General features: G+C 40.0%; 2 protein-coding genes, 1 non-coding gene and 1 pseudogene across 8 annotated transcripts; 2 read left to right on the forward strand and 2 right to left on the reverse strand.

Moving 5' to 3' along the window:
- Nucleotides 1-13,486: 13,486 nt before the first annotated feature.
- On the reverse strand, nucleotides 13,487-215,012 carry ATP11C (ATPase phospholipid transporting 11C). Of its 6 annotated transcripts, none has more exons than XM_025373047.1 (30): nucleotides 214,555-215,012; nucleotides 214,001-214,072; nucleotides 110,295-110,414; nucleotides 103,312-103,401; nucleotides 100,839-100,919; nucleotides 98,841-98,948; nucleotides 88,438-88,566; nucleotides 86,222-86,325; nucleotides 84,050-84,100; nucleotides 82,666-82,730; nucleotides 82,260-82,341; nucleotides 81,137-81,287; nucleotides 80,319-80,516; nucleotides 73,324-73,485; nucleotides 72,199-72,350; nucleotides 71,184-71,255; nucleotides 70,193-70,266; nucleotides 68,118-68,221; nucleotides 67,497-67,678; nucleotides 59,303-59,566; nucleotides 52,885-53,059; nucleotides 48,130-48,232; nucleotides 46,781-46,926; nucleotides 42,645-42,704; nucleotides 37,166-37,293; nucleotides 32,850-32,985; nucleotides 30,671-30,736; nucleotides 28,116-28,219; nucleotides 25,035-25,188; nucleotides 13,487-16,108 (listed from the first exon to the last, which is right to left on the reverse strand). In XM_025373047.1, exons 2-30 carry the CDS (start codon nucleotides 214,025-214,027, stop codon nucleotides 16,046-16,048), a joined length of 3,351 nt encoding a protein of 1,116 aa, XP_025228832.1. In that variant the 5' UTR covers nucleotides 214,028-214,072; nucleotides 214,555-215,012; the 3' UTR covers nucleotides 13,487-16,045. The 6 variants fall into 6 exon arrangements, with proteins under 6 accessions (XP_025228832.1, XP_025228829.1, XP_025228830.1 ...); XM_025373044.1 differs by adding an exon at nucleotides 18,779-18,883 and having other exon boundaries at nucleotides 214,001-215,012; XM_025373045.1 differs by adding an exon at nucleotides 19,567-19,657 and having other exon boundaries at nucleotides 214,001-215,012.
- LOC112616755 lies at nucleotides 169,404-169,521 on the forward strand (annotated as a pseudogene).
- LOC112616739 lies at nucleotides 191,306-191,408 on the forward strand. Its single transcript, XR_003117763.1, has one exon. It is a non-coding gene; the product is annotated as a small nucleolar RNA SNORA18 (small nucleolar RNA).
- Nucleotides 215,013-240,026: 25,014 nt separating the features above from the next.
- CXHXorf66 (chromosome X CXorf66 homolog) lies at nucleotides 240,027-249,929 on the reverse strand. Its single transcript, XM_025373365.1, has 3 exons — nucleotides 249,826-249,929; nucleotides 242,368-242,521; nucleotides 240,027-241,038 (listed from the first exon to the last, which is right to left on the reverse strand). Exons 1-3 carry the CDS (start codon nucleotides 249,911-249,913, stop codon nucleotides 240,195-240,197), a joined length of 1,086 nt encoding a protein of 361 aa, XP_025229150.1. The 5' UTR covers nucleotides 249,914-249,929; the 3' UTR covers nucleotides 240,027-240,194.
- Nucleotides 249,930-288,358: the final 38,429 nt, after the last annotated feature.

Raw genomic sequence — 288,358 nt, forward strand, 5'->3', positions numbered from 1 at the left:
TGTACAAGAGAAGTTAGGGAGTGGAAGAGTTGAGAGGAGATGGATAATGAAAGGCATCTGAGAAAGCACTCACTCAGAAAATGCACAGGGAACTTGTGTTCCCACATCGATGTCTTTAATTTGCAGCCAAGCAATACTCAGTTACTCTATCATGCAAGCTTCCCATGTCTGAAAATGAAATTGTAAGTGGACAGAGGCATCACAGCCCTGGTGTTAGGCATAGCACTTCACTTGCACCATGTTTTACACAAAAGAACAGCTGTTATGGATCAACAGTGCAGATTTCCGTATCAACCAAAAAGGGTTTGCTAACAAAGTTGCAACAGGACTTCAGATTAAAGCTGGTACATAGGAAACGGGAGTACAGTACTAAACTGTTCAAACTTGCTACACTTTTATTCATAAAGGTTTTATTTTTTATTTTGTCACTTTTTGTAAAACATGCTCATTGTGGAAGACTTGCAAACTATGAAAAAGCATAAAGAAACAGAAAAGCAAACGCCAGCTTTAATTGCATCACTCAGTGGCAACCACAGTTAACATCATGGCTTTTTTTTTTTTTCAGTCATTTTGAGATCATACTGTTTATAATTTTGAATACATATTTTTTACTAAGCATGAAAGCATACTCATTTCCCACTGACAATAGCTTTTTAATAAGTGTGAAGGAAAACATGTCTAGGCTTTCAATATCAAACTAGTGTTGAAATAAGGTTAACAGATTACAATCGCAGAATTTATTCTTTCATATCTCTATTGTTAAAAATTCCAAATATGAAAGGACTTCAAAAAGTTTGTGGAAAATTTAAAGATAAAAATTAAAATATAAACTTTATTTCTCAACATAAGCTCCATAAAGACGAAGATACTTTGGTAAATGATGATACCAGCCATTTAGAAAAGAACTCAGGGTCCTGGGAGTTTAATGATGTCAATTTAGTCTTTTTGACATTATTAACAGAAGGAAAACGGGTGCCCTTTATAGATTTTTAAGATTAGGAAACAAACAAAAAAGAGTCAGAAAGTGCCAAATCAGGACTGTGAGGTGGATACCTAAGGATTTCCCATTAAAACTCTCACAAAATTGCCCTTGTTAGATGAGAGGAATGACTAGAGCATTGTCATGGCAGAGAAGGACTCTCTGGTGAAGCTTTCCTGGGCATTTTTTCTGCTGAAGCTGTGCCTAAAGATGTGCTAAAGATGTTATTGTTCTTTGGCCCTCCAGAAAGTCAGCAAGCAAAATGCCTTGAGTATCTCCAAAAAACGATTGCCATGACTTTTGCTCTTGATTGGTCTGCTTTTGCTTTGACTGGACCACTTCCACCACTTGGTAGCCATTGCTTTGATTGTGCTTTGTCTTCAAGATTGTACTGGTAAAGCCGTGTTCCTCTCCTGTTACAGTTGTCAGGATCTTGATCCCATTTGTTTGAATTGCCATTGAACACTCTGCTGCAGCTGATCTGGGTGCAATGGTTTTGGCGCCCGAGTGGAAAGTTTGCCCAACTTTTATTTTTCAGTCAGAATTTTGTAAGCTGAACCAAATGGGGTATCTATGGTGTTGGCTATTGTTTCTTCTGGGAATTGTTGGTCCTCTTCAATTACAGTGCAAATACATTTTTTTCCTTGCAAATTGATGTAGATGGCCTGCCACTGTGGGCTTCATCTTCAACATTGCTTTGTCCCTTCTTAAAACTAGTTACTCATTTATAAACTGCTGATTTCTTTTTCTCTCTCTCTTTTTTTTTTTTTTGAGACGGAGTCTCATGCTGTCACCCAGGCTGGAGTGCAGTGGTACAATCTTGGCAACCTCCACCTCCCAGGTTCAAGCAATTCTCCTGCTTCAGTCTCCCGAGTAGCTGGGATTACAGGCACACACCACCACGCCCAGCTAAGTTTTGTGTTTTTAGTAGAGATGGAGTTTCACCACATTGGCCAGGCTGGTCTCGAATTCCTGACCTCTGGTGATCCACCCACCTTGGCCTCCCAAAGTGCTGGGATTACAGGTGTGAACCACTGCACCCAGCCCAAAACACTGACATCTAAACATTGGACTAGATAGTGATTTCAATCAAATGGTCAGAAAATTTCTCATTATCAAAAGTAGAATCTTTGGGGGAAAATATTCAATGTGCCATCAGCAAACACTATGTTATACACACCTTTTGATGACACATCAGTGATTGACATGAAAGTTAAAATTGTTATCCAAATATTACACACATGTCAACTTTAAGGCAAGGGAAAAAAACAAGATAAAAATTTGTCATCCCTTTTAAATTCCAAAATTATCCAATAAAACAGATAATTTAAATGTCAGGAAAAGGCTTTTTTAAAGCTTCCAGAAATACTGACAAATTGCATAAATAAGCTTTGCCTAATATTTTCGTCATTTAAGATGTATTCTTACTTTACTTAAAAAAAACACTCTGAAGTCTTCATATCAGCTTTACCCATTAAATAATAGTACCATTCAATTAAAATGCAAAGCAAATTTATACTTAGATTTCAGTAGTACATGTTCATCTTTACAGGTTATAATTTGTTTTAAACAGCAGAGCCATCTGTCCTATGACAGCTCACGTGAGCTAAATTATTGGAGAAGTCTAAGAATTTCTCCTGCAAACATGTATCGTGCTGAACTGTACTGAAAACATATTTGACTTTGATACTTCTATCTTACAAGGAAATTACACTCTCAAGTTGATTCTTTATATGAATTTAGTATTGAACTCAATATTACATTCACAATTTTCAGTAGTATAAATCACTAATGTCTGCCACCTTCTACATTAGCTATTATCTATTATATATTCAACAAGCAGTTATTACTTCTAGAATTTCCTCATTCATGATTGCTGACTTGTTATTGTAATGATTATATTTTTAGTTCTTTCCCATAGACAATTTTCAATATAGAGTTGTGTAATTTATTGCAATCAAACAAAGTTATTTATTTGGAATCGATGGTTTGAATCAAATCTTAAAAGGCATGTATATAAAATTAGCAGATGCTACAGACTTTGGAGGTAGCATTATTACCAGAGATTATAGAACCAAGATTTTAAATATCTCAGCATATTGGGATATTTAGGTTAAAGTCCAGCATAGCAATGTCTCCACTTGGACCTATAATTGTTCTTTCTCCAGAATCCATCCATAAGGGAGTATGTCTAGAAGATCTGAAAGATGACTTGGCAGTAGGTCTAGATCCAGAGAAAGGGATTGAATTGCCTCATAGGAAGGAAGCCACTTACGGAACATGTCAAGGCCCACAGACAGTAATTAGGCTAATTACTAGGAGGAGAAAGATTCTTAGTATAGTAGTTTCATTTGTTCATTCATTCAACAAATATTGAGGTCATACTATTTTCAAGACACTATACTAGCCACTGAGGGATATATGGGGAGCAAAAGCAGACAAGGCCCCTGTCCTTAAGGAGCTCACAAATATAATTGGAGGAAATATGTAAGATAATAAATTATGATGTTATTATTTAATCAAATTTATATAGGGTCTATGCTGTGCCACGTACTGCTCCAAGCATTTTACATGTAGTTGACCCACACAACAACCATATGATGTAGGTACTGATATTATCTCCAATCTACAGATGATGAACCTGACACACAGATATGTTAAGTGACTTGCTCAAGGTCACCCTACTTGTAAGTGGCAGAGTCCACATGCTTACCTCCCATGCCATACTGCTTTGAGATAATGGTACAGGTACAGAGTGACAGATTGTGACTCTCACAACTTTTTCTCAGGTGATTTAGTGCCACTAGTTGTTCAGCACTTATTAACTCAACAAACATTTCCTTAGGGTCCCACTGTGCGGCTGGCACTGCACTGGGCAATGAGGATCTACCGATGAACAAGACTGATTTATTCACTGCCCTCAATGGAGCCTGCAGGCCAACAGAGAAGGAAGATATTGAACAAGTGACACGAAAAGGGAAGCATAGAGAGTAATGGAAGCTGATAACCTGGGACTCTGGCCCAATTTCAGGAGGCATATGTCTCCATCGCTCAGGTTGTCCTTTGCCTCAGGCCCACGGGGGAGCAGACCCCATGGTACCTCCTCCTGTTAGACAAACATGGCACTATAGGTCATCTGTGTGAGATGGAGGGAACACAAAGGAAATTGTCTAGGGATCACAAAAGAGATGGAGACGGGGATTCTCCCCATGACACCTACATCTGGAAAGAGAGCATCAATTGCATGGTGGTATCCATGGTGAAAGGTGGTATTAGTGTAATCAGGCAGCCATGGAACACCTTTACAGCAGCTTTGTGGCCACGGATACCTTACTGTGGGAGGCAGAGAAGAAACAGAAGACAGCTTCAGATGCCATATGGAGAGAGCTGTGTCCATGAGCTCTTAACGAGAACCTGCAAAAGAGGTGACTTTGGTGGGGTACTAAGGGTCCCACAGTAGCAGGTAAGCACAAAATCAGTAAAACATCATACTCCTATTATTGTGATGCAATTTTTAATCCAGCTAGTGTGATCTGGGAAATGGAAATTAGAACAAGGGTAAGTAAAAAGTTCTGCCTTCATGCTCCAAAAATCAATTATACAATTAGAGGATGGGAAGCTGTAGTGGGTTGGTGGTCCTCAAAAATATATGTCCATGCCCTAATCCCTGGGGCCTATAAATGTGATCTTATTTGGTAAAAGGTTCTTTGAAGATGTAATTAAATTTAGGATCTCAATATGAGGTTATCCTGCAGGGCCCTAAATTAAATGGCAAGAATCCTTGTAAGATACACACAAAAGAGAGACAAAGGGAGGAGAGAAGGCCACATGAAGATGGACAGAGATAGGAATTAAACAGCCACAAGCCAAGGACTTAGAACCACCAGAAACTGGCAGAAGCAAAGAAGGACTCTTACGGAACCTTCAGTGAGTGCGTGGCGCTGCTGACACCTTCAATTTAGAGCTCTTGGTTCCAGAACTGCGAAAGAGAATACATTTCTGTTATTTTAAGCCACAAAGTCTGTAGTAATTTGTTACATCCACCCAAGGACAGTGATATAGGGACCCATGGCTTGGCAACAATTTATGTAAAAAATATCTGGGCAAACAGCATGAAGTCACTGATAAAGAAAGCAAATGCAGGGCCAGGCCTAGTGGCTCACACCTGTAATCCCAACACTTTGGGAGACCGAGGCGAGAGGATCACTTGAGGCCAGGAGTTCCAGACCAACCTGGCCAACATGGCAAAACCTAGTCTCTACTAAAAACATAAAAAATTAGCTGGGAGTGGTGGTGCACACCTGTAATCCCAGCTACTCGGCAGGCTGAGGCAGGAGAATTGCTTGAGCCCCAGCGGTGGAGGTTGCAGTGAGCCAAGATTGCACCACTGTAACACTCCCGCCTGGGTGACAGAGTGAGACCCTGTCTCAAAACAACAACAAAAAGAAAGCAAATGCAGTCTTTGGCTGCCACAAGAGAAACAGAGTTAAGAGACTGAGGAAGCTAATCATTCTGCCACATAGCTGCAATACTGCACTCTGCTCTAAGTGCCACCTTTTAAGAGAGACATTGATGAATGGGAGCCTAGCCAGAGACAAGTGACTGGAACCGTGTTGGTTCTGGAGAGCTTGCCATACAAAGGATGAATTGGTAGCATTAGAGATGGGATCTTGGAATAGAAATCAATGAACATGAGGGTAACCTTGGAATATGTGAAAAGCTATCTTGTCAAAGAGGAAGTAGTCTTGTTTTGTGTTGTTCCAGGAGGCAAAATTGGGTTTAGCAAGTGGAAAGTAAAACAGAAGAAAAAACTAACGACTGTTGATTATAGAAATTCAAAACATTGGAAGTATTTGAAAAGGGGAAAAGTGCTGTTTCCTGATTCCAGAGACATGACATCTGGTCCTGCCTCTGTAGTTAATTGGTTGTGTGACTCTGGACATATCATCTCCCATTCTTTGGACCTCAGTTTTCTTCTATGTAAAGTTATGGGGTTAGGTTGGATGCTTTGGGAAAGCATTTTTTTTTTCTTTTGGTTGTTTCCTAGTTTATGGTTTAATAAAACTGTTGAGATGTTTTACAATTTCTGAGTGCATAGTATATGCTAAAGCTAAAATCTGGGCTAGGTGTTTTATTTTTTGAGATGGAGTTTCACTCTCGTCACCCAAGCTGGAGTGCAGTGGCGCAATCTCAGCTCACTGCAACCTCTGCCTCCTGGGTTCAAGCGATTCTCCTGCCTCAGCCTCCCGGGTAGCTGGGATTACAGGCGCCCGCCACCACGCCCAGCTAATTTTTGTATATTTATTAGACACAGGGTTTCGCCATGTTGGCCAGGCTGGTTTCAAACTCCTGACCTCAGGTGATCTGCCTGCCTTGGCCTCCCAAAGTGCTGGGATTACAGGCGTGAGCCACCATGCCTGGACTGTGCTAGGTGTGTTAACATGCACAATCTCATATAACTCTCTCCACACTACAGGGTAGGTATCTTCCCCCGTGATGAATTGTTCTCGGTGTCAACTTGACTGGATTAAGGGATACTCGGGTAACTAGCAAAGCATTATTTCTGGGTATATCTGTGAGGGTGCTTACAAGAGAGATTGGCATTAGAACCAGTGTACCTAAGTAAGGAAGATCTACCCTTACCCATTGTGCGTGGGCATCAGCCAATCTGCTCAGGGCGCAGAACAGAAAGGTAGAGGAAAGGAGAACTCATTCTTTCTTCTGGAGCCAGAACACCCTTCACCTGCTGCCCTTGGACATCAGAACTCCAGGTTTTCTGGCCTTTGGACTCTAAGAACAGCACCAATGGCTCACCAGGTTTTTAGGCCTATGGCTTCAGACGGAGAGTGAAACCATTGGTTTCCCTGGGTCTGAGGCCTTTGGATTGGGACTGCACCATGCTACTTGGCTTTCCTTGTTCTCTGGCTTGTAGATGCCCTGTCGTGGGACTTCTCAGCCTCCATAATCACCTGGGCCAATTTCCCTGTGACTCTCCTCTCCACGCCTCTCTCTCTCTCTCTCGGTTCTCTCTGGAAAAACCTAATACACACCCATTTTACAGATTAGAGCACTGAGATTGAGAGAGATTGTGACTTGCCCAAAGTCATATAACCTGTTCATGGGTGAGCTAAAACTTGAACTCAGATCCCCCTGCTTCTAGTATCCTTTCCACCATATCTTGCTGCCTCCCCTACATAATAGCGACCCTTTGCCACACCTGAATTGAGCAAATTATACAATTCATTGTCAAAGTACTTCTCAGAAATCACTTATCAGGCAATATTAACTATCTCAAACACCCCAAAGAATCAGAACGTTTCTGAGCAGACAAAATGGTTGGTGCCAAGCCTATGCGTTAAAGCCCATAAACTTCATTCAGAAAAATTCTTAGGGCCTCCTCACCCAGAATGTATCCCTCATCATTTCATACACAGTGTCTGTTCTTCCTTTCCAAAGAGAAAGGCAAGCTGGAGGGCTGGTCTGCAGCATCCTGGGAGCTTGAGACAGCCTGGGTTGTTAGGCTGTGGAGCATGGAGGCAAAGGCAAAAAGATTAGCAGTGTCCTGTGGAGTCTCCACAAAAGGGGAAGATAAATGGCAAGGTCAATGAATCTAGCTCTTTGGAATTCCATGCACGAGAGGCTCAACACAGGAAGCAGGTCAGAGAGGTCTAGAGGAATATCTTGAACCAGTGACTACCCAGCCAGCTGCAGAGGTTTTTACATGGTTCTGGGGACTCTGGGATGGGAAGAAGAGGTCACTACCTTGAGAGTGCAGTACAGTCCAACAGTATATACTAGGTTCTGATATACTACTCTGGATTTTTAGTCAGTTACATGCTACAATTTAAAAAAATCTGTGGGGGAAGTCAAGAGGAAGAAGGTAGACATGGACCAATAGGTGTAACAAAAGTTAAATATTGACAATGAGAGCAAGGGAGCTGACAGGAAGACTACAGAAAGAAATATGATATCCTCCTAACGCTAAGCAGTGTGAAGACACAAAGGCTGGCACTACTGTACTTATTGCCGGGTACTTTAGTGGATATCCATAATGACGACTCACCGTTATTGAGGTGAGGTGGTATTCTGTGCCTTCTGCATATGAAGGCAGAGATGAGTGCAACATATTATAAAACGACTTCCACCCACAACGACCTGAAGAAAAAAATTTAATGCCCCAAAGAACAATTGCGGTTGTCTAGCAAATGCAACGATGTAGAAATTGACAGAGCAGAATGAAAGAGATAATGCTTTAAAAATAATATTAAAGGTAGCTGTTAAGGAATGTAGTAAATGTGGGAGAAGGCACTCAATAAATACATTTTAAAAATTAAACTCAGTTTGGACCCTGCCTAGCTCCCATTCTGGAGAGGTATCTAAATAAATGAATGGATGAGTGAATGTATGAATGAAAATTATCTGGCCTGAGGTCACCCTTTCACTAGGGTTGTTCTGTGGTTCTTGGAGCTAATGCAGTGTCAAGGTGTTGGAGACGGAGGACACCTGTCTTATCTTCAATCATCATCCACACACATTACCACTCAGGAGGTCCATTATCCCTATATGCATCATGTGTTCCAGGGCCCAAAGCTGTGCTGTGTTCTTGCCATGTTGGGGCATGGTTTCTGCCAATGCTGACTAGGATGCTGTTTGCCTTGGCACCCCTCTATTGTCCTCTCTGTTCTTGTTTCCCTGAAGGTACTGCTCAGCAGAACATTGGTCTGACCTGATCTTTGCACTAAAAGATCCTTTCTCATTTCTCCTCCCTGCAGCCTGGGGCATCCTGCTCTTCTAATTTGAGGAAAGGCTTCTGTAATCATGTAGTTCCAAGACACTCTATGCCCATGACACTCCTTTTCCCCTCTCCTCTGAAAACCTACATTCTTAATGATCTGTCTATGGAATAGAAAAGCCAAGAAGCTCTGCAGGCAATCTTATGCTTTCCTGGTGCCATATATTACTTCTCCTAAAGTAATGAGCATGAGGCTGGCCATCTGTTTGAATATGGAGAATATAAAGGGGAAAATGCACCATGTATTAGTTGTCATATCCCTCTCCCCTCTCAGTTCAAAGCCAGTCAAGAAATAAGCCAGACATCAGAGATACAATTTGTGTATTGGACAAATATTTTTAAACATTATGCTCCCCCAGCATTGCTCTAGGCACTAAGAATACAGCAGCGCCTGAAGCAGACAAAATAGCAATCTACTATTTGCAAAGATGCATTTTAAAACTTGGCCTAGTCTGAGGCCAAAATGACTTCCTATTCCTTCCCCTCTGAATTGAATTTATCCATTTAATCACAGACTGAGTGGCTAGAAAACTAGAGCCACCCCCTCCACTCTGCCTATCTGGTTCCTTGCCCGCACTGAGCATACTGCAGGAAGGATTTGGGAATGGAGAAAGGAAGGCGATCAGCCTGTAAGCTGGCAGTTCTGAAAGAGGAAGGGCCCAAGTGGGGCTAAACCACACATGTGGAGTAACCCCTTCCTCCAGTCTCACCGGTCAGCTAATTGAGGAGTGGAGGGCAGAAACCTTCTTCCATATGCTTCCTGCAGGAAGACAGTTTCTATTTCATGAGTGGAAGCAGAAGAATGGAAAGAAGGAGAGTCATTTCCTTTGCAATTAATATTGCAGCTTTTTATCCAGAGCTTGAATTATTCTTGAATTTTTAATATGATGTAGGTGAATTTCATTTATCTATGAAATGATATGCTAACTCCTTTATTTAGGTCTTTTTTAATGCTAAGTGTCTTTATTACTAATCAAGAAGGCTGAATTATACAAGGACCTTCTATTTCCATTAATTCAAGTATCCATTAAAAGTTATCAGTATTGCACTAAATATGTTACAGGAGTGACTTCAGATTTGTTTTTCTGCATTTCTTTTCTTCATAACAGATATATAAATGACATTTATAAAGGGGCTGAAATCTAGCCCTTTAAAGTTTCACCTTTATGTTTATACACACTCTTAAATAAGAGTATAAATCCGAACCTGACTCCTTAAATCCTTGATGTGCTAGTCCCCGGCCTCTTTACCCTCAGATACATTCCTTGCACTTCTTTGCTCTGTTTTGTATTGTTTCTCAGGTCCTCGAGTGAGCTGAGTCTAGCTAATAGAAGGCAGACTGGAGCCCTGGGGACAGAAGCCAGGGTATTTCTGCCTCAGGCTGCATCTCCAATAGTGGCCATGGCTCTGCTGTGGCCCCAGCCGCTGATAGGCCCACAGTGATTCCGACTTCTGCCAAATGACCAGGCCATAGGCTCCAGAAGTACATTTCCTTCTATTGCCCCCACAACCTAAGGATGGTTCTGGCCTCTGCCTCCTTCTAATCTCTGGGCCGTTTCACAGAAACCCCAATGGACTGTTCCGCTATACTACCTGTGTAATCAATTCCTTGTATTAATTTCATTATTAAAATTAAAGAAGTGTTCTTGTATTCTCACTCCAAGGGTGGGAAGCAGGGGTAGTAAGCTAAAACTTGCCTTGGAAAATACCTGAATAAGTACTGGTGCTGAGGCCCAGTTCAGCAGCTTCAGATGAGATGAAAGGGGAAAAAGGAAAACTTAGGCCTGGGCCATTCTCAGGCCACTCACCTCAACCCTAAAAGCAATGACACAACTCTATCTATGGTTGTATCTGACTGCATCGGATGGGCCCACACAAAAATGACTGCAATAACACTTGCCTTTTGATCATTCCAGAATCCAACGGGGAATGCTTTAAGAGTCCTAGACAAACTGCAAAGTGTAGTATAGCAGGAAACACATGGGTCATACCTGAGCTCAGTCCTGGGAGACTAGCAAGATAATTAATTCATCTGAGCCTCAGTTAATATGTTAATTATCTGGAGTTTAATGATCTCTACAAAAGACTGTTGTGAAAATTAAAGTATATACAAAAGCATTCCGTAAAGTGCTATGCAGATGTTAGCTAGTCTTTTGTATCAGCTTAATGCTTTTTTCCCATTAACATTTTTTAGCTTCCTTGTTTTAGCTTTCTTAACTTAAAATTGTGAAATCATTTCAAAGTTGTAAAAATAGTGCAAACAATTCTCATATACCTCCACTTGGATTCCCCAAAATATATCACATATATTCACAGCATAATTTCAAATTATCAGAAAACATTGATATATTGCCTATATACTGTTATACAACCTAAATACTGTAGTCAAACTTCACTAATTATCCCACTAATGTTCAATTTCTGGTCCAAGATCATATGCCACAGTTAGTTTTCACAACGAAGTTTTAGTTGTTTTCTTTATCTGAGAGAGTTACTCAGTCTTGCTCTTTTATGATCTTTGTAATTTTGAAGCCAGTGCAGGATATCCTCAAGTTTAATACTAACATTTTGATGATTTGTTTATTCATGCCATCAGGGGTGATATCAAAAAGGAAATACAGTGTCCTAGTTAAGTTCACAGACCCTAATCGGAATACCTGGATTCAAACTCTGGCTTCACCAGACAGTGTAACCTTCAGTATTTTGGGGACTGTGTCCTCATCTGTCAGATGAAGAAACGTCGGTAGCTATCTCCTAGGGTTATTGGAATTACTAAAGGAATGATTATGTGTAAAGTGGTTAGAACAGTTCCTGGCACATATTAAGTGCTGTGTGTTAGCTAATGTGAGGAGGTGGGTTTTGGCAACTGCTGAAGAGACCAAAGAAGCAGCAGGTATTTCAGTTATGTGCATCCTTTGCTCAACCCTGCCCAAAGAGCCAAGGCCAGACTCACTGCCAGCAGGAATTCTGGCCCACCATGAGTGCACTGTTCCTCTCAGCCACAGGCCTGAGCGCTTACTCCCAAGGCCCATGAGATGAGGACTTGCTTGATCCACACTGCAACATTTCTTTTTTTCTTTTTTTTTTGAGACAGAGTTTCGCTCTTGTTGCCCAGGCTGGAGTGCAATGGCGCGATCTCGGCCCACAGCAACCTCCGCCTCCTGGGTTCAAGCCATTCTCCTGCCTCAGCCTCCAGAGTAGCTGGGATTACAGGCATGCACCACCACGCCCGGCTTTTTTTTTTTTTTTTTTGTATTTTTAGTAGAGATAGGGTTTCTCCCTGTTGGTCAGGCTGGTCTTGAACTCCGGACCTTAGGTGATCCGCCCGCTTCAGCCTCCCAAAGTGCTGGGATTATAGGTGTGAGTCACTGAGCCTGGCCCCTGCAACATTTCTTTAGCACAATAGGTATATGCACTAGGAACTGAGCCCATGTTTCCTCGCCCATCAGTTGTTGGTAAAATTGTGTCAAATTAATTTTTTTAAAGTTGCAAAATAATTAAGTCCACTTTTTTTCCCTGACAACTACTCTCAGAATGCAGGCCTTCAGGGTTCATTAGTATGCATCCAGCACTTTGCCCATGGACACACTCACTGTATAACCATAGTGATAACCTCAGCCCTTAACCTCTGCCTGTGCTTCTTGCTGAAGGGGCCAAATCACTCAGACCCTCACAATACTCACTGTATTGGCCAACTGTGGGCAGACTAAGCAGTGAGGTGAAGCGGGAGTTCCCCATAAGGCTGGATGGGGGAAGGGAAGGAAGCTTGAACTGACTGATTCCAATAAGCTAAAAATCACGTTAAGACATCCGTGAAAATGTGGTAAATGACAACCGCTCATTAAAAAATTAAGCAATAAAAAACCCTTAATATAAAAATAACAATGCCTACATATGAATAGCAAATGACATTTTATAAAGCAATTTTGATTCTTTACCTTATTTGCCCTGCCAGACACCATCTTATAGGTGAGAAAGAAAAAGGATTCAGAGAGAAATGTGGCGAAGCTGATACTTTAATTCAGGTTTCACCTCTGAATACAGCACATTTTCCACTTAATGAAAAAGAAGAAAATGCACACTAAATATAGATCAAAGACCAACAGGATTAAAAGACTACCAAAACACAGAGACTGAAATGTAGAAATGCAATGAAACCAGTTTCCGTGAAGTAACTCTGGTTTCTTGGCAGTCAAGGACAGTGAGGTTTTTCAAGAAAAGGGACTTTCACAAGGTCTTGGGTGCAGGCTGAGCAATGTAAGAAGAGGTAGGGAAGTGGTGTGTACACATATACCTTTGGACCAAGTTTCAAGCTACCGTAAAATCCCTTCATGTTTGACTGCTTAAGAATTAAATGAGTTCAATGGGTTGAAGACACAGACCACGAAGACCATACACATGCTACCTTCAATGCACAGGTGGCATCAAGCACACTGCCAAGCACAAAGTACACTTTCAACATGTATTTGCTGATTTGGCTGGACTTTTATCTATGCAGTAACAAGGTACAGTGTTATTAAAAACTCCTACAAATATCTTACCCTCCCCAAATTAGGTACTGCCATAAAATACCAGTTGAACTCATGTAGAAATGGTCAAACTTCTTTTAATTGTGCAGGTCAAGAAGAAATTAGAAACTTAGTTCCCATCAACAAATTGCTTCCACATTATTTTAATGTCAAACCGAGACCTTTCCAAAAAAAAAGAGGCTGATATATCAATCATATCATACCAAAGTTTATTGATTACATCAAACAAAAATTTCTGTAATGGAAAAGGCAAGTTGCAGTCGTAAAAGATGGCATTCACATTCATTTTAGAAAGCAATAACGTAGATGTAAAAAACTGCTTAAGTGAAAAATGTAATATTGCAGTCCCATTTTGCAAGCTGAAAAATGATTTTGTCAACACGCATAAAATCTGCACATTTATATACTGCATGTTATTAAAAAATTCCATCACTAAATTATTATGAATTTTGCAAAGTTAGGCTTACATTTATATTGTTGCTGGTGTATATGTAGTAGATATGGAATGAATGTTTTCAGTTTAGTAGGTAACATCCTCAAACAATGGACAACAGTTGTGAAAGTTACAAAGACATTTTGTTAGCTCAAAATTATTCAAATTATAGGCAGATGATCTTATGATTACATTTTTTTCCCTTTCTCTGTCACAAATAGGGTGATTACATTGTAGTGCTAGGAATACATGGTCTATTTCAAGTTATTCGATCTGCTAACCCCACACTAGCCATTTTTTAGCTCTTCAGTAAAGTATCTTTTAAAAAGGAAAGCCAGGTGCTTCTCAAGGATCTAGGCCATGATATCATATATCATTGCCATTCTGAATTTGAGCTGCAGTGTCACAATGTAATGTGTAGCTGAGACATAACTCTAAATCCCCCTTAATCCTTGTCTGTCTTTCTTTCTGGCTGGAAGGAATTTTACATGCAACCAGTTACTTTTCTACTAGATTATTCTGTTAACTCTTCAATGGTACTGCATTAAACAAGCCTCTCTACTGTGGCTCTCTTGTCTGTATTCACAGTTCCCATAGATTTTATGTAAAACAGCAATAATAATACAGCAACAACAACCATAAGAACAAGAAAACAAGCACAAAATATCAAAAGCTTTCCTGGGTTAGACTTTTTAGCTCTTTGGAATAGGCAAAGAATACAGAGACTTTGTTTTCAGCAGCTTACCTCAAATACAGGCTACCAGAACACAGCGCACTTAGGTAAGTTGTGAATGACATGTAACAAAATGCTCAAAAATAATACTGATATATGAGAGCAAATGTAATAATGAAAAAGGGTCCATAATGATGGAATGGCTTCTGATAACTGAAATTATGTTCTTTTCTAGAATTTAGAAAAAAATCATACCTAAACATTAACATAAAATATATGTGGAAGAATCAAATGTGCCATATGGACTATATAAATATAATACAGATTAACTCCAATACTTTTCCAAATCAAGGTACAATATAAACATTAATAATAGTACAGGCATGCCAGAAAGACCAAAAAAAAAAAAAAAAAAAAAACTAGCAGTCAAATAAATATGGTCATTTATATCCAAAAAAGTATGTGTTTAACATTGAATGAAGACATTTCACATTTATGTTTCAAGTGAGCTAATTAGAAGGCTAAATCTTCCTTCTAGCTCAGCTACTCAAGGACTTTACCAAGGTCAGTTTCATGGTTTAGAGTTAGACCATTTCCCTGTCCAAATTAAGAGACAACATTCATCTTCACGGAGTCATGGCTCTACAAGCTGAACCACTGTTTTGGGGTGGATCCTTTCCCCTTTCCAAATTGGCCATGTTTAAGAAAAAGCACTGCATATATGCACAAATGCAATCTCTTTCAAATAAAAACCATCAACAGTTTAAAATAAGCTATTTTTCTTCCTCTTCACATAAAATTATAAAAGGCTGATGTTCAGAATGACCTTTATTTTTATATAACTATGGTTTAAACCACCTTACTGCAGATCCCAGTAAAATCAACACTGGAAAAATCTGTTTATTTCCTAACTACTTTGAGGGGCTACTAAGTGATTGGAAATGTTTTATGCTTTATTTTCAAGTCTAGTAGGCTTACACCCATAAGTGGGGTTTAATTCAGAAGAATAAAAAATAAACAATTTTTTTCTATTCCCACAAAAATACCCGTAAGTTAACACTTTCCACATAAGCGTTCAAGGTATTTTTTTGGCAAGAATATTCTACCAAGACATAAGTAGCACATGGGTAAACAGAAGGGATTAACTATTTTGTCTGATGCATTGATACTATTTAGTCCTTCTGTATTTTCAAGTATTCCTTATGTATTTTTGAAAAACAAAATTAAGATGATCATTTAGGAGGAACAAGAAATGTGATCCAAATAGTCTATTTCTTCTGCCAGGCAAAAAAAGTAATATTAGCAAAATCTATTCATTCTCATTGCATAACTTCTACTTTATACTATTGTATTTAAATCCATTCACAGAGTTCATGGGTTAAAAGAGCACCCATTTGAGTTATATTATTCTATCTAAAGCCAGAATTCTAAGTATTCTTGCTTTCAACTTTCATATAATTCTTAACTTACAGCTTTGGCCATAAAGGCTACTTACAATAATTGTAAATGCTTAAGAGAATCATTTGGTATTTTAATGAACATTTATTGTGAACTCTAGACATGAGAGTGGTTTAGTGTGTTGCATATCAAGTATCCTGAGATGATAACTTTTTGTAGTTTTTTCTTCATGCTTTCTTTTTTAGCTGTAACCACTGTCAGTATGCTTGTAGGACAATAACATAGGCAGTTCAAGATTCGGATTCTGAAAAATGTAAAATATACAGATTTAAAAGGCTTATTTTAATAATGTGAAACCATCTGTTAAGCATTTTCAGAAATAAGTAGTAAATTTTGTTATGAGAGTAAAGCAACTGTCTTAACAAAGTGCCAAGTTTTATTCACATGCAGGGGAAAAAAAGAGTGGCATTATAACCAGATTTTAATCCTTTCTTCATTTGTCAGCTGAATAGATTCAGGCTTGCTTTTTGCTTTTGGATTGTTCCAGGGTTCTCCTAATACTTTCTACCTCTGGGATTATTTACCATAGCAGAGGTTTTGCTTGCTATGATCCCTTCTCCTCTAGGCTGGGAGGTCCCTGAAAACAGGAACATTTTATTTACCTTTTATCTCCAGCAGCTAGTATAGTGTCTGGCACACAGCAGATACTCAGGAAATGTTTGACGAATGATTAGATTACTATTTTTCTTGATGTGTTAATTTTGACAGAGGAAGTCTGAAGATATATCCAGCTTTGGAAGATTATTGTGAAAATATTCTTCCTTTTTACTGAAAGAAGCACATTTCCCCCTACAATATGGAAGTCAGTTTTCCTTTTGGTAGATCACGTATCTATGAGTCAACTGATTCTTCTGTTTTTTTTCTTATGCTTCATCTTTTTGGAAGAGAAACCATGGATATTTCCCTATCAAATCTGTAGATTCTTCTCTGTCCTCTAAACATCATCAAATGCTATGATCAGGATGGTGCATGACAGACAAACTGATCATTAAGTGTAAGTCAAATATGTTAAGAAATGGAAGTTGTATGTCAAAACAGGGAGCCTGATTCTCCACTCTAAAACTCAATCTTTTTGAACCTGAGTAGTGGAAGGTCTTAAGTAGTATGCTATTTTCTTCCCATTCTGGGACACTTCCTTTGCCATGGTTGGACTAGAAGTTCATCAGAATATCTTCCATTTCTATTTATGTTCCACATTCTCCAGAACTGCTAATAGGTTTTCCGGTAGCTCCGCAGGGTCATGGCGACTCTAACCAAAATGAGGTTGCCATTCATATTAAGAATGTAACTCACATTGAGGAGTTAGGTAGTTTCCTTACTAACCAAGGAACAAACTAGATGCCTAAACTAGCTGCGAATTATTGTCCTTGGAGGAGAAATAATGCCACATGAAAATCTATTCCTGGAAGAAATAACTACATTAAAAATAAGATAATTGTTTTTAAAAAATACTTCCTCAGTTCTATGTTAGACATTGAAGGAGATAAGGCCCTGGAGAGGCCAAAAGCAATAGCGGTGTCTTCTATCCAGCCCAGTCCCCCAAACCACAGACGAAGCTAAAGAGAGCAATCCAGGGGGATACAAAATTAGCCAGAAACAATATAGCTAAAATGCATCACACAGCTTAGAGCAAGGCAATCTGGGACAAAGGGGTCAGACTTTGAAGGTTACTTGTGAAGCAGATTTATTACTAAGGGAAAAGATACACAGGTAAGTTGTTCAAAAATGGGTAAAAGGATGCTAACTGTGGTAAAATGAGTCTGCTTCTAAAATAACAGTGCAGATGCAGACTGATGAACTCCAGGAAGACAGAAGAACCAGTGGATTCAATCCATTAATTTAACTTGTATTCTTTACTAGAGGGTGGCAGAGTTGACAGCTGTTGACAAAAATGGGCCTATGAGGTGGACTCGCAATTATTAGCTTCAAAGTGAACTAACCCACAATTTTACTCGTGATGATCATTAATTTTTATGTGTGCATGAAAGATGGCCCTGCGCTAAGCTGTGTAAAGTTGTTTCTAAGCTGACAAGCTTGGAAGCCTTGTTCATGAATTACTCTAAATTCCTATGGATGGATAAAAGACCTCCAGAGGTCTGGGTTGTTAAAGGCCCCCCTGAAGGAAATACAGACTACACATAAAGGAGTCATTCTGAGTTCAAGGGTCCCTCTCATGGCATATCAATTCCTCCCAAATATTTCTGGGGGTAAATGAAATATATTACAAAGTGAATTTAATCATTTTTGGAAACATTATTATAAAGCATTTTATATCATTAGGCAAGCATCCCCCTGAATGGCTATGAAAGATTTTACCTCTGAAAGTTGAAACATTTAGCTTGAATAAAACTTGACATTAAAAAAGTTATGATTAGACTGGTTCATTGATATATATTTGGAGATCAGACATTTACAAGGACATAAGTGTATACAGTACCTGCAAACACACAGACACAGCACATGAAAGTACAAACACATTTAGTTATTTTCACATAATTCCCAAGAGAACATGCAATGCTAAATTGGCTTGATATTATACAGATGCAATTTTGGAATATTTATTTTTAATTTTCCAAATGATCTTTATAAATCAGTTATATTTCCTGATCAATATTAACAAACATTTTCACATGATGGCCTTGCCATTACAACTTGCCCCTTACAAATTAAATATGCTGTATCAACATTTGGCTCTGAAAAATGTTTAACATTTTATTGGGGGGGGGGCTTAGCAAATTTTAAATGCATATTTCCCCATATTCCAAGTAATGCATCTTTATATTTTTGCAAAGAATATTGTAAAGTTCACCACACCAACAGCAGAGAAAATTTAGAGAGTGATATTTTCATTTTTTCTTTATAATGCTGTTAATCTGTTTTTTTAAAGCCAGCCCATTTGTTTAACACTAGGTACCTGTTACAATACATTAGATTCGTCTGAGAATGTTCGTAAAAGAAGAGGTCTGACTGAAGGTCTGGCGGATAATGAGTCAGATGCCCTTCTACAGCTCAGATTTCTCTGTAATAGTGAGGCAAAGATACTTAAAGCATGTGAAAATTGGTTAACCTACCTGGTGATTATATATTTAAAAAAAAAGGTAAAAGAAAAAATCATTTCCTATAGACTACTCCTCTGACCAAAAGTACAAATGATTACACTATATAGTAAATGTATAATATTCAAATGAATACATTCAAAGGCCTAAGAAAGTCTCCAACTCGAATTGGTTTTGTGGTAGAAGTAAATAGACAACAGTAGTATGTGACAAACTTGGGTTTTTGGAATGGCACTGATAAGTAATATGGTAAGATGAGTCAATACGGTTTGATTAGTAAACCTTACCATCCTTTTGGTGAACACCTCTGAGAGTTGTGCCGGTGCTGTGAGTATATCAAACAAAGAGAAATTTGTGCAAAACATTCCTGTCCTAGTGAACAGACTAGCTCTAACACGCCATGGCTACTGCATACCGTGGATCAATGAAGACTACAGACCCATAGTCCAAGCTTTTAAAAATTACTTCCTCTCCAGTGTGACAATTTGGAAGGTGAACACATGATTAAAAGAAAATGACAAAATACTCTAAGCATCAATAGAAGATATAAAATGAGTCATGAGAAGTAATTTTTCATAAAGAATCAGAAAATGGTGTCAGGCAAATGAGAATGCAAGCAAGTTGGTACATTAAGAAAGGAAATCACCTTATTCACTCCAAGAGAAACTGTGATTGCTGGAAGTTTGGGAAAGCATGAAGATAGTAGATGTTCCTGAGGAAGGGAGGCGTTTCGTTACCTTGTTCACAATTGCACAAAAGGTGGAAAATTGCAGTAGAAAAAAGAGAAATGCAAAAACCAAAAAAAAAAAAAAAAAAAAGTAAATAATCTCTCAAATGTAAGACATTTAAAAAGAAACCTTGAGAATTCGAAGCCGAAATGATATGTTAGTTTTGAAGACATTATTTTCTGAAGTAAAAGCAGAGTCAGTGATAGGAATAGTCTATTATTATGTGCCAACTACTATTTCTCTACATATCAATTTGAAATTATTTTGTTAATGGCAAAATTGACTATTTTAAATAAAATAGCTTTAAAATATGCTTCTCGTTAAAATAAGACTTATCTCTAATCATTAATTCACTATCCTACATTTGTTCAAAATCCATTGGTCAAAGAGTTATGTCCAGGGTCCACTGCCAATCACCAATCTATCTTGAAGTAATTATCTCCCCTATCCAACTGTACAGATACACTATGAAGGGACTGACTGCTCTTAAGAAGTTGCAGGATAAAAACCTAATCAAAAATAACAATGAGAAAACATTTGATGATATCACATTTCAGTCCCATTTGCCTCTGACCAATGCTTAACTTCCTTTCTTACAACCTAATTTGATTGGTTTCCCTGTTTTTCCTACAGAGTCCTCTTTAGAAAGATAGGCTAAATTTTACCTAGGTATTATTTTTTTTCCCCTTAAAACACCCAGAAAAGTAAAAATGGATAAAGTTTAACTAGCAAACCTAAGGTTATTTTTTTTCCTTCTGATTCTGTGCCTGAAATTATAAGGTAATTTACAGACTCAGTTTTGGCATTGCCCAAGCAAAACAGAAGATGAGTGGTCAACAATGTGGATGAGTTTAACAACTCTGCTAATACAGATTACCCATATTGTCTACTTAGTGACTTAAAATGGGCTTTAAGAAACCAGCTAAAGTAACATATGTATCCAGCAGATTCTAATAAACAATTAAACTTTTAAAGGTAAATAATTTATTCATGTTTTGACAACTACGTTTTTTCTTGTTTTTACCTTAAATGAAGAAAGTTGGTGGAATGAAGAAAGCTGGTAGACATGTTGGTAGAATGCAAATTCCTAACTGATAAAGCTAGAGAATATTTAGATTCTGAGAAAAAGATTTTAATTGTTTCTATCTTCTATTTTATGGGCAAAAACCCTGCGACAAGATTAGCATGATACCAAGTTCCCCACCCCCATGTTTAATGCACAAACCTATCTATTCAAGACTGCAACTGTAAGCACGTTTTGGTGTGCTCAAAAACTTGTATCCAACCATTGGAGATAAAAGTATTTCTGTGAAGCAGAAATATTAGGAGTTAATGGATTAGGTGTTAAAACTACTTTATAAAGGAAATGAAAGTACAGAAAGCAGGAGAAAGCATGGAAAGAAGAACTAAAGCAATAAAAAAACTGATAGAGCTAGCAACTGGCAGTGGGGTGGGGTAAACAGGAGATAATGAGCTAAAACAGAATGAAATTTCCACATTCCTTTGCAGTCACCTAGAGAGCTTTGACACCAGGTCAATTAGCAGTATGTCAAAGAGGCCAATGGATAAAGGCCCATCTCAACAGCCACGACATTAGGATTAAACTTTATTTTTGTCTAATCCAGCTAACAGGGCTATTGCCCTCTGAACCCACGGTTGTATACGACACTGTAAGAATCATAATAGTAATCATTATTATAATGATTAACTATATTCTCCAAAATTTCCAAAGTGCTTTCTCTGGGAATTTGGCTCAGACAGTTGACATTCTTCCCTTCCCTGTCTGCCACTCTGAAAGAGCTCTCTACATAATGGAATATTTCTTCCTGTTTGTGCTGACATCCCATGCTAAGCATGGCCATGTTGCTGGGTGCATTCCCATTAAATTATAGTCTTCCTTTGTCTACCTTCGGCGAAGTTAAGCCTCCTTTTTGATTGTGGTGACTTACATGAGAAAACTTCACACAGGATATGTGGAAATTACTCCACTGGAAATGTGAAATGGTATTTGCTACTTGGCCAGAAAGTCCAGGTATATTTCACTGATTTACAGACAGCCAATGACTATGCTTAGGTGGGAAACAACTTTTGAAATACAAAAATCCTATAATTGAACTTTCCTTGAGGTGTTATCCTGTTGTTTCACTGTTCAGTGCTCAATGGTAGTTTCATCATATACCATCAACAGCATTGCTATGCAGTTTTGTCACTTCATAAAGCTAAAGAAAAACTCTAGGATTCTTAATAATGGAACTTTGGGGGAAAAAATTAACCTCATTGCTAAAAATACAGCTGATGATACATGGCTTAACTATAACCCTTGAGTTAAACAACTGACAGAACCTATATTTGAAGATACTGGAATTCTTTCTAATACTAGCATTATGACAGAACTCAGTTGCAGTGGAGGCTGCCATACTAGCGATTTTACTGGAGGTTTCAGGAGGTAGTGATTTGAAATAGCTCAATTGTGTTAAAACAAGCCATATCACTGATTCTGCTATTCTGTTTAATACCTGCTTACAAAAGTATTCCATATGAATGCCCCTTATAACTAGAGTGAGAGCTCCTTGTGAGCTAGGGCCACACCTGATTCATCCGTGAATTACCAACACCTAGTACAGTAGCTAACTCATAGTGGGCCCTCAGGCAAGGTACGCTGAATTGAACAGAATTCAGCATAAGGCTGCTCTTGTAATTGTTAAATATAAATAGCTTGGCTTCTTTCTCAAATGCCATAGAGACATTTTCACTACACACTGCTAAGTCCCCTTCTCAAAGCAGCTGCCAAGACCCACATAAGAAAAGCACTGGCAGCTGACCTGCCACATTTCTGGCTGCGTGTATAAAGTGTCCACGATACTTATTGGTTTAAGTCAGGGATTCTTCTACTCTAGGTAGAGACACACATTTGACCACATCAGGGGATCTATCAGGATATGGGGCAGACCCAGTATCTTTTGCCTCTCTTTAAAATGAGGCCAATGTCTTAGCAAGGAATACTGAACAAAGTAGGAAATCACACAGAGTGTCAGACTGTTGGTGACTGAGCATGAAGACTAAAATATTTGGGGGAAAGTAACATACTCTTTCTCCCTTATCTTAGAAGTTGGCCTCCACCTCTTTGATATAGCCAAATAGGGCCTTATATAAACAGATGTGACTTATCAGAATAGCCATGGCTGCCATGTTGCAGTAGGCCTTTATGCATTCATATTGCACTACTTTGCTCTTGCATTTTATCATAAGAAAAAAAAAAGAGGCAGCGCTGCTGAGTGCCCACAACATGTTGCCTCATTTGCAACTCTTGAAATCCTGCAGAGTCTGAAAAACCATTTAGCCTTTCAGACATTGGATGTAAAGAGAGATGTTCATCAGCAGGTGGTTCAACAAATGTTTATTGGTTCAACGAGGGTAGGAATAAATGAATGAATGATTGCATGAATGAAAATGATTATGGAAATTTTCCTGGTTGTTCTAGCACATCAGCATGCCCAGCTATAGCACAGACACTAAAATTCTTCCTACGCCGGACATAACCCATAACAAATTTCATGCTAAACCCCTGGCAACGGTCTATGCTGCTAAGTAAAAAAGGATGCAGTCCCAGAACTCCATACTTTCAACAGAAGTTCAGAATCTGTTCATGTAAAAAAAAAAAATGTTCTAAGCCTTTATCTGTAACTGCTTAGTAGCATCCCACAATTTAATGGTCTATGTAAGAGTCACCTCCAGCCAATGTCTAACTTTTTAAAGAGAGGGCCTAATAAGAAAAAAGATGATATGTTTGAAGGTTTTGTTTTCTGAGATATTTCTATAATCTTTAGACCATGTAGCTGGGTGTGAGCCATTATTTAAAATGAGTTCCATTACCTCAAATAAGAGACATATTTAGGATCACTCCAAAGTATACTCCCAAATAAGGAGGATGGAAGAGCAACTTGGAAATCCTTCCCTGAAAAATTCTCTATTATAAAAAGCCCCAAATCATTTCTTATTGCAACATATTTTATTTGGTTTCATGCAAATTGCCACCTGAGACATTCTGGGTGGTCTGTTGTATCAACCTGTTTTATCCCTGTTCAACTGATATTGAGACATAATCAGGTATTTCAATGCAACTTTTCCATACTAAAACACCAGACTAGAGTATAGCAGTCATACCTAAGCTAACATTACTGCGTTCAGTTCCAGCCCATAAGACATGCAGAAGCAGTGAGTTAAGAGCAATTCTGGCCAACTAACTACACACTGACTGGCCTTGTATATGAAGAATCAATGTACCCTATGACAGTTCTCTTTTTTTTGATTGGAGCTGACACTGACTTGTAACATGAAACTCCTCTTTTACAATTCTAATCACTGAAGGTTTTCTTACTCTAATCATTTCAGATCCCCATGTCTATCTAATATCAACTACTGGATTCTATCAATTCAACAGGCAAAAACAAAATCATGATGTAACAGTTTTGTAGCTAAACTGGTTGGCAAATTTATCAAATAAGTCAGGTAGTTGTAGCTTAGAATATTACCCAAAAATACTGCCTTGGAGGTGCTATAAGATCTAGTTGTGTCAATATGACAGAAACAGTTTTGTTTAACAAAATCAGCTACTGTTGGCAGGAATATGACATATTTAATTAGCCTGTTGGTCAAAATCTGCCAAAAGTTTTATTTTCCATGCTCATCTCCCTATTTCACTGAAAAGACTTTTAAAAAAATGTTTAAAAGATATCATAATAAGGCAGCAGAAAAAATAACTTCTCATTCCCACAGGAAATTTACAATTTAATAGGAAAAATAAAAGCACACTCATAAAACTATTTTGAATTTTTACGAGTGTGTTCCAGAGGCTAAGGATGTAGAAACCACATCCAGGGAATTCTCTTTGGTTCAAATATACTGCTGGACAGACAGGGCTAGAAGCAACACAGAGATTAAGCAGCACTATAATTAAAGGAAGGGGAAAGGTTTGAAAGAGGCAAATTGGTGTTATCAACTGAAAACAATCTGCAAACAGCCCACAGGGAAATTTCTAAGTTTAAAGCGAAAATGTTGGTGTGGAAATTCCTGGTGTGAAAATTCTAGGCTAAATACAAAATAAAATAATTTTTTCCTTTTAAAATTCCATATGGAGCATAGGAGATACTCCATATGGATTGCTGAAGGTCACATAGAACACTATTAAGGAATCTACTTACCACCTGCATTGGATAACGAAGTTTTTACTATACTTTTTATGCAGAAGAGGAAATTAAGTGATGAACCTGTAAGGAGGGGTTCAACATGCTGTAACTAATGTAATTTTCTAAATCAGGTTTTTAGCTCATGGCAGATATTGAGGCCCCTTCCAAAAATCAGGTTATAAGATAAACTTAGTTCTTACCCTGGCACTTCTTCTTCTTACATTCTTTAATACTATCAGAAGAATTTCAGGGAAAAGGCTGATAAATATTAGAAGAATTATAGCCAACCATGTGGATACAGAAGACAGCATTTGGGCAAATACAAAATACATTCTCTGTTGCTTGAGAAAAGGCCTGAAGTGGAAAGAAAATACATGATGGAAAAACAAATCAATTCCTGTCATATGAAATGGATGTTTAATTAAAATGTCTTTTGTATTTAAAAAGAATCTTCCTTACTTACATTAATAAAAATAATTTTCTCTAGAATATCCCAAAAGTAATAAACAAATTTCATTTACCAAATGTTTGGGAAAAAAAGAATGATAATCAAAGGAGAAAAAAGACAATAAAATGCATTTGACTTGAAAACAATCAGGCAATCAATTCTAAAGCTGCCAACTGGCAACTATTTACATGCATTAGAAAATGCTGGTGCTTCAAAGACATTCAAGAGAAATGGTTCATTTTTATCCTAACAAGCATTTTATTTCCTCAGCTGTTTTATTAAGATGGGGATGGATTTGTGTTCTGTATTCAGAAATTCAAAAGACATTTTTATAACTCTCCCCCGATAAAAACACTATGTAAATATAAAAAGGACAGTAGAAGCTTATCATGTCTCTCAAATGGAAGGAATCTACCATTGTCATCCACAAAATATATTAACAGTATGTGCCAAACAGGCTGACACAGAGCAGAATACTTCTAATTGGACATTAAGCCTTAGAATCCAGAAATCCAGCGGGAACCCCCATTCTGGAGTCAGATTTCATTCCGAGTCATCCACTTCATTGTTAAGTGGCCACTGAGAAGCATAGCCTGTTTCCCTTCCCTTCTGTCTGAGCTGAACCACAGAGAGCCTCAGTAGGTGAAGCTATTGTTGTTTGAAGGTGAGGGGGAAGAACTGGTTGCTTAAGGACAGGATGCACATCAGACTGCCCTAGGATTAAGAGCTCCAGGTAGATAACTATGGTTCCTGTTTATTAGAAGACACATCATGCCTCCTGAAGATAATTTGGTTTCTCATTTAAAAATTAATGTCCAGGCACCCTTATGTAACATGATAAAACTGAATTTGTGGCTCTACTTTTATGAAAACTAGATTGTGGAATAAAAGTGAGAACAGGGAGGTGGAAAAATTTATGAGGCCTAGGCTACACAGGCTTTCTGGGAAACGTCTGCCACACGGAAAAGACTTCTGCAGAACTCTACCTCACTCGAATTCTGAAGAACACCTTGAATAATGTTCTAGGCAGTTAACTGAGCCACAACAGGGGCCCAGATGACAAATGACAGCTAGTCACAGGGTGTTCCTTTGCATCATACATTCTGACTAATGTCTCCAGTTTTCTGTTTTTTTTTTTAAACCTCCATGTCATCTATGGAGTTTTGTAGTAGGGCAGTAAAAAATAAACACTATTATTTCTGGATGTGGTTTGGGGCTCGGAAGTCATCATTCTCACTACCCAACCCCAAAGACAGGTGTGACTCAATGCCTCAGGGTAGAACATGTCCAGAGACATTAGTTGTGATCACATTCAGCTGAAGTTTCACATTGTTTCTAGTCACATTTTACTGGTTGCTTTATAAGTTTATATTCATGTAGTGGCTCAACTCCACTTAATGATAATACTTCAGGCAATAAAATACAAAATAGATTAACATTTCATTTTTGGTATCACTAATGAATAGAAACAGGTGTGACAATATCTTAATCATTTACTGGATTTATTTTCATCAATAAGGAATAGTCTGGAAAGGGTTGAAAATGAGTTTGCTAGAAACATTTTATTCTTGTAGAAATTTTGCATAATTAGTTCAGATGCTGATTACATAGATTCATAGACAGAATTACGGTACTCTGGGCAGAACTACAATTGTATATGGTATGTTCTTAATCAACTTTGATTTATTTGTATATTATTAAAGAAAATAGAGACTTCCTTCAGCTTCATTGCTCTCAATTACCTATAGAGGTACCAAAAATATGCTGTAATTATACTTTTTAAAGCTGGTACTTCCTTAAATGATTAGGTTTCTTATATTTTTATTTCTTAAAGTTTTATTTTTAAAAAGCTTTTCAAAATAGAGTTTCTTCTAATTAAGACTCAAGGGACATAAACATAGGACTCACATCTCTGTGATAAAATAGAATCATTTTGTATGTAAGATTTTGCTCAAAGCAATGAAAACATGTATTTCTGAAATCTTACCCTATGGCTTGCTCTAGCCATGATCTCTGCTGCTGGCATCCTTGTCAGGGGAAGCCACTGACTAAAAAAAACAACTCTGACATTTAAAACCAAAATATATGTTTTTGGGAGTAAAGAACGGAGATGCAAATATATAACTCTCCCAATCACAGCTTATGTGTCCCTCACTGGACTCTACTCTCCTTGAGTACAGTCCAGTCATCTCTCTATCCCATAGAGTCTCAAGCACAAAACTGATTCTGAACAAACATCTATTGAGCCAAGATGAACTAAATGAACTTTAAGGACAAGTTGCAGAGTCTGCCTTTCTACATCTTCCCACCTCCACCAAAACAGTGAGATGGTGATTTCAAAATACAACCCTCTGAATATTAAGTAGTATATATCCTATACCTTGAGCACACCTGTAGTAACATGAATCATGGTTATATACTATAAAGAGAAAATAAGGGTCCAAATGGACAATAATGTATCTGTTGGCCAACATATCAGGTAGAAACTTCACAGGATGAGTATTTCCTCTGAAAATCACATGAGAGGTTGTGCTGAAAACTACAGTTTCACTAAAGAGATGTTTACATACCTTCAAATAGAAAGAGTTGGACAGGGCTACCAAAGGGAGGTCTTCTGAGTGATTTGTGCAGTCTATATACTTGTATTTAAAATCTTACCCAAAATTAGTAGCACTACCAGCTAACAAGTAACCTTCAGGCCATTAATATTAAAGATGTGCCATCTTATACAATTAAAATTTTAAAAGTATAATGAATGCTTACATATATAGTGTACATACACGTGTGTCTACTTTGTTATTTACAGACTGCTCACATATGTACAATTGCTTACCAAATAATTCCTCCCCAGAAGAATGAGAAAAATACATAGAAGGCTAAAGAACCCCAAATCACAAAGTGATTTATCCACGTCCAGAATCGGGTATCCAAAGCAAGCTGAAAAGATAACAACACGAAAGGTTTCATGATGGTTACAAATTGCACCAGGCAATATGCTATAGTATCTAATAACTAGTACACAATGATACCTATGGAAGGATCTAGCTTGTGCCAGAGATCCAGAGGAGAGTGGAACTAAAACAGAATCCAGGTTTTTCAAAGAACAAAAGTGAGAAACCTAAGCTCTGCCCTAAGGCCTCTAAACTCTGGAGTACAGGCTGGAGGTGTGATCAGGCTGAGTAGCTGGTAGGTGTAGGGCTGCAGATATCTCAGTACTGGGGAATGGGCAAGGAGTGAAGTAACGGTAATATCTAGGAGGCCCAAGCCCCAGGTCCTCAGGCAATGGCTGCCAGGAAGATGATGGCAAAAGGAGACTTAGCTGGTGGAGGCAGATACGCTGAAAAGAAGGAGAGGGAAGGGGTAGCTAGGAAGGGTAGACAAACTACAAAACTTTCAAAGGTGCCGTGAAAGCTCAAATATAACAGATGGGAGTCACTAAATGCAAAGGCTCTATACCCCAACATCATGTAGCAATGAATCATGAGTTTGACTATGTAGTGTATCTTTCCAATTGAAAAACCTGTATCTATTCCATTAAATTAATAAAATATTCAGTTAGATTTTAATCTCTTCATGTTTCTGCCAGGACCAATCACGTTTTCAGATTGTGGCATCTGGGGTTTTCAACAAGTATGGTCTATTTCGCTTGCTTAAAACTTCTGGGTCACATGAGCTAATATCCAGAGCTGTTAATTTTTATAGAGGAGATGATGTCTCAGTTTTGTTACTTGCTGTGACACCATGGTCATCAGCTCTCAGTTATAGTTTCTCATTTATAAACAGGATGTTGATAACATTATTAATGTAGCTCAATCTTGAACTGCTACTCTTCTAGTTGTTAGGGAAAATACTAATATGAATCCAAAGATAATACTAATATTAATCCCAAGAGGAGGGAGTGGAAGTCTTTGAGATACACTTGAGAAACACTGTGAAGGCCATTTGGAAGCCCTGTGGCTATATGCAAGGCCAGGGGAAAAAAGGAGCGGGGAGGCATCCATTTCAAATTGTGATACTGTGAGACATAATAAAAACCGAAAAGTAGCATTTATTGAAATAAGCACCACCCTAAGTGCTTTATTCACTAATTGAGTCCTCAAAAAACCCTAAGGGTAGGTTCTACTTTTATCTCGACTTTATAGAAGAGGAAAGTGAGGCACAGAGAGGTAAAGTCACTTGCCCAAGGACACACAGCTAGTAAGTGGCTATACTAAGATGAATTGTAATGTCCTTTTAAGGTCCTAACATGTTACTGAAATAGATGAATAAAGCAAACATATGTTAGCTCTATCCGGTATGAGAAATAAACCATGAACAGAAATTTAGAGAGAAATTTGAGAGAGATCCTTTGACAATTATACTTCTGAATTCTGCTTCTAACCCCTGGACATGCTGGAATTCATTTAAACGTATTTACTCGTGGACCCCATGTGTGGTGTTGATTATTGGAATGATAAAAATAATTTGAATTATGCTTTCAACTATAAGAGATTTCCAAATCATGGGCCTCAAGGGTAGCATTCAGTGAGGCTTCACAGCATTATCACATGGCTACATGTCAATGCCAATGATTTTGCCAAAATTACCTTCCTGCATTATATTCTTAGGCACTTTATCACTAACATGGGTAAATTTTAGTGATGAATACATTTTATATTTTTATATTTATATAGATATATTATTTGTATATTTATTTTTAAATTAAATACATATACCTATATAAATAGAGACACTGTCTCACGATGTTGCCCAGGCTGGTCTTGAACTCCTGGGCTCAAGCGATCTGCCTGTCTTGGTCTCCCAAAGTGCTGGGATTATAGGCGTAAGCTACCAACCTGGTCATCAGTAATGAATACATTTTATAAGATTTCACTACTACCAAGCCCTTTTTCACATATTATCTTGCTCACATATACTTATTTGAGGCCTGGGGTTCTTGAACAGATGTATAATTTTTAGAAGATTCAAGTACTTAACATAATTACACACACACACACACACACAAACACACATACACACACACACACTCTCTCTCTCTCTCTCCCTCTCTCGCTCTCACCCACAGCCTGTTTATATGCCACTTATCATAACGCCTTAAAAATAGCAATAAAGAAGAAACAGATTTTCAACATAAGTATGGTGTTTGAATTTTTTTTAAGTAAAACAAAATAAAGAGGATCACGATATACTGGGAAAAAACTGATCAAAAATAGTATACAAATACCCAAATCCCTAGCATCGTACACATTTTAGTAAGTATTAAGGCAAATACTTGAATAACAACCCATAACAAAAAATAAAGGAGACCAAAAAATGGTATATTAGGATAAGACAAGAAAGTACTACAAAAACAGCATTAAAAAATATATGAATAAGTAAAAATCTAACCTTCAGGGTTACAGTGAATACTAAGACTGTAAAAACAATGGTTCCAAAAGTCCAGTTTCCGTATACCTGAAAAACATTTAATAATTACATGTATCATGTATACACAAGTATTATCTTAGTATTTTTTCATTTAAAAAAAAAAGCCAAGTTTAATCCTGTGTATAAGTGCCAAATATTTTTGTATGAATTGTTTAGGGAACAGCTAGTCAGTAAGATCAGGCCACAATGCCAGATTTTCCTGGGATCCAATTTTCACAAACAGGTACACTACACCTGTGGTTGGTAGGGTTTATTTCTATTACTCCATGCAGCATTGAACAGGGAACTCACTGGTGTGATAAAGGCCAAAGAAAGCAACTACTCTAATAGCAGCAGTGTTCATCAAAACAAGTCATTTGGATGATTCATGTCTCTAAAGAATCTGATATGGGATTTTCCTATAATATAGAATTAAACCTCTCAAATGAGCAATAATTTGTAGACAAATGGATTTACATTTTTTAAATGAGTCTAATTTTTCTGGTTGTAAATACAAGAGCTATCAGCATGTGCACATCAAAAAAAAAAAAAAAAAAAAAAAGCAGATACCATGTATAAATCCAAATGATGGCAATGAATGGCACATATGCTTACCAAATGCTGTCAAGATCTGAATGCGTAACATTAAAACAGAAAATGAGATGTAAAAGGCTTTTTCAAAAAAGTAAAAACAAAAATTAAGGTTAATAGAAGCAAAAAAAAAGGATTCACTCAAATCATACACGAGTGTTATGTTTTCTTGCTAGTAGTAATTCACACACTTACTGTAATTTCAGCAAACATTTAGAGGGAAGGTGACATATAGAGTAAAACCTTATTAATTTGAACTTTATGAACTCAAAATGGGTAATGAATTAAACAGACACTTAACTGATGCTCTCACGCACCACCTGGAAAGTTGGCTGAGCAAATGAATCACACTGACTATAGGAGAGTATCTGCCTACTTTGGAGCAAACTCCTTTTAAGCAGTAGCCAGTTATATAAAATCTATCTGCCAAATAAAACTAAAATAAAAAGTGAAAGTCACACAATCAGTTATAAACCTGAAGAGGCCAGGAAATCATAAAATCAAATCCATTCTTCTTACTGATGGGCAAAGCTGACCTGGGAAACTGATGTGATTTTCCCAAGTACGCACAGGATTTATGAGGACACTCTCTTTGGCAAGTTCTACATGTGACTACTTTAAAGTAGATCTGTGTTTCCCCAGCAAGTACTTTGTGATTAATAATTTTCATGGATTCATACTAAACTGATTTTTGTTAGTCCAAATTAGAGAGCTTTTGACTGTAGTGCCTAATTTTAAAGTACCGTTCAAATTCACTGAACCTATTACTTCTGTAACAGGTGTTACCAGTTTCCAGACATAGTGTCCTCAGTAAATCCTTTTTGAACCTTAGCTTTCCTTCACATTATGATTACAAAGAATGAATGACCATAAAAGGAGAATCTCAGAAATAGCAAAGGAGAACTTAGTGAAAGCAGTATGCAAGGTAGTGTTTTTGTTTTCCTATGTGTGGCTGCAGGAAGAAGGCCTCACCTGTCCCCCTCATCAGTAATTTTCTCCTAGAGTACAGCCAGGGCAAAATTATCCCAGTGCAACTGCTGAATGAGATAGTCATGTTCTAGGAAGACACTGGCAGGAGCAGAGTAGCCTTTCTGGAGAATACTGTGCTTCCACTGGGAAGAGGAGGGAGAGAAGACAATTCCTCTCTTCACCTACTGGGCAAACACTCCAAAGATATGGCAGCTACCCCCTTCAGCTCCAAGCATAGAAGGCCACTATAAGTAAGAAATGAATGCAGCCGGGCTTTACTTTAAAATGGGAAAAACCTTTCTCACATCAAAGAGCGGAAGTCTGAAGTCCCAAGAACTCTGTTCATCTAGTAAAAATTGCAGCCAAGTTAAGGTTCCAGAAAGTTTGCACATAAGCTCTCTAGTTAGCCATGCACACAGAAAGCGATTGCTTATTTCACTTCTATTGTTCTAAAGAAGCTGTGAGAACTAACTACTGTATCTTCAGAAAAAGTTTGTAGAATGATTACAGCTAGAGTATGTATATGACAGATCCAGTGCCTATGGGAAAAAGATAAGCCATGCTTATAATACCAAAAGATGTAATGACAGGTTCTTTTTACCTTTCCATTTTCTTCTAGGGATGCAGTCTGAAAAAGAAAGTAAGTCCCAAAGAAGAACACTGTCCCTTCAAAGGCAGCCAGAAATGTCCAATATAAGAAGGGGCCCAACTGTAGCATGGCATTGCCAGAAATTTTCCTATTGAGAAATGGGGAGAAAAAAACATTAGTGAAACTTTTCATTTAAACATGCAGTGAAATGTCAAAGGTGGGCATGGAGTTTGACCCTGTTATAATGAAGGGGGCTACCCTTAATGGCCTGACAGATTTTTGGTAAAGGGTCAGACTGAGCCAAAGGCTGACCTTCACGCAATCATCTCCTGACTCAGCCACTGGAGTAAACTCTCTAAACTCTTCTAAATTTTTGGCCACTGACAACAATAACATCAACAATAATTTGCTTCCATTTAATGGTACTTATATGCCAGGAACTGGGTTCAGAGTTTTATAGACATTTATTTTCACCCACATAAAAACATGAGATAGGTATTACTACCACTCGTATTTGCTAATAATAAGGAGCCTCAGAAAGGTGTAACACAATGGTGCTCAAACTTTGATGCACTTTGGAATCCCCTGAGGATCGTTAAAAACTAATGCCTGGTTGCCATCTTCATTCTGATTTAATTGGCATAAAGTATAACCTGGAGGTCAGGATATTTTTAAAGCCCCCCAGCTGACTTCAATGTGCAGTATAGTCTGGGAACCACTAGTGTAGCAGCCGTGCCAAAGTTCACTTGGTAAGAGACTGAGTTAATATACAATCCTGGATTGACCTGACTTCAGAGCATATGCTCTCAACCAAGCTACCAAGCTTTCCAAGAACAATTAAGATATTTATTTTAATCAAGATTTATTCCTGGAAATTTAACCTTTTTTTTTTTTTTAGGTCTTACGGTGCCCTTTATATTTTTCCATCAAGTCAAATAACATGTCTGGAGTTGTATAATGATACTTTGATAAATGGGAGGTGGATAGATTAAGTTTAAATCTGTCAAAAATAGTACAACCTTCTCAGCACAAGTCAGAATGCTAAATAAGGCTACCAATTCTAATGGAGCAGAGCTGCAGAAAAAGACGGGTTGGTGCATGTGTTTCTTTTGGATTCTATTTCAAATTGCTCTTAACATTTAATAAATGATATCTAATTACTCAAATAACATACTTGTCGCTAATACTACCAAGAATGTCACTGGGCTGTATGGAGTAAGAAACACCTTTGTAATGTAAATGCAACTGATCCTTGTTCAGTTGGTATTGAGTACCATGGGGTTTCGTGCACATAGCAATTATGCAACTTTTACCTACTAGGATTTCCAGGTGCATGCAGCGATCTGAAACTCAGCGTATGCTCTCTGTCCTAGAAAAATGGCAGAATGAGATAGCTACTTCCCAGAAACAAGCTCTCCCCATAGCCAGTAAGTCATGTTTCCAAGGCAACTAGGAACAACAGGTAAGGCACCTCTGTAAAGATCCTTGCAGGCAGTGCCCAACAACTGCCAGCCAATGTGGCTTTTGACAGTCACTGACTTGGGCTGGAGAAGAAAGGGCAAAAGCAGGAAGTGGTTCCTGTCTTTACAGACCACTGATGGGAAGTACATCTCATTCAGTGTGGGAAAATAGCAGGAGCAGCATGATACGTTGAATTATAGGTCAGGTTTTCTAGCTGCATTCGAATAAAGAAGCTGTCAAAAACTCAGAATGGGGCAATTAACGTGAAGGAGAGCATGAGAGAGAATCAAGATCTGGGGAGAGGCTGTGAGCAGCACAGGCCTGAGCACCTCCATATTATGGTGGGCAGCAGGTACACCAGAACGCTTTCTTTTGCCTTTTAAAGCTGTGGAAGAAACAAATTACACCTGTTCCCTCTATAGAAAAACTACAGTTTACTTTTTAAATGTCTCTTAAAAATATAAAAACATCCAATTATGTCGTTTCACATCCAAGTGTTTGGTAATACCCAAGTCACTAAATCACCAAAGGTAAAATCTATAATACACTATACAATGCCACCGCTAATATTAACTGGCATACTGTACAGAAAGCCATATAGGAAGACCAGGGCTTCGTGTTCACAAAGGAACAGTCAGAGTAAATAAACTACCTATACTCTGGTGACAGGTCAAGAGCAGTGTCTTGTCAGAGCAGGCATTCATGGCTTGCAAGTATGAGGTCAAAAAGGAAAGCTGCACTTTGGGCTCAGCAAAAGGTATGCCACGGTCTTTATTTTTGCATCGGATGTGGCAAGTCTATACAAAATTCAATAAATCATGACCTACACCTACAGCACAGTCACTAAAACCTTATGGAAACCCTTACGATATTTTGTACTCAACAGGTTTTTGCAGATTATTGACATTCTTAATTTATACAAGTGCTCAGCAGAGCCCTGAAGGCTGGAGGAGGGTGTTAGAATAGTAAGATTAATAGCTATCATTGCTTGAAAACTTGTCAGGCACTATTTTTTTAAGTTCTTTAATACATAGTGGCTCATTTATTCCTCACAAAACCATTGTGATTAGGTGCTACTGTTGCCCATATATTACTGAAGATGAAATTGAGGCACATTGCAGTAACCTGCATAAGGTCACACGGTAAGTGGCAGAGGCTTTCAGCCCAGATGTTAGTCTGAGCTCTTGGTGGGACTGAATGGGGGGAATTCAGCTTACTACTCCTCAAACCCCACTTCAATCAGAGCAACTGCACTATTGGGCTTCTCTTTAGAAGTTGTCTGGAAACAACTACAGTTAAAACAATGTTTTAAAACCACTGGCCTGCTAGAAAAAGCACTGGAAAGAGGGCTGAATTCTGATCTTCATTTTGCATCTGGTTGTACTCTGTGTCCTTAGGTAAGTCATTTCTGGGCCCTGGTTCCTTATTTTCATAAAGAGCATAGTAGGAGCTGATGCTTGTAAGATTTCTACCAAAGTTCTAATGATTCTCCTCTAGATCTAATTATGCATTTACAACAAATACAGGATCAGCAGAATATGTAAACACCATGAGGATACAATCAGCAAACTCTAGACTGGGAGAAATTTTACAACATAAATAATCTGGTTTTCTCCACAAATAAATTGCAAGGTTAACCTACACATTAAAAGAGACTCCGAAAGTATATAAACCAATTGCAATGTGCGGACCTTCTTTAGATCTTGATTCAAATAAGCATGCTATGAAAAAAATGAGTCAATTGGAGAAATGTGAACTTGACTATTTGCTATTAAGGACTTAAGTGATAGGGTATTATTATTTTTAAAAATCCTTATCTTTAAGAGATGCATACTGAAATAACTGTTTTTGAGATGTGCTTCAAAATAAGCCTGTGATAGAGTAGACGGGGTTATCAGTGGAATAGGAATGTCAAGGAATTGAGAGTTGTTGAAGCTAAGTGGTTAGGACAAGCTGAGTGGTTCAACAACTATTTACATTCATTCATTATATAAATAGCATTCTCTCTACTTTTATGTATGTCTGAAATTTTCTTTAATAAAGACCTTTAAAATGATAAATTTTACAACTGTGTAATTCTTAACAATTGCTAAATGTAAATTTTATGAGTCATGTCGGTTAAAAAAAAAATCCCTTAAATTTGTGTATCTTCATTTCATACAAATAAACTATCCAAACCTCTCTAATGCACTTGCTACCTACTATTTAGCAATGCTTACAATCTGCTGTAAATTAATATCTTTATCCTTAGCTGTAGGCTACAATTCCAAAAATCCAATTAAATCATAAGTTAAACAACTGGAGCTAGTGCCAAGTCCCCCATCCACAGAGAAAAGCATCCATTTTCAACTGACACAAAATGAATACAATGGCTTATGAGTCCATTATTTTCTTCAACAAAACAGTTTTAGAATGGGGCTAATAAAGGAGGGGTGTGGGGCAGCTAATGCTATAGGCACAGTTTACATGAGAAAGGGTAATATAACTTCATCGGTTCAATCTACAACAAGTAGGAATCAATATTGTAAACTACGGAAGATCTTTGTGTATGCTTTTTCTTTTCTTTGCAGTTGAAATATCATGTCTTCCCATGAGACACCAGAACACTATAACAATGTAGGTTTAAGTTTTAGGAATTAGTGACTCTGAACTAAATGTTTCACATATATTCAAGTACAGAACCCACACCTAGGAAATATGTCATTTTCCTGTTGAGCAGTCTGCTTTCAATAGCTAAAAATTCCAAAGAGAACCACATAATCATACCACAAACCAAGTGCATTGTTCTGCATTCTTCCCATCTACAGGTAAAATGAAAACCACAACATTGAAAGTCTTAGGGGGTTTTAACTATATATTTAACTTACATATACAATCGGGGATCTGAGGTCAGAGTGTCAATGTTGATGTGCTGTTCCAGTAGACTATAGGCCAGGATGGGCAAGGATGTGAAGCAGATATTGTACATTGTAAGGTAAGCAGCATCATACAGTGGCTAAAATGAAAAACAACAGAGGAAAGAAAGAAATTTCATGTAACAATCATCTACAAGATGATATTTATGTATGAGGAAAACTTACTAGCTAAAATAAGAAACTTTTTTACATGCTTTTGGTAGTGGCAAAGGAAACTGTAAACAAGGTCACTGCCTAGTAACTATAAAAAAGAAACTAACATATTGTGATGTGTCACATTAATATACCTCCCCTTTAACAGAATCTTATTCAGAATGTTTACATGCTATAAGTTGCATTTCTAATAGACATTAATAACTTTTCAAGGTTGCTTAATAGCTAAAACTAGCTATTCAGGAGTTACTTCAGCAAACACCATTAAGTGTAAGTGAGGAATTCTTAGAGAAACTAAATATAGGCAGCAATCAGCCTGTGTCACAAATGTTTTGGTTAATATTTTACATATTTTTGGTTAGTATTTTCAAGTCCAAATTGTGTAAGTCTTTTCTAACATCCTCTTCCTGAGAAGCCCCACAGTTTCCCATGGCGTGTGTTCTTCCTTCCTGAACTGAGTAATAAACCTAATTTGATCAACTACAAGTGTATTCCTGGTGGTCTTTGACTGGACAACTTGGACAATCTTGAGCTCCTGTAACAGAACTTGGCATACAAAAAACAATCAATAAATACTAGATGAATAAATGAATGAGTACAGATTGGAAGCTGTAACATTTGAAAAGGCCTGCTCTGATATTATAAATCCTCCTTTATTGAAAAAAATTTAAAAAATTCTATGAACCTCATTCTGATGAAAGTATTTACATCAGTATTTATCTACACAGTGCTAAAGATTGTCATACAAACATTTTCTGTGGCCTGAATAATTCCCCATACTCATATGTATTTTTCACATGTATAAATGTCCCTTAATAAAATGCATTTAACTATGACAAAAATTAACAAAATAATGTATTTTCAATCAATGGCTACTAAAGATAATTACTATCATAATGAAGACTGACTCCAAAAGGCTGGGAATTACTTGAATGGTGCATTAGTTAGTTTACTAGTTGACTTCAGAACATTTACTGAGTGCCTACTAAATGACAAGTACTAGGGACAGAGATGATTCATCCCCTGTCCACCAGAGAGTTCAAACTCTAGATGGAGAGGCAGAATTGGGGAAACCCCGAGGAGGGGACTACAACTCTAGCTGGCAGGAGAGACAAAGCAAATGATAATGGATGCAACATTCTCCATGAAGTTAAAAGACACTTCCAACATACTTTCTATAAACAAAGATTTAAGCTCAACAAAGATATTCCACTGAATTTAAAAGTACAAAAAAAGGTGTTGCATTCCTTTTTGTTTTCAAAGGAGAGGACTAGTCCGTGGCACATAACACCATACTTTCTTTGGAAACTACTCATTTTCACTAACAAGTAAATTTTTAAAAGTACAACTCAGATTGACTGGTGTATAATTCAGTCTTGAATTTCATTCAAACAAAAGAAGTATCAATCTACTTTTGTTTCACTATGATACTTTAAAATCACATGACCAATAATTGTAATTCTTAGGTACATAATTAGAAGAGACAGAATATTCCCAAAACAAACAGATATAGTTGATAATACTGTTTTTTTTTTTTTATGAAACCTGTTACAATGTTTTCTTTTCATTAAACAAAAGACATTTAGTATCCTAGTTTTGCTAAAGAAAGGGAAGCTTTTTGTGTAAAGAATCTGAACCCTGGTCCATTTCTACATTCTTCATAGTCTTCCTTGCAAGTCCCAGAGAATGCCTAATGTGCTTCTGGACTGAAAAAGACAGACTACTCATAGGCACTCCAAAGATATTTGCAATAAAGGTTGCTACATTCAGCATTAGCACAAAACCAAAATCAAAAATAAAGATTATGCACATCACATTACCTCCTGAGCTCTCCTGGTACACTTTTACCTTCCTTTTACCTGGTATACTTTTCCTTTAAGATGTCCACGTTATTCCTTCCCTTACCTCCAGGTCTCTGCCCAAATGTCATCTCATCAGAGAGACCTTTTCAGATGTCTATAACAGCAGCTCTCTCTCTCCCAGTCACACTCTATCCCTTTATTATGCTTTCTTTTTTCCACCATAGCATATAGCAGTACCCAACATAATATCCTTGATGAAGATAGATGCAAAAACACTTAACAAAATACTAGCAAACTGAATCCAGCAGCACATCACAAAGCTAATCCACCATGATCAAGCAGGCTTTATCACTAGAATGCAAGGTTGGTTCAATATATGCCAATCAATAAATGTGATTTATCACATAAACAGAACTAAAAACAAAAGCCACATGATCATCTCAATAGATGCAGAAAAGGTTTTCAATAAAATCCATCATGTTAAAAAACTCTCAACAAACTAGGCATTGAAGGAACATTCTTCAAAATAATAAGAGCCATCTAAGAAAAACCCATAGCCGACATCACACTTAACAAGCAAAAGCTGGAAGCATTCCCTCAAAAACTAGAAGAAAAGGATGCCCTCTCTCACCACTCCTATTTAACATAGTACTGGAAGTCCTAGCCAAAGCAATTGGGCAAGAGAAATAAATAAAAGGCATCCAAATAGGAAGACAGGAAGTCAAACTATCCCTGTTTGCAGACAATATGATTCTATATCTAGAAAACCTCACAGCCTTGGCCCAAAAGCTTGACCTGTTAACTTCAGCAAAGTTTCAGGATACGAAATTAATGTACAAAAATCAGTAGCAATCCTATATACCAACAACATCCAAGCTGAGAGCCAAATCAGTAACATAATCCCATTCACAATAGCCACAAAAATAATGAAATGCCTAGAAATACAGCTAACCAGCGAGGTGAAAGATCTTTGAAATGAAAATTGCAAAACACTGCTCAAAGAAATCAGAGATGATACAAACAAATGGAAAAATATTCCATGCTCTTGGATAGGAAGAATCAATATTGTTAAAATGGCCATACTGCCCAAAGCAATTTACAAGTTCAATGCTATTCCTATCAAACTAGTAATTATATTCTTCACAGAATTAGAAATAAATATTTTAATATTCATATGGCACTGAAAAAGAGCCCGAATAGCCAAGGCAATCCTAAGCAAAAGGAACAAAGCTGGAGGCATTACATTACCTGACTTCAAACTATACTACAGGCTACAGTAACCAAAACAACATGGTACGGTACAAAAACAGACATATATAAAACAATGGAACAGAACAGAGAGCCCAGAAATAAGGCCACATATCTACAACCATGTGATCTTCAACACAGCTGACACAAACAAGCAATGGGGAAAAGAATCCCTATTCAATAAATGGCACGGGATAACTTGCTAGCCACATGCAGAAGATTGAAACTGAACCCGTTTCTTATGCCATATACAAAAATCAACTCAAGATGGATTAAAGACTTAAATGTAAAACCTAAAGCTATAACCACCCTGGAAGATAACCTAGGATATATCAGTCTGGACATAGGAGCTGGCAAAGATTTCATCACAAAGATGCTGAAGGCAATAGCAACAAAAACAAAAACTGACAAATGTTACCTAATTAAATAAAGAATTTCTGCATACAAGAAGATGACTATCAACAGAGTAAACTGACAACCTACAAAACGGGAGAAAATATCTGCAAATGATGAATGTGACAAATGTCTAATACCCAACATCTATAAGGAACTTACATAAATTTGTAAGCAAAAATCAAATCACCCCATTAAAAAGTGGGCAAAGGACACGAACACTTTTCAAATGAAAACAAACACGCAGCCAACAAGCATATGAAAAAACGCTCAACATCACTAATCATTAGAGAAATGCAAATCAAAACAAAAACAAGATATCATCTCATACCAGTCAGAATGGCTATTACTAAAAAGTCAAAAAAGAAAAAAAACCAGATGCTGGCAAGGTTGCAGAAAAAAGGGAACACTTGTAGAATGCTGGTGAGAATGTAAATTAGCCATTGTGGAAAGCAGTGTGATGATTCCTCAAAGACCTTAAAACAGAATTACCATTCAACCCAGCAATCCCATTACTGGGTATATACCCAAAGGAATATAAATTATTCCACCATAAAGACACACACACACGTTTACTGCAGCACTCTTCATAATACCAAAGACATGTAATCAACCTAAATTCCCATCAATGGTAGACTGGAAAAAGAAAATGTGGTACATATACACCGTGAAATACTACGCAAACATAAAAAAGAATAAGATCACGTCATTTGCAGCAACACGGATGGAGCTGGAAGCCATCATCCTAAGCATACTAATGCAGAAAGAGAAAACCAAATACAGCATGTTCTCACTTGTAAGTGGGAGCTAAACAATGAGAACATATGGACACAAAGAAGGGAAAAAGACACTGGAGTCTACTTCAGGGTGGAGAGTGAGAGGAGGGAGAGGATCAAAAAGCTACCTACCAGGTACTATACTTTTTACCTGGGTGACAAAATAAACTGAACACCAAACTCCTGTGGCATGAGTTTGCCAATATAAACCTGCACATGCACTCCTGAACCTAAAAGTTTAAAAAAAAAAAAAATGCTGCCAAAGAATTAGAAGAAAATCACTTCCTACCAGGAGGAACCAAGAAGAATACATAAGTGTATTCATAAGTGTACTTTGTATTCACAGAAGCGTATGTAAAGCTTGCCTTTGAAATTTAGAAACTTAACACCTATGGCAATGTGGTAGCTCAGTTTGGAAAAATCATTGAACTTCTCATAGATTAATTATAAAATTTCTGAGTCACTGAGTATTATAAGCTCCTGTATTTTGCTATACCTCCCATTAGAAGCAATGTCAAATCCATTACAGTTTTTAAAACAAAGATGCCTCGCTATCCTACCACTTATGTATCAAGTTAATATATAACATATTCCTTATGTAATACATGTTCAGAAAACAACAGAAGGCAAAACATCTATAGCTGCTTTACGTAATCCAAGGCTTTCTCTAGGAATCACAGGTTCTTGGATAGCTTAAAGATTAATGTTTTTCTATAAAACTAACCTGAGAGCCTGCAAAGTTGGGAGATTTCATCTGATAAAATATTAAACTATAACATTTTAGAATTATGAAACATTTTATACATTGATAAAAAGAAAAAATTCAAAATACTCTTTTTAATGTTATCACATCTCCAACAGGATGTACCAAAAGCATTTCAAAATGAAGATAACAATAAGAAAGCTAGTAAAGCAAAGACATACACATTTGCTATCGTCAAAACCAAGAGATCCTTTTACTTTGTATATACATCTCTAATCTCTATAAATCTAATATATAAGGGTAATTTATTAACAGCAAATATAAACCACATTATAACGAAAACTTGGGAAACAAACCTGTTGCGAGAATCCACAGAAGAACTGGTACAAAAACTGTGGCAAAATGAAACAAAGATTCTGAAAAAAAAAATGAAGACAAGGATTAACATTTTCACTTAATCAACTTGCTAAACTAAAATGGGAAACTATATTCCAAATAGTTTATAATTATTCCTAAATCCTTCTAATGCCAGAATGCAATAAACCTCTATTCCACAGACATAAGGAAACAACTAAAAAAATGATTAATTCATATTAAGGCCAACTTTTGCCCTATCAAGGCAGAAGAGGATCTTATTTACTTAATGAGAATCTGTTGCTATCCTTCTTCCAGGAAATAAATGAGCTCATCCAATATGAACACCTAATGACACTGTATCTTTAACACCAATTAGATTTGCAAACCATATAGTAGACTGACAATGCTGCAAGTGTACATTTAAAGTCAATTAATGCCAACAAATAGTTGGGAAATTATTATAGATTATGTTGACACTAACAGTATCAACTAATGCTTTAATGCCTTTATTACTATCTCATCAAACAATCAACATATCATTATTGAGCATCTACTACACACAAAGATGGCACACAGATGATACCAAAAAAAGAGTCAACTTCTTTTTCCTAAGTCAGGGACCCCCTCCCCTCCCCCGAGGATGCACAGCAGGAGGTGAGCGGCAGGCAAGTGAGCATTAGGGCCTGAGATCCCTGGTGCCAAAAAGGTTGGGGACCACTGTCCTAAGGGACGTATTGTTTAATTTTAGAAATACTAAAAAGACAAGCGGAAAAGAAACACAAGCTGGGAAGTCATAAGGTAGTAAAAGTTACTAAGTGTGATTATAAAATACTGAAATTAATATCTTTAAGCAAAACTACCAGGACTAGAATTTTCAAATAACTGCTATTCTTCAAAGCAGGCTGTGAGCTTCTTTGCTGTTACTTGTTCATGATGTCTCTGAACTTCTCTTCGAGAAGCCCCTTCAACAGCCCACTTTCCAGTCATGCCAGAAAACTAGTCTCCTCCCTTCTGTCAGCTAATTCTCCAGAATTAGCTCTAGGAGACTTGAGACTGTTTTTAAAAATCAAATGCAACCCCAAAGGATGAACATCTACCATAGCTGAGGATATTTAAATCAATGTACTACTGACTCTGGAGGATGTTTCTAAAGAAATGAGCTCAACATGTTTTTAATCACCCCTGCAGCATGAGTCAGAGCTCCCAAGGTCATCACCTGGAAAAGCAACACTCATTTGTACATTATCAGTTCTGGTACAATGCAAAATATAGTCCATAGTATTTCTAGAGTCACAGTTTATGAAAAAAATAAGTGTTCTGAGGTTGAAGCAGGTAGAGCTCAGTGGGGGATCACAAGGTTGCTTCATGATAAGGGAGAGTGGGTATCTACCTCACCCACCAGAATCTAATTTTCATGAGAACAGGGACACTGCCTGTCTTACACCATGGTGTATCCTCAAGCGCCTAAAACAGGCCTTGGCACATGGTAACACGTTTAAAATATATTTGTTGACTGATTGAATAAAGAAGTTAGAACTTGAACTATGAATAAAGATGAACAGGACATGTTGATGGCAGGAACCAAGGCAAGAATGTATATATTTTAAACTTATATGGTAAGACAGGGTCACATTGTGGGGTGCATTAAAAGCCAGACTAAAGCTGAGACAATGGAGAGTAAAGTTTCTAAGGGACAAGTTGAAAAGTGGCATTCTTTAAACACTAATCTAGCTGAATTATATAAGGAGGATTAAATGGAGAAACAGAAGGTAGGAAGACCTGTCACTGAAGTACTCCAGGAGTGGGCAATAACAATTTGAAGACGATGGCGAGAGGACAGAAAGACCTCTTAGCTCAGCCAAATAGAGTTGAAAATTTTAGAAATCCTCTTGGCACAAAAGATAGTAATAAAAAAGAAATACTGCTGAGCCAGTAACCAAGATGATAATGAGCCTAGAGACACTAACGAAGACAGAGAATATAATCTACATAAATAACCACTGGTCAACATTTGCCATTTTAAAGCTTGTTTTGTTCTCCTTAACAGAGCATTCCTTCCATCTGGTGGCAGTTGCTTAAACTGCAGGCCAAAACTCGAAAGAGGCAAAATAAGCCTCTGGAATAGGTTCAGATTACTAGGCAGATCTGAATGACAAATCTTCAAGGGATCTCCTGCTAGGTGGAGGTCAAGAGAGAATAACTCTTTATTTCCATAAGCTACTGTTACTGGGTGCAAGGCCCAAAAGACCCTAACTGTGACACATAAAAAGTCCCGGATTTGGAGTAAATGAGTCTATGGTGGAACATCGCCTCCTGGATGGAAAGCCAAAGGCAAGTTATATCATCTCTCTGAGCTCTACTTTCCATGTATCTTAAATGGAGATAATACTACTTGTCTCATAGGATGTTTGTGAGGATTACATTTTTTAAAAAGTGATTTTGTGAACTCACAAAATACCTTACACATATTGGGTTACCATCATCATCATGATCTTCCTCCTCCACAGTGTTTGGCCTGGCTACCAGCAAATACCGGCTAGCAGGGTCTTAGAATAATTTGTGAAACTGGGTTCATAGTTTTATAAATAAATACTTTCTTGAAATATAAAGTTAGTAAGAAAGACCTAGAGTTGACTATAGACAACTGACACACAAAATCAGGTGCTGAGCTTTAACTCTTATAAAATATAGGGTATGAAATTCAAATATGACTACTTGAATCATATGCTAAATACTATATGATTCGAGTAGTTGGAAGATGCACTAAATATCTACAAACTAGAATCTAATTAAGAAATTTAGTAAATTCTATTCCCTGGTAGACAATAACAGGTATGCAGACTCAGTCTAATGTATACACTAATGCTTCGTGATAAAAGGAAACCAAGGTATTGTTGAGGAAACTACTTCAGTGTCCAATATTGGGGATTTGCGATGTTGCACAATTATGTTTTGGAAGAATATTAAGTTGGGTGAGAAAAATGTTCACAATATAAATTAAGTGAAAAAGGCAAAGTGCAAAGCAATATGTATTATACCAATAGGTACAAGGTTTCTTTTGGGAATGATAGAAAAGTTTTAGAATTAGACGATGATGGTTGCACATCATAGTGAACACACTATAGTCATTGAATTATAAACTTTAAAATGGTGAATTTTAGGCCAAGTGTGGTGGCTCAAGCCTGTAATCCCAGCACTATGAGAGGCTGATGGGGGCAGATCACTTGAGGTCAGGAGTTCAAGGCCAGCCTGGCCAACATGGTGAAACCTTGTCTCTATTAAAAACACAAAAATCAGCCAGGTGTGGTGGCAAGGGCTTGTAATCCCAGCTACTCAGGAAGCTGAGGCATGAGCATCATTTGAACCCAGGACACAGAGGCTACAGTGAGCCAAGATCACACCACTGCACTCCAGCCTGGGCAACAGAGAGACACTCTGTCTTTAAGAAAATGTTTCTTTAAAAAAGGTGAATTTTGTTAAATTATGTCTCAAAAAAATTTTAAAAACCCATATGTAGTGTATAGTGTATAAAAGTACAAAAAAAATACATATATACATTAATTTGTACAGACAAAAGACCAGCAAGGTCACATATCAAAATGTTACCAGTAGTTCTCTTGGTTGGCATGCTTATAGACAATTTATAAATGACTGCAAAAACTTCATTTTAGAAAATTTTTATTTTTGTAGAGACAAGGTCTCTCATTATCGCCCAGGCTGGTCTCAAAATCCTGACCTCAAGTGATCCTCCCACCTTGGCCTCCCAAAGCACTAGGATTACAGGAATGAGCCACTAGCAAGCCAAAATGTTCTATTTTTTGACTGGTGTGATGGTTACATGGATGGATACAACTGGCAAAACTCATGGAACTGTACACTTTTGATGAATACACTTTATTGTATTTAATTTATATTTCAATAAAGAGGGCTTAAAAATTCCTATCAAATATTTTGCATCAAAAGGAATCTCTGTTTTCTGATTCATCCAATAGACAACCTCTGCTTTGTTGACTGCAAATTTCAGTATGAGATAGCAAAAGCAGCATAAAAAAAAAGGAAGAACACCACCACCATGACCAAGCTGAGTCAATGCTGGATTAAAAAGAAATTAAATTACATATATTTTATCACATACCTTATAGAAGAAGTACTGTACAAGGTGTGCTATTCTCACATAATATAGATGTCCATGAGCCAATAGCAGTTTCTTTAAGTGTTTAAACTTTGGAACAGAATAATCGCTATTCCTAGCTGCTTGGCGACCTTCTTTGCCTTTAATACCTAAAAGAGAGTATCTCTATACAGTGAGCATTTTCTAGAATAAATGACTCCCTGATTTATTTTCATAGTTTCAACTTGCTTAAATGTTATAGTTCAATTCTATCATTTAGTTTTCCTTTTTTAAAAACCAAAAGAGCTTTCTTTAACAGTGACACTGAGACTTACCAAATAATTTAAGTTTAACTGGTAACTCTCTATTTGTAACACAGCATACAACAATTAAATAGAATCATTATTTCAATCATTACAAGGCAAAAATTATCTGAAGGAAAAAAATTCAACTTAAAAATTATTAAGTCACTCAGTAAGGGCTAAATTGTGTATGACCCTAGACTAGGTGCTATATTAAGGCAACTCAGAAACCTGGGGTTTGTGGTCTAGGGGCTCAATGAGAAGACGGTGAAATTCTTTCATGAATGAAACCCTGACTAGCAGCGCAAGGGTTCTATGAGCTCGAGCAGCTTTAGGCCATTTGACACTTGGATAACCAATGAGTAGAACTTAAAAGTTGCACAATAAATAGGAATACTTCCAAATGAAAAGAACAATTTGGGAATCTAAACTGCAGTACAATAATTCCCAAGATACGAATTCCATATCTGGTCCCACCACCCTGCGAAAACAAACAAACTAGCTAACTAACTTGCTGGGGAGTTAGCTGTGCTGCCTAATAGCAATCAGAGAAGGAAAAAGTGATACAGGTGGTGGAAAAGCTGTTGTTGCATGTCAATATATAAATTCAACACTACAGCCCAAACCACCCATTAATACTGCCATGTTAAAAACAGCCAATCAATTATCATTTCTTAGCCCCAAACAGTTGAGGTCTCAAAAGATATAGGACAGCAACATAAGTAGGCAGTCTGGCCAGGGGCAGAAAATCAATAAAAGTTTCACGCATGCTGTCAAAGTAAGAGCTAAACAATCAATTGTGCTGCCAGTAGCTTTGGGAAATTCACTCTACTTGGCTAATTGAAAAACATCCTTTAACTTTGTTACATTGCTACATTTCTACCACAGGGCAGGACCTTGGGATGGACATGTTGCATGATCAGATGAGGCATTCATTTAATTAACAATTTTAATTCCAAAATTCAAATTCAAGATGAGCAACCAAAACAGCCACTCTAGAATGTAAGACCACACTACCTAAAAGCAATACTGATACTTTTTACAGCTGCCATCTCATTAGATGTATCTTACCTATTCCCACATGGGATTCCAAGATCATACTAACATCATTGGCACCATCACCTATCGACAGAGTTATTGGGCTGCCTTTTAAATTCTTCACCATTCTGACAATCTAAATATTAAATACAAAAGAGGTATAAAAAAGGTCAAAGAAGAATGTAAGATTGGACTACTTTAGGGGTTTATGCCTCATTCACAATTGTAAATAGCGGCCTTGCAAACAGAAAGGTAGTTTGTGCATATACAGTCATCCCTCAGTATCCTTGGAGGATTGGTTCCAGGACCCTCGTAGATACCAAAATCCTCCTGCATACTTTAAATCTTCTCTAGGTTACTTTTAATACCTAACTACAATGTAAATGCTATGTAAATAGCTGTCATACTGTATTGTTTTAAAATCTGTATTATTTTTATTGGTATACTGTTCATTGTTTTAGTTTTATTGTAATGTTTTCAATCCACAGTTGTTTGGATCTGTGGATGCAGGACCCATGGATATGGAGGGCCAACTGTAGTATGTATAATAGTGTCAAATTCACAGATGCAGAACAACACAGCCATTCAAAATGTAACACCAGCACCCACTTGTCCTAGTTCTGTGATATATGAACTATCAAAAACTTTGCCTCTCATGCATATTAGAGGTCAATACATTTCCTTCTTTTGTCATTGCATCATGTGTTCTTTCAGATCAGATGTTGAATGTGTAACAGTAGAAGCCAGAAAGCTGATTTGGGGTAACACACATAGGGCCACCAGAACCAAGTAGGAAGTCAGTGAACAATGTTTTTGGTTACTTGCTACTCTCTCCTCCCTGCTGACACTCTCACCTTCCCTAGAAGCACATCAACACTTATTCCAACTTACCTAATGTTAAATTCTTGCACCTATCTGGCTGCCAACTAAACTTTAATAAATCTCTCACTGCTCAATATGGTCTGACCTCTCCTATGAGTAGCTGTATTTTAAAAGAGGTGTACTAAAGGGGTTGACATTTGCAGAAAGATGCCCAAGATATGTGTACAAAGCCTGTCACTATTCCCTGAGTGTTTCTTCAAGATGTATAAATGATACTGTGTAGTTCAGGGACATGTTCATAACAGGTACTGAATAAAATGTTCATCCCTGGTATTAAAATATTTCTGCCTTGGGGTTCTCCAAAAACCTCCTGGCAGAGTTACTTGTGGGAAGTATATTGGGTAATCAGCTGCCCTCCTGCCCTATGTTTTAGATAATCACTGTTTGATGTGGTAAGCCACAAAACCCCTTGGAATCTAGCAGTTTAAAAAAAAATAATTTAGTAACTAAATAATGCTTTGCAAAAATGCTGTCCTCACAATTGTTCTGACCAGTTAACATAAATAAAATCCATTTTCAACATAACTGGAGTGATTAAAAATAATTCATGAGACTAAGGCACCCTGCGGTTATTTCTTTAAATAGAATTCAATCAGGTTTTAGTTGTATTAAATAGTACAAAAAACCCCACATCGAATTCCACTTCACACAAAAATGATGTGACTATGAGATGCCAACTTCCCCCAATCCTTCCCCTCAACTTGGTTCTTCTTAAAAACTTTATAGAAGACTGTCAGAAATAACCTGTAAGTGAAAGAATAAAAGACAAAATTAAAGAACCCAAACTAAATTTGTTTTTACTAGGCTACAATAATGGTTAACTAAGTGCACCTGTTACACTGTGTACAGTAACAATTTGCACCTCAAGGAAAAAATACACAGCCAGGGAAGGTTTAGGGAAGGCAATAAAATTATCAAGGGTGACAGCTTCTGCATGAAAATATAGACTACAAAGAGTAAAACTCATCACTGTAGAAAGATAAAAGGATATACAATCATGGACCATAAAATCATGAAGGGATTTAGATTCGTAAACATAGACTTTTTCACTCAGCCCTAGGTCAACTGGATTAAGACCTCTTCAATCTCTAGGATAGCTTCATTAAAAAAAAAAAAAAATTACCAAAATACTATTTATTCATCAACTATAATAGCTTGCTTTATATTGTATACAGGAATGTGCTAAGAGCCAAAACAGATATAAGGTTTCATTACACACCTTAAAAAGCATATAAATGAAGTAGTAGAGTTAGGTCATGAGTACAAGAATATTAGATAAGCAGATGAACAATACAAAGTAACAAAATGTAGCATCTGTGCAGGAATGCATGATATTGTCATTCACATAAGAAGGCCTAGGATGCCAGAGAAGGGAGAAGACACCACATGACAGAGTGATCAGGAATTTTACAGAAGGAAGAGTGATTTGATGTAAATCATGAAATATTAGTATGACTCGCATAGATGACAAAGAAAGAAAGGAGTATTCCAGAGAATCAGACTAGCATATCTAAGAGCACATAGCCAGATAAATACAGTACATGCTGAGAGAATAGGTCTGGCTTGCCCAGATCAACTGGAATTTTCATATAGGGAACACGGACAGAAATATCTGGAGCTAGTTCAACAGGGAGTGATATGAAAGTGACAGCAGGATGTAGGAAGAACTGGAGGAAAGCAAGACTGTGGGTGAAGAGAGAAGTTAGGTGGCTAGTTCCAGGAGTTCAGTGAGCTATTGAAAGGCCTGGCCCTGAAAGGTAATGAAAAGAAAGGAATAGACGGAAAAGACAATGTAACAAGAAACGGACAAAATTTAGTGACTAAGACTACAATGGAAGAGTAATGTATGTGGTATGTGGGAAGGCAACACAGGTTCCAAGGTTTTGAATCTAGAAATCTGGAAGTACACTGAGGTCAGTCATAGAAAAAGAAGATGCCAGGGAAAATGATGGTTGGACTCTAGAGAAGTCAGATTTGGGGTGATAATGCCACACCCAAGAATACATGTTTGGGAAACAGGTGAAGAAGTAAAGTAGATCACCAAATACTTGGATTGGAGGTAGTGACTTGAATATCACCTACATGAACATGACAGCTAAGTATGTAATATCCTGCAAAAAATAACTATAGTGACAGAAATAAAACAGAATGAGGACTAAACCACAAGTGGTGGCATAATTAAGATGGAAGTAGCAGCATGGGGTCAGGAACCTGCCTGGCAGTGAAGCACTCAGAACCCAGGTGAGCAATCTGAACAGCATACACTGAACGTAAGGGAAAAAAAAGAGGTCGCTGTTGCAGGAAAGCCTCTGACTAAGGGGACGGATACTTTTGAATAGTGTATTCTGGTTGGATCTGATTCCCAACCTGGGGCCAAGAGAGGTTTTCAAGATTGAAGAAAAGAAAGAAGAGCCTCTGATTGCAGTGGGGACTGAGAGCTAGAAGGCAGACAGAAGAAATGCCCCAAATATGATGGGCGCTGTGTGTGTGTGTGTGTGTGTGTGTGTGTGTGTCCGCGTGCAGTATGTAAAAGAAAAGCCACAGACACTTAGAGCAACCGGTTAAAGAATCTGATGAAGCAAGACTAACACATATGAAAGAATATCCTATAGCATATATGGAAATGAAAAAGTAGGTAACCGAGACTCTAAGTTTCCTTGTACCTAGTGAATACAAAGAAGCAAGATGAGGCAGATCAATTTGGACTGGAAGAGCTGGAAAAGAAAGCATGTAGGAGGCGGCCCTTCAGCTAGGTTTCATTATGAGTAAAATTTTTGTTAGGCCAGGGGAATTCAGAGAGAATGCCAGTTGAGGAAATGATGTGACAAAAGTTTTGAAAGTTGCCCTGAGTATGACATATGGAAGACCACGGAAGAACAACCAACAGGAGTGGAGAATGTACGCCAGAGAGAGGAGTGACAGTGGACACAAAGTACAAAATATGTAGAGCCATGTTAAGGGACAACAGTGGGGAGCCCCAGGCGCCACACTCAGTCAACTGCCCTTCATCCTAAGGGACTATGAAACTACTGAAAGTGTCCGAAAAAGAATATATGATAGGAAGAGTTATGTTTTAACAAGATTAATTTGGGAGTGTGGAGAGATTAAAAATGGATGGGTGAAAGCAAGGAAGCCAGTGAGGAGACTAAATCAAATAGTCTATGTGTAAAGTCATAAGGGCTTGGACTAGTTGGGCAGTAAAAGGTTTTGAAAGATGGCATCAAAATGAGAGCTATGACAAAAGGTAGGACCAACAGAACATGGTGACTATATATAGAGGGAGATGAGAAGGATCAAAAGTAGTTTTGAGACATAGGGAGCAAGAGAAAAATGGCACCGGTAACAAGAACAATATAAAAGAAAAACCACACTGGTCTGAGGAAGAAAATTTTAAGATCTAATAAAAAGTCACTATGTTGACAAGTAAAATGTTAGGACCATGGACCATCACAGAGACCATGAAAGGATAATTTTAAGGAGGATATAATTGATGGTATCAAGAACAAAGGAGAAATGAGAAAGAGAATGGAAGACTACACAAGGGATGGGCCAGGTCTACCTGCAGGCAAGCCAAGGGAGTAAGAAGAACAGAAAGAACACACAGAGCTAATGTCATAAGGGATCTAGGAGCAGTGGCAGCAGGCAAAAAGCACTCATCAGAGAAAAAAGTCTGGAAGGTGAGGAACTGGATAGCCAGATTGAGGGGACAACAAGGTGCAGCATAAGTTTAATTCAAAATGGGAAAAGATTTCTGAGTCTGATTACAAAAAGAAAGAAGCCTTGGAGGAAGAAATTAGATGGTAATAATGGCCCTTTGAAGAAGAAATAATTTTTAAAAAAATAAACATTTCCACATATGTGTACAGAAGTATCCAGAATGGAACGTTAACTAATGTTCACAGTTACCTGGGCTTTCTGTAACGGTGCCATCCGACAGCAGAGTACTGCAGTACACTTCATACATATTTGTAGGAAAATGCTTTTGTAATTGTTTGAACTAGAGTCTTGACTGGAATTTAGTATGAGTGACAATGTGGAGCCATCTATGATTAATCCATATTCCTGATGTTCTGTCCATGCTCTGAAAAAGAAAAACAATGCTGTGTTTGAATTTATTATAGATTTCTATTTAGGATCCAGATTTTTTTTTTAACAACAAAGGGGGTGGTCCCAGGTAAGGGGAGTCATCAATCTGGTTCCTCAACCTGTTCACTCTAAAGAAGCAACTGCCTCTAATAATGGCACAACAGTGATTTGCAATCATATCTTTGAGACCCGAGTTGCACATATAGATGACTACAAGTTCTAAAAGGTCAACTTGGTGAGGCCACATTTCCCAGTTATTTAATCAAACAATTGTCTAAGTGTTGCTGTAAAGGTACTTTGTAGATGTGATAAAAATCCACAAGCAGTTGATTTCAAGTAAGAGAGATCATCCTAGATAACTAGAGTGGGCCTTATTCAGTCACTTAAAAGGTTTTAAGAGCAAAGCTGAGACTTCCTGATGCAGTAGCCTTAGCTACTTCCTGAGACTTCCTAAGGCAATAGCCTTAGCTCATGCCTGAGAGTCCCAGCCCTTCCTAAGAGCCTATCCCATAAACCTAGACCTGCCCAGCTAGATAATACAGTTAGTTGCCCAAGCCAAGTCCTAACAATAAATCTCTCAATATATTCTTTTACTGGCTCTATTTTTCTGGTTGAACTTTGACTAATACAAACTTTTTTTTTGATGTTTAGAAAATAAAGAGATTAAGCAGCCTGCCTCTGTTTAAGAAACATATAGTGAGTATTTGGAATTAAAATCAATTAGTTAAACTCTGCTATGAAGACAAATCATCAATTAGTCTGATACTCCCTAACAATACAGGGAAAAGACAAATGGCTTTGGGGCAAACATATATATATATATGTATGGTTTTTTTTTTTTCTTTAAATGTATCATTTTACATACTAGCTTAGTGGTTCTCTAGCCATCCCATTCGAATCATCTGGGTGGCTTTAAAAATTGCCCATGCCTGGGGCCTATCCCCAGACCAATTAAATCAGAGTACCTTGGCCAGGGCTTGGTTATATATATATATATATATATATATATATATATAGTAAAAGCTTCCTAGGTGGTTCTCATGTGTAGCCAGGACTAAGAGGTGTTAGGTGTCAGGAAAGACAAATGTGTAACAGGTGCCAAGTATTTAAGAAAAATATAGTGTAAAACTAACAACTGAGAAAATTCTGCCAATTAACCTTTATTTTTCAATTAGGAAACAAACGAGTGGTTATTCAAGTTTTGCTCTGGGGAATCTTGGATGCCATTTGACAATCACTGCAGTGGAAGCGTTCGACAAAGCAGAAGCTCAGAGATTGTTATCTAATTTAATGCTACTCAAAGTTTAATGTGCAAAGGAATCACCTGGGAATCTTGTTAAACTGCAAATTCGGATTCGTTAGGTGTGATGTGAGATTTTCCATTTCTAAAAAGCTGCCCAGTGACAATGGAGTTGCCATTCTATAGATGAAGCTTTGAGTAGTGAGGGCCTAATATACCTCATCATTTCTTTATTCCATATTTCTTCAGTGTATACTGCTAATACCGTAACATTTTATACTTACCCATATTTTGCTGTATAATTTTATTCACTAAATAAAGAGACATCAATGATGTGTTCTCTTTCTTTGCCCCCCTACTCATATATTAATAGCTTACTTACGGGGCTGAAAACAGCAACTCAATAACCAATGAAGAAATAACTTGCGAACACCAACTATAAGCACACTATATAGAGAAATACAAAGAATTATGGACTAATCTTTTTATGGAGAATAGAACATCTCCTTAGACTGATAGAAGCATACGTGAGAGAACTACCCAACCAAACAAGATAATCCATGGCTAATGCCCAGTTACTGAGACACATCCACACAGGAGAGAATAGTGGATTCTTTGTGAGGTGTGGTATCTAAAGTAGGACTTGAAAAACAGAGACAAAAGAGGTGAAGTAATAGAATGTTATGTTGGGGTGCACTGGAAAAGCACATTGAAAAGGTCACTTAAAGCCTTTGGTGTGGCCTGAATCTGTGGGTAATGGAGAACCACCAAAGTTTTCAGAGCGGAACTGTGACATGGACAGTGCTTCATTTAAAGATCATTCATCTGGCAGAGGGGCTTAAGGGATTTCATGCATGAGGTACTAGGCCTCTGATGTGGGTGGGGCACTAGAGGTGAGAATGGGAGTATGAATATGGCTTGGGGTCTGATTTGAAGGCGAAAGGGCAAAGGAGCAGAAGCTGGCAAAGGTGACTGAGTCTGAACTCTGTAAGTAAGTAAAGACTGTGCCCAACTCAGGAAGACGGGCTGATCTGAGACAGTGATAGTACATTAAGTTTTCCATAAGTCCTGGCTTTTACAAAAGTGTCCTCAGGGCTGCTGAATGGTGCTATAGACTGAATTGTGTTCCCCTGCAAATTCATGTTGAAGCACTACCCCTCAATGTGATTGTATTTGAAGATAGCACCTTTAGAGGGTGAGGCCCTAATGATGGGATTTGCGTCTGTTATAAACTGAATTGTGTTCTCCCAAGATTTATCTGTTGAAGCTCTTAACTCCCAGTGTTGTGGTATTAGGAGGTGGGGACCTTGAGAGGTAACTGACTGATAAGGTTTGGCTGTGTCCCCACCCAAATCTCAACTTGAATTGTATCTCCCAGAACTCCCATGTGTTTTGGGAGGGACCCAGGGGGAGGTAACTGAATCATAGGGGCCGGTCTTTCCTGTGCTACTCTCGTGAGAGTGAGTGAAGTCTCATAAGATCTGATGGGTTTACTGGGTTTCCGCTTTTGCTTCTTCCTCATTTTTCTCTTACCGTAGCCATGTAAGAAGTGCCTTTTGCCTCTTGCCTTGATTCTGAGGCCTCAGCCATGTGGAACTGTAAGTCCAATTAAATCTTTTTCTTCCCAGTCTTGGGTAAGTTTTTATCAGCAGCATGAAAACGAACTAATACAGTACATTGGTACCCGCAGAGTGGGGTGTTGCTGAGGAGATCCCAAAACTGTGGAAGTGACTTTGGAACTGGGTAACAGGCAGAGGCTGGAACAGTTTGGAGGGCTCATAGGAAGACAGGAAAATGTGGGAAAGTTTGGAACCTCCTAGACACTTGCTGAATGGCTTTGACAAAAATGCCGATAGTGATATGAAAAGTAAGGTTCAGGCTGAGGTGGTCTCAGATAGAGATGAGGAACTTGTTGGGAACTGGAGCAAAGGTGACTCTTGTTATGTTTTAGCAAAGAGGCTGGTGGCATTTTGTCCCTGCCCTAGAGATTTGTGGAACTTTGAACTTGAGAGAGATGATTTAGGGTATCTGGCAGAAGAAATTTCTAAGCAGCAAAGCATTCAAAAGGTAACCTAGGTGCTGTTAAAAGCATTCCATTTTAAAAGGGAAACATCATAAAAGTTCAGAAAATTTGCAGCCTGACGATGTGATAGAAAAGAAAAACCCATTTTCTGAGAAGAAATTGATGCCAGCTGCAGAAATTTGCATACCAAGCAAGAAGCCTAATGTTAATCCCCAAGACCATGGGGAAAATGTCTCCAGGCCATGCCAGAGACCTTCACAGCAGCCCCTCCCATCACAGGCCAAGAGGCCCAGGAAGAAAGGGGGTTTCATGGGCTAGGCCCAGTGTCCCCGTGCTGTGTGTAGCCTAGGGATTTGGTGCCCTGTGTCCCAGCTGCTCTAGCCGTGGCTGAAAGGGGCCAATGTAGAGCTTAGGCTGTGGTTTCAGAGGGTGGAAACCCCAAGCCTTGGCAGCTTCCACGTGGCGTTGAGTCTACGGGTGCACAAAGTCAAGAACTGAGGTTTGGGAACCTCCACCTAGCTTTCAGAAGGTGTATGTATAAACACCTGGATGCCCAGGCAAAAGTTTCCTGCAGGGATGGGGCCCCTGTGGAGAACTTCTGCTTGGGCAGTGCAGAAGGGAAATGTGGGGTCGGAGCCTCCACACAGAGTCCCTACTGGGGCACTGACTAGTAGAGCTATGAGAAGAGGGCCACCATCCTCCAGACGCCAGAATGGTAGATCCACTGACAGCTTGCACTGTGCACCTGGAAAAGCTGCAGACACTCAATGCCAGCCCGTGAAAGCAGCCAGGAGGGAGGCTATACCCTGCAAGGCCACAGGGGTGGAGCTGCCCAAGACCATGGGAACCCACCTATTGCAATAGCATGACCTGGATGTGAGACATGGAGTCAAAGTATATCATTTTGGAGCTTTAAGATTTGACTGCCCTGCTGGATTTCAGACTTGCATGGGCCCTCTAACCCCTTTGTTTTGGCCAATTTCTCCCATTTGGAACGGCTGTATTTACCCAATACCTGTACCCCCATTGTATCTAGGAAATAACTAGCTTACTTTTGATTTTATACAGGCTCATAGGTGGAAGAGACTTGCCTTGTCTCAGATGAGACTTTGGACTATAGACTTTTGGGTTAATGCTGAAAGACTTTGGGGGGCTATTGGGAAGGCATGGTTGGTTTTGAAATGTGAGGACATGAGATTTGGAGGGGCCAGGGGTAGAATGATATGGTTTGGTCATGTCCCCACCCAAATCTCAACTTGAACTGTATCTCCCAGAATTCCCATTGTGTTGTCGGAGGGACCCAGGGGGAGGTAATTGAATCATGGGGGCTGGTCTTTCCTGTGCTGTTCTCGTTATAGTGAATTAACTCTCATGAGATCTGATGGGTTTATCAGGGGTTTCTGTTTTTGCTTCTTCCTCATTTTTCTCTTGCCACTGCCATGTGAGAAGTGCTTTTTGCCTCCTACCATGATTCTTGGGCCTCCCCAACCATGCAGAACTCTAAGTCCAATTAAACCTCTTTTTGTTCCCAGTTTCGGGTATGTCTTTATCAGCAGTGTGAAAACAGACGAATACACTGACTTTAGATGAGTCAATGAAGGTGGGGACTCCATGATGGGATTACTGCCCTTATAAGAGGAAGAGACAGCAGAGCTCTCTCTGCCATGTGAGGACACAGGGAAACGGCGGCCATCTCTAAGCCAGAAGAGAGCCCTCACAAGAACCCAACCATGCTGGCACTCCAATCACAGAACTTTAGCCTCCAAAACTGAAAAATAAATTTCTACTGTTTAATCCACCCAATCTATGGTATTTTGTTATGGTAGCTCAAGCAGACTAAGACAAAAGGAGAAGTAAAATGCACATACTTTGGACTGTCTTTATAAGTACCATTTGGCTAAAGGAAAATGTTTCTCATAGGCAATTAATAAAAACCTATTTATTCTCATTGATGCCCAAGTACTAGAACAACAACAGCTGCTTTAGAATTGGCCATAGCCTCATGAATGCAGGCTATTCATTTTTAAAGCTTGCTTAAACATTAGAGATGAAGATACAGATATAGCATAGTTGTTATAAGCATGGGATCTGAAATTGGATAGACTTTCTGAACTCCTTCTTAGCTGTGTGATCTCTATCTGTAAAATGAAGAAAATACGGTTGCCTAACTGGGTTGTTAATGATGATTAAATGACAATTATCATACATTGCCCTTAACACTGTTCCTGGAACATAAAGTATGCTTAAGAAATTGAAAATAATATTGCTTAGGGATATTTCAAGTTAGTACAGACACATCCAGTGGCATTCCAAAAAAGGAAATCAATTTGCTTATGGCCAAGGTAAATTCAAGTAACTGGTTTAGACAAGGCTCACCCTTGGTCAATGGGAAGTATAGAAAATATATCTCTGGGCATTGAATTATTGTTTATCAGTGGCTTTCCCTGACACCTTCATGTTCCACAAGTTCTTCCTAGTTGAAAGCAGAGTCAAAGCAGCCATGTCCTCTAAATAAAGTGGCCACGTTAACAAGTATTTGATTCCATTTGGAGCTCTGGGGTATAAAAATGCACAGAAAATGGCTCCAGAACCTCAAAATGCATGAAAATTGTCATAGAGATTGATTTTATTACATTCAGTTTAAGAGACTGTGAAAGGAGTATTTTTTTTCTTAACATGGACCAGGCCAGAATATCAACACTGAATACCTAGACTCTAAATATTTAAAAATTGAGCTATTTTTCTAAACCTTCCGTAATGTGCAGTTTTCTTTTAAGTTAAAAGAAAAGGTGGAAAGTGCCAAATAATCTCAGATGGGCCATTAGTCAAGTCCTCAGGGACAATTTTAACTTATAATGATAAAACACCTGCAAACAGAAAATCATAAATTACAGAAAATGAAGCCTTTTGTATACGCAGCTGTGATTTACATCTGCACCAATGTCTAAATATAAGAAACTGATGTACTTTCTTACTTTTTAAGGCTTCTAGTACTTTTAGGAAATTCATGCAGCAATTTCTTACGATATTCTATCAATAATTCATGTAATCGATCTTCTTTCCTTTCACTTTCTTCAATGGTTTTTGTGGTTAGTTCTAAGAGCTCGGTGTTGGTTTGGAAAAGGCGGCAGGCATAGCATGTGGATTTAGCTGTCTCCATCTTGTCCCCAGTGAGCACCCAGACTTTCAGGCCTGCTGCATGCAGAGCTTCAATGGTCTCTGCAGCTTGATCTTGTAGCCTGGGAACACAAAAGAAACCTTGTGATCTTCTAAAATTCCTGACAAAGATTCTACAGGAAGGCTTGTTAAAGAGAATATTTTTATAATTCGCAGCAATTCTAGAGTCCTGACATCTTATCACGGTTGACTTTCATATACATCCCCTACTCATTCTGAGTGCTGTCTCTGGCATAGTTTTACTTATTAAAGCAAATTTCAGACAATGAGGTTCTGAAGTTTGTGACACCTTGAGGTAACTGGTATCCAGTGGCAGAATTGAGTATCATCATGCTAAGCTAAAATGTTCTGAAACATTTGTACTCAATGTCACTTTAGCATATTTCATTTTATGTTCTATCTTACCATACCAATTAACATCACTTAACATCATTCAAGGCTGGGCGCGGTGGCTCAAGCCTGTAATCCCAGCACTTTGGGAGGCCGAGAGGGGCGGATCACGAGGTCAGGAGATCGAGACTATCCTGGCTAACACAGTGAAACCCCGTCTCTACTAAAAAATACAAAAAAAACTTAGCCGGGCGAGGTGGCAGGCGCCTGTAGTCCCAGCTACTCGGGAGGCTGAGGCAGGAGAATGGCGTGAACCCGGGAGGCGGAGCTTGCAGTGAGCTGAGATCCGGCCACTGCACTCCAGCCTGGGTGACAGAGCGAGACTCCGTCTCAAAAAAAATCATTCAAAGTATAAAGGTCCAAACATTCTAATCAGACGATGAAGGAAATTAGTGAATCCCTATCCTTGAGGAACTTTAAGAACAGGAACATGGGTTTTCAAGATGGCTGACTAGGGACATCAGATGCCAGTTGTCCTCATAAAAAAGATCAAAGTTACTGGTGAATGGACATTTTCTGAACTGAAAACTGCAGGAAGAGAGCCAGGACCTATTGGAGAGCCCACAAGAGAAAGCTGGGATACAGAAAAGGAAAGTAGCGAGAGTCTGGCAGAGACTGTACCCCGAGGAACTCAAAGCCCCATGTAAAGAGTAGGTGGAAATGCTTCTCTGCTTCCTCACCCTGTGACAATGTCCTGACCATCAAACTGCTGGGGAACCCTTCCCTCCTTACCTAGGGCAACGCCATCAGTGGCGATATAGGAGCTTCCCAGGGACAGAGATCCGGGTGGCCAGCTCATGCAGGCATGTCAGTACTCCCCTCAGACCCAAACTTAGAGGGCAGGAACCATTCTGTTTGTGCTGCTGTGGTGGGCCAATACCATACCTAGGGGAATCTCTGCCCTTGAGTTATCATACCATCAGATCCCCTGCAAATATACTCCAATCTGCTCTGACTTTGGCAAGCTCAGGGGGATCAGTGAGTCCCCAGGGAGCTATGGGATCCCTGGAGATCTATCCCTCAGCATGGAGTGTCCCTAAGGGGGAGGTAAGCACAGCCCGCTAAGGGCCCTCCTGGGACAAAGGAAATGTGGGCACAGTGACAATCACTGAAGGAGGTAGCACTGAGGGCCAGGAACAGTCATGGAGACATTTCCCACTGTGCCCACTCCTGTACACTGTTGTTGATGCGGCCAGCAGCAGTTCTTCCCAGTGGAGGGTAGCGCACATGTACCTGGAGAAACTTTTCACCTTTTTCACAGTGGTTCTACCCCTGCTGAAAATGAGCTCGTGCCAATTGGGCTTTCACAAAGGGTGGGACCCAACTCCAACTCCCTACACAGAGCAGCAGCATCCCAGCAACAGACAGGTAAGCTGCAGAGCTGCTGCTCTGAACTTGGGGTAAAGGCTTGGCCAAAGCCCATTTTGGTTGCAACCATCAGAGAGATGTATCCACGATCTGCAGCCACACTGTGACCAGGAACCAAAGGATACAGTCTATACGAACTGAAGATTGTGAGCATGACAGGGGCATAATGGAGAAGTGGATCATGTCCCTATCTGCACAGGATGAGGAGCTGGTGCACCCTTCCTCGTTCCTTCCCCCAAGATCTCGGCATACCCCAACCCGATCTCCAACCCCTGCCACCATCCTTCCCTCAGGATAGGCGCTTCCACTCATCATCAGCCTCCCAGAGGAAGAACTGACTCTTACTCTTAAGCTCCACCTACCGGACTGAAGCCTGAACTGCATCCCCAAATAAGTAACTTGCTGCCAGAAGGGTTTAGTGCTAAGCTTTCTGACACCTCCACACCCTTAGCCCTGAGGGAGGCAGTGTGTCGGCCCTTGCATCCAATACATCACTACGACAGCATCTGAGAAAGCCATTGCACTGAAGCTATCCACAACCCAGGAAACCATATAGAGCCTTGCCCTGCCGAAAGCACCCAGAAACAAAGCCAAACAATCATATACAACATATACCACAGTCATATCCTCAAGGGAAAAAAGAACTAAAAAATAAAAAATGTCTTATCCAAACTACAGCAAATTCAAAAATAAGAAGCAACAGATCCCTCAGATGAGAAGGAATCAGTGTAAGAACTCTAGCGGTACAAAAAGCTGGGCGGTGTCTTGACACATCCAAAGGATTGTACTACCTCTGTAATAATACAGGTTAACCAGAATGAAAAGTCTGAAATGACAGATAAGGAATTCAAAATATGGCTTGCAAGGCAACTCAACTAGATCTAAGAGAAAGTTGAGGCCCAACACAAAGAAACCAGAAAAATGATTCAGGATATGAAAGATAAGGATAGCTATAATAAAACAAATCAATTAGAACGCCTGGAATTGAAAAACTCACTAAAGCAATTTCAAAATACAGCTGGAAGCCTTAACAATAGACTAGACCAAGCAGAAGAAAGAATTGCAGAGCTTGAAGAGCAGTCTTTCGAATTAACCCAGTCATATTAAAAAAAAAAAAAAATTTAAACGTGAGTAAAGTCTTTGAGAAATATGGGATTATGTAAAGCAACAAAATCTATAACTTCTTGGCATTTCTGAGAGAGAAGAAGAAAAAAAGGCAACATGGAAAATATATTTGGGGAATAATTCAGGAAAATTTCTTGAACCTTGCTAGAGGTCAACATCCAGATACAAGAAATTCAGAGAACAACTGTTATATGCTACACAAGATGACCATCACCAAGGCATATAGTCATCAGACAACCCAAGGTAAACAAACAAACAAAAAAAATCTTAAAGGCAACTAGATAAAAAGGACAAATTACCTATAAATGAAATCCCATCAGACTAATAGTGAATTTTTCAGCAGAAATCTTAGAAGCCAGAAGATTGGGGATGTATTTTTGGCTTTTTTTTTTTAAAGAGACAAAAATCTCAATCTGTCACCTAAAGTGTAGCAGTGGTGCAGTCATGGCTCACTGTAACTTCTGGGCTCAAGTAATCCTCCCACCTCAGCCTCCCAAGCAGTTGGGACTACAAGCATGTGTCACCATGCTTAGTTATCTAAAAAAAAAATTTTGTAGAGATGGGGTCTCGCTATGCTGCCCAGGCTGGCTGTGAGCTCCCAGGCTCAACTGTTCCTCCCACCTCAACCTCTCAAAGCACTGGATTACAGGTATAAGCCACCATACCTGGCCTTTAGCCTTCTTAAAGAAAAACAACTGCAGCCAAGAATTCTATATCCTGCTAAACTAAGCTTCCTAACTGAAGGAAAAACAAAGTTTTTCCCAGACAAGCAAATGCTATGGGAATCTGTCACCACCAAACCTATCCTATAAGAAATGCTTGAAGGAGCTCTAAACACGGAAAACAAACGGATGATATTTGCTACTATAAAGGTATATGTCAGTAGAAAGTTAACAGATCCTATAAAGCAATTATATACTTGAGACTATCAAAACAACTAGCTAACAACACTAAGACAGGAACAAACCTCACATATCAATATTAACCTTGAAGGTAAATGGCCTAAATGCTCTACTTAAAAGACACAGATTGGCACAATGAGTACAAAAATACCATCTGTTAGGCCGGGCGTGGTGGCTCACACCTGTAATTCCAGCACTTAAGGAAGCTGAGGCAGGAGGATCACCTGAGGTCATGAGTTCGAGACCAGCCTGGCCAACATGGTGAAACCCCTTCTCTACTAAAACTACAAAAATTAGCCAGGTGTGGTGGCAGGCACCCGTAGTCCCAGCTACTCAGGAGGCTGAGGTACGAGAATGGTTTGAACCCAGGAGGCGAAAGTTGCAGTGAGCCGTGATCGCGCCGCTACACTCTATCCTGGCTGCACTCTAGCCTGGGCGACAGAGCAAGACTCCATCTCAAAAACTTCAACAAACCCGTCTCAGGCGTGATGACAGCATAATGATGGCCACAAGCTAAAACTAAAGGGATGGAGAAAGATCTATCATGCAAATGGAAAACAAAAAGGAGTAGGGTTTGATCTTCCTGTATCAGATAAAACAGGCTTTAAATCAACGACAGTAAATAAAAAGACAAGGTGGGAATTACATAATGAAAAGGAATTCAATTCAACAAGATTCAACTAGCCTAAATATATATAAACCCAACATCAGAGTGTCCAGATTGATAAAACAATCATCCCTAGACCTAAGGAAAGAGACAGAGAGTCATACAATAATATTGGGGGATTTTAAGACCCCAATGATAGCACAAGACAGATTATCGAGGCAGAAAACTAACAAAGAAATTCTGGACTTAAATTGGACTCTTGACCAAATGGGCCTAATAGACATTTACAAAACACTCTACTCACCAAGTGCAGAACATACATTTTTCTCATCTGTGCATGAACATTCTCTAAAATTGATCACATGCTTGGTCATAAAGCAAGTCTCCTGAAATTCAAAACTCAAAATAATATCAAGCATCTTCTCTGAACAGAGTGAAATAAAATTAGAAATCAATACCAAGGGGAACTCTCAAGACCACATGAGTACATATAAACTGAACAACTTGCTCCTGAATAACTTTTGAGTAAACAATGAAATTAAGGCAGAAACCAAAAAAACAATTTTGAAACAAAAGAAAATAGAGACAGAACATACCGAAAACTATGGGTTATGTCAAAAGCAGTGTTAAGAGCAAAGTTTATAGCACTAATTGCCTACATCAAAAAGGCAGAAAAATCTCAAATGAACAACCTAATGTCACAGCTAAAAGAACTAGAAAAACAAGAACAAACCAGACCAAAAGCTAGCAGAGGAGTAACAAAGATTGTAGCAGAACTAACATAAATTGAGACCAAAAAAAGCATACAAAGTATCAATGAAACAAAAATTAGAAACAAATAGACCAGTAGCTAAATTAACCAAGAAAAAGAGAGGATGCAAATAAGCACGATCAGAAATGACAAAGGTGACATCACAACTGATACCACAGAAATACAAAAGATTCTCAGACTATTATGAACATATCTACGAGCACAAACTGGAAAATACAGATGAAATGGATAAATTCCTGGAAACATACAACCTACCAAAATTGAACTAGGAGGAAAGAGAAACCCTATATAAGCTATGAAATTGAATCAGTAATAACAAATCTACTAATCAAAAAAACCCCCAGGACTATAGAGATTAACAGCAGAATTCTATCAGATGTATATAAAGAAGAGTTGGTACCAATCTTACTAAAACTACTCCAAGAAAAATCAACGAGGAGGAATTCCTCCATAATTTATTCTACAAAACTAGTATCATCCTAATATCAAAATTTGGCAAGGATGCAATAAAAACAGAAAACTATAGGCCATTACTCATGATGAACATAGATGTAAAAATCCTCAACAAAATACTAGCAAACTGAAACCAGCAGCACATCAGAAAGATAACTCATCAAGATCAAATGGGTTTTATTCCTGGGATGCAAGGATGGCTTAACAATAAATGTAATTCGCCACATACATAGAATTAAAACAAAAATTATATGATCATCTCAATAGATGCAGAAAACATATTTAATGAAATTTGACATACCTTGATAAAAAAAAAACAAAAAACCCTGAGAACAAACTAGGCATTAAAGAAACATACCTCAAAATAATAAGAACCCTACACGCAAACCCACAGCCAACACCATACTCAATGTACAAAAGTTGAATGCATTTCCCCTAAAAACTGGAACACGACAGGGATATCCACTCTTACTACTCCTATTTAACATAGTACTGGAAGTCCTAGCCAGAGCAATTAGGCAAGATTGCTGGAATACTACGCAGCCATAAGAAGAGTGAAATCATGTCCTTTGCAGCAACATGCATACAGATGGAGGCCACTATCCTAAGTGAAATAACTCAGAGGCAGAAAATCAAATACCACATGTTCTCACTTATAAGTGGGAAATAATCAATAAGTACACATGGACATAAAGATGGAAATAACAGACAATGGTGACTCTAAAAGGGGGAAGACGGGAGAGGAGCGAGGGTTGAAAAACTACCCATTGAGTATTATGTTAGTATCTTAGGTGATGGGATCAAAGGAAGCCCAAACCCCAGCATTACACAATATAATCACATAATGAACCTGCACATGTACTACCTGAATGTATAACCCTGATCCACCCTCCAAAAAAAGGGGAACGCCAATCATCCTGAATGAGAATTTAATTATAATTCTTAAAGGCAAGGAGAGAAAAATGATACTTTCCTCCGGGTTTCTCTTGGCCACAGAATAACAATGAAATCAGACTAAATGAATTTCATTAGAATTTCAATACCTTTTAATGTGACTAAATATATGTTTGTAACTTTTTAAGTCTCATAATTTTCATATATAATATTTAGAAAATTCCAAAAATATTAAGAATCTAAAACTTATTATTTCAAGCAGATCAATGGCAGTGTCCTGCAATCAAGTCTGAAAACGGTCAGCCTGTAAGTTAAAAGCATATTATTTTAAAGTATGCAGTCCAGGCACGGCGGCTCATGCCTGTAATCCCAACACTTTCGGAGGACAAGGCAGAAGATCATTTGAGGCCAGGAGTTCAAGACCAGCCTGGCCAACATGGCGAAACCCCGTCTCTACTAAAAATACGTAAATTAGCTGGGTGTGGTGGCATCTGCCTGTAATTCCAGCTAGCAACTCCGGTGGCTGAGGCACAAGAGTCACTTGAACCCAGAAGGCAGAGGTTGCAGTGAGCCGAGATTGTGCCACTGTACTCCAGCCTGGGTGACAAAGCAAGACTCTGTCTCAAAAAATAAATAAATAAAAATAAATAAAAATAAAAACAAAATTAAAAAGTATGCAAAAACATACTCTGGTCTGTTAAACCAGGTTAGATTAAGCTCTCATGTTGTTCACTCTACCTTAAATTTCCTTTCTGCTCATCTGTCTCTCAAAATCTTACCCCTTCATCTAGGCACCAGCACAAACAATGGCTACAGTACCCTTCCCTACACGTGTCAAGACTATTTGATAATATGTGCATAAATATATGGATAGCTTAGTAAATATTCAAAAGACCTTAGTGAAAATTGATTCATTCTTCTAGGTTACATGAATTTACCTTAAAAATCATTCCTACTGGCCAGGCGCAGTGGCTCACACCTGTAATCCCAGCACTTTGGGAGGCCGAGGCGGGCAGATCACGAAGTTAGGAGATCGAAGCCATCCTGGCTAACATGGTGAAACCCCATCTCTACTAAAAATACAAAAAATTAGCCAGGCGTGGTGGTGGGTGCCTGTAGTCCCAGCTACCCAGGAGGCTGAGGCAGGAGAATGGTGTGAACCCAGGAGGTGGAGCTTGCAGTGAGCCGAGACTGTGCCACTGCACTCCACCCTGGGCAACAGAGCAAGACTCTGTCTCAAAAAAAATAAAAAATAAAAATAAAAGCTTAAAAAAATTTTAAAAAATTAAAAATCATTCCTACTAACAGCTCAAAATCTGGTGTAATTTTTCATACTTACTACAATAAATAAATCTTTAAGCCCACTTAAACAATAAAACTAAACCAAAGATTTCAAACTTCAAGATTAAATTACTAATCTGGGGCAGATCACACCCAAAACACTGGTCATTAAAATAGTAAGAGTATCATTTTCTAGTTACTTGTCTTCAACTGCAGTGGCTCCAATTAAATTCATGTTTGTCTCAATATCATCGAAAACTTTTTCCATTTTTTCTTCTCTGTCTTGTAAGGCCATTTTTGCCTCTATGAGCTGTCTGTTAATTCTTTCATAATCATCTGGAGCAATTTCTTTGAAGGCTACACAGAGTGTCCGATACCCATCCTAGGAGTAAAGTAGGAGATCCGTAGTTATTCTAATAATAGTTGGAAAAAAACCACAAACAAAAAACCACACTCTGTAAATACTCTTGCTTTAGCCATATGTACAAAAGAGAAATTCTGACACCTATTTAGTTTGAAAAAATGAACAAACCACACCCGAAAAGGCAACATTGAATTAGGTTCAGAAAAAGGAAGTAACAGTTCTTTTAACAAAGGTTGTTGAAAAGTCTTTAAGGCTGCAAATTCTAATCAGCAACTTGCTCCAGGATGTTTTATATTAAGATAAAAAAAAGTAATATCAAATCCCCAAATACAAAACATAGACCACAAAAATAAGCTGAAATGTATTTAAACTGTCATTTAAACAGAAATCCAATAAACACAGTCATCTTCAGCATTTCTCTGCTTACTTATTGGTGGGGGAAGGAGTATAGGCTCACCATTGCATTACGTTCCACATGGACTTTAGTTAACTCAATTTCATGATTTTGCACTCTGGGAAAAACTGCCGAGTCTGCTCCTTTACAAAAGAGAAGTATGTCTCCTAAAATAAAGAACCATAGTACTTGACTTAGAATTTTAAGGCTGGTATTGTGCTTTTAATAAGAGTAACTTTTAAAGCGGCCTCTCTCACCCAAGTGTTATATATTCTGAGCATGCCTCGCAATACTCACCTAAATGGAATGAGAAATCTTGGCCTTTAGTCTGTCAGAAAGGCATGCACCACCTCTTCAGGTCATTATGAACACAATTAATAAGCCAGAGTTTACAATAGGCACCTCTGTTAAAATATACTTCCTCCCACCAATTCACGGAGGGCTGGGCTTGTGTCAAGGAGCTGCATCTGAATTTCTTCTGAAAATGTATGCCAGGTGCAGTGGCTCATACCTGTATTCCCAGCACTGTGGGAGGCCGAAGTGGGAGGATCACTTAAGCTCAGGTGTTCAAGACCAGCCTGGGCAACATAGGAAGACCCTGACTCTACTAAAAGTTAAAAAATTAGCCGGGCATGGTAGTACATGCCTATAGTCCCAACTACTCTGGATGCTGAGGTGGAAGGATTGCTTGAGCACAGGACGTCGAGGCTGCAGTGAGCTATAATCTCGCCACTCCAGCCTAGATGACAGAGTAATACCACGTCTTAAAAAAAAATAAATGCAGTGAAGTCATGGTCTAGAGTATACATACATATGGCATCTACAGATGTCAAGAAGAAAGCTCAAGCTCAAACAAGCTGAAATAATTTTCAATAAACTATATTAACCAGCTTTTAAAACACTGGCTTCATAGTTTTTACTGATGAGAATAGCTCTCCAGAATGCTGGTATAAGTGCAGCTTTAGATCACTTCACACACCCAGGAAATATTCACAGTTGTGCACAAGACAGACACTTTATCCTTATAAGGGAAACAATTGAGGTCAACAAATTAAAAAGTTTAGCTCTGAGGTCAATGACCTTTGTAGACCAGTTCCACAGACATTTCACCATTTGCTGTAGAACACGTGGACATGCACACATAATAGCAAGTATTTGAAATGTTGTGGGTTTTTTTAATTTCATTTATTCTTACACATCCAAAGTATTTTAAAATTCACAAGACAAACTCCATGGTCACTTATTAAAACGAATTTCATGACTATGCAATCATACCACAAAGTATGAATAAAGTGGGATATGTTCCCCCAAGGATCTGCCTGTATCCTCCCATTCTCACATTAAGGAATTTAGAAAATTTAATAGTAAAAAGTAAATTAATGGGAAATAAATCAAGAACTTTCAGAAAACAAACCACCTGGGCATACCACACACACACACACACACACACATATATCTGAGAGCCTTTGAATAAAGCAGGAGTGCTCGCCCATGGGTCTTGCAGAATCTGAGCAGAAGGCAAACCACCATGGTGCCTCCAAAGACATGAGGGAGCCCAGGATTATGGTACCAGTTCCCCTGCAAAGGGCAAGCTTTACTCTGTTCAACAAAGAACCTGAGCTCTGTAGTGAAACTGCAATGCCATTTCCCAGAAACCAGGCCCTCAGTCCTCTCTACCTCACCTGTTTCCAGGGAGTGTCAAGCAGTAGGGGAACCAGGAAGGTCAGTGAGGGATAAGAAGCAACTCCCTATACTCAAGGATTCTGCTGCTAGTAATCCCAAACCATAACTACGTTGGGTGGCTGCATGTAAACATTACTGGTAGACTGGTCAGTACCCCGATCCATATAAAAGTCATCCTTTCAGTTCCTGTTCGAACACCCAGGGCAGAGGGATATGGTTCTGCTACCAAGAAAAGGCACATCCTGTCATAACAAGGGTTCTATCACTAACAATTTGGTAAATAGAACATCTGTGCTTAAAAAAATACATGAAGGCATATGCAAAAGCTACTGCTTTGCATGACTTTCACTAATCCTACAATACTACATGAAATGATTCTCTTTCCTGGAAGAGTGAATCAACCAATAAGCCTACAAATCAACAAAGAGAAAAATTCAAGCTTTTCAGATATGTACCTTCTTGAGTCTTCACAATTACACTCATACGTCGCCGGACGGCATCAAAGTTTAAGGTGTGAAGAAGTTCATATCTTTAAGAGAAGAGAAAGGAGAAAAGTAAAAAACCTAGAATATACTGAGAAAAATAAAGCACAACAGAAATATGTTAAGATATTTAAACATCTTAACAGAGAAGATAGCTATTCTCTTTGCATGAGGGTCACTAGTTGTGTGCACAACTGGTACTTTCCTTTGTCTTAGAATTTCTCTGAACATAGAACATGCTGTCAGAGGATACCAGTGTTAGTTAAGGGGTATTTATAGCCCCTCACTATATTACTTAAAATGGTAAGAATGACCACATAGAAATGGAGGATAAAGAGCTGTCCCACCAAGCCATATTCGGAGGGGTCTAGAAACAGTCCCACTCTGCCAATTTTTTTGGCAGCATTTATGCATGGAGTGCCAGACACAGTGCTAGGTGCTGGGGAATAGAGGTGAATCTGCCTGAGTCCCTTCCCTTATGCAGGTCACCATATGAAAAGACACTGGGGCATCAGAGTACTTGCCCTGAGGCTCACACCTGAACATTCCGAACAAAACAAGGCTTCTGGTTTACAGCAAAGCTGCCTTTATTGGCTCGGCTTGCAATCCCAGAGTGATTGCTTGGACACCAGATAGCAGGTTTCACATATATTCACTGATTTTTCTTGTAGCATGTGTTAGAAACCTGAAATGGCATCTAAATTTGAGAAACATTCCAGGCAGACTCTCATTCTGGCTACTGGACCCAGATGTGAACCAGATTGGAATTTCTACCTCAAACTACAGTTTCTGCCATTCTATGTAAAATGGCTTCTACCCCAACTATATTTACATAAAACTCTGAACTGGGAGAGAAAAGTCTTGTATTTTCAGTGGCATCATTTCCTCTGCTGCCCTGCCTGAATCCGTTTAAATTTGACTATGGGGTTAAGAAATGACGAACATCAAACACAGAGCTACTTACTCTTCTATTTCTTTTCTTTGGTTCTCTACTCTCATGTGTCCATTTCGATTTCCTAAAAATGTGAACCCGTACCTATCAAAAACAATAAAAAAGACCACGTGTATCTCTAAAGAATGATTAATTTAATTTTATTTTTTTGAGACAGAGTCGCGCTCTGTCGCCCAGGCTGGAGTGCAGTGGCGGGATCTCGGCTCACTGAAACCTCCACCTCCCAGTTTCAAGCGATTCTCCCGCCTCAACCTCCTGAGTAGCTGAGATTACAGGCGTGTGCCACCACACCCGGCTGATTTTTATATTTTTAGTAGAGACAGAGTTTCACCATGTTGGCCAGGCTGGTCTCAAACTCCTGACCTCAGGTGATCCACCCGCCTTGGCCTCCCAAAGTGCTGGGATTACAGGTGTGAGCCACCGCACCTGGTCTAGAATGATTACTTTTCAATGGGGCAATTCATGCTTGTTTACGCTTTTCTTCTCTTTCATATGATCTCAATATATAACCGTACTTTCTTTTTCTGGATAAGCTGGTAACAGAGAAAGTCAATGCCCAGCCACAACTATTGTAACCAAGGGAAAGACAATTTGGGTTTCTGATTCTACAGCTAACACACTGGGTGACCTTTTAGCCACTTAATTATCTTGAAACTCATGGGTAAAACTAGACTTTCGGTTCTCAAATGATGTCAAAATTGCTGGGAGCACCTCAGAAATAACATGTGTTGTACAAAAAGTGGCCACTGTTATGTTATTTGCAAAACATAGTATGAACATTCAGACTTCTGGCTGGCATGCATAAATAGTAAGGCAAGTAATACCTACATGTAACTATTTTCTTTTTGGTCTTAACTGGTTAGGTGTGGGAATTTTCCACAAATTTTTGGCTAAAGCAGTTATGTTTTTTATTAAATAACAGGAGACATATGTGCTAAGGTCACTGAAGAAAACGGAAAAAAACAAGTAACTTCTGTCCTCCTGTGGTTTCACTTTCTTAGGAGAAGTTTAAGAACATATACTTTACTTTTTAGCTCCTTTCACCAAAGCTATTTCATCTGGTGAAGAGGAGATATAGGTTAATTCAGCTGATTCTGTAGCTCCATCAACAGCATCATTTGTTTTGATTTCTACAGTATGACATAAACACAAGGCACGTAGAAACAGCTCTTCTCGATTCTGTGGAACAGTAACAAAATAATGATTGTTATTTTTAATTCGATCACTCGGTAACCAGGCAGTGAACAGAGGAAATATATTAATGTGAGAGAATGTTATAACTTCTAACAAACTTAGTAGCAGATATGTATAAATTCCTAACACTCAAATCAGCTATATATTCTCCTAGTACTTAATAAGAGTTCCTGGTTCTCAGCTAGCATACCCTATAGGCTGTGTTAACTCATTGAGGTTATTGTAGTGCCACCTAAGCCAAAGCAATGACTTCTTCATGGCCTAAAAGACTTCATTCAGTAACTAATTCACAATCTAGCAATAGCTCAAGTGTAGGGAGACTCTGGTTAATTTAATGCCTAGACACTCCTGAGACTTTAATCATTTGAACAGACATCATTCTTGGGGGAGCTTACACTTTAAAAGACAAAGCACAAAAAATTATGATCAGACAAGCAAGCTTTTACCCAAATGTCATTTCCCACAATTCTCTTTACTTGTAAATTCTACTCATTTACACATTTCAGAAGTATCAGTAAAACAAGAAAGGTGAAGCCAACAATAGTTATTCCAAAGTCACCGGACACAGTGGCTCATGCCTGTAATCCCAGCACTTTCAGGGGTGGGGGGTGATTACCTGAGGTCAGGAGTTTGAGACCAGCCTGACCAACATGGTGAACCTCCGTCTCTACTAAAAATACAAAAAAATTAGCCAGATATGGTGACGGACGCATGTAATCCCAACTACTCGGGAGGCTGAGGCAGGAGAATCGCTTGAATCTGGGAAGTGGAGGTTGCAGTGAGCTGAGATCACGCCACTGCACTCCAGCCTGTGCAACAGAGTGAGCCTCCATCTCAAAAAACAAACAAACAAACAAAAGTCTATGTCATGTGTCCACCTAAAAATAATTTTCTACTATGGAACGTTAACATGCATTCACAGATTGATTTCTTATATAAAACAATAATGCAAATGCACCTTATCTGCTTTGTCAAAATATGTTAAAGGTCCATCAGTTTGAGATAATCCATCAACCTCTTGAGTTACACCTTTATATTTATGCCCATCTATGCAGCATTCAATGAATTCCATGCTGTTTTCAGTGAGTGTTCCAGTCTTATCTGTAAATACATAATCCACCTAAAACAAGGACACAAACATACACACACTGTTAGTTTCTTCAGTGTGACTAATTTTTAGTCTGCTGTAACGCAAAGCTATTTTCATATCCATAGGAAATCACCTCTTCTAAGACTTATGTCAAATGTCAGGGAATTACAGAGATAATATTACCAAACAAATGAGGAATAAATTAGTATTTTTAAAGACACTAAAATGGTATCACATGTCTAAGGTAGATCTACTCAAATATAAAAGATGAATAGAAAAAAATGTGACTATTGACCAGGCATGGTGGCTCACGGCTGTAATCCCAGCACTTTGGGAGGCTGAGGCAGGAGGATTGCTCGAGCTCAGGAGTTCAAGACCAGCCTGGCCAACATGGTGAAATTCCGTCTCTACTAAAAATACAAAAATTAGCTGGGTGTAGTGGCACACACCTATAATCCCAGCTACTTGGGAGGCTGACGAGACTTGAATCCAGGACAAAGGTTGCAGTGAGCTGAGATCATACCACTACATTCCAACCTGGGCGATAGAGTGAGACTCTGTCTCAGGGAAAAAAAAAAAAAAAAGTGACTATTTTATCAAACTAAGGGCCCTTTCTCATGTAAGTTAACCTATTTTTTTTTTTTTTTTTTTTTTAAAGACAGGGTCTCACTCTGTCACCCAAGCCAGAATGCAGTAGCCATTATAGCTCACTGTAACCTCAAACTTCTGGGCTCAAGCAATCCTCCCGCCCCAGCCTCCCAAGTAGCTGGGACCACAGGCACTCACCACCACACCAGGCTAATTATCTTGTAATTTTTGTAGAGACAGCATCTCACTATGTTGCCCAGGCTGATCTTGTACTCCTGGGATCAAGCCTTGGCCTCCCATAGTGTTGGGATTATAGGCATGAGCCACCATGCCCAGCCAGTTAACCTGTTTGATGTAAAAAAAGTTACGTAAGTCAGTTTTTCAAGTGGGAAGTAAGACTATACTGACCACTTATTTCTCTCTCTCTCTCTCTCTCTCACACACACACACACACACACACACACACACACATACACAAACACACACTCTTATACTTTGTGGGATAGTATGTACATTACCCATTAAAAATATTTACTAATAAATTAAATGGGATGTAACAAAATAAAATGGAAACTGATGAAGGTTTTTTCCCCTTTTACAAGTAAAATTTTCTATAAAAATACTGAATTAAAATAAAATGCACCACATTATATAATATACACAAGAATTAATAATAACATTAAGTTACCTAATTAGAAGATACAGTATACGTCAATAGTGATCTAAACCATAACTTAAATTTCTTTCTTTATACTATACATATTTTGAAAATACTCAAGTTCCCAAACTTAGAAAGAAACTAGATAGGTTGAAGTATAACACAAGTATATTTTCATAAATAATGGAAAACATAAGCCAAGAAATAAATTTGCCACTAAGATAAATCATTTAGAGCATTTCTATTTTATCTCAGTTTTTTTTCTCTATTTTTAACATCTGGTTTTTGGAAACCCACAATTTTATCCTCGTTTTGGCAATTTATGCTTAAATAGTTAAAATTATGGGCTGACAGGAACAAGCATAAGCACAAGATTAAGGTTTTTATTATGTAAGGGAGAAAGAGATGAACTACAGCAGTAGTTGCTTTCTAATTATTTTTCAAAGCTTTTCACAGTAGCAGCACTGGCACAAATAGAGCATTCCAATCTTTTTTTTTTTTCCCTGTTAAGCCAGCCAAGTTTGAACTCTCTCTTTAAATTAATCCAAGTGGTATTACTTGTGTATCATTTAGATTCTTCTAGTTTAAATGAAATTCTTTGGGGCTTTCTTCTGATCAAAATTATTAACCTTCATTTTCTCCTGAAGGGTGTCCTGGGTTATTTTACCTCCTGCACTTGGATGAGCATTAGGATCTCTTTTGTTAGTGTCGAAGATGGTAGCTTTAAAATATAAAGTACAATTTATTCACCTATATGAAACAGTTTGGGCAGTATGAATCTGGATACGTTGAATCTCACAGGTATATGCCTACAAATTATACTCAAATGCAGTAATTATCAAACTGTAGAATGCATCACATGTACTTGGAGGTCTTGTTAAAACTCAGATCACTGCTCTATCACCAGAGTTTCTGAATCAGTGGGTCAGAGGTGGGACCAGATAATTTACACTTCTAAGTTCTCAGGTAGTGTTGATGCTGCTGGTCCCAGGATCATATTTACAGAACCACCACCCTAATATATGATCTATACTCAGAAAAAGAAGAGAAGCAGATTGACTGTAATTAATTTAACTCTTCTCATATTTTACGGAGAGAAAGGAACGAAGGGGGAGGCTGCTGCTTTCCTCTGACTCTCAAGCAGCCTCTCTTCTTCTTCAAGCTTGCCAAAAAGACTCCTCTATATCAGTAAGCTCAAAGCCATCATTTGCGTGATATTGTAAAATATATTTGATAAATATATATTTGATCTTCCTTCCTGTTTCCTGACAGAAAGCTCCTAAAGCCTTAGCATCTCCAGAGTGATGAGTGCTTTTGTATGCTAATGAAATGACAAATGGTTCAGGGCCCCTACATAGCTTCAGGATGAGTGCAGTCACTGAAAAGACCAAGGCATGATTACAGGGTTGGGATTTTCGGCCCCACATCTGACCTGGGTAAGGAGGAAAGAGGGGCTGAAGGTTAAACTTAACACCAATGGCCAATGATTTAATCAATCATCCCCACATAATGAAGCTTCCATAAACTCCCCAAAAAACTGGGTTCAAAGAGCTTCCGGATAGCTGAACACATGAAATTTCTTGAAGGATGCCTGGAAAGGTCATGGAAGCTCCACGCCCCTTCCCCCATACTTCACCCATCTCTTCATCTGTATCCTTTGTCATATCCTTTTATAATGAACCAGTAAACACAACTGTTTCCCTGAGTTTTATGACCTGCTTTAGTAAACGAATCAAATCCAAGGAGGGGGTCTAGTAAACTACTGGACCGCATTTTATAGCTGCTCAATCAGAAGCATAAGTTACAACCTGAACTAGCAACTGGTATCTGCAGTGGGGGGCAGTCTTATGGGACTGAGCCCTCAACCTGTGAGATCTGACACAATATACTATCTCTAGGTAGGCAGTATCAAAAGTGAATTGGAAGATACCCAACTGGTGTTTGCTGGAGAACTGCTTGCTTGGTGTATCAGGAAAAAACTTCACATATCTTGTATCAAAAGTGTTGAGTGGCTATGTGAGAATAATGAAAGAAAAACAGGGTCTTACGGATAACTAACATGTGGGGGTTCCTGGAGGGTGGTGCGCCCAGGGAAGGTATGGAAGCTCAACACCCCTTCCCTTATATCTCGTCCCACATGTCTCTTCATCTGTGTCCTTTACAATATCCTTTATATGAAACTGGTGAACATAAGTAAGTGTTTTCCTGACTTCCATCTGCTGCTCTAGCAAGTTAATCAAACCCAAAGAGGGGGTTGTGGGTAGCCCAACTTGAAGCTGGTCGATCAAAAGTTCCGGAGGCCCAGACTTGTGACTGGTGTCTAGGAGGCATGGGGCAATCTTGGGGACTGGGCCCTCACCCTGTGGGATCTGATGTTATCTCCAGGTAGACAGAATTGAACTAGAGGACACCCAGTTGGCGTCCACTGTTTGTTGGTGAGAAAAACTGCTCCCTCCCACATTTGGACACAGAAGTCTCTGTGTTGCTTGGTGTGAGAGCACAGTAAAAACACATTTTGGGAGTTTTCCCTGAAACACATATTAATCCCATCATACAGAAACAATCATGTTAATATTTTGAGTGGTAAATGTGTATTTACCACTTGAACAAAAATGTAATCTCATTATGTTTGCTATATAATCTATTTTTCTCACATACATATACATATATATGTATTTCCATGTCAAGAATATAGATTTACAGAATAACCTTTATGGATTAATTAGTATTTCATTGAATAAACTATAATTTCTAAAAAAAGAAAAAAGACTTTTTTTTCCTATCTCTTAGTGAGACAACTGCTGTACGTAGAAAAGGCTCTGAAGTATATGTTGAACATGTGAAATCATCTATTTTGTAGATCAAAAATTACCATACGGTTCAACTCAATGGAACACTCGGACTCCATCTTGGCACCACCACCTACTAACTCTGTGACCTTAGGAAAATCTCTTTATCTCTATGAACTTCAAATATTAACCTTAACGATACCTGCTGCACAAGAATGAAAAGATTAAAAAATAAAGCTCAAAAATAATTAACCTAAAAGGTGCTATATACATGGTGACTGTCACTGATGCTCACTTGACCAAAATCAAAGAGCACCAGACTCTGCACTGCCCCACATTTTTTCTGATTATGATCACATTGCTATAGTCAGGTCTGATGTGTATGTCTCCCCCATGATATTTTTAAAAATTTGAGGGTTTCTTTTTAACTTCATAACAGTAGCTAGCACACACACACATCCCAGACAGTAAAAGGTGAATAACAGCTACTGGCTTGAATTATTGGAATCAGAATATATACTTATACTATAAAGTGCCACCATTAGGCAGAGCTGCAAGATGGGAAGGCGACATAAAGAGTAGCCCCACAGGTTTTTCAATATGGATTACAATCATTTGGTTGTCTAAAAGATTGATGTCTAATCATCAAAGACTGCATTATTTTCCAACTGAGCTGAGCAGTCCACTTCCTTTTGTTTCTCATGTCAAGCACTGTTCTAAACATATCTTTCTATTTTTAATCCCAGTGTGGGTCACATTAAACGAGGTTAAGCAAATGCTTGCAATGGTATGAATAGGAATTAAATGGCATTGCCTTTAATAACATAAAAAGTTACATAGATCTTAAATTTGACTCAACAAAGAGAAAACAGGTTACACTTAATTTTGTGTGTACTGGTTTATTGAATACTAAATGGCCTAAGAAACCATTTCAAGACTTCTTTGCACTTTCATTTAGGTCATTTCTATACATGCAAACTGATAACAATGGCAAGTTGCTTATACTCTGTATTAACTGAAGTGATGGTCTGGCTATTAACTTAGTGATTTGACTAAATGACAACCACAGCTAGAAATGCAAAGTTTCATGGGAGAAAGGAGTGGTGACTAAAAGGAAGACTGTAACTTCTTTTCACTCATCAAATTTACTAGATCATTACCCAAAGATCTACTTTACTTTCTGCAGTATTAACATAGTCTAGATGATAAGAAGACTGCATTCCCATAGGTAATATGGAATCTGCTGAAATGAAGATCTGAAAGAGGTATAAGAGTCTCATCAAACGGAACCTGACCCAGGCATCTTTTCTGTTTTTAGTGAACATTAAGTGTCATATTCGGAATGATGGCTATTCTATTTGTAATAGTAGTTGAGGCTAGCCCCAAGCTAGTCACGCTTAACCTTGGGTAGGCTAACACATACAGCCAGGCACTAAATCCAGAACAGGTAGATTTGCTCAGCATCCAGAATGAACCACTAAATTAACTGTCAGGGAAGGGTTCACTAAAGGTGGCTTGTATACTCGAAATTTTTTCTCATGCATTCTGCAATTTGATGCCTTTTATTGACATTAGAGCAGTTCTACTCAGATAGCTCTAACCCTGGATGAAAACTTCTGGCTTAAAAGACAATGGTCAGGTGTGGCAGCCCATATCACCAACAAAATAACCTTGTGGGAACAATATCCAAAGGAAAAGCCATTTGTCCATTCAATTTTTGTCCTATTCTTAGTGCCTTCGTATCTACATGGGATGTAGACTCCATGGTTTCAGATACTGGTGTCCTGAAGTCAAATGTAAACAAAATAGTATCTGGAGAGTCCTTTCTACCTTTCAACTGCAGTTGTCATGTGGGTACTTTGATTTAGGCAAAGGCTGTCTCAAGAGCAGAAACACAAAGCAGGGACTGTGGAGAGGGTTAAAGTCAGGAAGTAAAGAGTTTTGAGGTGAGAATGCAAATCAGCCCCATTTAAACAACTGTGAGGCTCTGTTCCAGCCACACAGTTTCATTAACTCAATTTGGAACTCCCAGTCACAAAAATGACATTTCCACAGTCTTGACATTCTAAATGTCATGAGAATAAAATGCAAGCCAAAAAATTCCTTCGGCTCGCAAAGATCATTACATGACAGAGTAAAATCAAAAAAAGGGGAAAACTTCCTCAATACTAATAAGAAAAGTACCCGAGAAATCATCACTTGAAGAATTACAGCCAGACTGTGTTGCACTGGAAAATAAATGCACCTGGGTTAGAATGGGGTCACAGTCTGGGTTACATTGGTATATAAAGAAGAACGCATTTTGAGGAGTGCATGCCCTCACATTTTCCCTTCATTGAAATTCTTGTACTGGAATAAATAACTCTGCTTGTTAGGTCTATCTTCTACCTGATCAGAAATGTACCAAGAAAATGTCAATAGGACAACTCTGGTCAATTTTGCTTATGGAACAAAATACATTTATAAAAGAGCCATATTTGCTACCCCATATTCTATCCACAAATGGTTATAGATGGTCATGAAGACTGTCTGTTTCCTGTTCCAAAGCAATAGCTAATAAGGTAACATCACCCAGTTCCAAGGAGAATTTCAGTAACATTCAAATTTAATACATAAATTGCATCCTTCTCAAAAACGCCAGCAAAAGAACTGATGCTATAACTATGAAAACACTGCTTACCTTCATTACATGCCTGCATTAAAGAATTTTCTCTGAATCATTTTTCCAAATGTGACATGATCACATATATTGGTAATCCAGAATACATAAAAAGATATTTTCAGTATGTTGACAAATTATTTTAAGTAAAAAAAAAATATGCTCTAACCTGACCAAGTTCTTCATTAAGGTCTGATGTGTTAACCAGGGCTCCTTCATTAATTTCTTCATCATAAAAGTCCTTATCCCATGAGATGAAGAAGGAGCCTAAGAATTTCTGCATTTCTACTGTGACGTACATGGAGACAGGAATGATAAAGTTGAATAGAACCATAAATGATAGGAAGTCGGTGAACATTTTTAAAACCTAAAATAAAAGAGATCGTTCATGCTAATTAGACATACAATTCCATCAGACCAATATAATATAAAGGAAGAATTAATTTCATCTTTATTTCAATGCTGAAAACACTGCTCTTACTATCAAGATGGAACTTCCCAATAACACTACATCACTGTAATCAAAATTATCACAGTATGTGAGAATAATATTTAAGAACACCCTCAATTTTATCATTATTCTTCAGTATATACGACTTCAGTCAGTACTTTTTCACTTCTTTAAGTTCTCTTTGCTCACTCCACCCTAAGATATGAATGTGAGATCAAAGTTCGTATGTAAGCATTCATTATGCTTTTATTGTGACATCTCACATACTCCTATTATATTAAAATGCCAAAGCATCTTGCCAAATTGTTTCATCTTAAATTCTTAAATAAAGAGCTAAAAACAAGCACAGACGCCTAAAGTAAAAGAAAAAAAAAAACTCTAAATCTTCTTAAATATTTATTGGCTTAGAGCCACCATGTAATCAAGAGAAAATTCAGAAGCTTACAAAAGGTGCAATTTCCCTCAGCAGCATTTCAGTGAAAGTTGGCTCAGTCACAAAGTTCTAGAGTTTCAATTTTCAGCAGAAAACAAATTACCTTCAAAGTCTCTCGCTCTTTCTGAGTCTTTTGGTTATACCAAGGTTCATCATTGTATGGGGTACTCTGCCAAACGTACTTTAGAGTAGTGCATACTGCAGCTTTGGTCAGTAAGATAAATAAATATACAATCAGGAAAGCATTAATAGATCTGAAAAATAAGACAGGATGGATTTTAAAACCACCTAATTATTAATACTTAAGACATCAGCCAGATATGAATTAAACTACTGAGTCATCTAAAGCTTTTTCTGTGTACGACGCATAACTATAGCACAAGCCTTTGTGTGTGAACCTCAGTTATCATAGCTGGAGCATTACTTTCAAGTGGCAAAATGAAAAGCTGGCCATGAACTGGTGGCCATTGACCACCAATGCTCTCCCAAGTGCAATGGCTGACTAGCGGAACACACCTTAGTAAGGTTCCTGTAAAGTGACAGGGGACGTACACACATGCACACATACAAACACCATTACTTACTCAACCCTTATAGAAGGAGTATCTTGTCTCCATTTCCCTGAATCCTAAATGTTTGGGGTAGAGGGCACGGTAGCAATGTGAAATCCTCAAGCTCGGTGTAGGTTCTTTCAGTTTGAAAGTGGAGCTACGGAAAGGGTGCCAGTGATGTACTGGGTATCCATGCCAAATATAGGGTGAGGTCTATGGCTGTGGCACCTGGCTTGAGGATCTACCAGGTAATGCTTCAATAGGTGCCAGGAGACTATTATCTACATTATAGAACCAACTTGCATATAGCAACTAAAGGACTCCAAACTATTGACTCCACTAGCAAAAAGGAATGAATTTATAGTTCAGGTAAATTCTGCCCTTTAATAGCTATGTGAGCTTAGGTAAGTCACATACCATCTCCAAGACCATTTCCTCATCTGTAAAGTGGAGAGGTTAACATGAATTATTTCACAGTGTTCTTCAGAGGACTAAACCAAATCAGACATACAAATCATTGAGCACAGTTTCTGGTACATAAACAAGTGCTTATAATAGTAGTTGCTATTATAATTGATGTTGTTTTTTGTTATGCTTGTTACTTGGAATTACCGAGAAAAGTAACTATTTTAATCAATAATGACTAAATAAATTGTGGCGCATACTCATACTAACTTTTCAACAGCAGAACGTTTCTGAGATTTCCCTTGGTAGTTCAAAGCCATTTTGGTTTCCATTCCAGTGTAAACAGCAACTCCTAAGAAATTACAGAATATAATGAAAACTAAGAACTTGTCAACCAACTCCTCACACAGCTGGCTCTATGAATTTTTAAGCCTATAAAAGCAGGAAATCTAGGCCCTCTTCCACTCACCAGTTGTATATCATTTATAGTATAATTTTAATTATATAGAGTATTTGTCATATTTCTTCTTAGTTTACCACCTTATAAATTCCCAGTATCTAAATATAGGTTTAGATTAAATGGCAAACCTGCCATGTTTACTTTTTAATATGCACTATTTATTCACAGCCTTTACAAAGCGTATTTTTTGATAAGTATATCTTAAAAATTGTTCACCATATATCTTCTCGGTATTTTTTAGTGTAGCTCCTTTCAGCAAGAGATTTTCAGGTCCCAAAGACCTAAATAAAAAATGAACACAGCTTATCCAAACAAGCCAATAGCATCAACAACTCTGGGGACAGATTTTGCCCTGACACACACCTATTTCCAAGGGGTTCAGAATGTATCTGTCTACTTATACCATATGCTTACTCCCCAGGACAAGCTGAAAGGTCCTTCATTCTGAAGTTACTTGAGGGTACAGCACAGATGGAAGCACAGTACGGGAGTAGCCAGCAACACACAGAGGCAAAAAAATACATGGGGGGATAAAAGGATTATGAATCATAGATAGCAAGACGAGAACAGGACAGAGCAGCAGATCTCAAGACACAAAAGCAGAGAGTCACAGATAAAAGACTGGGAATGCAAACATCAAGGTGGGAAAAATACACTGACATATTTGGAGAGAATAAACCCTCCTTTTGGGGGATCACTGGGGACCCTGTATTTCTTTAACTTCTTTTTGAGTGTGGCTGTAAAGGCCAAGTGGAAAAGTTGCGGTAATTAATACGATGATAGAAGAGGAAAGAAAGCATCCCTTTTTGTATGAACTCCTTGATAAATTGTATGAAGGCTGATACAATTTATCATTTTACTGAAGTTTTAATTATCATTTTAATGAAGACTTTCATTTTACGTAAGTCCAGGTAGTTCTTCCAGCATTTTACCCACTGCTTACTTTCTCAATTACTTTCCCACTGTTCTCCAGGTGTAATTTCAATGTTGTCAGCCACTCTACAACCGAGGATAATAAATACCATGGCTAGAACAGGTTTGGGAATATCATCCAAAGTGTCTAGAGCTCTGCTATTTTTGAAACCCTAAGCATTACTTCTAACAGCCCTCTCCCCACAACACAGAGACCCTATTACCATAACCCTACCAATCACAAGGTTAGTTGCTTATTCACCTGTATATTCCTTTTTTTTTTTTTTTTTCGAGATGGAGTCTTGCTCTTGTTGCCCAGGGTAGAGCACAATGGCTCAATCTTGACTCACTGCGACCTCCGCCTCCCGGGTTCAAGAGATTCACCTGCCTCAGCCTCCTGAGTAGCTAGGATTACAGGTGTGTGCCACCACGCCCAGCTAAATTTTGTATTTTTAATAGAGACGGGGTTTCACCACATTAGCCAGGCTGGCCTCAAACTCCTGACCTCAGGTGATCCACCCACCTCAACCTCCCAAAGTGCTGGGATTACAGGCGTGAGCCACCGCACCCAGCCTATATTCCTTTCTATAATAGAAAGGTATTTGGTTATTTTGGTCGATTTAAAAGAAAAATAGACCCCCTCCCCCCCACGCAACCAAAGGACAAATTAAAGAAACAACAAACTTACCTGGCAACAGCCTCAAGACTATTACTATAGATATTGATTCGCCCAACAAATCTGTAAAAAGAACAAAATTGCAAATGTGTTTTCCACATCCAGGTGAAATCCATGTACCAGAAATATGAGAATGAATGAAAATAAAAATAATAAAACAGAGATAGATAAAACTGTGAATGAACTACAAAAGCCTATTATACTTCTGGGAAAAAAAAGTTATGTTGAATTGATAAGGTATATAACATTTTCATATAATTTTTAAATAACATGATGGGATTATAGGAGCAGAAACAAACGTCGTCAATTGATTTTCAAGTTCTGTTTAACATCATGCAAGCACACAACACCTCTCTCTTTTATAAGGTATATAAATAACGTAACTTCCATCTTGGATCGTGTGAAGAAAGGTTTCTGGTCCTAAAATACAATTTTCAAAACTGCTAGTTCAGTAGTTCTTCCACTTGAGTGTGCATCAGAATCACTGGAGCGGTTATTAAACCACAGATTTCTAGGTCCCATCCCTGGGCTTCTGATTCAGGTTCCCCAGTAATGCTGCTGCTGCTGGTCCTGAAACCACTCTTTAAACCATAGTACTAGTCTTAGACAGTGAACACTTGAGTGCCATCTTGGAAATGTCCAGCCTGTGACTTGTAGTTGATCTCAATATTGAGCTTGACCTAATCACTTAATATAATAGGTGTATGGTAACCTGTATTTCTGCAAAATAAGGTAAAAATACCTAATCCCTTGTTAACATGAGTGTTTTATAAGCTGCATTGTAAACAGCATTTTCCCCAGAAAATAGAAATTACGCATATACACAAAATATGAAGGTTTGCTCATTCATTCATCATATATTAATTGTGCCAGTGCTATACTAAGTGCTAAAGATATACTAATAATCAAAAAAGAAATGCCCCTTGCCCTATAGAAGACAAGTAAATAGGCAATTACGACGCAAGTGCTTACCACTACAGTAACAGAAGTACAAGGTATTCTGAAGGCACAGAGCAAGGCATTCAGTCGTCTAAAGAAATTAGGAATAACCTACCCTGTCCTATCATTCTCCTTCATACTTAAAGCAACTGAAAAATATGGGGGCTGTCCTATAAATATGCAAGGGTATAGATATTGTTCTCTAGCTCAGGCAGAATAAGTTACTCCATTTTCTGCGATTCCATAGACCTTACACTCACCTCTATTATCACCTTGTATAAGTTTAGCTTTATTACTTTATCTCTTTTGCTCACAGTGAGTCCCTTGAAGGCAGAGAATAGCTGTTACACTTTCTGGCCCTAGTTCCTATCATCAAGGTGGATACGGAAGAGGAAGGGAAAAAGGAAAGAAAAAATGATGAGAAGGAGGGAGGTCATTGTTCTTGAAGTAGAATGAATACTTTGTTTTTCCACTAGTAGGTGTTAGTGTAAACTACATCCAACCACTTGGTCGCTCATTATGACTAACAGCATGCATGAACAAGATGGGTAATGGATGCCATCTGCAATGGTAGAATAGGATAAAATTAATTAGCCGACGTGGGGATAAAACCTGTTACGCTACCCTCATTAGTACTATGCTCTAATCAACCAAACTAACCAGTCTTGAAATCAAATGCCAAATTTTTGACAACTCACAATGACTAATAATCAGCAAATCTACTCCAGAGAGCCTAAGTATAGTAAAATAGAGGAAATTACATCATTTTACTCATCCCTTAACTGTTTACTGTGGACAAGAAATAGCCTATTTGCAATCCTTAGTGCATCATGATCATTGTAAGAAAGGATAGAGCCTACTAATTGCATGAAGAGGATATCCTCCTTCTCTCTTTAATGTTAGATGGCATGTAAAAGGATTTGTCTTTTATTAACTCTGGTTACTGTGTCAGTCTGATAGATCAGCTTTACAGGGTAACATAATCTAAAATTTTGATATATGGCCATGTTTACAAGTAATAAAAATAAAAGAAAAATCATAAGATACCTGGGCCCACAATGATTTATCCTGGGCTGATAGTGAACAAGGCTGATTTGATTCATTTTTCTGCCAGAAGGAAGGAATAGCCCATAAAAACACAAATGAGAGTAGGCTGGTAAGTGGTGGGTGTTTCTTTTGCAATACTATTAGCAAAGAGAAGCAGAGCCAAGAAACAGACGTAAAATGAAACCAGGTGATTCTTACTTATAGAGGTCAGGTTGAGGCTGTTCACATTCAATTGCTGCTCGGAGGGTATCAATGGATTCTGCTGTACACAGTGCAATGGTATCACGTACTGCATAATGTATCTAGTTGAAAGCAGAAGAAAAAGTGAAAACCAAAAAAACTGTTTCTTTTCATAATCATACACCCAACTGACTTCAGGAACAAATTTAGTATGTTTTAGTAAGAGGCTTTGGCAGAATAAACAAATATTAACATTTCCCACTAAATAAGTTTTATGGTATTATTATGAAAATATATTACAAATAATTAGAAAGATAACCTGCTGCAAGGGGGGTTTCAAAGACAATTAAATACCTAAAAGCTCTTCTTGACACTGACAGCTGAGAGGATTCTATTCACAACATGCATATAATTAACTGAAACCACGTGAAAAAGTTAATACATTTTTTTTTTCCTATTTACGAACTGAGACCTATTATTTTGCTCACTATAGTGTATGGGCAATGGAGATACACACACATGAATTGAACATAACCTTTTTGGTCACAAAAATGCCAAAATTTTGCCAACAGCAAGAAAAAATCATTAATAGTTCCATTACACAAATAGCTTAATTAATGATCTTGAAAATGTTCAATATGGATACATTTTGTACGAGGGGCAGGGAGATGATGTGTCTTGCAATAGTCAGATAATTAGAATATTCTACTAGTATATATTATGCACTTGATTCATCCAGAACTCAAGGCAGGTGCCAATAAACCCATTTATAAATCATCAAACAAGGGCTAAAGCAGATGCAAAGAGCTCACCACTGAGGCAGAAGTGAAAGTTGTTGTCATCGTCTTGGGGGAATATTACGGCAATGTCTGAACTACATTTAAAACTAACTCCTGATTTTGAAAACCTCTGTACTTTTTAGCTGATTTGATCAGAACAACTGAAAAAAGAAACTACCTGAAAGTTTTCTTACTCCAAATAACTTTTTCACTATCAGTAAATCTTTATGTAGATTTCTTGATTTATATCCCTAAATTGTAACTTTGTTTTTGAACAGGTTAAAAGCAGGTCATTACCATGATTTTGAAATACAGAATTAGTCATCCAATAGGTAAAGGTTCTTTTTTACATACTGAGTCCTAGTCTTCAACTCCAGGTGGAATAAACAAACAGAGGAGCCCTCCAAGGATATAGCCAGCGGTGAATCACTACAGTAACCCTCCTTAAAGGCAGCATAGAGAGGATACATCTTCATGCCCTGTGGAGCTCTGGACCATGGCCAAGAAAACCGACTGTGCCAGAAAGTATATGAGGGAAATAAGTTACCCCCATTTGACCAAATTTACTTTAAGTCACTTATAATTATAAGTGAGTTATAATTTGTTATACGTACATAAAACGTTGCTTTATTACTTACTTATAAAGCAAACATTTTCCAAACTACACCCGTTTTTTTGTTTTTTTTTTTTTTTTTGAGAGGGGGTCTCACTCTGTCACCTAGGCTGGAGTGCAGTGGCGTGATCTTGGCTCACTGCAACCTCCGCCTCCCGGGCTCAAGCAATTCTCGTGCCTCAGCCTCCTGAGTAGCTGGGATTACAGGCGCCCACCACCACACCTGGCTAATTTTTTTGTATTTTTAGTAGAGACAGGGTTTCACCATGTTGGCCAGGTTGGTTTCGAACTCCGAACTCAAATAATCCGACTGCCTCAGCCTCCCAAAGTGCTGGGATTACAAGCGTGAGCCACCGCACCCAGCCCTAAGTTATTTTTAAATAGGAATCAAATTACTCCAGGTTAGGTTTCTTATATCCCAAGAATATACATTTTTAATGAAAATATACGTTTTAGAAAAAAAAAATAGATCAAATTGTAAGGTTAGCATACATGAAGCTATTTGTATAGTTACACAGTTTAAGCCTATGATTACTCCCATTTTAAAGAGTCTAAATATTAAATAGGCTGTGTCAATATTAAATTCAAGCAGTGCTATAAAAATTGTGGGAGCTTTTACTTGGGGCTCAGTTTCTCCACACCTAATTACCAACCACCCTTTTATCCAAAGATGAGTGTTTGCTTAGAAGTTAAAAAACAATTATATAACAGCTGTTTTCAAATACAAAACCTAAGAAAAAATAAAAATAAGAAAAAATAAAAGATTAGAGGGTGGTGGGAGGCAGTATTGTATGATTAACTATCCTGAGATCAAAATGTTTAGGTAAGGTTTAGTCTGTTACCTTGCAATTGGATTCCCCATCAAGACTGGCTGTAGTGACATAACAGGTTCCATCAGTGGTGCAAGATGATAGAAGAATAAGATCACAGGGAAAGGTTTCATCTGCCTGTACTTCTACTACATCACCAACCTAGAATTGATAAATAAATATAAATATTTTAAATTCCAAACAAAGCATTCATTATACTCATACAAAAGTCAAAACATTAGCAAGAGATTAGCTCTGGGGCTTTGAGAGTATCTCAGCATCCTACAGCATGTGAAAGGTGATGAAAGAATATTACTCAATATTCAGAATCCTCTTTAAAGTCAGAAGGAGTTAGGATGCTTTCAGATTACCTTAGCACTGACCTTTACCTTTAATAAATGATTCTGACACCTTTTGCTCTCTGGTATTTCTTGCACAGATGTTTGATAAAACAATGACATTATCACTTCATGAATGAATCAAGAAAATCTACATGTCACAAATTGGGCACTTCATGAACACCGAGCAGCCACACTCCCACTCTGTACCACGCATATTTCAACATACTTTGCCTGCCATGTGATAACAACTGTGTTGTTGGGTGCCAGGTCCTTCTTCAGTGCTCAGAAAATCCCAGTTAATTAGAGAGGCATTGATTTTTCCCATAATATTTGAATTTTTTTTTTTCTACAGGTCACTTTCTATGAATTCACCTGCTGTCAGGAGAATCACTTAATACAGCAATAAGAAACAATTTCTTATCAGCAAGTACCCAAAGCTCAAGGAGAGGAAAAATCTGAGAGAATAAATCAGGAATAATTTAATAATGTAGGGTTAAGTAAATCATAACCGTTAAAAGTTTGGACTCTAACCTGACTTCTTGTCCCAGCTCCGCCACTTAACCGTATGACGACCTTAAATAAGTGTCTTAGATGATTGCAACTACCTCAGAGAATTAATGTGAGCATGAAATGATGATACAAGAAAAGTACTAAGCAAAGTGCCTGGCACGTATTAACCACTTCAAAGGTGTTAATTACAATTATTACCAACATCCCGCAACTGCTTTACTCCCAACTTATGAATAGTCATAACATTTTTTTGGAAAGATGTAAGAAATCCTCCAGTCTGGTGCTTCCCAAGATTTTCACATCATGGTACATGTTGAAAATTATAAATAATATTTTTGTACAGCACCCTCAGGTAAAGGGAAGAGGCTGCTGGATGCAGAAGATAACCCACTTTAGAAGGGAGTCAATATTTAGCACAGTGACCTAAACACACTGACTGTGAAATGCTAGGTAATACATGCAACACCTGACCCTATTTGCAATATGGTTTGGCAGATAAAGATGAGGATTTCAAGACCTATTCAGGAACAATTTTATTTTCTTTGCCAATCTTAATCACTAGCCAAGATCAACGGCATCAATAATTGAACTAATTTGTAAACAATATTTTGTTTTGTTGGATTGTTCCTTCCTCACTTACATAAACACTTATGTTGCTTACATAAAACCACAATTTATGCTTACATATGCAGAAGGGAGATAACAAACAGAATCCTAACACATCTTACAAGAAGGAAATACCCATTACAGGTTGCAAGATGACTCTCAGGCATTGATAAATAAAACACACAAAGAGAGCATTTTTTTCAACCATTAGGATGTAGTCGGATATGAAATATAAAGGCCCCTACATCTGCAGTGCAAGCTCAGACTGACAAGATGGGTAGGAGTCAGATCACAAAGGGCTTGGCAGGCCAGCCTAAGGGATTTAGGCCTCACCCTAAAGGTAAAAGGACAGGTACAGGACTTTTAAAGACAAGGAATAACATGATCTAGTTAGACAATGAACTCTAGAGGTCTATTTACCATTTTAAAAGCCACAATAGAACATCACCACTTCCCATTACAAACATTAGGGAAAAAATGGATAATCTAAAAAATAATATGTATTTTTTAGTCCATCAGAGAGTTGAGGTTGCAAAGCAATCAAGTGAACTGAATTTCAAAGGGTAACAAGTGTTTCTGAGGAAAGACAGGACAGATGAACTCTTTCATAACTGACCAAGCATAGAAGGAAGAGATGGCTACCATGAAAGTGGGTAAGAAGAAAACAACTAGATTTTTAACCAATTCTTAAAGACTGGGTGTGAGCTAGTATGACAGTTCAGAATCTCTACAAGCATGGGAGACAAGAAGAGACCACAACCATTCACCAGCTCTTCTCTAGAGGCTTCTACTCAGTGTTCATGAGAAAGCATACAGGCAGGAGACCTAAAAGAACCTTTCTCACTGGTACAGGCGTACAGGTGATGACTGACTGCTGTGAAGAAACAGGCACAAAAATAACATGCCAGAATCACGGACCCCTTTCTCATATTAAGCAAACCCCATCTGCATCTAGGAGAAAGGCAGGAAACCTTCCCTGGCATAGTCTCAGGGAAACATCACTACTGTTAGAGGAGAGGCAGAAACAAAAGTGACCTGCTACAGGGGATGGGACCTGCTACAGGGAATGGGACAGGAAACCTATTCATACCAAGAACCTGGCACTGATACAAGGTAGAAGTTCAGTTACTATGGGGGCGGGCGCAGGAATATTGAGAAAGTCTTACCCTAAGGCTTTGGTGCATATGGCCTGCTTAATATTGAGATTGGAACGAGAAAACCAAGAAACCATTCTGTTCCCGCCAAGAGCCTTACACTGAGTAACTGAGTAACAAACAAGAAACAGCAGTCTACCACTGGACAAAAAGCAAGGGAACGGGGGCGGGGCGGGGGGGGCAGAAGGGGGCACCCTCTGTGACTCGGGAGTACAGGATGTGCTGAAAGCAGACAGTAGAACAGGAACACCATCAAAAACTCTCCGGCACACCAGGCCCCACGCAAAGCTCAAGGTAATAAGGTAATGGCGTTCTACCACTTAAGGAATTTGAAGTGGCACACTAAAAACATCAAAAACCAAAGTCAGCCCAACTCTTGACTAGACTGTCTCAACGCCCAACAATAGTGGCCTGACAGAAGAAGCCAGGCCCATTTCAGAACACATATACCACTGACCTCAGTGAATAACATTCTTTTACATACAATGCCCAAAATTCAATTAGAAAATGAAACGTACAAAAACACAAGCAAAAAATGAGCCATCATTGAAAGATAAAGCAGTCCGTGAAACCAGACCCAAAATGTCCAGATTTTGTAATTATGAAACAGGGACTTAAAAATAGCTATGATTAAGATGTTAAATGGGTGGGATGTGGTGGCTCACATCTATATTCCCAGCACTCTAGAAGGCCAAGGTGGGAGGATCGCTTAAGTTTGAAACCAGCCTCGGCAACTTAATAGAACCCCATCTCTACAAAAAATGATTATAATAATTAACCAAGTGTAGTTGCACACCTATAGACCCAACTACTCTGGAGATGGAGGTGGGAGGACTGCCTGAGCCCAGGAGTTCAAGGCTGCAGTAAGCTATGACTGTGCCACTGTACTCCAGCCTGGGCAACAGAGTAAGACCCTATCTCTTAAAAAAAAAAAAAAAAAGAAGATATTAAATGGTATGGTATTTAGTGGAAAAGGTAGACAACATATAACAGTGGATGAAGAATGCTTGCAGAGAGATGGATACTATAAAAAAATGAAAATGTAAAGTTAGAAATGAAAAACATGTTATCAGAGATGAAGATTTCCTTCAACTAGTGGACTGGGTACAACAAAGGAAATAATCACTAATTCTGAAGACAGCGCAAACTAAAATTATCCAAAGTGATATATAAACAGGAGAAAAAGGAGTGTATTTAAAAAAACAACAAATTACTCAAGGGAGAAAATATCAAACAGCATAATAGTCATGTAATTGGAGTACCAAAAGAATAGAATGAGGCTGAAAAAACATTTCAAAACTGTTTTTTTATCCAAAGTTAATCAAAGTCAACAAACAACAGATCCAAGAGAACTTAGAGAAGGATAACTACGACGAAAAAAATGTAGGCATATCATAGTCAAACTGCTGAAAACTGAAAATAGAAAGAAAAATGTGAAGGCATCAATGAAATATTATATACACAAGAACAAGAATAGAAATGAAACAGACTCATTAGAAACTATGCTTACCAGAAGACAATGGAGTAATATATTTAAAGTACTAAAAGAAAAAAAAAACCCACCAATCCATAATTCTATATAGCCGGAAAAATAATTTTTGTAATTGAAGGTAAGATAAAAAACTTTTCCATAGGAACATTCACTTCCAGCAGATTTACACTATAAAATATTACAGAAAGTTCTTCATGGATAAAAAATAAGACACTATATGAAAATTTAAATCTACATAGGGAAATGATAAAAATGTGGGTAAATGTGAAATATAGTTCTTATTGCTAATCTTTTAAAAACAGTTTTAGGCCAGGCACAGTGGCTCCCACTCGTAATCCTAGCAGTTTGGGAGGCTGAGGTAGGCGGATCACCTGAGGTCAGGAGTTCGAGACCAGCCTGGCCAACATGGGGAAACCCCGTCTCTACTAAAACTACAAAAATTAGCCACACGTGGTGCCACATGCCTGTAATCCCAGCTACTCAGGAGGCTGAGGCAGGAGAATCACTTGAACTCAGGAGGCAGAGCTTGCAGTGAGCCGAGATCGTGCCACTGTACTCCAGCCTGGGTGACAGAGTGAGACTCTGTCTTAAAAAAAACCAAAAAAACAGGTTTTAAAAAGTTAATTACAACCTAGTAATTCTGCTCTAAGTTATATACTCAAAAGAATCAAAGGCAAAAACTCAAACAGATACTTATATACCAATGTTCGCAGCAGCACTAATCAAAATAGTCAAAAGTTCGAAATAACTCAAATGTCCATCAACATATAAATGGATCAACAAACTGTTATATACATATAATGGAATATTATTCACCTTTAAAAGGGAAGAAATTTCTGATACATGCTATAACATGGATCAACCTTGAAAACATTACGCTAAGTTAAAGAAGCCAGACATGAATGGACAAGTATTGTATAACTCCACTTACATAAAGTATTGAGGATAGGCAAATTCATAGAAACAAAATGTATTAATAGAATAGAGGCCACAAGGGGCTGAGGAAGGGGGAAATGGGAAGTTACTGTTTAATTAATAGAGCTTTGTTTGGGATAATGGAAAAGTTCTGGAAATGGATAGTGGTGATGGTTGTACAACACTGTGAATGTACTTACTATAAAAAAAATTGTACACTTAAAAATGGTTAAATAGGGCCTGGCGTGAGCCCAGCACTTTGGGAGGCTGAGGCAGGTGGATCACCTGAAGTCAGGAGTTCGAGACCAGCCTGACCAACATGGAGAAACCCCGTCTCTACTAAAAACACAAAAAAATCAGCCGGGCATGGTGGCACATGCCTGTAATCCCAGCTACTTGGGAGGCTGAGGCAGGAGAATCACTTGAACCCAGTAGGCGAAGGCTGCGGTGAGCCAAGATCGCGCCATTGTACTCCAGCCTGGGCAACAAGAGCAAAACTCCGTCTCAAAAAAAAAAAAAAGTTAAATGGTAAAGTTTATTTTATATATTTTATTACCAAAAAAGACAACTCACAGGCAAAAATAGTAACATATTGTGGGCTTTATAATATGTAAAAGTAAAACGTATGACAACAATAACACAAAGGGTATGAATGAGGAAATGAAAATATGCTCTCTGAACACAATGGAATTAAATTAGAAACCATAACAAAAAGGTATCTAGGCCAGGCACAGTGGCTCACGCCTATAATCCCGGCACTTTGGGAGGCCGGAGTGGGTGGATCACCTGGGGAGTTCGACACCAGCCTGACCAACGTGGTAAAACCTCATCTCTAACAACAATACAAAATTAGTCAGGCATGGGGGCGCATGCCTGTAATCCCAGCTACTTGGGAGGCTGAGGCAGGAGAATCACTTGAATCCGGTAGGCGGAGGTTGCAGTGAGCCAAGACTGTGGCACTGCACTCCAGCCTGGGTGACAGGAGCGAAACTCCATCTCAAAAAAAAAATAATAATAACTAGAAAATTCCCAAATATTTAGAAATTACATAACAAACTTCTAAATAACCCATGAACCGAGGAAGAATTAGAGAGAAATTAGAAAATATTAAACTAAATGAAAATGTAAACATAATATATCCAAATTTGTAGGCTGTTGCTAAAGCAACACTTGGAGGAAAATTTACAGCATTAAACATTTATATTAGCAAAGATGTTCAAATAAACTCCTTTAACTAAATCTAACCTAACACCTCATTTTTACCCAAGGAGCTGCTTCTTTACCTCTTAGCATTGTTCCTCACTCTCTGCCCCAAGCCATACGTTTTCACACTCTGCCTCTCTAAATTTTACAATCTATTTCATGCCCATCTCATGTGAGAAAACTGTTTTCATTCCCGTTTTCTAAATTCAGAGTATTTTTTTTCAGAAGCACTCACTGGGTTCTGACCAGTTACCGTCTTGTATTTTTATTCTTTTAGCATTATGTGGCATGACTACTAAGTTAAACTATAAAACTTCTTGAGAGCATGAACCATCTCTTTTCATTCTTTGTAACCCTTCTAGAACTCAGCACAATATTTCAATACATCTTGGTTGATTCATTGGTTGAAGTACTAGAGCATAACTTTCATTTCTATTTGGCACTAAAGCATAACATATGATTGAGAGGTGTCTTACTACGTCTAGTTTCCGGTATTTACGCCAAAAAATACTCCTTCCATTAAAAATAATAGTGGCTTTACACTGGAATTCCTCAAGTCCTGTTACTAAGTCTCATTCTTTATGCCGTATGACATTCCATCCAGTCTCATGGCATCATATGGTATGTACAGACTGATGACACCCAAATTTCTACTTCTATTTAAAGCATCTCCTCTGAGCTCCAGGACTGACAACTCCAACTGTATGTCTAATAGGTTTCTCAAACTTAACATAGCCAAAAGTGAATTCCTGATTTCTCTTCACTCCCACCTCTGTCCCTAAATCTGTTTTTCTCCTAGGCTTTCTCATCTTATTTAAAAGCACCAGCATTTTCTTTAATAGCACTATCTAATTCACTCAGTCGCTCAGGCCAAAACCAGGAAGGCTATCTTAATTATTCTTTTTTTTTGTTTTTCTGTTTCTCTCACCCACTACATCCAATAAATCACTAATTCTGATGATTCTACCTCCAAAAAATATCCTGAATATATCCATTTCCCTTAAAATATAAACAGGTAGTAGAGAGTTATGGTTAAGAGTATGGACTCTACACCTAGGCTTGCTTTAATTCAAATCTCAGCTTTCCAACTTACTAGTAGTGGACAAGTTCCTTAACCTCCTTATGCCTTGGTTTCATTATTTGTAAAGAGAGGATAATAAAAATACCTACTTCATATGGCTGTTGTTGAGGGTTAAATGAGGTAATAGAATGTAAAAAAGATTGCCTGATATATACTACATACTATATAAATGGTGATTACTATTTTTATTATTGTTATCAATACTACTATCATCCTAATATAAGCCCTTATCATTTTTTGCCTAAGCTATATCTCTCTGATTGCACATTTGCCCATGCTTTCATTTTGCCTCTCTCCAGTTTTATTTTAAAAAATCATCAAGTCACTCTCCGGCTTTAACACTTCAAAGACTCCCCACCACACTGAGGATGCAGACCAAGTCTCTCTCTTGCTCAAAAGGAGTCTCAACAAACTCTTTCCCCCTACTCCCCAGCCAAGCAATCTGCTATTTAGAGACTGCTGGCTAATAAGCATCTCTTCCCACACACTTACACTCCAGAAACAGCTACATCAAATAGCATCTCACACAATAATTTAATCACAATAGTTTCACATTTATTTAATCAAGATTATACCTGGTTGAGTTCAGCCTCAAGGCAAAGAAGCTTGGTGGCGGGAAAGTGAAAAATGGGGGCCTTTGTAAAGGGGGGTGGGGTGGAATGTCAACAAAATCAGAAAGAGGAAATGAGAGAAAGGGAGAGATGTAGGAGGACTTTGCCTGCTTTGCAATTTTACATAGTGTACTGGGAACAACAACAGACTGGATGCTATGAATCATTTAGGCAGCCTTTTGTTTTTGTTTTTGTTTTTGTTTTTTGAGACAGGGTCTCACTCTGTCACCCAGGCGGGAGTGCAGTGGCTCGATCTTGGCTCACAGCAGCCTCAACTTTTTGGGCTCAGGTGATCCTCTCACCTCAGCCTCCCAAGTGGCTGGGACTGCTTGGCTAATTATGTTGCAGAGACAGGGTTTCGCCATGTTACCCAGGATGGATTCCAACTCCTAGACTCAAGCGATCAACCCAACTTGGCCTCCCAAAGTGCTGGGATTACAGGCATGAGCCACTGTACTCAGTCTGCCTTTGGTTCTTATGCTGATCAATAATGCTGAGTTTCTACAACTGTTTCGAAAACTTCAGATCTTAACCTAACCTAGTTCAGCACAAGTTCCCCCTTGACCAGGATGTAGAGAATAGAGAAAAGAAAAAGTAGAAAAAGGAAGACATTCTATGTGAAACACTGGTGACCCTCCCACTCTGTAGTATTCCTCCCATCATTACTGTAAGAAGATGTGAGGAAACAACTATTGTTGGGCATATGGAGAACTCTTAAAATTCAATAAGAAAACAACCTGCTTAAAAAATGGGCAAAAACTAAGCAGCATCTCACCAACGAAGATATACAGATTGCAAAGAACCATATGAAAAGAAAGTCTGTATCACATGTTATCAGTGAAATGCTAATTAAGACAAAAGTGAGATAGTACTACACGCCTGTTAAAATGGCCAACATACAAAGCACTGACAACATCAAAACCCAGTCAGGATGTGGAACAAGAACTCCCATTCATTGTTGGTGGGAATGCAAAATGATACAGCTACTTTGGACGATAGTTTGGCAGTTTCTTACAAAATGAAACATACTCTTACCATACAATTCAGCACTTCTTTGTATTTATTCAAATGAATTGAAAATGTATGTCCACATAAAAACCTGCACACAAATGTTTATAGCAGTTTTACTCATAATTGCCAAAACTTGGAGGCAACTAAAATGCCCTTCAGTAGGTGAATGGATAAACTATGGTATATCCAGAAAATGAAATATTATTCATCACTAGAAACAAATGAGCTATCAAGCCATGGAAAAAGACATGGAAGAAACTTGAAAGCATATTACGAAGTGAAAGAAGCCAATCTGAAAAGGCTGTATGATTCTAAATATGTGACATCCTAGGAAAGGCAAAACTATAGAGACAGCAAAAAGATTACTGGTTACCGTGGGTTGGGGGGAATAAGGAATGAACAGGAAGAGAACAGAGGATTTTTAGGGCAGTGAAACTATCCTGGTATGATACTACTATGGATACATATGTACATGTATACAAATGTAGGATATGTGGATATGTATCCTATATCTGACAAAACCCACAGAATGTACAACACCAAGAGTGACTTCTAATATAATCTATGGACTCTGGGTGATAGTGTGCTAAAATAGGTTCACTGATTGTAACAATTCTGGTGTGGGATGTTGACAGCCAGAGAAAATGTGTTTGGGGACAGTGGGTTTATGGGTACTCTCTGTATTTTCTACTCAATTTTCCTGTGAACCTAAAACTGCTCTAAAAATATAATTTTTTCATTTAAAAAATCTAATGAGAACCAAAAAATTAGTGTTTGACAAGTAAAAAATGTTATTTGACAGGGGTCTTACTGGGTAAATAATAAATAATGATTAACTGGAATAAATAATTGCCTGAGACTGTCAAAAAAAAAATACTACTACCTTGGAAGTCTCATATGTTGCTGATGGGAATACAAAATGTTACAGGCACTGTGGAAAATAGTTTAGTGGTTCATTAAAAAGTTAAACATGTAATTACAATATGACCCAGCAATTTTCCTCCTAGGTATATACCTCAAAGAATTAAAAACAGGTGTTCAAACAAAAACTGTAATTCAATGTTCATAGCAATTCATAATACCCAAAAGGTAGAAACAACCCAAATGTTCATTAGCTGATGAATCAACAAAATGAAATGTTATTCAGTCATCAAAAGGAATGAAATGCTGCTATATACTATAATGCAGATGAACCCCAAAAAAAAACATTCTGAGTGAAAGAAGCTAGACAAAAAGGACACATAGTATATAATTGCATTTATATGAAACATTCAAAATACATACACCCATAGGGACAGAAAGAAGGTTAGTATTGCCAGGGCCTGGGAGGAGGGAGAAATGTGGAGTGTCCGCTTATGGGTATAGGGTTTCCTTTTTAGGGGATGAAAATGTTCTGGAACTAGATAGAGTTAACAGTTGCACAACATTATGAAGTACTAAATGACACTAAATTATACACTTTTAAAAGGTGTATTTTTACCATTAAAAAAGGAGTGGAATAAGAAAAACTACCTTGATTTTTTCACTTTCTTTTCTCACTCGCTTTGCATTTTCAATAATGTAAACAGTGCTTTTGTTGACTTCATTGTCAGCTCTATGTCTCAGCCAATCTTCATATCCCTGAAACATAAAAATAACTATATAATCGAGTTCAGATGAAATAACGCTGTTAATAAATTTATATATCCTCCCATGAGTCAACACCAAATATTTATAATTATAGCATTAATTTAAACTCAGAATGCTAGAGACAATGCTACGCATTTTAATAGCAAATCTGAGATACATTTTCAAAATACTCCTTAGATAAATAGCTTTATTGTGTTAAAAGTATTCTCCACTCTTTAAACATTAATGAAAACACAAGCACTGGAGACTTACTGTTTTTCATGTGTGAAAGGCTATGATTTATTTTAATTGTACTCTTATTTGAGTTAATGTTAATTCTCCCTACTTTTTAATTTGAATAAAAGATTGTCCTGAGTTTGTATTTTCTTATAGCCATAATCACTTACATATAATCTTTTGTATATGCTGTAGTAAACTGTTCGAGTAATCATCTACGAGGGAATATTTTAATTATTTCTCACCCACAGAGAATAGAAAAGGCAAGCTAGGATTGTTTTAGCAGAGAAGCTATGATAAGTTTTAGAGATCAACAGCTAAACTTTTCAACTGACTTGGTGATAAAAGAAAATATAAATTGGTATTCATCTTTTACAGTTAAAAGTAATCAGAGAAAGATTAAATGGCTCATTTTACTTCGGACTTTTCACCTAAAGTAGATTTAAGCCAAAAGATTAAAGAAGGAGGATGCTCATGAATGTTTGAGCATGACCTCCTCTCCTTTTTTATATACCTTTGCCTTTTTTCGTTGTAATAATGTCTGTACCTTTTCAAATACAACTGTTTGAAAAATCTCTTCATCGCCTCCCCCCACTTTTTTCCCCTCAGGTGCTATATCCATTCTTCTTCTGTCTTCTTTATGACAATGCTAGGCTACCACTTTATAGAGTACATTTTGTGATACTGGTGAAGAAATAAAGGCCCTAACATGGACCAGTATTGGGAGTAGAATGAATCAGTAAAAAAGCCTTTGAAAACCACACATGCTATTCTTGGAACCAGCAATTTTATGATGTTAAAGAAAATAATCCTACCAGTCTAAGGAAAAGAACATTCCAAAAGTCTTTATTTTGCAACTGAACACTTGATAAAATATTCTTGTAGTTCCTGGTAGGCAAGATGTAAGACCAGATAACCCCACGAGGAAAGGTAATCTTGTTCCCAATACTGCTAAGAAGACCTTTGCTTTGCAAGCTTCTTTGGTATCCTTTTAAAAAGTACTTTGTTAAGTATCATCTAAAAGTATGTTTGTAAATAGTCAGATGCTGTGGACTGACAAAAAACATGCTTAACATTGTTAACCTACCCTTTCACCTCCAATTTCCTGTTTCCATTTTCATCTGGAATTTTTCAAACATACTAGCATACAAAATGTTCAAAATACTTCAAAGACATCCATATCACAATCTGTGGCAGTCTATCAGCTCTGACAAAAAACAGGAAATGTCCCCTCTACCTACTACCCCCTGAAGCAGTATAAGGAAAAAACAAGAAAATTAAAGTATTCTTCCCTTAAGTTCTCGCTACAGTCATAAACAATTTGAAAAATCCATAAAAATGGGAGTTTTTCCACACAGACATACCACACTGAAACAATTAATGTACATCAAAAATCTACCTCCTATTTCCTGACTGGGCTGTACCTTTTACCTGCTCTTTCTTTAACGTTTACACCCACACACACAGATACTGAAGAGGAAACAAGGAAATACATGAAGGATGTGCCTTACTATCATTTTAATAGGTTTTCAAGAGGAACCAAATATAAAATAGATCCATAAAGGATACTACCCACTGTATATAAATATGAAAAAGAGCCTTTGATAATGCAATTCCAACAAGCCTGGACTGAAATGCAGGTGTAAGTGTAAATAAGAAATTTACCTGCTTGATGGCTGTAACAGTTATAACAAAGAAAAGTGGAAGTCCACTGGTAACTGGGCTAGTTGGTGTGTCTACTGTGACCTAGGTAAACAAATTAAATTGAAAGTAAAATGAAAATTTGTCATTAACTCATATGCAGCACTTACATGCTGCAAACATTTCAAACAGAAACATAGATAAAACACATTCCAGTAGTAGGGTAAATATTAATTTTCATTAAAACAAAAGCAAACTACATGGCAGTTAGTTTAAGAAATAGTCCTAAATTCAAGCATAGTTTTTATCCCAGCTTGGATTAACCCCTTTATTGAAATATATCCATTCACTTACCACCTATTTGCTGAGCACCACTCTGTCAGCCCTTGTGCTATTATCAGCCAAGCTCTAAAGATATTGCTTTAAACAAGATGGAGACAAGTCCCTGCATTCATGTAGCTGGCAGCTTATAGGAAAAAATCAGACAGTAAAACAAGTGTGTAGATTCTGAGGTCTGAAGGGCAAACAGGAGTTAACTAGACGAAAGGTAGTTTTCTAGGCACAGTGAACAGTATATGCAGGTCTCTAGGAAATAAAGGAAGCCAGTGGCAAGAGGGAGTGTGGTGCGAGATGGGGCTGGAAAGGGAGGCAGGAGCCAGACTGTGCAGGGCCCTCTAGGCCAAAGTAAGCTGTTCATTCTTTATCCCACAAATAGCAGGAAATCCTTGAAAGTTTTAAGCAAGGAAAGGTCACATGAACAGAAGTGCATTTTGAAAAGATCATTCTCACTGCTCTGTGGAAGATGAATTAGATAGGGAACAAGAGTGAAGGCAGGGAGTCTATTTAGGAGGCTATTGCTGTAATCTAGGTGAAAGATGATGGCTTGGACTAGAGTGTTAGTGGCAGGCATGGAAAAAAGTTCTATAAATATTTAGGAGGCAAAAATGGCAACAGATAGAAGTGCTTATTAAAGATGTCTTCCAAGTATCAGGTTAGCATGTCTAGGTGGATGTTGTCATTCACTGAGACAGGAAATACTGAAAGAGAACTAGATTTAAGGAGGATGATCTTGAGTTCAATCTGCCCTCCCAACTCGTTGACTCTCATCTCCAACCCTCAACCAGGCCTGCCTCTATCATACACCCTGTGTTGTAGATACAACATATACTTCCATGTATGCAACGCTTCTACATGGCTCTGTGACTTTAGGCAATCTCTTCCCTATCCTTGAAATACCAGTTCAGCATTCTCCACCAGGTAAACCCCTTCTAATCCTTAAAGGCTCCGTTCAGATAGCATCTATTCTCTGAAGCCTTCTCAAATTCCTCTTGGGTAGAAAAAAATGATAACTTACACTGTATACACAAAGCATTCTGCTCATGCTTCTTGAATGGCTTTACTACATTAAGTGAATATATGACTGTTAATGTGACTGGTCTTCTCAGCTATAGCATAAATTCCTTAAGAGGATAAAAGCTATATCTTGATCTTCATTGTACCTGCTACCATTTTTGTTATCTGTCCTACTGCACAGCACACAGTAGGTGGATGAGTGGTATACGTTTGCTGAACTCAAATGAAATGCGCTGCCCACCAAGTAGAATGATTCTTCCAAGCAGAATCCTCTAGGTAGTTTATTCTGTATCTGTAAGACATCTGACTATGGATCCAGAGGAGCTCCTTTTCAAATCTTCCATCATTCAGGATTAAAATAGGCTCTTGCCCATATTATATCCCAGATTGATTTTAAGTAGCAAGGCTAAATTCAATTACAGTACCATTTACTCAAAGCCTCAAAGTGGGTAAACAGAAGCACTTAGCATCAACAGGGAATTTGAGCAATTTCAATGGGATTTTCCTGCTTCATTTAAAAAATGAAATGAGAAAAAAAGTACCTTTAATGTAGTAAAATTATCAGGGGTAATTATGGCGACGAAAAGATTTTAATAGCTTACAGATTTAAAGATGGAAGATGCAATTTAAACTGTCTAAAATTTAAAACACAAAACAGTAGAAAGAATACAGAGAAGCAGATTGATCTAACTAGGCTCTCACCCTTAAAGTGAGTAAATGAATGAGGGAGAGCAAAAATGGTAATCAGGAAGATGAGTGAGAAGTTTCCAATTAGGCTGAAACTGGTATGTAACAAAATAAAACTATTAGTTTGAACTATTTTCAATTTTGATATATTCCATTTCATTTAATAGAACACAATACACGTCGTCCTAGGATGAGCAAAGATATGATATCCATAAAATTTCAAAGAAAGTAACAATGAAATAAAATCTCAACAGGTTTTCTAGTAAAAATGCAACTTTAGAAATTTATAAAATGATAATCTTTAAATATTATGTTTCTGCTTTAAGAAGTCATATTATAATAAACTCTGGAATGTCTTTTTTTAATTACATGGCATTTTAAGGTTAGAAATAGATTGAAAATTTGTTTAAAGCAATCAAGTTTCTAAAAGTTAAGTGGCTGTTTAAGGAGCTCTTACCTGTACAAGGAAAATTATGAGAAAATAAAAATTTGCAATTCTTCTAAACTGTTCAAACAGATTCTTTGGGAGAAAATTCCAAAGTGTATACTGTAAGGGAGGAAGAAAAAAGAACACTATTATGAAAGAAACTTGAAAAATCTTAATAGTAATGACTGATTTTGAGTCCACATTATCATATAAAGTGATATTTAGTATGTCCAACATTTTGAAATCCAAATCTCACACATATACATAAGCATATATTTAGAGACATTTTCCCAACACTCAGCACAGTGCCTGGTACAAGGCAGACAATAAATTATTTGGATGGCCAGGCACAGTGGCTCACACCTGTAATTTCAGCACTTCAGGAGGCCAAGGCAGGCAGATCACCTGAGGTTAGGAGGTCAAGACCAGCCTGGCCAACATGGTGAAACCCCATCTCTACTAAAAATACAAAAATCAATCAGATGTGGTGGCGCACACGGTAATCCCAGCTACTTGGGCGGCTGAGACAGAAGAATCACTTAAACCTGGGAGATGGAGGTTGCAGTTAGCTGAGATCTCACTACTGCACTCCAGCCTAGGCAAGAGGGCAAGAACAAGACTCCGTCTCAAAAAAAAAAAAAAAAAAAAGCCTGGGCAACATTGTGAAACCCCACCTCTACTAAAAATACAACACTTAGCTGGACATGGTGGTGCATGCCTGTAGTCACAGCTACTTGAGAGGCTGAGGCACGAGAATCACTTGAACCCAGGAGGTGGAGGATGCAGTGAGCTGAGATGGTGCCACTGCACTCCAGCCTGGGCGACAAAGCGAGACCCTGACTCAAAAATAAATAAATAATAAAATAAATAAATAAATAATTTGGAGGAATGAATGAACACATTAATTTCTGGCTCAGCTAACCTCTGGAGTCTTGATGATCATAACAGATACCCCTGTGAATCATTCTGTCCCCTATGAGTACCTCCAATTTCCATGACAGCTGGGAAGGTGTATACACAACCCTGGGCCATGGAGGGCTTTCATTTTAATCAACAACATACCACTCTGGGCTGGGCTTTGGTAATTGGTAATAGGTAAAAGTTTCATGCTAAATTGCACATGGTCAGAAGACAAGAACTCTTAGGCCAACTGTCAACCGCAGAACTCTTAGGCCAACTGTCAACCATACTTTGTCCCTGAAACCTTAGGGTCAAGGACTGAATCATTTAAAAGTGACCAAAAAATGTTGAATTTTTCAGATGACCTAGTAAGACCAGAAACTAGAAAGAAAGAAATGTTTCTTAACCTAAAAAGCTAAATTTATATTTGAGAGTTCTGCAGTTGACAGTTGGCCTAAGAGTTCTCGTCTTCTGACCTTGTGCAATTTAGCATGAAACTTTTACCTATTACCAATTACCAAAGCCCATCCCAATTATCTGTATAATATGTGAGAACATATCCTTTAATAAGAGGTGACTGAAAAGCCAAGCTGTAGAGCACGACATAATATACGGGAATTTACTAACCTTTCAGTTTTAAAAGGCTTATAGGCTCAAAATTTAGGGAATCCTCCGAGAAAAAAGACAAAAAGAGGCAAGTATATTCAGTAGAACAGCTGCATTACAACCAATAACCAACTTAGAAAATGTTCTACCTTGGAGTCCAAGAAGTATGTTAGGGAAGATAATTTTAAAATAAATGCAGAATTGTGCATGGATGTACATCACTTGGGAGAAGGAAGTCCACGCTTTTTATGAGATTCCCAAGGTAGCTTGTGACCAAAAACAGAAGTCACTCAAAACCACTGATCCAGTCACTTTGAAGCTGACATAGGTCAGACCAGCATTTTTAACTATCCCAATTATTTAAAATGAACTTTCTAAAACAATAAGCTAAACTCCAACAATAGGCTAATGGCTGAGCTTCTGGTATGTTACCCTTCTGTTCCCAAATTAAAGAGATTTTAATTAATCAAACAAGCATTACAGACAGAGTCATCTGTAAAAGGTGATATAAACACATCAAAAGGGAATACTTTTGTTGTTGTCGTTTTTAAGTCCCAACTGTTAGTTTACCACTGTTTTATTAAATGAACTGCTTCCTTGAGGAATTCTGATTATTCCCTTCATAGGAAATGACTGCCCTCTTCTCTCTTTCATCAAGTCATGAGCTATTATGAGATCAGGGAGCATGTCATAAGTCGCCTTACCACAGGTGCCTAGAACGATAGCTAGACGATAATTTAGCACACAAAAGGTATACAAGAAATCTTTATTAAAACTTGTGTCCTAGCCATTTACTCTACTGGTTTACCTAAAAGGTAAACTTAGTTTCTAGTACATCTTTTTTACTATAATACAAATGTAAGATTTTAATGCAGACCAAGAGAAGTCTACTTTTTAGAGTTTTCTAACTAAAAGTGAAATTGAGTTATAGCCATATACATCAAGTTATTCAAATTAACTTGTTTATCTAAAAAGCAGACTCTCCAGCTTGGTCAGTTGCTACAAAAAAAAAAAACAATGTTATCTCAAGCATGACCTCCATGGCAAAAAAAAAAAAAAAAAGTTAATCACAAGAAGAAAATGTGTATAGCAGTTTTTTAGACACGATGAGAATTCAGTTTTTGTTACAAGTTAGTTCTTGCTTGGAGATGTCAGTAAACACTATTTATTTATTTATTGAAACAGAGTCTCACACTGTCACACAAGCTGGAGTGCAGTAGCGTGTTCCCAGCTCACTGCAGCTTCTGCCTCCCAGGCTCAAGCAATCTTCCCGCCTCAGCCTCCTGAGTAGCTAGGACTACAGGCATACACCACCATGCCTGGCTAATTTTTGTTGTTGCTGTTTGTTTGTTTGTTTGTTTGGAGACAGAGTCTCACTCTGTCACCCAGGCTGGAGTGCAGTGGTGTGAACTCAGCTCATTGCAACCTCCCCCTTCCAGGTTCAAGCAATTCTCCTGCCTCAGCCTCTCGAGTAGCTGGAATTACAGGTGCGTGCCACCACACCCGGCTAATTTTTATATTTTTAGTAGAGACGGGGTTTCACCATGTTGGTCAGGCTGGTCTTAAACTCCTGAGCTCAGGCAATCTGCCCGCCTCGGCCTCCCAAAAGTGCTGGGATTACAGGCATGAACCACCGCGCCCAGCCAATTCTTGTATTTTTTGTAGATACGGGGTTTTCCTTTGAACCATCTCCCAGACTGGTCTCGAACTTCACCCGCCTCAGCCTTCCGAAGTTACAGGTTTACAGGTGTGAGCCACTGCACCGGGCCTCTTTTATACTATCTTTAAGTGCAACTATAAACTTAAAAAGCAGCCCAGACATTTAGAACATGTTTAAAACTACTTATACAGAAAACAGCAGCTTTGGGCTGGTCATGACGACTCACGCCTGTAATTCCAGCCACTTGGGAGGCTGAGGCAGGAGAATCACTTGAACCCATGAGGCAGAGGTTGCAGTGAGCCGAGATCGCGTGCCACTGCATTCCAGTCTCGGTGACAGAGAGACTCTGTCTCAAAAACAAACAAACAAACAACGCCAGCTATCCCAGTACATACAATGCATTTTATATATGCTTTGTAGTGGATTAAATAATCTATACACAAGTGTGGTCACTAAAGATGAAATTAAGTGAAAAAGTTGTGGGTCACTGCCTCAAATATGTATCATCTAATTTAACTTGAAACCAAAACCTTATAAACTTACTAAGCAAATTTCCCAAAGGAGGAAAGTTGAAGAGAATCTCAGCTTTGAGAGTCAACTATTTCATTTAAGCAAAAGGAGGCTTTAGAACTTTACTTGTTTTTACCAATTGTTTTAGCCAAGATTTCCAATTTATCATTAAAAATGTTGATGATTTAGCATTAAAAATGCTGATGAGGAACTTAAGACTCCAAATAACTTTTAATGTGTCTGAATAGCAGCAAAAAAGAAAGAGAAAAAGGTAAAAATAAAGTAGCAGATATTTAAGGTAATAATAAAGTTAGCAGTCAACTGCCCGAAGAAAACTTAGGAAAAACTCTTCTGGACATTAGCCTAGGCAAGTAATTGATAACGAAGACAAAAAAGCAAATGCCCAAAAACCAAAAATAAACAAATTTAAAAGCTGCACAGCAAAAGAAATAATCAACAGAGTAAACAGACAATCTATAGAACGGGAGAAAATATTTGCGAATTATGATTCTGGCAAAGGACTAATATCCAGAATCTATAAGGAACTCAAACAGTAAGAAAAAAAAAAAAATCAACTCCATTAAAAGCTGGGCAAAGGGCGGGGTGCAGTGACTCACTTCTGTAATCCCAGCACTTTCAGAGGCTGAGGCAGGGGGATTACTTGAGGCCAGGAGTTTGTGACCAGCCTGGCCAACATGGTGAAACCCCGTCTCTACTAAAAATACAAAACAAAAAAAATTAATTTCTAAAAAAAATCTTAAAAATTTTTAAAGGAAAAAGAAACACACAACAGATAAATATGATGGAAACTAAAGATCCTAAAATTTACAGCAGAGTACAATCAATGCTCCTTTTGCTAAAGAAGGGAATTTCCAAGTTTTGCACCAGCTACAAAATTCTGGTGATTTCCAAAATCCCTGCAGAGCACATTAAAGTTTGTGAGGCTGTAGAGGCCAAATTTTTCTAAAGAAAGTATTTGTGATCCCAGGAGATTTAAAAAAAAAAAAAAAAGCATTAGGCCGGGCGCGGTGGCTCACGCCTGTAATCCCAGCACTTTGGGAGGCCAAGGCAGGTGGATCACGAGGTCAAGAGATCGAGACCATCCTGGCTAACATGGTGAAACCCTGTGTCTACTAAAAATACAAAACATTAGCCAGGCATGGTGGCGGGCACCTGTAGTCCCAGCTACTCAGGAGGCTGAGGCAGGAAAATGGCGTGAGCCCGGGAGGCGGAGCTTGCAGTGAGCCAAAATCGTGCCACTGCACTCCAGCCTGGGTGACAGAGCAAGACTCTGTCTAAAAAAATTTTTTAAAATAAAAATTAAAAAAGCATTAATTTTATAAGCAAATAAAATTTAAAGTAGGTCAAAATGTTTGTCTTCAGTGTTCCCTGCCTTAACATTTATAATGTCACATTACTAATGGTATTTGTAAATAAAAGCAGCATCCAATTAAGATAGTTATTTTTATGACTGAAGGGTGGAGAAAGAAAATCAACACTTGCTACAAAGTTGGAAGGCAGCTAATGTATTCTATAAATGGTATATTTTGAAAAAATAATCTTTTTATAAACTCTGGTATAAATACAAACAGCCAAGACAATGTGAGGAAGAAAAAGTCAAATTATGACATTGTTGGTCTTTTCGGAGTAGACCTGAAGGCCTCCATTTAGGAGACAGTATCCCACACATTCGAAACACATGAATCTGAGGAAATCAATAGTACTACTCAGATTTGTAATACTAATCACAGAAACACAAATAACAATAGCAGTTAGCGTTTGAGTTGTCACCCCATGCCAAGCACAATGCAAGAGGAAAGAAAAAAAATGAGGAAGGAACCCAGACAGCACAATGATGTAAAAAGGGCTCTTTATTCAGAGCAACTAAAAAAAATAAAGTAGTTCTACTCCTGGTTTTATTACTATCTCTGCTTGGTGACCATGTGACTAAATTTCTCTGGCCTTGGTTTCTCCATCTGTAAAGTCAGTGAGTTGAACAAGATAACCTCTTAAGATCATTTAGCTCTACAAGTCCACAATTCTGAATCAAAGGACTACAGACCATTTAATTGGATACAAGGTGAGCCAAAATTTCTAGTAAAAGAACTATTCACTATTTTAGGCACAAGTACGTAAACCTCTGGCTGAGAATAAAATTTCTGCCACTAGTGTGTAAGATTAACAGAAAATAGACATTTTTATCCAAAATAAAATGTTCTATAGGCCGACAGATCTGTTCATTAGGCAACAAAATTTTCACCTGTCCTGACCATATTTTACATGTTAATCTCCCAGATAAACATGATCACTACTGTATCACCACCCAAACGAGAAATTAAATGCATATTTGAAAACCAAAATGTCATATATTTGTAAGGAAGGGCATAATTTTGTGTTTCAGGTTCTAAGTGATTACAAGTATACAGTGAACCAAATGTCACCAACTTTTATCTCTGCCTTGCCAGGGCACATGAGGAAGGGAGGAAAATCTTCAAGATCTCTTCTATTCTACAAGAGATGGCAGTAGGCCAACCTAGCACCTAACCTGGTCAGCCAGAGGTAAAGACTAGCTAAGTAACACTTGCAGAATGATGACTACTGGGTACTAGGAGCTATAAGAAGTGGTTTCACAGAGTATTAGTCCCATTTCACCAATGAGGACATTTAGAATCAGGGCGATTAATTTGGCCAAGGTGACGCAACTAGTAAGTGGCTGGGCCAGGATTTAAATACAGGTGTTCAAACTTCCAGGTCAATGCTCTTAGTCCTACACTATGCTGAAGAAAGAGGTAGTCAAACAGTGACACAGCTGCAGTGACTTAACTCTTAACAGATCACAGGTGAAGCAGTGTACTGAGCATCATGCACCCTTTGGGACAAAGGAGTGTATTAATACTTGAGAAGTGGGACGGGAGGTAGAGGGGTCGGCAGGGGAACTAGAAAGAAATGCACATGAAGACATTCCAGGACAGCTCTCTCCAAAAGAATGCAAATCATTTATATCCTAGTTCATCCATTCAAGAGTAATTCAGGAAGCTTTGCACAAGTAAATAATAAGTATTTTTACCACACTTTAAGGTTTAAAGTAATATGCATAATCAACAAGCACTGTGAATCATAATGGAAGGCAAGCAATTTCACCTATAACAAGACAAAGTGATTTTTTAAATAAACTGTTTTTCAGAGAAATACTTACTATAGCTGGTATATGATCCGTATACATGCACATACATGTACACATATATAAATGCATCAGTTTCCTCAGAAGCATAAATTAGAATAAATGCATTATCTGATTCACTATATGAACATCTATTGGGTTAAAACAAAAACTTACCTTAGATGAGACTATTCTATTATCACAAAATCTTTGTGCAACGTAAGCTTCTGTTCCCGAAACTGAATGATTGCCAACAAACACTGTGCGTGTGCCAACTCGTTTCTCTTCTCCAGCACACTGACCAAGAGAAAAGGGGAAAAATTCAGTTTTTCATCACATTTCTCCACACTTCTACCAAGTCCAGCATTCTTGTCTAAGCATGTTGGGCTATAATCTGGGGAGAAAGCAGTAGGGAGACGAGAAAACCTTGTTAGGGAATTCAAAATCCACTAAGCTCTTACTTGCTGACATAGTAAAGATTAGTAAAAGTGCTGTTTGAACCAACTGTTCTGAGGTCAACAGTGCAATTCTAAAATGATTAAAGAAAGTACCCTAGAGAAACAGTATTTTTACTGCCAATCATTTTTCTTTCATCCACAGCCCAAATGAATCTTAACCATAACCTTCACTAGCAACACACTAACTCAGAAGAATGGACTGGGAATATTTCATTTATTATGCAACTACTGAGGACAACCTTTCAACTACCTTACTAGAGAACAGAAAGCATAATGCAGATTACTTCTAAACGCAAAATAATTGTGTGTAAGCGTAAAGGTCAGAAATAGAATGGCTGCCTCTATTGAATAAATGATCAACTTTTTCTAAAAAGAAACTATAATTATTTGGCTTCACAGGATAGAGTTTATTTTGCAATCTCTCAGAGTCTTATTGTTGTAAAGTTCCATTTCACGCAATATATTTCTCATGCCCATTTTACATGTTTAATAAGTAGACTCACTGAATCTACAAGTTTCAAGATTGGGCTCTATTTTATCCCACCCTTTAATTTTGCTGAGGCCTCACTGTCTTCGCTTAAATCAGGATAATACCCTTTTCTTATATAAATTTGGGACAGTCTCCTTTTATGGTACTGTATTACCATATCTGAGACTACCACATATTTAAGTCAAAGGATGTATGATAGAAACCAATATTCATTTATATATTCCCATTATTTTTTAGAAATATAATTCCCCAACCTAAAATGTTTTAATATATGTAGTCACAAAGATTTTCCTTCCTTTCAGTGATCTATTTAAAGGTCAAAGGTATAAATCCCACCCTCAAAGTAATCATTTTAAGCAAGACTACTTAGAACTTGCAGTCTTCCAATTATCTACAATGTCTGAATGTACTCCAGTCTGAATTTGTGCATCTTATGTAGATGGTATGTATAAAATTATTTCTTCGTTTAAAAATTAAAAATCACCCCAAAGTATAGATAAAACCTCTTTGCCTTGCGTTTTCACTTAAGCTTATGGTATTGCCTTCGAAATTTGCAAGGAATCATGCAAAAAGTAACTGGGACAAACTGAAGTAGAAGAGAGATTCAGGCTGTATATAACTCTGGAAAGCTACTCTGGCATGTGCTAAGGGAATTTGTGGGATCCCTGGAGACCTGGAAAAAGTCAGTTAAGTATCCATGCTGGACAGCTTAGTTATTTATCTGCCTGCCCAAAGACAAGGCATTTGAACAACTGATTGTCCAAGGTCCTTCGCATGCTAAGAGTAAATGATTCATAGGTAAATTTTCACACAGTTCCTGGAAACCAGTAAACAGTATCTTTACCAAGTGGTAGCTTTGATTTAGGGGCTTACTTCTCTGTTTGCAACTGTAATATACAGGTTCTGACACAGCTCACTGATAAGAGCACCAAATTTTCCATAATATCCATTTTGTAAAACTTAAAAGTGAAAGTGTGTGCACCTGCCAGATGTATAGTTTATCTGGCTTCACCCCAGCTCCAACCTTCTGTTGCAGGTTAAGGCCTCTCTGTGGTCTCCACAACAGACCTGACTCTTATAATGTACCAATTTGAATTACAGAAAATGCCAAGTTCACGTATACACTGCAATTTGCAACCTTTAATTTAATATTCATATGGCTGTTTAGTTTTTCACACAAGGAAGAAGTGGCTACAGAGTAAATGAGGCAGAGTTACCTTTTATACAAGTTCTTAGTTAATTCTACAAGTGGAAAAGGGAAAGAGGCAAAGGAGGTAGAGAATCAGTGAAGTAGGATAGGTTGTGTGCTGTCAATGTAGATTTTTCCCCTCAATTACAGCAACCACTGATTAACTTAAAACAAAAATGGACTAGTGCTTTCCCAATTCTGAATTGTCTTCTACTGAATTGTCTTCTACAATCTGTGCCAAAGAACAAAAGGAGAAAACAATACAATTTTTTTAGGCACACTGATATTTTTATGAATTCCCTACATTTGAATGACATTTCCAGTTTTACTAAGAGCTTTCCTCATATATTATCTCTCTGATCTTTTTTGAATAAGGCCTAAATGACCTCTATCTCCATTAAATTGGAGAAAATGGATTGAAATTACTATGCAGGTTTGGGGTTTTGTGTGTGCAGATCCCAGCAGTGATTGCTGTTAGATGATGAAACAGAAGCCTGAAAGAAGCAGCAGAATGTCTACTTCTGAGCATTTTCCAAAATAGCACAGTCTCTTTACCCTAAACAGGTTTGGGTTGAGAAGTGCCTGAAGACTGGGGGTGGGGTAGTATGAAGTAGGTGACTTTTCCATGCCTGTTTCACCCTAAAAGCTGATGAGACTGCAATGTCTGGTGGAATTTCCTGCAACTGTATAATAATATTTGGTTCACGTAAAAAATAGCAATGTTGAACTCACATAAATTTCACCATAACTGCCCACCTGCTGCCAACATAGAGTGTTAAAACAGTGGTGTTAGTTCCTGTGATTTTGAATAATGTAGGTGTCTTTGCCAAAGCAGAGAAACGCTAAGTAGAAATCATTTTTAAAATTCCCATTTGGATGGCACGCAGTGTAGTCTGGAGTGGGAGTGTGTGATTCCTGGCACCTCATAATGAATTGTAATTCATTAGGAGTCCATCCTGTGCTGAACTGCTTCCCATTCAATTGTCCTTAAGAACAGCATTTCTTAAAACTTGAAATATGCTGGTACTGACTCTATTTTAATGACACATCACACTATATAATAAAGTATGGCAAATATTTTAAAATGTTTACAATGTATGAATTAACAGAGAAAGCAATGTAAATTTCTTTCTCAAGATAAAAATCAACCTTTTGTACTCCTAATTTATACCTCCATAGTATAAACTGAATACTGTAAAAAAAAAAAAAAAAAAAGCAAGTAATTTATACTCCAAAATGGCCTCTCAATAAAAAACCTAACAGAGTAATCATTTAACTGGAAAATCCTATGTCTTTGCTAGTTATAAAAAGAATGAAGAGCCATTGGAAACAAAATTTGTTCCTTGATTGCCTCCAGACCTGACTAGATAAGAACTGAAGAAAAACAGAGACCTCAATACAAGACTGTTACTATAAAAGCTGGCACAGGATCTGAAATAAAGCCTACCTCTATATCCTTTCCAGGTGCTAGAAGACTTATATTTATCAGTTAGCCATAGATCTTTGACTCCTAATCCTGGTCACAGCTTTAAACACAATAACTGATGCCTTGTTCTTTTATTTAATATTTAATTTTTCTGGAAGCTCCCCAGGTGACAATTCTAATTTGCAAGCACTGTTGAGAATTACTGCCACAGACTCTTTCAAACAGTGATTGTCCTTAACATTCTACAAGTTTTCAGTATGCCAGCCATAATCTTGCACTATTTCTTTAATTTAAATAAACAATTTGCTTTCCAAAGGTTAAAAATACAAATAACCCTCAAATAGTGTTCCACCCAACCATTTTAAGCTGCTCACAAAGTAAGATTTCCCTTTGACAATTTATTTTGCATGCGGTTATCTCCCATCAATTATTCAGATCACTGATAATGAGAACTACAGGCCCTGATATAATGCAAAGCTACTTGAATTATCAGCAAATAATCTTAAAACTGATGTAATCCCTGGCAGTTACAGCATTATTTTTACTGGTCATCGAACTGCTTTCTGTAAGCTACCACAGCAAATAAAAGTATTGGCTCAAAAATGAACAAAAAAATTTATTAAAATCTGAAGACCTGGCAATGATGATTTAAAATGGTTCTCCACGCTCCAGTCCAAAGCTATTTTCTTCTCTGAAGCAGGAATATTTTTGAACAGCATAATGTCTTAAAAAGGCCAAACAAATTCAAAATTGAAAGAACATTTCATCAAAATTTCAGATGTCTACTAAAAGGCTCCCAGAAGTCAGCGTTTTCATACTAGGGCTGAAGGGGTGGGGGTACGGGGAGGAGATCACTACAGTTCCAGGAAACATTTCCAGTGTATTAAGCTTCTTGGTTAAAATAACTACAATGTATTCGGTGGTCAAATTGCTGAGGTTTCCAAGCCCACTCCATTATAACAACCAAAGATGAATAAACCTGATGTGTAATTTACAATCATAACTCTAAAATGATCCTTAAAACTGCACTTTTCAGATTTTGCTTTTACTGCAACTTAAGTGATTAAGCTGTCTCTCCTCCTTTTGCCAAAGGAAGTGAAGCAAGACTGATGGGGAATTTTGTGTTGTTCTGCCTTTAAAGCTTAATTACGGTCATATTTACTGAAATTCTCAAACACCTGACCAAAGGACAAATGAATACACAAAGCTTATTCCTAAACACAAAGATTTCTCTAATCAGGCATTACCCAATGGCAGCACATTTAATTGAATAAAAACTGCTATAGGAAATGGACATTAAGCCTCACACAAACACCTAAATCACCAAGCACAACGCTTAAGAAAAAGCACTGACCATGAGGATTTGGATAAGAGCAATGCCTTGTTTGCAAGCTCAGAGTGGACCTTTCATTATCTCAAAGTGATCCACTGAGCAGTTTAATTTCACCAGGGACAATCAATTCTAAGTATTCCCAATCTGATCACCCTTCCCCCACCATGCCCTTACTCTAAGAACTTCAGGGCTACAGAAATTGTGGCTCTAAAGACTGAAATGCAGCTTCATTAAAGGATTGCTAGTAGAAAGTTGATGGATCAAAAATACTGTAAACATTCTGTGATTCAGGATTCTAACAGGAATTTTATCTTTTAACGATTCAGGTTCTTCCATTTATAGGAAGTAACCTGCGACTCTCAGTGTTCCTTTGGGGTCTCAGCAACTCAACTTTCCTTATTAACAGAATCTTCCCTAACACAAAGCCTGACAATATGCACAAAAATTTAACTAGCAAGTATACAAAGCCTCAGAAGTTCCCTTTCACTTTCACCCTACCCATCTCTACACACAGTCTTTCATTTCAAACACTTAACGAAATTTAAAACTCTAAATAAGGAGATTCTTAACTCTAAAGATAGGAGCAGTGAAGCTGACAATCCAGCTAACCATTCACGATTACCCTCAGGAAATGGATAAAAATATACATGCAAATAAAAAGCAGGAATAAAGCAGGCCCCAAGACCTCAAAACTCAACCTGGCTGAAAAGAGGAGAATAAAATATATATTACAAACCTCAGAGGCTGAAGGGAGGAGAGATGGGACCATCTGCATACTGACATGCAGAAATTTGGCAACACAATGGCAGCTAAATCTCAGAGAGAATGCTGCAGATTATCAAGCAACTTGTACCAACCCCAGTGATCCTTGTAAGGTTTCCCAGAACTTGGGAAGTGAGCCAATTATGGCTTGCCTAGTTCCTGTACTTCCATGGGAGGCAGCAAAGGAAGCATCAGACAACAGTCTATTCCTTAAGAGCTCAAAGCAGTACTCTGGCGGCCTTAGCCCCATTATTGCACCATTTAACATCTTTTTGTTATTCTTCTCAAAAGACCTGATTTGTCTTTGCAACTTTCGTATTTTAAGGTGTTATTATTTTAAAATATCCGTATCTTACATCACACAGCAATTTTTCCTCATCTTGGGAAGTTCTTTTCTAATCCCTGCCTACAATAAATGGACCACAATAAAAAGTGGGGCTAAACAATAAGCTTCTGAGGAAAGTTGAATTGAACTTTTAGTTGTAGTTTAAGAGGAAGCGACATAATCTAAGTATTCACTATTATACAGAGTTTCCCCACCCTAAGAGAGTGACTGTAATACTGTAAATTCAAGCTTCAAAAACATATGCAAGACTATATATAAGGCCTAAGCAGATGGTTTATGTGGAAAGGTCCCTTAGGGATGGAAGATTTTTCTCACTATTTAGATATCTCATAGGTAAGAAAGTTATATCTCAGCAGCCAACAGTAACATCTAACAATCACAAGGAAAAAAGTCACTGGATATTAGGGAGAAAAATGCCTTTACCAGTATCATTACCTAGAAGAGATAAATTCTCATCCAAAAATTACTTTCTAGATCACCAGAGAAGAATTTTTATTACAGTGTAAGAAGAGATAAGAAACTAGCTGGAGCAAAAGAAAAAATATCATAAAACGGGTGTCTGACGACCCGAACAGGGTTTTCTTTCTTTTTTCAATGATAGTGTCATTACTATAAAAGTGATAAGTTTTCCAGAAAGGTCTGCCAGTTCAAATATAAGTTGGAGTGTGTCCAGCAAAAACAATGAATGCATTTTTCCAAGTAAACTGTTAAATACCATACAAAAAGCAAACTGGCTTAAAAACTGCCCGAGTTGTAAATGTAATTAATTTAAACAGCACATCCAGGCTATAACTTTTCTTAACATCCCCAACAAAAGAGGTAGGTAAAAAGCCAGTTTCCATTGTGGAGCATGGCTTAGTTGAATAAATGAAGAAAGTAAGGGGTTTTGGGGCAGGGGGTGCATTCTTCCTGGACCTGGCACAGTGGCTTGGACCTGTAATCCCAATGCTTTGCTTGAGGCCCAGAGTTCCAGACCAGCCTGGTCAAACACGGTGAGACCCCTGTCTTTACAAAAAAAAAAAAAAAAAAAATTTAATTAGTGGACCATGTTGGCACACACCTCTAGCCCTACCCACCAGGGAGCCTGAGGCAGGAGGACCACTTAAGCCCAGAAGTTCAAGGTTACAGTGAACTATGATCACCACTGCACTCCAGCCTAGGCAACAGAGTAAGACCCCATCTCTTTAAAAAAAACATTCTTCCTATAGGGAAGGCTTTCAGGGCAAAATCTGGAGGGGACAGGGAAGCAAGACAGTTATGACTCTGAGAAATATTATTTATACCTTTCTTTTTTCTTCAAAATGAGACCTGGAGAAAATGACTTAGTTGAGCTTCATTTCCTTATCTGTAAAATAAGGGCACATAACGTAACAGACTGCTTACAGCAGGATTAACAGAAACACCCAGAAATCACTTTAAATGACTGTAAACTATTCGCAGGAACAAAGGATGAGGTTTGCAGATGTTAAACTATGGGAATATTAAAACTCTAACAACTGGGCCAGCACGGAACTAGGCAATGTCCTCAACATAACCCACATGTAAATGTTTTATTTAAAGCAAGAAAGTTTCTGGCTCTACAGAAGAGGCACAGGAAATTTTGGTGCTACCCGTGCCTAAAAGGGCAGGATGAGTTATGGTCTACTAGCAGAGTGCGCTTGGTTTTGAAAACAGTTCTTCAGTGTTCATGAAGAGCACTAGAGTTAGCCAGGGAGGCTGACAAGTGCCATGTTTGATGACAAATGAGGGCCACTCGAGGAGCTTATGGAGGCTGCTGTCCAGAACATATACCGTTAGTATTTTGGAACTGTTGGTCTGACACCCTGACAGTAAAAATAGGAATTCGTTTCTCCCTTTGTGGCAGAGCACACAGGCGCTTGGGAACTGCACAGGAATTATTGACACTGTCTCTCCATCATCTCTTCCCTCTCCCCAAAGCCCTGGATTTGAAGCTTTTGTGCACTATAATGACTGGATGCCGCTATAAATATAACAGATGATCTGATTGTAATTATTCCTAAAACATGCTTAAAAGCGACTATATAAATTAGCAAGACGTTTGAAGTGCGATATATAACTTGGATATTGAAACATAAAAGAGCACGACAAATATTCAGTAATGCCTTACATATAAATAAAAATTGTTTAGATTGCTAAATTTTAATGTGCCTTTGAGTACTGCCAACTAGGAATGCCACAGTAAGATGAATGGCAAGAATATCAGGATACCACACTCAATGTTCCCCAGACTGAATTACATGAAACAAGTTAATAATGAGGTTCCTTAGAGAAAGGGGAAGCCCACCCCTCCTCCTGGCTATTCACAATGCATACCCACGTAGTAAAAGCTCCATAAAGTCTTAAAGAAACCTTTTTTAACTTTGTGTAAGTCAGCATTTCCCAGAATTTTTTGACCACAGAACTTTTTTCCCACAAGGAAATTACAGTGACATGACATTCTGTACAGCATGTTTTGGGCAATGCTATGGGAATACACCTCTTATCTCAGCAAACATGTCTACATATCTGGGCTACATCTATGCTAGAGTCTACTGGTAGGAAAAACATAAGGTATTCACAATCAGCTATACTGGCAAAGCACTCAAGGGTATGAGGTGAGATCACTGTTGCATTTGTGACGATTTCTATCCATGTATGCCAAAAATGGGTAAAATTAAGTATTTGGCTATGATCCTAGGTGGGTGTTTTTGCTTCTAAAGCTTAATAAAGAGAGGGAAGAAACCAGGAGATCGAGGTCCTATTAGCCTTCTACCATCAATTGGTCTATATGTGTCTTGTGGAAGTCCTGGCATTGGTTTCTTCACATGTAACTTGGAGGGGACTTGACCAAATAATCTGATCTAAAATGAAGCAGGGGAAAGTGGGGCCAGATTTTCTTTGAGACGGAGTTGCACTCTTGTCACCCAGGCTGGAGTGCAATGGTGCGATCTCGGCTCACTGCAACCTCCTACTCCTGGGTTCAAGCAATTCTCCTGCCTCAGCCTCCTGAATAGCTGGCATTACATGGCGCCCGCCATCACACCCAGCTAATTTTTGTATTTTTAGTAGAGACGGGGTTTCACCATGTTGGCCAGGCTGGTCTCGAACTCCTGACCTCAGGTGATCCACCTGCCTCGGCCTCCCAAAGTGCTGGGATTACAGCCGTGAGCCACCGCACCCAGCTAGTAGGGACAGATTTTCTAGCAATAAAACTTGAAGTGTGGCCGGCCGAGTGTGGTGGCTCACGCCTATAATTCTAGCACTTTGGGAGGCCAAGGCGGGCAGATCACTTGAGGTCAGGAGTTTGAGACCAGCCTGGCCAACATGACAAAACTCCGTCTCTACTAAAACCACAAAAATTAGCCGGGCATAGTGGTACACATCTGTAATTCCAGCTACTCGGAGGCTGAGGCAGGAGAATCACTTGAACCCGGGAGGCAGAGGCTGCAGTGAGCTGAGATCGCACCACTGCATTCCAGCTGGGTGACAGAGCGAGACTCCATCTCAAAAAAAAAAAAAAAAAAAAAACTTGAAATGTGGCTTTGGATGTTCCATCATTTGCCACCTGTTTCAGCCTAGTCCTCTAAAACAAAACAAAACAAAACATCCAAGGGTGAAGAAGAGATTACTCCCTGTTTCAGGATAAAGAATAACTTACAAACTAATATACACGAGAAGACAATATACGTGGAATAAAAAATTGCAGGTTTGGGTCAGGCACGGTGCCTCATGCCTGTAATTCCAGCACTTTGGGAGGCTGAGGTGGGCGGATCACCTGAGGTCAGGGGTTCGAGACCAGACTGGCCAACATGGCAAAACCTGTCTCTACTAAAAATACAAAAATTAGCCGGGAGTGGTGACGGGCGCCTGTAATCCCAGCTACTCAGGAGGGTGAGGCAGGAGAATCGCTTGAACCCAGGAGCTGGAGGTTGCAGTGAGCCGAGATCGCACCAATGCACTCCAGCCTGGGTGACAGAACAAGACTGTCTCCAAAACAAAAACAAACAAAAAAATGTCAGGCTTCAAAGCAGAAAAGGAGGGAAAAAAATCAATGAAACATCATGAAAAGTCACAAAGACCAGGGAAAGGTTCATGTGCTAATGCCTTTAAAACAATGTTTAAGTCCCACATTTTCTTAATCCAGTCGGTCACTGATGGACATTTGGGTTGATTCCAAGTCTTTGCTATTGTGAATAGTGCCGCAATAAACATATGTCTGCATGTGTCTTTATAGCAGCATGATTTATAAGAAAATGTGGCACATATACACCATGGAATACTATGCAACCATAAAAAAGGATGAGTTTGTGTCCTTTGTAGGGACATGGATGCAGCTGGAAACCATCATTCTCAGCAAACTTTCGCAAGAACAGAAAACCAAACACCGCATGTTCTCACTCATAGGTGGGAATTGAACAATTAGATCACTTGGACATAGGAAGGGGAACATCACACACTGGGGCCTATTGTGGGGAGAGGGGAGGGATAGCATTAGGAGATATACCTAATGCAAATGACGAGTTAATGGGTGCGGCACACCAACATGACACATGTACATATATGTAACAAACCTGCATGTTGTGCACATGTACCCTAGAACTTAAAGTATAATTAAAAAAAAAATGTTTAAGTACAAACTGACTAGATAAAAGTCCTTCAGGGTGCTACTTTTGGTACACTAGAGGGTACACTGGTTCTTTCAGGCTTTTAAGATGCTCACTTAAAGCACCACAGTAGCAATTTACTTAACGGTAATCTTTAAATGTGAAAAAATGAATGCCTTCTCAAATGTGCCTGTTACCCTAGGGAAAGTGTTTACTCCTCTGATAAAAGGGAATGAAATTCACTTCCCAGCAACCAAGGTACAAATAACCGCAAGTAAATCAGGTTAGAATTAACTACCATAAGGGCAATTTTTAAAATTAATAAACCTCTTAGAATACAAATCTTACCTGTACACAGGATTTCTGCAGTCAAATGAAAACACACACACACACACACACACGGGGGCAGGGGGGAGAGATAAAGCCATTTGAAATAATTTTTATTAGAGTGGATACATTCAAAATTCATGACTTTGCGAAAACAAACACCACTCACATTAAAGGCCAAACCACCCTCAAACCAAACAATTTTCCACAAAACAAATGTTTTTTACCAAATAGGACAAACAGTAGTTAGAAGTTCTATTCAAGTATATGCTTGAAAATAGCAATGGGGTATTTCTAAAGCACACCTAGGGGGTATCCAGAACCATTATAAGAATTTACAGCCAACATTAAAAAATGCCTAGGAAGCTTTAAACAGAAACTAATGCTTTCAGCTAAATCATGAAACAACATAGTAGTTGTAGGTTTCTTCATTAAGAAACCTTTGCTCAGTGGAATGCAAGCAGCTTAGTTATGACTAGTACTCAAAAATTAAAAGTTCATAAAGACTCAATTCTCCTGACTGCAATGCATTTCACTCCACTTTGCATTATTATAAAAAGTATATGTGTGTGCAACATATTAATGCAATTCTAAGTCTATTCTTACTCTACTTTGTAAACTCAGATATGATGTAAAACGTTTTAAATGCTGTCAAATAGAAAATAGTTATAACATTACTTAACGGTAGAAAAATGGCAGAACCCAATGAAATATAGGGCAGTCCTCAAAGAATGGAAATTGAAGTGCATTTGCATTGGTAGCATTATTAATGAGGACTGATAGACCTCAAATTAATGGTGGACTGATAGTCTGATTACTTCAAATGGGCAGGAATCTGTAATGATCTTTATATAGTCAGTGTACTTGAGTATTCTATGATGTTCTGCTGACATCTCAGCTTGGCTCCCAGTCATTTACTATAAGCAAATACAACTATTCCCTGCAAGCTGAGCACAGCTAAAGTAAAACAAAACAAAACAAAAACAAAAAGAAGAAGGGTAGAAATACAAATGTGTCAAACCAATAGAAAATTACCTATGATGAGAACGTTCTGCTATAAGACTACATGGGGCTTTCTTATAATTCCCAATGCGACTCTCAAAAGACACCTCCAATAGAAGAGTCGTTAAATGCTTTATATGTTCAGAAGGAAGAAACTTCTCTGGATGTGAGATTAGTCCTTTAGACTGCTTCTTCAATCCTAAAAATAGTATATAAGAGAAAAAGTGGGGTTCTCCTAATAGTTGCAGGTCTATCTCAGAAAGCAATGTACCAGAATGCTGTTGGACTCAAATGTTATGAATTTAGAATCCAATTCTGTCCAGTGTACCTTTGAGTTTCACTTCAATTTTCATACTGTGAAATAACAATGTGATAAAGCACCAAGGAATGAAATATTCACTGCAAATAAGGGGAAGTTCATTCACGCATTCCAGAAGGTGTGAATGAACAGCCTGAAAGAAAATAACACGTGTTGGCAAGGATGTGGAGAAACTGGAACCCTCATACATTGCTGGTGGGACTGTAAAATGATTCAGCTGCTATGAGAAACAGTTTGGCAGTTCATTAAAAAGTTAAACATAGAATTATCATATGACCCAGCAATTCCACTCCTAAGTATAGGCCCAAAATAATTGAAAACAGGTATTAGAACAAAAACTTGTGGACGCATGTTCATAGCAGCACTATTCAACAGGTGGAAACAGCCGGACACAGTGGCTCATGCCTGTAATCTCAGTACTTTGGGAGGCGGATTACCTGAGGTCAGGAGTTCAAGCCAGCGTGGCCAACATGGTGAAACCCCGTCTCTACTAAAAATACAAAAATTAGCTGGGTGTGGTGGCAGATGCCTGTAATCCCAGCTACTCGGGAGGCTGAGGCAGGAAAATTGCTTGAACCCAGGAGGCAGAGATTACATTGAGTGAGATCACACCACTGCACTCCAGCCAGGGCAACAGAGCAAGATTCTGTCTCAAAAAAAAAAAAAAAAAAAAGATGGAAACAACCCAAATGTGCATAACTGATGAATGGATAAACAAAATGTGGTATATCCATACAATGAAATATTATTCAGCCATAAAAATGAATGAAGCATTGATACGTTCTAAAATGTGAATGAATCTCAAAATCATTATGCCAAGTGAAAGAAGCCAGATACAAAAGGTCACATATTGTATAATTCCTTCATATGAAATATGCAGAATAGGTTAATCCATAAAAACAGAAAGCATTTTGGTAGTTACCAGGTGCTAGGGGGAGGGGAGAATCCAGAGTAACTAATAAGTATGGAGTTTCCTTTTTAGGAGATAAAAATGTTCTGGAACTCGGTACAAGTTAGTGGTTATAAAAAATATAAATGTACTAAATTCCAATAAATTGTTCACTTTACAATGGTTAGTTTTATGTTATGTGAATTTCACCTCAATAAAAAAGTAACTCCCTTGACTAATAGCGGGTCACAAGGTAAATCTGTTAACACAGTTGATACAACCATTCAACCAATATTTATCGAGCTCCTACTATGTGTACAGCACTAGAGACAGGGTGATGAATAAAAGACACAGTCCCTGCCTTCAAGGAGCTTAGAGTATAGCAAGAGGGGAGACCAGGCATTCATCAAATGCTCATACGAATCAGCTAAGTGCCAAGAATGATGGCTGCACAGTACCCTGAGGGCTAACCTAGCCAGGACCACACAACAACCATGTGCAGCACAAACCTGATCATATTGCTCCTCCAGGCCCCACTTGAATGGTTTCCCACTGATCTTAGAACTGAAAAATAAAATCCTTATTCTGACCTGCAAAGTTTTATACCCAGTCTGGTCTCTTCCTCCTATTTCCCCAACTTCATTTGCCCTCCTCTTCTCTTTCTCTATTGTAACCAATTGGCCTTTTTTCCATTCCAGGTAAGCCGCAGGACCCTTCTTGTCCCTCAGTATTCCACTGTTTCCCTCAGCATAGAATACTCTTCCCTCTTTAACTACTAATAATAATCCTTCAGATCTCAACAACCATAACTTTATCATTAACCCTTCTCTGGTGACAATCAAAATGAAGACAGACCAATAACTTGTTCTCCAAAATCTATGCCTGCTACAGGGAATTTACAATGAGCAAAGCAAAGCATGAAGAAAATCTCAATTCAGTTTCTCAAAAAGCCATAATACCAAGTCTCTTCAAAGTCTCCCCCAGAAGTCTCCTTAAGCATACCTATCAAAATTTACTAAAAGAAATCCTGTGAGAAGTCCTTGACTTTGCAGAAACTGTTTTAAGAAAAACAATCTTCTAAGTAGTTTCAGTAAAAACAAGGCAGTGATTATGACAAAAACTTTGTATAGTCTTCTACGACACTTTAGTTCATTAAACATAATTTAATGTGACTGGTTATTGTGATGCCTTGTTAACTGATTTTAAACATACTTCAGACAATTTTCTCCTGAACAGTATTCAGAATCATCATTTCCAGATGATTAAACAGTTGATTAAAATGATGGTTACAGCTATTTCTATTTTTATAAAAAGTCAGGCTTTAGGCCAGAGATATAATCCCCAATGTAATATTGCTTCTGTGAAGAAAATCAGATTCAATTTACATTATTTTGACTTACAGAAAATTTTCTGTGAACATAACCTGCCATAAAATACAAGGACAATTGTAAAAGGTTTTCAGAAGGGCCTATCACCCAGCACTAGTGTGTACCATGGAACAGAGGCTGGGCACAAGGCAAACATTCACATCAGCCAGCCATGAGCTGTTCTCTTTTAAAGTTTATCTCACTTAATAATCATAAACTGGGGCAGGGTATTTTTCACAGCATTGATTTCTCTGCAAGCAGAGCAGGGAGAAATAACACTTACAAACTAATACACATGAGAAGACAATACACGTGGAATTAAAAATTGCAGGTTTGGGCCAGGCATGGTGGCTCATGCCTGTAATTCCAGCATTTTGGGAGGCGGAGGTGGGCAGATCACCTGAGGTCAGGGGTTCGAGACCAGACCGGCCAACATGGCAAAACCCGTCTCTACTAAAAATACAAAAATTAGCCGAGAGTCGTGACGGACACCTGTAATCCCAGCTACTCAGGAGGGTGAGGCAGGAGAATCACTTGAACTTGGGAACCAGAGGTTGCAGTAAGCCGAGATCGCACCATTGCACTCCAGCCTGGGTGACAGAACAAGACTCTGTCTCCAAAACAAAAACAAACAAAAAAATTTCAGGCTTCAAAAAAAGTGCAAAGATAATGTTATAAAGTCCCATACAAAAAAAAGACTGAAGGGTGGGAGGGGGAAGAGGGATAAAAGACTACAAATTGGGTTCAGTGTATACTGCTCGGGTGATGGGTGTACCAAAATGTCACAAATCACCACTAAAGAACTTACTCATGTAACCAAATACCACTTGTTCCCCAAAAACCTATGGAAATAAAAAAAAAAAAATTTTTTTCAAGACTCTGCCAAAGCTGTCAAAGGACACTGATGTGATATAACATTATCTTTGCATCTTTTAGAACCTAAAAATTACATTTTAAAGAATAACATCTCAATGATTAACAGATATTATTTATTTAGATATTTGACATAACAATCAGTAATGAAGCCCAAAGGGTTTACTAATAAATGAGTAAACAACAGCATGTAATCAGTGGCACTATTTGTTGGGTCATAGTCTCCACAACACCACTGGGCAATCAACTCCAAACATAGATACTCCACTACAATTAGACAATGAGACTTGTTTGTTTCAGTAGTTTTCATCCACACACTTGAATTTTTATAAATACAAAATATTAGTTAATGAACTGTGTCTAAACCTCACTAAGATCAAATAATTGTTTCTACAAAGGGTGAGGTGGAGTAGAGAAGGAGAACTGCAGGTTGAAGTGACTGTTAGTACAATGGGTTGGAGAAGAAAGCTACTTGTTCAAATGAAACTCCAAATGAGAATATTAAAATTCAACATTCAAGAGCTGCAGAGTGGTAAGGAAAACTCTCCTTTCATTGATATTCAAAAGACGAGAGAGAGAATTTTCTCCTATCAGCTTTTGCCATCCATATGCTGAGACTACAGTGAATCTTGTGTAGAAAAACAACTAGAACACCTAAATGGTATATTTCAATCACAAAAATTGCCACTTACCAAATTTTCTGGTACCCTGTGATAGAAAAGGCAATAAACAATAAAGTTCTTAAAACATTATACATACATACACATATATACACACTCCATCTTGCTCTGGAGCTCAGAAACAATGGAACCTAGTAAGGTGATTTTTTTAAGTGATTTGCCTAAGGAAAGTTACTATTTCCTCGTTCCCCTAGCTATGTTCCTGGGACTAGGACCTTATCAGGTTATAACTCAAAGACAGGCCCATTGCTATCGAAGGCTCCACTTATCTTGCCTTGCCTTGCCCTGCCCAGAATGCATGAGCAGGTTTTTTTGTTTTGTTTTGCTTTTTTGAGACAGTCTCGTTCTGTCAGCCAGGCTGGAGTGCAGTGGTGCAATCTCAGTTCACTCCAAGCTCCGCCTTCTGTGCTCACGCCATTCTCCTGCCTCAGTCTCCCAAGTAGCTGGGACTACAGGCACCCGCCACCACACCCACCTAATTTTTTTGTATTTTTAGTAGAGACAGGGCTTCACCGTGTTAGCCAGGATGGTCTCGATCTCCTGACCTCATGATCCGCCCGCCTCGGCCTCCCAAAGTGAGCAGGTTTTAAATTCCATACATGCCCTCCAAGGGTACCAATCTTCCTCCTGCCATGTGCCATAGGGTAACTCTCCCCCTCTTCTTCCACTTTTTGCCATTGTGAAAAGTATCAGCTGGGTAGTAGGTGCAGGCTGAGGTGAAGCCCAATCACTTCTCTCCTTTCGCTTGCATTCTACCTCTCACTGACCTCTGAGCTAGGGCTGTATTATTTCCTGCAATAGGCAAGTTTACAATCTCATGGAGTTGACAGGAAACACAAGTAGGACATAAGTGAAGGAAGTATATTAGTATATTTACAGCACACTGCTAAGTAAATACAGAAGAAGAAAGGAATGAGTTGCTGAAATGTAGAGGCTGACTGGGGCTGTGTAGAGTTTGTCTTAAATTTCCAGGAGATTAATGTGTCTGAGCCTTGGGTAATTTTGGCCTCTTGTGATCTTGAATATAATCAAATTAGTTTGAAAATCTGCTGTATAATTCAAATGTGTCAGGCTCCAAAGCTAGAGTCTGCACACAATGACAAGAGAATTTTATTTTCAGTTGTATACTGCGCTTGGTTTCAGAGCTACTCTAACAAACCTTACTTTCCCTTGCCATTCTAACTTCATTTACCACTTGTAGTCTCCAGCAAGAATGCTCTGCTGTCACCAAATTAATCTCCCACCTCATTTTCTCGCCAAGTTTATCAGTTTATTCCCAACTGCTGTTCTCTTGGACTGGAATTGTCTGCATGACTCTCCTTGAAAGTAAACTGAGAGTTCAACTAATGCCAAATTCAGCAGCTTAATTAAGAGTCCCTGTAACATATGGAAGGCTGCAGATACATAAAATTGGCAAACCCTTACAAACTGGCTTCCCCTCAAGGTGATCAGCCAGTGATTCTTGAAGCTGTGTCTTATTTTCTTAGGATACAACAGGGCTTCTTCTTCTGCAGTAAGGATAAGTAACACCTAAGTGTCTGTTACACGCAGAGGAAGAATTCTACGGATGGATGGATGGATGGATGGATGGATGGACGGACGGACGGATGGATGGAAGAATTACAGATATGGCTCACTCATTTGATTAAACAGGCCTAGCCCCAAAATCAGAATATCATTTAGAGTCATTTGAGATCACCAAGCGTCATCAATATATGTATGACTGTAGATGAAAATATAGTATGAGCAAGGCTGGAGCCTCAATGTTTAACTGTCTCATGAATATCTTCTAATGGGTATATTTTTGATGCTCAAAAATCAGAGGTACTCTGATATTTGCAATTTTAATGGCCTTTTTTCACAGAGCATGGCAATTACCAGGTTGTTTCAAAGAGGCTGTACAAGGGATGATGAAGAACAGAAGTATACTGGCTATGTGTATCAGTTCTGGGACCAGATATCTGGGTTCAAATCTTGGTTCTGCCACTTATTAGCTATGTAACCTGGGGCAAGTTCCTTAACCATGTGATGTCTCAGTTTTCCCAGTAGTCTAAATGCGGGTGATTATGTTGATGACAACTTATAAAGCAATTATGAAACAGTACCTTCATATCATAAATACCGAAAAAAATGTTAGTTGTGTTACACAGCACAATGGAATAGTAAATTCCTTTGCTGCCAATAACTAGTTGCTTCTGACACAGAAAAAAAAAAAAAAAAAAAAAACTGATGTCCATGGAAAAAAATATAATTCTAATAAAAATAGGTGAAATATATCTGCAAGGTTATTACACCTGAAACTCAGTGAGCACAAATGAAATTAACATTAACTTTTTTTAACTAAAATAAAAACAGATATACAGTCTTTGTGAAATCGAAACAGAGAGAAACCTATAAAATCAAAATGACCATGAATAGTTTTGTAAATGAACTATGCCACGCTAACCTGATAACACTTCTTAATTAGCATATGAACAAAAGACAGAATAGTACATTATGACTTCATTCAAGACTTCAATAAAACATTCAAAATGCTTGCAAAAAGGAAAGAAAAATTAGCTTCAAAAGATTCAGCAAAGGTTATGATAAATGACTCAGTTTAGGGTTGAATGCAAGGAGTAGCAGAGAGTGGAGGGCTCTGGGTAAGCACTAGACTGGAAGCAGAAATAAAAAGCATGTGTAATCAAATTCACCCAACTGTGTCATACCACGTGGCTCTGCAATACCTGCAATGCAGGAAAGGCCTGGAGTAAGAAGAAAGCACATATGCAGGGCAAGCAGTAGGAAGAAACCTTCCATACTGCCCTGGTAGCACCCTAACTAAAGAGGAGAAGATGGTCAGAGCAGCTAACAGCTCTGAACAAGGGGGCCACAGATTTAGAATTGGAAATGGTTGGCCTCAGACATTCACCTTCTCCTACCATTCTTTCCAAATCAAATCAATAATCTGTGTGTGTGGGCAGGGGTGGGGGGGAGCGGAGGGCTGTGTATTTGTGAGATCCCCTAACCCAAAGGCCTATCCCATTTTATTGAAACAAATATTTAAAGAACATGGAATGAGCTAGACACAGAGATAAGCATAATTCCCATGCTAAATTAGGAAGCTTATCTTACCAGAAAGCCAACTCTGTATCTCAGTTCCCCCTCTCTGAGTCTGTTTTCCCATTCATAAAATGTGGGAGTTGATAAGAAGGTTCCCGTGGTTATCTAATATTGTACAGATTTACCAAAAGTTTGTCAAGTTAGCACCCTGAAGAAGGAATGTTCAAAATGATAAAATGAGCATAAGCAGGCATTTACTTAAAAGAATGACAGATGATTAAGTGGTTAAGGGGTTGTGAGCAACATTAGGTCCTGGTGGACACACTTGGCTGCCTCTCAGTTTCTCTAGTGCACCTCACCTCCCCAGGGGCTGGACCCAACATTTCCTCCCATCACTGATAAGCCTCAGGCCCAAGGGACCCTGCCTCTTTCCTTAGGGGGTTCATAGCCTCCAGCCAGCTCAAAACAGGCTTATAGCTCATATAGTGCCCTAGCATGAGCTTGCCTTGCTAGAATGGCAGCTCCCTAAGCTGCAGTGGCTCTATGTTTGATTTAGTGACCAGAGGGCAATGTGGAACAGAACTAAATTAGGAACCCTTACAGAGATTTGTTTTAAAAAACTAGAGAAACCACCATAAATGTTTCTGCTTTTTCATTAATGCATTTATTAACAATAAATGTTTAAAGCAATTTATTTTTAATATCAGGATAAGTCAGGGATTTTTGAGAGAAAAGTAAAGAGGAATACATGTAGGGAGTGAAGCAGTGAGAAAAGTCTAAATATATAGTTCAATTATTCCAGTGAGCAGAGAAAATGGAGACCTTGATGTGCTTCATACTAAGTATAAACTACATTAATTAGAGCTTTTAAGCATTGAACAATCAAGTTTACATCAATCAAGTTTATACATAAAATACTCTTAAAGGCAACAACACTTTAATTTTTACTGTATTCATCTTTATCAACTACTGTCTTTATTCATAATTCCCTCTATTTAAAGCCCAAAGCTTTCCCAACAACTGTTCTTGGCAAGAGAACTCTTGCTAATTTTCTGCAATTCTCATTATCCATCATTCTTAGAACTAAAACCTTTAAAAGAAATCTTTGGAATCACTTTTAAAACATGCTTATGCTTGCCAAATACTGTCCTATTCTATTTTAATATGTTTGAATAGATTTGCTTTGGGAATAATTATGTTTAAGAAACTGCCAAAGCAAGAAGGAAGTTGTACACCACTATAGAGATCGCTCAGATTGTTGTGTGGGGATCTCTGTCATATAAACTTCGTTATGGATCTTCGGGTTTCACTATGATCATCCAAAAATACATTTGACTTATACATTCATATTTAAAAGAAAAGTTTGCAATAAAGGGCCATGCATTGCTTGACCTTAAGAAATAGTGCCTCTTGCATGAATCCAGGTAACCTCTGGCTTTTAACCGGTATGTTATATAACAAACCGGAATAAGCTTTGCTAAGGAGCTTCAATTTTACTAATGTCCAGTTGTTTCCAACCTGGTGAACACTAGGTTTCCTTCCTAAATAAATTTCACCCCAAAAAAATCTTAAACAGCTAAATTATAAGACTTTGTGGTATCACTGGCTATAAATCTCAATAATGACCACCTCTGGACTTAGTTTAGAGAACTGGAGTATATCTGATAACTAGGAATAAAGAGCTAATAAAAACTGGCTTTGTAAATGTTAAAGGTTGGGTTAGCAATTGTCCACAGCATAAGCATGCAATCCGCTGTGTAACTCCTAAGGTTTACTTTACTTTTGCTACTGTTCTTTTTTCTTTTTAAAAATAAATTAATAGATTAATAAAAACACAACCACCCAGTTGCTATAGGGAAAGCAGGATTTGGGCTCTAATGGTGACCATAAAATACTATGAAGAAATGCTTTCGTTCACTCCTAGGAATACATTTAAAATTTAAAAGAAACATAAACATAGATCATGTAAGTAAGGATTTTGGTTACATTTCTAAAGTAGGATATTCAATGTTATAGTTTGTATTTTGACTGAAACAGATTGATATTAGTCAGAATAAACATTAGGATTTGGGGTAGGAAGTCTATAACATAGACCTCTAATCAGGTTCAGACCCAGACAGTATCTGCAAAGGGAAACGGTTGGTGGAAGTGACTGACAGGTGACTCCTGTGGCACTCTGCACTGCTTACATGGCATTTACTAAAAATGCCTGTACCAAAAAAAAGATGTGGGACCCAAAGGCCAATTACATCTACCCATGACTCTCATCCAATTGCCCATCCTCATCTACTTACTGCTGTGGGCTTCCTTCTTCTACCCCACATACATAACCTAATTGTTCCCCTTCCCTCTCTCTCTCCCATTCATTAAACTAAGTCCTGGGCCAGGTGCAGTGGCTCACGCGTGTAATCCCAACACTTTGGGAGGCCCAGACAGGCGGATCACTTGAGCTCAGGAGTTCAAGACAAGCCTGGGCAACATGGTAAAACTCTTTCTCTACAAATACAAAACAATTACCCGGGCATGGTGGCAGGCACGCCGGTAGTCCAAGCTACTCGGGAGATTGAGGCAGGAGGATCAGTTGACCCTGGGAGGCAGAGATTGCAGTGAGTCAAGATCGCGCCACTACACTCTAGCTTGGGCAACAGAGTGAGACCCTGTCTCATCAACAAACAAACAAATAGCTATGTCCTGTATGGCTGGGTGCAGTGGTTCACACCTGTAATTCCAGCACTTTGGGAGGCTGAGGTGGGAGGACTGCTTGAGCCCAGGAGTTCAAGACCATCCTGGGAAACATAGTGAGAACTCATCTCTACAAAAAATCAAAAAATTAGCTGGATGTGATGGCTCATGCCTGTAGTCCCAGTTATTCCAGAGGCTGAGGCAGAATGATCATTTGAGCCCAGGAGGTTGAGGTTGCAGTGAGCCATTATTGTGCCACTGCACTCTAGATTGGAAATCAAAGCAAGATCCTGTCTCAAAAGAAAAAAAAAAAAAAAAAACTACATCCTATAGAACCTGCCATCCTTGTTAATCAAACTCTCTACATCTTAACATCAGAAACTCTTCCTTACAGCCACCCCATTCCTTGAAACTTGGCTCTCTTACTTAAAATTCTTCCCCCTGTGAACCTCTTACCTATATAATTCAGAGGGCGATAAGCAAGCTTCCTCTTGCCTCCCCCTTGCTTACAGAGTACATTACTCCATACTCATGGCATCATTCCTTTAGTTTGATATCATCTGGAGATACCAGCTTTTACCCATCCTCATCATGGTTATCTATCCATCTCTTGGACATTTGCCTTCATTCGTTTGGGTCACTGGTGGCCTCTCCATCTCATCTCCTGCCATCATTTGATGAAATCTGAACACACCATCTCATAGTTCTTAGACTTCTTATCTGTAGTGACCTTTACCATCCGTTGTCATCACTATCAAACACCAGTCTCTGGTCACTTATTGCCCATTGGCTGAAAAGTTTGAAATTTGGCTTTCAAACTTGTTCTCTATGCCAACACTTGCCATGGTACCTGAAAATTCTATCATCCACATGCAACATCCACCCCAATCCAGAAACCTAGATTGCTGAGTCCCAAAACTCCTTTAAGGATCTTCACCTCCACTGTTGTTTCCCCACCTCCTCTATAGTGAGAATAGGATCTGTTCTCATATACTGCTTCATCCCTGACACATAATAGCCCTCTCTCATTTTTCAGCTCCATAACTTCTACTACATAGCTCTTTAAGACCACTACTCTCTCTTTTTTTTTTAAGACCTCTACTCTCTCTTTTTTTTTTTTTTTTAGGAGACGGGAGTCTCACTATGTTGCCCAGGTTGGACTGCAGTGGCTATTAACAGGCGTAATCATGGTGCAATGCAGCCTTGAACACCTGGGCTCAAGTGATCTTCCCACTTCAGCCTTCTGAGTAGCTGGGCCTATAGGCATGCAGCACTGCACTCAGCTAAAGACCATTACTCTTTTGACCCTGCCCTCAGTTTCTCAAAGCCCTTACCAGTCCTTACCTGCACTTTCCCTCTGATGTCTGAACACCATATTGATTCATGGAACCTATTCTCTCATCAGCCCTCTCAATTTCTTCCCAACCTGGCTTTTTGCCATAAATGACCTACCTACAAAGCTCTAAATCCAGGACCAATCTCGCAAACTGCTTTCTTCATTCCTGCATGTAGGAAGCTGAGAACAGTTGTGGTAAAACCATACTGATAAAAAATTAAAGTCGTTACAAACTCTTCAGTGCTACTCCACAAACCTCCACTTGTCTTCCTTCATCTGACTCTCCACTTACCCTAAATGCTCATTTCAAAGTTTCATGACTCTCAAGACCCCTATCACAATCCTCTCTATATGGGTGACCTTGCTCCTACATCCCTTAGAAAATCAGGGTCATCTAGGAAGCATTCTCTCACACTGCCCTGGGTGTGCACATCAGCCCTTTCCTTCCAGTTTGAGAAAGAATAAATAATTTCTTCTCCCATTTAAGACTCACAAAGAGCCTCTACCTATGTTTTGATCTCTATCTCTCCATATTTTTAGGCCAATAATTATCCTGTCTTTCCTATACTGTCAAGCACTTCATCTCTACTTTCTATCTACCCATGTTTCCTTAACTTAAATTTATTTAAATACTTATTTTCCTTTAAAAAACTCCAGAATTTCCTTGACTGTGAACCTTATTTCTAGCCTCTTCTCCACTTCCCTCTATAGGCCCAATGTAAAGTGGTATTCTTCAGGGCAGAAATGTGTTTGTTTTGTTCACTGACATACCATTAACATCTAGAACAAGGCCTGACATGTGATAGGAGCTCAATAAATAACCGTTGAATACATGACCGTTCTCCTCAAAAGAATATACCATCTCTACTTCCTCACCTCCTCTTCACTCTTTCAGCCCTCTCTCTGTAAGCTGGTCCACAGACCCACACTCCCATTAACTCTAACCTGCCAAATCCAATGAATAGTTCTCAGTCTTCACCTTACTTAAACCTCTGCTATGGTTTGACTGTCCCCTCCAAAACTCATGTTAAAATTTAAATGCCACTGTGATGGTATTAAGAGATAGGACCGGAACCTTTGAGAGATAATTAGGCCATGAGGGCTCTGCCCCCATGAATGGATTAATGTCATAATTGCAGAAGTGGTTTGGTTATCATGAATGGGTTGTTATAAAAGCAAGTTCGGCCCTCTCTTGCTCACTTACTCTTGTCTTCTCTTGCCCTTCTGCCTTCCACCATGGGATGATGCAGCAAGAAGGTTCTCAACAGAAGCCAAGTCCTCAACCTTTGACTTCCTACCCTCCAGAATTGTTAGAAATGAATTTCTTTTCTTTATAAATTACTCCGTGTGTGGTATTCTATTACAGCAACACAAAATGAAGAAAGACAGAAAATTGGTACCAAGAGTAGGATTGTTACTACAAAAAATAACTGAAAACGGGGCCGGACGCAGTGGCTCACACCTGTAATTCCAGCACTTTGGGAGGCTGAGGCAGGCGGATCACGAGGTCAGGAGATTAAGACCATCCTGGCTAACACAGTGAAACCCCGTCTCTACTAAAAAATAAAATACAAAATATTAGCCGGGCGTGGTGGCGGGCATCTGTAGTCCCAGCTACTCGGGAGGCTGAGGCAGGAGAATGGCGCAAACCCGGGAGGCGGAGCTTGCAGTGATCCAAGATCGCGCCACTGCACTCCAGCCTGGGCAACAGAGCAAGACTCTGTCTCAAAAAAAATAATAACTGAAAATGTGGAACTGGGTAATGCGTAGGGGCTGGAAGAACCTGGAAGAGCAGATTAGAAAAAGCCTAGATTGCCATAAATGGAGTATTAAGGATGATTCTGATGAGGGCTCAGAAGAAGAGACGCGCTATGAGGAAAGTCTGAGGCCTCTTAGGGATTGCTTAAGGGGTCATGATCAGAATGTTGGTATAAACATAGACATAAAGGCCATTCTGATGAGGTCTCAGGTAGACAAGATAAATATCTTATCGTAAACTGGAGTAAACGCCATCCTTGTTATGAAGTGGCAAAGAATGTGGCTGAATTGTGTGCATGACCTAGGGCTTTATGGAAGGCAGGATTTAAGAGCAATGAACTAATGAACCAGGATATTTGGTAGAAGAAATTTCTAAGCAAAATCTCAAAGTGTGGCTATTTTTAACCATATATACAGTAGGATTTGAAAAGAAAGAAATGAGTTAAAGATGAAATTTACAATTTAAAAACAAGTACAACAGGGACTGGGCGTGGTGGCTCACACCTGTAATCCTAGCACTTTGGGAGGCCGAGGCGGGTGGATCACAAGGTCAGGAGTTCAAGACTAGCCTGGCCAAGATGGTGAAACCCTGTCTCTACTAAAAATACAAAAAGTTAGCTGGGCGTAGTGGTGGGCACCTGTAATCCCAGCTACTCGGGAGGCTGAGGCAAAGAATTGCTTGAACCCGGGAAGTGGAGGTTGTAGTGAGCAAGACTGCACCACTGCACTCCAGACTGGGTAACAGAGTGAGACTCCGCCTCAAAAAAATAAATAAATAAATAAATAAATAAAATAAAAGAAGCACAACAGAAAGATTTTTTAATTTTTCAGCTTGGCCACGTACAGAATGCCCCAACGGTGTGGCCAAGCAACCCTTTGCTACAGAGATTCATACTAACAAAAGGAATCACCAAGACAACGGAGGAAGACCCCAAAGGCATTTCAGAGATCTTTGCGGCTGTCCTCCCACTACAGACCCAGAGCTACAGGAGGGAAGAATGGTTTTGGAGGACAGACCTGGGGCACACTCCACAGGCTATCTGCCCAGAGTTTCTTCTCCCTGCATTCCAGCCCAGTGATCCATGGTCACCCAGCCATGGTTCAAGGGAGCCCAGGTGTGGATCGAGCTGCCGCTCCACAAAATCCATGCCATAAACCTTGGTGGTATCTACATGGTGCCAATTCTGCAGGTGTGCAGAATATGAGAGTTGTGGGGACATAGCTAACTCTATCTAGATTTCAAAGGATCTCACAAACAGCCTGGGTGCCCAGGCAGAGACTTGTCAGAGGGGTGGAGCCACCACAGAAAGCTCCTACCAGGGAAATGCCAAGCAGAAATGTGAGGTTGGAGACAGCACAGAGAGTCCTCAATAGGGAAATGCATAGTGGAAATATGGGACTGGGACCATTACCATGACTCCAGAACTGTAGAGCTCCCAGCTTACAGCATCAGCCTGGGAGAGCTGCAAGTAGGAGACTCCAACCTGTGAGTTACTGAGTGCACTGAACCCAACAAAGCCATAGAAGTAAGGGTGCCTGAGGCCTTGGAGGCCAAATCTCCATCCCAGTGTGCCCAGGATGCAGGATATGTAGTCAGAGGAGATTATTATTTAGCTTTAAAACATAATGATGTTTTCCCTGAAGGGTTCTGGACTTAGTGGGGATGAGTTATCCCTTCTTTCTTGGTTATTCCTCCCTTTTGGAATGGGAATGTCTAACCTATGCTATTTTGATAGCATATAACTTGTTAATTTCACAGGCTCACAGCTGGAGAGGAATTCACATTAGGATGAATCGTGCTTTGAGTCTCTCATCTATATCTGATTTAAATGAGACTCTGGGATTTGGAGTTCATTCTGGTATGAGTTAAGACTTCTGCGGTGTCATGTGCCTATAGTCCCAGCTATGTGGGAGACTGGGGTGGGAGAATCGCTTGCACCCAGGAGGTTGACACTGCAGTGAGATGTGATCATGCCAAAAAAAAAACTTTTGGGTGTGTTCACCATTGTTCCATCTGTAAGGGCACACCCTTCTATATAGAAGTACCTTGCCCTGCTGAGAATTAAAAAGAAAATTTTATATTCGAGTGCTATTCCTTTTGCAGCAATGAAACTTTATATATAACAATTTGGGGGCTCCTCCGGGATTACATTCCCCTCCAGGGGTGGTCTCTGGTTCTCTCTCTGGTGAGGAGGTGCACCCCGCCCTATTGTGGCTGTCTCAGGGGTGAGAAATCAAGACCCACCCAGTGGGAGGAATAACCCAAGCTCTCAGCAACACGGGGGGAAAAAAAAAGGTGGCCAGCAACCCAGCTTAAAGGATCCTCACATACTGCGGCAACGACTCTGTGCACAGACCAAGGAAGGAGAAGCTGTGGGAGCTGGTAAAGTACTTCCTTGGTGGTCAAATTCTGGAGGGCTAAATGTGTGTGTGCGTGAATGATCACCAACAACCCTGCTTGTGATGTTGCATGGATGGTAACAAGTCCTACTGCTGGACAGAGTGAATGGGTCCTCTCCGCAGTTCCATAGCTACCTCATATGGCTTAGGGCAGATCCTGCCATGGGATTTATGCCAGCACACCAACACTAAGAGGGGCCTAATTCTCCCTTAGGGGAGCAGCCAGAGAGGACAGCAGGAGTGGGAAGTGTGCAAAGGGCCTTCAGAGGGGGGAAGGGGGAAAACAGGTCAACCTCGCAGGACAAGCAAGGTAAGACACCCCCTGGTTTGAGGGGCTGAGCCTTGCGGGACAGGCAAGGCAAGACATCCCTGGTGTGAGGGGTTGAGCCTTCTGGGACAGGCAAAGCGAGACTTCCCTGGTGTTGAGGGGTTGAGCCTTCTGGGACAGGCAAGGCGAGACATCCCTGGTTTGAGGGGTTGAGCCTTCTGCTAATTTCAAGGCTTGAACCTCACACAACCCGCCCCCTTTCTTCTTAGGAGAAGAAAAGAGTAGCTCCACTCCCACCAGTCCCTCCCCTAGGGGAAGAGGAAAGAGAGGGGAGAACAGCAGCAGAAGCGGCTGGCAGAGGCAAGGAAAGACCAGCAGAGAGAGAGAGACAGACAGAGACAGAGAGACAGACAGAGAGGAGAGAAAAAGAGAGAGGAGAAAGAGAGGGAGAGAGAGAAGAGGGAGAAAAGAGAGAGGGAGAAGGGAAAGAGAGAGGGGGAAAGAGAGCGGGGAAAGAGAGAAAGGAAAGAGAGGAAAAGAGGCAAGGAGAGAGAGGAAGAGACAGAAAGACAAAGAGGGAGTCAAAGAGAGAAAGTCAAAGAGAAAGAAAGAGATATACAAGTAGTTAAGAAAAATAAAACAGTATACCCTATTCCTTTAAAAGCCAAGGTAAATTTGGAACCTATCCTTGAAAATTAAAGGTCTTCTCCGTGAACCTATAACACTCAATACCACTTTGTTGTCAGTGTAAACAAGGGCGTAGCCCGAAAGCACTGAGGCCACTGACAACCTGTAGCCTTCCTATCAAAAATCCTTAACCCAGTAACCCGTGGATGGCCCAAATACATTCAATCTGTAGCAGCAATGCCTTTGCTAACAGAAGAAAGTAAAAAAATTACTTTTAGAGGAAATCTCATTGTGAGTACACCTCACCAGTTCAGAACTATCCTAAATCAAAAAAAAAGAAAAAAAAGCAAAAAGGTAGCTTACTAATTCAAAAATCTTAAAGTATGGGACTATTCTGTTAGAAAAAGATGATTTAACATTAACCACTGATAATTCCCTTAACCCAGCAGGTTCCATAACATGGTATCTAAATCTTAATTAATTACCATACAAAGGTCTGACCAGACCTAGGAGGAACTCCCTTCAGGACAGCACAATAGATGGTTCTTGCCGAGTGACTGAGGGAAAAAGACACAATAGGTATTCAGTAATTGATAGGGAAACTCTAGTAAAAGCAGAGTTAGGAAAATGGCCTAATAATTGGTTTGCTCAAACATGCAGGAGCGGTTTCCACTCAGCCAAGCCTTAAAGTACTTACAGAACCAGGAAGGAACCATCTATACCAATTCTAAGTTAATTTGGACTAAACAAGGTCTTATTAACAGCAAAGGATAATTGAAATCCCAAACTTACAAGGTTTTCAACAAAAGTTTGCTAAAAGTGAACAGTGTAACATGTATTATCCTAACTTCTAATCTTATGGCCTTAGGCAATCTAGTCCACAGACATGAAGGAAGTTCCCTTTGGAAAAGAATGGTTATCACCTTTAGGAAAAAAAAAAAGGAGGGGGAGGATTTATGTAAACAGAATGTTATATGGTAAATTCTTGTCCTGAAATAACTGGTTGTTTAAAGAAAGGGGTGTTTGCAATAAGTCAGAAAGTTGAGGCATGCCAAAGAATTGTCTGTGAAACAAAAAAAAAATGTGTCTTATAAAATGGAATTTATGCAAGAAATACTGTATAATTTAAAAGTAATTAGGCCTCCTGAATGTAAAACTATTGAAGAAATAGTTTATGTGCAAGGTGTATAAGGAAAGTAAAATATACTTTCAGTAAAAGGATTATAAGGAGGCATAAGAATGTGGATTTTTACCTACATTAAAAGGATAAAAAAATTTGTTTTGAAAGTTTAAGCAAGTTTTAAAATGTTAACTGTAAAGGAAACTCTGTATGTAAACATATTGGCTAAGGTTAAAAGGGTATCAGCCAGCTTTTCTGTGAACTGGGCATTAAAACAAAAACACAACGGGTTTTTCTTAAAGCACTAACCTGCTCTTTAAAAAAAATTATAAAAGGTTAAAAAGAGTCTATAAAAATCTTACCTTATGGTCAGACATTAAAAATTGAATAAATATGTCTAAAAGTTTTATTCAAACTAAGTTTAAAATTAATAACACACTAATATAAAGGTGAAATTTAGTTTATCTGGTATAAAAATCACACAGGAAGCATTGTCAAATATAAAATAGTGTTTGGCTTTCTTTGGTCTAAAAACTAATAAAAATAGGTGCTAAAGGAAATTTCTCAGTAAGGCACCAAGCACTATAAAGTCCACTGCTGATGTCTCCACATTTAAAACAAAAGGTGAATTTCTTAGTAATTATATACTTGGTTTATCTTCCACTTTCCTTTCCCTCAAAACTAAAAGTCTTTTAGCACATGTACCACCCCTAGAATTTCCAGTAAACCAGCACCAGCCTGAAGATCATGTTCTCATCGAAGGGTGGAAAGAAGGAAAACTCGAGCCAGCCTGAGAAGGACCCTACCTTGTGCTGCTAACCACTACTGTTCATATAGCGAAAAAGGGATGGACTCATCACGCCCCAGTCAAGAAAGCACCACCCCCTCCAGAGTCGCAGGCCATAGTCCCAGGGGAAAACCCTACCAAACTAAAGCTAAGAAAAATTTAAGTCTTACATCTGTCTATTACTCTTTCTTCTTTCCTTACTCTATTGTTAACCATTTATTATTAACATAACCAAGTCAATTTCGCCTCAAACTACTGCATTTAATGCTTGCCTTGTCAAACCCTGTGGGGACTTGCCAAGTCAAAGACAGCTCTCTACTTCAGAAAAGTACCTCTGTCCCTCCTGACTCTCCTCAGACTGGGCATTAGTAAATTGGGACCATTTAATCTGGGGACATTTCGATAAAGACCCCAGTGTCAACCAGGAGTCTTGCCCCCCAATGTAGACCTTTATGCCATAGTTGGTCCAGTGTTCTGTGGACCACTAAAGAGCAAGGATGGACTGCCCCAACTGGTTTTTGCAATTTCGTAAAACCATACATTCATTTTACTAGAGGATCATAGAAGTTAAAGACTTAAAACAAACTTTGGCAATTAAGACAGGATACCAAGATGCAACTGCCTGGTTGGAATGGATCGAATATTCCGTCCGCACGTTTAACAAAGGAATTGTTCCGCTTGTGCGCACAGCAGGCCAGAGGCCCAGACTGTCCCCTTTCCACTAAGGTGGTCCTCCAGTCGACCAGGCATGGACTGCATGGTAGCTCTTTTCCAGGATTCTACAGCCTGGAGTAGTAGGCTGTAGTACAGGGAGGAAACTTAGCATTCCTTGGAGACCTGAAGGGATGCAGTGAGCTTAAGAATTTTCCAAAGCTTACCAATCAGTCAGCCCTTACTCATCCCTGAGCAGATGTGTAGTGGTATTATGTTGGACCTTTACTGGACACTCTGCCAAGTAACTGAAGTGGCACTTATGCTTTAGTCCAATTGGCTATCCCTTTCACCCTGGCATGCCATCAACCAGAAGGAGGAAAATTAAGACATCATAAAACGAGAGAAGCCCCTTATGGGTCTTTCGACTCTCACTTCTATTTAGATGCAATTGGAGTCCCACGGGGAATACCAGATCAATTTAAAGCCTGAAATCAAATAGCTGCAAGATTTGAGTCAATATTTTGGTGGGTGACAGTTAATAAAAATGTAGATTGGATAAACTACATCTATTACAACCAACAGTGATTTATTAACTACACTAGAGATGCTGTTAAAGGAATAGCTGAACAATTAGGGGCTACTAGCCAGAATGGCTTGGGAAAATAGGATAGCCTTAGACATGGTATCAGCAGAAAGAGGAGGAGTCTGCGTCATGATTAAAACTCAATGTTGCACCTTCATCCCAAACAACACCGCCCTTAATGGAAGTATAACAAAGGCATTGCAAGGTCTGACTGCTCTATCCAATGAGTTAGCCAGCAACTCAGGGATTAAATGACCCCTTTATAGGATGGCTAGAAAAGTAGTTCGGAAAATGGAAAGAAATAGTAGCCTCAATTCTTATTTCTCTCACAGTCATAATGGGTGTATTTATTCTTGTTGGGTGCTGTGTCATACCATGCATCCATAAGTTGATGCAGAGGCTCATAAAAACGGCACTTACTAAAACCTCCCTTAACTATCCTCCTCCACCTTATCCAGAGAAGCTTCTGCTTTTAGAAAATCAAGCAAAACAACTAAGCTAAGACATGTTAAAAAAAAAAAAAAAAAAGTTTGAAAAGAAAGCTGTAAGGAAATACAAGGGGAGGGGTTATTAGATATGAGTTCTAAATTTCAAAGAATTAATATGTCAGTGTGTTCAATTCTTTTCCTTCTACTTTTAAACTTAACTTCCTTGTAAAGCAATCTTTTTCAATTACCTGCTCCACCCTAACTCATTTACCCATTACCTGCTACCTGCTCTGCCCTGATTCCCGCCAAAGCACTCACCCTGTCATTCTCTTTAAATTAGCCAATCGGAATTAGTTTAGCGGTCTAACCCTAGCCAATAGGGGAACAACACAGCAGCAGAGGCCACGTGCTTCGGGGATAAGAACCCCTTCCCGTCCCTTGTCCAAGTGTGCACTCACCATTGTTCCATCTGTAAGGGCGCACCCTTCTGTATAGAAGTACCTTGCCTTGCTGAGAATTAAAAAGAAAATTTTTAAATTAAAAAAAAAAAAACTTTTGGAGTCATTAAGGTAGAATTAATATACTTCATATGTGAGAAGGACATGGGTTTCAGGGCATCAGGAACAGCGAGTTATGGTTTGGATGTCCCCTCCAAAACTCATGCTGAAATGTGATTGCCACTATGATGGTATTAAGAGGTGGTGGGACCAGGACTGGTGAGAGGTGATTAGGCCATAAGGGCTCTGCCCTCATGAATGGATTAATGTTAGAGTGGGTTGTCATAAAAATGAATTTGGTTCCCTCCTGCTCTCGCCCTCTTGTTCTCTCAAACTTTCTTGCCCTTCCACCTTCTGCCATGGGGCAACTCAGCAAGAAGGACCTCGGCAGACGCAGGCCCTTCAACCTTGGGCTTACCAGCCTTTGAGAACTGTAAGAAATCAATTTATTTTCATTATGAACTACCCAGTCTGTTAGAGCAACACAAATTAGACTAAGATAAACTCTCTTTAGCAAGACACTATCACCCATATTCTCCTTCTTGGAAGACAATTTTTTCCTTTCCTTCCCTAACTCTACACCTCTCTCACCTCTATGGACATGCCTTCTCAGTTTCCTTTGCCAGATCTGCTTATCCTGCTCCCACACTAAATGATGCTATTTCTCTAGATTTGGCTCTCAGCTCTCTGTCCTTCATCATTCTACATGTTCTCCCTGGGTTTCCTAATCCACATGTGTGGCTTTAATTACCATCTTTATGTTGATCATACCAAAAAGGTCTATCTACAGCCCTAGACTTCTCTTCTGAACTCTACACGCAATATAAGAAGAATAACCACCACTGATGTTTGAGGGTTTATGTTCCAAGAAACAATTCCAAGCTCTTTGCATGTATTTAAATTCATTTAGTCCTCACAACCAACCCACAAAAAAGGTATTAATTATCCCCATTGTACAGATGAGGAAGCCAAGACACAAAAAAAAGAAAGCAACTTAATCCAAGGTTATTACACAGCCAGCTACTAAGTGGTAGAGCTGATTCATAGTGATATGAGTACCCTTTTCATAAAACAGCTTTATTAATAAATCACACACTAAATGAAAATTCACTCATTTAATAATATCATGGTTTTTAACATATTCACAGCATTGTGCAACCATCACCACAATCTAACTCTAAAACACTTTCATCACCCCCAAAAGAAACCCAACCGAGTACATATGAGGAAGCACTGGTATTAGTACTTTTTTACTTTGATTTTAGAAACTGAAACTTTAAGATAATTACATTTTTAAAAATTCAAACATATGTTAAACTGATTAAGACAAACTTTTTTTACAGCATACATATATTGGTTTTACACTACAAAAATATTTTTATGTGCTTAAAAAGGGAGCTTTCTAAATAAGCTGATCTCATAGAAGTAGAGAGCAGAATAGCGGCAACTACAGGCTGGGAAAGGTAGGCAGGAGGGATGGGGAGAGTTTAGTTAATGGATTCAAAATTAGTGCTAGACAGGAGGAATAAGTTACAGTGTTCTACAGCACTGTAGGGTGACTACAATTAATAATTTATTCCATATTTTCAAATAGCCAAGAGAAAATGTTGACTATTCTCAACACAAAGAAATGATAAATGTTTAAGGTGATGGATATGCTAATCACCCTGATTTGATCATTACACATTGTATACATGTATTGAAATATCACTCTATACCCCATAAATACATTATGTGTCAATTAAAAGTTGTTATAAAAAAAATTAAATGAACTTTCCACCAGGATTAGATTTACCCATGTTATGTCAAATTCAAACAAAAAAGAGCTAAGTATTCCTACAACTAGACCAATATTGCAGCCTTAATGTGTTACCAGAAAGCAGACATATTCAACCCTCACGTAAACAGTAAAAAAGAGAAAACCTTTATGAAACTGAATGAAGGATGACATCTCCTTACAAACACAATTTTGCATAATGCATTTGTGTCTAGTTACATGGAAAATGGAACCAATTGTTTAAAGCCAGAAGGGTATATAAATGACAATTTTCTACAATATATATGGCACAAATGAAGAGAAAGTGCTTAACAAAAGAAAATGGAAAAGGCTTTCTTTCAAACAGAATAGAGTTCATTAGACTTTTCGTGACTATAATTAGAAAAGATACTTCTATGTTGCTTTAGGTAGAGAGATGCAGCAAGAGTAAAACTGCACCATTTATGCCAACTCTCCTTGCATAGTGACTGCAACTTACCAATGAATTATTTCCAATCTAATTTACCATTTGAGGATTTGAAATAGAATAGAAAATTTTAAAAAATAGATATACAGGTTTTAAGAGATAGAAGAAAGGAATCCCCTTGAAGAAAAGCACGTATATCTAATTTTACAAAGCAGAGTATTTTCAAATGCCTGTTTCTGGGTCTCATATATCCTGTACCTCATTTGAGGTTCGAAATGTGTTACTTCAAAATAAGCCAGATTCAGGCTGGGTGCGGTGGCTCACACCTGTAATCCCAGCACTTTGGGAGGCCAAGGCAGGTGGATCACCTGAGGTCAGAAGTTCAAGACCAGCCTGGTCAACATGGTGAAACTCCATCTCTTCTAAAAATACAAAAATTAGCCGGGTATAGTGGTACACATCTGTAATCCCAGCTACTCGGGAGGCTGAGGCAGAAGAATCGCTTGAACCCGGGAGGCGGAGGTTGCAGTGAGCCGAGATTGCACCACTGCACTCCAGCCCAGGCAACAGAGCGAGACTCCATCTCAAAAAAAAAAAAAAAAAAAAAAAAGCCAGATTCAGATCCCGCAGCTCCTAATAACCTTGAAACCATCACTGGTGTGAATGAGCAGCTCTATTTCCCTCTGAGATCAAAGCATGAGGAAGGTTAATTCATGCCCTGAATTACCCCTGTAGATTCTTTGCTCAAGTCAATAATCATTTATCAAGCATTTCTCTGCCCCATGCCCCAGACTCTATATTGTGTCTTGTGGACCAGAGAGGAAGAAGTAGGAGAGGAGAAATACATCTAATGGGACACAGAATATGGGACTGTGATAAGTAGTACGGCAGCCTTAACAAGACTGATCTGTTTTTAGACCAAGTATCCCAAATTTTTGTTCTAGAAAACATACAGTTCAGCTGCAAATATGATATGACTCACATGAGAAAGAGATTAGTTTCAAAGGAAATGGAAAGAAGGAAAAGAGTAGATCTGAGAAGCATGAAGGTATTCCTTCACTCACTATTTCAATCATTTCATAAACATTTTAAATTAAGTACAAATATGACAGGTTCAGGAGATACAAATACTGATTTTGGCCAAGTTCTCAAGGAAGTCTCAATTTAGTGAACATAGTGAATGAATGTTGACATAGCCATGCTGACAAGTGGAGATAATAATATTAAAGAAATTAATAATAATATTTAACATTTATTGAAGACTTCCCAGGTGGAATTCAAAGCATTTCATACGTATTGACTCATTAAATCCTTGTAACAACTCTGTGACATAGGTAATTATTAGTTTCCCCATTTTACAGATGAGGACACTGGAGCACAAAGAGGTTATGTGGATTATCCTAGTTCAGGTGACTAAAAAGGACCGAAGCCAAAATTTGTATCTCAACGGACTGACTCTCAAGCCTGCATACCGAACACAGTATTACACTGTCTTAAACAAATGCACAAATCAAATTCATATAGTCCTAGATAAAAATCCTGTTACACACACACAAACACACACCCTTTTCATCCACAGTTCCTGGCTCATAACTTCCATAACCCTTGTCATAATCTGTTGTTATAATGTTGGGGCACTTTAGGCCTCAGGAAACAGCCCTCTCTGACCCTCTCCTGTCTCCCTTTCACCTGCCCAAGGGAAGACTCTTATCAACACACCCTCATTCCAAAAAGGGCCTGTCCCATACCCTAGGGGTAGAAATGCTACAGAGAGTAGACAAAAGTCTGAACAGACAAGCCTTGCTGGGTTTAGAGCATGAGTTTTTTGTCCAATCACATTTCTACATAGTTGTATTTACATAAAATACATAAAAACTCAAAAAGGGTTCAGAGGGCTTCTGGATAGCTGAACACATGTAGGTTCCTAGAGGGTGGTACACCCAGGGAGGTCATGGAAACTCCACTCTCCTTCCCCCATACCTCACCCTACACATTTCTTCATCAGTATCTTTTGTAATATCCTTTGTAATAAACCAGTAAATGTGTTTCCCTGAGTTCTGTGAGTTTCTCCGGCAAAGTAATCAAACCCAAAGAGAGGTTCATGGGAATCTCACTTGAAGCTCCTCGGTCAGAAGTTCCAGAGGCCCAGACTTGGAACTGGTGTCTGGGAGAGGGGGCAATTTTGGGGACTGAGCCCTCCGCCTGTGGGATCTGATGCTATCTCCAGGAAGATGGTGTCAGAACTGAATTAGAGGACAGAGCTGGTGTTCACTGCTTAGTGTATTGGACAAAAATCCCCACATTTTGTCATAGAAGTCTTCTATGTTGATTGTTGTTGTGTTGTTGGTGTGACAGCAGAGCTGATTTGAGAGTTTTTCCAAAACAAATCCTCACAGCAAAGTTATAACGTAGGTTTCATCATCCCCACTTTAAAGAGGAGAAAATAGAGGTAGAAAGGATAACTAAATCACTCAGTCTTCCACCTAAGCAGGAAGCAGAGCCACAGTACAAATCCAAATTGGCCTTAACTTTCTTTATATATTAGAAATGTCAGGTCTAACCACACTGGAAAAGCAAACCACTATGTATACAGTTCTTCCAGAGTAGCAGTATCACACTGAAAACATACTAGTGCTTTAAAAATGCCTTCGGCACATGGTATCTTGGGGGATAACTGCTCTAGCATCTGTTTCTGCATTAAGCACTTACAACAAAAACTAATAATTCTTGAAGACCAGCAACACACACTGCACTTTGATTTGTTCTAGTAAGAACAGAAACCCCCCAGAAGAGAAGATAAACAGGACATAGGACTTGCTTTACAGTTTTGTTGGTAATACAATTGGGTCTGCCAAAATTATACTATGTGCCACATAATGACTTGTTCAGGGAAAAGAATTCTATGTTACTTGTGGAATGTAATTTCAAAGTGATTTTATCTATTAATTCTACCACTTAGATAAACACATTTGTTTTTATCATTCCTGAGAACTATATTAAAATAGCATTCACAGGCCAGGCGCGGTGGCTCACACCTGTAATCCCAGAACTTTGGGAAGCCAAGGTGGGCAGATCACTTGAGGTCAGGAGTTCGAGACAAGCCTGGCCAACATGGCGAAACCCCATCTCTACTAAAAATACAAAACTCAGCTGGGTGTGGTGCCATGCACCTGTAGTCCCAGCTACCTGGGAGGCTAAGGAAGAAGAATCACTTGAACCCAGGGGGAGAAGGTTGCAGTGAGCTGAGATTGGGCCACGCACTCCAGCCTGAGTGACAGAGGGAGACTCTGTCTCAAAACTAAAATAAAATAAAAAATAAATGAAATGAAATAAAATAAAATAAAATAAAATAGCTTTCATCAGGGCAACATAGCAGCCCAAATGGTATGCCATTACTAAGATGCTTGATTCAAATTTAAACTGATGACACATACAAATGCTGCTCCACAGTTAGAGTAGAAACTAGGAACATTTTACTGATGGAAAGTACACTTCCAAAGAATGTTGAAGCCATAAGAAAAAAAATCTTAAAATATTTTTTAAGAATTAAGTATTAGTGGGCTGGGCGTGGTGGCTCACACCTATAACCCCAGCACTGTAGGAGGCCAAGATGGTTGGATTGCTTGAGCCCAGGAGCTTGAGACCAGCGTGGGCAACATGTCAAAACCTCGTCACTACAAAAAATACAAATATTAGCTGGACGTGGTGCTGCGTGCCTGTAGTTCCAGCTACTTGGTAGGCTGAGAGGTAGGAGGATCGCTTATGCCCTGGAGGTTGAGGCTGCAGTGAGCTGAGATCAAGTCACTGCACTCCACCCAGTCTGGGCAACAGAGCAAGACCCTGCCTCAAAAAATAAAAAAGGAAGAAAAAAGAAAAGAGTATCAGCAAAAGAAGTATTTTAGGATAACTGAAACATATGTGACCATGTTAAGGATCCTTCACACCTCTAATTTTTAGTTTATATATTACATATATATGTATAATATACATGTATAGTTTTACAGCTATTAATATTTAATTTGCTCATTTAATATACTTTACAGTACATTTTTAGGATTTAACTTCTTACTAATGGAACCACAAACCTCTGAACTTCAAGAAATCCATGGTTCTTTTACGTTTGTGTCAATTTTTGAAAGGTAGCAAAAACCTGACAATAAGACAAATTATCACCATTCAGGATGAATGACAACTGTACATTTTCTTGTTCCAGTGTGTGGCAGATATGGAAAGTGACAGTAAAAAAGATTTTAGATCAAAACACTGGCTCTGCTACTTACTAGCAAGGTATGTCATCTTTGCCAAGTTACTTAACCATTTTGTGCCTCAGTGTCCTTATATGTAAATTGGGACATACTATATTCCTATAAGGTTTAAATAAAATAACATACGCATAGTGTCTGCCCATAGTTGGCACTCTGTAAATGTTAATTTCCATCACCATCACCCACGCTCCCATTTTCTGAAAAGATGCTAAGGAAAAAGTATTAAATACTACTTTTGACAGATGGAGCTTAGTATACATACAGTTTTACTTTCCAAGAAACCAAGATGAGTAGTTTTCTGCCGTTTTTGCATCATATTACTGAAAACTGAAGATTTGTCTATCCTAACTAGATGTGAGTCTTTACAGGCCTAGACTAATTTCTTTCTTGGCTACAAAGATATAAGGCTCTAAAGCTGGTAAAAATGAAGCAAGGAGTTAAAAAGTGGAACAGATCCACTAGCTTAAGCACAGCCTGGAATACTACAACAGTATCCACATTCCATAGAAATTAAAGGAGCTTCTAGCCTTAGAACAGAAGTGCGCTTACTGGTCTAATCAAGGTCAAAACTCAAAAGTTCCCATTTTTAAAATGTTTAAGGCCAGGCACTGTGGCTCATGTTTGTAATCCCAGCACTCTGGAAGGCTGAGGCAGGATTGCTTGAGCCCAGGAATCCAAGACTAACATGGCGAGACCTCATCTCTACAAAAATTTAAATTTAAATTAAAAAAAATTAAACTGGCATGGTGGCACATGCCTGTGGTCCCAGCTACCTGGGAGGCTCAGGCAGGAGGATCACTTAAGCCCAGAGGGTCGAGGCCGTGATCATGTTACAGCACTCTAGCCTGGGCAACGGAGCGAGATTCTCAAAAAAAGAAAAACAGGATGTTTTAAGATTTTGTCCTTTAGGTATTGACATATCTAATTTAAATACAAACTGCTATATTATTTATCAAAAATCCAAAACACTAATTTAAAGACGACAAAACAGGCCGGACATGGTCGCTCACGCCTGTAATTCCAGCACTTTTGGAGGCTGAGGCGGGTGGATCACGAGGTTAAGAGATTGAGACCACCCTGGTCAATATGGTGAAACCCCATCTCTACTAAAAATGCAAAAAAATTAGCCGGGCATGGTGGCACATACCTGTAATCCCAGCTATTTGGAGGCTGAGGCAGTAAAACTGCTTGAATCCAGGAGGCGGAGGTTGCAGTGAGCAGAAATCATGCCACTTCACTCCAGCCTGGGTGACAGAGTGAGACTCTGTCTCAAAAAATGAATAAATAAATAAGTAAAATAAAGAAGACAAAACAATAGTTTTGAAAAATCTGCTTAAATTCCATTCAAACATTTATCTTACAAAGAATTATTTGATACTTTCAGGTGTGCACTACCAGGCCAGGCTCTGGAAATGCCAAGATAAACACATCTCTAAGGCCGACTTTCCAAGACAGGAATAAAAACAAGCAATACTTTTTGAATGTCTACTACATACCAAGTAATCTTGTAACATGTTATGTAGACCTATTTACTCTGTGCAGTAAAGATGACTATTAGTCCCATTTTAAAACAGAAAAGGGCCGGGCGCGGTGGCTGGTGCCTGTAATACCAGCACTTTGGGAGGCCGAGGCGGGCAGATCACAAGGTCAGGAGTTCGAGACCAGCTTGACCAACATGGTGAACCCCTGTCTCTACTAAAAATACAAAAATTAGCTGTGCGTGTTGGTGTGCACCTGTAATCCCAGCTACTCAGGAGGCTGAGGCAGGAGAATCACCTGAATCTGGGAGGCAGAATTTACAGTGAGCCAAGATCGTGCCACTGCACTCCAGCCTGGGTGACAGAGCAATACTCCATCTCAAAAAAAAAAAAAAAAAAAAAACAGAAAAGACTGAGACACAGAGAAATTATGTGATCTGCCCATGATCACACAGATAAAAAGCTACAGGAAGCCAGGCATCACGGCTCACGCCTATAATCCCAGCACATTGGGAGGCCAAGGTGGGCCGATCACTTGAGTTCAGGAGTCTGAGACCAGCCTAGACAACATGGAGAAACACTGTACAAAAAATAAAAAAAGTAGCTGGACATGGTAGCACACACCTGTAGTCCCAGGTACTCGGGAGGCTGAGGTGGGAGGACCACATTAAGCCTGTGAGGGCGAGGCTGCAGTGAGCAATAATTGTGTCACCACACTCCAGTATGGGTGACAGAAGAAGACTGTTTTAAAAAAAAAAAAAAAAAAAAAAAAGATGCCGGAAGAATCTGAAGTCTAACAGTCTGGCTCCAAACACTACACTCTTAACAACACACTGGCGAGGCATGGTGGCTTACGCCTATAAATCCAACACTTTGGGAGGCCGAGACAAGCAGATTGCTTGAGCACAGGAATTCGAGACCAGCCTGGGCAACATGGCAAAGCCCTGTCTCTACAAAAAATACAAAAAACATTACCCAGGTGTGGCAGTGTATGCCTGTAATCTCGGCTACTTGGGAGGCTGAGGTGGGAGGATCACTCGAGCCTAGGAGTTTGAAGCTTCAGAGAATTGTGTTTGCACCACTGCATTCCAGACTAGGTGACAGAGCAAGACCCTGTCTTCAAAAACAAAATAAAACAAAATATACTATCACAGGTAGCTGAATTTCAACAAATATTCACTAAGTGCCTACTACATACCTGGTATAATTTAGGCAGTGAGAACACAACAGTTTAAAAAAAGACAAAAATCCCTTCCCTCATAGCGCTTACATTCTAGTGGAAGGAGACAGACAATAAACAAGATAAGCAAAATCAGTAATAAGTGCCAAAGAGAACAATAAATCAAGGAAGGGGAATAGGAAGCATTGGGGGAGGTTGCAATTTTAGATAGCGTTACAAAGGAAGGCCTCCCTGAGAAGGACACATTATGACTAAAGGAGAGATCCCACTCCCATTCACACACAGAAAAATGCAATAGATTTCCCCATGACTGCAGTCTCCGAGAACTCACAATCCAGAAGAGAAGACAGGCACCCAAATAATAGATCATTATAGCACAGTGTGGTGAATATAACATCAGAGGAGCTACAGGCAAGTGTGAGGAAAAAGAGTGCCTAAGCCCAAACTCAGGGGTCAGCAGAGACTTCCTAGATGTGATGCTTGAAGCAAGCCTTTCAAAGATGAGTAGGGGTCAAATAGGCTAAGAAGTAAGAGGGAGGATCTGGCACAGAAGCTAGCATGCGCAAAGGCCCAAGGGCAGGAGATGGCATGGGGTGACTGAGTGACCTACAAGGAGTTCACCTATTGCTGAAAAAAACCATATAAGGAAAAAGACAGCAAGAGGCAAGGCTGGACAAGCCATACTGGGGCACATATGACTGTATTTACCTAGGTAGTAACTGTTGAGGGCCTGGATCAAAGCTGTAGCCATGAGTGGAGGAGGAGGAGATGGAGTTAAGAGAGATAAAAAAGAACTGAAAGGACTTAGAGGTCTATTGCTTAAATGACAGAGTAAATGGGGACATTATCACCTAGACAGGGAATACAGAAGAACCAGATTTATGAATGGAAATGATAATGAGCTGTTTTGGACACACTGCATATCTACAGCCAAAGGAATGAAATTGGACCTTTATCTTACACCACACATGAAAATCAACATAAAATGGATTAATGACTTAAATGTAACACCTGAAACTGAAACTCCTATAAGAAAACATAAAAATAAATCACTGGTTTTTTTTTTTTCATATAACCCCAAAAGTACAGGCAACAAAAGCAAAAAAACACAAGTAGGACTACACAAAACTAAAAAGCTTCTGCACAGTGAAGAAAACAATCAACAGAACGCATAGGTAACCTATGGAATGGGAGAAAATATTTGGAAACCATATATCTGACAAGGGGCTAATAGCTAAAATACATAAGAAATTCCTGGCCAGGCGTGGTGGCTCAAGCCTGTAATCCCAACACTCTGGGAGGCTGAGGCGGGTAGATCACCTGAGGTCAGGAGTTCAAGACCAGTCTCACCAATATGGTGAAACCCCATCTCTAATAAAAGTACAACAAAAAAAAAAATTAGCCAGGCGTGATGGCGGTGTGCCTGTAGTCCCAGCTACTCAGGAGGCTGAGACAGGAGAATTGCTTGAACCCAGGAGGTGGAAGTTGCAGTGAGTCAAGATCATGCCACTGTACTCCAGCCTGGGTGACAGAGCCAGACTCTGTCTCAAAAAAAAAGAAAAAAGAAATTCCTACAACTTAATAGCAAAAAACCAAATAGCCCAATTAAAAAACAGACAAAGGAACTGAATAGACACTTCTCCAAAAAAGACATACAATGGTCAACAGGTAAATGAAAAGGAACTCAACATCACTAACCATCAAGGAAATGCAAATCAAAACCATAATGAGGTATTGCTTCAGACCTGATAGAATGGATATTATCAAAAACATCAAAAAAAGTGTCAGAGAGGATGTGGAAAAACTGCAACCCTTGTAACACTGTTGGTGGGAATGTAGAATGGTGTGGCTGCTATGAAAACCAGTATGGTGGTTCCCCAAAAAATTAAACATGGAATTACCATATGATCCAGCAATCCCACTTCTGGGTATATCACCAAAAAATTAAAATCAGAATCTTGAAGACATATCTGTACTTCTATATTCATTGAAGCAGTATTCACAACAGCCAAGACAAGGAAGCAACCCAAATGTCCATTGACAGATGAATGGATAAAGAAAATGTGGTATATTCACTATCTGATTGAACTGGAACCTGTCTGGTTAATTTATTACCTGATTTGATGAATCAAGGAAACCAGGAGTTTAAACAAATATTTACATTTAATATCATAACATAACAGTGCTTTAAATATTATAGCATTTGTACCCATAATATATGTTAATATTTCCTATGTTAAATAATAATGATAGCTGAAGTGTTTATGAATAGAATCATATGATGTTTAGAAATTGTTTAAAATTAGTTCTGGGGGGCAGGCACGGTGGCTCACGTCTGTAATCCCAGCACTTTGGTAGGCCAAGGTAGGTGGATCGGTTGAGGCCAGTTCAAGATTAGCCTGGCCAATGTGGCGAAACTCCCTCTCTACTAAAAAATACAAAAAAAATAAATAAATAGCTGGGTATGGTGGCACATGCCTGTAATTCCAGCTACCAGGGAGGCTGAGGCACAAGAATCGCTTGAACCTGGGAGGCGGAGGTTGTAGTGAGCTGAGATCATGCTACTGCACTTTAGCCTGGCCGACAGAGAAACACTCTGTCTCAAAATAATAATAATAATATAATAAAATAAGTTCTGGGAAGGTGAAAGTGGGAAATGAAGAGATAATAAATAAAACCAGACTGGCAAAAAAAAAAAAAAGAATATGTGATATATTCATACAATGGAATATTATCTGGTCTTAAAAAAGGAAATCCTCTCATTGTGACATGAATGAACCTAGAGGCCATTTTGCTAAATGAAATAAGCCAGTCACAGCAAAACAAGTAACTGTATGATCCCACTTCATGTCATCTGTTCTTACAAGAACAACAAACCAGAGCATAAGGAAACTTTTGGAGGCAACAGATATGTCTACTACTTTAGTTTTAGTGTATTCATGGGTGTATGTATATGTACAAACTCATCAAATTGTATGCATTAAATATGTGTTTTGCATATCAATTATAATTCAATAAAGCTGCTTTAAAAAATTTTTAAAACAGTACATACCCCATAGTGTTGTGAGAAGTAAATACAGTAATATTGGCAATCATTAAATGATAACTGTAATTATTCAAAATACTATTTACACTATGTTTAGATATGTATGTTCAAGTATATGATACTGGTTTTCATTTTTATTGTTCCAAATGTTATTTTTACACTGTTTTTTTTTTTAATTAAAATATCAAACAGCAAAATGTATAAACTTTCAGTATCATTACTCCAATTTTTCTTTAAAAAAGTTTTCACGTGATACCACAAACATGAGTAAACAAAAAGGTAGAAGGATGTTTGCTGTCAGCACTGTTTATAAAACAAATTAAATAATCCAAATGTCCATCAGGAGAGGACTGTTTAAATTAGCTATGGAATATCCAAACATTGGAATACTGCAGGACCGTTACAATATATGAGTTGCTATGTAAATACCCATATGAAATAATTTGTAATATATAGTAAGTTAAAAATTAAATTGAATATTAAGAATTGTATGATTCTTCTATATATAAAAAGATACATGTACTGTGTATATCTATGTGTGTACTTAAATTGACATAAAAACCATCTGAAAGTCTAGATAAGAAACCAAACAGGGCTTTGAATGAAGTGTGGATATAAACTTTTTTACACTTTCTGTAACATAATTTTTTTTTTTTTGAGATGGAGTCTTGCTCTGTCTGCCCAGGCTGGAGTGCAGTGGTGTGATCTTGGCTCACTGCAACCTCCAACTCCCAGGTTCAAGCGACTCTCGTGTCTCAGCCTCCCAAGCGCTGGGATTACAGTTGTGTGCCACCCACGCCCGGCTAATTTTTGTATTTTTTGGTAGAGATGGGGTTTCACTATGTTGGCCAGGCTGGTCTGGAACTCCTGACCTCAAGTGATCCACCCACCACGGTCTCCCAAAGTCCTGGGATTACAGGCATGAGTCACTGTGCCTGGCCTTTTTTATTTTTTGAAACGGAGTCTCACTCTGATTGTCTAGGCTGGAGTGCAGTGGTGCGATCTTGGCTCACTGAAATCTCATCCTCCATGGGCTCAGGTGATTCTCCCACCTTGGCCTCCTGAGTAGCTGGAACTACATGTGTGTGCCACCACACCTGGCTAATTTTTTTGTATTTTTTGTAGAGACAGAGTTTCACCATGTTTCCCATTTCCCAGGCTGGTCTTGAACAACAGGACTCAAGCAATCTGCCCACCTTGGGCTCTCAAAGTGCTGGGATTACAGGCATGAGCAACCTCACCTGACCTGTTTAAAAATTTTTAACCACATATAACACTTTTTAATTTCAAAACAAATCCTCATGACCAATTGTCAATCAAATTTTTAAAATCATATATATCTTGGTTACATATAATATAAATGAAAGAGAATCAAAGAGAGAGATGACCCTGAATGAAAAAATACACTCCTACTGATTTTATCATTAGATAAAAAAGGATCTAAGTTTTAAGCTATTATAAAGCACCCTTCAGTCCCTATTTGGCTGACACAATTCAAGTATTTTAAGACAGCCTAAAAAATTAAAACACAGAATGCTTTGTGTAAATAGCTAAAAACTGATAACAATCATAGTACATTTCAGAATAATAATGGCATCTGAAATTGTCTACATCAAGCTTACAAATTAATTATCTGACACCGAACAAAGTTTGTAAAAGAAGCTTCTAGGTTCAGGATTTTCCCAGAAAGATAAAATAAAACTGTGTGTGTTTGGGAGGGGTGGAACTGAATCTTCAAAAGCTTGAAATAAAACCATTATACCTGTGTAACCACACAAATCAGCTTTCTAAATATTAGTAACCTGTAGGCAATTCAACTTAAAAAAAAATTGATGGGAGGAAAAGTGGGGCTTCAGCTTTCATAGTCAGCACTTTTAATATATATTGCTTTGCTCTGTCCAAAGCGTCCCAAAATGTACAATCTCATTAAAGTTAATGAGCATAATGGATTTTTAGCCTGATGCAGCAATTTGCATTAATTCATGTGATCACAAATGTATTTATTTTCCAAAGAAACTGCTTTCTCAAGCATAAAGGAACCACCCAGCAATAGGGCTTGTTTTTCCTTTCAGTGCAGTTTTCTTATGTGTAAGTTATCAAATATTAATCTAGTTGTTTTACATAGTGGACCAGACTTCAAGTCCTTTAAAAGATACAATTGCGCATTTTTAAAGACATGCTAAATTCTATATAAAATGTCTATGGCTTCTTGTTTCAATACTGAGTATATGTTTATAAATCCTAGTTTGACTTGTAAATTTATCTAAAAAATTCAATAGAAATCTACTGGCTGTAGAGATTAATGGTATACACTTAACACAAAAATTGATTGGCTTTGTCATGGAGACAGAAAGTAGAACAGTGGTTGCCAAGGGCTGGGGAGAAAAGAAAATGGGAAGTTTATTGTTTAATGAATACAGAATTTGTTTTGCAAGATGACAAGAGTTCTAGAGATGGAGAGTTGTGATGGTTGCACAATAGTGTGAATGCAGTTAATGCCATAGAACTGTACACCTAAACATAGCTAAGATGTACACCTAAACATGGTTAAGATGGGTCAGGCACAGGGGTTCACATCTGTAATCCCAGCACTTTGGGAGGCTGAGGCAGGTGGATCACTTGAGGCCAGAAGTTCCAGACCAGCCTGGCCAACATGGTGAAAACCCGTCTCTACTAAAAATACAAAAATTAGCCAGGAGTGGTGGTGGGTGCCTGTAATAGCAGCTACTTGGGAGGCTGAGGCAGAGAATTGCTTGAACCTGGGAGGCAGAGGCTGCAGCGAGCCAAGATCTCATCACTGCACTCCAGCCTGGACAACAGAGCAAGACTCCAACTCAAAAAAAAAAAAAAAAAAGGTTAAGATGGTAAATTTCGTTACGTGTATGTTACCACAATTTAAAAAAAAAAAATTTTAAGTAAATTGGCTTGTTTCTGAAACATTTAAAAAAAACTTGATTGGCTCCAAAGACAGTGCAGTATAGCAGTTAAAGCGCAGCCAACAACTCCATGCACCCGAGATCAAAATTGAGAACAAAAACAAAGTACAGACTCAAGTAGGTTACCTGGATAAACTTCCGGCTCTACTCCTAAGCAGCTATGTAATTTGCGCAACTCATTTAATCTCCCTGCACCTCAGTTTCCTTATTTACAGAATATAGAAAACAACCAGGTTTTTTGTTTGTTTGTTTTTGTTTTCACAGAGTCTTGCTCTGTCACCCAGGCTGGAGTGCAATGGCACAATCTCGGCTCATTGTAACCTCCGTCTCCTGGGCTCAAGCAATTCTCCTGCCTCAGCCTCCCGAGTAGCTGGGATTACAGGCGTGTGCCACCATGCCCTGCTAATTTTTTCTTTTTTTTTTTTTTTGGTATTTTTAGTAGAGACAGGGTTTCACCATGTTGGCCAGGATGGTCTCAAACTCCTGACCTCAGGTAATCCACCGGCTTCAGACTCCCAAAGTGCCGGGATTACAGGCGTGAGCCACCGCGCCTGGCACAACGAGGTTTTTCGAACGGTTCTATGAGATAATACCTGTACAGTGCACATCACAGGGACTAGAATATAAAAAGCACTCAATAAACCTTAACTATTATTAGCAACCACATCAATATAAAAAGTTAATTTTCTCCAAACTAAAGAGAAATGCACTTGTTCCCATTCTGGCAAAAGTGCAAGAGGACAAGTGGATGTGTGTGGCTAGATGCCAAAACTCAATGCTGATTCCAGGCTGACCAATTATGGCGATATGTGAGCCTTAATTTGAATCCAGGTTTTCTCAAAAGGTGCTTCTGAGAAGGTCTGCAGGAGAATCCCCAGGGAACTTGTTCAAAATGCAGAGCTCTGTGTGTCAGGCCAAACCTAGTGAATACCAATCTTTGGAGGTGAGGCTTAGAACGCCCAGCCATATCTGCCTGCAATCAGACACAATGTGGGAAATTGGAGGAGAGGAAGGGACAGGTAAAATGAATGAAATCTGCTCTACAGTGAGGCTTCCTGATTTCTCTGGTTTTGATTAACTTTACTAGCAGGTGCGGCATGAATCTTGACATCAATTTCCAAGACCAGCCAAATGTCTCACTTATTTAAATATTCTTCCCTCTCCTACTACCTCTTCCTCCTGCTAATCTCAATCCTTGATGGAAGAACATATTACACAAATTTAGGACTCAATCCTTTCCATCACACCACTTTTAGTTACCATTCATTTGCTTCCACTGTAGGAAGACGAAACCAAATGTCATATTCTCAGAATAAAATTGCACAGATTTAGATATTATAATATCTATCTCCAGTAACTACCTGGTTTCTCATCTGGCCACTGAAGTTCTTTTAGTTACTGCCCTTCTCATGCTCTTTAGCCAAGAATAGTAAAACACCTTTGAAGAACCTTCCTCAGGTAAGGAGGATATCAACCTAGGTTTCCTTTTGAGAATAACAACACCGATTTGGCCAGGCGCAATGCCTCCCGCCTGTAATCCCAGCAGTTTGGGAGGCCGAGGTGGGCAGATTGCTTGAGGTTAGGAGTTCAAGACCAACCTGGGCCCCATCTCCACAAAAAAAATAAAAAATATTAGCTGGGCGTGGTGGCGCATACCTGTAGTCTTAGCCACATGGAGGCTGAGGTGGGAAGATCACTTGAGCCCAGGAGGTTGAGGCTTTAGTGAGCTGTGTTCGTGCTACTGCACTCCAGCCTGGGCAGCAAAGTAAGACCCTGTCTCAAAACAAAACAAAACAAAACAAAAAAAACAATACTACTGGAGCATGAACCTGAAGAGCATTCAGGCCCCTGAGGAAGTATGCATTTTTATATTCATGTGGTTACTAACAATAGCTAAGGTTTATTGAGTGCTTTTTATATTCCAGTCCCTGTGATGTGTACTATACAGACATTATCTCATAGAATTGTTAGAGGAACCTGCTTGTTTTCAGTATTTTATAAATAAGGAAACTGAAGTACAGGGAGATTAAATGAATTGTCCAAATCACATACCTGCTTAGGAGTAGAGCAGGATACAGGAGAACAAGGTTAGGAAGTGAAAAGGGAAAAGTCAGAAGTTATCTCTGAGATGTCTTCCTTTGAGAAGTAATTCTAGCTCATTCTTCCTGTCAAGCTGAGTAGCAGCCTTACAGATTTTACCTGACAAGAAAACACATTACTTCATTTGCACCATCAGGAATTAACGAAAGAGCCAAACTGCTGACCATCAGTTACTAAATCCTTCTACAGTACTTATACTACAATAGGAAGTAGGGTAGTCTGGGAAAAGAAACAACAGCAACATATAGTCTTGAAGCTCACCCCCACAAAACCAGTAACATAAAACTTCCTAGAAAAGCTATTGATAAAGTGTCAATTGAAAGAAAATGGTACAGCCACTTCTCTAACAAGAACAAAACAAAAATGGTGTGTTTTTTTCCTAAAATGATTATATAACTGATCCTAGAGAAAAATCACTATCTCTAGAGGCACCCTCGCATCCACACAGATGTTTGTCAAGTACCCTTTCCAAATAAAGCAGTAGCTGAGGCAGAAAGTGCGGCTGAAATCCCATTACAACAACTTTTTTTTTGAGATGCGGTCTCACTATGTTGCCCAGACACAAGTGCAGTACCTATTCACAGGCAAGATCATCACATACTGTAGCTCTGAACTCCTGAGCCTAAGGGTTTCTCCTGCCTCAGCCTCCTGAGTAGCTAGGACTACAGGTGGGCATCACCGTATCTCCCTAACAAATTTCTTTCTTTGTAACAAGAAATCTTCTAAGCTGCAAGTGATGCCAATTTTCATCCTGAGCTAGAAAGCAGGGAGAATAACAGTACCTACCTCAAAGGATTTGAGAGGACTCCAGGAGGTAACTATGTAGAAAGTGTTTTAAACAGCACCTGGCATTTGCTAGAGGAACAGAAAACGCTAGCTGCTGCGGCTAAGTTTTATACACCCAAAAATTCTAGATAAACCTTGGCAATTTGCTTAAAAGGAAAACTGACTTTAAAAACCAAAATGCAGAAGAGGGTTATTTAAAATAGACAAGAAGTACCTGCAGGTGAACAATGCTATATCTATGCCATATGCAGGACTGGGCAGTATTAAGGGGCAGAGGGCTCAACCAAAGAAAGACTACAATTTCTGCCCTGGAAAAGTGACATGTTAATGAGGGAAACAGGACAAACACTCATATGAGACTAGATGTCATTTGTCTGTGCCATCTACCAATGACCATCAATGATTCCCCAAATGGCTGAGCCTCCACTGCTGCTATTTCAAAGGCAATTCCTCTGGGGTCCCTGGTCTGAGTTTCTGTAAGCCCAGGGGCCTATGTGCAGTACCAACTATTGGATTTTCCTGTGCTGCTGTTCTGCTTAATTGCTTCCTCAGTTGTTCATACATGGATTTCCTTGTAACACCTCAAAGGGAAGTTAAGAAGTAGCAATTAACATTTATGACCAATATCATTTTAGAAGACACAACTTATGACCTTTCCAGGCACAAAACACATCATTTATAGTGATGATAACCCTTAAGACAGTAGCCGTAAGCTAAATAATATATGTGGCTAAGAAGAGACATGTCAATGTAAGAGCAACCTTCTTATTTCTGGCTCACCAAGAGTCATTAACCAAGCTGCCACCCATTCACCACAAGATGTACACACCTAGTATCAGTAGAGCTGGACAGGCCCTTGCACAGAAGCAATTTAGGGAAGGGGGAATGAAGATGTTAAAGAATTGACTTGCGTCCCAGTGTGGCAGTGGGTAGCAAACTTCCACAAATGAGCTGAGCTCCACAGATGCTTTGCAAAAGTCCACTGTTGGCTACTGAGAACTATTATCTTTCTTAATAAGAAATAACACAGAATGGTAAAAAACGGCTGAGCCCAGTGGCTAATGCCTGTAAACCCAACACTTTGGGAGGCCAAGAAGGGTGGGTGAATCGCTTGAGGCCAGGAGTGCGAGACCAGCCAGGTCAACAAGGTGAAATCCCATCTCTACTAAAAACTATAAAAATTAGGTGGGCGTGGTGGCACATGCCTGTAATCTCAGCTACTTGGGAGGCAAAATCACTTGAACCCGGAAGAGGGAGGTTGCAGTTAGCCAAGATCATGCCACTGCACTCTAGCCTGGGCAACAGAGCAAGTGAGACTCTGTTTCAAAGAGGAAAAAAACAAACAAAAAAATGGTTAAAAAAAAAAAAATGGGTTTTACATTCATGTAGTCAGACTGCCTACATTTGCACTCTGAATCTACCCTTTTTTAGCGTTATAACTTTAACTCATTTAACTTCTCTAAGTTTTACTTTCTGACATGTAAAATGAAAATAATAAAGGATTAGGGTGATGAGTCAGCAAATAATGCACAGACAAGGCTTAGCACAATGTTGTACTCAATAATTATTATTATCCTTGAAATAATAAAAATGGTGTGTAGGTAGCCAGAAAAGCCCACAAAGGTCTATTTTACCAATAATGTGGCCAAAATAGCAAATATTTATCATACAAAGAAAAGATAGTAAAGCCAAATATTGGCAATATTATAATAGTTACAGACAGAAAATAAAGTTAACATGTTTTTAACTTTGTGTGAAAATCAAAAGATATTTTTGTTGATTCTGAAGAAAATTTGACACCCTGAAAGAGCTTTAACGATGGATCATATAGATTCATTCATTCAAAGAACATTTATTGAGCACCTACAAAATATCTGTTAGGTACCAGAGACTGAAAAATGGTAACAATAAAAGCAAGTGTAAGATGCAATAATGGACACAGAACACAGGGACGGGAGGAATTCGTTCTACCCCAGGAACGTCAGAGAAGGAAGATCCGGGGCAGCATACCACAGAAGAAATGACATTTGAGCTCGGTCTAGGATTTCACCGCTGAATGGAAGAGCAGCAACTTCAGAAAGAGGGAACAACAGGAGCCAATACCGAGAGGCATCTGGCAAACACCAAGAGGTATCTGAGGCATCTAGCGGCCTATAAATAGCGTAGTATGGACAAAGAGTAGGGGGAGGGGAGGGGGAATCATAGAAAGGAGACTAAGCCTGGGCAACATATCAAGACCCTGTCCTACAAAAAAATACAAAAAGTAACCAGGCATGGTAGCGTGCACCTGTAGTCCCAGCTACTCGGGAGGCTGGGCTAGGAGGAGGCTCAGCCTGGGGAGGTTGAGGCTATAGTGAGCCATGATAGTACAACTGTACTTCAGCCTGGTAATAGAACAAGACCCTATCTCAAAAACAAAACAAAACAAAACAGGAGACTGTAAATTTAGGCCTGAGAAAACCTGTGAGGGCTGGAGAGAAAGGAAATAAAATCAGTATCTTGAAGGGATATCTGTACCCCCATGTTCATTGTAGGTTTATTCACAATAGCCAAGATATGGTCACAACCTAGTATCCATCAACAGATAAATGGATAAAGAAAATGTGGTATATATACACAATGGAATATTATTCACCATTAAAAAAAATCATGCCATTTGTAACAAAACGAATGAACCTAGAGGACAGTTATGCTAAGTGACACAGAAAGGCAAATACTATATGGTCTCACTTATATGTGGAATCTTAGAAAAGCTGAATCCTAGAAACAGAGAGAACAGTGGTTTCCAGAGATAAGGGGGTGAGATGGGAAAATAATCAAATGGCACAAATTTTCAGATAAAAGATGAACAAGTTCTGAGGCTCTAACATACACCATGGGTGGTATTAGATGAATTAATTTGATTGTGATAATCATTACACAATATATATGTATATCAAATCATCACATTGCACTGCACACTTTGAATTTATACAATCTTTATTTGTCAATTAAATACTTCAAAACAATTTTTCAAAAAAGAAAACCCATTAGGGAATGTGCACACCCCTAGACTTCAGCATAAAGGCAACTGGATGTGGCAAGTCTGGTGTTTTCAAATAGCACCGTCTAGATAAAGAAATGTAAGGAAATAACTACTTTAAAAGTCAGGATAATGGTTATTTCAGAAGGAGAGAAGGTTTTTGACTGGGAGAGGGACCTGGAAGGACTTCTGAGGTGGCTGACAAAGCTCTACTGCTTGATCTGGATAGTGATTTCAAGTATGTTTGCCTTGTAATATTGTATTAAGTTACACACGTTTGTTTTTTTAATCCTTGTCTCATTTTACAATAAAAAAGCTAAAAAGGAAAGAAAAAAAAAAACCACACACACACATTCTTTTGCCACTATATAGGCCATCCAGGGCAGAGACAAAAAGATGAGGAAAGAAGTTATTACCTCAAGATGAAAGATGATGAGGGCCAGGCCCAGAGCAAGAATAATAGGAGTAAGAAGAATGAAATAAACCCATTGGTGAAACATCTTGAGAATAGGCTGCCACAAACTTCCAGAGGGCTTTAGCAGGAGAAGGCTTAAAGAAGAAGAGAGTGATTTCAGATTTGGACATACTGAGTATGAGATGTCTTTGGGAATTCAAATGCTACTTTCCCCCTGCTCATTTTAATGTATGGCTTTCCTTTGTTTTGGTACACATCTCTCAATAGTAATACTCTATTTCCTACCATTTACAATTCAATTCATGTGTTTGGCTTTTGAATGGGATACAATGAGGAGGAGGAGGTAGTTCTTGATGTAATGAGGCAAAACTTGGAAAACAAAGGAGGAAGATGGTTAAAAGAAATGTGTTAGTAGTAAAAGACAGAAGTAAAGGAGATCATATTCCATGTGAACCACTCCACTGAAAGGGAAGAAAGGATATAGAACTGAAGAGCTACTGGGTCAGATTCCCCACCTGATCAGCAAAAATCAAGGGAAGGGGGATACATCATGCACTCGCCTTATTTTCACATCTGGGACTTTCTTAAGTTAGCTATATGTAATCTAAAGGAGAATTATAATAGAAATTTGAAAGTAAGAGAGATGGGTAAATAAGACAGACAAGAAAAGGTATTCCACACCAGGTTAGCACACAATGGAGAAGCAAGTAATTTTGCTTATCTGCACGTCATAGCCAACTGTCCTTACTTGGAACAAAAGACAGATATAAGCAACTGTGTGTTAGATTAATTACAGTTTGGGACACAGCAGTCCAGGTCCGTAGAGTTGGGTTGCTATGGCCGATAATTTAACAAATGCATGAACAACTGACTTTGATAACATTCAACTGGAAATATTAAAATGTTACCCTCAGAGTCCTGCTTCTATTACATAATAAAAGAAATCTAGCTACCATTTATTGAGTACTTACTCTGTCCCAGGCACAGTCTAAACCTTCAGCATCCATTATCTGATTGAAACCTCACAGCAAGCCCATGAGGTAGGTACCATTAATCATCACCACATTACAAATAAGGAAACTTGCATGCCTTGAAGTGGTAGCTCTAGGGAAACAAGATATGAGGAAGACTGCATAGAGCGGACTTGGGCCTGGGCTAAAGGGAACGCCTGCCTCATACATGGTTCAACCCAGGCCACCAGAGTAGAGTATTTCATAGGGAGTACGGGCTATATCTCTAGTTGCTGATAGAGAGTGATTTTTTTCGGGCCTTATCCTCAGCATGTTTATCTCCTACCACTGCAACATGCGGCAGTGGTAGGTGGCTGGTAGCAATTCTAAGATTTGGGATCCCAGCCAGCTGTTTCTTTCCATCAGAAATATAACCAACATCTGGCAGAGTCAGCAAACGTCAAGATGTATGGGTCTCCACTAATTCATACATTACAAACTGGCTTCTCAAAATTGGTCAAATTCCATTACAGAATTACAGTTCAGCTGCACTGAATACTAAATACATATGAGCCATTAGCTGAGACTTTGAAATCTCTTTGCGTTATGGAAATTTCTATTCTGGTAGTAGTTGTTGCATGAGATTTTATCTTTATCACACTTTTCCTGGCAGCAGTAAAATTCCATTTCCATCAACTGTTTCCTCTCAAGAAAGTCTCTCAGGAAATACTCAAAACATTGTTCAACAAAGTTCTCAAATATGAATCATTTTTAACTGCCAGGAAGACACTCCTTTCCCCCACTGTTTTGCATCATAATAGGCTTTCTCTAAAATGACAGCTTTGGGGGAAGATATACTTATTTGGGGGAAAAAGACATTTATTAACTACAGTGTAAATCCTTTATTCTTCTCCCTCTATGGCTTTGTTTAAGCAGTTCCCTCTGCCTCAACTACCTTCTCCCCAGATCTGCCTGTCCAAGCCCTACCAATGCATTCATTCAAACAAACATTTCCTGAGTACCTAACAGATTTTTGGTCCTGTAATAGGTGGTAGGGGTAGAAATCAAATAAATGTATTAAAAATATGCCAGGCAAAGATTACAGTATGATCATGGCAGGACATGGGATCATGATGGACATTCTGAGATTTTCCTTCAATGAAAAGTTTTTTGGAAGAAAAAACATTTACAGCTGGCCCTTTAAGGACAAGCAGGAGGAATTCAATGAAACACAGAAGTAATTTATGGCAGCCAAGAAGAGGCCAAGAGGAGGCAACTCAAGGATCTCCAACTACAAGGAGCACAACTGATTAGGGACCCTATCTGCCTCAGAAATTCATCCTAGTGTCTGTACTAAGTCACCTCCAAAGGGGTGCTCCCAACCAATCACTGAGTATAGCAGGGATACCAAAGCAGACTGTTGCTGGAAGTTGCAAGACTCCACTAACAGCTGACTTTGGACTCCCCAATAGCTTTTCTGAATCTTCTTTAGACTGCAGAGCAGTCTGGAAACCTTCTGCCTAACCAGCTCTCCCCATCCCCTTCACTAGGGCTCAGACTTGCATCAAGGACTAATGGCACTCTCAGCCTTCTCAGCCCCCTCACCATTGTCTGTTCCACATGCGTTTTCCCCTAATAAACCGTTGCCAATTTAATCCTGTGTGTGTTTTTCAGAGGACCCAGATTAATACAGCATTCTATACAGAGGGCTCAGCATAAATAAATACCCAGAGGTATGAAAAATCATGATGGGTTCTAAGCACCCCAAGGAGTGGAATGTGCCTGGAGCAAGCTGTGGAAGTGTAGAAGAAGCTGGGACGAATCAGAGGAGACCTTGTATGTCCTGATAAGAAATTTCAACTTGGTCCTATGAGAAACAGGAGCCACTAGAAAGTTTTAAGCAAGGAAAAGGCATGTTTTCAAAAAACTGTTCTGCTGGCAGAATGAAGGATGGACAGGACAAAGCAGAAATTGGAAGCACCTCTATGTATGCTCCCATCTTGTCTGCTAGCTTGTGAGGTCCTGAAGGATGAAATCATATTTTTTGCTTGTTTTGCTTTAATCTTAGAATAGTGTTTAACACAAAGTAGCTACTCAAGAGACCTCACTAAATCTACAAGGTCGGGCCTTACCTCATGGCCCAACATTTTAGTTAAAGCCACTCAAAAGTTTCATGAAGCCTGGTCATTCCTGCTTGGACACTGGAACCCTTTCCAGTCAATCTAGAAAGAGATGGTTATGTGTATGAAGGGTAGAAGAAACTACTCCCAAACTTTGCCTCTTGCTGACTGGTTATTTCATGAACTCCTTTGAAGATAGGCATCTAATCACATTTGTTGATCCTAACTGTAGGACAAAGGTAGTCATTAGACATTTAGTTTTTGAATGTTTACCAAATCAATGAAATTTAGAGAGCCAGATCAAGCTCAAGGCCCACAGGTCTAATCCAAAGAACATAAACAAAAATCAGAATCGGCTTCTGAATACCGACTCACTGTCCAATGACGACCCTCGGGAAAATGTAGCCTTATTTTTTTATCATAAGGTGGCAATAAGACCTACCCTAAAATGATGTACAAACTAAGGTGAAAATGAAGTAAGAAGATGTGGCCACTGTAATTTGAAAACAGTAAAATAAATTTTACGAATTGAATATACAATTGGGGAAAATAGACAAATCAAAGCTATCAAAACCTAAATATCACCCTAACACAAAGACATGTTGGACTTCTGAATAAATATGAGAAACATAACTTATTTATTACATTGTGACATCAGCTTTCTAAGAAAGGTCATAATTAACCACAAAGTCTACAATAAAACTCTCTAAGTTTAACATATTTACTTAACGACTTCATGGCTAGAAGGAAAGCATACTGATTACCAATTCTGATTTTCAACAGTATCAAGGGATGGTGTGGTATTATCAAAAAATTGTCAAGATACAATTTTCATGTGTCAAGCAGCACTTTTGGCTGGAAGGGTACTTCTATGAAGTCAAATAATCATGTGAACCAATTCCCAGAAGGCTATTGATTGGTAGAGTTGGAGCTAACAACCCTCCCAAGGTCCAAGGCACTGAGAGTGTGATGCCCTTTCTCAGACTCATTCTCATCTCCCTGACTTGACTAATGAAACACACAGAAGCTCTTGGGTCCTGCTTGTAATACCCAAAATAACCTTACTGAAAAAAGTAATCATTATCTCCAAACAACCTGAAATGGTTTGTGTCACTTAGAGAAGAGAGTCTCACGTCATAAACTGTCAGATCTACATGGGGTAAGGGACTAAAGTTAGATCGCAATGGTTTGTTGTCCATGTAAAATAAAAATGGCATCTCCAATTCTCCACGCTGAGATAACCACTTCCAAACCAGTAGGAAAGTCCAGAGCATTCAGGAATACTTTATTTTATTTTTTATTTTGATGAGGGCTCGCTATGCTACCCAGGCTGGTCTTGAACTCCTGACCTCAGGCAATCCTCCCTCCTGGGCATCTCTCAAAGTGCTGGGATTACAGGCGGGAGTCACTGCACTCAGCTCAGCAGCACTTTTTTTTTTTTTTTTTGAGACGGAGTCTCGCTCTGTCGCCCAGGCTGGAGTGCAGTGGCCAGATCTCAGCTCACTGCAAGCTCCGCCTCCCGGGTTCCCGCCATTCTCCTGCCTCAGCCTCCCGAGTAGCCGCCACCTCGCCCGGCTAGTTTTTTGTATTTTTTAGTAGAGACGGGGTTTCACCGTGTTAGCCAGGATGGTCTCGATCTCCTGACCTCGTGATCCGCCCGTCTCGGCCTCCCAAAGTGCTGGGATTACAGGCTTGAGCCACCGTGCCGGGCCCTAGCAGCACTTTTTAAAATTTTCCAAATTTGCAAACTGATTTAGTAAATACATTGTGTTATTCTGATTCGAGGAGGAGTGAAAAATAGAGAAAATGAATTCCATTTTTATAAAAGAACTTTAGGCGATTTTGTCAAAAGAACTAAACAAACAACTATAGAAATCATTCTAAGTCTCTTTTGGCATCTTCCAAAACCAGATTATTTCCATTTACAAAATACATTTAATGGTAGGAAATCAATAATGATGACAGTAATGGACACCACTAAATTCAGGACATTCTGTGTGAGACGTTTTACATATATTATCTGTATTCCTCACAACTCAATGTAAATGTTTTACATTTCAAATTTTTAAAACATGAGGCTCAGAGAGACAAATGTGCCACAAATCAAGTAAATGGCAAAGCTGAGATACAAATCACAGTATCTAAAAGCCTAGATTTTAGATGGCAATGAAAGGTGGGAGGGCTTTTCTCTCCTTCCAAATCTCAATTTCTATGTCACTCTCCCAATTCCTGTTCTTCCCTCCCCTTCCTCCGTCTCTCTCACACAAACCGAAACACACGCACGCACATACCCACTCACTTCCAAAGAGAGGCAATACCATACAGTGAGCTAATAACGGTTTTATCCAAAACACCTGCATTTAAATTCTGACCCTGCCATTTACTAGCTCCAAGACTGGGTGGTACAAATTGTTTCATGGACCTCACTTTCCACCAAGTGAAATTAAGTAAGATAAACATACACAGTGTCTAGTACATACTATTTTTGTTACGTTTCCCCTCACTCACTTTTGATAGCCTAAAAGACCAAATGAAGAGGAAGCAAAAACATGCTACCTGTATTGTATGCTAAGCAAGAGAGCATTTCCCTTAGGATGGAAAAATTTCTATGACTTATAAAACACACATATGATTAAGGAATTGCTACCTACTTCATGTCATTTATCCATGATTTTTATCCATAAAATACATGAGAATAATCTATTATTGCCATGTGGAATTTAGACTAGGAATGCAAGAATAGTTCAGCATTCATACGTCAAACACAATGCCGTTCACGGTTATCAGCAGCCTAACTAACAGAAAAATCTGTATGACTATTTCTATAGGTGCAGAAAAAGTGCAACACTCATTCAGCAGCCCTTCATTATTTAAAAACAAAAACAACAACTCAGCTAACTAGAAATCAAAGGAAACTTCCTCAGCCTGATAAAGAGCATCTATGAAAAACTTATAGCTAACTCATACTTAATAATAAAACACAAAATGATTTCCCCGTATGATCAGGAAGAAGGCAAGGAATCCACTCTTACCACTCCTACTCAACATCATATTGGATAAAACTCCTAGCTAATGCAATAAGGTACAGAAAAAAAATAAAGATACTTATAGATGGGAGAGAAAAAATAATACTGCCTTTATTCACAGAAAACGTAATTATATAAAAGAATCTACAAGAAACTACTAGATACAATTAGTGACTGCCAAAGTTGAAGAATATAAGATCAATATATAAAAAATTTTTTTCCTTGCCTTGCTATAAAAAAAATCAATTATATTTTTATACACAACAGTGAAGAACAGGAAAATGAAATTTTTAAAAGCACTAGTTGCGGCCAAGCGCAGCAGCTCATGCCTGTAATCCTAGCACTTTGGGAGGCCAAGGTGGGCAGATCACGAGGTCAAGAGATCAAGGCCATCCCAGCCAACATGGTGAAACCCTGTCTCTACTAAAAATACAAAAATTAGCTGGGCGTGGTGGCACACACCTGTAGTCCCAGCTACTCGGGAGGCTGAGGCAGGAGAATTGCTTGATCGCTTGAATCCAGGAGGTGGAGGTTGCAGTGAGCTGAGGTTGTGCCACTGCACTCCAGCCTGGCAAGAGAGCGAGACTCCGTCTCAAAAAAAACCAAAAAAACAAAAAAACAAAAAAAAGCACGTGTTACAACAGCACCAAGAAACATGTCATACTGAGGGATCAATCTAACAAAGTACTGTAAGTATTATAAGATTTGTACGTTGAAAAGTATCAAAAACACTGATGAGAGAAATCAAAGACTTCATTGCAGAGATACACTGTGTTCAGGGATCAGAAGACTCAATATTATCAGTATTGCAATTCTCCTCCAAATTGATCTACAGATTTTAATTCACAGCAAATAAAATCCCAAGTTTCTTTTTCAAAAATTTATAAGGTAACTCTAAAATTATATGGAAAAAATAATTTAGGATAACCTAAACAATTTTGTAAAAAAAAAGTTGGAGTACTCATACCAATTGATTTCAAGACTTACAATAAAGCTGTAATATTCTAGACAGCACGGTATTGGCTAAAGGGTAACATAGATCAATGAAACAAAATAAAAATTCCAGAAATTGATCAATTAATTTTTGACAAGGATGCCAAGTTAATTCAATAGACAAAGTATAGTTTCTTCATCTTATAAACAAATGATGCTGGAACAATTAATTAGACATATCTATATTCAAAAAATGAATCTCAACCTGTATCTTGCACTATACGTAAAAGTCAACTGGAAATGGATCATAGACTGAAATGTAAACCCTAAAGCTATAAAATTTCTGAAAAAATAGAAGCAAATCTTCATGATCCTGAGTTGGGCTACTGTTTCTTAGATAGGACAGAAAAATCATTAACCATAAAATAAAATATTAAGGCCAGGCACAGCAGCTCACGCTTGTAATCTCAGCCCTCTGGGAGGCCAAGGTGGGAGGATCTCTTCAGGAGTTTGAGACCAGCCAGGGCAACATAGTAAAACCCTGTTTCTACAAAAAAAAAAACTACAAAAAATTAGCTGGGCATGGCAGTGCACATCTATAGTACCAACTACTCGGGAGGCTGAGGTAAGAGGATTGCTTGAGTTCAGGAGGCCAAGGCAGCAGTGAGCCATGATTGAACCACTGCTGTCCAGCCTGGGTGACAGAGCAAGACCCTGTCTGAAAAAAAAAAAAGAAAAGACTGAAAAATAGAACTTCAATCAAAACTGAAAACTACTGTTCTTGGGCTGGGGGTGGTGGCTCACGCCTGTAATCTCGGCACTTTGGGAGGCTGACATGGGGGAATTGCCTGAGCTCAGGAGTTTGCAACCAGCCTGGGCAACACAGTGAAACTCCATCTCTACTAAAATACAAAAAATTAGCCAGGCGTGGTGGTGTGCACCTGTAGTCCCAGCTACTCAGAAGGCTGAGGTAGGAGAACTGCTTGAACCCAGGAGGCGGAGGTTGTAATGAGCTGAAATTGCACCACTGCACTCCAGCCTGGGTGATAGAGCAAGACTCCGTCTCCAAAAAAAAAACTACTGCTCTTTGAAACGTACTATTTAAAAAGTAAAAAGACAAACCACAGACTGGGAAAAACATTTGCAAAACGTATCTGATGAGGGACCAGTAGCCAGAATGTATAAAGAACACTCAAAGCTGTATTTTTTTTATACAGTCTCGCTCTATTGCCCAGGCTAGAGTGCAATAGTGCAATCTCAGATCACTGCAACCTCCACCTCCTGGGTTCAAGTGATTCTCCTACCTCAGCCTCCCAAGTAGATGGGATTACAGGTACCCGCCACAATGCCCAGCTAATTTTTGTATTTTTGTAGAGATGGGGTTTCACCATGTTGGCCAGGCTGCTCTCGGACTCCTGAGCTCAAGTAATCCGCCCACCTTGGCCTCCCAAAGTGCTGGGATTACAGGCGTGAGCCACTGCGCCCGGCCCAAAGCTGTATAATTTTTTAAAACCCTGCCAAATCAAAAAAAATGTTAAGACACTTGTACAAAATCATTAGTCATTAGAAAAAATGCAGAATAAAATTACAATGAGACATTACTATTCACCTACCAGAATGGCTAAAGTTTTAAAAGACAGACAATAACAATATTGCTGAGGATATGGAGCAAACGCAACCTTGTATGTTGCTGTTAGGAAACAAAAATGGTACAGTCAACTTTGAAATATAGTTTAGCAGCTTAATATATAAAGTTAAATACATACTTTTCATACTACCCAGTCATCTCACTTCTATATATTTACCGAAAACAAGACATACGTCTACACAGAAACCTGAACACAATTTTTTTCCTTTTTTTTTTTTTTTTTTTTTTGGATATAGGGTCTTACTCTGCTGCCCAGGCTAGAGTACAGTGGCACAATCTCAGCACACTGCAACCTCCGCCTCTTGGGTTCATGCGATTCTCATGCCTCAGTCTCCGAGTAGCTGGGACTACAGGCACGCACTGCCACACACAGCTAATTTTTGTATTTTTAGTAGAGAGAGGTTTCACCATTTTGGCCAGGCTGGTCTCGAATTCCTGACCTCAAGTAACCTGCTCACCTTGGCCTCCCAAAGTGCTGGGATTACAGGTGTGAGCCACCATGCCCAGCCTGAACACAAATATTTACAGTACCTTTATTCATAACCACCAAATTACATTTGGACTGTTTTCACAGTTACTGGTGAATGGATACACAAATCAGCTACTGGTGAATGGATACACAAATTGTAGTGTTATCTATTTAGTGGAATTCTGCTCAGCAATGAAAGGCAGCAAACTGGATAAATGCAAGGACATAGATGACTCTCAAAAGAATTATACCAAGTAAAACAAGCCAGACTCAAAGGCTATATATTTTGATCCCATTTATATGAAATTCTAGAAACGATAAAACTGTAAGGAACAGAAATCAGATTAGTGGTTGCCAGGGGTTGTCAGTTTAGGGAGGGGATTGACTACAAAGGAGCATGAGGGAACTTTTCAGGTGACAGAAAATTCTATTATTTTGATTTCAGTGGTGATTACAATTTATATAATTTTGTCAAAATTCATCAATTTTTACATACCTAAAAAGGGTGAATTTTACTGTATGTAAATTATACCTCAATAATTCTCAAGAAAAACGTTGTGTTAAAAAAGTAACAACCTCAGAAAGAGCCAACTATTTTAGGCAGAGATCTACAACTAATTTGAACTGAAAAGGCTGATTTCTGATTATAAATTTAAGATCATGATTAAAGCACAGGAAGATATGCAGGGCAGATAAAGTTCACGAAAGTTGTGTATGTGTCTTTCACTGTTAATTGATAGAAATTGTATAAAAAGGGGCTCTGGTAAGAAGGTGAGAAAGGCATAATTAAGAACCAAAATACCTCATTTGGTATTTATTCAAAACAGGCTGACAACAGAATAAATGGCCATAATGGTCCTTACAAATTGCTTGAGTTTGTAGATGACTCATTCAAAGAACTGCCTAAGGAGACAGGAACCTATTCAAGTACTAATTCTCCTCACTTCACAACCACTCTTAGAAGAGAAGGGGTGAAGTATTTTTATTCTATGCAATTTCTACCTCTTGATCAGAACTCTGAAAAGACACAGTAGAAGCTTATCTTGGCAGCAGAGACAACAGGGTGGGAGAAGATCAAGAGTTTTCTAAAACCCTAAAGGGCTTTTCTCTCTGTTTTGGCAGGCAGGTAAGGCTTATCCAGTAGTGGATAAGCCAGTGTGCATGGTTCTGGCTTTGCAAGGAGCTATGGTCAAAACAGTGTGGTTTTGTGTGGTGGCTCACACCTCTAATCCCAACACTTTGGGAGGCTGAGGCAGGAGGATTCCTTGAAGCCAGGAGTTTGAGACCAGCCTAGGTAACAAAACAAGACCTCATCTCTACAAAATATAAAAAATAAAAAAGCCAGGCATGGTGGAACATGCCTGTGGTTCCAGCTACTTGGGAGGCTGAGGTGGAAGGATCGCTTGAGCCTAAAAGTTCAAAGCTTCAGTGAGCCATGAAAATGCCACTGTACTTCAGCCTGGGTGAGTGTCAGAACCCATCTCTAAATGAAACAAATGAAACAAAACAGTGATAGGATTCATTTAAGTACCATTATCAGAGCCCCAAGGAAGAACTAAATTGAAAAACAGACTACAGAAACTTGTATTTATTCACTCATTCCTCCATCTATTCATCCAACAATTATTTATTGACCGTCCACTCTGGGCCAGGCTCTGTGTTAAACTGAAGACATAAAGATAACCTGGACTGAAGTAGTTTACAATCTTCTGGTGGACAGGAGCGCGGGGTGTATAAAGTGCAATAGCATCCAACAGGCTGGAGTACACCTTAACAGAAGAGGAAAATTAGACTTGTGATTTTTTCCCCATATACCATTTTCTATCAAGTTCTCAGTGCCCCAGAGTTCACCAGGAAATCAAAAATGGCAACCACTGCAGGCAGTGGGAATAGCACATGCAATAGAAGTATAGGTAAGCACAGTGTAGCCAGGAAACTTCATGAAGTTCTAGGGTACTAAGAACCTGATGGAAAATAGTATGTAATAAAACTGGAGAGGTAGGCATGAATCAGAAAGGTCGAATGCTTCGTGAATTATGCCAAGGAGTTAGATATCCTTGTGGGGTGTGGGGTAAACAATGGGCAGCCTATGAACACGGGAGAAACAAATCAAGATTTACATAAAGATGATTCTAAAAGCAAGTCAGAGATTGGCAAAAAAAAAAAAAAGAAGAAGAAGAAGGAGAAGGAGGAGGAGAAGGAGAAGAAGGAGAAGGAGAAGGAGAAGGAGAAGGAGAAGGAGAAAATGAGGAGTTTCCTGTACTTTAGTTGAAAAGCTGGTGGTGGACTAGAAAGTTGGTGTTAACTAATGGGTACTAGTTTAATACCTGAGTGACGAAATAATCTGTACAGCAAGTCCCCATAACGTAAGTTTAACTATATAACAGACCTACACATGTACCCCTGAACTTAAAATGAAAGTTAAGTTAAAAAGAGAAAGTTGGTGTTAACTGGAATGGCAGAAAGCCCTCCAGGAACCACCCTTGAGTCATGCAGAGAAAATGACCCATTCTCCTGCCCAATGTATATCTCTAGCTAGCCATCATGATTGTTTATTTTCTACCCCAACTGGACTAGCAGCTTCCTAGAAACTGGAATGCTCTCTCTCACTCACACACACATGCATGCACACTCATACCCCCATTGCCTAGCTAAAGGTAGATGTTTAGTAACTGTGCAGACATTAAGGAATGAGTGAACAAATAAATGAATGCACTGATGGTTTTTGCACAAGAAACCAATTGAGAGGTACTGCAAAATGCGATTGATGGGTTGTCTTGGGAGTTACCAAGCTATCCTTCTGATGGAAAGTTGAAGTATGAGCTTCCGAGAGTCTGTTTCAACACGAAGTTGTCAGACTCTAGTTCTCCCTTGCCCCTAATTAATTTTTTTTAAGACAGGGTCTCACTCTGTTGCCCAGGCTGGAGTGTAGTCTCAGCGCACTGCAACCTCCACCTCCCGGGTTCAAGCAATTCTCATGCCTCAGCCTCCCAAGTCTCTGAGATTACAGGCGCACACCACCACACTCGGCTAATTTTTCTACTTTTAATAGAGACGGGATTTCACCTTGTTGGCCTGGCTGGTCTCCAATTCCTGACCTCATGTGATCCGTTCGGCCTCCCAAATTGCTGGGATTACCGGCGTGAGCTACTGCACCCGGCCTAGTAATAGATTTTTAAAATAAAGGCTCCAGAGAAAGAAAACTATTGATTTTCATAATTAAGCTATTGAAGGCAGACAGCATGACAGATCAAAGGAGGACAGAATGTCAGGTGCTTGGAGGTGGACCCAGAAGCAAGGCCTAGGAGGAAATCCAAGTGACAAGAGCACATTACTAGAAAAGACAGTGCAGCAACAACCAAAGGTCCAGGCAGGTGAGCAGTGAGCATCAGGATACTCAGCAAGGTAAAAGCAGACAGAATATAACATCAGGGAAATCTGGTCAAAAGGCAGTTAGGGGGTAAGCATCAATAACATCAGGACTGGGCAACAAAGACCCAACCACAGGTATGGGTCTAGGCAGAGCTTAAGTTCCCTAGAGGCTTAGCTAAAAGAAAACATGTTCCTACCTTTGGAGTTATTGAGGTACCAACCATTGTACCCATAAAAGGACTTCACAGGGGATAAACAGAGTAAGGACCAGTTTCTGGCCCAGAAATACAAGGGCTACTCTTAATCACAACGACCCAGGTAACAGCAGTCTTACAAAAACATGACCACACAAAGTCAGAACGATACTAGCAAACATGCTGAACTGCTGAGCTAGCAGCCTGAGGTTCCCAAAATTCTCTCTAACTCGAGACAGGCTGAGATTCAAAGCCTCATTCAGGGCTGACCTGCCCCAGCTCTGTCCATTGGAAAGCCATGTAGACACAGAAGCCAACAGGCCCACACAATCTCCCCAACATCAGAGAGTATGAGGCACGCCTCTAATTTCAAAAGAGGTGCTCAAAAAAATACCGGTGGAAGAGAATGAGAGTCTGTCACACAGAAAGCAAGGAGAAGAGGAATATGGAATCCAGTATACAGAGATCTTTCTCTGTACATTTACTCCATTCACAACTACTTTTAGGAATGTTTGTCACCCAGGCTGGAGTGCAAGTGCGGCAATCTCGGCTCACTGCAACCTTTGCCTCCCAGGCTCAAGCAATTCTCGTGCCTCAGCCTCTCGAGTAGCTGGGACTACAGGAGCATGCCACTAGGCCTGGCTAATTTTTGGGGGGTTTTTTGTTTGTTTGTTTGTTTGTTTGTTTGTTTTTTACTAGACAGGGTTTCACCATGTTGGCCAGGCTGGTCTCGAACTCCTGACCTCAAGTGATCCACCTGCCTCAGCTTCCCAAAGTGCTGGGATTACAGGCGTGAGCCACCAGGCCTGGCCAAAAATGCTTATCTTGAAAAGCTCTATAGCCCTTGGGTATCACCTAGAAATCTATTCATGTTCACATTTCACATATTTTATTCATTCTCATATTTGCAGTCATATCTAGAAAAAAGAATATGACACCAGGTTAAGATCATGTCCCCAACTATATATGAAACGTTTTGTGGGAAAATCAGATTCCTCTTACATTTTTATGTAATGCACCTTATCATGAGCCTAACAGGTAATTGGGAAGACAGTCAATATTGCTACTCTCATTTCCCATTCTGAGCCACAGATTTAGACAGTCTTAAGGGGTTTAAGCAATGCTCTGGCCTTTTCACTCTCACTGTACAGATGAAAATCTGAGGACCATTGAGAAAGTTACATAACAAACTACAAAAAAAAAAATTGCACAACAAACTAGTGGCAGAGTCAGCAAAGAAACCCAGATCTGTGTCCCTTCCATGTCTGCAGTAACACCAAATCTGATAGAGATGCCTGTCATTAGGAAGTTAAATCCAGTAAAATGTATTTACTCATAATTATTAACTCTTCCCAACGAGCTCATATATACAGCCCAACAGAAAATCTGCTCTTTCCATTCACACAGATGATCGATCCTTGATACAACAGAATGGAAATCCACCACAGCTTACACAATTTAGATTCTCTAACTCCAAAGCAAAAGAAGGCCTCAAGCAACATTATTTGATTATGAGATTTTGCTGCTGGGAAGAATTAATCAAATTCATCCTAGAGGCTCATCTGCTGCATGACATACTCATATCTCGATATTGAAACTCCCTAACAAATTTCAACACAAGATGTGATGGTGACTTCTTTTCCTAGTACTTCCTGATCTTCATCTGTTACCTTGACTAGCATTTGAAGGAATGAAAATAAGGAGGTTGCTTTATCCCTAGTATCACACAATCTTTTGTATTTATATTAAAGCTGAGAGGATAGAAAGGGTCTCATTTAGGGACATACTTTTCACTGCTACTTATGAATATGAAGTAAGTGAAAAAGACAAATACCACATGTTCTCATTCATATGTGAGAGCTACAAAAATGGATCTCATGAAGATAGACAGTAGACTGGTAGTTTTCAGAGAAAGGGTTGGGGGAAGGGAGGATGAAGAGAGGTTAATGGGTACAAACATACACTTAGAAGAATAAGACCTAGTGTTTGATAGATCAGTAGAGTGACTACAGTTAACGATAATCTACTGTATATTTCAAAATACCTAGAAAAGAAGATTCCAAATGTTTCCAGCAAAAAAAAAAAAGAGATAAATGTTTAAGGTGATGGATATCCCAATTACTCTGATTTGATCATTACACATTTTATGAATGTATCAAAATATTACAGGTATCCCAAAATATGTACATCTATTATGTATCAATAAATAAAAAACTAAAATTACTGAAGAGGTGAGAAAGTCTAATAACTGGTAAATCATAAATAATTGAGTTGGTATAACACTGAAGAATGTGATTTTAATTATTTAATGTTATTCATGTGTAATCAAACAAAAAATTTTGTTGAAAATCCCAGTATATTTAGAAGAGCTAAACAAATAAACACTGCACACCAGAAACTAGAACTTGACCAACTTTTTGTTACCTATAAAGTATAAGCTGCTGCTTAAACATGTTTTACTTCTCTAATTAGTAAAAGTAGGCCTTTAAGGAAAAAAAACTTTAAAATTTACCTAAAACTGGCTGGGCATGGTAGCTCACTCCTGTAATCCCAGAACTTTGGGAGGCCAAGGCAGGTGGATCACCTGAGGTCAGGAGTTCAAGACCTGCCTGGCCAACATAGCAAAACCCCATCACTACTAAAAATACAAAAATTAGCTGGGTATGGTGGCAGATGCCTATAATCCCAGCTACTTGGGAAGCTGAGGCACGAGAATCACTTGAACCTGGGAGGAGGAGGTTGCAGTGAGCCAAGATGGTGCCACTGCACTCCAGCCTGGGCAACAGAGTGAGACTCTGTCTCCAAAAAAAAAAAAAAGTGAACTGCTTACTTTCTGTGCACCTTTCCTGCTGGGACAGTCTTTCTGAGAAGTGCTTTAAATACATGTTAGAAGCCAGGGACATGTAGCCAGGCATGGTGGCACGCGACTGTAGTCCCAGCTACTCGGGAGGCTGAGGTGGGAGGATCTCTTAAACAGGGAAGTCAAGGCTGCAGTGAGTATGATCATGCCACTGCACTCCAACCTGGGCAACAGAGCAAAAACCTGTCTCAAAAAAAAAAAAAAAAGAAGTCAGGGACATGAATTAGGACTGGGGTGGGTAGAGAGTGAGTGGGGCTGCTGGAGACAATGTTCCCATGGCACTGACCCTGGTTTTCAGTCTTTGAGCAAGTACTATCACTTGCTTTAATTCCTTCGTCCTCATCCTTTGCTCCTTTTGAATCTGATGATTTCTAGGAATGAACGTTCTTTATGACACATGCTGTATATTATTTGGTTTGAAGCAGGCTTGAATTTATGTCAGTAAGGCAATGTTCTTTTTCAAAGCTCTCAGTTAGTTCTTAAGATATCAGAACCTGCAAAAAGCACGTGTAGGGCTGCTATTATCCCTTCAGATCAATAACTCAGTCACTACTATGAGGTATTAAGAAAGGAATTTAGGAAGACAAGCAAATCTTTAGGGCTGCATCTATTCTGGCAAAAGAAGAACAGTAGTGAAACACAAACATATTTTAATAAAAACCATTTCAGCAAGTGAGTTCTTACCAAGCAAAGAAATCCTGGACTACTCTACCCAAATGTTTTCATAAAGGTTTTAGCTACGAGGCAATCAGATTCCAGGAGCTACAGGCAAACAGAGAAGGCTTGGAGGCTGGGGGATGAGTAGACGTGGGATGAGTAGATGTGGGCAACAGGTGGACACAGGAGCATTTACACAAATATATTAGGTGCCAAATAAGTGCTCCAGAATATTCACGGAAATATTTATTTTAATGTCAAATCCCTTCACAATTTAAGTCAACATTTGAAACATGTCAACTGCATACACCTGTCTCCTAATTAGAGTAAAACTTAAAAGGAGATACTGAAAAACAATGGAGAAAGTCTCACTCAGCAAGAAATGATACTGTTTAGAATCTCCTACTTAAATAACAATCTCTTCTGCTACTCTTGGTGACTTGTTTCCACAGAGTACAGTAGGGAAAGAGGAAAAATAGTAACTTAACGTGGAGGAACCTGGCAATCACTACTTTAGATAGCTGAGTTACGGCAACACCAACAGTGGTAAGTCACGCTGATAACATTCACCTTTGATATGATATGAAATGGCACTTCATCTCTCGTCTTCCAAAACTCAGTAACACCAGTCTAATCATGAGGAAAACATCAGACAAATCCCAATTGAGGGACATTCTACAAAATACCTGACCGGTAAACCTTAAAATTGTCAACATCACCAAATGAAGGAAAGTCTGAGAAACTGTCACAGCCAAGAAGAGCCTGAGGAGAAATGATGACTAAATGTAATGTGGGGCCAGACGCAGTGGCTCAAGCTTATAATCCCAGCACTTTGGGAGGCCAAGGCGGGTGGATCACTTGAGATCAGGAGTTCAAAACCAGTCTAGCCAATATGGTGAAATCCCGTCTCTACTAAAAATACAAAAAAATTAGCTGGCCATGGTGGCAGGAACCCCCAGCTACTTGAGAGGCTAAGGCAGGAGAATTGCTTAAACCTGAGAGGCAGAGGTTGCAGTGAGCTGAGATCGCATCACTGTACTTCAGCCTGGGTGACAGAGCGAGACTCCATCTCAAAAAAAAAAATTTAATGTGGCATCTTGAAAGGGACCCCGGAACAGGAAAATGACATTAAAGAAAAACCGAGAAAATCTAAATAAAGTATAAACTTTTGTTTAAAATAATGTATCAATATTGATTCATTAATTGTGACAAATTACACATTACTAGTGCAAGATGTTAACAATAGGAAAAATGGGTGCAGGGTATATGGAAACTACATGATCTTTGTAACTTTTCTTTAAATCTAAAATGATTCTAACATAAAAATTTTTGTTTAAACACTTAAAAATATTTCTTGGTTATCTCAAGAAAGAATCCCCATTCAAACTCTGCATCTAACCACATATCAGAGAGAGAATCAATGAGCCCTGGACACCTGTTGTACAAGAAAGAAACCTGCAATTAATTTCCTATGGATCATCTAATAGTCATCAGATGGAAGTGGTTTTGTCAAAATAGTGTCTTTGAGTCAAACATGAAGCAAATTAAAAGCTAGTGGCAAAATCGGGGATGAGCAACCTCTTTTAACAATGTGGTCAATCCATCAGCAACAACTTGATTGTGTAGCACAACCCTGGAACCTGAACAGCCAAGAATATGCACATTCAAAAATTGCTAATGCTTCACAATGCTTTAGATACAAAATCAGAAACTACAATCTATGCTTTAGGGGGGAAAAAAAGTTTTGTCCTTTTACAATAAACATTTTTGAAAAAATTAAAACCCTCCAAAAGTTACTATAGAATCCTGGACTTACATGGCACTATATAAAAGTCAGAATTCAGAAGGCAGAAGTTAGAGAACCTTATTTTTTAAAGTTCAGGTTTGAGTTGACTTGTTTACAGTTCAGTTCATCAAGTAGAGCTTGTTTACATTCCAGTTGACATCTGAAGATATCAACTGATAAAATGGGGAGGGGGCAAAAAGCAGTTCATTATCCAGTGTTGGTCAGAAACAAAGCACTTAATTTTATAAATAGGTAAAGAGGTGTAAACTGGACTTTGTACTTTACTTACAAAGTGTTGTGAATGTATGGGTGCCCCCTCCAACCCCAAATTCTTAATATTGAAATCCTAACCCTCAATATGGTATTAGGAGGTAGGGCCTTTGAGAGGTGATTAGATCACGGCAGTAAAGCCTGGAAGAGTTAGTGCCCTTAAAAGAAGTCAGACAGTTCCAAAGTGAATGGATACCATCCTGTTTGGAAGGCTGCTACTTAGATCAAAGAAGGTAAAAACAGATCCACCCAGCGGGCTGAATTGCGTGCAGTTTTTCTAACAGTGATGGAAGAATTGAACAATGGTGCAAACCCCTGTGTTTGGGTTTTTACTGACTCACGGGCAGTGACCAATGGCCTAGCCATATACTCAGACAAGAGGGCCATGGACACCTGGCCTATTAAAAGAATACCCAAATGAAGCATGGCCCTGTGGAGATGTGAGGGCGCATTAAAGGAGAGTAAGTCAGTGCCCATCAGAACTCCCTTCCAGGTTCGGAAGTCGACTGGAATAGACAAGTAGATATCCTTGTGTGCTCCCTTGAGGTGGCCACCTGGGCCCAAGAAATGAGTGCATATCGGGGTATTGTAGCACTACAGAGATGGGCTGAATATAGACATGTTCCTTTTGCACCCTCTCAGGCACAAAATGCCAGAAAGAGCTGTTCTGTTTCTCAGTAAAAGAGACAGAGATTGCTGATGGCTGCAGGGCAGATTCTCTGGTGGGAAGGCCCTGAATATAGCTGGCAACTGAGACTAATGCTGGTAGCCCTGTGGGAAGGCTAAAAATGGGACCTGACAGGAATAGACACTGACTCTGGAGTGGGCTTTGCTTGTCTAATGGAAGATGAAAATGCTCAGAGTACCATAAAAAAATATAGAAGATATTGCATGGATTTGGATTGCTGGCCATCATTTTTTCAGACCAAGGAACACACTGCACAGTCCACAAAGTCCAACAATGGGTAGAGAGATATTCTCCTTAGAGTAACAGTTTGACAGAGAAGTAGAATGGGCAACTGAAACCTTGGTTGTCTAAAACAGGGAGATAAAAGCATGAAGGGCTGGCTTACACACCTTCATGAGTGTGTGTGCTCACACCTCAACATGAGAGGGACTAGAGTGTCCCCGCTAGATTTTTTTTTCTCTGTTTTTCTGGTTTATCTGGGGAAGAGGGGGTGGGGAAGATACTGGTATGAAAGAAAAATGCATCTTGGAACCCCAAAATCACTAAGCTAAAGGGAAAAGTCAAACTGGGGACTGCTTAGGGCAAACCTGCCTCCCATTCTATTCAAAGTCATCCCTCCGCTCACTGAGATGAATGTGTATCTGATTACCTCCTTTGGAAAGGATAATCAGAAACTCAAATGAATGCAATCTTTTGTCTCTTATCTACCTATGACCTGAAAGGCCCCTCCCAGCTTCAAGTTGTCCCGCTTTTCCCAACTAAACCAAGGTACATATTGATTGATGTCTCAGGTCTCCCTAAAATGTGTAAAACCAAGATGTACCCGGAGCACCTTGTGCACGTGTCGTCAGGACCTCCTGGGGCTGTCACAGACCGTCCTTAACTTTGGCAAAATAAACTTCCTAAATTAACTGGACCTATCTCAGATATCTGGGGTTCACACTGACATGACCATGTAGTTCCTGCCGAGGGAGGACTGCATTAGCATAATGACTATAGTTTGTTCTTTCTTCCTCAAATCACCTCAGGAAAAAAATATTAATTTTTTCTCCCCTACCTGATGCAGTGGCCCTAGGACCAGGGCTGCAAGTACAAGTGTTAGAACAGCAGGGATGATTTCTAAGCAAAAAACTGAAACTATGTTTTTAAACCTTACATCAAAATTCCTAAGGTCATGATGGATTGTGCCTTCAATCCATCTAGCAAAATTGGGGCTAACAGTGATTGCAGCTATATTGCCTGGTGGTAAAAATAGCTCACTAGTTCTGCACCTTTGTAACCTTACCCTGTCTGAATGGGAGTAGACTGAGGAGGAGGTACTTGCCAGACTTGTACTGCTGCCTGCGATCTAGACCAGCACAGTGGCAATTCCAATGTCTCTTCCAATGTTGAAAAAGTTACGGTGCTAATGGAGAGAAGGAGAAAGACTAGCTGAAATTAAAGAAATGAATAAATGGGATACTGATTGAGGAAAATTAAATATTATGTTACCAACTCAAGAGTTTCAGAGCAAGAGATAACATTGTCTATAAGCTCAATAATCCCAGATGCCTGAAAGGGTAAAGCTATATATATTTACCAAGGCTACTCTTGCTTTTGGAAGCTGACAAGATTGAGAGGAAACCCACAAACAGGAGTGGCCTCATCCTGGAAGACATTCATATACTATGATGGGTTGAAGTAATTATTAATGACTGTGCATAGTATATACTTTTACGTGAAAAATCCATAGTCAAAAACCAGGCGGTGGCCTGTCGTATTACGATATATATTTCATCCATGGTTCCTGGCTCATAACTTCCATAGCCCTTGTTACAGTATTTTGTTATAATGTTGGGTATGTTAGGACTCAGGGGCAGGCCTCTGACCTTTTCCTGTCCTCCTTTCTTATTGTAGGTCTTAAGAGCCTTGCATGAGAGGGTCCCACCCTATACCCTGGGGGAAGGAATGCTGATGTCTTGAAGTTTTCATAAAAACCCAAGGGGTCGGGGTTCCATGAGCTTCCAGATAGCTGACATGTGGAGGTTCCTGGAGGGTGGCACCCCCAGGGCGGGCCTGGAAGCTCTGAGCTTCTTCCCCCATACCTCACCCTATGCGTCTCTTCATCTGTATCCTCTGTAGTACCCTTTATAATAAACCGGTAAGCACTTAAAAAAAAAATTAGCTATAAAAAGAATTTTCTTTAAGGCCAAAGAGTTTGCTATCCCTCTCTCTCTGATTTCAACCAGAAGACAGCAACTGCAAACCGGGAAGAGGGCCCTCACCAGACATCCTATCTGCCAGAGCCTTCATCTTGGACTCATCAGGCTCTAGAACTTTGAAAAATAAATTTCTGGGTTGTTTAAGCCACCCAGTCTGTGGTACTCTGTTACAGCAGCCTGAACTAGGGCAAAGTCAACCTTCACTCAGTATTTTAATAGAACACTGGTTTTCAGTTTTATTATGCATCACCATCACCTGGAGGGTTTGTTAGACCACAGATTGCCATGCCCTACCCACAGAGTTTCTGGGGTAGTAGGTCTGAATCAGGGGCCTGAGAATTGCATTTCTAACGGCTCCCAGGTGATGTGATACACTCTTGTCTTTTGTAAACACTCCAACAAAATTAGAAAACCTATCATCAAATGTAAGGACCTAAACAAAATTCAAAATTAAATTTACATAATTTGTGAATTTTCTGCTCTTTTTCTTTTGCAACAAATATTTTTTGAGCATTATTCCAGTGCCCAGAACTAGACTGGACACTGGCACTGGGTGGAGTAGTGAGTACACTAAAACACATGCTTTTAGCCGGGAAGAGTGGTTCACGCCTGTAATCCCAGCACTTTGGGAGGCCAAGGCAGGTGGATCACCTAAGGTCAAGAGTTCGAGACCAGCCTGGCCAATATGGTGAAACCTCATCTATACCAAAAATACAAAATTAGCTAGGCGTGATGGTGGGCGCCTGTAATCCCAACTACTCAGGAGGCTGAGGCAGAAGAATAGCTTGAACCCAGGAGGCAGAGGTTGCAGTGAGCCGAGATCGCACCATTGCACTCCAGACTAGGCAACAAGAGCGAAACTCCATCTCAAAAAAATAATAATAATTTTTTAAATGCTTCTTTATTTTTTAGATGCTGTTCTAGAGGTGGGGGGGGGCGGCTAATAACTAGTCTCGTAATTCATTAATTACAATTGCAGGAAGAGGTACATAAGAGAAGTACAAAGCGCTATGAGGCCCTGTAAGATTGGGTGGTCTGACATTAGCCTGGGTCAGGGAAGGCTTCTTTAAGGAAGAGACACTTGAACTCAGTTCTGAAGGAGGAGCAGAAATGGGATCCTCAGGGAGACAGCATTCCATATAGTGGGAAAATTGCACACAGTAGGAACAGAATATAGTAGGAGGGTGGATCCCTCAGGGAAGGCCAGAGATACTGTTGCAGGCAGGCATGCAGAGCCTAGCAAGCAGAGTAAGCAGTTTGAATCGTGCTCTAAGTATGAACGGAGCTACTAGGGATTCTTAGCTGGAAACTAACTTCATGTACGTTTTAAAAAGAGTCAGCCTAGCTGCTTTGCAGAGATGAAATAAGAGTAGCAAGAGTAGATCCAAAAAACAATTTGGGGGACCACAATCTGTGGAACTGGGTGATGGACTGGGTAAGATGGAGCGAGGGAAAGGAAGAAAGATTCAAGGCTAACTCTACAAAATGCTGTGAAGTGATTAGCAGTGCTTTTTCCCATCTGAACTGAATTTTTCCCTATGGCATAGTGTGAGAGGAAAACAATGGATTTTATCGGTGCCTGGGAAAAGATGGGGCTTAAAAAATACTTAAACAGTAGGATGACAGATCAAATGTTTCCCTTTTTCAAGAATGGAAAATTCCTTTTGAGAGCATTATATATTGAGCTCGTAGTTAGCTTTAATATCTCCTTTCAGAATTGTGGAAGCAGACTGACAGGATTATTCATCTCATGCCATAGTCTCTGAACTATAGCAGCATCTTCCTTTTAACTTCTCATGGCACTTGTCACTTCCTGTCTTGGATTTTCATTATATAACAATGTTTCTTATCTCCCTTCAAAAACTGTAAGTTCTCTAGTGAAACATAATTTACTACAAAAATAAGAAATCCCAAAGACAATCTATGTACTCCAACCTAGGGATGTTATAAGTAGGAAGGGGAATAGAGAAAAAAATAGGCAGAAAATTATTTTCTTTTGGCTCATTAAACAAATGAGTTATCCTTAAAAAAGTGATACAGGAAAAGTTTTGTTTTTTAAGTACTTATGTATTTTACGTAAAAATGTTTAAAACAGCTATCAAATATAATTAAAGAAAATAGTAAAAGGTTGGAAAATATTGCCTGTTGTAATTGGAAAGGCTACTAAGCAAGATGTGGAAGATCAAGGGCAAAAATGAAAATACTTCCACTCTTTCATGTCACCACATCCTCAAACTGCACTGACAATGGCTAACTGAAGTTAACCAGAGCTCTACAGCAAACTCAGACCATAAATAATTTCTACCCTTAGCAAAAATCTATCTCCCCTCCCACCACCACCCACCCCCAACAAATACCTCTACAGTCCAAGTATGTGCAACACTCTTAACTGTGTGGCAGAAGAATCTCAGTCCCTCCCTTCTTTGGGAGCTAAGCTTTCTATCTAAGAAAATGCCAAGACAAGGTTGGGCACAGTGGCTCATGCCTATAATCTCAGCACTTTGGGAGGCTGAGGGAGGTGGATATGAGTTACTCAAAGCATATGTAGCTTGAGCCCAGGAGTTCAAGACCAACCTGGGCAACACAGTGAGACCTCATCTCTACAAAAAAAAAAAAAAAAAAAAATTAGCTGGGGTCATGGCATATGCCTGTAGTCCTAGCTACTCGGGAGGCTGAGGTGGGAGAATCGCTTGGGAGGTTGAGGTTGCAGAGGGCTGTGGTTGCGCCATTGTACTCCAGCCTTGCTGACAGGGCACGACACTGTCTCCAAAAAAAAAGAAAAAAAAAAAAGCCAAGAGAAAATGAGATACTTCAGTCCAGGTCCTAGCATAACTCATTAATTTAACATTCATTGGCCGGGCGTGGTGGTTCACACCTGTAATCCCAGCACTTTGGGAAGCTGAGGCGGGTGGATCACAAGGTCAGGAGTTCAAGACCAGCCTGGCCAAGATGGTAAAACCCCGTCTCTACTAAAAATACAAAAATTAGCCTGGTGTGGTGGCAGGCACCTGTAATCCCAGCTACTCAGGAGGCTGAGGCAGGAGAATCGCTTGAACCCGGGGAGCAGAGGTTGCAGTGAGCCGAGATCATACCACTGCACTCCAGCCTGGGCAACAGAGTGAGACTCTGTCTCAAAAAAAAAAAAAACAAAAAAAAAACCCCCAACAACAACAAAAACAAAACAAAACAAACAAAAAAAACATTCATTAAGGCCTTGTATTACTTGCAGTAGGTGAAACTACTGCAAGTGGCGTAACGGTGTCTTTCCATGCTAACTACTTTCTGATGGGTCTGATTAGGTCCAAGACTCAAGCATGTTAAAACCAACCATGCATTCTTATAGGCTTCATAACAACCCAAAATGGTATTTCGTGCTCACAAAACTTCATTTGGGGATTTATTCAAATGACACCTCAGTGAGGCCTTGGTCACCCTTTGAAAAACTGCAGCTCTCACCCCTGACACTTTCTATCATCATTCTCTGCTTTCTTTTTCCTTTATCACTCATCACTAGCATAGGAGATATTACAACTACGTTGTTTACTGCCTGTCTCCCTGTCCACTGGATTGTCCTCCCAAATCTGTTCTTCCTTTCTTCCTGAACACCTGGCTTTCCAACCAGAAACTACATTTCCCTGTCTCCCTTGTGGCTAGGGAGGGCCACGTGACTAAGATTTCTCCAATGGCATGTGTGAAAAAGTAACATGTGAAAGTTCCTGTCACCTTCCTAAAGAAGCTTGTCTTGGACTCCCTTTTCCTTCATGCTGGTTGGAACTTGAAAACCAAATGCTGTGAAAGACAGAATTGACCCACTCTGCCTGGAATGCTGGATGGCCTCCTAGAAAAGAGGCTGCTGGCCGGGACCAGTGGCTCACGCCTGTAATCCCAGTACTTTGGGAGGCCGAGGGGGCAGATAACGAGGTCAGCAGATCGAGACCATCCTGGATAACACAGTGAAACCCCGTCTCTACTAAAAATACAAAAAATTACCCGGACGTGGTGGTGGGTGCCTGTAGTCCCAGCTACTCGGGAGGCTGAGGCAGGAGAATCACTTGAACCCAGGAGGCGGAGGTTACAGTGAGCCGAGATTGTGCCACTGCACTCCAGCCTGGGGGACAGAGCGACATCCTGTCTCAAAAGAAAGAACAGGAAAGGACAGGACAGGACAGGACAGGAAAGGAAAGGGGAAAAAGGGGAAAGGGGAAAGGAAAACGGAAAGGAAAGAAAAGAGGCTGCTTACCTTCTCTGGGTTGTTATATGCCAGAGAACCAAACGTCTATAATTTTTTGGTCACTGTATTGTGGAGCTCTTTGTTACATTATTTTACCCTGTACCCTAACAACAGCTTCCTACATTAGAATGTAGGGACCAAAAGGTCAGAAAATTCTGTCTGTTTTGCTCATCAGTCCATCCCTAGCAAGTAGAACAATGTCTGGCATGTGATAGGATACTCAATAAATATGTGTGAATGGATTACATAGACAACTTTATTATCATCACCCTCCACATCTCCAAATCACCTTCACAGCTACCAGAAGTTAGATTACAAAATTCAAATGCTCCCAAGAAGTTCCTATATCCCATTCACTGCCATCTTCCCCCAGTTCCACTGAGTGTGCCCTTCAGCCCCACTAGCCTCCTTTAAGCTTCTCCAATGTGCCTGACTCTTGCCCAACTCAGGGTCTTTGAGCAAGCTGGTTCCAGTATCTACTCCCAAACCCCTTTGCAGAAGTAGTCCTCATTCCTTCAGTTATCTGCTTAAATGTCATCTCCTCAGACAGAACTTCCTGTTACCCTATCAAAACATATCCTATTTCTGCTATCTCTGTATCCTATTCATAACACTTATGAAAATGAGTAAATAAAAAATGTGTTGGGTTTTCCATTCTAAACTGGATTATAAGGTCCATAAGGACAAGAACCACTTTTGTTTTTATTTACCACTTGGTCCCCATTGCCTAGCATAGAGTGCCTAGCTGGTTATAAATAGGCAATAAAGGAGTAAATGAATGAACTTCACTAAAGATGTTGCGTGTTTAAGTATGTTGGGGTGGATATGAGTTACTTAAAGCATATGTAACTCTCCATAAATACAATATTCAAATGTCCTTGACTACCTTCCTGACAATAATGTAAGTTTCCATTTATGGGGCTGTAAACCAATGCACAAGCTGGCAGTTTTTTTATTGCTTTCTTAGAAGGATTATCACTCCCTCTTTCTACTACTAGTTTTTAGTTGCTAATAAGCAGGTAGAATTTTAATGACTCCTTTTGGTATGATGGACTAAGTAGCTTTTACTAGGATGTTTCCAATGCAGGCTCACACGGGCATATAATTTAAAATAAATGATTATTATACTTTAGGACCATGCCAATTGGCCTCCCAGGACCCAGGACTAAAGCTCCTCTGCTTTCTCAGGTCAAAGTTTCAGTTAATCAATTTGCTTCTAAAGTATGTAACCTGAGATTGCTCTCTAAAACTGTGTGGGCACCAGCTAAACTGGGCACATGGAACGATCTGGGGGTACTCAGTGACAGAGACTTTAAATCACACTGGTTTTGGTTTTTTTGTTTTGTTTTGTTTTGAGACAGAGCTTCACTCTTGTTGCCCAGGCTGGAGTGCAGTGGTGTGATCCTGGCTCACTGCAACCTCCATCTCCCGGGTTCAAGCAATTCTCCTGCCTCAGCCTCCCAAGTGGCTGGGATTACAGGCACCTGCCACCACGCCCAGCTAATTTTTTTGTATTTTTAGTAGAGACAGGACTTCATCATGTTGGCCAGGCTGGTCTCGAACTCCTGACCTCAGGTGATCCACCCACCTCGGCCTCCCAAATTGCTGGGATTACATGAGTGAGTTATTGCGCCCGGCCCACACTGTTTTTAAATTTGAGATATTTATGGATATACATGGAGTTTCTCTATCTGGTCGGTGATGTGACGGTGGATATACAAACTTATGCATGGGATAAAACTGCATAGAACTAAACACATATACACACACACAAATGAATACAAAATATGGAAAATCTGAAAAAGATTGGTGGACAGCATCAACATCAGTATCTTGGTTGTGGCATTATAGTGCAATTTTACAAGATGTTACCATTGGGGAGAAATTGGGTAGAGTACGTGGGATCTCTCTGCATTTTTTCTTACAACTCCATGTATATCCATAAATATCTCAATAAAATTTTACATCAAAAATGCTGTTTCAACACCGAAACTCTAGGATACTACAGAATTCAGCTGGTTACTGAAGAAAACAGGAAGGAAGACGCTGGGGAAATGAGAGAAAGAGAAGTAGGAGTAAATATGAAACTTCATAGTGGGAAAGGTTACTAAAAGAACACTGCATTCCTGTAGCCTGCATGTCCTTAGAAATGCCTCATAGAGTAACTGTGGTTTTACTTTACTCACAGGACTATTGCTAGATCTGTGGGAAAGAACTACAAGACAGTTGCTAAAAGTTTGAAAAAGACAGTTACTAAACATATGAAAGACCTGATAATCTACTTTTTTACCTTAGGTATTGGCATATTCCACACATCTATACTATTCTTGAGTGTGATCACTTAGGAATGAATATGATTTGAACTTATTCATGTTAAGACAGGATGTCAAATTGAGAACCAGGCAGATCCACCACCTACCGTAAAAACGACCCTAAATTGGTTGAAGAAATTAGATCCCAAAGATTCTTGGTGAATTCTGAAGTCTTTATCAGTATATCCATATTAAAAGGAGATGACAGAAGCCAAAATAAAAGAATTATGGGATGCCTGTAATCCCAGCACTTTGGGAGGCCAAGGTGGGCAGATCACAAGGCCAGGAGATCAAGATCATCCTGGCTAACATGGTGAAACCCCGTCTCTACTAAAAATACAAAAAATTAGCCGGGTGTGGTGGCAGGTGCCTGTAATCCCAGCTACTCAGGAGGCTGAGGCCGGAGAATCACTTGAACCCAGGAGGCAGAGGTTACAGTGAGCCGAGATTCTGCCACTGCACTCCAGCCTGGGTGACAGAGCAAGACTCTGTCTCAAAAAAAAAAAAAAAAAAGAATTACGGGCTGACAGGACCACTGGATTAAAATAAGCATCAGTTTCATTAAAAAGGGCTAACTTGAAGGTAAATCTTTTGACTCCAGCTCTTTAGAGGATCTAAAGTGACCTTGATGGACAGTGGAAGAAATCACAAAATGGAATTCCTTGAATAAAAATTTGTTGACTTTAAATAATTTTGCCTAATGTTACATATACACGACTAAAAAAAAAAAAAAAAACTCTTGAAAAAAAGAAATTAGAATCAGCTGGGTGTGGTGGTGGGCGCCTGTAGTCCCAGCTACTCGGGAGGCTGAGGCAGGAGAATTGCTTGAACCCAGGAGGCAGAGGTTGCAGTGAGCAGAGATCGCGCCACTGCACTCCAGCCTGGCAACAGAGCAAGACTCCGTCTCAAAAAAAAAAAATAATAATAATAATAATAATAATAAATTAATTAAAAAGAACACTGCATACTCTGAAAACACAGTCACATATCTGAAATCTGCTTCAGCTCACAGTGTCAAAGAGTAAGAGAACAGAACACTTGTTAGGGAACATCTAGTTCCATACCTGCATTCTGAAGACCTGAAAAGTGAGGCTCAAAAAATAATTTGCAAAATGTTAAAAGTTTTAGAAAAAAGAAACAGGAGACTAGCTTCCCAACATTGGCACAGGGAAGAACTGCTTAAACAAGATACATAAAGCAAGCACTAGCCATAAAGAAAAAGACAGAAAAATTTAACTACATTAAAATTAAGAACTTGTCTATCAAAAGGTACCAAAAAAAAAAAATAGTAAAAGGAGAAGGCAAAGTATCTTAGAGAAGATACCTGCAACATAGATAACCACAAAGCTTTAGTGTTTTGAATATGAAAAGGACTCTTAAAGTCAATATGAGAAAGATAAATGACCCAACAGAAAATAGTCAAAGGAGATAAATATATAAGGAGAGAAACATAAATGGCCCATAAACATATGCAAAAATGTTTAACTTCATTAGTAATCAGAGAAATGCAAATTAAGATCATTGTGAAATAAAATTTCACACCCAATAGATTGGCAAAAAGAAAGAACTCAAACAATAGCAAGCGTTAAGAAAATATGAATCAATGGAAACTCATACAATTCTAGTGAGAATGCCCATTGGTACAACTACTCTGGGTAACAATTTTACCTCCTTTTGTAAAGTTGCACGTTCCAAGACCTATGATTACATATGTAAGACTTCCTATATATACAGTTTTGTGTTTCTATGTATATGCATATCCTACACACACACACACCCCACAAGAGAAAGACCCTTTAATAAATACACACACAACAAAAGATACACATTGTTCTTAGCAGCACTGATCATACCAGGAAAATAAAAAATCCTGCGAACAACCCAAAGGCCCATCGACAGGAGAATGGATGAATTCTAGTAAACTCCCAAAGTGAAATATTATTCAGCAGTGACAATGAATGAATTATGCCTACATAAAACCTTAAAAAGAATCTTAGCGGGCCAGGCACGGTGGTTCACACCTGTAATAATCTCAGCACTTTGGGAGGCCGAGGGAGGGCAGATCACTTGAGGCCAGGAGTTCAAGACCAGCCTGACCATGGCAAGACCCCATCTCTACTAAAATACAAAAATTAGCCAAGCATGGTGGCACATGCCTGTAGTCTCAGCTACTTAGGAGGCTGAGGCTGGCGAATCGCTTGAACCCAGGAGGCAGAGGTTGCAGTGAGCCAAGATCGCACCACTCACCACTGCACTCCAGCCTGAGAGACAGAGTAAGACTGTCTCAAAAACAAACAACAAAAAAAATCTTAGCAATATAATACTGAGTAAAAAACAATATGTAAACCATTTTATTTCTCAAAATAAGAAAGCTAAATATCTAAGTCTGTATACACACATGTTAAAACTATACTTTAAAATAGAATGATTATTACAAAAATAAGGCTAATGGTTACAGGGTGGTGGGAAGGCAAGGAGATGAGATAAGGAAGTAGTATATAGGTAGAATTGTATTGCTAATGTTATAATTCTCAAGTTGGGTAGTGGGCATGCAGGGGTTTATTTTATTATTATGCACATATTTTATATCTATTCTATTTGCACTAAATATTACATTTTTAAATGACAGTTTCTTTTAAAAGAAAGTGATTTTTTTCCAAGGCTATGCTGCTCATTAGTAAAGGCACTATAACAAAGAAGTTCCCATCCCCATACCTCAAAAAACTTCCACAATGTGAGGTACATATTAGGAAATAAACAGATACTTGTTAATGCACATTGAATTTCATGACTACTTAAAATTGTCAATTTCAAACATGGATTCTATAAATACATTAAGAAGTCTTCTGATTTGATTACATATGATTTTATTTTGATAGCACTGCCTTCATTAGTATCTTTAATAAGTAATATGTCTGAATTTTTACAGGATTATTTTAATTGCACTGCCTGAAATTTCAAAACAGGGATATATGTCCTCCTGATACTTTTCATCGAGGTCTGGGGTCTAACCTAACAAATGATTATGACTTTTAAAATAGACTTTATTTAGAGATTCAATTTTCTGAAACTGCTCCCTTGCTAGGGCTCTCAGCCTTAGGTTGAATCACTGGCTGTAATAAACATGGCACCCAATTCAGCTCCACCAAATTACTACTTGTTCTCAAGTATATATACATGAATTGTCTACTTATTGCCTCCTACTATCTTGTAGCAGCTGTCACTCAGCCTGTCCAAGGGCTGCCACTCTATCCAACATTCTGCAACTAATTAATTGTATTTATAAGTAGAGATGAGTAAGAGTGTTTTTGAAAAATAATGGTAGGTGACCACTGGCAAATGCAGTGTTGATTCCCAGGAAGCTTGCCCATAATATTCCAGCATCAACAAAAATCCTCTCCTCCATTAGTGCTATTAGCTAAAAGATTAATATAATTAGATTTGAGTTTAATTAATTCTAGAGCATAGTACTAACCAAGGCATGGGTCTACATTAGATCCTCAATCATTCATATCAGTGTAAAACTAAACAGTATACCCACTATTAAAAACCCATAAACAGTGTCAGGCCTCTGAGCCCAAGCTAAGCCATTATATCCCCTGTGACCTGCACGTATATATCCAGATGGCCTGAAGTAACTGAAGAATCACAAAAGAAGTGAAATTTAAATGGCCTGTTCCTGCCTTAACTGATGACATTACCTTGTGAAATTCCTTCTCCTGGTTCATCCTGGCTCAAAAGCTCCCCGACCAAGCATCTTGTGTCCCCCACCCCTGCCCACCAGAGAACCCCCTTTGACTGTAATTTTCCTTTACCTACCCAAATCCTATAAAACAGCCCCACCCCATCTCCCTTCACTGACTCTCTTTTTGGACTCAGCCCGCCTGCACCCAGGTGAAATAAACAGCCTTGTTGCTCACACAAAGCCTGTTTGGTGGTCTCTTCACACAGATGCGAATGAACCAGTACTTCCTAAAATTTGTCATTGTTCCCATCCAAAGTATATAAAATTCAGTTCAAACTCATTAATGTTAAAGGGGAAACTGAAATTTGGGGTAGAGTACTGTCAAATGTGCAATCAAGAGATGGAGACCCAAAGAGTAAAACAGATAAAAACCCAACAGAAAACAGTCAAAAGATTCGCTCATTCCTAGACTCTAAGCCTAAACACATAGTACAGAATTATAAAGCTGGGAGAGAACTTAGATATAAATCATCCCAGGAGCCCAGTTCACAGATGAGGAAACTGAGGACAAGGGCAATAGAACTGAGTCTGGAATTCCATATTTCTGAATTCTCAATTCACTGAATAATCTTGGAAAAGCCACTTACCCTCTCTCAGTCCATTTTCCCAGCTATAATGAAGATGTTGGACTACTCAATGGTCTCTAAGGTTCTTTAGTAGTTCTAGGATTCACTGAGCCTTACAGACCAACTAGCAGCCCAAGCCCTTTATTTTACAGATGGGGAGTCTAGCAAAGTACAATTATTTATAGTAGAGTCTGCCATTCCTGGCCTATAGACACTTTAGATTTGTTCATTCATTTTCACATGATCCTAGGACATAAATGTGACAGTTAATTTTATGTGTCAATTTGACTAGGCCACAGCATGCTCAGGTATTTGGCCAAGCATTATTCTAGATGTGTCTGCCAAGGTGTTTCTGGATGAGATTAACATTTGAATCAGAATACTGAGTAAAGCAGACTGCCCTCCATAATGTGGGTGGGCCTCATCAAATCAGTGTAAGGACTGAGTAGAACAGAAAGGTGGCTCTTCCCCTTCCCTTGACTAAGGAATAACTCCTCCTGCATTTTCCTGCCTTCAGAGATGAATAGTGGCTCTTCCTCAGTCTTGAACCTACTCCAGTCTTCAGATTGGAATTTATGCCATCAGTTCTCCTTGGGTCTCCAACTTGTGGACTGCAGATCTTGGGTCTTGTCAAGCTACATAAACCTATGAACCAATTCCTTACGATAAATCACTTCCTGTATATATCCTATTGGTTCTGTTTCTCTGGAGAATCCTAATAACCAAATGTGTATAATAAACTAACGCTTATATAGCACTTAAAACAGTTCCTGGAACTTACCACTCTAGGTTTTGCTGTTATTATTATGATTAAAAGGCAAAGAAAAACAACTTAAAACTGTAACAATTCCATAAACCTGCAACATATCAATGAAATCATGGATCAGCAATTCAAGGCTCTAACTTAATTATTTCTGCACACAGATATCCTAACAAAACACAAATGCCTACATTGAAAGTAAAATTTTAAAAAAGATTTTTAAAAATTTCAAATTTTGACCCACATAAAATGATGAGATTAGCTCCATCTTTGTGCAATAAGGACTTAAATAAGACACTACTATCATTGCTGAATATCTTGTACCCCTTAAAGTTGCAATAAACTCACAAAAATAATGACATTAAAAGTACTAGCACCTCAATAAAGCTGTTTAAAAACAAATTTTGAAACAAGAATTTGAAAAACACATAGACAAAAAGTTATCAAAAGGACTTAAAAATTACACGGACGTAGTGGTTCACACCTGTAATCTCAGCACTTTGGGAGGCCGAGGCAGTAGGATCAAATGAGGCCAGGAGTTTCAGACCAGCCTGGTCAACACAGTTAAACCCCATCTCTACTACAAATGCAAAATCTAGCCAGGCATGGTGGTACACATCGGTAATCCTAGCTACTCGGGAGGCTGAGGGACAAGAATTATTTGAACCTGGGAGGCAGAGGTTACAGTGAGCTACTCCACTCCAGCCTGGGTGACAGAGCAAGACTCTACCTCAAAAAGAAAAAAAAAAGAAAGAAAAAGAAAAAAAAAGATTTGATTAATAAACACTTCATTTGGTATTTATACTGGAGTATTTTTTAATTGATATATAATAGTTGTATATATTTTACGAGTACATTAAGTACTTTGAAAATATAATAGCAAATTGCTGAAGAAAATCAACGTTATAAATGTGTATGAAACCATAGTGAAGCTTATAAAGCTAATTCATTAACTACATCACCAAATATTAAATAACTAAAATCATAATTTAAAAAGGCATGATGTACATATTATAAAACACAACATGTGGCCAGCGCGGTGGCTCACGCCTGTAATCTCAGCATTTTGGGAGGCCAAGGTGGACAGATTACCAGACGTCAGGAGTTCGAGACTACCCTGGCCAACATGGTGACACCCTGTCTCTACTAAAAACACAAAAATTAGCTGTGCGTGGTAGCACACATCTGTAATCCCAGCTACTCAGGAGGCTGAAGCAAGAGCATCGCTTGAACCCAGGAGGCAGAGGTTGCAGTGAGCCGAGATCACGCCACTGCATTCCAGCCTGGGTGACAGAGCAAGACTCTGTCTTAAAAAAAAAAAAAAAAAAAAGACTGGACACCACTTAGTCTTTGATCTCTCAGTCAAGCACTACAAGTCTATAATTATAAATGGGAAATAAGATTAGAAATGCAAATAGAAATCGTATTTCATTTAGTCAGCAAACATTTAATGAACACACATTATGTCAGGCAGTGAAGCATTAGGGATATAGCAATGAGCAAAAATAGTCACAGGTCTTACCTTCATGAAGCATACTATATAGAGGAAATCTAGATACTAAGTAAGTTACCAAATACAGTATGCAAATGTAAAGTCAACTACAAAAAGAATATGAAGGACAGGTTCATAGTCACATGTGAACCTGGCATTGTCTGAGGGAAGGATCAGGGACAGCTTCCTTAGGGAAGTGATGATTAAGCTGAGCTCTGAGAAATGAGTAAGAGTTGAGACAATTGACTACAGGAGAGAAGTGCACCAGGAATATACAGTATATTATACAACGGTCCTGCAGCAGATGGAACACAAAAAATGAAGAAGGTTTTTTGCAGAAATAAAAAAATAAATATCCATCATAAAATCCATATGGAATTTTAAGGCACCCCAAATAGCCAAAACAATCTTGAAAAAGAGCGAAGTTGGGGGTCTCGCAACTCCTGATTTCAAAACATATTACAAAACAATATGCAATCAAAGTAATCAAAACCACGTGGCACTGGCATAAAGACAGACACACAAACAGAATAAAATAAATATCCCAGAAGTAAACTCTCATGCACATGGTCAAATGATCTTTAACAAGGGTGCCAAAACCACTCAGTGGGGAAAAAGAAAGTCTTTTCTTTTTTTCTTATCCTGCCCTATGATGCTGAGAGAGTCTTCAAATAAATGGTGCTAGGAAAACTGGACATCAACATGCACAAGAATGAAGTTGGACCCTTATCTTATACTACATACAAAAAGTAACTCAAAGTCGATTGAAGATCTACATGTAAGACTTATAAGCTATCAACTAAACTTAAAAATATGCAACTCCTAGAAGAAAACAGAGGGGAAAACACTCATGACATTTGAATTTGACAATGATTTCACAGATATGACATTAAAAGCACAGGCAACGAAAGCATAAACAGACAAATGAGACTACATCAAACTTTAATACTTCTGTTCGTCAAAGTAAGTAATCATCACAATGAAAAGGCAACCTATGTAATGTGGGAAAATATTTGCAAATCATATATTTCATAAGGAGATATTATCCATAATATGTAAATAACTCTTACAACTGAGCAACAACAAAAAAGGAAATAACACCCTCGCCACCAAAATGGGTAAAGGACTTAAGTAGACATTTCTCGAAAGGTGACGTACAAATGGCCAAAAAACATAGGAAATGATGCTAAACATCACTAATCATCCGAGAAATGCAAATCAAAATCACAATAAGATGTAACCTCACATCCATTAAGACAGCTACTATAGGTCGGGCGCAGTGGCTCCCATTTGTAATCCCAGCACATGGGAGGCCAAGGCAGAGGGATCACATAAGGTCAGGAGTTCGAGACCAGCCTGGCCAACATGGTGAAACCTAGTCTCTACCAAAAAGACAAAAATTAGCCGGGCATGGTGGTACACGCCTATAATCCCAGCTATTCGGGAGGCTGAGGCAGTAGAATCGCTTGAACCTGGGAAGCAGAGGTTGCAGTGAGCAGAGATCGCACCACTGCACTTCAGCCTGGGCAACAAAGAAAGGCTCTGCCTCAAAAAAAAAAAAAAAAAAAAGACTGTTACTATAAAAAATATAGCAATTGTTGGTGAGTATGTGGAGAAACTAGAACCCTTAATGGGAATGTAAAATGATGTAGCCACTGTTGAAAACAGTACAGAAGTTCCTCAAAAAATTAAACAAAATTACCACATGACACAGCAGTCTCATTTCTGGGTATATATCCAAAGAACTGAAAGCATAATCTCAAAGAGAGATATTTGCACACTGATGTTCATAGCAGCATTATTCCCAATAGCTAAGAGGTGGAAGCAATCCAAATGACTATCTACAGAAGAATGGATAAACAAAATATATATACACACAATGAAATATAATCCAGCCTTTAAAAGGAAGAAAATCAGGCCAAGCACGGTGGCTTAAGCCTGTAATCCCACCACTTTGGGAGGCCGAGGCGGGTGGATCACCTGAAGTCAGAAGTTCCACACTAGCCTGGCCAACATGGCGAAACCTCATCTCTACTAAAAATATAAAAATTAGCTGGGCATGGTGGTGGGCAACTATAATCCCAGCTACTGGGGAGGCTAAGGCAGGAGAATTGCTTGAACCCGGGGGTGGGGTGGGGGACAGAGGTTGCAGTGAGCCAAGACCACACCACTTCACTCCAGCCTGGGCGACAGAGTGAAACCCCATCTCAAAACAAGGGAAGAAAATCCTCTCACATGCTACGACATGGAGAATCCTGGAGGACATTATGCTAAGTGAAATAAGCCAGTCACAAAAAGACAAATACTGCATGAAGTGGGGGAGCTGTTGTTTAATGGCTATGGAATTTTAGTTTTGCAAGATGAAAAAGTTCTAGAGATCTGTTGCATACAATGTGAATACAATTTGCACTACTCTATGCTTTAAAAAAAGATGGTAAGTTTTATGTGTTTCCTTTACAATTAAAAATACTAGTTATTGGCCGGGTGCTGTGGCTCATGCCTGTAATTCCAGCACTTTAGGAGGCAGAGGAGGGTGGATCACCTGAGGTTGGGAGTTCAAAGACCAGCCTGGCCAACATGGCGAAACCCTGTCTCTACTAAAAACTATTTTTAAAATTAGCCGGGCGTGGTGGCATGTGCCTGTAATTCCAGCTGCTCAGGGGGCTGAGGCATGAGAATCGCCTGAATCCGGGAGGCAGACAAGGCAGTGAGCTGAGATCACACCACTGCACTCCAGCCGGGGCGACTGAGCAAGACTACGTTTCAAAAAAACACATAAACAGGTGGGCGCAGTGGCTCACACCTATAATCCCAGCAAAATCCCATCTCTACTAAATACACAAAAATTAGCTGCGTGGTGGCAGGCACCTGTAATCCAAGCTACTTGGGAGGCTGAGAGAGGAGAATGGCTTGAACCCAGGAGGCAGAGGTTGCAGTGAGCAGAGATTGCAGCACTACATACACACACACACACACACACACACACACACACACACACACAAACTACTTAAGTGAGGAAGAACTGAAGAAAGCAGTTTGGTAGTTCCTGAAAAGTTTAAACATACAATTACCATATGACCCAGCAATTCCACTAATATATACTCAAGTAAAAACATATTCATTTTAAAAAACAAAAAAATTTGCCAGGCACAGTGGCTCACACCTGTAATTCCAGCACTTTGGGAGGCCAAGATGGGTGGATCACCTAAGGCCAAGAGTTCAAGACAAGCCTGGCCAACAAGGTGAAACCCGGTATCTACTAAAAATACAAAACTAGCCAGGTGAGGTGGTGCACATCTGTTGTCCCAGCTACTCAGGAGGCTGAGACAGGAGAATTGTTTGAACCTGGGAGGCAGAGGCTGCAATGCGCTGTGATGGCGCCACTGCACTCCAGCCTGGGCGACAGAGTGAGGCTCTGTCTCAATAAAAAAATAAAAAATAATAAAGGACAAAAGTGCAAACCCAAATGTCCATCAGCTGATGAACAAATAAATAAAATGTGCTCTCTCCATAAAACAGAGTATTACTCTGCCTTCAAAAGGAATGAATCCGGGCACGGTGGCTCACACCTATAATCCCAGCACTTTGGGAGGCCGAGCTGGGCGGATGACCTGAGGTCAGTTTGAGACCAGCCTAGCCAACATAGCAAAACCCTGTCTCTACTAAAAATACAAAAATTAGTTGAGTGTGGTGGTGCGTGCCTGCAGTCCAAGTTACTTTGGAGGCTGAGGCATGAGAATCGCTTGAAACTGGGAGGCATAGGTTGCAGTGAGCCAAGATCATACCACTGCGCTCCAGCCCGGGTGACAGAGAGACTCCACCTCAAAAAAAAGGAATGAAGTACTGATACTGATACATGCTACAACATGAACAAATCTTGAAAATATTACTATGCTAAACCAAAGAATTCAGTCACAAAGTAACACATACTGTATGATTCCAATGGCAGTCCAGAGATAAGAAAGTAGATTGGTGGTTGCCAAGGGCTGAAGGGTAGAGGATTGGGACTAAGAGCTAACAGATGGGGTTTCTTTTTGAGATAGTGGAAATATGCTGGAATTAGATAGCTGTGATAGTTACACAGCATAGTAAATTTAAATCCACTTAAGTGTATACTTTAAAGTGGTGAATTTTATGTTATGTGAATTATCTCAATTTTTTAAAGTGAATGAAAAAAAGTGAAAGAGTGAGAGCAATACCAGCAAAGTATTTAACCAGAAATCAGCGGAAAGTCAATGAAATGCTCCTGGTGTGCGTCTGTAAAAGATCCCCCTGCAGCTGTGTAGAAGATGGATAGGAGAGGGCAAAAGTGGAAATAAAATAATCGATTGCAAAGGTCCAGGTAAATGACAGCAGTAGCTTGAATTTGAATGGTGGTAGGTGTGGAAATGAAGAAAGGTGGATGGGATGTGACAGCATTTTCAGAAATAGAACCTATTGGATTCTCTGACAAATGTGATGAAGGGAAAGGTTAGTATCAAGTTAAGACTGCTAGGTTTTTAGCTTGAGCTACTAGGTGGGGGATGGTGCCACTTACTGAACAGGGGAAAACTGGAGGAGGAACAAATATGAAAGTGGAGAAATGCTAATGACTTAGATGAGGGTGGCAGTCATGATGATAAAGAAAAGTGGCACTGACTGAGCATGGTGTTGTGATGAACTGGTTATGAGGGTGATACGTGTCCCCACCCAAATCTCATCTTGAATTATAATCCCCATAATACCCACCTGTCAAGGGAGAGACCAGGTGGAGGCAACTGAATCATGGGGGCAGTTTTCTCCATGGTGTTCTCGTGATAGTGAGTCTCACGAGATCTGATGGTTTCATAAGGGGTTCTTCCCCCTTCAGTCAGCACTTCTCCTTCCTGCCACCCTGTGAAGAAAGTGCCTTGCTTCCTAATTGCCTTCTGCCATGATTGGAAGTTTCCTAAGGCCTCCCCAGCCATGTGGAACTGTGAGTCCATCAAACCTCTTTCCTTTATAAATTACCCAATCTCAGGCAGTTCTTTATAGCAGTATGAAAATAGACTAATACAGAGGGAATGAGATGCAATTGATGTTCTGGTAAGTCCAAATGATGCAGTCAGATCTGAAAGTCTATCAAAAGCTTTCTTATCTAACAGCAGTGAAATATAAATGTGTTGGTAAGGAATGTACTCCTGAAAAAAGGCCTGATCTCCAGCTTTTTAAATAAATGACCACTAGTACTCAAGAAAATGAACTGTCTCCCCTGTGTAGTCAAAGTTCCCAGAAATATGTACCCATAATTTAAGCAGGGTAACTAAGTAAGCAGTCCTATAATAATACATGAAGTAGTGTCATGATATATTACCCCGAATATATATTTCATCCTGGTCTCTGCCTTACTGTCCCTGCACCAAATCAAGCCGGGCATGGCAGCTCAAGCCAGTAATCCCAGTACTTTGGGAGGCTGAGTCAGGTGGATCACTTGAGGTCAGGAGTTCAAGACCAGCCTGGCCAACATGGTGAAACCCCATCTCTCCTAATACAAAAATTAGCCAGATGCGGTGGCACACGCCTGTAGTCTCAGCTACTCAGGAGGCTGAGGCAGGAGAATCACTTGAACCCGGGAGGCGGAGGTTGCAGTGAGCCGAGATTGTGCCACTGCACTCCAGCCTGGGCAACAGAGCAAGACTGTCTCTCTCTCTCTCTCTCTCTCTCTCTCTATATATATATATATATATATATATGTATATATATTTTAATAACATAAATTCGCTGGAGTCATAGGTTTCAGAAAAGAGCATCTATGTATAGGAAGATTCCTATAGCTATTGTTGTGGAGACCTAAAGCCACCTGACACCTGTTTTTAGCAACTCCTTTTTCAAAATCAAAATTACTACAGCAAATGTAAGGCATTGAAGATCAAGGTTTTGGTCTTTCTGCTGTATCATGGACAGCATCTTTATGTTCCCATAAAATTCTTATGTGGAAATCCAAACTTCCAAGGTGTCGGTACTAGGAGGTGAGGCATCTTACAGGTGATTAGGCCATGAGGGTGGAGCCCTCATTAATGGGATTAGTGCCCGAGAGAGCTCATTTCACTCTTTTTCTGCCATGTGAGGTTACAATAAGTCACCAGTTTACAACGTGAAGCCCCCTCACCAGTAGCCAACCATGCTGGCATCCTATCTTGGACTTCCAAGTTCCAGGATTGTGAGAAATAAATTTCTGTTGTTTATAAGCCACTGAATCTATGGTGATCTGTTATACTTTTTATTTGTTTTGTTTTGGTTTTTTTTGAGGCAGAGTCTCGCTCTGTTACCCAGGCTGGAGTGCAGTGGTGCCATCTCTGCTCACTGCAACCTCCATCTCCCCGGCTCAAGCAGTTCTCCGGCCTCAGCCTCCCAAGTAGCTGGGATTACAGACGCTTTCCATCACACCTGGCTAATTTTTGTTTTTAGTAGAGACAGGGTTTCACCATGTTGGCCAGCCTGGTTTTGAACTCCTGACCTCAAATGATTCACCTGCCTCAGCCTCCCAAAGTGCTGGGATTACAGGCATGAGCCACTGAGCCCCGCCTGTTATACTTTTTTATAACAGCTCAAACTCATTTGGGGTTGGCATGTATGCTCTCTAAATTGACTGGTTCCCATGCTTTAAGTGCAAACAATGACCCCGCACCATTGCTCAGGTGATTGCCTCCTCCTGTAATGAGACTGCCCATCCCTAAAATCTCAGAACCTTCAGCCCTTTGGGTCCCCAAAGGTCCAGTTGACAGGCTATTTCCTCCATAAAGCTCTCCCCAAGAAATGAAGCCAGAGAGCCAGTGCCTCCTTCTGAATGCCTACTGCACTTACTGTGTATGTCGTTCAAAAGGATGGCACTGGTGACCTACTGGCCTTGTGCGGAGGTTGGTCCTGTTTGCTGGTCTTCTATCTCTTCTACCAAAGTGCAGGCTACTGGTGAGCAGGGCTATACCTTACACACCTCTACAGCACCAAATAGGGGATGAGTGTTTCAAGAAAGCTGTAATTCACATGAATGTTTTCAGAAAAGAAGCCAGAGTAAATTGTCAACTATACTATAGATCCCTTAATCCATACTACTGCAAAATACATTAATTGTGAAGCTTAAAGAACGTCCCCACTGCTTACACAACAGGTGTAGCTTACATAATCTGCTCTACCCAGCTGTTACTTGAGGCAATTCCCTCCTGGCTTCTACTCCCTGTCGATATGTGGGATTACTGCACTATCCATTATGATTTCCTCATTCCTTGCGCCAACCATAAAAGATTTGTTAATTTTCCTTTATAACAGTAAAAACAGTTGAAACTCCAAATAACCAGAGATATTCTAGGGTTTTCCATGACTATAAAACTCAAAAGACAATCCAGGATATAAACCAATATTTCTAAATATTGCCATAAATTGTTTTTTTCTTTTAGTGTTTGTTTCCCCCTATGTAGTCTTCTTTGACAAAATACTACAGTATTCCCACTGTTTGGAAATTGTGTTACCCAAAAGGTACAGAATGGGACGAAGCAATGATGCAAATGAGTGTTAGGACTATAAGCAAATGAATGGGAGCAGTAACGAAAGTCCAAAAGTCAGGAAAAATGAAAATCCACGAACTTGGTGATGCTCCAGAGAGGAAACCAGCAAGTGTTGACGCTAAACTGGCAGAAACATCAATACTTCCTGGCTCCCCCACTGGGTGCATCAATTTACCACCGGCAGGCTGCTCTTCTGCTTCAAGTGACAAATAGTGAGTGCTTTCAATGACAGTATGAAAAGGAATGACCCATAATCTAGAAGCATGGGTATGGGCAGCAATGAAAAGATGTGATTGCTGGAGTCTTTCTCAGCTGCACTGCTGATTAGCTTAATGATCTTGGACAAGTCCTTTCCTTTCACTGAAAAAATGCCAGTATTTCATAATATTTGCGTGATGGAAAGAGTTAACATAGCAGGCCTGACGCTGCTATTCTTAGTAGGGCCTGTTTGCAAGGTTGGTCTTTGGCTGGTGTCTGGGGACTCGGATTTTGGGAGGGTTCCCATCACCCTGATAAGAGTGGCTCACTCTGCTTAAGCTGTGTAAACAATAGGGTTTACACTGAATACCTGCTTTCCTCCTTGGGGTCTGGAATTTTGCTGTGTACCAGGTGGAGGGTGCCTCTGTGACCAGCTCCCAATAAAAACCCTGGGTACTGAATCTCTAATAAGCTTCCCTAGTAGACATTTCATACTAGCTGTCAAAACTCGTTTGCTAGAGGAATTAAGCATGACCTGTGTGATTTCAGTGAAAGATGACTGGAAGCTTGCACATGGTTTCCTCCAGACTTGGCCCCAGTGAGCCTTTTCCCATTACTGACTTTGCTCTGTATCCTTTTGCTATAATAAATCACATCCCCAAGCGTGTATATGTACTGAGTTCTGCCAGTGAATCATCAAACCTAGGCCAGTTTTGAGGACCTGACACAATTGGTATCGTGCTGAATAGTCTACCAAACATTTTTTTCCACAGTCTTGTGAAATAGGTATTATTATTCCCATTCTATCGATGCAGAAACTGAAGTTCAAAAAGGTGACAGAGAGTGCCCAGAAAATAAATATTTCCGTGTTTACTATATTATATATGGCTGTTCTCAAATTTTAGTGAGCCTAAGAATTACTTGGAATGCTTGTTAAAAACAGTTTCCTGGGGCCTATCACCCAAGACTTGGATTCAGTAAGTTCAAGACCCAGGAATCTGTATTTATAGTAAGCATCCAGGATGATGATGATGATTATTATTGAGATGGAGTTTTGCTCTTGTTGCCCAGGCTGGAGTGCAGAGGCACAGTGAGCCGAGGCTCACTGCAACCTCTGCCTCCCAGGTTCAAGTGATTCTCCTGCCTCAGCCTCCCAAGTAGCTGAAATTACAGGCCTGCGCTACCACTCCTGGCTAATTTTATAGCCCAGTCTGAAATGCATAATGTAGCCCAGTCTGAAATTCAGATCTGTAGCCCAGTCTGAAATGGAGAAACAGATTTTTCATCTGTTATTACTGACTCAGACTGTGTTACCAATTCAGCTCAAAACAATTAAACAAGTATTAATTGAACATCTACTGTTTACCTGATGCTGTGCTAACTGCAAGATCGTTTTCAAGAACACTTCTGATTTTTCCAAGAATACCATGGCAAAGAGAAATGGACTAGGAAAACATTGCCACATTAATACTTTATGACAACATATAATACAGACACCTAAAAAACAAATGATATCTGCTTGAACAGGGTAGGCCTCACCAATCCTCCCATATTCCATTAAATAAATATGGTGCAAGAAATCAATGATTTCTACTTCACAAATACAGGTTAACCTTCTCAATCTGGAAATCCATGGTCCATTATCATTTATAAATCACATCTTCTATTATCAAGAAGTCAGCCGAACCAGCAATCCATCCAGACACTGCAGTAATTGAGGGGCTGTCTGCCAATGTGCGGGCACAGGGCATCCTGTGCCCATATCTGCAGTGCTGAGCACTCATTCATCATTAAGCTGCAGCAGTGTTAACATATGCTGCAGTTGTGCCAATATGTTTGTTTTACGATCACCACTAATCTACCCATATACCAGGCCAAGAAGGTAAATGTTAAGTGAAAGGAAATAAACTCAAGAGCCAGCACCTAATTCACTTGTGGAAGCCCAGAACCTCCCTCCACCTAACCAGAAAAAGTCTCCCAGCCTCGAGGGTTCCAGATGTAAATGGTTCATCTGTATAAAGCGCTACAGATGTACAGGAAATTCCACCACCTTGAAGAACAAAATAGTATTTTTTTTGTATCCCATGCATTCACCCTCTTTGAGAGAACTGATCAACCATGTTAGACAAGCAGTGAGCCTTGATGATTTTTTCCATCACTCAACAAACCAGTATTTGATTTCACTCAGTGGGCTAGTTCTTTGCACATCATGCAGACACAGCGAGGTTAGTTATGGTTCTTTCAGGGGCCACTGGCCATCCTTTACCTCCTAGAACCCACTGCTCAGCAGGTGGTAAACTGGCAGCTTTTTTGAGAAAACAAGCTCTTTTGGACAGTTGCACCTGCCCAAATCTCAATTCAGCTAAAAGTTAATTAGGAACACTGGAAACTACCTGGTATATAGGCACTCAATATTACACGCTAAATGGCTGAATTATTAGCAATAAGCATAAACAAAAGGAACAAACAGTAAACACTTAGAGAAAGTATTCAGGACACAGAGTTTTAGTTTGCTTAGTCAGTAAAAGGTAGATCAGGAAAAAAGACAAAAGCTGCTGTCATTTGTGTGAAGATTTATTTCAAGTTATAGTGGTTCATTTCTAAGTAAGTTTCCTACCTTGTGCAGGGTCGGCCTAGCATCTACTTGCAAAACAGCAGTTTGCCATGCATAGGTCAGATGAAAGGAGACAAATGCAATAAACTCCTTTTTATCTGACAACCAAACAACCAGAAAATAACTGATACTGTACAATCTATTTTTGGTAGAAAAATGACAAGTATGTAATAGTAACTTATTCATAAAGATGAAATTTCATGGTATGTCACAAATGTATTCAATGCAATGCAGTTACCATGCCCTCTATATCTGTAGTTGTGTATGTAATGATCATTACAGCTCAAGAAGACAGGAACCTTGTCTGTTTTGCTCATCTATGCCCCCAGGATTGACTACAGTGCCCAGCACATAGTAAGTGCTTGGTGAATATTTGCTGAATGAAATAATTGCTCTGCAAAACCATACACTGCCTTAATCATCTAAGAAAGAGGCCGAGCGTGCTGGCTCATGCCTGTAATCCCAGCACTTTGGGAGGCCGAGGTGGGGAAATCACCTGAGGTCAAGCGTTCGAGACTAGCCTGGCCAATATGGTGAAACCCTATTTCTACTAAAAAATACAAAAAATTAGCCAGGCGTGGTGGCAGGTGCCTGTAATCCCAGCTACTAGGGGGGCTGAGGCAGGAGAATCGCTTGAACCCGGAAGGTGGAGGTTGCAGTGAGCCGAGATCGTGCCATTGCACTCCAGCCTGGGTGACAAGAGTAAGACTCTGTCTCCAAAAAAAAAAACAAACAACAAAAAAAAAAACCAAGGGGATAATGCAGATGGCAGATCCTGGGACTTCTCAGCATGATCCAATTCCCATAATAAATCTCAAAAAAAGGGAAAAAAAGAAAGATTATACTATGGTCAGTATAGCTTTCGGCATTAGGTGTATTTATTCTAATTCTTAGAATACTAGTAATGTATACGGTATACCCCAATTAACAAGAACTCATTCTGCATAAGGGCAGGTTTACAATAATCACTATCTATAAGTTAAGGTTATCATTTATGGGATACATACAAAAGTTGTTCTTTCAAAAAATATTTTACTGAACACCTACTGGGGGCCAGGCACTGTGCTAGGAGGTAAGAACACACTGTGAACTGTCCCTGTCTAGGATAGCCTTTCTCAATTAGGGTTCCTTAACTCCAGCTATGCAGGAAAATGTTAATTTATTACTAACAATGCATGTCCTAGGGCATCAGTGCCAATTCTCTCCATGTTGTGAAAGACTAGTCTAGGAAACCATACAAGTTAAAAGGCAATTATAACACAATATGATTTTTTTTTTAATTTATTTATTATTATACTTTAAGTTGTAGGGTACATGTGCATAACGTGCAGGTTTGTTACATATGTATACTTGTGCCATGTTGGTCTGCTGCACCCATCAACTCGTCAGTTACATCAGGTATAACTCCCAATGCAATCCCTCCCCCCTCCCCCCTCCCCATGATAGGCCCCGGTGTGTGATGTTCCCCTTCCTGAGTCCAAGTGATCTCATTGTTCAGTTCCCACCTATGAGTGAGANCTTAATCCAATCTGTCACTGATGGACATTTGGGTTGATTCCAAGTCTTTGCTATTGTGAATAGTGCTGCAATAAACATACGTGTGCACTCAGTGAAATAAAAGAGGACACAAACAAATGGAAGAACATACCATGCTCATGGATAGGAAGAATCAATATCGTGAAAATGGCCATACTGCCCAAGGTAATTTATAGATTCAATGCCATCCCCATCAAGCTACCAATGAGTTTCTTCACAGAATTGGAAACACAATATGATTTAAAAAAAAAAAAGTTGCTTTTAAGTATGGTCAAGTTCAACTGCTAAACCTAGACCTCGATGAACAGCCATGTGGGAGTCAAGATACACAGACCATTTGTTATAGTTGTGCAAATGTAAAAACATTGCAATACATACATACAGATATATTTCCAAACACAGTAAAATAAAATCAGTATTTTCCCGCTCTTCAATGTCAGGCCAGAGTTATTAAAGTGAAACAAACAAAAAAAAATGTTTAATTATTCTGATAATTTAAAGGGGAAACTAAAAACCTTCTTGCTCCTGGGGGGGAAGGGGGGAAAGCAATTACCTGAACTATTTTCTAAATTGTCTCCATATATTGTTTCATTAGCCTAGCTTTGCCTTGGACTCAAAGCAATAAATTAGTTACCTATTTCATTAATTCTTATTTTGTACTTTTTAGTCATTTTAAATTTCCATTCTTCCTTACGCAGTCTATTTTCTTTCTAGTCCTGGGCATTTTCTGTGTGATATTATGACTATATGCTACATGCTTTATGAAACCAAAGCAGTTTAAGGATTTCTAGAATCAGATTTAAATGTACTCCAGTATTTCATACTCATAATTAAGCTTTCATGTATCAAAGGTCTAGAAATGCATACCTGTTAACTATCACTCTCTGACAAGCTAAACTGACAGCGTCCTCTTGGCCAAGCCCCCAATCTACTTTATCAAGAAATCTCTTATTTTGAATCTTTAGTATAAAATAATTTAATAAGCCAAAAAGAGGGGGGAATTGTTTTCAGACTTTCAAAAAATCTTTAAGACCAAGAGAACATGTTACTATAATCACTAGGAATTGCATTAAGAATAAAGCAAAACAGGATAACATAAAAGTCCACGACCCTTAAATCTCAACTAGTCCAGACTTCTGATTAAATATGCCTTTGAAGAAAATAAGTTGTACAGACAGAACTATTATTATTTCTTTACTGTATTTATGGAGATGCTGACTGAGAACAGGTGGTGCTTTTATTGCACTCAGAGACATCTAACTCTTAAATCCTTTAGGACATCCTCTACATGCCTCAACCCTAAAATGCTATACACCAAATCCACCAATTTCTTTCCACCTCCAAACTGTCAAAAGGAAAGTCATAATCCATCAGAAAGAAAGGAACACAGTTATTAATGGCAAAGACGTCAAGACCATGTATTTTAAAAATACAATGAATCACTATTTTCTTTTAGCTTGAAATTGGAAAACTTGAAAAATAAATGGCATTTCAAAAATGATTCAGCAAACACAACTGAGCTATAGAAGATGATGCTTGTAAGAATCCTAAGGGATTCTTCCACTTCAGGTTTAAAATATAAAGAAAGCACTTCTCTAATATGTAGTCTAGTTTTCAACAACCAACAACTACAATCAACACCACTGTAATTTATTTCACAATCAAAACCAATTTCAGACACGTACAGGTACACTAAAAACCACAACTGATTTTGAAAGGAATTCATAGCTCCATTTCTAAAATATTAAAACAATCATAAGACCATTCACAACCTTGACTACATCTATACTGCTGTGAAAGTCTCAAAGTTCCAACCAAATCTTTAATTCTAGTCTTCTAGTAATTTAAATGGAAGTACCCCTCAAAGAATTTGTCAGGCAAAAGATGAGAACAGCATATGGTTTACTGATCTAAGAGACGGAAAAATTGCCACCCGCCCCCAAATTTTGAAGCCGTTTTTTAACAATGAGTATTTGATAGTATTTTTCACATTCAGTCCAACGGTATGCAGATTAATTCCTTGCTCTGGGCCTAGGGCTCTGACACAACTCCTAAGAACCTTTCAGCTTACTGCACAGGTACAAATTTCCGATACTTACCACAGTCATGGCTGCACAGGAAAATGTGAACAGCTGAACATTCCAGCTGCAACAGTGAGGTCAAAGCTCATTTCAGTATTAGCAAAAGTGATTCTCTGCTGAGATCCTGGTCGGGGATGCAAAGTACTAGCCTCAAACCTGCAGGCTGGCACCTCAACAACTGCTGCAAATTCTACTGCATGCCCTGGCTTCCTGGGCCAGCACTGCTTAATTACTAGACTCTGATACGATGCAGATCACTCTTCGCAAAAGGGAAGCAAATGAGCTTTTAGACCAGTACTTGAGCTGTTCAGTTTCAAATGTTCAAATCCTTAAAAAAAAAAAAGGGGGGGGATTTCAACAACTTAAGTTTAATGATTTTATTATGATTCAGAGCCTAGTTGTTTTCCACTATAAGAGTGCCATGTGAAAAGATTACCCTTTTCCTAAATACTACAATTAGCTTTCACTGCCACCTTTCCCTTTTTGTCACCCCCAAACAACACTCCAAGATCACAAGAATCTATGTGAAACAGAGCTATGAAGAACAATACCCGTTTGCATTCTCGGGCTAAATGTGAGAAACCAATTTTAGTCACTTGCTTCAGCAAAGCTATTAGTACAAGCCGTCACCTACGGATTTCAAGATGATTGATATGTACAACCTCTATTGCTCTATGCCACAGGTAATAAATCTGTTCCAATTTCATACTGCATGTTTCTGGGAGAGGTCAACATTTAGAAAACCATTAACATAGCACTATTGTGATAATAATATTCTAAAAAGGGATGTACAAGTATTACTTTTAACCTGTGTACATTTGTGAAAGTTTCAAATGAAGGAAAAATGAGAGCAAATTTACCCGATGTATGAAAAATGTTAGCAACGCTTTGATTAGGAATAATTGCATGAATAAAACCAAATCGACGTGTTCTCAAAAGATGTATTTTAAGGCAGGTAGAGGAACTCAGCATTCAACCCTTTTTCCTAACTACAGAAAAATCAAAATTTGCAGATGAACCATTTCTTTCACATCATTGGCAGAAATAAAATCCTATTCCCGCCACCTCCTCTTGCAATTAAGGAAGTTGCTACAAATAGCAGCACAGAACGTAAATGGTCCTGTTTTGCTCCATTCTTAATGTACCCTCTAGGAGTAAACAGGTTACTCAAAAAAGTCAGTAGCCAGAAAGCGATTTTCCCTATGGCAAACTCCCTTGAAAATGAAATTCCCCTTTCTGGGGATTTTGAAGGGGGTAAACGTGGACGGAGGAGTCCAGTCGCAGCCCGCCTTCTCCGATGGGTTCAAGGTCTGGAGTGCTCAGTCCTCCGCGAAGCTTCAGACCAGCGATCGGCAGCACGGGCAGTGGCGGCGCAGCCTCCACGCGGCTGCACATCCACCCAGCCCACCCTGACAATCACGCTCGCCTTTCAAACACCCTAAAGGTGAGCTTTGTAGGCTGGGTCTCCAAAGTTTGCCCGGCCTCCGGTCAGCAGCCGCCCGCTGGCTGAGCCCTAGGCAAGGCTGAGTCTTGCCCTAGCCTCCGGCTCCCTCAGCCCCCCGCTCTTATTTTGGGCCACGGTGACAGGTCTAGGTTTACCTCCATGTGCTCGTGGCAGAGGAAACAAAAGAAGGCAACCTCCCTGAGAATAAAACGCCATCTTCGACTAATTGGCAAACTGAGGGGTCCCCAGGTCGGTCTCCCCACGAGTCCCCCACCACCCAGCCCGAGGGCGGCCCCCAGTTTCAGGCAGAGTTTGTAACAGCTCCGGGAAGCCCTGGTCGAATTGTCCTGGGGGCGAGGGTGGGATACTCCGAGAGCCCTACCTGCCACCCCTCCCCGGCCGCCTGGGCACCGTGTTTCGGTGAAAAGAAGAGGGGTGGTGGTGTCTCCCAGAGATGTAATTGCCCCCTGAGAAAATTGTTGTGAGGGACCCGGCGAAGGGGCTGGCGAGCAAACAAACCGGCACGCGCGGAGCCGCAGCGAGTATACTTACAAAACGATTCAAGCTCCGGCGGAACATCGCGTCGAAGGCCGCCGGGCGCTGAGCTGGGCTCTACTGGGCTGTCTGGGAAGGCGCCGTCCACAAAACACACTGCGGCGTGGGCCGGCCGCGCCAAGCGGAGCAGCGAGGCGGGCTGCCGGGCCACCCGCTCGCCGCCTGCTCTCTTCGGCTCTCCTCGCTCCCCCGCCCCCCAGCCGTCCGCAGCCTCGCCGCCGCCCCGCCTCACTCGCGGCCCGCCCCCGGCCTGCCTGACCCGGGGGCTGCAGCCCCGCGGATCGCCCTTATCTGGCCCCGGCACCGCGGGCCGGCAGCTCCCGCAGCACCCACTGAGAAGGCGAGCCCGCCGCGCGGGGGAAGGATGGCGGAGGAGCGCGAGGCTCCTCCTGTGGGGAGGGGGGCGCCCCCGTCTCTCCGCCAGCGCCGGGCTCGGCACCCCGCGGGATGCACTCTTCCCCGACGCGGCACCACCGCCCGCCTCCCCGCTGGACTCCGCGGCCGCCCCCCTCGGAGCACGGGGAACCCTCCCGAGGCACCCCGCGCCTCACCTCGCCTCAGCCCGACACTACTCCCCTGTCTCTGTCGGGAGCCACAGCCTCCCTCGCCCCAGCCCTAACTCGTCCGCCGCGCCGCGCGTGCCGCGCCGCGCTGTTCAGCTCGCAGCCCCTCCTCGGTCCGCGGCTGCCGCGCCGCCCCGCGCTCTCGTCCCGCACTGGGGCTAGGGAGCCTCGGTACAGCCAACCGGCCCGCCCCGAGCCAGCCGACGGCCAGGCTCCCCCTTCCGGGCGTGGTGGAGCGGGGATCCGAGGCAGGGCACCGTGGGGACCCCAGCGCGGGAGGGGCGGGGCAGGGCGAGAGCGGGGACTAGTTCTGAAAGCCCACCCTCCTCATCTCCACGGACGAGGGTTCCCCCTCGACCCTTGCTACGCTGTACTCCCACCTACGCGGCTTTCCCTCCTCTCGGTCTTCCTCTCGTCCTGCCTGCCCACCTAAGCCTCCTTACTTCCACTTTCTCTGAGGTTGTAAAGTCAGGCTTTGTGTCGTTGCTGCTGCGCAGCGGGGCGGGATTTCCCTGACCCCCTCCCCGCCCCACCCCAGGCCCCTCCCGCTCGCCCCCTCCCCCGCCTTGCTCCCGGGGTAGCCTGGGAGTTGTAGTCCAACCGTCCCCCTACTCCGCCTGGTACCGCGGGCTGGGAGCTCCCCCACACGCTAGTCCCAGGTTTGCCCAGAGGGTTGAAGAAGGAAGCGCGGGCTGAACAGCGGGTTCTCCACGCTGGCCGGCTGGGTGTGGAGGCCGGGTGCACTCGGTAGCTTCCTAGTGGTGGGACATGTGAGAAGGATAAATTAGGCAAAGCTCCGAATCCTGGGAGCTTTCCCTGGAACGCAAAATGTGCGCATCAGGAAACCCTCTCCACCCTCGGCCCCCAGCTTAGTGCTGGAATTTGCGAAACTTTAAAAATTAAAAAAAGAAAGCGAGTCCAGAATTGCCACGAGGCTGGGCATCCCTCCCAACTACCACAACCCCACCCCTTTTCACCGCCCCTTAAGGCGGGGCCCAAGGCTGTTGGAAAACTTGCAGATTCTTCTATAAAAGTCAAAAAGAAATAAGTAAAGGGAGTTCAGAGACTCTTACACGAGTCTTCCGCCTCGCCACATTCTCCTGCCAGTCTACAGCTGGGGACAGGGCCCAGCCACACCACAGGCCTTACCAAAGGTCGCAAAAGGCCTTTCCTGCTAGGCATAGGCGCTTCTCCTTTACCCTCCGGAGTCTGGATTCATTTCAACAAATCTTTACTGGGAATTTTCTTTGTACCAGGCGCTGTGCCAGGGCTGGACACAGCGATTTCTTAAAAGACTTCCCCAACAGGGTGGTCGCAAGCTGGTTGGGGGATACAAACAAGCGAAAACGCCACGTTAGAATTTAATAATAGCTAGAGTTCAAAGTGCTAGGGAAATAGGGGAGAGCGACATTGCATCTGAAAAGGTGGTCTGGGAAGTTTTCCTAAAACCTCTGGAGATTAAACTAGCCCTTGAAATGTGGGAAGACTTTAGAGGACCTGACTGAGCCCCAGGGGACAAAGTCCAGGGTAGAGGGAGAGGTCAGTGAAAAAGCGCAGGATAAGCTAAGAAAGAGATCACGCCGTAGTGGCAGACGCCCAGGACGTGTAGGTAAGGGCGGCTCGAACGAAAGCTAAAATCTAAAATTCTTCAAAATCTAAAATTCTTCAAAAACATGTTACGAAGTTTGAACTTCATTCTGTGATCAACGAGAAGCCCACCCCCCAATAAAACGCAAATGCAGGAGACCTAAGGTTTGTTGCCAAACTGTCCTAACTGCCAAGAAGTAAAACAACCGTTTTCAATTCTTCCCCTCTTATGATTCCTTCTCTTTGCTCACAGTTGAGCCTGTACCTAATGATTTTTAAGATTTATGTTAAATTTAAATTTATATTAATCAGATATTACGATATTTTATTGACAAGAGGGATCTAAAGTTTTGCTCGCTACTGTTTTAAAGATTTATTTTCAAATAGAGTTATTTTCTATCTTTACTTTTTTTTTTTTTTTTTGGAGACAGAGTCTCACTCTGTCGTCCAGGCTGGAGTGCAGTGGCGCGATCTTGGCTCACTGCAGCCTCTGCCTCCCGGGTTCAAGTGACTCTCATGCCTCAGTCTCCCGAGTAGCTGAGATTACAGATGCCTGCCACCACGCCCGGCTAATTTTTGTATTTTTAGTAGAGACGGAGTTTCACCATGTTGCCCAGGCTGGTCTCGATTTCCTGACCTCAGGTGATCCACCCGCCTCGGCAAAGTGCTGGGATTACAGGCATGAGCCACCACGCCCAGCCTCTAGCTTTACTTTTATTGAACACAGCAACTACTGTAATTTCTTCACTAGTTTATTTGTTGAACGACTACTATGTGGCAGACATTATTCTAGATACTGGAATTGAGAGGTGGAGGAGGTTATTGTCTTTAGTTCTAGGTATAAGTCTACATCCTTATCAATAAAATAATAAACTAATTTAGACATTTGGGGATGCAAGTGCTTGCTAGTGAATAGTAAGTAATATCGTTCCAAATTCAATTCTGTTAAATAAATGGAAAAAAATACTTTGCTTATAGATTCAAACAGATCGACTTTAAAAAATATTAGAGACCTGAAATTTTTTTTTGTTTACATTATGCTCTCATACTTGCCCATTGTCATGTTACTGCAACCTAATCACAGGAATTTTAAGATTCCTCAAGATATAGCAGTATTGGGCCAGGCGCGGTGGCTCCCGCCTGTAATCCCAGCACTTTGGGAGGCCAAGGTGGGTGGATCACCTGAGGTCAGGAGTTCGAGACCAGCCTGGCCAGCATGGTGAAACCCCCATATTTACTAAAAATACAAAAATTAGCCAGGAGTGGTGGCGGGCACCTGTAGTCCCAGCTACTCGGGAGGCTAAGACAGGAGAATTGAATTGCCTGAACCCGGGAGGTGGAGGTTGCAGTGAGCCAAGATCGCACCACTGCACTCCAGCCTGGGTGACAAGAGCAAAACTCCATCCCCAACCCCAGAAAGATATAGCAGTATTGTTGATTTTTATTTGTTATAATTCTGCTATTTATTCTCTCAATTTATTTCAATACAACACCTATACTCGTGGGTCCAGTCTAATTTGCTCAACTATAAAAATGCAATTCCAGGCACTTTTATGGGAGGCCGAGGCAGGCAGATCACCTGAGGTCAGGAGTTTGAAACCAGCCTGGCCAACATAGCAAAAACCTGTCTCTACTAAAAATATAAAAGTTAGCCGGGCGTAGTGGCGCGTGCCTATAATCCCAGCTACTCGGGAGGCTGGGGCAGGAGAATCACTTGAACCTGGGAGGCGGAGGTTGCAGTGAGCCAAGATCGCACCACTACACTCAAGCCTGGGCAACAGAGTGAGAGTCTGAAAAAAAAAAAAAAAAGTGCAATTCCAGGCTGGGCAGGATGGCTCACACCTATTATCCCAGCACTTTGGGAGGCCAAGGTAGGAGGATCGCTTGAGTCCAGGAGTTTGAGTTCAGCCCGGGCAACATAGCAAGACCTTATCTTTTTTTTTTTTTTAATGCAATTCCATACAAATCAAAATACACTCAGCAAAACATGAAATTATGCAAGGTGACTTTTTCTGTATCCAAACTCAACCTGAAATTAGAGCTACTCTCACACACATCCTTCAGAGTCACTCCTTTGTGAGTTTTTTTTTAACACAAGAAAAAAGATTTTGGTTCTTTTTAGTGCCTCCTCACAGTTTCCAAAGAAAACCCAGGTGTTGTAGAAAGCTGTTGTCCGTGACTATGTAAAGCAGGCCCTCAGCCAGCATTTTCACTGGGACAACTCCACTGAACAGAACTGCAAAAACGAACTTCCTCCTGCCTAAACTGTCTGAACCCCTGAAACATAACGCCAGCTCTTCTGGTGGATTAGCTAACTGCAACAGAAAGAAGCCCCACAGGTAGGAATTCATAGGAAGCAGGCTTCTTTCTGTCCTTATTACCAGGCTCGACTAGATAATGCTTGCTACCTGAGAGAGGGAAGGGAAAGAGTTCTTTCTCAATCCTTTCAATTTTGTTGCACCATTTCTGTACAAATTACTCAGGAGCTCTTCTTCCCTATTGTCCCCACCCCCAATCTTCCGTACCTTCTACCTCAGCCCCTCAGAAATCTCACCATGGCAGGTGAGCAAAACAACCATTAGAGCATAGGATGTAGGCCACACCTGTGACGGAGGAGCGCAAACTGCTTCTGAGATCTGTGGGTCGGTCAGCAATTCAAGTAATCTGGCAGGAGGGGAGCGGTGCAAAGGAGTCACTTCCATCTAATACCAAAAAAAAGAAAAAAGAAGAAAGAAAGAATTGAGGCTGTTGTATTAGCATCTAAATCACCTCATCAGCAGCAAATTAAAGGAATTCAACTGTCTGTCTGAGCTTCCAAACATATCTGGTAAGACTATCTTTTGCCCATTTGAAATTTATTTCCCCCTTTCAAGACTAGCCTTGATGTTTATTTACGACCAATTTTACCTGTATCTTTCTATTGGGCCCCTCCAATTCATTCTGTACACTGCAACCACAGAAATCTATGGCAAGCAAGTCAGATCAAATCACTCCCCTGCTTATGACTTTTCAGTAGCTTCCCATCCTCTTAGCAAAAGTTCAAAATCCAGCCTTAACATCACCAGCAAGAACCCTGAATTCTCTGACCTCTGCCTTTCCTCTCTAACCTCAGGTGGACAATTTTTCCTCTCACCAGGCTCTACCCCACGGGTCTGCTTACATTCCTTGAGTTCCCAAAGCTCCTTCTTTCTTGACAGCTTTTGCACAGGCAACAGTCTCTGCTGGAACGCTTTCACCCGCCGTTGCTATTCATCCTTCAGCTCTCAGCTTAAATGTCACTTCCTCAGATGACATCAGGGCTCCCTGTTATTGCCCTCCAAATAGCCCATATTAATTACATCCTAGGGTACTGACAGATGAGGTTAGTAATCATGGAGAATGGCAGAAGTCCAAAGGGACTGAGTGATGATCTAATATTGTCTTGTTTTTCAAAAAGAGGAAGAAGGTATATTCTAGTAATCATAATATTGAAGGCAGGTAAGGTTCTGTAACAGACCATTAAAAGAATTGTTTTGTTTTTTTAAAAATCACCATGGAAGGGAAGAGGCAATTGCTAGGAGCCACAATAAGTTCACTGAGGTGAAGTTTGGCCTTCAAGATTCTGTAGAAATTACTTCTTTTTTTTTTTTTTTTTTTTTTTTTGTGAGACCAAGTCTCACTGTCTCACCCACAGGCTGGAGTGCAGTTGCGCAATTGTGGCTCACTGCAACCTCCACCTCCCGGGTTCAAGCGATTCTCCTGCTTCAGCCTCCGGAGTAGCTGGGATTATAGGTGCCCACCACCACGCCCGGCTAATTTTTGTATTTTTAGTACAGATGAGCTTTCACCATGTTGGCCAGGCTGGTCTCGAACTCCTGACCTCAAGTGATCCACCTGCCTCAGCCTCCCAAAGTGCTGGGATTACAGGCGTGAGCCACCGCTCCTGGCTAAGAAATTATTTCTAATTCAGAATTCAACATCCTACAAAACTATATTGAGAGGATAGAGAAGAGGTTAGAAAGATATGGCATAAAAAGACTAAATCTTCACTACTGTAATCCCAGCACTTTGGGAGGCCGAGGCAGGTGAATCACGAGGTCAGGAGTTCAAGACCAGCCTGGCCAAGATGGTGAAACCCAGTCTTTACTAAAAATATAAAAATTAGCAAGGCATGGTGGCGGGTGCCTGTAATCCCAGCTACTCAGGAGCCTGAGGCAGAGAACTGCTTGAACCTGGGAGGTGGAGGTTGCAGTGGGCCAAGATCTCGCCACTGCACTCCAGCCTGGGCGAGAGAGTGAGACTCCTTCTCAAAAAAAAAAAAAAAAGACTAAATCTTTATCTCCAATGATAAGTTATTGGTTATTGTCTAGATATATTAATATAGTATAATTATTTTATTTAGAAATGAGGAGGTAAATAGCAGAAACAACTAAAATAACAAAAAACGACTTGCCTTTGGGAACACAAATCTAGAATAGGGAAGAAAGGGATAAGGGACTTTTTCTTTATAAGCCTTGTAACTGTTCTACTTTTTAAACTGTGTACACACATTATTTTCATAAAAATTAGTTTAAAATACAAATAGCATTTGGACACAAAAACAGGGAGTAGGAGAGCATTATAGCCAAGGAAATAGGAAAGATGTGGAAGTGAAAAAATATTTCAAAATAATAAGTAGACCTGTCTAGAGAAGCAATGGTCCATACTGAGGAGTGTGTGAAAGGAAAATAAGTCTTGGGGCCCCAAAATCACTCAAGCTGGGAACTGCTTAGGGCAAACCTGCCTCCCATTCTATTCAAAGTCACCCCTCTGCTCCCTAAGATAAATGCATATCTGATCGCCTCATTTGGAGAGGCTAATCAGAAGCTCAAAAGAATGCAACCATTTGTCTCGTATCTGCCTATGACCTGGAAGCCCCCTCCCCACTTCGAGTTGTCCCACTTTTCCGGACTGAACCATTGTACATATCACGCATATTGACTGATGTCTCATGTCACCCTAAAGTGTATAAAAGCTGTGCCCCTACCACCTTGGGCACATGTCATCAGGACCTCCTGAGACTGTGTCATGGGCATGCGTCCTCCACCTTGGCAAAATAAGCTTTCTAAATTAACTGAGACCTGTCTCAGATTTTTGGGCGTCACGAGTAATAGATGGTATAAAATTTTAACTTTGATTCTCAGTAAGCCACTGGAATATGCATTCTACCAAATGAGAGAATAAACTAAGAAGGAGGAAGACATGGAATCCAGAAAATGGGATGAACATGAAAGAGAGGAGTAGGGAATTCCCCAGATGATAATGAATGAAAGTTCAAGGTATATAGCTGTGTAGCACACCTAGAGGGGTCAGAGGGAAGTAGGAAGATAGAGGAATCAAGGAGGGATGTCTTTAGAGAAAAGAGAAAAACAACGGATACATTACTCAATGTGTTTGACCATGTGGAGGATAGTATTCAGAAAGGTTTTACAGTATTGTGGGAAAATTAGTGAAATCTTAGTGATAAACACATAGAAAGTAAAGCAAACTAAGTAACAAAAACCAAGGCAGCTGTTAATCCCAAGAAAAACAAAAAGTTGCTCAAGAAAGTAAATGAGTCGTCATAAAATACTCCCTGACTCCACTGTTACAGACATTCACATAGTCATAGCAATCAAAACACTGTATTATTGGTTTACAAAATTAAAACTCTTTTGTAGGATAAAGGGAGAACAAGTTGGAGGGAGCTTTGTTGTAAGAGATCTAAGTCTTTGTTTTCCATAATAAAAAGAAAATAAGTAGTATCTACAAATTGAAAGATTAAGAAATATCCGTATAAGTACATTATATAGAAATATGGGGCGGGGCGCAGTGGCTCACCTGTAATCCCAGCACACTGGGACGCCAAAGTGGGCAGATTGCCTGAGCTCAGGAGTTTGAGACCAGTCTGGGCAACATGGTGAGACCCTATTTCTACTAAAAATACAAAAAAAGTCAGGCATGGTTGTTCACACCTGTAATCTCAGCACTTTTGGAGTCCGAGATGGGTGGATCACTTGAGGTCAGGAGTTTGAAACCAACCTGACCAACATGGTGAAAACCCATCTCTACTAAAAAAAAAAAAAAAACCCTACAAAAATTAGCCAGGCATGTTAGTGCACACCTGTAGTCCCAGCTACTTGGGAGGCCGAGGCAGGAAATTCCCTTGAACCCAGGAGGCAGAAGCTGCAATAAGCCAAGATCACACCACTGCACTCCAGCCTGGGTGACAGAGCGAGACTCTGTCTCAAAAAAACAAACAAAAGAAAAATTAGCCTGGCCAGGTGCACAGTGGTTCACACCTGTAATCCTAGCACTTAGGAGGCCGGGTCATGTGAATAGCGTGAGGTCAGGAATCCGAGACCAGCCTGACCAACATGACAAAACCCTGTCTCTACTAAAAATACAAAAATTAGCTGGGCATGGTTGCAGGTGCCTATAATCCCAGCTACTTGGGAGGCCGAGGCAAGAGGATCTCTTGAGCCCAGGGGGTGGATGTTGCAGTAAGCCGAGATCGTGCCACTGCACTCCAGCCTTGGTATCAGAACAAGACTCTGCCTCCAAAAAAAAAAAAAAAAGAAAAAAGAAAAAAACAAGAAAAGAAATATGAAAGTTAATACTAGAAGAAACAGTTAAAATTATTAAAAGTAGTTTCTGTAGTAGTGCAGATTGGAAGTAGCATCTGCTCTTTTTCATTTTTCTTTTCTTTTCTTTTTTTTTTTTTTTTTGAGATGGAGTCTCATTCTGTCGCCCAGGCTGGAGTGCAGTGCCTGGATCTCGGCTCACTCCAACCTCCACCTCCCGGGTTCAAGCGAGTCTCCTGCCTCAGCCTCCCAAGTAGCTGGGATTACAGGCGTGCACCACCATACTCAGCTAAATATTTTGTATTTTTAGTAGAGACAGAGTCTCTCCACGTTGGCCAGACTGGTCTCGAACTCCTGGCCTCAAGTGATCTGCCCACCTGGGCCTCCCAAAATCCTGGGATTACAGGTGTGAGCCACCTCTCCTGGCCACATGTTCTTTTTCTTTATAAGCCATTTAAATCTATTTAAATTTTTACTATGAATATGCATTACTTTCAATAAATAAAAATTAATAAACGAGAATAAATAGCATTTTGAATGGGCAGAAGGGAAGGAGAACATTTCAGCCAAGAGAAACAGCAAAGACATGAAACAGAAAATACTAAGTAGACCTCCCTAGGGAAGTGAGAGTCCACATTGGGGAGTAGTCAAAGGTAATTTTAATAGCTATCATTTATTGAGTACTTGCTATGTGCCAGACACTCTGCTAGTCACTTTGTACACACTGTATCACTCATTTACTCACTAACCCAATAAGGCAAGTACTACTATTATCTTCCGTCTTATAGGTAAAGAAACTGAGAGGTTATGGAACAAAACTCAAAGTTGTGCTCAAAGTCACAGCTAGAAAGTAGCAGAGCAAAGTGCCGGGTGTGGTGGCTCATGCCTGTAATCCCAGCACTTTGGGAGGCCCAGGCAGGCGGATCATCTGAGGTCAGGAGTTCAAGGCCAGCCTGGCCAACATGGTAAAACCCCGTCTCTACTAAAAATACAAAAATTAACTGGTCATGGTGGCATGCTCATGTAATCACAGCTCCTTGGGAAGCTGAGGCAGGAAAATTCCTTGAACCCATGAGGTAGAGGTTGCAGTGAGCCGAGATCACCCCACTGCACTCCAACCAGGGTGACAGAGAGGGACTCCGTCTCAAAAAAAAAAAAAAAAAAAGGCAACAAATCCATACTCTTAGCCACTATGTTTTGAGGCAAATTTACAAGGTTTAATCACTGAAATAATTTATAAAACAAAGGAGAGGGATGAATCCAAAATAACTCTAAGAAATTAAAGGTTACTTACTAGGAAAATGATGTTCATTCATTTATTCATTTTAACAAATATTTATTGAATATTGACTACATCCAAGTAATTTGGTGGAAATACAGCGATGAATGTGAGAAATATGATATGATCCCTGCTCTCATAGAGCTTATTGTCTATTATCCATAGGAAAATCACTCAGGGGAACCTCAGCGGAGAAAATTATGAGTTCATTTTTAACTATGTTGAAGTAATAATAGGGTGTTCAAATAAAAAATGCCCAGTATGCGTGGAAAATGTGGTGTTACAGCTTAGTATAAGATGCTGTACACCTCAAAAATCTATTCCTGGTCAAGGGAAATCAGAATTGAGAAAAGCTATTTCATTTAATCCTTCAGAAATTCTGCATGAGCTTTAAAAGTACAGTTTCAGTGTTAGCTGGGCTGGAAGCCAGATTGCAGGAGTTTATAGGTATAAACTGTTAATTTGCAAAGCTTGATGGTGGAAGAAAGAAAAAAAGGTTGTACAATAGCTTAGGAGGGCTGTCAGCAGGGTTAAACAACTTTTATTTTCCTAACTAGAGGAGATCGACATGTGTTTAAAAGTAGAAAAGGACAAATTCTGTAGAAAGGCGAAGCTAAAGAAGGTAATCGAGGAAGCTAGGTGTGAAATGAGGTAGAAAGGGATGAACTAGGGAACACGAGGCTCAGATTTGAGAGAGGAGGAGGGAGTGCTCTTCCTTAAGACCATAAAGAAGGCTGAGAGAAGAAAAAGCAAATCAAGTGGTCTTAGGTGAAGAAAATGCATGTGAGTATGTGGTCTCTATCTTTTGAGCAAAGCTTAGTTTTTATGAGAATGGGCAATTGGGAAAGTGGATGGGGTTTCAGAAGGAATCAAGGAATACAGTTTGAGGTTCAGAGCTGAAAATTAACAAACCTTTTGGTACTCCACAGTCCTATTTCAACCACTTTCTACTGTTTTAAAATAATAGCGGATTGCACCATCCTCCAGTCTTCCTGATCAATTAAATCAAATTGTATCTCACCCAGGCCAACATTTAGGTACTAAGACTCAGGCAGGATGCCATCAAAATCCATTAAAAATGGCTCTCTTCCCAGCAGTGATAGAGATGCAAACTCCCCTTAACAATCAAATCCAACCTTGAATTAATTAATATCTCTGTTGGTGTCTGTTTTATTTTTAAGCCATATAGTTCTTACTGGCTCAATTTCTAGCATTTGTAACTCCATTTGGCACTCTTCAGAAAGTATTTAGTCTGCCTTACTTGAAAAAGTGTTCGCCATTTTGGTTCCAGTTACTTCTTGTCACAGGATATAACTGTGCACAAATACACCAACATGCACCAAAAATACACCAACATGCACCAAACAGAACAAACGCAAGAGCTTCTTCAGGGCAGGGAGTATGCCTGATTTATCTTTGTCTCATTTGCCTGGGAAGAACATAGCACAATGTTGAAGCTCAGGGAATGCTGATAATAAATGAATGATTATCTATGTGCTGTAAAGGATACAGCCCTGAACTGAGATCCAGGAGATGTCAATTCTACCTGTTAACTAGAGTTTTTCCCAGACAAACCACTTATACTCGCTGGACCCTATTTTCCCACGTGAAAATGAGGGGATTGGATGACATTAAATTGCTTCTGATTGAAATTTTATGGATTTTACATGCCATTTTAAAGTGAATATAATTTTAGTTTTCTAAATAGCAATATTTAGATTGCTGTTAGAAACATTTTCTAAATTCCTGGCCAACTCCTTGGCTACTGCCTGTGAGTCAGAGTAGATCTGTACCTCAGGTCATCTCTCGTAGACATAATAAGCAACTAAATATGCTACTCAAAAGTTCTGTCCACATGGGAAAATTTGTCTCTTCCATTGTCTTTTAGGGTTATCCCGTGGTGGGGTTCCAGTGGTGCAGTCTGCCCCTTTCAGATGGTGCCTGCCACTTTAACTGTGCAAAGTTGTGTGTAAACCAGACTCATATATTTCTATTTTTTTCTTCAGTCATTTGGTCATAGGTAACTCGCCATAAGGCCACTGGTATAGATTTAGGGAGGGGCAGCAATATGGCAGGAGGAAGTGCCATGGGAGCCTGGACCACTTGCTTATGAAACTGACTTATTTTGGCCAGGCACGGTGGCTCACACCTGTAATCCCAGCACTTTGGGAGACCAAGGCAGGCAGATCACCTGAGATCAGGAGTTCAAGACCAACCTGGCCAACATGGTGAAACCCTGTCTCTACTAAAAATACAAAAATTAGTTGGGTGTGATGGTGAGTGCCTGAGACTGAGGTGAAGAATCTCTTGAACATGGGAGGTGGAGGTTGCAGTGAGCCAAGATCATGCCACTGTACTACAGCCTGGACAACAGAGCAAAACTCCATCTCAAAAAAAAAAAAAAAAGAAACTAACTTATTTCTTCAGGCCCTATCCCACATATACACCTCCCACAAGATGATGAAATACCACTGAGCATACCAGACTGTGTGGCCAGCCAGATCAGATAACACTCAGTTTGTGACCGGCAGCTGTGTCATCCTACCTGGGTAGACATTTCATCTCCACTAGAATTCATCAGCAAACCAGAAGATTCTTCTTAAAAAGACAGCTCCCATCAAAACAGGAACTAGAAGTGAGCAAGCCGTCCATCACAACAGGTATCTACTAGAGCTTCTCAAACTCCTGCCTCCCTCCTTTTATCACTGCCTTTTTCTAGCCACTGCCTCAAGTGTACAGGGATCTTCTGCAATCCCTCTGCCCTTATGAGTTGAGGAATGAGATCTGATAAACCTCTTCAACTTAAGAATTTGAGGACTTCTAAAAGTGTGTGAATGTTTATAAGAACCACAGGGAATGAGCAATGCTGGGTCTGTGATGATGAAACCTCAAGTATCAATAAGTCAGCTTTTTGAGTGTGTTCACTGACCGACTGCCTCTTGAATGACACCTTGTAAGTGACTGCCAAGTATTCTGCGCAATACCTTCTGTTTTACATTTGTGGGAAGGTCTCTGCCCCAATGCGTTCACCTTTCAATTTTCAACACCTTCTTCTTACTCCACCCGCCCCCCTCTCTGGACTACTGCACCAGTGGTTTATGAGAATCTTCCTAATCAATCCTGAGGGGAACGGAGAAGACCCAACAATAAAAGAAACCCATCAAATAAGTACTTACATTGTACATTTCATTAAAATTCAGAGTAAAGCTACTTCCTTAACTATGTGTGTACATAAATACATCTAGATTGCCCACAATCACCCAGGCAACCGGATACAATATTGGACTTTAAAGGCACAACGGTCATGTCATTCTTCACAAGAAGTTAATTAGCTTCTCTCCTGCAGAACACTACTAAGACTATAATTGGTAATGTCTGAACTCCTGCTCAGCTATAAGTCATAATAAATAATTAGGTGATTTCTCTGGTAACTGTCATTCCTTGACTGCTGAACAATCTTCTATCATTAATGACTGTTGTATTTTACCATAGGGCAGGCATGTTTCCAATGGCCCCCAGGTATCCACAGGAAGTTTTAGCTAGGTCTAATTACTGTAAATCTCTTGCAGACCCACTCACCTCCCCATCCCGATATTGCTATCCAAAGGAAATTGAGCTTAAAGGAATAGGTCACAAAAGGGTGGAATAGTTTATGGACCAAGTGCGTGTGTGTTAATCAGGCAACAGTTTTCCTGTTTCTCTTTCAGCACTGGATCATTAGGTTTCTTATCTCTTTGGGGCTGCCTTGAGTTGTTTCTGAGTCCACCATCAATCTGGTGTTCAGGACTCTTTTTTTTTTTTTTTTTTTGAGACGGAGTCTTGCTCTGTCACCCAGGCTGGGGTGCAGTGGCCAGATCTCAGCTCACTGCAAGCTCCGCCTCCCGGGTTTACGCCATTCTCCTGCCTCAGCCTCCCTTTTTTTTTAAAAAAAAATTTTTTTTTTTTTTTTTTTTTTTTTTGAGGTGGAGTCTCACTCTGTAGCCCAGGCTGGAGTGCAGTGGTGTGATCTCGGCCCACTACAACCTCCACCTCCTGAGTTCAAGCAATTCTCCTGCCTCAGCTTCTCAAGTAGCTGGGACTATAAGAGCGTGCCACCATGCCTATCTACATTTTTTTTGTATTTTTAGTAGAAATAGGTTTTTGCTATGTTGGCCAGGCTGGTCTTGAACTCCTGACCTCAAGTAATCTGCCCACCTCAGACTCCCAAAGTGCTGGGATTACAGACATGAGCCACCGCGCCCAGCCTGTACTGTGAAGTACAGCCAGGCCACAAAGTAATTAAACTGGAATAGCCAAGTAAGAACTGAGATTGTTTGTTCTTTTCCTCAAAGTCCATTGTATTAGTTGGGGTTCTCCAGAGAAACAACCAATAGGGTATACGAGGAGATTTATTATGGGAATTGACTCATGCAATTATAGATGCTGAGAAGTCCCAGCATCTGCCTTCTGCATGAGCCTGGCCACAAAATATCCCCTTCTTTAGTACAGGACTAAAGTACAGGACTCTTAAAAAAAAAAAAAAAAAAAAAAAAAAAAAAAGACTTGAGTCTCACTCTGTCACCCAGGCTAGAAAAACTGCAGTGGTATGATCTCAGCTCACTGCAACCTCCACCTCCCGGGTTCAAGCAATTCTCCTGCCTCAGCCTCCTGAGTAGCTGGGACTACAGGTGTGGACCATCATGCCCAACTAATTTTTGTATTTTTAGTAGAGATGGGTTTTTGCCATGTTAGCCAGCTGGTCTTGTTATGCCCAGACTGTTTGTTCCCCAAAGAAGACCACCAGAGTCCAGAGTCAAAGCCAAGCGGCAAGGATCTTTACTACAAGTTCGAACTTGGTCCCTCCTTTACACAGTATACAAGAGGGCCCTGAACAATGCGAGCGTTTGCTTTTTATAGCCCGAAAGTTGCAGGGGAACAAAGAAATTCTTTTGGCTCCTGCACTTTCAGTAACCTTGAACGGCTGTCTCCTTATCGGAGACTTTCCAGGTGGTGTTTATACTGGGCTCAGGGAGTTTGAGAGATATATGGTGGTGGGATGGGAGGATGGGATGTGTCTGTGCTAGGCTCAGGGAGTTTTGAGCCCGGGGCTGAGGAATGTGCCCAGCTCCTTTCAGTCTCGAACTCCTGACCTCAAGAGATCCTCCCACCTTGACCTCCCAAAGTGCTGGGATTACAGATGTGAGCCACTGCACCTGACCCGAAAGTACAGGACTCTTGATCACTGTCCTGATTCATCCTCTTTAGGGATGTGCTTCCTGGATAGTGTGCATATTTGTAATACCTGTAGAATCCCTGCCCTATCTCAAAAACAAAAACAAAAAAAAAGTCCAAATAAAACCTTCCAGAGAAATGGATTCATAGTCATTTCTATTGGTGATCTAAGGATTGCATAAGTATAAGAATATTTAGAAACAGGTAAATTTGGCCAGGCACAGTGGCTCACGTCTGTAATCCCAGCACTTTGAGAGGCCAAGGCTGGTGGATCATTTGAGGTCAAGAGTTGGACACCAGCCTGGCCAACTTGGTGAAACCCCGTCTTTTCTAAAAATACCAAAATTAGCTGGGTGGTAGTGGCCCGCACCTGTAATCCCAGCTATTTGGGAGGCTGAGGCAGGAGAATCGCTTGAACCCAGGAGGTGGAGGTTGCCGTGAGCCAAGATCACGCCACTGCACTCCAGTCTGAACGACAGAGTGAGACTCTGTCTCAAAAAAAAAAAAAAAAAAAAAGAAACACGCAAAAGTTAAGCAAACTGCTGTGATTATGGGGTTATGAGATTGTGTATATTTGGGGTCTTTATGTGTACCTCATATTTACATAATGTACACAGGGACCTTTGGCATTTTTTACAGGAAGACATATACTTACCTGAATTTCATCCTCAATGGCAGTGATGGCAAATATGTGGCACATATGTCGCTGGTTGCCACTGCTTACTCTCTGCTCCCACCTTCATAACAAATAGTGCTAGTCAATCACAGCACTGTTTGTTGCTGAATTTGGAATCAATACCATAATGCTTTTCAATCCAGCCCTCTACACAGTCATGTCAATAGATCAGAGTAGTCATTTGAGATGAAATCTATTTGTCATTTCTGTTCTAATTTTTAGAGGTCTTATGGTAAGTTGTCTTAATTAAAGAGCGGGGATAGCAAGGAGTAAAATCTGATTCAAACTAGCTCAGAAAAGGGAGATTTATTAAGAATACAACAGACAATGTTACAAATGTCTGGACTGTGAAGTACAGCCAGGGCACAAAGTAATTAAACTGGAATAGCCAAGCAGGAACTGAGATTGTTTGCTCTTTTTCTCAAAGTCCACTGTATTAGTTGGGGTTCTCCAGAGAAACAACCAACAGGATACATGAGGAGATTTATTATGGGAATTGGTTCATGCAATTATAGATGCTGAGAAGTCCCAGCATCTGCCATCTGCATGAGCCTGGCCACAAAATATCCCCTTCCTTATACTGATTCCAGTAACATTGGATTAGGGGCCCACTCTACTCCAGTATGACCTCATTTTAACTCCATCTGCAATGATGCTATTTCCAAATAATGTCACATTCTGGGGCACAGGGGGTTAGGAGTTCAACACGAGTTTGGGGGCACACAATTCAACCCATAATACCAACACCATCACTCTTTTTTTTTCTTTTAGTTTTTTTTTTTGAGACAGAGTTTCACGCTTGTTGCCCAGACTGTAATGCAATGGTATGATCTTGGCTCACTGCAACCTCTGCCTCCTGGGTTCAAGTGATTCTCCTGCCTCAGCCTCCCAAGTAGCTGGGATTACAGGCATACACCACCATACCCAGCTAAGCTTTGTATTTTTAGTAGAGACGGGGTTTCACCATGTTGCTCAGGCTGGTCTCGAACTCCTGACCTCAGGTGATCCACCAGCCTCGGCCTCCCAAAGTGTTGGGATTACAGGTGTGAGCCACCGCCCCCTGCCCAACATCATCACTCTTAAACCATATACCCCTTGCAGCATCTCCTGGATTTGTTTCTCCTCTTATTCGAGTATTTTTTACAAAAGTATTACCAATATGGATGTTTGTGTGGCAGACCTTTCGAGGCCTTGTATGACTGGATAAAACTTACTCCCTACTACCTGTGATGTAACAGAGTAGTTTGGATATTGGTTGTTTTCTCCATATCTCATGTTGAAATGTGATCCTCAGTGTTGGAGATGGGACCTAGTGAGAGGTGTTTGGGTCATGGGTGTGGATCCCCCATGAATGCCTTGATGCCATCCTCAGTGGAGTGAGCTCTTGCTCTATTAGTTCCCAAGATATCTGATTGTTAAAAAGAGCCTGGCACCTCCTCCGCATTCTGTTGCTTCCCTCTCACCATGTGATCTATGTACTCTGGCTCCCCTTTGCCTTCCCCCTGAATGCAAGCTTCATGAAGCCCTCACCAGAAGCAGATTTAGACAGAAATGTACAACAAAATGTGAGCTGTAACAGGGTAAGAAACTAAGCAGGGCACGGCAGTGCATACCCGTAGTCCCAGCTACTGGGGAGGCTGAGGTGGAAGGATTGCCTGAGCCCAGAGAGGTCAGCACAGAAAATTTTATTTTTGACAATTCCACTCCTTGCCATCTCTATTCGTTCAGAAAAGCTAAACTTGATAAAAGAAATTTGGTTTTACAACAGTAATATATTCCTTTTTTGAACATGTATAACTTTTAGAAGTTGACTGCTTTTATTGTAACAATCTATATCTGCCTGTCCTGTAGTGCTTTAGAGGTTTAGTTTCGCTGTGAGCAGCTTCATATTTATTTAGATGAACATGTGGAAATTAAAAGCAAGAAGCTCAATAATATTGTTTTCTCCCAATTTGTAGCCAAGCAATTTGACATTGATTTTTTTTTTATTTTGAAAAATGGTAGAGAGGGTCTATTTATGACAGATACAGTCAACTCTCCATATTTTCAGGGCTAAATCTTCCAGCCATGCATTACCATAGGTCCTTATTTCTTCTTTTCAGTAACCTTTTTGGTCATTTCAATGCAATATTCAAAAATGGCCCATTTTTCTAGGAAAAGATGTGAAGGGAAGAGATTGATGATAGAGGCTATAGTTGATTCTTTATTATCAGCAAATTTCTACTTTTCAGAGAAAAATGGCTATATTATACCTAGATTATTCCTATGTTTTATTTTTTACCTATGTATATATTGATTGATGGCAATGTTTTTCCTCATTTCTTTCGGCAGTCTTTTCAATGTGTTATTTTGTTTCGGGCATATACCAGAATAATTCTTTTTTTTTTTTTGAGATGGAGTCTCGCTCTGTCACCTGGCCGGAGTGCGGTGGCATGATCTTGGCTTACTGCAACCTCCAACTCCCTGGTTCAAGCGATTCTCCTGCCTCAGCCCCCCGAGTAGCCTGGATTAGAGGCACGCGCCACCATGCCCAGCTAATTTTTGTGTTTTTAGTAGAGATGGGGTTTCACTATTTTGGCCAGGATAGTCTCGATCTCCTGACCTCTGGTGATCTGCCCACCTTGGCCTCCCAAAGTATTGGGATTTGGCCTCCCAAAGTATTGGGATTACAGGCATGAGCCACCATGCCTGGCCATATAACAGAATAATTCTAAAAAAGTAAAACTCTCTGAAAGTTCATAGATGTAAGTTATAGTTAGTCCTTGTTTATGACCTTTCTATGCATTATATAAATAACTGCAAAACTAATTAATCATACTTAATGCTTGTTTTCTTTTCTTTTCTTTCTTTCTTTCTCTTTTTTTTTTTTTTGAGACAGAGTCTCACTTTGTCACCCAGGCTGGAGTGCAGTGGCGTGATCTCTACTCACTGCAACATCTGCCTCCTGGGTTCAAGAGATTCTCCTGCTTCAGCCTCTGAAGTAGCTGAGACTACAGGCATGCACCACCACTCCCAGATAGTAGAGGTGGGGTTTCGCCATGTTGGCTAGGCTGGTCTTGAACTCCTGACCTCAAATGATCCGCCCGCCTCGGCCTCACAAAGTGCTGGGATTACAGGTGTGAACCACTACACCCAGCCTTAACCCTTGTTTTCTAAGGTCCCAGTGGCACAGGAATAATTGTAAGTCATACATGGGTTATAATGGAGATACTTGGCTGAAGCTCCTACAGACCCTTTTTTTGTTTTTGTTTTTGTGTTTTTGAAGTGGAGTCTCACTCTTGTAGCCCAAGTGGAGTGCAATGGCGCCATCTCAGCTCACTGCAACCTCCGCCTCCCAGGTTCAAGAGACTCTCCTGCCTCAGTCTCCCGAGTAGCTAGGACTACAGGCGCCCACCACCACGCCCAGCTAATTTTTGTATTTTTATTAGAGACGGGGTTTTGTCATGTTGGCCAGGCTGGTCTCGAACTCTTGACCTCTGGTGATCCGCCTGCCTAGGCCTCCCAAAGTGCTGGGATTACAGGTACGAGCCACTGCACCTGGCCCTTTTTTCCTATTTCTATTTCCCTTCCTTTGTTGCTTCTAATTCTTAGAGATTGCACGCAGTGTGGCAGGGACTGTAAAATTGTGGGAACTGACAAAGCTGAAGACTTTTAGTAAGTCCCTGCTTGACACCACTATAACCATCTCGCATGTGGCATACCACTTCATGGTGACTGCCTAAAGATCTGTGATTCCCAGCACCATCCCACAGCCAGCTCCACCCCAGCCCTGGTAGAAATTAGTCTTCTTGCTGAATGAACATTCTTTCAGCTCTTCAGGACCACGCCTCTCCCCACAGGAGGGTGGAATTGAGGATCTCTAAGAATCCTTTTAACTCTCTGCTTATATAATTTCATGTAGATAATATACAAGAGGAATGTTTAAAATTTGACCTTTCAATGCTTTTTAAAAAAGTAATGGATTTTTAGAAAGGATTGTACTGAACAAAGGAGCAAAATATAATATAATCCGTTTCAGGCCCATAGCCAGGATCAGGTTATAAGCTTAGTAGATGAGTGTAAGAAAGGTGGTTCAACAGAAAAGGGGCAGGACTGGTCTAAGAAGGAAGAGCCACACTTGAAATCGGCTTCACAGTGCCCTCTGGAGAAGGGAAAAGTACGGTAGCAATGGATGGATTGAGCATGTGACCCTGAATAGTCTTACTGAATAGGGGAGACAAAATGGAGAGTGGGAGAGAAGGAAGTAAGGTACCGTAAGAGATAAGACAATGTTGCAAAAAGGCCAAGAAGGAGAAATTTGTGACTCTCTTACTTAAATCAGGACATTTCCAAGAAGTACTAAAGACTATCTATTGGAGTGATAGGGCTTAATTATTGTAAGTATTACCTTGGCCAAATTTTCACTGGTAAATCAGTCAATCCTTCTTCCCTCTCTCTCTCCCTCCCTATTTCCATCCCTCCCTCTCTTCCTTCGGTCCTTCCTTTTGTGCTAAAATTCTTCTCTGACTTATGGTGCATATATTTCTGTTACATAATTAGCTGGGCATGGTGGCGTATGCCTGTAATCTCAGCTACTTGGGAGGTTGAGGCAGGAGAATTTCTTGAACCCAGGAGGTGGAGGTTGCAGTGAGCCAAGATTATACCACTGCACCCCAGCCTGAGCAACAGAGTGAGACTCAAAAAAAAATTTTTTTAAAAAGGATTTTGCATATTTAATGAGCTCCAAATATTCTGTAGACTCCTACTCTGTAATTAAGTGTGGTTTAAAAAAGAACATATGTAGTCAGGCTCAGTGGCTCATGCCTATAATCCCAGTACTTTTGGAGGCCGAGGCAGGTGGATTAACTGAGGTCAGGAGTTTGAGACCAGCCTGACCAACTTGGTGAAACCTCGTCTCTACTAAAAATACAAAAATTAGCCAGGTGTGGTGATGCACGCCTGTAATCCCAGCTGAATACTCAGGAGGCTGAGGCAGGAGAATCTCTTGAACCTGGGAGGTGGAGGTTGCAGTGAGCCAAGATTCTGCCACTGCACTCCAGCCTGGGTAACAGAGCAAGAGTCTGTCTCAAAAAAAAAAAAAAAAAAAAATACATCATGCAGATGACTTTTCTTAAGATGTCATTATATTGGCCATCACTAGCAATTAGTCACTTTTATGAGATATTAATATTCATAGCTTTGAAGGTATTACATGTCTCCAGGTTCAAAATAGGAAAGAGAAAAGAGCTTAGATTATTTGGCTTTGTCTATCAAGACATTAGAAGAATGTAAACTGAAAACCATACAATTTTGGCTTTTGCTATTTTCCAGGCTAGCTCACATTAGCTCCAATATCATCCTAAAATATGAAGCCAGATTGGGCAATGAAATTGCAATTTTTGATTGCAATTCTGATTTTTAAAAAGTTAGTCTTTTTTGGAGGGGGGGTGGGTAGATGGAGTCTCCCTCTGTCACCTAGGCTGGAGTGCAGTGGCACGGTTTCAGCTCACTGCAATCTCTGCCTCCTGAGTTGAGGATATAGATTCTCCTGCCTCAGCCTCCTGAGTAGCTGGAACTACAGGTGTGCACCACCATACCTGGCTGATTTTTGTATTTTTAGTAGAGACAGGGTTTCACCATGTTAGCCAGGCTGGTCTTGAACTCCTGACCTCAAGCAATCCGCATGCATTGGCCTCCCAAAGTGCTGAGATTACAGGGGTGAGCCACTGCGACTGGCCAAATTAGTCTTAAATGTTTTCAAACATTGATCAACATCATTTTAACAAAGCAACTATAATACATTAGGAGATGGATGGGAAAATTTGAACACAGACTAGATAATCAGTATTAAAAGATTATCATTAATTTTTTTTACCTTCGCCTCTCCCACTTATCATTAATTTTAGGTGAGATAGTGGTATTGTTTGTATGTATTTTTAAAAGTCTTTATCTTTTACAGATACAAATGGGAGGGGGAATGGATAGGAGTCCAGTGAAATAAGATTGGCCATGTAGTGACAATTGTTGAATCTGAGTAATGGTTATATGGGAGTCCATTATACTACTTGCTCTACTTTTGCACATGTTTAAACTTTTTTCATAATAAGCAGTTTAAAAATCTGATGAAAACTATTTCTATTTGTGAATTTAAAAAATACTAGGCTTTTAAAACTCAGAACTACAACTTAATCCTGTACAGTCTGTCTTTTTAAAACAGGTAGTACCAATAGGAAATCAAGTCTGCAGCTCCCACAATCCTTTTTTGTTGCTGTTGAGATGGGGTCTGGCTATGTTGCTCAGGCTGGTCTTGAACTCCTGGGATCAAATGATCCTCCCACCTAGGCCTCCCAAAGTGCTGGGCCACAAGCCCTTTTTTTTTTTTTTTTTTGAGACAGAGTCTTGCTCTGTTGCCCAGGCTGGAGTGCAGTGGTGTGATCTCATCTCACTGCAACCTCCATCTCCCGGGTTTAACCGATTCTCCTGCCTCAGCCTCCCAAGTAGCTGGGATTACAGGTGTGCACCACCAAACCTGGCAAATTTTTGTATTTTTAGTAGAAATGGGGTTTTGCCATGTTGGCCAGGCTGGTCTCAAACTACTGGCCTCAAGTGATCTGCCTGCCTTGGCCTCCCAAAGTGCTGAGATTACAGGCGTGAGCCATCGCGTCCGGCCCCCACAATCCTTTTTAAATACATACACTGTTTCTTAAACCTTTTATACATAAGCAGCTACTTTGTGCCATCTGATAATTTTATGATGGCTTTATGGGTAAAGACTTGGGGGACCACCTGTGTAGAAGCAGAGATGATGGGGAAGTCAGATCTGAATGAATAAAACATCTTTATATGCCCCTGGCAGGCTAAAATAATAGCTTAGACTGATTAAAAGTGAAGTAGGGTCTGAGTGCCGTGGCTCATGCCTGTAATGCCAGCACTTTGGGAGGCTAAGGCGGGCAAATCACTTGAGGTCAGGAGTTCGAGACCAGCTTGGCCAACACAGTGAAACCCCGTCTCTACTAAAGGAACAAAAATTAGCTGGGCATGGTGGTGGGCACCTGTAATCTCAACTACTTGGGAGGCTGAGGCAGGAGAACCTTTTTTTTCTGAGACGGAGTCTCGCTCTGTCACCCAGTCTGGAGTGCAGTGGCTGGATCTTGGCTCACTGTAAGCTCCACCTCCCAGGTTCACGCCATTCTCCTGCCTCAGCCTCCCGAGTAGCTGGGACTACAGGCGCCCACCACCTCGCCCGGCTAGTTTTTGTATTTTTTAGTAGAGACGGGGTTTCACCGTGTTAGCCAGGATGGCCTCGATCTCCTGACCTTGTGATCCACCCATCTCGGCCTCCCAAAGTGCTGGGATTACAGGCTTGAGCCACCGCGCCCGGCCAAGGAGAACCTTTTGAACCCAGGAGGCAGAGGTTGCAGTGAGCTGAGATCACACCAGTGCACTTCAGCCTGGGTGACAGAGCGAAACTCTGTCTCAAAAAAGAAAAAAATAAAGTGAATTAGAGATTTTGCTCACATAGATAGATTGGGTGATCTGTGAGTAATGAGCATCCTAGTAGCTGGTAGTGAGAAGGCAGTACACCATAATGAATGACTGAGCATAAGCCAGTCATAGATCCAAATCTCAGTTCAGCCAATTACTAGATGTAATCTTACTATATGTTCCAGAGCCTCAGTTTACTCATCTAATACCCCATATACTGGGGGACTGTTGAAGTTTAAATAAAAGATACATAGTGTTAATGCAGCAGGTCTGGCTGTTCAGTCCTTGCACGTCTTCAAGGGAACCTGGAATCATTGCTGACCTTTGGCCAACCCCTGGAAATGTGGTCCTCAGAATGTTCTTATGTGAATGGTTGATGATTATATTTTATACACCTGGAGCAATGGACCAGGCCTCATCAGCTTGTCAGGATTGCTTTGCATAAACATCAACCTGTATGAAGTGCATTTGGTTTCATTTGTGATCCTGTGTTTCAGTTGCTTTGGCTGGTAATGTAGCATGATGTCACTATGAGCCTGAATCTTGATAAAAGTCTCAGACCAAGAGACTTAAACAGTTTTCCCTGGGCAGAGACATTCTGCTCATGTCAATGCAGCTTGCTGCTAGAGAGAAAGCATATCCTATGTGGCCCCAGATGGGAAAGTACTCAAAAGCCTGTCCCTGACCTCTCTGGATTTCTCCTGATATATTTTTCCTATTGCTCTTAGTCTGTGTAATCTTGCTCTAACAAAACCTTAGCCATGAGTATTGAGTTTTATGAGTCCTTGTGGTGAATCAGCAAACTTGAGGGTGAATTTAGGACCTGTGAAATATAAAGGGACTAGTACAGTACCTGAAGAATAATACATATCCAATATGTGCTTGCTAGTGGCATTTAAATTCTGCCTGCTGGATGTTGTAGGGGACAAGTTGTACTCTGCTAGAATATAGGCTGGGAATACAGGACTTTGCCTGATTTTCTCAACAATGCCCTTGGAAGAAGGGAAGGATAACATTTCATCAATAGGAAACTTAGAAGATATAACTCCAAGATTCTCCTCTGGCTTCCCAGCCCTTCTGATTCAGAGTGGAGAGGTGCCATGTAGGACAAATGTGTGGACGAGTAGACCACCAACTGAGACCTTTGGAGACTGCATGCAGGGCAAACTCTTTTACCATTTTGAAGAGTAACAAAAACAATGAAAAGCCTTGTTGGGAGTTCGAAATTTAGAAAACTTAGACTAATGTTATGGTGCTCCAAGTGTGGGTGCCACAGGCTGGATCTTCACTTTAGGTAATAGCCACCAGAGGCAATGGTGTTAAAAGTAGTTATCAGGAAGGCCAGGCACAGTGGCTCATGCCTGTAATCCCAGCAGTTTGGGAAGCCAAGGCAGGCGGATCACTTGAGGTCAGGAGTTCGAGGCCAGCCTGGGCAACATGGTGAAACCCCATCTCTACTAAAAATACAAAAATTAGCCAGGCGTGGTGGTGCATGCCTGTAGTCCCAGCTACTTGGGAAGCTGAGGCAGGAGAATCACTTGAACCCAGGAGGGAGAGGTTGCAGTGAGCCGAGGTCACGCCACTGTACTCCAGCCTGGGCGACAGAGTGAGACTTTGTCTCAAAAACAAACAAACAAACAAACAACAACAACAACAACAACAAGTGGTTATCAGGAATTTCCCCAACTCAGCCAGAACCAAGCGAACAGAATGTTTTAGTCTATCCAGGCTGCTATAGTAAAATACCATCAACTGGGTGGCTTATAAACAACCAAAATTTATTGCTCACAATTCTGGAGGTTAGGAAGTTCAGATCAAGGCACCAGAATATTCAGTGAGGGCTGACTCTATGATGTGTAAGTGGGGTCTTTTCACTGTGTCCTCACATTGTGGAAGGGGTGAACTCTAGTCTCTTCAGCCCCTTATAAAGGATTAGTACCCTTATATGGGGCTGAAGGGTACTCACATGACCTAATTACCTCCCAAAACCTCCACCTCCTGATACCATCACATAGGGGATTAGGTGTCAACACATCAATTTGCGGGGAACACAAACATTTAGTCCATAGCACAGAGCTATTTCCAACAAGCAGTGGGCATGACAGAAAGAGTCTTTTTTCTGTCATGAAACTGTGAGGACTGCACATAAACATTAAAAAGTAATTGGATTGAGACTTCAGTTGAGAGCTAATTCTAGGGAAGGAAGTCTAGGGTACCCATATTGCAATTTCTTTTTTTTTTTTTTCTTTTGAGATGGAGTTTTGCTCTGTTACCCAGGCTGGAGGGCAGCTGCTCAATCTTGGCTCACTGCAACCTCCGCCTCCTGGATTCAAGCGATTCTCCTGCCTCAGCCTCCCGAGTAGCTGAGATTACAGACACCTGCCACCACGCCTGACTAATTTTTGTAATTTTAGTAGAGACGAGATTTTGCCATGTTGGCCAGGCTGGTCTCGAACTTCTGACCTCAGGTGATCTGCCTGCCTCAGCGTCCCAGAGTGCTAGGATTACAGGCGTGAGCCATCACACCAGGCCCCATCTTGCAATTTCTTTCTAGGTTTGTATGAGTGTATGTTTATGGTTCTTATCCAAGTGACCAGGTCTAAGTAAGAGACATCAAAAGATCCTTGTGCCCCCTAAAATGAAATAATAATTACAATAGTAATTTATGTCATGCATTTTATTGATATTTTTAAAATAAATCGCCTCCAAGACAGATTGGACTGATCTTGATAGTGATTTTTCCCTCTGCTGGTTTCTTAAGGGATGATGAGCATAAAATAGTTGGTATAAGTTTGCTCTTTCACAGTTGGATTTTATTTTTGTTGAGCTCCTAATCATTTAGGGTTACTTCAGAGGTGACTTGATTGTACCCTCTGTCGCACGTAATGATTATATCTTTATCACTGTCATCCTCACTGTAATAACTCATCATATCACTGTCATTCACGTGATCATCGTATGCATTGTTCCTGGAATGTAACTCACGAAAGGACCTGGGAGAGGACTTGACTTTGCTTGAAACATATAGGTTTTGAGTGTTTTTCTCCTTTGCCTCAGAAATATCATTGACCAAAGGCTTATAAGTTTTGGAAACAAGATGTTTTTTCTTGTAGGATTGACACGTTTCGGCTACTTTAGAGTTGGATAATAAGGCTGCCCTGCCTCGACTCACTGACCTTTTTGGATTAAAATGTTTGGGAGGCTTAGCCAATTCCTTTAGACTGAATGGCTCGGATGGTGACATTTCATTTTGTGGATGAGATGAACAAAGTGGCTTGGATAGCCGAGGTGGCCTGACTGGCTTATCTGAACTGGCTAGATTACATGCATAGTCTAGCTTACGTGATTTTTCTGGACTGCCTGTTCTATGTGCCTTTTCCAGGTGAGATGACTTGCATAATTTTTTTGAGCGTGATGACCTGGATGACCTTTTTGGCTTTGATGGCCTACTTAACTTTCCTGCGCTGTTTGGTATGGATGGCTTTTGTAGACTTGAGGGCCTGATTAATTTTTCTGTACTGGATGGTGTGGATGACCTTTCTGGACTTGAGGAATCAGGTAACTTGTCTACAGTGGATAGCATGGGTTGTGTTTCAGGACTGCATTGACTGGCTGTCTTGGCTTCATTGCATGATGTTTTGGATGACTTGGCTGCTATACCTTTTTTCTTGACCCTGAAAGTATAGAAAATTTGGAGTATATGATTTAAAACAAAAGAGACCTGTTATTATTATCAGAGAACATATGGTACTGTCAGCTTAGACCTGTGGTCTTTTTGGGACTTTAATATGAAAACTGAACACAGTAAGAATTGGAGTGTGATGGCTGGGCATGGTGGTTCACACCTGTAATCCCACACTTTGGGAGGCCAAGGTGGGCAGATCACTTGAGGCCAGGAGTTCGGGACCAGGCTGGCCAACATGGTGAAACTCCATCTCTACTAAAAATACAAAAATTAGCCTGGTGTGGTGGTGCACGCCTGTAGTCCCCAGCTACTCGGGAGGCTGAGGCAGGAGAATCGCTTGAACCTGGGAGGCGGAGGTTGCAGTGAGCCAAGATGATGCCATTGCACTCCAGCCTGGGTGACAGAGTGAGACTCTGTCTCAAAAACAAACAAACAAACAAAACCACAAAAACAGAATTGGAGAGTGGTGAAAGCCACAACTAAGGTTATAAATATGAACTCTTGTTTAATGCTTTTTCTTAAGAGCCTTTTACTATTTAACCACATTAGATAACTGTATAATCCACATATAGAATTACACAAAGTTGTTTCAAATCTACTGTAAAAAGAGAGAAACACACACACACACACACACAGAGAGAGAGAGAGAATGAACCTCACTTATTTCAGAATTAAACTTTTTATTAAAAAGTCACAAATTGATAATGTATCACAAGAAAAAAACTATAGAAAAAGTCATTGTTTTGTATCATATTTACAACACCAAGTTATCTGTGCATATTTCAAATCATAACATTCCTCTGAAACTAAAGAATACAGTACTGGTACCACATTTTAGTCACCAGTCTTTGGAATGGAATATTTTTAGGGAACTAGTATATAAAAGGCAGGCATTGAGATCATGAGAGTAACAACAGTGAATAATTTTTCGTGCGATTAAATCTTAAAATGGTAGATTATCCAAAATGTTTTATTGTCTTTGAAAAACAGAGACCCAATTCCCTCTCTATTTCTCTTCATTCTCCCACTCTTATTTGGATATTCATGCCCTCTTTTCCTATACTGAATTTATAATGCAATTAATATCCTGGAGTTCAGCCGAACCCTGAACAAGAGACACTTTGACTAAAGTTAATAATGTACTAGAGAATATTTAAGAGTTGATATAATTTAAGTGAAAATATTCACCTACAAAAGGTTGGTAGCTCTTCAGAAGTCTAAAGTTAATATTAAGTAACCTGAACAATGAAACCTCCACTATATGTACACACACACACACACACACCTTGCACTCTTAATTCAAAGGAGTAAAACTTACATTCCTGCTTTGGATGCATCATCGCTCAAACAGTTATAATGGAGATAACAAAAACAGATAAAGACAAAAACCATGATGATAATACCGACTAAAATAAGTAGATTTCTTCTAAGGTAGTTCAATTTTGTCTGCATTGATTCAACAGGTTTACCTCCTGCAAAGAGATTGTATAATCAGAGAAGGTGTTAGGTAACCAAGTTTTTTTTTTTTTTTACATCGATAGTGGTTTGATAGTGTAGATCAAAATAACATTTCTTCATCAATTATTTTTTAAACCTGATTAATTGTACCACTATTATGTTTTTACCTCATGGATCCAGCCAGTCTAGAAGCTAAATCTGGGAGGCATCACTGACTAATCCATACCATTACCTGGGTTATCCCTGAATCTTGGCTTGCTTATCACATTACCCAGGTTTTTGAATCTGTGTGTGTATGTCTTGCATGTATAAGTGTACTTGAGCGTCAATGTGTGTGTGAATGTGTGTAATTGAAAAGAGATGTGACAAAAACAAACCCTTATTAAAAACCTACTATATGCTGGAGATCTGGCAAGATGGCCAAATAGGAACAGCTCTGGTCTGCAGCTCCCAGCGAGACCAATGCAGAAGGCGGGTGGTTTCTGCATTTCCAACTGAGGTACCCAGTTCATCTCACTGGGACTGCTTAGGGGTACCCAGTTCATCTCATTGGGACTACAATGGGTGTAGCCCAAGGAGGGTGAGCAGAAGCAGGGTGGGGCGTTGCCTCACCCGGGAAGTGCAAGGAGCCAGGGGACTCCCTCCCCCAGCCAAAGGAAGCCATGAGGGACTGTATTATCTAGCCCAGATACTACGCTTTTCCCATGGTTTTGGCAATCCACAGCGCTTTTCCCATGGTTTTGGCAATCCACAGACCAGAAGATTCTCTCGTGTCCCTACAACACCAGGGCCCTGGGTTTCAAGCACAAAACTGGGTGGCTATTTGCACAGACACAGAGCTAAATGTAGCAGTTTTGTTGTTGTCGTTGTTGTTGTTTTTCCCCCGAGTGGCACCTGGAAGCCCAGTGAGACAGAACCGTTCACTCTCCTGGAAAGGGGGCTGAAGCCAGGGAGCCATGTGGTCTCACTCAGCAGATCCGACTCCCATGGAGCCCAGCAAGCTAAGATTCACTGGCTTGAAATTCTTGATGCCAGCACAGCAGTCTGAAGTAGACCTGGGATGATGGAGCTTGGTGGTGGGAGGGGTGTCCACCATTACTGAGGCTTCAGTAGGCAGTTTTCCCCCTGACAGTGCTAAGGAGGCCAGGAAGTTCGGACTGGGTGGAACTCACCACAGTGCTGCAAAGCAACTGTGGCCAGACTGCCTCTCTAGGTTCCTCCTCACTGGGCAAGGTATCTCTGAAAGAAACGCAACAGCCCCAGTCAGAGGCTTACAGATAAAACTCCCACTTCCCTGGGACAGAGCACCTGGGAGAATGGGTGGCTGTGGGTGCAGTTGCAGTGGATTTAAACATTCCTGCCTGCCGGCTCTGAAGAGAGCAGTGGATTCTGACAAGGAGGATTCTTCCAGCACAGCACTCGAGCTCTGCTAAGAGACAGACTGCCTCCTCAAGTGGGTTCCTGACCCCCGTGCCTCCTGGATGGAGAGACCTGCCAGCAGGGGTCGACAGACACCTCATACAGGAGAGCTCTGGCTGGCATCAGGCTTGTGCCCCTCTGGGACAAAGATTCCAGAGGAAGGAGCAGGCAGCAATCTTTACTGTTCTGCAGCCTCCACTGATGATACCCAGGCAAATAGGGTCTGGAGTGGACCTCCAGCAAGCTGCAGCAGACCTGCAGAAGAGGGGCCTGACTGTTAGAAGAAAAACTAAAAACAGAAAGCAGTAACATCAACATCAACAAAAAGGACCCCCACACAAAAACCCCATCCAAAGGTCATTAGCCTCAAAGATCAAAGACAGATAAATCCACGAAGATGAGGAAAACCCAGTCCCAAAATGCTGAAAATTCCAAAAACCAGAATGTATTTTCTCCTCCAAATGATCACAACTCCTCTGCAGCAAGGGCACAAAACTGGACAAAGAATGAGTTTGATGAATTGACAGAAGTAGACTTCAGAAGGTGGGTAATAACAAACTCCTCTGAGCTAAAGAAGCACGTTCTAACCAAATGCAAGGAAGTTAAGAACATTGATAAAAGATTACAGAAATGGCTAACTAGAGTAACCCATTTAGAGAAGAACATAAATGACCTGATGGAGGTGAAAAACACAGTATGAGAACTTCGGATGCATATACAAGTATCAATAGCCAAATCAATCAAGCAGAAAAAAGGATATCAGAGATTGAAGATCAACTTACTGAAATAAGGTGTGAAGACATGATTAGAGAAAAAAGAATGAAAAACAAAATGAACAAAGCCTCCAAGAAATATGGGACTATGTGAAAAGACCAAACCTATGATTGATTGGTGTACCTGAAAGTGACAGGGAGAATGGAACCAAGTTGGAAAACACACTTCAGGATATTATCCAGGAGAACTTCCCCAACCTAGCGAGACAGGCCAACTTTCAAATTCAGAATATACAAAGAACACTACTAAGATATTCCTGGAGAAGAGCAACCCCAAGACACATAATCATCAGATTCTCCAAGGTTGAAACGAAGGAAAAAATGTTAAGCACAGCCAGAGAGAAAGGTCAGATTACCTACAAAGGGAAGCCCATCAGACTAACAGAGGATCTCTCTGCAGAAGCTCTACAAGCCAGAAGAGAGTGGGGGCCAATATTCAACATTCTTAGTGAAAAGAATTTTCAACTCAGAATTTTATATCGGCCAAACTAAGTTTCATAAATGAAGGAGAAATAAAATTCTTTCTAGACAAGAAAGGATTTTTGTCTTTTGTCAAAATATTTGTCAAATACTGAGGGATTTTTGTCACCACCAGGCCTGCCTTACAAGAGCTCCTGAAGGAAGCACTAAATATGGAAAGCAAAAACCAGTACCAGTCACTGCAAAAACACACCAAAATATAAAGATCAATGACACTATGAAGAAACTGCATCAACTAATGTGGAAAATAACCAGTTAGCATCATAATGACAGGATCAAATTCACACATAATAATATTAACCTTCAGTGTAAATGAACTAAATACTCCAATTAAAAGACATAGACTGGCAAATTGGATAAAGAGTCAAGACTCATCAGTATGCTGTATTCAGGAGACCCATCACACGTGGAAAGACACACATAGGCTCAAAATAGAGGGATGGAGGAATATTTACCAAGTGAGTAGAAAGCCAAAAAAGCAAGGGTTGCAATCCTAGCCTCTGAAAAAATGAACTTTAAACCAACAAAGATCAAAAAAGACAAAGAAGGGCATTACATAATGGTAAAGGTATCAATGCAACAAGAAGAGCTAAGTATCCTAAATAGATATGCACCCAATACAGAAGCACTCAGATTCATACAACAAACTCTTAGACACCTACAAAGACATTTACACTCCCACACAGTAATAGTGGGAAACTTTAACATCCCACTGTCAATATTAGACAGATCAAGGAGACAGAAAATTAACAAGGATATTCACAACTTGAACTCAGCTCTGGACCAAGTGGACCTAATAGAACTCTCCAACCCAAATCAACAGAATATACATTCTTCTCAGCACCCCATAGCACTTATTCTAAAACCAACCACGTGATTGGAAGTAAAACACTCCTTAGCAAATGCAAAAGAACAGATATCATAACAAACAGTCTTTCAGATCATGGTGCAATCAAATTAGAACTCAGGATTAAGAAACTCACTCAAAACCACACAACTACATGGAAACTGAACAACCTGCTCCTGAATGTACATAACAAAATTAAGTCAGAAATAAAGAAGTTCTTTGAAACTGTGAGATCAAAGAGACAATGTACCAGAATCTCTGGGACACAGCTAATACAGTGTTAAGTGGGAAATTTATAGCACTAAATGCCCACATCAGAAAGCAGGAAAGATCTGAAACTGACACCCTAATATCACAATGAAAAAAACTAGAGAAGCAAGAGCAAACAAATTCAAAAGCCAGCAGAAGACAAGAAATAACTAAGATCAGAGCAGAACTGAAGGAGATAGACACACAAAAAACCCTTCAAAAAGAAAATCAATGAATCCAGGAGCTGGTTTATTGAAAATATTAATAAAATAGACCACTAGCCAGACTAATAAAGAAGAAAAGAGAGAAGAATCAAATAGACACAATAAAAAATAATAAAGGGGATATCACCACTGATCCCACAGAAATACAAACTACCATCAGATAATAGTATAAACACCTTTACACAAATAAACTAGAAAATCTAGAAGAAATGGATAAATTCCTGGACACACACATTCTCCCAAGACTAAACTAGGAAGAAGTCAAGTCCCTGAATAGACCAATAACAAGTTCTGAAATTGAGGCAGTAATTAATAGCCTACCAACCAAAAAAAGCCCAGGACCAGACAATTCACAGCCAAATTCTACCAGAGATACAAATAGGAGCTGGTACCATTCCTTCTGAAACTATTTTAAACAATAGAAAAAGAGGGACTCCTCCCTAACTCGTTTTATGAGACCAGCATCATCCTGATATGAAAACCTGGCAGAGACACAACAAAAAAAGAAAAATTCAGGCCAATATCCCTGATGAACATCGATGCGAAAATCCTCAATAAAATACTGGCAAACTGAATCCAGCAGCACATCAAAAAGCTTATCCACCATGATCAAGTTGGCTTCATCCCTGGGATGCAAGGCTGGTTCAACATACACAAATCAATAAATGTAATCTATCACATAAACAGAACCAATTACAAAAACCACATGATTATCTCAATAGATACAGCAAAGGCCTTTGATAAAATTCAACACCCCTTCATGCTAAAAACTCTCAATAAACTAGGTATTGATGGAACATAACTCAAAATAATAAGAGCTATTTATGCAAACCCATAGCCAATATCATACTGAATGGGCAAAAGCTGGAAGCATTCCCTTTGAAAACCTGCACAAGACAAGGATGCCCTCTCACCACTCCTATTCAACATAGTATTGGAAGTTCTGGCCAGGGCAATTGGGCAAGAGAAAGAAATAAAGGGTATCCAGATAGAAAGAGAGGAAGTCAAATTGTCTCTGTTTGCAGATGATGTGATTGTATTTTAGAAAATCCCATCATCTCAGCCCAAAATATCCTTAAGCTGATAAGCAAATTCAGCAAAGTCTCAGGATACAAAATCAATTTGCAAAAATCACAAGGATTCCTATACACCAATAATAGATAAGCAGAGAGTCAAATCATGAGTGAACTCCCATTCATAATTGCTACAAAGAGAATTAAATACCTAGGAATACAACTTACAAGGGATGTAAAGGAACTCTTCAAGGAGAACTACAAACCACTGCTCAATGAAATAAGAGAGGTCACAAACAAATGGAAAATCATTCCACACTCATGGATAGGAAGAATCAATATCGTGAAAATGCCCATACTGCCTGAAGTAATTTATAGATTCAATGCTATTCCTATCAAGCTACCACTGACTTTCTTCCCAGAATTAGAAAAAACTACTTTAAATTTCATATGGAACCAAAAAAGAGTCTGTAGAGCAAAGACAATCCTTAGCAAAAAGAACAAAGCTGGAGGCATCACTCTACCTTACTTCAAACTGTACTACGAGGTTACAGTAACCAAAACAGTATGGTGCTGGTACCAAAACAGACATATAGACCAAAAGAACAAAACAGAGGCCTCAGAAATGACACCACACATTTAAAACCATCTGATCTTTGACAAACCTGACAAAAACAATGGGGAAAGGATTCCCTATTTAATAAATCATGCTAGCAAAACTGGCTAGCCATATGCAGAAAACAGAAACTGGATCCCTTTTTTACACCTTATTCAAAAATTAACTCAAGATGGATTAAAGACTTAAATGTAAAACCTAAAACCATAAAAACCCTACAAGAAACCCTAGGCAATACCATTCAGGACATAGGCATGGGTTAGGACTTCGTGACTAAAACACCAAAAGCAATGGCAACAAAAGCCAAAATTGACAAATGGGATCTAATTAAACTAAAGAGCTTCTGCACAGCAAAATAAACTATCATCAGAGTGAATAGGCAACCTACAGAATGGGAGAAAATTTTTGCAATCTATCCATCTGACAGAGGGCTAATATCCAGAATCTACAAGGAACTTAAACAAATTTACAAGAAAAAGCAAATGACCCCATCAAAAAGTTGGCGAAGGATATGAACAGACACCTCTCAAAAGAAGACATTTATGTGGTCAACGAACATATGAAAAAAAGTTCATCATCACTGGTCATTAGAGAAATGCAAATCAAAACCACAATGAGATACCATCTCATGCTAGTTAAAATGGTGATCATTAAAATGTCTGGAAATAGCAGATGCTGATGAAGGGAGGAGAAATAGGAACGCTTTTACACTGTTGATTGGAGTGTAAATTAGTTCAACCATTGTGGAAGACAGTGTGGCGATTCCTCTAGGATCTAGAACCAGAAATACCATTTGACCCAGCAATCCCATTACTGGGTATATACCCAAAGGATTATAAATCATTCTACTGTAAAGACGCATACACATGTATGTTTGCTGCAGCATTATTTACAATAGCAAAGACCTGGAACCAACCCAAATGCCCATCAATGATAGACTGGATTAAGGAAATGTGGCACATATACACCATGGAATACTATGCAGCCATAAAAAGGAATGAGTTCATGTCCTCTGCGGGGACATGGGTGAAGCTGGAAACCATCATTCTCAGCAAACTAACAGAGGAACAGAAAACCAAACTCTTCATGTTCTCACTCATAAGTGGCAGTTGAACAATGAGAACACAAGGACACAAGGAGGGGAACATCACACACTGGGCCTGCTGTGGGGGTGGGGGGCAAGGGAAGGGAGAGGATTAGGACAAATGCCTAATGCATGCAGGGCTTAAAACCTAGATGACGGGCTGATAGGTGCAGCAAACCACCATGGCACATGTATACATATGTAACAAACCTGCACATTCTGCACATGTATCCCAGAACTTAAATTTAAAAACCCAAAAAACAAAAAACAAAAAAAAACAACCCCTACTGTATGTTAAGTCCCTTGCCAGATTCATTTATATAGTATTAGCTAGTTTGGTGGGGACGGGTTGGTATATTGAGTGGGGAAGGATGGTAAAGGAGGACCATAAGTCTGTCATCTTGACGCTTATATTTTGCTTAAGTTTTTTACACAGAAGTAGAAATATCAGCTGTTGTATTAGAAATTCTTGAAGACCTACTAATGTTAACGCTGCTAAAAGTAACAGCAAAGTAACAGCAGATTTCTTAAATACAGCTGGCTTTTCTAATTAAATACTTTAATGTATACTATAACAGATCATAATTTACAAGTTTTAAGGTTAGGCACCTACCTGTAGTAGAAGATCCATTCGTTTGGTTTGTAGTCATACAATTATTTGTCCAAATGGACAGAAGTAGGACACAAATAACAAGATTCATGTCTGCAACTTGGTTCAAATGATTCGTCTACTAATTCTCAAGGTAACTACTGAATTTATGTGGTTCAGAGTGTTCTAGGCATTTATGACATCATTACCATTGTGTGTCATACTCTGACAACATAATCTCACCATGGGGAAGCATAAGCTTCTGTATACAAATTTTACCAGATGACTTTTTTTTTTGAGACAGAGTTTGGCTCAGGCTGGAGTGCAATGGCATCATCTTGGCTCACTGCAACCTCCACCTCCCGGGTTCAAGGCATGGTGGCTCACAGCTGTAATCCCAGCACTTTGGGAAGCAGAGGTGGGCGGATCACTTGAGGTCAGGAGTTCAAGACCAGCCTGGCCAACATGGTAAAACCCCATCTGTATTAAAATGCAAAAATTAGCTGGGTGTGGTGGTGGGCACCTGTAATCACAGCTACTTGGGAGGCTGAGGGAGGAGAATCACTTGAACCTGGGAGGCGGAGTTTGCAGTGAGCCTAGATTCCACCACTGCACTCCAGCCTGGGCGACAGAGTGAGACTCCATCTCACAAAAAGAAAAAAAAAATTCGAAACAAGAAAATTGAGGCATTATTAATTAGAGAAGGAAGTATTTGGAGAAGGTAAGGGAAAATGGGATAGATTTCCTAGGGAAGCAATACTGGGGCTGAGTTCTGAAAGGTAAGTAGGAGTGAATTATCAGGAAAGCAAAGAGAAGAATATTCTAAGTGGAGGAGGCACATGTGCCAAGGCACTGTGATGGAAGGAAGGGTGGCACATTGGAGAAACCAGAAGAACGTAAGAGAGTTGAAGAATAATGGGGAAGCACAGAAGAGCTTTGGGTTGTTTGTTTGTTTTTGAGACAGGGTCTTGCTCTGTTGTCCAGGCTGAAGTGAAGTGACACCATCTTGGTTCACTGCAGCCTCCACCTCCTGGATTCAAATGATTCTCATGTCTCAGCCTCCCAAGTAGCTGGGATTACAGGCTTATGCCACCATGCCCGGCTAATTATTTTTATTTTTTTTGTATTTTTAGTAGAGATAGGGTTTCACCATTTTGGCCAGGCTGGTCTCGAACTCCTGGCCTTTGGTGATTTGCCCACCTTGGCCTCCCAAAGTGTTGGAATTGCAGGCGTGAGCCACCAGCCTGGCCCACAGGAGAGTTTTTAGCTAAGGATTGACATGTTAAGGTCTGTGTTTTAGAAAAAGCACTCTGGCTGTAATATGGGGAACAGATTGGAGAGGCACAAGTGGAAGAAAGTAGTAAGACAATTAGGAGGATATTACAGCAGTCTGAGAGAGAGAGAATGGTGGCTTAAAGCAGAGTAGTAGTGGGGAAGATAAAGAAAAATGGACCAAAGCCAGGTGCAGTTGCTCATGCCTATAATCCGAGCACTTTGGGAGGTCGAGGGGGACGGATCACCTGAGGTGAGGAGTTTGAGACCAGCCTGGGCAACACAGTGAAACCCCATCTCTACTAACAATACAAAAATTAGTCAGGGATGGTAGTGCATGCGTGTGATCCCAGGTACTTGGGAGGCTGAGGCAGGAGAATCACTTGAACTCGAGAGGTGGAGGTTGCAGTGAGCCAAGATCGTGCCACTGCACTCCAGCCTGGGCAACCGAGTAAGATTTCATGTCAAAAACAAAACAAACAAACAAACAAAAACAAAAACCACCACCACCAACAAACAAAAAAAGAAGAGAGGTAACGAGGATGAGTCATTCATTCAACAAATAAGTACTGAATGTCTATTATGTGACAAGAAGCTTTGGGTTCAATGGTGAACATTCACGTAGACATAGTCCTTGCCTTCAAGTTCAAAATCTAAAGAGGGTAGGCAGACATATACATAAGCAATCAGTAGGCAGTGTGGGTGTGTACTGTCATGCAGGCTATGGCCAGGGAGCATGTACCACCACTGGAGCACACTAAAGGAGCATCTATTCAGAATGGCAACCCCTGGAGGAGATTGCCCTTAAGCTGAGGTGGGGTTTGTTTGTGTTTAAAACATGAGTATAACTTCCTTGAATCTAAAAAGGAGGGAAAGAAAATTGCATTGCAGACAGAGAAATCAATATGTGCAAAGCATGGTTGAGGGAACTTCATTTCCATATGGCCAAAATGAAGAACGTCCAGGAGTGGAGGTGGGGGGTGGGGGTGAATTTAAGGCTAGAGTGGGTCAGCAGGGGTCAGATTACTAAAAGGGTATGTGTTAAAGGGTGTTCTTTATTTCAATTTCCTCATCTGTTAAAATAAGTAGAAAAGAGGCCAGGTGCAGTGGCTCACATCTGTAATCTCAGCACTTTGGGAGGCCGAGGAGGGTGGATCACTGGAGGTCAGGAGTTTGAGACCAGCCTGGTCAACATGGTAAAACCCTCTCTCTATTAACAATACAAAAATTAGCCAGATATGGTGGCACGCGCCTGTAGTTCCAGCTACTCAAAAGGCTGAGGCACGAGAATCACTTAAACCCAGGAGGTGGAGGTTGCAGTGAGCCGAGATTGCGCCACTTAAACCCAGGAGGTGGAGGTTGCAGTGAGCCGAGATTGCGTCACTTAAATCCAGGAGGTGGAGGTTGCAGTGAGCCGAGATTGTGCCACTGCACTCCAGCCTGGGCAACAGAGCAAGACTCTGTCTCAAAAAATAAAATAAAGTAAAATAAAGAGTAAAAAAGAAATGAAAGAACGTGTCCTATAAAGGTGACAGTCTTTGAAATTATGCATTTGGGGCCATTGGAATAGAATAAAATTAAATATTAATTGGAAAACTCCCAGCCTGGCCAATATTGTGAAACCCCCTCTCTACCATAAAAAAAATACAAAAATTAGCGGGCGTAGTGGCAGGCGCCTGTAATCCCAGCTACTCAGGAGGCTAACACAGGACAATCACTTGAACCTGGGAGGCAGAGGTTGCAGTAAGCTTAGATGGTGCCACTGCACTGCTGCCTGGGCGACAGAGCAAGACTCCATCTTAAAAAAATTTAAAAACCAAAAAAAAAAAATACAACTCAGTTTTACCCTGAAGGTCTAAATAATCCTGCTCATACTTTTTAACTGTATAAAGATCAGAAAATGTTATTCTATTGCTTTTGAATAAGCTGCTTTTGAAAATTTGAATAGGGCTTATAAAGTAAAAGACTTTATCTGTCACCTTTTTTAAAAAAAGAAATCAGTTTTTTTTTTTTTTTTCCCCTAGTGATGGATACAGGCTAGACAAATATCTTAAAGCCAGCATTTCAGAAACAGCTTCCAAATTAATTTGAACATTAACTTCATATTCGCAATGGTTACAAAAACACTTTAGTTTCTTTGGCTTTAACATAGATTTATATGATTTTATTTCATTTGCAAGTTTACATGACTAGCATGTTAGTAATAATAGATGTCACTCAGAAATTCTAGTTATTATTTTGATAAAAAATTGTGCATAATAAGTACACTATAAAGCCCCATTTCTTGCTTCATATTTGTTGTTGTTATTGTTTTGATTGTTGCCAGGACTAGAGTAAAACCCAGTGAGATATTTGCCTCTAGCACAAAATTTAAGGGGTGCTGCAAAATTCAGTAATCAAATAAGATTTTAATGTGATGCTTAAAAATCAAAATTAATGCCAAAAACCTACGACCAACAAAATATTGAACATTTAAATAAAGACAGGATCTGATTCTGCACTTGCATGAGCCTGTCCCACTCCCCTCACCCTAATCCCAGCTCTGCATCTTGAGCCTGCAGGGCCATATTTATTCTTTTCCATTTTAAAAAGCAGAGGGGAAGGGTCCAAGGATTCAGCCAGGTGCTTAACAGGGCCGTGTCCCCAAGACCCCTAGAAATCTCACTAGCTCATTTTCCCCAGAGAGCTGCTCCTGGGCCCTTGTGTAATGATTCTTGGTGAAGAATGGCTGCTCCTGGTTTCTCTCTCCTTGGTTCTCCAGAGATTAACCTGTACCACTTTTCTGGTTTCCGCCATTGTATTTGATTATCTTGCTCCCAGTGTCTGGCTGGCATTATATCTAGAGGAATCAGTAGTAGGAAAAGCTCCTAAACTCTTCCCAGCACCCACATGGCAAGTTCGAACCCTTATTCTCATCCAGGTGAGAGGGAGGAACCTTTCTGGGGTTGCCACCTTGGGGAATTTCTACTGCCCTCCTCTGGACCTCAATTGACAGTGCAGTTCCACCTTGGGCCTTCAACTTTTTCCCCCATTTGATTTTTTTAATTAAAAAAAATATACACCAGCCTGGCTAATACGGTGAAACCCCGTCTCTACTAAAAAATACAAAAAACTAGCCAGGCGTGGTGGCGGGCACCTGTAGTCCCAGCTACTCGGGAGGCTGAGGCAGGAGAATGGCGTAGACCCGGGAGGCGGAGCTTGCAGTGAGCTGAGATGCGGCCACTGCACTCCAGCCTGGGCAACAGAGCAAGACTCCGTCTCAAAAAAAAAAAAAAAAAAAAAATACACCTTATAAAAATTTTAAATCACACAGGGGTATTTCAAACTTCCTTTATCCCTTGAGATCTTCTGACCCCGTTAAAATTGCTTTAAATATTCCTTACTCACAGCTTGCGAAGATGCCTGAAATCTTCATCTCTATGTTTATTTGCACTTTAAAATTGCATTAGGAATATATTAATATTAACCCATTCTCATTATGAAAAATACACAAGACAGACATATACAGAATAAAACGTTATATACTCTTTTCCTTCCCCACTCCACCCTATCCCCATTCTGGAGACAATGACACAAAAATTTGATGTGCATCTCTCAGATCTCTTTCTACATATTTATGTACATATCTATGTACATGATGCACGCCCATACTACATATAAATGGGAACATTCTGTAAGTATTCCTTTTCAGGATTAAAAAAAATCACACAACTATTCATATGCTGATATTCAGAGCAGTATTAGTCACAATAGCTAAAAGGTAGAAACAACCTAAATGTCCATCAACAGATAAATGGATAAACAAAATGTGGTATATGCATACGACGGAAAAATATTTAGCCTTAAAAAGAAAGGGAATTCCAATACATAATACAACATGAATGAACCCTGAAAACATTATGCTAAGAAATAAGCCACATACTGTATGATTCCGCTTATATGAGGTACTTAGAGTGGTCAAATTCATAGAGACAGAAAGTAGAATGGTGGTTACCAGGGGCTGGGCAGAGTGGGGAATGGGGAATTATTGTTTAATGGGGACAGAGGTACAGTTTGGGATGATGGAAAACTTCTGGATATGGATGTGATGATAGCTGTAGAGCAACATGAATCTGCTTGATGCCACTGAAGTGTACACTCAAAAAGGGTTAAAATGGTAAATTTTATGTTATATTAATTTTCTATAATAAAAATATAAAAAAATACATAACTAATTCTTAAACCATTTCCTTGTTAAAAAAAAAAAAAAAAAAGTCAGACATGGCTGGGCACAGTGGCTCACACCTGTAATCCCAGCCCTTTGGGAGGCCAAGGAGAGTGGATCGTCTGAGGTCAGGAGTTTGAGACCAGCCTGGCCAACATGGTGAAACCTCCTCTCTACTAAAAATACAAAAATTAGCCAGGCATGTTGGCAGGCGCCTGTAATCCCAGCTACTTGGGAGTCTGAGGCAGGAGAATTGCTTGAATCTGGGAGGTTGTGGTTGCAGTGAGCCGAGATCATGCCGCTTCACTCCAGCCTGGGCAACAGAGTGAGACTCTGTCTCAAAAAAAAAAAAAAAAAAGTTAGATGTAAACATTTATAAGGCAAAACATGACTGACACCCTTGACCACCCTCCATCCCATTCTTCTTTCCCGAGGTAATGGCTGATATATGTCCCTTGAGTTCTTTTTCTTTGCATTTACATATATTACAGAGGATAGATCTGAAGCCAAAATTGGTTGAAATCCTGGCTCCACCATTTACTAGCTGGCTGACCCTTGGACAAGTTCATGTCCAAGTTCTGTACTTTAAGATCCACATCTGGGCCAGGCACGGTGGCTCATGCCTCTAATCCCAGCAGTTTGGGAGGCCAAGGCAGGTATATCATTTGAGGTCAAGAGTTCAAGGCCAGCCTGGCCAACATGGTGAAACCCCGCCTCTACAAAAAATACAAAAATTAGCCGGGCGTGGTGGTGGGCGCTTGTAGTCCCAGTTACTGGGGAGGCTGAGGCAGGAGAATCGCTTGAACCTGGGAGGCAGAGGTTGCACTGAGCTGAGATCATGCCACTGCACTCCAGCCTGGGTGACAGAGCAAGACTCCATCTCAAAACAAAACAAAGCAAAAAATCTACATCTGTAAGAAGAATAATACAATCTTCTGCATGGATGGAACTGGAGATGATTATGTTAAGTGAAATAACCCAGGTACAGAAAGACAAATGTCTCATGTTCTCACTCATATATAGGAGCTAAAAAGTTGATCTTATGGAGGTAGGGAGTAGAATGATAGTTTCCAGAGGCTCAGAAGGATGTGTGTGTGTGGTGGCGAGGATAGGAGGGTGATAAACACAGGTTGGTTAATGGGTACAAATATATACTTAGGAGGAAGGAATAAGTTCTAGTGTACAATAGCATAAACAGGTGACTATGGTTGACAACAACATATTGTATATTTCAAAATAGCTAGAAGAGAAGATTTGAAATGTTCCTAATACAAATAAATCATGAATGTTTGAGGTGATGGATCTCCTAAATGCCCTGAATTGGTCATTACACATTGTATGCATGTGTCAAAATTGATCGCATGTACCCTTATAAATATGTACAATTATGATGTATCCAAAAAGTTTAAGGAAAAAAATAATAGAAGCTTCTAAATGGAGATACAATGAGGATTAAATTAAAGAATGCATGTATGACACTTAGCACAGTACCTAGCGTATAATAAGTGGTCAAGAGGGGCCAGGCGCAGTGGCTCACGCCTGTAATCTCAGCACTTTGGGTGGCCGAGTCAGGTGGATCACCTGAGGTCAGGAGCTCAAGACTAGCCTGGTCAACATGGTGAAATCCCGTCTCTACTAAAAATACAAAAATTAGCTGGGCATGGTGGCAGGCACCTGTAGTCCCAGCTACTCGGGAGGCTGAGGCAGGAGAATGGCTTGAACCTAGGAGGTGGAGGTTGCAGTGAGCTGAGATTGCACTATTGCACTCCACCCTGGTCAACAAAAGCAAAACTCCGTCTCGAAAAAATAAAAAAATAAATAAATACGTGGTCAAGAAATGTTATTATTATTGGATATAGTACCCACTTTTAAAGAGTCAATAAAGTAGGCCAGCAGATAATACCTATGATGTTGATATCAGGAGTCAGGGACTGAAGGGAATTTGAGAATAGGGGCCAGAAAGAGAAGCAGAAGAGTCCCCAAATGGAAAGTGAGTGGTTGCCAATCAAATCTATTGTTTAACTTTATGCAACAAAAAGTAGAAGAGATATAAGAACACATAGATAGAAGCACAGTTATACTACACAACTTTCAGCACAAGATAAATCAAGCAAATGCAAAATTATTAAGGAGGTAGAATATATAAATAATATAAAATATAATCAGTAGGGTTGATCATATATACATATATATGGAACTTTACAGTCCTTTTCTTTTTCACAGGCATAATAAATTGTTTTTTCTTCTTGGGGGCAGGAAATCTATTATTTTAGAAAACCACTTCTTTCCACCTCAACCAAATGGTCCTGATAAGAACTAACAATCATAGTATTGATTGTTACTCTCTCTCCTGGCCACAAGGGTGGGCATGTGGCTCAGGCTAGACCAGTAATCGATTCCCATCTCTGACCACGGTGATTGGTTTATAATTGGGCATGTGACTCAGGACAGGCTAATCAGAAGTTTTCCCTGAAGATTTTTCAAACAATCTGGGCTAAGAAATTCCTTTACCACCAGCGGCGGTAAACCTGGAAAAGATGTCCAAAGGTGCCTGTGACACAGCCCCTGATGGCAGGAGTGAGCTAATTAGAAAGGATAAAAGTGGATGGGTGTGGTGGCTCATGTTTGTAATCCCAGCACTTTGGGAGGCTGAAGCAGGCAGATCTCTTGAGTTTAGGAGTTTGAGGCCAGCCTGGCCAACATGGTGAAACCCCGTCTGTACTAAAAATACAAAAATTAGCTGGGCATGGTAGTGCACGCCTATAATCCCAGCTACTTGAGAGGCTGAGGCTGGAGAGTTGTTTGAACCCAGGAGGCAGAGGTTGTAGTGAGCCGAGATCACGCCACTGCACTCCAGCCTAGGCCACAGAGCGAGACTCTGTCTCAAAATAAACAAACAAAGAATAAGAGTGACATAAAGAGAAACAAAGATGAAAGATGGAGAGTCTTCCAAGGAGGGTTACAATTCCTGTTTTCCTACAGCCATCTGCATTGCTGCCCTTCTAGTGGTTTGATTCTATGTATTAATATATTCCTTCTTTTTGATTCACTGGTTAGAATTTGCTTTGTGTCATTTTCAACCACAAGAGCCCTAACGAATACAAATTGATGTGATATGTGTATATAAACAACACGATAATAGCACAGAAGCCCCTGAGCCATTAATTCAGATTGATGGGTCAAAGCCAGGCCCAGCATACTTGTTCTTGGTACTGCAGCCCCCAGCCACACCTCTGTAGCACAGGGGATGCTGCTGAGGTAGAATGAGTCTGACACCCACGTTCACTGGAATGTTAAATGCTCCCCTGCCAGCAGTTACCAACACATCTCCTCTTTGCAGGCATGGACATTTCTGGTGAGAAGGCTGTTAACAGCGTCCCCTCTTACATCTCTGTGCATAGACCTCCCTGCCAGTGCAAAGGCATGTGTATTCTTACCTGCACACATTCACAACATGCGTACACATGAGTGCCCTCCAGGGTCTTCACACATGCACGTATATGCATGAGCTCTCAGGTAGAACATGTAGGAAGCATCTGTAGTGCTAGAAATTGTGTTTTGTTTATTTTTAAATCACATATGCCATATGCCTGTTAATGTGCTCTAGTCATTACCACGTAAAGAATGAATAGCTGGTTTGCTCTGAACTGTCGTCCAGCCTCAATTTATTCAGTGACTGTTATTAATGAAATTGTAATAGGTTGCTTTCGGGAAGGTTTTAACCATCCTCTAAAGGACAGCTTGACATTCTAGTATCCATTTCACACTTCTTTGCCTATTCTGCCATCGTGTGGGCAAGGAACACAAACATCAAGGTGTTAACAACCCAAGGTTGCATTTAAAAGGGGCTCTAATGATTATTATTTTTTCTTTTCTCCAGGGGTAGAGGAAAAGTGGGAAGGACACGGGGAGAAAACACAAGTCCCCTCGCACCACCCTGTAAAAAGGCTGACTACTTTCTTTCTTTTTTTTTTTTATTTTGAGACAGAGTCTGACTCTGTTGCCCAAGCTGGAGTGCATTGGCGCGATCTCCGTTCACTGCAAACTCCGCCTCCCTGGTTCAAGCGATTCTCCTGCCTCAGCCTCCCGAGTAGCTGGGATTACAGGCGCCAGCCACCACGCCTGGCTAATTTTTATATTTTTAGTAGAGAAGGGGTTTAACCATGTTGGCCAGGCTCGAATTCCTGACCTCAGGTGATCCACCTGCCTCGGCCTCCCAAAGTGCTGGGATTGATTACAGGCGTGAGCCACCGCACCTGGCCAAAAGCTGACTACTTTTACTAAATCTTTACAAGGAGTTCAGGTTGGAGGGTTTGCTCATCGGGATGCAGTGTCCCTCAGAGGAACTAGTGCATATTAGCACCACCGTGTGCCAGGCATAGAATTCTCGCAGCAATCCCTTGGGTGGAGGCCAGCTGGGTAGGCATTATCATTGCATTATCATCTTCCTTTTACAGATGAGCCTACTGAGACCCAGAATGGCTAAGTATCATGCCTAAATTCCCACAGGTAGTAAGTGGCAAAGCCAGGAGGTTTTGAAAATAAACTGAGAATATAAACGGAAACTATAAAAAAAATTTCATTAGAAAACTATGTACAAAGAAATACAAATTACAGGAATACAATGGCACACAAGGCTATATATATATGTCTTATGAAGCTCAATAATAAAACCAATACTTATGAATGCACCGACTAACTTAAGGAAACAGCACCACCAATGCCACTGAATCTCCTTGTGTGCTCCTCTCTGACCCTATCCTCTTGTCTCCTTGCCCTGAGATAGCCACTAATCTTTTTTTTTATTCCCTTGATTTTCATTAATGTTTTATTCCAAAAGTATATGTGTTTAGTTAGTTTTGCTTTGTTCTGAAACGTATAAAAATGGAAAGAGATTTTACGTTTCTCCTGTGACTTGCTTAATTCACTCAAAGTTGCTCCTGAGATTCATCCATGTTTTTTGGTGTACTTGAGGCTCTTTTTTTTTTTTCGTTATACTTTAAGTTGTAGGGTACATGTGCACAACATGCAGGCTTGTTACATATGTATACATGTGCCATGTTGGTGTGCTGCACCCATTAACTCGTCATTTACATTAGGTATATCTCCTAATGCTATCCCTCCCCGCTCCCCACTCCCCACAACAGGCCCCGGTGTGTGATGATCCCCTTCCTGTGTCCAAGTGATCTCATTGTTCAATTCCCACCTATGAGTGAGAACATGTGGTATTTGGTTTTCTGTTCTTGTGATAGTTTGCTAAGAATGATGGTTTCCAGTTGCATCCATGTCCCTACAAAGGACACAAACTCATCCTTTTTATGGCTGCATAGTATTCCATGGTGTATATGTGCCACATTTTCTTAATCCAGTCTGTCACTGATGGACATTTGGGTTGATTCCAAGTCTTTGCTCTTGTGAATAGTGCCGTAATAAACATACATGTGCATGTGTCTTTATAGCGGCATGATTTATAATCCTTTGGGTATATTCCCAGTAATGGGATGGCTGGGTCAAATGGTATTTCTAGTTCTAGATCCTTGAGGAATTGCCACACTGTTTTCCACAATGGTTGAACTAGTTTACAGTCCCATCAACAGTGTAAAAGTGTTCCTATTTCTCCACATCCTCTCCAGCACCTGTTGAGTTAGGGAGGATTCCCTCTTTTTCTATTGATTGGAATAGTTTCAGAAGGAATGGTACCAACTCCTCCTTGTACCTCTGGTAGAATTTGGCTGTGAATCTGTCTGGTCCTGGACTTTTTTTGGTTGGTAGGCTATTAATTATTGCCTCAATTTCAGAGCCTGCTATTGGTCAATTCAGGGATTCAACTTCTTCCTGGTTTAGTCTTGGGAGAGTGTAAATGTCCAGGAAATTATCTATTTCTTCTAGGTTTTCTAGTTTATTTGTATAGAGCTGTTTATAGTATTCTCTGATGGTAGTTTGTATTTCTGTGGGGTCTGTGGTGATATCACCTTTATCATTTTTTATTGCGTCTGTTTGATTCTTCTCTCTTTTCTTCTTTATTAGTCTTGCTAGCAGTCTATCAATTTTGGTGATCTTTTCAAAAAATCAACTCCTGGATTCATTGATTTTTTGAAGGGTTTTTTGCGTCTCTATCTCCTTCAGCTCTGCTCTGATCTTAGTTATTTCTTGCCTTCTGCTAGCTTTTGAATGTGTTTGCTCTTGCTTCTCTAGTTCTTTTAATTGTGATGTTAGGGTGTCAATTTTCGATCTTTCCTGCTTTCTCTTGTGGGCATTTAGTGCTATAAATTTCCCTCTACACACTGCTTTAAATGGGTCCCAGAGATTCTTGTATATTGTACCTTTGTTCTCATTGGTTTCAAAGAACATCTTTATTTCTGCCTTCATTTCGTTATGTACCCAGTAGTCATTCAGGAGCAGGTTGTTCAGTTTCCATGTAGTTGTGTGGTTTTGAGTGAGTTTCTTAATCCTGAGTTCTAGTTTGTTTGCACTGTAGTCTGAGAGACAGTTTGTTATAATTTCTGTTCTTGTACATTTGCTGAGGAGTGCTTCATTTCCAACTATGTGGTCAATTTTGGAATAAGTACGATGTGGTGCTGAGAAGAATGTATATTCTATTGATTTGGGGTGGAGAGTTCTGTAGATGTCTATTAGGTCCGCTTGGTGCAGAGTTGAGTTCAATTCCTGGATATCCTTGTTAACTTTCTGTCTCGTTGATCTGTCTAATGTTGACAGTGGGGTGTTAAAGTCTCCCATTATTATTGTATGGCAGTCTAAGTCTCTTTGTAAGTCTCTAAGGACTTGCTTTATGAATCTGGGTGCTCCTGTATTGGGTGCATATATATTTAGGATAGTTAGCTCTTCCTGATGAATTAATGCCTTTACCATTATGTAATGGCCTTTTGGTCTTTTTTGATCTTTGATGGTTTAAAGTCTGTTTTATCAGAGACTAGGATTGCACCCCTTGCTTTTTTTTGTTTTCCATTTGCTTGGTAGATCTTTCTCCATCCTTTTATTTTGATCCTATGTGTGTCTCTGCATGTGAGATGGGTCTCCTGAATACAGCAAACTGATGGGTCTTGACTCTTTATCCAATTTGCTGGTCTGTGTCTTTTAATTGGACCATTTAGTCCATTTACATTTAAGGTTAATATTGTTATGTGTGAACTTGATCCTGTCATTATGATATTAACTGGTTATTTTGCTTGCTAGTTGATGCAGTTTCTTCCTAGCATCGATGGACTTTACATTTTCACATGTTTTTGCAATGGCTGGTACCTGTTGTTCCTTTCCATGTTTAGTGCTTCCTTCAGGATCTCTTGTAGGGCAGGCCTGGTGGTGACAAAATCTCTAAGCATTTGCTTGTCTGTAAAGGATTTTATTTCTCCTTCACTTATGAAATTTGATTTGGCTGGATATGAAATTCTGGGTTGAAAATTCTGTTCTTTAAGAATGTTGAATATTGGCCCCCACTCTCTTCTGGCTTGGAGAGTTTCTGCCGAGAGATCTGCTGTTAGTCTGCTGGGCCTCCCTTTGTGTGTAACCCGACCTTTCTCTCTGGCTGCCCTTAACATTTTTTCCTTCATTTCAACTTTGGTGAATCTGACAATTATGTGTCTTGGAGTTGCTCTTCTCAAGGAGTATCTCTGTGGCGTTCTCTGTATTTCCTGAATTTGGACGTTGGCCTGCCTTACTAGGTTGGGGAAGTTCTCCTGGATGATATCCTGAAGAGTGTTTTCCAACTTGGTTCCATTTTCCCCGTCACTTTCAGGCACACCAATCAGGCATAGATTTGGTCTTTTCACATAATCCCATACTTCTTGGATGCTTTGTTCATTTCTTTTTACTCTTTTTTCTCTACACTTCTCTTCTCGCTTCATTTCACTCATTTGATCTTCAATCGCTGATACTCTTTCTTCCAGTTGGTCGAGTTGGTTACTGAAGCTTGTGCATTTGTCACATAGTTCTTGTGCTATGGTTTTCATCTCTGTCAGTTCTTTTAAGGTCTTCCCTGCATTGATTATTCTAGTTATCCATTCATCCCTTCTTTTTTCAGGGTTTTTAGTTTCTTTGCGCTGGTTACGTAGTTCCTCCTTTAGCTCTGAGAAGTTTAATCAACTGAAGCCTTCTTCTCTCAATTCGTCAAAGTCATTCTCCATCCAGTTTTGTTCCGTTGCTGGCGATGAGCTGCGTTCCTTTGGAGGGGGAGATGCACTCTGATGTTTTGAATTTCCAGCTTTTCTGCACTGTTTTTTCCCCATCTTTGTGGTTTTATCTGCCTTTGTTCTTTGATGATGGTGACGTACTGATGGGGTTTTGGTGTGGGTGTCCTTTCTGTTTGTTAGTTTTCCTTCTAACAGTCAAGACCCTCAGCTGTAGGTCTGTTGGAGTTTGCATGAGGTCCACTCCAGACCCTGTTTGCGTGGGTATCAGCAGCGGAGGCTGCAGAAGATAGAATATTGCTGAACAGCAAGTGTTGCTGTCTGATTCTTGCTCTGGAAGCTTCGTCTCAGGGGTGTACCCCACTGTGTGAGGTGTGAAGTGTCGGTCTGCACCTAGTGGGGGATGTCTCCCAGTTAGGCTACTCAGGGGTCAGGAACCCACTTGAGCAGGCAGTCTGTCCCTTCTCAGCTCTCAACCTCCATGCTGGGAGATCCACTGCTCTCTTCAAAGCTGTCAGACAGGGGCATTTACCTCTGCCGAGGTTTCTGCTGCTTTTTGTTTAGCTATGACCTGTCCCCAGAGGAGGAGTCTACAGAGGCAGACTGGCCTCCTTGAGCTGTAGTGGGCTCCACCCAATTCGAGCTTCCCAGCGGCTTTGTTTACCTACTTAAGCCTCAGCAATGGTGGGCGCCCCTCCCCCAGCCTCACTGCCGCCTTGCAGTTAGATCTCAGACTGCTGTGCTAGCAATGAGGGAGGCTCTGTGGGCATGGGACCCTCTGGGCCAGGTGTGGGATATAATCTCCTGGTGTGCTTTTTGCTAAGACCCTTGGTAAAGCACAGTATTAGGGTGGGAGTTACCCAATTTTCCAGGTGTTGTGAGTCTCACTTTCCTTTGGCTAGGAAAAGGAATTCCCTTCCCCCTTGCGCTTCCCAGGTGAGGCGATACCTCGCCCTGCTTCAGCTCTCGCTGGTTGGGCTGCATCCGTGGACCAGCGCCAACTGTCCTACACGCCCAAGTGAGATGAACCTGGTACCTCAGTTGAAAATGCAGAAATCACCCGTCTTCTGTGTCACTCACTCTGGGAGCTGGAGGCTGGAGCTATTCCTATTCAGCCATCTTGGGTACGTCCCCTGCGATTCTTTTTTCACCAATGTATGGAATTCTATTCTATTCCAATTTCGCCAATGTATAGAATTCTGTATAGAATTCTAGTACATGTCACATGCCAGAATGTACTCATTCATTTACCTGTTGATAGACACTTGGCTTGTTTCCAGTTTTTCACAATTACATGCAATGCTGCTATAAATGCTCATGTACATGACTTGTAGGACATGGTGTTAAGAGTTTCTCTAGGGAATATGCATGGAAACAAATGGCCACATTATAGTGAATACAAATGTTCAACTTTTACAAAGCAATCTAATATCCTTTTCCAAAATGGTTGTATCATATCCATTTATGTTCCTACTGGAGTGTATGGGAGTTTCCATTGGTTTACATCCTTTGCTACCATTTGAAGTTGCCAGAACTTTAAATTTTGGCCAAACTAATGAAGTTAAAATGGCATGCCATTGTAGGTTTCTAGGAGTTTGTCACATTTTTTAAAGTTTTCAAATTTATTGGCATTAAGTTGCATCAGTTGATGGGGCAGAGAGAGAGCATTCCAGGTTGGGGGAACCACTTGGGAAAGGGTTCTAAGTCAGGTCAGAGGTTGGTGTGTGTAAGGAACAGAAAAAAAGCCAGCATAGATGTTGCATAATGAGTTCACGTCTGCCTTAGGCAGCTAACCTCTCGGTACCTCACATTTTACCTGACTTTACCTACAGCATCTGCCAGACCTTACCTGCTAGACCTGACTGCTTCTGAACAGCTCTCAAGTATTACACCATATTATATGGTGAAATTGTGTTTTAATTTTAACCAGATGGATTCAAACTAGTTCTTATGTTTTTTATCTTTTATCAGGTAGCTTTCACATTTGGATGAACTTCCAAAAGCTTATTTCAAAATATCTTTCTGACCATTGCATCACAGGTCCACTGTCAAATCCTCTTTGATCATCAAACAACTTTAAATTTGCTTTGTGAAATGTATTTAGGCTCTCACATAGAGTTCTGAAAGACATGTGAGAATACATTTTCAGGAATTTATTTTAGAGCAAAAAATCAGCTTCCATTTCTTTGGCCTAGAACAAGGAGAGAACCTGTTAACTAGGCAACTGTGAATTACGATTATCTTTGTTCTTTGGGAGATTTTACTGCTGGTCGAGTGAGTCTGAAAGTCTAACTCAGGTTTTGCCCATTGGTTTGCAACATACAGACAATAAAAACAAAACCCAAGATAAGAATTAATAATTATGAAGTAAGTGAAATTTGCCTTTGGCCCTCTGTGGTAGCTAGATTCTGACGATGGCCCCCAGGGAACCACATGACCTGGTATTTGCACCCTTGTGTAATCTCTGCCCACATTAAATATGGGCTGACCTGTGACTGGTGTTAACTAATAGAATGCTGTAGAAGGGACACCGTGTCAGTTCTAGATCTAGCCTTTAAGAGGACTGGCAGTTTCTGCTTCCTATCTCTTGGAATACTCACTTTTGGGAACCCTGAGCCACTGTGTAAAATGTCTAGGCACTCTTCTGCAGAGAACACAGGGAGAGGTCATGTGGAGGGTAGAGGCCTTGAGACCGTATGGAGAGACATAGCAGTCCAGCTGTACCAGTGTCCCAGTCAAGCCTTCAGATGACTCCAGCCTCAGCTATCATGTGACTGCAACTGTAGGAGGGCTCCCAAGAGAGACAAGCAGAGCTTCACAGCTGAGCTCAATAAACCCACAGCACCACGAGAGATAATACAATGGTTTTAAGCCACTAAGTTTTAGGGTAGCTTGTTATGTAATAATAGGTAACCAAGGCCGGGCGTGGTGGCTCTCGCCTGTAATCCCAGCCCTTGGAGGCTGAGGCAGGTGGATCACCTGAGGTTGGGAGTTTGAGACCAGCCTGACCAACATGGAGAAACCCCGTCTCTACTAAAAATACATAAATTAGCTGGGTGTGGTGGTGCACGCTTGTAATTCCAGCTACTCGGGAGGCTGAGGCAGGGGAATTGCTTGAATCCAGGAGGTGGAGGTTGCAGTGAGCTGAGATAGTGCCATTGCACTCCAGCCTGGGCAACAAGAGCAAAACTCTATCTCAAAAAAAAAAAAAAAAAAAAAAGGTAACCAAAATATAAATTGGTATGTGAAAGTGCAGGGCTGATGTAAGAAGAATCTAAAACATGTGGCAATAGGCAAAAGCTGAAATGGCCTTGTAGAAACTGTTAGTGAAGGCTTGAGGCTTGAAGGAAATATGCAATTTTTGGAACTCTCAGTCACCATGTAAAAAGCCTAAATACCAGCAACAGAGCGAGACTCTGCCTCAAAAAAAAAAAAAAAAAAAAAGGCCTAAATACCTTGCTGGAAAGGCCACCTGGAGTGGAGAGGTCTTGATATACAAGGAAAAAGAGAAATGTTCAACCTTCCAAGCATTCCAGATGAGTCTAGCCCGGTTGCCATCTTACTATCTAGTTGCAACCACATGAGATAATCCAAGTGAAACCAGCTAAGGAACTGCCCAGCTGAGACAAGTTCACTAACAGAACAATGTGAGATAATAAAATGGTTGCTGTTGTAAGCCATTAAGTTTTGGCGATGGTTGTTATGCACGATAGATAACTGAAACACCTCCTATGGCCTCAGATTTTCATTGTTCATTGACTCTTGTCATACACATTCCGGACTCACAGTTAAAAAGTTCCACCTCAGTCTCCCTTCCTTTTGGTAGTGCTACAGATGGTCATTAAGGTCTTGGCTTTGCAGTCATGTGGCCCTCAGGTCAAATCCTTGCTCATGTGCTTATTTATTAACTGATTAAATTTTGGTAGATCATTTAAACATTTTTGATACTTTAATTTTTTTATCTGTCAAATGGGGGAAATGGTACTTATCTCATCCAAGGCTTGTTATGAGGATAAAATAATCATAAGCATCTTGATTACTTCAAAGCTATGGAAATAAGTTTGCATTATTTGTTTCCTTTCTTTCTTTCTTTCTTTTTTTTTTTTTTTTTTTTGTGAGATGGAGTTTCGCCCTGTTGCCCAGGCTGGAGTGCAATGGTGTGATCTTGGCTCACTGCAACCTCTGCCTCCCAGGTTCAAGCGATTCTCCTGCCTCAGCCTCCCGAGTAGCTGGGATTACAAGCACCCGCCACCACACCCGGCTAATTTTTTGTACTTTTAGTAGAGACGGGGTTTCACCATGTTGGCCAGGCTGGTCTCAAACTCCTGACTTCAGGTGATCTGCCCACCTTGGCCTCCCAAAGTGCTGAGATTACAGGCGTGAGCTGCCGTGCCTGGCCCTCTATTTTTATTAGAAAATAAGAAATTAGCCACACTAGCCCCACAAAGACTGCACGTTAGTCAAATTACGCTCTTTCTGAATCCCAGTTTATATCTGCAGAAATACTAGCTAACCACCGGCCACTCACAATATGCAGATTATAGTTCGAGAAGTCACCATTAACTTGGGTTACTGATTTCAATCTGTCCTCTCACAATCCTTGGCCTGTTTCTTTGCCAGTGTCCCTCAGACACTGCCTCTCATTTGGGAACTTGCTTCATTCTCGGCTCCAAGTAATTCCCCTCAAACTCTTTCATAGAACCCATCCATCACTAGCTGAGACCTTTTTTTCCAGATATTTGTCAATCCTAAAGTACCTGCCTAATTGCAACCTTGTTCTGAGACAAAGTAGGCTCCTTAAGTGGACTGAAAAAGCCTCTTCTGGAGTTCAGCTTTCCTTTTCTTTTTCATTCTTTCTTACTTTCTTTTTTTTTTTTTTTTTGAGACACAGTCTCACACTGTCACCCAGGCTGGAGTGCAATGGCATGTTCTCAGCTCATCTGCAACCTCTGCCTCCTGGATTCAAGCAATTTTACTGCCTCAGCCTCCCAAGTAGCTGGGATTACAGGCGCCTACCACCATGCCTGGATTTTTTTTTTTTTTTTTTTTTTTTTTAAGTAGAGACAGGGTTTCACCATGTTAGCCAGGCTGGTCTTGAACTCCCAACCTCAGGTGATCTACCTGCCTTGGCCTCCCAAGGTACTGGGATTACAGGCGTGAGCCACCATCCCCAGCCTGGAGTTTAGCATTCAAGCAAGATGGGGCAATATGGGCTGCATTTACTCTGCCACATGAAGCAACAACAACAAACAGACAAAATATGTTTGAAACAGCAGTCTTAAGATGCAAAACATCAAGCAATGGAGGACAGTGATCCTGGGAGATGGAACACAAGATGAATGCTACAGTGTCCCAGGTTATTACACTAAGAGAGTTTTCAGGGTGCACTGCATGAAGGAGGAATCCAGGTGGAGACAGGCAGACTTTCTGAGGGTTTATAATAAATGTAGAAGTATGATATATGGCAGTAATAGCACAAAGGCCAGGAGGTAAGAAATGAAGGTATATGATTGTGTAGTTCTTATACTGTATGTGAAATGGGATAACCATTGGAAGTAGGCTCTGATAAGATGAAGATGTATCCAATAAACCCTAAAGCAATCACTAAAACAATAAAATAGTGAGATATAGCTAATAAGTTAACAGAGGAAATAAAATGAAATCATAAATAAATAATCCCAAATAAGGCAGAAAGGATGAGAAACTACTAATGAGATGATACAATTAAATGTAACTATATCAGTGATCACATTAAATGTATATGGTCTAAACACTTCAGTTAAAGGCAGAGATTGTTATATTGGATAAAAAAGCAACACTCAGCAACCTTCTGCCTATAAGAAACCAACTTTGGATATAAAGACACAAATAGGGTAAAAATAAAAGGATGGCCAGATTGGTCAAAGGGTGCAAACTTGCAGTTGTAAGATGAATAAGCTCTGGAAACATAATGTACAGTATGGTGACTGTGAGAGTTTTCAGAATCAAAATGAAGTCACTATACCAAACCCTAACAAAATGGAGTCAGGAGGCCATAATGGAGGGGCTCTAACACACACATGCTTGTGATAGAAAGTATTCCAAGTACTCTCTGAAAACCATAACTTTGCACAAAGACCACCACAATCTTACACAAATAATACTTATGCAGGCTGGGTGCAGTGGCTCACACCTGTCATACCAGCTCTGGGAGGCCAAGACAGGTGGATTGCTTGAGCTCAGGAGTTCAAGACCAGCCTGGGCAACATGGAGAAATCCCATCTCTACCAAAAATACAAAAATTAGCCAGGTGTAGTGGTGCACAACTGTAGTCCCAGATACTCAGGAGGCTAAGGTGGGAGGATCAATTGAGCCAGGGAAGTGGAGGCTGCACTGAGCCACCATTGCACCACTGCACTCCAGCTTGGGTGACAGAGTGAGACCCTGTCTCAAAAAAAAAAAAAAAAAAAGTAGGTGAGGACGTCTGCTCAGCAACTGCCTATTCAGCCTTTGACTGATGCTACCCTTGTTATTAATTATTGTAGCCAAGAATAATTGTTTCAAAATAATTTCTGTAACAGTCTTCATTTTACCTTTATAAGTTTCACCTTGCCTCAGCCTCCCTGGATATGCCTATAATCCATCATAGCACATGTCTTCGATTATAATCCTGCTAATTCCTGAATAAACCCATTATCTTTGCAGAATCTCTCTCCATTGTTATTTTAGGTTGGCATGGTTATAGTTCATAATAAGGTATTCTATACTTGAGATTTACCAATAGAATAGATCTTAGGTATTTTCACCACACCCAAGAAGAAGTAGCTATGTGAAATGATGGATATGTTAATTAGCTTGATTGTGGTAATCAGTTCACGATGTATATCAAAACATCACATTGTACACTTTAAATATATATAATTTTTATTTGTCAATTGTACCTCAACAGAGCTGGGGAAAAGTGAAAGGATGGAAAAGTATATACTGTGGTAACATTAGTTAAATGAAAGCTGGAGTGGTCACATAAATATCAAAGTAAATTCAAAAGCAAAGATTATTGTCACAGATAAAGGAAGTTGTTTCATAATGACAAAAAGGTCAATTCATTGAGTGGAAATAATAATTCTAAGTGTTTATGCACCTAAGAACAGAACTCCAAAATGTATGAGGCAAAATTGAAGAAGCAGCAAGGATAAATAACAATTACAGTTAGAAATCTCAATACTTCTTCCTCAATTATTGCTACAAGTAGGTAGAAAATTGCAAGATATAGAAAAGTTGAACATGCAGCCATAAAAAGGATGAGTTCAGGCCGGGCGCGGTGGCTCATGCCTGTAATCCCAGCACTTTGGGAGGCTGAGGCGGGTGGATCACAAGGTTAGGAGTTTGAGACCAGCCTGGCCAACACAGTGAAACCCTGTCTCTACTAAAAATACAAAAAATTAGCTGAGTGTGGTGGTGGGTGCCTGTAGTCCTAGCTATTAGGGAGGCTGAGGCAGGGGAATTGCTTGAACACGGGAGGTGGAGGTTGCAGTGAGCTGAGATTGCGCCACTGCACTCTGGCCTAGGCAACAGAGCAAGACTGTCTCAAAACAAACAAACAAATAACAACAACAACAAAACAAAAGGACGCATTCATGTCATTTGCAGGAACATGAATGAAGTTGGAAGCCATCATCCTCAGCAAACTAACACAGGAACAGAAAACCAAACACTGCATGTTCTCCCTCATAAGTGGGAGTTGAACAATGAGAACACATGGTCACAGGGCGGGGAACAAAACACACCAGGGCCTGCTGGGGGGTGGTGGGGCGAGGGGAGGGAACGTAGAGGACAGGTCAGTAGGTGAAGCAAGCCACCATGACACATGTATACCTATGTAACACACCTGCACGTTCTGCACATGTATCCTGGCACTTAAAAAAAAAAAAAAGCCCAGCCAGTGGGGGGAAAAAAAAAGTTGAACAGTACTATCAAGCAACTTGATATAATTGGTATTTACAGAAGACTCTACCCAACAAAAGTAGAGTAACGCGTTTTTTTCCAAGTGTCCATGGAACATTTACCATAGTGCATAGACTGTGTCGGAAAATAACGATCGAATAATTTAAAAGGATTCAAACCCTACAGAGTAGGCTGTTTGACAACTAGGGAATTAAATTAGAATCAATAACAAAAAGTTCTCTTGAAAATCCCCCACATGTTGGAAACTAAACAACACATTTCTTAATAACATATGGACCCAAAAAGATATCAGAAGGGAAATTAGCAAGTATTTTGAAATGAATAAAAATGAAAATACAGTATAACAGAATTCGTAGAGTGCTACTAAAGCAGTGCTTGGGGTGAATTTATAGCACTAAATGCCTATGTTAGAAAAGGAGAAGCTGGGTATGGTGGCTCACACCTGTAATCCCAGCACTTTGGGAAGCTGATGGGGGGGGTGGATCACCTGAGGTCAGGAGTTCGAGACCAGCCTGGCCAACATGGTGAAACCCCATCTCTACTAAAAATACAAAAAAAATTAGCCAGGCTGGTGTGGGTGCCTGTAATCCCAGCTACTTGGGAGGCCGAGGCAGGATAATCACTTGAACCTGGGAGGCGGAGGTTGCAGTGAGCTGAGATCACGCCATTGCAATCCAGCCTGGACAAAAAGAGTGAAACTCCGTCTCAAAAAAAAAAAAAAAAAAAAAAAAGCAGAAAGATCTTAAGTCAGTGACCTCAGTTTTCACTTTAAGAAACTAGAAAAAGGAGAGTAAATTAAACTCAACATAAGCAGAGGAAAGGAAAGAATTAAGATCAGAGCAGACGTAAATGAAATGTGAGACAACAATAAAAACCAAAACAATAGAGAAAAATCCAATGAAATCAAGTGCTGCTTTTTTGAGAAGATGAATGAAATCGATAAATCTCCAGCCATACTTACCAGGAAAAAAAAAAAGAGAGAAGAGAGACAAATGACCAATAACATGAATGAGAATGGTTATATCACTATAAATTCTACAGATATTAAAAGGATGACAAGAAAATATTATAAATAAATGTATTCCCATAAACATGACAACAACTTAGAAAGACACAAATTTCCAAAGTTCCACCAGTTATTAAATGTGAATCCTTCAACAAGTTATTTTAAGTGTCTAGACCTCAGTTTCTTTGTATTAAAATGGTAGAGTTTGTGAAGAGCAAATGAGCAAATGTACCTGAAGTTATTAGCCATTAGTATTATTACTCTTGTTATCTTGGATTCAGACTTACAGAGCAAATGAGGATCTGGATGGGACAGAGAGAAAAAACAAAACATGTGATTCACAAATAGCTACTGTAGGAGATAGTTGATTTGGTAAAATGCTCTTGGTTGGACCTCTGATCTTGTTCAATCTCATCATTTTTGTTTTAAAAGTTTTCCTGCTCACTAGAGAGTACTTATTGGTGCCTTGTGCATTAAAAACCTGATTGATCACTATCATTAAATTGTGCTGATAAAAGGATTTCTTTTTTTAAAAAATTTTATAAATTATTTCTCTCTCTCTCTCTCTCTTTTTAATTTCTCCTTCTGGAACAGAGCTACCCTATAGGCAGTTTGCCCAGAGTATCCTTTTTTTTTTTTTTTTCTGAAACAGGGTCTTGCTCTGTCACCCAAGCTGGAATTCAGTGACATGATCACAGTTCACTGCAGCCTCGATCTCCTGGGCTCAACCGATCCTCCCACTTCAGCCTCCTGAGTAGCTGGGACTACAGGTATGCACCACCCCACCTGGCTAATTTTTTTGATTTTTAGTAGAGACGAGGTTTTGCTATATTCCCCAGACTGGTCTTGAACTCCTGACCTCAAGTAATCTTCCCACCTCAGCCTCCCAAAGTGCTAGGATTACAGGTGTTAATCACTGGATCTGGCTAGATTTCTTAATTCAATAACTGGAAATTTCAATAATCTTTAGTACTTAGGGAAAAAATAATCTTTAAAACATTTAGTTTTCATTCCTGGAATCTACAGCAATAAATAAAGTTAATTCAAACAATTTTACTAGCCTATGGCGCAAAGTGAAATTTAAGGAACTACTCATTAAGTGATCAGGTAGGTGAATATTTTTTTGCCTGGTGTGTAGTCTTTTTCAACTAAAATTCCTCAATTTCCTTCATTTCTTTAAGGAGAAATGACTGGTACCACTCTAGACACACGGGAAAGAAGTTAATTCATTACACAGGGTGGATGCCTTAGGGCGTCAGAGCTTAATCGCTTTACAGAACCTCAGTTGAAAATGATAATCTACAGAAACAAGGCACCATCCACCCATCGCACAGGGTTGCTCCAGGGATGATCAAGGTCAAATCCTTTAAAATTTCATGTGCAGCAAACTTAATGCTGCACTCTAAGATAATGCAGAGTTACTCATTCATTATAATTAGGATGAAACTTTTTAAAATGTTTATTTTTTTAAATAAAGAACTTATGCCGCTATCTTAAAAACAGGAAATGCAAACAAAAAATATCTTTCATAAACACCACCTAGAGAAAGTCAAATTAATGTTTGAGGTGCATTTCCATCCTGGTTTTAAAAAGCGTATTTATGAATACACTTTTTAAAACCAGGATGGAAATGCACTTCAAACATCTATAGATATATATATCTATAGATATATAGATAGAGATATCGATAGATACAGATATACATACAGATATACATACATATAGATACACATACATATATATCTATAGATAGATATACATATATAGATATCTATAGATAGATATATATAGCTATAGATATATATATATTTTTGAGACGGAGTCTCACTCTGTCACCAGACTGGAATGCAGTGGCACGACCTCAGCTCACTGCAACCTCTGCCTCCCAGGTTCAAGTGATTCTCCTGCCTCAGCCTCCCGAGTAGCTGGGACTACAGGCACGTGCTACCATGCCCAGCTAATTTTTGTATTTTTAGTAGGGACAGGGTTTCACCCTGTTGGCCAGGATGGTCTCTATCTCTTGACCTCGTGATCTGTCTGCCTCGGCCTCCCAAAGTGCTGGGATTAGAGGCATGAGTCACCGCGCCCGGCCTATTTAGGTATAATTTTTAATACAAGTGACATCGAAGTTTGAAACCTAAAGAATAGCTTTTCCTTCAACACCAGTCGGTACATAGACTTAAAAATTGATACATAATGATTGTACATATTCTGAGGTACAAGTGATATTTTGATACATGCATGCGATGTATAATGAAATCAGGACAACTGGGGTATCCATCATTTCAAACATTTATTTTGTGTGTGTGTGCTGGGAATATTCCAAATCTAAGGCTTTTGAAGTTGAGAAGGATTTGGAAGAGAAAACTGAGGCCCAGAGATTGGAAATGATTTGACCAACACAGGGAAGAACTTGGGCTGGGGCTGCAGGCTTCTGCTGCATAGCCGGAGATCTTTACTCTCTCTTCACTGTGCTGCCTGTCGTGGAGATGAGTGATATTCTGGCTTTTATCAAGTATGTTTTCCCTAAAATATCTTTTCCTTTTCCTGGTAAGTATGCTTAAGAGGAATCTAGAGAATAGAGGAAGAAGAAACTTGGTTAACAATTTTTTATTTTTTATTTTTTTTGAGACAGAGCCTTGCTCTGTCACCCAGGCTGGTGTACGGTGGTGACATCTTGGCTCACTGTGACCTCCTCCCGTGCTCAAGTGATTCCCAAGCCTCAGCCTCCCAAGTAGCTGGGACCACAGGCATGTGCCACCACGCCCGGCTCATTTTTGTATATATGTCTATATATTTTTTAGTAGAGATAGGGTTTCACCATGTTGGCCAGGCTGACCTTGAACTCCTGGCCTCAAGTGGTCCACCCGCCTTGGTCTTCCAAAATGGTGGAATTACAGGCATGAGCCACTGCGCTCGGCAATAAACAGCTTTTGATAACTTGGTTAGTTAGATTTTTGTCTGGCTCAACTTTTTGTTGTTGTTGTTGTTGTTAGAAAATTGGATCGGCAGGTCAGACATAGCGCTAGTGAGTGAAATAGACCTAATTACTTTATAACATGTTTTTAATTTAATGTTCAACAAAGGCCAGTTACTCCACACACAAATCAATAAACAAACAACCAAAGCTGATTGTTGGGACACAAAAAAACATTGCAAGCTGATTGCTGGCTGCCTGGTTTCCTAAGCACGCCTAATGCAATTTGAGATAACCTTGAAGCTTTACACAAGCCTTACTGAAAGAACTATTTTGAAATAGTTAAGAGTGGCCTGTAAACAATTTCAGGTAGCCTGTAAATTGTGTCAAACATCTCAAAGCACCTTTCCAAATTCTGACCGTGTTGAGCAGGAGTTGAAAATGAAGCTCAGAAATGGATGTATGACAGCAAAGAAAGTGGGAAGGACTAGAATGGTGTGGCTTAAGGGGCACCTGAAAGGCTTTTTGTCCCAAAAGCTCTTCCCCATTGCATGTCAAATGCCTGAAATTCTTTCATTATAGACTGGAACCAAATGACTAAACAACTGCCTTAGTGTGGATTAGTTTTGGGAGCCGAGGCGAGAGGACCACAAGGGGAGCAATTGCTGTGAAGGGCAAGTGGCTTCACCAGGTGGTCTCTCCAGGTCCTTTCCAACTCTGTGGAAATGAAAATGTGGAGGTTTTTGTCGAAGGCTTCCTTCCTTCCTTCCTTCCTTCCTTCCTTCCTTCCTTCCTTCCTTCCTTCCTTCCTTCCTTCCTTCTTTCTTGATGGAGTCTCGCTCTGTCGTCCAGTCTGGAGTGCAGTGGCGCCATCTCAGCTCACTGCAACCTCCACCTCCTGGGTTCAAGCGATTCTTCTGCCTCAGCCTCCCAAGTATCTGGGATTACAGGCGTGTCCCATCATGCCCAGCTAATTTTTGCATTTTTAGTACAAACGGGGTTTCACCATGTTGGGCAGGCTGGTCTCGAACTCCTGACCTCAGATGATTCGCCCGCCTCAGCCTCCCAAAGTGCTGGGATTATAGGCATGAGCCACTGCACATGGCCAAAGGTTTATTTCTTTCTAAATGCGATTCTCTTCTAAAACAAGTCACTTTATTTTTTTATTTTTTTGCCAATAGAGCATCACTTGGTTTAACATGCAGTTCTCATGAACTATGTAAAACTGTTCCGCTTTGCAACTCAAATTGTTCAAATGTACTGCTCTGCAAGTTCAATTTTTGATTTGTTTTCTTAAAGTGAAAACTATCTTAATATTTCAAAACAAACGCATTTAACTAAAAGAAGAATATTTCATTCCTATCATAACATATATCTCAAAAGTCTTAAATTACTCTCCTGAATCATTAAAATATCAAAACAAAATTCATCCTTATAGCAATGATAAGAGCTGTGTCCTGAGCCTCACCTAGGATAGGGAGAAAAGAAATCAACATCACTATCTAAAGGGTTAGAATTTGACCAGTGTCCTTTATAATAGTGTTTTAAAGAATATATGTCCTTTCTGTCCATCTTCACCCAGCTTTAATGTTTTCTTAAAATGTGAAGGCATGGATTTCAAATGACTCATTAAAAATATAAATTATAGGCCGGACATGGTGGCTCACATCTGTAATCTCAGTACTTTGGGAGGCCGAGGTGGGCAGATCACTTGAGGTCAGGAGTTCAAGACCAGCCTGGCCAACATGGTGAAACCCCATCTCTACTAAAAATACAAAAATTAGCTGGGTGTGATGGCACGCGTCTGTAGTCCCAGCTACTTGGGAGGCTGAGGCAGGAGAATCACTTGAACCCAGCAGGCGGAGGTTGCAGTGAGCCAAGATTGGGCCACTGAATTCTAGCCTAGGAGACAGAGCAAGACTCCATCTCAAAAAAAAAAAAAAAAAATTAGAGATGTTAAAAATGTGTGACAGTATATGGATTTAAGCAGGAAATGAAGACAGGCAGAATGAACCATTTTAAGAAAAGGAGAGAGTATAATAATAGTGAATGTGCCCATGAGGTGCTTGCAGTAGCTAATATTATGTCACTGGTAAATCACTACCAAGACGCTGCATTAGGATGGTGGCATTATGGTTTGTGTTTCCTTTCTGCTTTTCAGACTTTCTGGAATGCTCTTATAACATTTTTATCAGTAGCTATGTTTGTCTGTATATACTTACATTCTACTGTGATTCACAAGATTACAATAATAGTGTTTTTTGCAAATTGCAATTTTAAAAGTTGTCAGCAGTGAAGCATTAGGATGCAGCTGAATGAACACTCATTTGAGAAATCAGGAAACCTGGATTTTAACCCCAGTTCTACCACCATGGTCAAGTGATGTTTCCACTCTGTGCCTTGGTTTTCCATAGGTAAAATGAAGAGGGCGGACAAGATGTTCTCCAAGTTCTCTTTGCAGCCCTTAGTCCTCTGACTCCTTTCTGTCAACATGTGTTTAATGATTACTCCATTCAAACTTAAAGTACTTAATATTTCACAAGGTGCACTAAAGTTTAAAGATGGTATGTAATGTCTGGGTGCGGTGGCTCATGCCTGTAATCCCAGCACTTGGGGAGGCCGAGGCAGGCAGATCACCTGAGGTCAGGAGTTCAAGACCAGCCTGGCCAACATGAAAAAAACTCTATCTTTACTAAAAATACAAAAATTAGCTGGGCAAGGTGGTGCATGCCTGTAGTCCCAGTTACTCCGGAGCCTGAGGCAGGAGAATCGCTTGAGCCTAAGAGGTGGAGGTTGCAGTGAGCTGAGATGCCGCAACTGCGCTCTAGCCTGGGTCACAGAGCAAGACTCCATTTCAAAAAAATAAAAAATAAAAAATAAATAAATAAAATGAAAAAAAGATAATATCTACCAAATTTTGTTTGTTTCATTTGGAAATGGAAAAGAAACCCTATCTGCCTTATAGTCAAAGCAGCCATCCTAGAGCGGGTCTGACACCACACAAAAGCCATAGAGCAAGGAAAGAATTGACAGGGACTTCTGTTTATTCCAAATATCTATTGAAAATAGAGCCATAAAGAGCAAAAAGGGCTGGGCATGGTGGCTCACACCTATAATCCCAGCACTTTAGGCGGGCGGATCACCTGAGGTCAAGAGTTCGAGACCAGCCTGGCCAACAGGGTGAAACCCCATCTCTATTAAAAATACAAAAATTAGCCGGGCATGGTGGCACATGGCTGTAATCCCAGCTACTCGGGAGGCTGAGGCAGGAGAACCGCTTGAACTCAGGAGGCAGAGGTTGCAGTGAGCCAAGATCACACCACTGCACTCCAGCCTGGGGGACAGAGCAAGACTCCTTCTCAAAAAAAACAAAAAAAACCCCAAAAGAGTAAAAAGGAAACCTGTGTGTAAACATTAGCAGGACATTTGCCCAGAGAAATAAGGAGAGAAACATGGGCCTGGGAATTTTGACTGGATAAATTCCATGTAAAAGCTTCCCTCTTTGACAGTGGTATGAAAGCAGGTGTGAGCTTTCAGCCTCAGTGCTGACATTAAAAAACTGTGTTATCTGGGTTTAACTGCCCGGAGACAGTAGATAGAAACCTTTTCATCTGAGAGGAGTAACATTAAAGTTGGTACTCTAAAATCAAACTCTAACATTTAGGTGAAGAAAATGACAAAATTTGCTTCAGTGCTCTAAGTACTATAGTCCTTTAAACTCTTCCCATCCATTTCGGCATCATATCAGCAACAGAGACCAAGACTGAGCCCTCAGTATGGCACTATTCTTTGGAGAGACGTACTGGCCACTTGGTGGCAAGTTGACTGCATTGGGCCCTTCCATCCTGGAAACTGATCCTCACAGGGAGAGATACTTATCCAGGCATGAGTTTGCCTTTCCTGCTTGTACAGACTCAGCCAGCACCACTCTATGCAGCCTTATGGAATTCCTGATCCATAAATATGGTATCCCATACAGCACAGCATCTGACTAAACTACCTCTGCACAGCAAAGGAGGTGCAGGAGTAGTTCAAATGCCATGAGCTCCACTGATCATCTCATCTACCACATCATCCAAAGGCAGCTGGTCTCACAGAATACTGGAGCAGCCTTCTTTTTTTTTTTTTTTTTTTTTGAGGCAGAGTCTTGCTCTGTTGCCCAGGATGGAGGCTGGAGTACAGTGGCACCATCTTGGCTCACTGCAGCCTCCACCTCCCAGGTTCAAGCGATTCTCCTGTCTCAGCCTCCCTAGTAGCGGGGATTACAGGAATGAACCACCACGCCCGGCTAATTTTTTCTATTTTTAGTAGAGTCGGGGTTTCGCCATGTTGGCCAGGCTGGTCTCGAACTCCTGACCTCAAGTGATCCACCTGTCTCAGCCTCCCAAAGTGCTGGGATTACAGGCGTGAGCCACCACGCCCAGCCTGGAGCAGTCTTCTAAAGGTACAACTGAAGTGTCAGCTCAGAAGAAACACTCTGAAAATGGGGAGCCAACCTTCAAAGTACAGTGTATTTGTTAAATCACAGACTGCTATATGGTGCTGTGCACCAGTGTTAAGGATACAAGAGTTCAGAATCCCAGCAGTGGAAGGATGAGTGGCCCTGGTTGCTTTCACTCTTAACGGCCCACTTGGAGCTTATACCTTCTGTCATTTTAACTCTGGGCTCTGCTAAGCTGGAAGTCTTGTTTCTCAAAGGGGATGCACTCTTTCCAGGAAACGCAGCAAGGGTCCCATTGAACTACAAGTCAGAGGTGATTCCAGGGCACTTTGGATTCCTTGTGCCCCAGGACCAGGCAGGTAAGAAGAGCCACTATACTGGCAAGGGTAGTTGATCCTGGCGTTCAGGAGAAGGCATGGCGGTTTTTACACAATGGTGGCGGGGAGGAATTGTGTGGCAATCCTAGGTGATCCTCTTGGGTGCCTCCTGGTATTCTCTTGCCCCATTCTAACTGAATAGGGAAGTACAGTCATTCCAGACTAAGTAGGTCTCAGACCACTCAAGAATGAAGGTTTGGACCACATCACCAGGAAGTCAACAAGACCTGCAGAGGAGATAGCTGAGGGAGAGGTGGATTTAGAATGGCTAGTAGAGGAGGGAGAGGGTGACTCTCAGTTGTGGCCCCAAGACCAGCTACAGTGACTGGAGTTGTAGTTCATCCCACTAATAACCTTCTTACCTTTCTCTCAGAAAGCAGTGTTCATGGGAGAATGCAGGAGCTTCTCCACAAAACCGTGTAGAGTAAATCTGTGTGGCCAAAGATGTGGACGGACAGTGGCAGCCATGAGAATGCACCTCACAGACCTCTTACTACAGGGACCATAATTGGCGAAGGGCCTCAGCTATTGCATTCTGAAATCTATGTGAGACTCTTGTGCTACACCACCCACGGGTGACTCCCAGCAAGGACTGGGAACTCCCTTAGACTAGATGGCAATCCAGGACACTTCCACCCAACCTTTTCTCCTTGCTTCCTTCATCCAGAGTCAGAATTTCATTGCAGTCCGAGGGTGCTTTCAGACTCTCCAAGCTTCCTCCTTATTTCCTTTCACACAGGTATTTCTTTTAATAACATTCTTGTACATTTAATCCTTTATTGACATCTGCTTTTCAGAGGATCTGGACCAACACAGGGGCAAAGTGGAGACAATTGGCAAATCTTAGAGAATGGTCTGTTTGGGTACTTTTACGATGATTGCAACTCTTCTTTAAGTTTGAAATTATATCAAAAATAAAAGTTGGAAACAACTGACTTCATGTGTTTGAAAGCACTTACAAAAAATGTCAATCAAATATAAACTCTTAGAAAGTGGAAGTGTCCTGGATTGTCCTCTGGTCTAAGGAGTTCCCTGCCTTTGGGAAGTCTTTGAGCCAGTCTCTCTCCTGCAACTCCTTTACTATGAGGGGGTAGTCTGGTCAGATGCTATATTGTATGGGCTACTAGGCCTATGGATCAGGAATTCCATATGCTCACAGATAATGGTGCTGGCTGAGGCTCTATAAGCAGAAAAGGCAAACTTATGCCTGGGTAAATATCTATCCCTGAGCTGGCCGGGTGTGGTGGCTCATGCTTGTAATCTTAGCACTTTGGGAGGCCGAGGCAGGCGAGTCACAAGGTCAGGAGTTCAAGACCAGTCAGGCCAACATGGTGAAACCTCATCTCTACTAAAAATACCAGAAAAACCAAACCAAACCAAACCAAACCAACAAACAAACAAAAAACCGGGTGTGGTGGCTCGGGCCTGTAATCCCAGCTACTCGGGAGGCTGAGGCAGGAGAATTGCTTGAACCTCGGAGGCGGAGGTTGCAGTGAGCCAAGATCACGCCACTGCACTTCACATGGGCAACAGAGCAAGACTCCGTCTCAAGAAAAAAAAAAAAAGCCAGGTACGGTGACTTACGCTGGTAATCCTAGCACTTTGGGAGGCCGAGGTAGGAGAATCACCTCAGATCTGGAGTTTGAGACCAGCCTGACCAACATGGTGAAACCCCGTCTCTACTAAAAATACAAAAAATCTACCGGGTGTGGTGGTGGGCACCTGTATTCCCAGCTACTCGAGAAACTGAGGCAGGAGAATTGCTTGAACCCAGGAGGCGGAGATTGCAGTGAGCTGAGATCGCACCACTGCACTCCAGCTTGGGCAACAGAGCAGGACTCCGTCTCTAAAATATATATATCCCTGTAAAGATGAACTGTAGGTCTTTCCAGAATGGGAGGACCCAATCTAGTCAATTTGCCACCAAGTGGCCAGTAAGTTTCTTTAAAGAACACTGCTGTACTGGAGGTTTAGTTTTTTTTTTGTTTTTTTTTTTGAGACGGAGTTTCGCTTTTGTTGCCCAGGCTGGAGTGCAATGGCGCGATCTCAGCTCACTGCAACTTCCACCTCCAGGGTTCAAGTAATTCCTCTGCCTCAGCCTCCCAAGTAGCTGAGATTACAGGTGCGCACCACCACGGCTGGCTAGTTTTGTATTTTTAGTAGAGACGGGGTTTCACCTTGTTGGCCAGGCTGGTCTTGAACCCCAGACCTCAGGTAATCCACCCACCTTGGCCTCCCAAAGTGCTGAGATTACAAGTGTGAGCCACTACGCCCGGCCTCTTCTAGATTTATTAGTTTGTATTTTACTCTAAGGAAGAACTGTTCCTTCTACTCCAATAATTAACTCAATAACTAATGAATTAATATCAGTATGGATTCATGGATTCTTATTATATTTAATGCATTATTATGCATTGCTATCATTATTTATTTCAATGCACATATTATTATTTATTTATTTACCTATTTTTATTTTACTTTAAGTTCTGGGATACATGTGTACAATGTGCAGGTTTGTTACATAGGTATACATGTGCCATGGTGGTTTGCTGTACCTATCAACCTGTCATCTACGTTTTAAGCTCCACATATATTAGGTATTTGTCCTAATGCTCTCCCTCCCCTTCCCCCCAGCTCCCCAACAGGCCCCAGTGTGGGATGATCCCCTCCCTGTGTCCATGTGTTCTCATTGTTCAGATCTCACTTATGAGTGAGAACATGCAGTGTTTGGTTTTCTGTTCCTGTGTTAGTTTGCTGAGGATGATGGTTTCCAGCTTCATCCATGTCCCCTGCAAAGGACATGAACTCATTTCCTTTCATAGCTGCATAGTATTCCATGGTGTATATGTGCCACATTTTCTTTACTAGTCTATCATTGATGGCCATTTGGATTGGTTCCAAGTCTTTGCTATTGTAAATTGTGCTGCAATTAACATACGTGTGCATGTTCTTTTACAGTAGAATGATTTATAATCCTTTGGGTATATACCTAGTAATGGGATTGCTGGGTTAAATGGTATTTCTGGTTCTAGATTTTTTGAGGAATCACCACACTGTCTTACACAATGGTTGAACTAATTTACACTCCCACCAACAGCATAATAGCGGTCCAATTTCTCCTCCCCTCACCAGCATGTGTTGTTTCCAGACTTTTTAATGATCGCCATTCTAACTGGTGTGAGATGGTATCTCATTGTGGTTTTGATTTGCATTTCTCTAATGACCAGTGATGATGAGCTTTTTTTCATATGTTTGTTGGGCACATAAATATATTTTTGAGAAGTGTCTGTTCATATCCTTCACCCACTTTTTGATTTTTTTTCTTGTAAATTTGTTTAAGTTACTTGTAGATTCTGGATATTAGACCTTTGTCAATGAATAGATTGCAAAAATTTTCTCCCATTTTGTAGGTTGCCTGTTCACTCTGATTACATTTTTTTTTTTTTCCTGAGCAGAAGCTCTTTAGTTTAACTAGATCCCATTTGTCAATTTTGGCTTTTGTTGCAATTGCTTTTGCTGTTTTAGTCATGAGGTCTTTGTCCATGCCTATGCCCTGAATGGTATTGCCTAGGTTTTCTTCTAGGGTTTTTATAGTTTTAGGTTTTACATTTAAGTCTTTAATCCATCTTGAGTTAATTTTTGTATAATGTGAAAGGAAGGGATCCAGTTTCTGTTTTCTGCATATGGCTAGCCAGTTTTCCCAGCACCATTTATTAAATAGAGAGTCCTTTCCCCATTGCTTGTTTTTGTCAGGTTTGTTAAAGATCAGATGGTTGTAGATGTGTGGTGTTATTTCTGAGGCCTCTGTTCTGTGCCATTGGTTTATATATCTGTTTTGGTACCAGTACGATGCTATTACTATGCTGATTACTGTAGCCTTATAGTATAGTTTGAAGTCAGGTAGCATGATGCCTCCAGCTTTGTTCTTTTTGTTTAGGATCGTATTGGCTATATGGGCTCTATTTTGGTTCCATACGAAATTTAAAGTAGTTTTCTTCTAGTTCTGTGAAGAAAGTCAGTGGTAGCTTGATGGGAATAGCATTGAATCTATAAATTACTTTGGGCAGTATGACCATTTTCACAATATTGATTTTTTTACCCATGAGCATGGTATGTTCTTCCATTTGTTCGCATCCTCTTTTATTTCCTTGAGCTGTGGTTTGTAGTTCTCCTTGAAGAGGCCCTTCATATGCCTTGTAAGTTGTATTCCTAGGTATTTTATTTTCTTTGTAGCAATTGTGAATTAGAGTTAACTCATGATTTCACTCTCTGTCTATTATTGGTGTATAGGAATGCTTGTGATTTTTGCACAAGAATTTTGTATCCTGAGACTTTGCTGAAGTTTTTTACTAGCTTAAGGAATTTGGGGGCTGAGATGATGGGGTTTTCTAAATATACAATCATTTCGTCTGCAAATAGAGACAATTTGACTTCCTCTCTTCCTATTTGAATACCTTTTATTTTTTTCTCTTGCCCGATTGCCCTGGCCAGAACTTCCAATACTATGTTGAATAGGAGTGGTGAGAGAGGGCATCCTTGTCTTGTGCCAGTTTTCAAAAGGAATACTTCCAGGTTTTGCCCATTCAGTATGATATTGGCTGTGGGTTTGTCATAAATAGCTCTTATTATTTTGAGATACGTTGCATCAATATCTAGTTTTTTGAGAGTTTTTAGCATGAAGGGGTGTTGGATTTTATCAAAGGCCTTTTCTGCATCTATTGAGATAATCATGTGGCTTTTGCCATTGGTTCTGTTTATGTCATGGATTCTGTTTATGTGATGGATTATGTTTATTGATCTGCATATGTTGAACCAGCCTCACATCCCAGGTATGAAGCTGACTTGATCATGGTGGATAAGCTTTTTGATGTGCTGCTGGATTTGGTTTGCCAGTATTTTATCGAGGATTTTTGCATCGATGTTGAGAATCTGACTGAGGGGCATAAGGCAGAAAAAGAGACTGAGGCAAGTTTTAGGGCAGGAGTGGAAGGCAAGAATTGATGTTGCTGCAGACCCATTTGAATTCACTGCTGAAATAAACAAGCAGAAGATGGCCACCTAGGAACAGCTCCAGTCTGCAGCTCCCAATGAGACCAACGCAAAAGGCAGGTGATTTCTTCATTTCCAACTGAGGTACACTGTTCATCTCACTGGGACTGGTTAGGCAGTGGGTGCAGCCCACGGAGGCCAAGCAGAAGCAGGGTGGGATATTGCCTGACCTGGGAAGTGCAAGGGGCAGGGGAGCCTGTCTTTCCCAGCCAAGGAAAGCTGCGAGGAATTTTGCTATCTCACCCACACACGACGCTTTTCTCATAGTTTTTGCAATCCGCAGACCAGGAGATTCCCTCATGTGCCTACACCACTAGGGCCCTGGGTTTCAAGAACAAAACTGGGCAGCTGTTTGGGCAGACACCAAACTAGCTGCAGTTTTTCTTTTTTGTACCCCAGTGGCACCTGAAACCCCAGTGAGATAGAGCCATTTACTCCCTTGGAAAGGGGGCTGAAGCCAGGGAGTGAAGTGGTCTTGCTCAGCAGGTCCCACTCCCACAGAGCCCAGCAAGCTAAGAACCACTGGCTTGAAATTCTCACTGCGAGCACAGCAGTCTGAAATCGACCTGGGATCATCAAGCTTGGTTGGGGGAGGGGTGTCCACCATTACTGAGGCTTGAGTAGGTGGTTTCCCCCTCACGGTGCTAAGGACTGGGCAGAACTCAACACAGCACTGCAAAGAGGCTGTGGCCAGACTGCCTCTCTAGATTCCTCTTCACTGGGCAGGGCATCTCTGAAAGAAAGGCAGCAGCCCCAGTCAGGGGATTATAGATAAAACTCCCATCTCCCTGGGACAGAGCACCTGAGGGAAGGGGCAACTGTGGGTTCAGCTTCAGCAGACTTAAATGTTCCTGCCTGCCAGCTCTGAAGAGAGCAGCTGATTCTGACAAGGAGGGTTTTACTAGGACAGCGCTCGAGCTCTGCTAAGGGACAGACTGCTTCCTCAAGTGGGTCCCTGACCACTGTGCCTCCTGACTGGGAGAGACCTCCCAGCAGGAGTTGACAGACACTTAATACAGGAGAGCTCCAGCTGGCATTGGCTGGTGTCCCTCTGGGAAAAGATTCCAGAGGAAGGAGCAGGCAGCAATCTTTGCTGTTCTGCAGCCTCTGCTGGTGATACCCAGGCAAATAGGGTCTGGAGTGGACCTCCAGCAAACTGCAGCAGACCTGCAGTAGGGGGCCTGACTGTTAGAAGAAAAACTAAAAACAGAAAGCAATAACATCAGCATCAACAAAAAGAATCCCCACACAGAAACCCCATCCAAAGGTCATCAACCTCAAAGATAAAAGGTAGATAAATCCATGAAGATGAGGAAAACCCAGTGCAAAAAGGGTGAAAATTCCAAAAACCAGAATTACTCTTCTCCTCCAAATGATCACAGCTCCTCCCCAGCAAGGCCACAAAACAACAGAGAATGAGTTTGACGAATTGACAGAAGTTGGCTTCAGAAGGTGGGTAATAACAAACTCCTCTGGGCTAAAGGAGCACGTTCTAACAAAATGCAAGGAAGCTCAGAACCTTGACAAAAGGTTACAGGAACTGCTAACTAGAATAACCAGTTTACACAAGAATATAAATGAACTGGTGGAGCTGAAAAACACAACATGAGAACTTCGTGATGCATATACAAGTGTCAACAGCCGAATCAATCAAGCAGAAGAAAGGGTATCAGAGATTGAAGTTCAACTTACTGAAATGAGGCGTGAAGAAAAGATTAGAGAAAAAAAATTGAAAAGGAATGAACAAAGCCTCCAAGAAACATGGGACTATGTGAAAAGACCAACCTACAATTGATTAGTATACATGAAAGTGACAGGGGGAATGGAACCAAGTTGGAATACACACTTCAGGATATTATCCAGGAGAACTTCACGAACCTAGCAAGACAGGCCAACTTTCAAATTCAGGAAATACAGAGAACACCACTAAGACACTCCTGGAGAAGAGCGACCCCAAGACACATAATCATCAGATTCTCCAAGGTTGAAATGAAGGAAAAAATGTTAAGGGCAGCCAGAGAGAAAGGTCAGGTTACCTACAAAGGGAAGCCCATCAGACTAACAGCGGATCTCTCTGCAGAAACTGTACAAGCCAGAAGAGAGTGGGGGCCAATATTCAATATTCTTAAAGAACAGAATTTTCAACCCAGAATTTTCATATCCAGCCAAACTAAGTTTCATAAATGAAGGAGAAATAAAATCCTATCCAGACAAACAAATACTGACAGATTTTTTTTTTTTTTTTGTTACCAATCAATTCAACAAGAAGAGCTAAGTATCCTAAATATATATGCACACAATACAGGAGTACCCGGATTCATAAAACACATTCCTGGAGACCTACAAAGAGATTTAGACTCCCACACAATAATAGTGGGAGGCTTTAACACCCCACTGTCAATACTAGACAGATAAATGAGACAGAAAATTAACAAGGATGTTCACAAGTTGAACTCAACTCTGGACCAAGCGGACCTAGTACACATCTACAGAACTCTCCACCCCAAATCAATAGTATACACATTATTCTCAGCACCACATAGCACTTATTCTAAAATCGACCACATAATTGGAAGTAAAACACTCCTCAGCAAATGCAAAAGAACAGAAATCATAACAAACTGTCTCTCAGACCACAGTGCAATCAAATTAGAACTCAGGATTAAGAAACACACTCAAAACCGCACAACTACATGGAAACTGAACAACCTGCTCCTGAATGACTACTGGGTAAATAATGAAATTAAGGCAGAAATAATGAAGTTCTTTAAAACCAATGAGACTAAAGAGAAAATGTACCAGAATTTCTGGCACACAGCTAAAGCAGTGTTTAGAGGGAAATTTATAGCACTAAATGCCCACATTGAGAAAGCAGGAAAGATCCAAAATGGACACCCTAACAGCACAATTAGAAGAACTAGAGAAGCAAGAGCAAACAGAAGCTAGCAGAAGACAAGAAATAACTACGATCAGAATGGAACTGAAAGAGATAGAGGCACAAAAAAACCCTCCAAAAAATCAATGAATCCAGGAAGTGGTTTTTTGAAAAGATTAAAAAAATAGATAAAATGCTAGCCAAACTAACAAAGAAGAAAAGAGAGAAGAATCAAATAGACACGATAAAAAATGATAAAGGGGATATCACCACTGATCCCACAGAAATACAAACTACCATCAGAGAATACTATAAACACCTTTATGCA

Source organism: Theropithecus gelada, chromosome X, assembly GCF_003255815.1.
Source record: "Theropithecus gelada isolate Dixy chromosome X, Tgel_1.0, whole genome shotgun sequence".
In the NCBI taxonomy this organism is placed as follows: Eukaryota; Metazoa; Chordata; class Mammalia; order Primates; family Cercopithecidae; genus Theropithecus; species Theropithecus gelada.

What these genes read in the sequence shown, in the direction of transcription:
- ATP11C (XM_025373042.1), bottom strand. Translation starts at nt 214,027, where the DNA reads ATGTTCCGCCGGAGCTTGAATCGTTTT. An exon ending in ATAAATCATTGTGGGCCCAG is followed by an intron (nt 84,101 to 86,023) that starts GTATCTTATGAT and finishes TTCTTTTTACAG; the next exon opens with ATTTGTTGGGCGAATCAATA. An exon ending in TTAATGAAGAACTTGGTCAG is followed by an intron (nt 73,486 to 80,318) that starts GTTAGAGCATAT and finishes TCCTTGTTTTAG; the next exon opens with GTGGATTATGTATTTACAGA.
- CXHXorf66 (XM_025373365.1), bottom strand. Translation starts at nt 249,913, where the DNA reads ATGAATCTTGTTATTTGTGTCCTACTTCTGTCCATTTGGACAAATAAT. An exon ending in GAATGGATCTTCTACTACAG is followed by an intron (nt 242,522 to 249,825) that starts GTAGGTGCCTAA and finishes ATCTCTTTGCAG; the next exon opens with GAGGTAAACCTGTTGAATCA. An exon ending in GATGCATCCAAAGCAGGAAT is followed by an intron (nt 241,039 to 242,367) that starts GTAAGTTTTACT and finishes CTATACTTTCAG; the next exon opens with GGTCAAGAAAAAAGGTATAG.